Source organism: Colossoma macropomum, unplaced genomic scaffold (genome assembly GCF_904425465.1).
Source record: "Colossoma macropomum unplaced genomic scaffold, Colossoma_macropomum, whole genome shotgun sequence".
NCBI lineage: Eukaryota > Metazoa > Chordata > Actinopteri > Characiformes > Serrasalmidae > Colossoma > Colossoma macropomum.
Genome location: NW_023494796.1, coordinates 27,808,365 through 28,091,383, shown reverse-complemented (window position 1 = coordinate 28,091,383; position 283,019 = coordinate 27,808,365). Strand labels below are relative to the sequence as shown.

The 283,019-nt window shown below is 40.9% G+C and overlaps 15 protein-coding genes, 1 long non-coding RNA gene, 36 other non-coding genes and 2 pseudogenes across 60 annotated transcripts; 9 read left to right on the top strand and 45 right to left on the bottom strand.

Moving 5' to 3' along the window:
* Positions 1-279: 279 nt before the first annotated feature.
* LOC118817172 lies at positions 280-443 on the bottom strand. The gene has a single exon (XR_005007971.1). It is a non-coding gene; the product is annotated as a U1 spliceosomal RNA (small nuclear RNA).
* A 609-nt stretch (positions 444-1,052) lies between these two features.
* LOC118817156 lies at positions 1,053-1,159 on the bottom strand. Its single transcript, XR_005007956.1, has one exon. It is a non-coding gene; the product is annotated as a U6 spliceosomal RNA (small nuclear RNA).
* Positions 1,160-1,603: 444 nt separating this feature from the next.
* On the bottom strand, positions 1,604-1,767 carry LOC118817171. The gene has a single exon (XR_005007970.1). It is a non-coding gene; the product is annotated as a U1 spliceosomal RNA (small nuclear RNA).
* Positions 1,768-2,373: 606 nt separating this feature from the next.
* LOC118817155 lies at positions 2,374-2,480 on the bottom strand. Its single transcript, XR_005007955.1, has one exon. It is a non-coding gene; the product is annotated as a U6 spliceosomal RNA (small nuclear RNA).
* Positions 2,481-2,924: 444 nt separating this feature from the next.
* Positions 2,925-3,088, bottom strand: LOC118817170. Its single transcript, XR_005007969.1, has one exon. It is a non-coding gene; the product is annotated as a U1 spliceosomal RNA (small nuclear RNA).
* Positions 3,089-3,698: 610 nt separating this feature from the next.
* Positions 3,699-3,805, bottom strand: LOC118817154. Its single transcript, XR_005007954.1, has one exon. It is a non-coding gene; the product is annotated as a U6 spliceosomal RNA (small nuclear RNA).
* Positions 3,806-4,249: 444 nt separating this feature from the next.
* Positions 4,250-4,413, bottom strand: LOC118817168. The gene has a single exon (XR_005007967.1). It is a non-coding gene; the product is annotated as a U1 spliceosomal RNA (small nuclear RNA).
* Positions 4,414-5,027: 614 nt separating this feature from the next.
* Positions 5,028-5,134, bottom strand: LOC118817153. The gene has a single exon (XR_005007953.1). It is a non-coding gene; the product is annotated as a U6 spliceosomal RNA (small nuclear RNA).
* A 444-nt stretch (positions 5,135-5,578) lies between these two features.
* LOC118817167 lies at positions 5,579-5,742 on the bottom strand. The gene has a single exon (XR_005007966.1). It is a non-coding gene; the product is annotated as a U1 spliceosomal RNA (small nuclear RNA).
* A 610-nt stretch (positions 5,743-6,352) lies between these two features.
* Positions 6,353-6,459, bottom strand: LOC118817152. Its single transcript, XR_005007952.1, has one exon. It is a non-coding gene; the product is annotated as a U6 spliceosomal RNA (small nuclear RNA).
* A 444-nt stretch (positions 6,460-6,903) lies between these two features.
* On the bottom strand, positions 6,904-7,067 carry LOC118817166. The gene has a single exon (XR_005007965.1). It is a non-coding gene; the product is annotated as a U1 spliceosomal RNA (small nuclear RNA).
* A 610-nt stretch (positions 7,068-7,677) lies between these two features.
* LOC118817150 lies at positions 7,678-7,784 on the bottom strand. Its single transcript, XR_005007950.1, has one exon. It is a non-coding gene; the product is annotated as a U6 spliceosomal RNA (small nuclear RNA).
* A 444-nt stretch (positions 7,785-8,228) lies between these two features.
* Positions 8,229-8,392, bottom strand: LOC118817165. The gene has a single exon (XR_005007964.1). It is a non-coding gene; the product is annotated as a U1 spliceosomal RNA (small nuclear RNA).
* Positions 8,393-8,998: 606 nt separating this feature from the next.
* On the bottom strand, positions 8,999-9,105 carry LOC118817149. The gene has a single exon (XR_005007949.1). It is a non-coding gene; the product is annotated as a U6 spliceosomal RNA (small nuclear RNA).
* Positions 9,106-9,549: 444 nt separating this feature from the next.
* Positions 9,550-9,713, bottom strand: LOC118817164. The gene has a single exon (XR_005007963.1). It is a non-coding gene; the product is annotated as a U1 spliceosomal RNA (small nuclear RNA).
* Positions 9,714-10,327: 614 nt separating this feature from the next.
* On the bottom strand, positions 10,328-10,434 carry LOC118817148. Its single transcript, XR_005007948.1, has one exon. It is a non-coding gene; the product is annotated as a U6 spliceosomal RNA (small nuclear RNA).
* A 444-nt stretch (positions 10,435-10,878) lies between these two features.
* Positions 10,879-11,042, bottom strand: LOC118817163. The gene has a single exon (XR_005007962.1). It is a non-coding gene; the product is annotated as a U1 spliceosomal RNA (small nuclear RNA).
* Positions 11,043-11,656: 614 nt separating this feature from the next.
* LOC118817157 lies at positions 11,657-11,763 on the bottom strand. Its single transcript, XR_005007957.1, has one exon. It is a non-coding gene; the product is annotated as a U6 spliceosomal RNA (small nuclear RNA).
* A 444-nt stretch (positions 11,764-12,207) lies between these two features.
* Positions 12,208-12,371, bottom strand: LOC118817162. The gene has a single exon (XR_005007961.1). It is a non-coding gene; the product is annotated as a U1 spliceosomal RNA (small nuclear RNA).
* Positions 12,372-12,981: 610 nt separating this feature from the next.
* Positions 12,982-13,088, bottom strand: LOC118817147. Its single transcript, XR_005007947.1, has one exon. It is a non-coding gene; the product is annotated as a U6 spliceosomal RNA (small nuclear RNA).
* A 444-nt stretch (positions 13,089-13,532) lies between these two features.
* Positions 13,533-13,696, bottom strand: LOC118817161. The gene has a single exon (XR_005007960.1). It is a non-coding gene; the product is annotated as a U1 spliceosomal RNA (small nuclear RNA).
* Positions 13,697-14,306: 610 nt separating this feature from the next.
* On the bottom strand, positions 14,307-14,413 carry LOC118817146. Its single transcript, XR_005007946.1, has one exon. It is a non-coding gene; the product is annotated as a U6 spliceosomal RNA (small nuclear RNA).
* A 444-nt stretch (positions 14,414-14,857) lies between these two features.
* On the bottom strand, positions 14,858-15,021 carry LOC118817160. The gene has a single exon (XR_005007959.1). It is a non-coding gene; the product is annotated as a U1 spliceosomal RNA (small nuclear RNA).
* Positions 15,022-15,635: 614 nt separating this feature from the next.
* On the bottom strand, positions 15,636-15,742 carry LOC118817209. The gene has a single exon (XR_005008004.1). It is a non-coding gene; the product is annotated as a U6 spliceosomal RNA (small nuclear RNA).
* Positions 15,743-16,186: 444 nt separating this feature from the next.
* Positions 16,187-16,350, bottom strand: LOC118817151. The gene has a single exon (XR_005007951.1). It is a non-coding gene; the product is annotated as a U1 spliceosomal RNA (small nuclear RNA).
* A 614-nt stretch (positions 16,351-16,964) lies between these two features.
* LOC118817208 lies at positions 16,965-17,071 on the bottom strand. Its single transcript, XR_005008003.1, has one exon. It is a non-coding gene; the product is annotated as a U6 spliceosomal RNA (small nuclear RNA).
* A 444-nt stretch (positions 17,072-17,515) lies between these two features.
* Positions 17,516-17,679, bottom strand: LOC118817204. Its single transcript, XR_005007999.1, has one exon. It is a non-coding gene; the product is annotated as a U1 spliceosomal RNA (small nuclear RNA).
* A 610-nt stretch (positions 17,680-18,289) lies between these two features.
* LOC118817207 lies at positions 18,290-18,396 on the bottom strand. Its single transcript, XR_005008002.1, has one exon. It is a non-coding gene; the product is annotated as a U6 spliceosomal RNA (small nuclear RNA).
* A 444-nt stretch (positions 18,397-18,840) lies between these two features.
* Positions 18,841-19,004, bottom strand: LOC118817191. Its single transcript, XR_005007989.1, has one exon. It is a non-coding gene; the product is annotated as a U1 spliceosomal RNA (small nuclear RNA).
* A 614-nt stretch (positions 19,005-19,618) lies between these two features.
* LOC118817206 lies at positions 19,619-19,725 on the bottom strand. The gene has a single exon (XR_005008001.1). It is a non-coding gene; the product is annotated as a U6 spliceosomal RNA (small nuclear RNA).
* A 444-nt stretch (positions 19,726-20,169) lies between these two features.
* On the bottom strand, positions 20,170-20,333 carry LOC118817180. Its single transcript, XR_005007978.1, has one exon. It is a non-coding gene; the product is annotated as a U1 spliceosomal RNA (small nuclear RNA).
* Positions 20,334-20,939: 606 nt separating this feature from the next.
* LOC118817205 lies at positions 20,940-21,046 on the bottom strand. Its single transcript, XR_005008000.1, has one exon. It is a non-coding gene; the product is annotated as a U6 spliceosomal RNA (small nuclear RNA).
* A 444-nt stretch (positions 21,047-21,490) lies between these two features.
* Positions 21,491-21,654, bottom strand: LOC118817169. Its single transcript, XR_005007968.1, has one exon. It is a non-coding gene; the product is annotated as a U1 spliceosomal RNA (small nuclear RNA).
* A 614-nt stretch (positions 21,655-22,268) lies between these two features.
* LOC118817203 lies at positions 22,269-22,375 on the bottom strand. Its single transcript, XR_005007998.1, has one exon. It is a non-coding gene; the product is annotated as a U6 spliceosomal RNA (small nuclear RNA).
* Positions 22,376-22,819: 444 nt separating this feature from the next.
* LOC118817145 lies at positions 22,820-22,983 on the bottom strand. The gene has a single exon (XR_005007945.1). It is a non-coding gene; the product is annotated as a U1 spliceosomal RNA (small nuclear RNA).
* A 1,883-nt stretch (positions 22,984-24,866) lies between these two features.
* LOC118816697 lies at positions 24,867-28,302 on the top strand. Its single transcript, XM_036583228.1, has 5 exons — positions 24,867-25,414; positions 25,500-25,687; positions 25,820-25,870; positions 25,971-26,000; positions 28,234-28,302. Exons 1-4 carry the CDS (start codon positions 24,888-24,890, stop codon positions 25,976-25,978), a joined length of 774 nt encoding a protein of 257 aa, XP_036439121.1. The 5' UTR covers positions 24,867-24,887; the 3' UTR covers positions 25,979-26,000; positions 28,234-28,302.
* On the top strand, positions 27,727-29,814 carry LOC118816694. The gene is made up of 3 exons (XM_036583226.1): positions 27,727-28,009; positions 28,137-29,235; positions 29,349-29,814. Exons 1-3 carry the CDS (start codon positions 27,791-27,793, stop codon positions 29,708-29,710), a joined length of 1,680 nt encoding a protein of 559 aa, XP_036439119.1. The 5' UTR covers positions 27,727-27,790; the 3' UTR covers positions 29,711-29,814.
* Positions 29,815-32,396: 2,582 nt separating this feature from the next.
* On the bottom strand, positions 32,397-34,012 carry LOC118816696. The gene is made up of 4 exons (XM_036583227.1): positions 33,811-34,012; positions 33,626-33,700; positions 33,190-33,425; positions 32,397-33,067 (listed from the first exon to the last, which is right to left on the bottom strand). The coding sequence occupies exons 2-4, from the start codon at positions 33,697-33,699 to the stop codon at positions 32,532-32,534; spliced, it is 846 nt and encodes a 281-aa protein (XP_036439120.1). The 5' UTR covers position 33,700; positions 33,811-34,012; the 3' UTR covers positions 32,397-32,531.
* A 135-nt stretch (positions 34,013-34,147) lies between these two features.
* On the bottom strand, positions 34,148-34,223 carry LOC118817158 (annotated as a pseudogene).
* A 444-nt stretch (positions 34,224-34,667) lies between these two features.
* On the bottom strand, positions 34,668-34,873 carry LOC118817176 (annotated as a pseudogene).
* A 9,484-nt stretch (positions 34,874-44,357) lies between these two features.
* LOC118816687 (zinc finger protein 239-like) lies at positions 44,358-50,012 on the bottom strand. The gene is made up of 2 exons (XM_036583214.1): positions 49,920-50,012; positions 44,358-46,694 (listed from the first exon to the last, which is right to left on the bottom strand). The coding sequence occupies exon 2, from the start codon at positions 46,673-46,675 to the stop codon at positions 45,632-45,634; it is 1,044 nt and encodes a 347-aa protein (XP_036439107.1). The 5' UTR covers positions 46,676-46,694; positions 49,920-50,012; the 3' UTR covers positions 44,358-45,631.
* Positions 50,013-70,211: 20,199 nt separating this feature from the next.
* LOC118816692 (gastrula zinc finger protein XlCGF26.1-like) lies at positions 70,212-90,857 on the bottom strand. The gene is made up of 4 exons (XM_036583225.1): positions 90,760-90,857; positions 88,134-89,116; positions 87,070-87,080; positions 70,212-74,586 (listed from the first exon to the last, which is right to left on the bottom strand). Exons 2-4 carry the CDS (start codon positions 88,990-88,992, stop codon positions 73,885-73,887), a joined length of 1,572 nt encoding a protein of 523 aa, XP_036439118.1. The 5' UTR covers positions 88,993-89,116; positions 90,760-90,857; the 3' UTR covers positions 70,212-73,884.
* On the top strand, positions 78,040-157,794 carry LOC118816691 (zinc finger protein 239-like). 5 transcript variants are annotated; one of them, XM_036583220.1, is made up of 3 exons: positions 78,040-78,295; positions 154,846-154,860; positions 155,739-157,791. In XM_036583220.1, the coding sequence occupies exon 3, from the start codon at positions 155,788-155,790 to the stop codon at positions 156,652-156,654; it is 867 nt and encodes a 288-aa protein (XP_036439113.1). In that variant the 5' UTR covers positions 78,040-78,295; positions 154,846-154,860; positions 155,739-155,787; the 3' UTR covers positions 156,655-157,791. The 5 variants fall into 5 exon arrangements, with proteins under 5 accessions (XP_036439113.1, XP_036439117.1, XP_036439112.1 ...); XM_036583224.1 differs by lacking the exon at positions 154,846-154,860 and adding an exon at positions 78,551-78,583 and having other exon boundaries at positions 78,241-78,296; positions 155,738-157,794; XM_036583219.1 differs by lacking the exon at positions 78,040-78,295 and having other exon boundaries at positions 154,652-154,859; positions 155,738-157,791.
* On the top strand, positions 78,051-81,537 carry LOC118816689 (zinc finger protein 239-like). 3 transcript variants are annotated; one of them, XM_036583217.1, is made up of 2 exons: positions 78,051-78,069; positions 80,168-81,537. In XM_036583217.1, the coding sequence occupies exon 2, from the start codon at positions 80,218-80,220 to the stop codon at positions 81,088-81,090; it is 873 nt and encodes a 290-aa protein (XP_036439110.1). In that variant the 5' UTR covers positions 78,051-78,069; positions 80,168-80,217; the 3' UTR covers positions 81,091-81,537. The 3 variants fall into 3 exon arrangements, with proteins under 3 accessions (XP_036439110.1, XP_036439109.1, XP_036439111.1); XM_036583216.1 differs by lacking the exon at positions 78,051-78,069 and adding an exon at positions 78,250-78,370 and having other exon boundaries at positions 80,168-81,506; XM_036583218.1 differs by lacking the exon at positions 78,051-78,069 and adding an exon at positions 78,831-78,875.
* LOC118816688 (zinc finger protein 501-like) lies at positions 96,015-99,724 on the top strand. The gene is made up of 2 exons (XM_036583215.1): positions 96,015-96,114; positions 98,013-99,724. The coding sequence occupies exon 2, from the start codon at positions 98,074-98,076 to the stop codon at positions 99,112-99,114; it is 1,041 nt and encodes a 346-aa protein (XP_036439108.1). The 5' UTR covers positions 96,015-96,114; positions 98,013-98,073; the 3' UTR covers positions 99,115-99,724.
* LOC118816686 (zinc finger protein 345-like) lies at positions 148,597-151,416 on the bottom strand. 2 transcript variants are annotated; one of them, XM_036583213.1, is made up of 3 exons: positions 151,207-151,416; positions 150,808-150,856; positions 148,597-150,293 (listed from the first exon to the last, which is right to left on the bottom strand). In XM_036583213.1, the coding sequence occupies exon 3, from the start codon at positions 150,173-150,175 to the stop codon at positions 149,126-149,128; it is 1,050 nt and encodes a 349-aa protein (XP_036439106.1). In that variant the 5' UTR covers positions 150,176-150,293; positions 150,808-150,856; positions 151,207-151,416; the 3' UTR covers positions 148,597-149,125. The 2 variants fall into 2 exon arrangements, with proteins under 2 accessions (XP_036439106.1, XP_036439105.1); XM_036583212.1 differs by having other exon boundaries at positions 151,227-151,416.
* A 4,173-nt stretch (positions 157,795-161,967) lies between the features above and the next one.
* LOC118816693 lies at positions 161,968-165,379 on the bottom strand. The gene is made up of 7 exons (XR_005007894.1): positions 165,087-165,379; positions 164,525-164,555; positions 164,325-164,411; positions 164,141-164,239; positions 163,963-164,046; positions 162,299-162,391; positions 161,968-162,173 (listed from the first exon to the last, which is right to left on the bottom strand). It is a non-coding gene; the product is annotated as an uncharacterized LOC118816693 (long non-coding RNA).
* A 594-nt stretch (positions 165,380-165,973) lies between these two features.
* On the top strand, positions 165,974-204,529 carry dctn1a (dynactin 1a). 2 transcript variants are annotated; one of them, XM_036583210.1, is made up of 28 exons: positions 165,974-166,086; positions 171,292-171,543; positions 172,306-172,387; positions 173,602-173,636; positions 180,477-180,620; positions 181,212-181,235; positions 181,594-181,791; positions 183,140-183,344; positions 183,622-183,700; positions 183,962-184,121; positions 184,788-184,892; positions 185,328-185,519; positions 186,768-186,884; positions 188,428-188,580; positions 189,351-189,511; positions 192,217-192,385; positions 193,746-193,814; positions 194,472-194,684; positions 195,470-195,631; positions 195,941-196,072; positions 197,188-197,313; positions 199,108-199,250; positions 200,360-200,526; positions 201,039-201,169; positions 201,450-201,642; positions 201,982-202,055; positions 202,303-202,392; positions 204,072-204,529. In XM_036583210.1, exons 2-28 carry the CDS (start codon positions 171,316-171,318, stop codon positions 204,210-204,212), a joined length of 3,693 nt encoding a protein of 1,230 aa, XP_036439103.1. In that variant the 5' UTR covers positions 165,974-166,086; positions 171,292-171,315; the 3' UTR covers positions 204,213-204,529. The 2 variants fall into 2 exon arrangements, with proteins under 2 accessions (XP_036439103.1, XP_036439104.1); XM_036583211.1 differs by lacking the exon at positions 181,212-181,235.
* A 2,298-nt stretch (positions 204,530-206,827) lies between these two features.
* On the bottom strand, positions 206,828-212,517 carry epdl1 (ependymin-like 1). The gene is made up of 6 exons (XM_036583208.1): positions 212,243-212,517; positions 211,438-211,472; positions 211,194-211,328; positions 209,684-209,870; positions 208,935-209,022; positions 206,828-207,574 (listed from the first exon to the last, which is right to left on the bottom strand). The coding sequence occupies exons 1-6, from the start codon at positions 212,409-212,411 to the stop codon at positions 207,457-207,459; spliced, it is 732 nt and encodes a 243-aa protein (XP_036439101.1). The 5' UTR covers positions 212,412-212,517; the 3' UTR covers positions 206,828-207,456.
* An 8,044-nt stretch (positions 212,518-220,561) lies between these two features.
* Positions 220,562-236,676, bottom strand: alpk1 (alpha-kinase 1). Its single transcript, XM_036583206.1, has 14 exons — positions 236,362-236,676; positions 236,082-236,263; positions 234,719-234,873; positions 234,182-234,380; positions 232,475-232,534; positions 231,777-231,863; positions 230,496-230,572; positions 230,262-230,357; positions 229,846-229,950; positions 227,428-229,321; positions 226,105-226,258; positions 224,300-224,462; positions 223,576-223,762; positions 220,562-221,331 (listed from the first exon to the last, which is right to left on the bottom strand). The coding sequence occupies exons 2-14, from the start codon at positions 236,176-236,178 to the stop codon at positions 221,135-221,137; spliced, it is 3,471 nt and encodes a 1,156-aa protein (XP_036439099.1). The 5' UTR covers positions 236,179-236,263; positions 236,362-236,676; the 3' UTR covers positions 220,562-221,134.
* Positions 236,677-236,686: 10 nt separating this feature from the next.
* Positions 236,687-250,721, top strand: cldnd1a (claudin domain containing 1a). Its single transcript, XM_036583207.1, has 5 exons — positions 236,687-238,021; positions 240,376-240,669; positions 243,177-243,284; positions 243,785-243,922; positions 249,606-250,721. The coding sequence occupies exons 2-5, from the start codon at positions 240,378-240,380 to the stop codon at positions 249,824-249,826; spliced, it is 759 nt and encodes a 252-aa protein (XP_036439100.1). The 5' UTR covers positions 236,687-238,021; positions 240,376-240,377; the 3' UTR covers positions 249,827-250,721.
* trnar-ucu lies at positions 237,117-237,207 on the top strand. Its single transcript is given in 2 exon segments — positions 237,117-237,153; positions 237,172-237,207. It is a non-coding gene; the product is annotated as a tRNA-Arg (tRNA).
* A 5,977-nt stretch (positions 250,722-256,698) lies between the features above and the next one.
* On the bottom strand, positions 256,699-268,888 carry LOC118816901 (N-acyl-aromatic-L-amino acid amidohydrolase (carboxylate-forming) B-like). Its single transcript, XM_036583508.1, has 7 exons — positions 268,641-268,888; positions 264,486-264,718; positions 263,853-264,048; positions 261,504-261,597; positions 258,400-258,507; positions 258,059-258,171; positions 256,699-256,896 (listed from the first exon to the last, which is right to left on the bottom strand). The coding sequence occupies exons 1-7, from the start codon at positions 268,674-268,676 to the stop codon at positions 256,699-256,701; spliced, it is 978 nt and encodes a 325-aa protein (XP_036439401.1). The 5' UTR covers positions 268,677-268,888.
* Positions 268,889-271,343: 2,455 nt separating this feature from the next.
* dctn6 (dynactin subunit 6) lies at positions 271,344-275,895 on the top strand. The gene is made up of 7 exons (XM_036583205.1): positions 271,344-271,452; positions 271,693-271,757; positions 273,236-273,341; positions 273,679-273,767; positions 273,895-273,942; positions 274,264-274,406; positions 275,530-275,895. The coding sequence occupies exons 1-7, from the start codon at positions 271,415-271,417 to the stop codon at positions 275,626-275,628; spliced, it is 588 nt and encodes a 195-aa protein (XP_036439098.1). The 5' UTR covers positions 271,344-271,414; the 3' UTR covers positions 275,629-275,895.
* Positions 275,896-283,019: the final 7,124 nt, after the last annotated feature.

The window sequence follows — 283,019 nt, the reverse complement described above, 5'->3', positions numbered from 1 at the left end:
GGCGCTTTGGAGCAGGCACAAAAGAAAGCATGGGTGAAACACCCAAGGGCAAATGCGGAGCTGCAGGCTGCTCACTCAGAGGGTGAAAACAGACCCCGTTTGGCTGGGAGAAGATGTGTGGGAGGCCAGTGTGTCATGACTTTTTGGTCCACGGGCACACACGGTGCTAAAGAGTAGGCTGCGGAAGCTTCCGTGGAATTGCAAAGAAGATGGCACGCCGCTGGCAAGTCCGCAGCACAGAGGCTTCGTTCTTAGTTCTGTTCTTGAACGCAAGCTTGTCAGGGGAGAGCGCGAACGCAGTCCCCCACTACCAGAAATTATGCAGTCGAGATTCCCGCATTTGGGGAATTCGCAAGGGTCAGCACAACCGAAGTGCAATGGCCGAGCCTCGCCCTGGGTGAACCACCTTCGTGATCATGGTGTCGCCCCTGCCAGGTAAGTATGAGTTGCACAGCACATCTCGGCGGGACCCTTGTGACCGAGCCAGATGCAGCATGAGGGTGAAGGGCGGAGCAAGGGACAGGGGACGGGCTTAAGGGCGTCTCAGACCCGCCTTACGCGCTGAGCCAGGAGGCGCTGTTGGTGCCTCTGCATGGACTGTCCTCTACTGCCTGCTTGCCTGTGCCTCTGCATGGACTGTCCTCTACTGCCTGCCTGCCTGTGCCTCTGCATGGACTGTCCTCTCCTGCCTGCTTGCCTGTGCCTCTGCATGGACTGTCCTCTACTGCCTGCCTGCCTGTGCCTCTGCATGGACTGTCCTCTACTGCTGCCTGCCTGCCTGCCTGCCTGCCAGCCTGCCAGCCAGCCAGCCAGCCAGAGTAACACACTTTGGAACAAACATAAAACAAAGCATGCGCCAAACACCCAAGAACGACTGCAGAGCTGCAGGCCGAGGTCCTTCCTAGACCTCAGAGGGCGAGAACAGACCCCGGCAGCTGTGGCGTTTGGCTGGGAGAAGATGCACGGCAGGCTTTCGCGGGTGCGTGCGCCGATCGTGCGAAGTCGTCGCACGCGGCGGCTGCCGTGACGTGCTGCGCTTGTGTGAGATGACATAAAATATGGAGCGCTTCACGGATTTGCGTGTCATCCTTTCGCAGGGGCCATGCTAATCTTCTCTGTATCGATCCAATTTTAGTATATGTGCTGCCGTAGCTAGCACGCTACGCCTAGCGTGCCGCGCTCACTTATACCTGCCGTGTCCGCACAAGGTTTCTGAGAGAGGGCAGGTTTCGGAGTCGCGTCGGCTTCCGAGCGGCTTATTTCAGGGCCACAAAATTGCCAGCGCCCCCTGGCGTGCCCTTTGGTCCCAAGGAACACTGTGTGTGGCGCTTTGGAGCAGGCACAAAAGAAAGCATGGGTGAAACACCCAAGGGCAAATGCGGAGCTGCAGGCTGCTCACTCAGAGGGTGAAAACAGACCCCGTTTGGCTGGGAGAAGATGTGTGGGAGGCCAGTGTGTCATGACTTTTTGGTCCACGGGCACACACGGTGCTAAAGAGTAGGCTGCGGAAGCTTCCGTGGAATTGCAAAGAAGATGGCACGCCGCTGGCAAGTCCGCAGCACAGAGGCTTCGTTCTTAGTTCTGTTCTTGAACGCAAGCTTGTCAGGGGAGAGCGCGAACGCAGTCCCCCACTACCAGAAATTATGCAGTCGAGATTCCCGCATTTGGGGAATTCGCAAGGGTCAGCACAACCGAAGTGCAATGGCCGAGCCTCGCCCTGGGTGAACCACCTTCGTGATCATGGTGTCGCCCCTGCCAGGTAAGTATGAGTTGCACAGCACATCTCGGCGGGACCCTTGTGACCGAGCCAGATGCAGCATGAGGGTGAAGGGCGGAGCAAGGGACAGGGGACGGGCTTAAGGGCGTCTCAGACCCGCCTTACGCGCTGAGCCAGGAGGCGCTGTTGGTGCCTCTGCATGGACTGTCCTCTACTGCCTGCTTGCCTGTGCCTCTGCATGGACTGTCCTCTACTGCCTGCCTGCCTGTGCCTCTGCATGGACTGTCCTCTCCTGCCTGCTTGCCTGTGCCTCTGCATGGACTGTCCTCTACTGCCTGCCTGCCTGTGCCTCTGCATGGACTGTCCTCTACTGCCTGCCTGCCTGCCTGCCTGCCAGCCTGCCAGCCAGCCAGCCAGCCAGAGTAACACACTTTGGAACAAACATAAAACAAAGCATGCGCCAAACACCCAAGAACGACTGCAGAGCTGCAGGCCGAGGTCCTTCCTAGACCTCAGAGGGCGAGAACAGACCCCGGCAGCTGTGGCGTTTGGCTGGGAGAAGATGCACGGCAGGCTTTCGCGGGTGCGTGCGCCGATCGTGCGAAGTCGTCGCACGCGGCGGCTGCCGTGACGTGCTGCGCTTGTGTGAGATGACATAAAATATGGAGCGCTTCACGGATTTGCGTGTCATCCTTTCGCAGGGGCCATGCTAATCTTCTCTGTATCGATCCAATTTTAGTATATGTGCTGCCGTAGCTAGCACGCTACGCCTAGCGTGCCGCGCTCACTTATACCTGCCGTGTCCGCACAAGGTTTCTGAGAGAGGGCAGGTTTCGGAGTCGCGTCGGCTTCCGAGCGGCTTATTTCAGGGCCACAAAATTGCCAGCGCCCCCTGGCGTGCCCTTTGGTCCCAAGGAACACTGTGTGTGGCGCTTTGGAGCAGGCACAAAAGAAAGCATGGGTGAAACACCCAAGGGCAAATGCGGAGCTGCAGGCTGCTCACTCAGAGGGTGAAAACAGACCCCGTTTGGCTGGGAGAAGATGTGTGGGAGGCCAGTGTGTCATGACTTTTTGGTCCACGGGCACACACGGTGCTAAAGAGTAGGCTGCGGAAGCTTCCGTGGAATTGCAAAGAAGATGGCACGCCGCTGGCAAGTCCGCAGCACAGAGGCTTCGTTCTTAGTTCTGTTCTTGAACGCAAGCTTGTCAGGGGAGAGCGCGAACGCAGTCCCCCACTACCAGAAATTATGCAGTCGAGATTCCCGCATTTGGGGAATTCGCAAGGGTCAGCACAACCGAAGTGCAATGGCCGAGCCTCGCCCTGGGTGAACCACCTTCGTGATCATGGTGTCGCCCCTGCCAGGTAAGTATGAGTTGCACAGCACATCTCGGCGGGACCCTTGTGACCGAGCCAGATGCAGCATGAGGGTGAAGGGCGGAGCAAGGGACAGGGGACGGGCTTAAGGGCGTCTCAGACCCGCCTTACGCGCTGAGCCAGGAGGCGCTGTTGGTGCCTCTGCATGGACTGTCCTCTACTGCCTGCTTGCCTGTGCCTCTGCATGGACTGTCCTCTACTGCCTGCCTGCCTGTGCCTCTGCATGGACTGTCCTCTCCTGCCTGCTTGCCTGTGCCTCTGCATGGACTGTCCTCTACTGCCTGCCTGCCTGTGCCTCTGCATGGACTGTCCTCTACTGCCTGCCTGCCTGCCTGCCTGCCTGCCAGCCTGCCAGCCAGCCAGCCAGCCAGAGTAACACACTTTGGAACAAACATAAAACAAAGCATGCGCCAAACACCCAAGAACGACTGCAGAGCTGCAGGCCGAGGTCCTTCCTAGACCTCAGAGGGCGAGAACAGACCCCGGCAGCTGTGGCGTTTGGCTGGGAGAAGATGCACGGCAGGCTTTCGCGGGTGCGTGCGCCGATCGTGCGAAGTCGTCGCACGCGGCGGCTGCCGTGACGTGCTGCGCTTGTGTGAGATGACATAAAATATGGAGCGCTTCACGGATTTGCGTGTCATCCTTTCGCAGGGGCCATGCTAATCTTCTCTGTATCGATCCAATTTTAGTATATGTGCTGCCGTAGCTAGCACGCTACGCCTAGCGTGCCGCGCTCACTTATACCTGCCGTGTCCGCACAAGGTTTCTGAGAGAGGGCAGGTTTCGGAGTCGCGTCGGCTTCCGAGCGGCTTATTTCAGGGCCACAAAATTGCCAGCGCCCCCTGGCGTGCCCTTTGGTCCCAAGGAACACTGTGTGTGGCGCTTTGGAGCAGGCACAAAAGAAAGCATGGGTGAAACACCCAAGGGCAAATGCGGAGCTGCAGGCTGCTCACTCAGAGGGTGAAAACAGACCCCGTTTGGCTGGGAGAAGATGTGTGGGAGGCCAGTGTGTCATGACTTTTTGGTCCACGGGCACACACGGTGCTAAAGAGTAGGCTGCGGAAGCTTCCGTGGAATTGCAAAGAAGATGGCACGCCGCTGGCAAGTCCGCAGCACAGAGGCTTCGTTCTTAGTTCTGTTCTTGAACGCAAGCTTGTCAGGGGAGAGCGCGAACGCAGTCCCCCACTACCAGAAATTATGCAGTCGAGATTCCCGCATTTGGGGAATTCGCAAGGGTCAGCACAACCGAAGTGCAATGGCCGAGCCTCGCCCTGGGTGAACCACCTTCGTGATCATGGTGTCGCCCCTGCCAGGTAAGTATGAGTTGCACAGCACATCTCGGCGGGACCCTTGTGACCGAGCCAGATGCAGCATGAGGGTGAAGGGCGGAGCAAGGGACAGGGGACGGGCTTAAGGGCGTCTCAGACCCGCCTTACGCGCTGAGCCAGGAGGCGCTGTTGGTGCCTCTGCATGGACTGTCCTCTACTGCCTGCTTGCCTGTGCCTCTGCATGGACTGTCCTCTACTGCCTGCCTGCCTGTGCCTCTGCATGGACTGTCCTCTCCTGCCTGCTTGCCTGTGCCTCTGCATGGACTGTCCTCTACTGCCTGCCTGCCTGTGCCTCTGCATGGACTGTCCTCTACTGCCTGCCTGCCTGCCTGCCTGCCTGCCTGCCAGCCTGCCAGCCAGCCAGCCAGCCAGAGTAACACACTTTGGAACAAACATAAAACAAAGCATGCGCCAAACACCCAAGAACGACTGCAGAGCTGCAGGCCGAGGTCCTTCCTAGACCTCAGAGGGCGAGAACAGACCCCGGCAGCTGTGGCGTTTGGCTGGGAGAAGATGCACGGCAGGCTTTCGCGGGTGCGTGCGCCGATCGTGCGAAGTCGTCGCACGCGGCGGCTGCCGTGACGTGCTGCGCTTGTGTGAGATGACATAAAATATGGAGCGCTTCACGGATTTGCGTGTCATCCTTTCGCAGGGGCCATGCTAATCTTCTCTGTATCGATCCAATTTTAGTATATGTGCTGCCGTAGCTAGCACGCTACGCCTAGCGTGCCGCGCTCACTTATACCTGCCGTGTCCGCACAAGGTTTCTGAGAGAGGGCAGGTTTCGGAGTCGCGTCGGCTTCCGAGCGGCTTATTTCAGGGCCACAAAATTGCCAGCGCCCCCTGGCGTGCCCTTTGGTCCCAAGGAACACTGTGTGTGGCGCTTTGGAGCAGGCACAAAAGAAAGCATGGGTGAAACACCCAAGGGCAAATGCGGAGCTGCAGGCTGCTCACTCAGAGGGTGAAAACAGACCCCGTTTGGCTGGGAGAAGATGTGTGGGAGGCCAGTGTGTCATGACTTTTTGGTCCACGGGCACACACGGTGCTAAAGAGTAGGCTGCGGAAGCTTCCGTGGAATTGCAAAGAAGATGGCACGCCGCTGGCAAGTCCGCAGCACAGAGGCTTCGTTCTTAGTTCTGTTCTTGAACGCAAGCTTGTCAGGGGAGAGCGCGAACGCAGTCCCCCACTACCAGAAATTATGCAGTCGAGATTCCCGCATTTGGGGAATTCGCAAGGGTCAGCACAACCGAAGTGCAATGGCCGAGCCTCGCCCTGGGTGAACCACCTTCGTGATCATGGTGTCGCCCCTGCCAGGTAAGTATGAGTTGCACAGCACATCTCGGCGGGACCCTTGTGACCGAGCCAGATGCAGCATGAGGGTGAAGGGCGGAGCAAGGGACAGGGGACGGGCTTAAGGGCGTCTCAGACCCGCCTTACGCGCTGAGCCAGGAGGCGCTGTTGGTGCCTCTGCATGGACTGTCCTCTACTGCCTGCTTGCCTGTGCCTCTGCATGGACTGTCCTCTACTGCCTGCCTGCCTGTGCCTCTGCATGGACTGTCCTCTCCTGCCTGCTTGCCTGTGCCTCTGCATGGACTGTCCTCTACTGCCTGCCTGCCTGTGCCTCTGCATGGACTGTCCTCTACTGCCTGCCTGCCTGCCTGCCTGCCTGCCAGCCTGCCAGCCAGCCAGCCAGCCAGAGTAACACACTTTGGAACAAACATAAAACAAAGCATGCGCCAAACACCCAAGAACGACTGCAGAGCTGCAGGCCGAGGTCCTTCCTAGACCTCAGAGGGCGAGAACAGACCCCGGCAGCTGTGGCGTTTGGCTGGGAGAAGATGCACGGCAGGCTTTCGCGGGTGCGTGCGCCGATCGTGCGAAGTCGTCGCACGCGGCGGCTGCCGTGACGTGCTGCGCTTGTGTGAGATGACATAAAATATGGAGCGCTTCACGGATTTGCGTGTCATCCTTTCGCAGGGGCCATGCTAATCTTCTCTGTATCGATCCAATTTTAGTATATGTGCTGCCGTAGCTAGCACGCTACGCCTAGCGTGCCGCGCTCACTTATACCTGCCGTGTCCGCACAAGGTTTCTGAGAGAGGGCAGGTTTCGGAGTCGCGTCGGCTTCCGAGCGGCTTATTTCAGGGCCACAAAATTGCCAGCGCCCCCTGGCGTGCCCTTTGGTCCCAAGGAACACTGTGTGTGGCGCTTTGGAGCAGGCACAAAAGAAAGCATGGGTGAAACACCCAAGGGCAAATGCGGAGCTGCAGGCTGCTCACTCAGAGGGTGAAAACAGACCCCGTTTGGCTGGGAGAAGATGTGTGGGAGGCCAGTGTGTCATGACTTTTTGGTCCACGGGCACACACGGTGCTAAAGAGTAGGCTGCGGAAGCTTCCGTGGAATTGCAAAGAAGATGGCACGCCGCTGGCAAGTCCGCAGCACAGAGGCTTCGTTCTTAGTTCTGTTCTTGAACGCAAGCTTGTCAGGGGAGAGCGCGAACGCAGTCCCCCACTACCAGAAATTATGCAGTCGAGATTCCCGCATTTGGGGAATTCGCAAGGGTCAGCACAACCGAAGTGCAATGGCCGAGCCTCGCCCTGGGTGAACCACCTTCGTGATCATGGTGTCGCCCCTGCCAGGTAAGTATGAGTTGCACAGCACATCTCGGCGGGACCCTTGTGACCGAGCCAGATGCAGCATGAGGGTGAAGGGCGGAGCAAGGGACAGGGGACGGGCTTAAGGGCGTCTCAGACCCGCCTTACGCGCTGAGCCAGGAGGCGCTGTTGGTGCCTCTGCATGGACTGTCCTCTACTGCCTGCTTGCCTGTGCCTCTGCATGGACTGTCCTCTACTGCCTGCCTGCCTGTGCCTCTGCATGGACTGTCCTCTCCTGCCTGCTTGCCTGTGCCTCTGCATGGACTGTCCTCTACTGCCTGCCTGCCTGTGCCTCTGCATGGACTGTCCTCTACTGCCTGCCTGCCTGCCTGCCTGCCTGCCAGCCTGCCAGCCAGCCAGCCAGCCAGAGTAACACACTTTGGAACAAACATAAAACAAAGCATGCGCCAAACACCCAAGAACGACTGCAGAGCTGCAGGCCGAGGTCCTTCCTAGACCTCAGAGGGCGAGAACAGACCCCGGCAGCTGTGGCGTTTGGCTGGGAGAAGATGCACGGCAGGCTTTCGCGGGTGCGTGCGCCGATCGTGCGAAGTCGTCGCACGCGGCGGCTGCCGTGACGTGCTGCGCTTGTGTGAGATGACATAAAATATGGAGCGCTTCACGGATTTGCGTGTCATCCTTTCGCAGGGGCCATGCTAATCTTCTCTGTATCGATCCAATTTTAGTATATGTGCTGCCGTAGCTAGCACGCTACGCCTAGCGTGCCGCGCTCACTTATACCTGCCGTGTCCGCACAAGGTTTCTGAGAGAGGGCAGGTTTCGGAGTCGCGTCGGCTTCCGAGCGGCTTATTTCAGGGCCACAAAATTGCCAGCGCCCCCTGGCGTGCCCTTTGGTCCCAAGGAACACTGTGTGTGGCGCTTTGGAGCAGGCACAAAAGAAAGCATGGGTGAAACACCCAAGGGCAAATGCGGAGCTGCAGGCTGCTCACTCAGAGGGTGAAAACAGACCCCGTTTGGCTGGGAGAAGATGTGTGGGAGGCCAGTGTGTCATGACTTTTTGGTCCACGGGCACACACGGTGCTAAAGAGTAGGCTGCGGAAGCTTCCGTGGAATTGCAAAGAAGATGGCACGCCGCTGGCAAGTCCGCAGCACAGAGGCTTCGTTCTTAGTTCTGTTCTTGAACGCAAGCTTGTCAGGGGAGAGCGCGAACGCAGTCCCCCACTACCAGAAATTATGCAGTCGAGATTCCCGCATTTGGGGAATTCGCAAGGGTCAGCACAACCGAAGTGCAATGGCCGAGCCTCGCCCTGGGTGAACCACCTTCGTGATCATGGTGTCGCCCCTGCCAGGTAAGTATGAGTTGCACAGCACATCTCGGCGGGACCCTTGTGACCGAGCCAGATGCAGCATGAGGGTGAAGGGCGGAGCAAGGGACAGGGGACGGGCTTAAGGGCGTCTCAGACCCGCCTTACGCGCTGAGCCAGGAGGCGCTGTTGGTGCCTCTGCATGGACTGTCCTCTACTGCCTGCTTGCCTGTGCCTCTGCATGGACTGTCCTCTACTGCCTGCCTGCCTGTGCCTCTGCATGGACTGTCCTCTCCTGCCTGCTTGCCTGTGCCTCTGCATGGACTGTCCTCTACTGCCTGCCTGCCTGTGCCTCTGCATGGACTGTCCTCTACTGCCTGCCTGCCTGCCTGCCTGCCAGCCTGCCAGCCAGCCAGCCAGCCAGAGTAACACACTTTGGAACAAACATAAAACAAAGCATGCGCCAAACACCCAAGAACGACTGCAGAGCTGCAGGCCGAGGTCCTTCCTAGACCTCAGAGGGCGAGAACAGACCCCGGCAGCTGTGGCGTTTGGCTGGGAGAAGATGCACGGCAGGCTTTCGCGGGTGCGTGCGCCGATCGTGCGAAGTCGTCGCACGCGGCGGCTGCCGTGACGTGCTGCGCTTGTGTGAGATGACATAAAATATGGAGCGCTTCACGGATTTGCGTGTCATCCTTTCGCAGGGGCCATGCTAATCTTCTCTGTATCGATCCAATTTTAGTATATGTGCTGCCGTAGCTAGCACGCTACGCCTAGCGTGCCGCGCTCACTTATACCTGCCGTGTCCGCACAAGGTTTCTGAGAGAGGGCAGGTTTCGGAGTCGCGTCGGCTTCCGAGCGGCTTATTTCAGGGCCACAAAATTGCCAGCGCCCCCTGGCGTGCCCTTTGGTCCCAAGGAACACTGTGTGTGGCGCTTTGGAGCAGGCACAAAAGAAAGCATGGGTGAAACACCCAAGGGCAAATGCGGAGCTGCAGGCTGCTCACTCAGAGGGTGAAAACAGACCCCGTTTGGCTGGGAGAAGATGTGTGGGAGGCCAGTGTGTCATGACTTTTTGGTCCACGGGCACACACGGTGCTAAAGAGTAGGCTGCGGAAGCTTCCGTGGAATTGCAAAGAAGATGGCACGCCGCTGGCAAGTCCGCAGCACAGAGGCTTCGTTCTTAGTTCTGTTCTTGAACGCAAGCTTGTCAGGGGAGAGCGCGAACGCAGTCCCCCACTACCAGAAATTATGCAGTCGAGATTCCCGCATTTGGGGAATTCGCAAGGGTCAGCACAACCGAAGTGCAATGGCCGAGCCTCGCCCTGGGTGAACCACCTTCGTGATCATGGTGTCGCCCCTGCCAGGTAAGTATGAGTTGCACAGCACATCTCGGCGGGACCCTTGTGACCGAGCCAGATGCAGCATGAGGGTGAAGGGCGGAGCAAGGGACAGGGGACGGGCTTAAGGGCGTCTCAGACCCGCCTTACGCGCTGAGCCAGGAGGCGCTGTTGGTGCCTCTGCATGGACTGTCCTCTACTGCCTGCTTGCCTGTGCCTCTGCATGGACTGTCCTCTACTGCCTGCCTGCCTGTGCCTCTGCATGGACTGTCCTCTCCTGCCTGCTTGCCTGTGCCTCTGCATGGACTGTCCTCTACTGCCTGCCTGCCTGTGCCTCTGCATGGACTGTCCTCTACTGCCTGCCTGCCTGCCTGCCTGCCTGCCTGCCAGCCTGCCAGCCAGCCAGCCAGCCAGAGTAACACACTTTGGAACAAACATAAAACAAAGCATGCGCCAAACACCCAAGAACGACTGCAGAGCTGCAGGCCGAGGTCCTTCCTAGACCTCAGAGGGCGAGAACAGACCCCGGCAGCTGTGGCGTTTGGCTGGGAGAAGATGCACGGCAGGCTTTCGCGGGTGCGTGCGCCGATCGTGCGAAGTCGTCGCACGCGGCGGCTGCCGTGACGTGCTGCGCTTGTGTGAGATGACATAAAATATGGAGCGCTTCACGGATTTGCGTGTCATCCTTTCGCAGGGGCCATGCTAATCTTCTCTGTATCGATCCAATTTTAGTATATGTGCTGCCGTAGCTAGCACGCTACGCCTAGCGTGCCGCGCTCACTTATACCTGCCGTGTCCGCACAAGGTTTCTGAGAGAGGGCAGGTTTCGGAGTCGCGTCGGCTTCCGAGCGGCTTATTTCAGGGCCACAAAATTGCCAGCGCCCCCTGGCGTGCCCTTTGGTCCCAAGGAACACTGTGTGTGGCGCTTTGGAGCAGGCACAAAAGAAAGCATGGGTGAAACACCCAAGGGCAAATGCGGAGCTGCAGGCTGCTCACTCAGAGGGTGAAAACAGACCCCGTTTGGCTGGGAGAAGATGTGTGGGAGGCCAGTGTGTCATGACTTTTTGGTCCACGGGCACACACGGTGCTAAAGAGTAGGCTGCGGAAGCTTCCGTGGAATTGCAAAGAAGATGGCACGCCGCTGGCAAGTCCGCAGCACAGAGGCTTCGTTCTTAGTTCTGTTCTTGAACGCAAGCTTGTCAGGGGAGAGCGCGAACGCAGTCCCCCACTACCAGAAATTATGCAGTCGAGATTCCCGCATTTGGGGAATTCGCAAGGGTCAGCACAACCGAAGTGCAATGGCCGAGCCTCGCCCTGGGTGAACCACCTTCGTGATCATGGTGTCGCCCCTGCCAGGTAAGTATGAGTTGCACAGCACATCTCGGCGGGACCCTTGTGACCGAGCCAGATGCAGCATGAGGGTGAAGGGCGGAGCAAGGGACAGGGGACGGGCTTAAGGGCGTCTCAGACCCGCCTTACGCGCTGAGCCAGGAGGCGCTGTTGGTGCCTCTGCATGGACTGTCCTCTACTGCCTGCTTGCCTGTGCCTCTGCATGGACTGTCCTCTACTGCCTGCCTGCCTGTGCCTCTGCATGGACTGTCCTCTCCTGCCTGCTTGCCTGTGCCTCTGCATGGACTGTCCTCTACTGCCTGCCTGCCTGTGCCTCTGCATGGACTGTCCTCTACTGCCTGCCTGCCTGCCTGCCTGCCTGCCTGCCAGCCTGCCAGCCAGCCAGCCAGCCAGAGTAACACACTTTGGAACAAACATAAAACAAAGCATGCGCCAAACACCCAAGAACGACTGCAGAGCTGCAGGCCGAGGTCCTTCCTAGACCTCAGAGGGCGAGAACAGACCCCGGCAGCTGTGGCGTTTGGCTGGGAGAAGATGCACGGCAGGCTTTCGCGGGTGCGTGCGCCGATCGTGCGAAGTCGTCGCACGCGGCGGCTGCCGTGACGTGCTGCGCTTGTGTGAGATGACATAAAATACGGAGCGCTTCACGGATTTGCGTGTCATCCTTTCGCAGGGGCCATGCTAATCTTCTCTGTATCGATCCAATTTTAGTATATGTGCTGCCGTAGCTAGCACGCTACGCCTAGCGTGCCGCGCTCACTTATACCTGCCGTGTCCGCACAAGGTTTCTGAGAGAGGGCAGGTTTCGGAGTCGCGTCGGCTTCCGAGCGGCTTATTTCAGGGCCACAAAATTGCCAGCGCCCCCTGGCGTGCCCTTTGGTCCCAAGGAACACTGTGTGTGGCGCTTTGGAGCAGGCACAAAAGAAAGCATGGGTGAAACACCCAAGGGCAAATGCGGAGCTGCAGGCTGCTCACTCAGAGGGTGAAAACAGACCCCGTTTGGCTGGGAGAAGATGTGTGGGAGGCCAGTGTGTCATGACTTTTTGGTCCACGGGCACACACGGTGCTAAAGAGTAGGCTGCGGAAGCTTCCGTGGAATTGCAAAGAAGATGGCACGCCGCTGGCAAGTCCGCAGCACAGAGGCTTCGTTCTTAGTTCTGTTCTTGAACGCAAGCTTGTCAGGGGAGAGCGCGAACGCAGTCCCCCACTACCAGAAATTATGCAGTCGAGATTCCCGCATTTGGGGAATTCGCAAGGGTCAGCACAACCGAAGTGCAATGGCCGAGCCTCGCCCTGGGTGAACCACCTTCGTGATCATGGTGTCGCCCCTGCCAGGTAAGTATGAGTTGCACAGCACATCTCGGCGGGACCCTTGTGACCGAGCCAGATGCAGCATGAGGGTGAAGGGCGGAGCAAGGGACAGGGGACGGGCTTAAGGGCGTCTCAGACCCGCCTTACGCGCTGAGCCAGGAGGCGCTGTTGGTGCCTCTGCATGGACTGTCCTCTACTGCCTGCTTGCCTGTGCCTCTGCATGGACTGTCCTCTACTGCCTGCCTGCCTGTGCCTCTGCATGGACTGTCCTCTCCTGCCTGCTTGCCTGTGCCTCTGCATGGACTGTCCTCTACTGCCTGCCTGCCTGTGCCTCTGCATGGACTGTCCTCTACTGCCTGCCTGCCTGCCTGCCTGCCTGCCAGCCTGCCAGCCAGCCAGCCAGCCAGAGTAACACACTTTGGAACAAACATAAAACAAAGCATGCGCCAAACACCCAAGAACGACTGCAGAGCTGCAGGCCGAGGTCCTTCCTAGACCTCAGAGGGCGAGAACAGACCCCGGCAGCTGTGGCGTTTGGCTGGGAGAAGATGCACGGCAGGCTTTCGCGGGTGCGTGCGCCGATCGTGCGAAGTCGTCGCACGCGGCGGCTGCCGTGACGTGCTGCGCTTGTGTGAGATGACATAAAATATGGAGCGCTTCACGGATTTGCGTGTCATCCTTTCGCAGGGGCCATGCTAATCTTCTCTGTATCGATCCAATTTTAGTATATGTGCTGCCGTAGCTAGCACGCTACGCCTAGCGTGCCGCGCTCACTTATACCTGCCGTGTCCGCACAAGGTTTCTGAGAGAGGGCAGGTTTCGGAGTCGCGTCGGCTTCCGAGCGGCTTATTTCAGGGCCACAAAATTGCCAGCGCCCCCTGGCGTGCCCTTTGGTCCCAAGGAACACTGTGTGTGGCGCTTTGGAGCAGGCACAAAAGAAAGCATGGGTGAAACACCCAAGGGCAAATGCGGAGCTGCAGGCTGCTCACTCAGAGGGTGAAAACAGACCCCGTTTGGCTGGGAGAAGATGTGTGGGAGGCCAGTGTGTCATGACTTTTTGGTCCACGGGCACACACGGTGCTAAAGAGTAGGCTGCGGAAGCTTCCGTGGAATTGCAAAGAAGATGGCACGCCGCTGGCAAGTCCGCAGCACAGAGGCTTCGTTCTTAGTTCTGTTCTTGAACGCAAGCTTGTCAGGGGAGAGCGCGAACGCAGTCCCCCACTACCAGAAATTATGCAGTCGAGATTCCCGCATTTGGGGAATTCGCAAGGGTCAGCACAACCGAAGTGCAATGGCCGAGCCTCGCCCTGGGTGAACCACCTTCGTGATCATGGTGTCGCCCCTGCCAGGTAAGTATGAGTTGCACAGCACATCTCGGCGGGACCCTTGTGACCGAGCCAGATGCAGCATGAGGGTGAAGGGCGGAGCAAGGGACAGGGGACGGGCTTAAGGGCGTCTCAGACCCGCCTTACGCGCTGAGCCAGGAGGCGCTGTTGGTGCCTCTGCATGGACTGTCCTCTACTGCCTGCTTGCCTGTGCCTCTGCATGGACTGTCCTCTACTGCCTGCCTGCCTGTGCCTCTGCATGGACTGTCCTCTCCTGCCTGCTTGCCTGTGCCTCTGCATGGACTGTCCTCTACTGCCTGCCTGCCTGTGCCTCTGCATGGACTGTCCTCTACTGCCTGCCTGCCTGCCTGCCTGCCTGCCAGCCTGCCAGCCAGCCAGCCAGCCAGAGTAACACACTTTGGAACAAACATAAAACAAAGCATGCGCCAAACACCCAAGAACGACTGCAGAGCTGCAGGCCGAGGTCCTTCCTAGACCTCAGAGGGCGAGAACAGACCCCGGCAGCTGTGGCGTTTGGCTGGGAGAAGATGCACGGCAGGCTTTCGCGGGTGCGTGCGCCGATCGTGCGAAGTCGTCGCACGCGGCGGCTGCCGTGACGTGCTGCGCTTGTGTGAGATGACATAAAATATGGAGCGCTTCACGGATTTGCGTGTCATCCTTTCGCAGGGGCCATGCTAATCTTCTCTGTATCGATCCAATTTTAGTATATGTGCTGCCGTAGCTAGCACGCTACGCCTAGCGTGCCGCGCTCACTTATACCTGCCGTGTCCGCACAAGGTTTCTGAGAGAGGGCAGGTTTCGGAGTCGCGTCGGCTTCCGAGCGGCTTATTTCAGGGCCACAAAATTGCCAGCGCCCCCTGGCGTGCCCTTTGGTCCCAAGGAACACTGTGTGTGGCGCTTTGGAGCAGGCACAAAAGAAAGCATGGGTGAAACACCCAAGGGCAAATGCGGAGCTGCAGGCTGCTCACTCAGAGGGTGAAAACAGACCCCGTTTGGCTGGGAGAAGATGTGTGGGAGGCCAGTGTGTCATGACTTTTTGGTCCACGGGCACACACGGTGCTAAAGAGTAGGCTGCGGAAGCTTCCGTGGAATTGCAAAGAAGATGGCACGCCGCTGGCAAGTCCGCAGCACAGAGGCTTCGTTCTTAGTTCTGTTCTTGAACGCAAGCTTGTCAGGGGAGAGCGCGAACGCAGTCCCCCACTACCAGAAATTATGCAGTCGAGATTCCCGCATTTGGGGAATTCGCAAGGGTCAGCACAACCGAAGTGCAATGGCCGAGCCTCGCCCTGGGTGAACCACCTTCGTGATCATGGTGTCGCCCCTGCCAGGTAAGTATGAGTTGCACAGCACATCTCGGCGGGACCCTTGTGACCGAGCCAGATGCAGCATGAGGGTGAAGGGCGGAGCAAGGGACAGGGGACGGGCTTAAGGGCGTCTCAGACCCGCCTTACGCGCTGAGCCAGGAGGCGCTGTTGGTGCCTCTGCATGGACTGTCCTCTACTGCCTGCTTGCCTGTGCCTCTGCATGGACTGTCCTCTACTGCCTGCCTGCCTGTGCCTCTGCATGGACTGTCCTCTCCTGCCTGCTTGCCTGTGCCTCTGCATGGACTGTCCTCTACTGCCTGCCTGCCTGTGCCTCTGCATGGACTGTCCTCTACTGCCTGCCTGCCTGCCTGCCTGCCTGCCTGCCAGCCTGCCAGCCAGCCAGCCAGCCAGAGTAACACACTTTGGAACAAACATAAAACAAAGCATGCGCCAAACACCCAAGAACGACTGCAGAGCTGCAGGCCGAGGTCCTTCCTAGACCTCAGAGGGCGAGAACAGACCCCGGCAGCTGTGGCGTTTGGCTGGGAGAAGATGCACGGCAGGCTTTCGCGGGTGCGTGCGCCGATCGTGCGAAGTCGTCGCACGCGGCGGCTGCCGTGACGTGCTGCGCTTGTGTGAGATGACATAAAATATGGAGCGCTTCACGGATTTGCGTGTCATCCTTTCGCAGGGGCCATGCTAATCTTCTCTGTATCGATCCAATTTTAGTATATGTGCTGCCGTAGCTAGCACGCTACGCCTAGCGTGCCGCGCTCACTTATACCTGCCGTGTCCGCACAAGGTTTCTGAGAGAGGGCAGGTTTCGGAGTCGCGTCGGCTTCCGAGCGGCTTATTTCAGGGCCACAAAATTGCCAGCGCCCCCTGGCGTGCCCTTTGGTCCCAAGGAACACTGTGTGTGGCGCTTTGGAGCAGGCACAAAAGAAAGCATGGGTGAAACACCCAAGGGCAAATGCGGAGCTGCAGGCTGCTCACTCAGAGGGTGAAAACAGACCCCGTTTGGCTGGGAGAAGATGTGTGGGAGGCCAGTGTGTCATGACTTTTTGGTCCACGGGCACACACGGTGCTAAAGAGTAGGCTGCGGAAGCTTCCGTGGAATTGCAAAGAAGATGGCACGCCGCTGGCAAGTCCGCAGCACAGAGGCTTCGTTCTTAGTTCTGTTCTTGAACGCAAGCTTGTCAGGGGAGAGCGCGAACGCAGTCCCCCACTACCAGAAATTATGCAGTCGAGATTCCCGCATTTGGGGAATTCGCAAGGGTCAGCACAACCGAAGTGCAATGGCCGAGCCTCGCCCTGGGTGAACCACCTTCGTGATCATGGTGTCGCCCCTGCCAGGTAAGTATGAGTTGCACAGCACATCTCGGCGGGACCCTTGTGACCGAGCCAGATGCAGCATGAGGGTGAAGGGCGGAGCAAGGGACAGGGGACGGGCTTAAGGGCGTCTCAGACCCGCCTTACGCGCTGAGCCAGGAGGCGCTGTTGGTGCCTCTGCATGGACTGTCCTCTACTGCCTGCTTGCCTGTGCCTCTGCATGGACTGTCCTCTACTGCCTGCCTGCCTGTGCCTCTGCATGGACTGTCCTCTCCTGCCTGCTTGCCTGTGCCTCTGCATGGACTGTCCTCTACTGCCTGCCTGCCTGTGCCTCTGCATGGACTGTCCTCTACTGCCTGCCTGCCTGCCTGCCTGCCTGCCTGCCAGCCTGCCAGCCAGCCAGCCAGCCAGAGTAACACACTTTGGAACAAACATAAAACAAAGCATGCGCCAAACACCCAAGAACGACTGCAGAGCTGCAGGCCGAGGTCCTTCCTAGACCTCAGAGGGCGAGAACAGACCCCGGCAGCTGTGGCGTTTGGCTGGGAGAAGATGCACGGCAGGCTTTCGCGGGTGCGTGCGCCGATCGTGCGAAGTCGTCGCACGCGGCGGCTGCCGTGACGTGCTGCGCTTGTGTGAGATGACATAAAATATGGAGCGCTTCACGGATTTGCGTGTCATCCTTTCGCAGGGGCCATGCTAATCTTCTCTGTATCGATCCAATTTTAGTATATGTGCTGCCGTAGCTAGCACGCTACGCCTAGCGTGCCGCGCTCACTTATACCTGCCGTGTCCGCACAAGGTTTCTGAGAGAGGGCAGGTTTCGGAGTCGCGTCGGCTTCCGAGCGGCTTATTTCAGGGCCACAAAATTGCCAGCGCCCCCTGGCGTGCCCTTTGGTCCCAAGGAACACTGTGTGTGGCGCTTTGGAGCAGGCACAAAAGAAAGCATGGGTGAAACACCCAAGGGCAAATGCGGAGCTGCAGGCTGCTCACTCAGAGGGTGAAAACAGACCCCGTTTGGCTGGGAGAAGATGTGTGGGAGGCCAGTGTGTCATGACTTTTTGGTCCACGGGCACACACGGTGCTAAAGAGTAGGCTGCGGAAGCTTCCGTGGAATTGCAAAGAAGATGGCACGCCGCTGGCAAGTCCGCAGCACAGAGGCTTCGTTCTTAGTTCTGTTCTTGAACGCAAGCTTGTCAGGGGAGAGCGCGAACGCAGTCCCCCACTACCAGAAATTATGCAGTCGAGATTCCCGCATTTGGGGAATTCGCAAGGGTCAGCACAACCGAAGTGCAATGGCCGAGCCTCGCCCTGGGTGAACCACCTTCGTGATCATGGTGTCGCCCCTGCCAGGTAAGTATGAGTTGCACAGCACATCTCGGCGGGACCCTTGTGACCGAGCCAGATGCAGCATGAGGGTGAAGGGCGGAGCAAGGGACAGGGGACGGGCTTAAGGGCGTCTCAGACCCGCCTTACGCGCTGAGCCAGGAGGCGCTGTTGGTGCCTCTGCATGGACTGTCCTCTACTGCCTGCTTGCCTGTGCCTCTGCATGGACTGTCCTCTACTGCCTGCCTGCCTGTGCCTCTGCATGGACTGTCCTCTCCTGCCTGCTTGCCTGTGCCTCTGCATGGACTGTCCTCTACTGCCTGCCTGCCTGTGCCTCTGCATGGACTGTCCTCTACTGCCTGCCTGCCTGCCTGCCTGCCTGCCAGCCTGCCAGCCAGCCAGCCAGCCAGAGTAACACACTTTGGAACAAACATAAAACAAAGCATGCGCCAAACACCCAAGAACGACTGCAGAGCTGCAGGCCGAGGTCCTTCCTAGACCTCAGAGGGCGAGAACAGACCCCGGCAGCTGTGGCGTTTGGCTGGGAGAAGATGCACGGCAGGCTTTCGCGGGTGCGTGCGCCGATCGTGCGAAGTCGTCGCACGCGGCGGCTGCCGTGACGTGCTGCGCTTGTGTGAGATGACATAAAATATGGAGCGCTTCACGGATTTGCGTGTCATCCTTTCGCAGGGGCCATGCTAATCTTCTCTGTATCGATCCAATTTTAGTATATGTGCTGCCGTAGCTAGCACGCTACGCCTAGCGTGCCGCGCTCACTTATACCTGCCGTGTCCGCACAAGGTTTCTGAGAGAGGGCAGGTTTCGGAGTCGCGTCGGCTTCCGAGCGGCTTATTTCAGGGCCACAAAATTGCCAGCGCCCCCTGGCGTGCCCTTTGGTCCCAAGGAACACTGTGTGTGGCGCTTTGGAGCAGGCACAAAAGAAAGCATGGGTGAAACACCCAAGGGCAAATGCGGAGCTGCAGGCTGCTCACTCAGAGGGTGAAAACAGACCCCGTTTGGCTGGGAGAAGATGTGTGGGAGGCCAGTGTGTCATGACTTTTTGGTCCACGGGCACACACGGTGCTAAAGAGTAGGCTGCGGAAGCTTCCGTGGAATTGCAAAGAAGATGGCACGCCGCTGGCAAGTCCGCAGCACAGAGGCTTCGTTCTTAGTTCTGTTCTTGAACGCAAGCTTGTCAGGGGAGAGCGCGAACGCAGTCCCCCACTACCAGAAATTATGCAGTCGAGATTCCCGCATTTGGGGAATTCGCAAGGGTCAGCACAACCGAAGTGCAATGGCCGAGCCTCGCCCTGGGTGAACCACCTTCGTGATCATGGTGTCGCCCCTGCCAGGTAAGTATGAGTTGCACAGCACATCTCGGCGGGACCCTTGTGACCGAGCCAGATGCAGCATGAGGGTGAAGGGCGGAGCAAGGGACAGGGGACGGGCTTAAGGGCGTCTCAGACCCGCCTTACGCGCTGAGCCAGGAGGCGCTGTTGGTGCCTCTGCATGGACTGTCCTCTACTGCCTGCTTGCCTGTGCCTCTGCATGGACTGTCCTCTACTGCCTGCCTGCCTGTGCCTCTGCATGGACTGTCCTCTCCTGCCTGCTTGCCTGTGCCTCTGCATGGACTGTCCTCTACTGCCTGCCTGCCTGTGCCTCTGCATGGACTGTCCTCTACTGCCTGCCTGCCTGCCTGCCTGCCTGCCTGCCAGCCTGCCAGCCAGCCAGCCAGCCAGAGTAACACACTTTGGAACAAACATAAAACAAAGCATGCGCCAAACACCCAAGAACGACTGCAGAGCTGCAGGCCGAGGTCCTTCCTAGACCTCAGAGGGCGAGAACAGACCCCGGCAGCTGTGGCGTTTGGCTGGGAGAAGATGCACGGCAGGCTTTCGCGGGTGCGTGCGCCGATCGTGCGAAGTCGTCGCACGCGGCGGCTGCCGTGACGTGCTGCGCTTGTGTGAGATGACATAAAATATGGAGCGCTTCACGGATTTGCGTGTCATCCTTTCGCAGGGGCCATGCTAATCTTCTCTGTATCGATCCAATTTTAGTATATGTGCTGCCGTAGCTAGCACGCTACGCCTAGCGTGCCGCGCTCACTTATACCTGCCGTGTCCGCACAAGGTTTCTGAGAGAGGGCAGGTTTCGGAGTCGCGTCGGCTTCCGAGCGGCTTATTTCAGGGCCACAAAATTGCCAGCGCCCCCTGGCGTGCCCTTTGGTCCCAAGGAACACTGTGTGTGGCGCTTTGGAGCAGGCACAAAAGAAAGCATGGGTGAAACACCCAAGGGCAAATGCGGAGCTGCAGGCTGCTCACTCAGAGGGTGAAAACAGACCCCGTTTGGCTGGGAGAAGATGTGTGGGAGGCCAGTGTGTCATGACTTTTTGGTCCACGGGCACACACGGTGCTAAAGAGTAGGCTGCGGAAGCTTCCGTGGAATTGCAAAGAAGATGGCACGCCGCTGGCAAGTCCGCAGCACAGAGGCTTCGTTCTTAGTTCTGTTCTTGAACGCAAGCTTGTCAGGGGAGAGCGCGAACGCAGTCCCCCACTACCAGAAATTATGCAGTCGAGATTCCCGCATTTGGGGAATTCGCAAGGGTCAGCACAACCGAAGTGCAATGGCCGAGCCTCGCCCTGGGTGAACCACCTTCGTGATCATGGTGTCGCCCCTGCCAGGTAAGTATGAGTTGCACAGCACATCTCGGCGGGACCCTTGTGACCGAGCCAGATGCAGCATGAGGGTGAAGGGCGGAGCAAGGGACAGGGGACGGGCTTAAGGGCGTCTCAGACCCGCCTTACGCGCTGAGCCAGGAGGCGCTGTTGGTGCCTCTGCATGGACTGTCCTCTACTGCCTGCTTGCCTGTGCCTCTGCATGGACTGTCCTCTACTGCCTGCCTGCCTGTGCCTCTGCATGGACTGTCCTCTCCTGCCTGCTTGCCTGTGCCTCTGCATGGACTGTCCTCTACTGCCTGCCTGCCTGTGCCTCTGCATGGACTGTCCTCTACTGCCTGCCTGCCTGCCTGCCTGCCAGCCTGCCAGCCAGCCAGCCAGCCAGAGTAACACACTTTGGAACAAACATAAAACAAAGCATGCGCCAAACACCCAAGAACGACTGCAGAGCTGCAGGCCGAGGTCCTTCCTAGACCTCAGAGGGCGAGAACAGACCCCGGCAGCTGTGGCGTTTGGCTGGGAGAAGATGCACGGCAGGCTTTCGCGGGTGCGTGCGCCGATCGTGCGAAGTCGTCGCACGCGGCGGCTGCCGTGACGTGCTGCGCTTGTGTGAGATGACATAAAATATGGAGCGCTTCACGGATTTGCGTGTCATCCTTTCGCAGGGGCCATGCTAATCTTCTCTGTATCGATCCAATTTTAGTATATGTGCTGCCGTAGCTAGCACGCTACGCCTAGCGTGCCGCGCTCACTTATACCTGCCGTGTCCGCACAAGGTTTCTGAGAGAGGGCAGGTTTCGGAGTCGCGTCGGCTTCCGAGCGGCTTATTTCAGGGCCACAAAATTGCCAGCGCCCCCTGGCGTGCCCTTTGGTCCCAAGGAACACTGTGTGTGGCGCTTTGGAGCAGGCACAAAAGAAAGCATGGGTGAAACACCCAAGGGCAAATGCGGAGCTGCAGGCTGCTCACTCAGAGGGTGAAAACAGACCCCGTTTGGCTGGGAGAAGATGTGTGGGAGGCCAGTGTGTCATGACTTTTTGGTCCACGGGCACACACGGTGCTAAAGAGTAGGCTGCGGAAGCTTCCGTGGAATTGCAAAGAAGATGGCACGCCGCTGGCAAGTCCGCAGCACAGAGGCTTCGTTCTTAGTTCTGTTCTTGAACGCAAGCTTGTCAGGGGAGAGCGCGAACGCAGTCCCCCACTACCAGAAATTATGCAGTCGAGATTCCCGCATTTGGGGAATTCGCAAGGGTCAGCACAACCGAAGTGCAATGGCCGAGCCTCGCCCTGGGTGAACCACCTTCGTGATCATGGTGTCGCCCCTGCCAGGTAAGTATGAGTTGCACAGCACATCTCGGCGGGACCCTTGTGACCGAGCCAGATGCAGCATGAGGGTGAAGGGCGGAGCAAGGGACAGGGGACGGGCTTAAGGGCGTCTCAGACCCGCCTTACGCGCTGAGCCAGGAGGCGCTGTTGGTGCCTCTGCATGGACTGTCCTCTACTGCCTGCTTGCCTGTGCCTCTGCATGGACTGTCCTCTACTGCCTGCCTGCCTGTGCCTCTGCATGGACTGTCCTCTCCTGCCTGCTTGCCTGTGCCTCTGCATGGACTGTCCTCTACTGCCTGCCTGCCTGTGCCTCTGCATGGACTGTCCTCTACTGCCTGCCTGCCTGCCTGCCTGCCTGCCTGCCAGCCTGCCAGCCAGCCAGCCAGCCAGAGTAACACACTTTGGAACAAACATAAAACAAAGCATGCGCCAAACACCCAAGAACGACTGCAGAGCTGCAGGCCGAGGTCCTTCCTAGACCTCAGAGGGCGAGAACAGACCCCGGCAGCTGTGGCGTTTGGCTGGGAGAAGATGCACGGCAGGCTTTCGCGGGTGCGTGCGCCGATCGTGCGAAGTCGTCGCACGCGGCGGCTGCCGTGACGTGCTGCGCTTGTGTGAGATGACATAAAATATGGAGCGCTTCACGGATTTGCGTGTCATCCTTTCGCAGGGGCCATGCTAATCTTCTCTGTATCGATCCAATTTTAGTATATGTGCTGCCGTAGCTAGCACGCTACGCCTAGCGTGCCGCGCTCACTTATACCTGCCGTGTCCGCACAAGGTTTCTGAGAGAGGGCAGGTTTCGGAGTCGCGTCGGCTTCCGAGCGGCTTATTTCAGGGCCACAAAATTGCCAGCGCCCCCTGGCGTGCCCTTTGGTCCCAAGGAACACTGTGTGTGGCGCTTTGGAGCAGGCACAAAAGAAAGCATGGGTGAAACACCCAAGGGCAAATGCGGAGCTGCAGGCTGCTCACTCAGAGGGTGAAAACAGACCCCGTTTGGCTGGGAGAAGATGTGTGGGAGGCCAGTGTGTCATGACTTTTTGGTCCACGGGCACACACGGTGCTAAAGAGTAGGCTGCGGAAGCTTCCGTGGAATTGCAAAGAAGATGGCACGCCGCTGGCAAGTCCGCAGCACAGAGGCTTCGTTCTTAGTTCTGTTCTTGAACGCAAGCTTGTCAGGGGAGAGCGCGAACGCAGTCCCCCACTACCAGAAATTATGCAGTCGAGATTCCCGCATTTGGGGAATTCGCAAGGGTCAGCACAACCGAAGTGCAATGGCCGAGCCTCGCCCTGGGTGAACCACCTTCGTGATCATGGTGTCGCCCCTGCCAGGTAAGTATGAGTTGCACAGCACATCTCGGCGGGACCCTTGTGACCGAGCCAGATGCAGCATGAGGGTGAAGGGCGGAGCAAGGGACAGGGGACGGGCTTAAGGGCGTCTCAGACCCGCCTTACGCGCTGAGCCAGGAGGCGCTGTTGGTGCCTCTGCATGGACTGTCCTCTACTGCCTGCTTGCCTGTGCCTCTGCATGGACTGTCCTCTACTGCCTGCCTGCCTGTGCCTCTGCATGGACTGTCCTCTCCTGCCTGCTTGCCTGTGCCTCTGCATGGACTGTCCTCTACTGCCTGCCTGCCTGTGCCTCTGCATGGACTGTCCTCTACTGCCTGCCTGCCTGCCTGCCTGCCAGCCTGCCAGCCAGCCAGCCAGCCAGAGTAACACACTTTGGAACAAACATAAAACAAAGCATGCGCCAAACACCCAAGAACGACTGCAGAGCTGCAGGCCGAGGTCCTTCCTAGACCTCAGAGGGCGAGAACAGACCCCGGCAGCTGTGGCGTTTGGCTGGGAGAAGATGCACGGCAGGCTTTCGCGGGTGCGTGCGCCGATCGTGCGAAGTCGTCGCACGCGGCGGCTGCCGTGACGTGCTGCGCTTGTGTGAGATGACATAAAATATGGAGCGCTTCACGGATTTGCGTGTCATCCTTTCGCCTCTGGGCGAACGATCTTCGTGCTAAAGAAAACCAGACGTTTCACTAAGTCCCTCCCTTCTCTACTTCTGATTGGCCGCCGGACGAATTGTTTCAGCGGTTTGTTTCACGGCGGAGCCGAATTATTGGTCGTCGAACTGGAACAGAATCCAAGCGATTGGCCAGAGCCAGTGCGCCAGGTCACATGGCCTGCTGACGAAATGTTTCAAGGGTTTGTTTCTAAATGGGCTCGCCTGATTGGTCGAGATTTCACGTGAGCTCGCAGTTTAAGCGCAAGGGAGCGGGAGCATCATTTCAGTCTCAGCACTTTAGCGAGCAACAGCGTTTTCAGAGCGATTTACAGGTAAGTCCGTTACTTTACTGTTTTAACCACTTTTTTAAACTTAGTGTTTGGACTGCAGGTGTGTGATGTACGTACATTACGGAGATGTTATAATTGTATTTTCGCACGAATTACGCGGCGTCACCTTGCTAGCTACACATCGTATTTCCAAATTTTTTTTATGTTTAAAATTAAAATGTTTTTGTCTCCGTAGAATTCATAGTTGTCATGTTTATTTCGATTAGCTTGCTTATTCTTTGCAATTTTTTGGGTATGTTTTACCACTTTCATGCGTTTTTTTTCTTCGCGGTTTTACAATTTTCTCGCTTTTTATGTGTATTAAGTTAGCTTGCTAAATCGCCTAAATGATTATAATTGCTATCAGACGTCATTTTTGTACGTAGAATATTAAATATGTCAATTACTAGCACCGATATGACAATATTTTATCGTGCGAGTGGTAAATCACATTACAAAAGACGTTTCTGAGCATATTTTTCAATTAAACAGCAAGTGGTCAGTATTTGAACTCATATGCTCGTAAATACCCATCTATTTGGCTGGAAGGAAGACAGTTACAGCTCTCATATGACACCCACCTTTTGAATGAAGCTTATGAAATATTAAAGTTCCGCGTTTCGGAACCACCGGTGGTTCCACTGAGTTAATAAGATTAAAGGAGCCTGACCAACTGTATGTTCCTCCAGAAAGAGAACAGAAATAGTTTTTGTTTCAGTGGATTTATTGCAGAGTGTTTGAAATGTTAATAAATATAATAAACATCAGAAAAACTACCTGTAAAGAACAATGGTTACACTGTTGCGATGGATATGTACCGTGAAAATGTCTTAAACTATTGTGATGCTGTATTTTTGCCATTTTGCTCACCCCTTACAGAGGTTTATTTTGATTTTATTTGTCAGTGTTTTCTACAATGGATGCAAGGCCAGCATTTCGTTGCGAGGAGAACGGAGAGCTCACTCTTCGAGCCTCACCAGCAGCACTTGCTGTGGAGAGGGAGCACTTGACCCGCATAGGGTCAGGCACTCCTTTCAAGGTCCAGGATCCCATGGCAGTTTGGACAGAGGCCAAACAAAGAGTGGTGGCCGCAGGAGGAGACCCTTGGGACAACCAGCTGGTAGCGAGTGAGAGCGTTATCCAGTTTGGCCAGTACCGAGGGAAAACCTTTAAGTGGCTTCTGGAGAATGACCTGGGCTATGCTGTCATGGTCTTGGCAGGGCACCAGAAGGAGCGGGAGTCTGGCGACCTGAGCGACACTGCCCTTATGAGCAATAAGGACGTGCTCCTCAAGTATGCCGGATCCTTTCCCGAGGTTGCCGAGGCCATTAGGCAGCGGAGGCAGCGGAGCACCCAGGCGGATGACAGTCTGGTGGGCTTTGGTGCACACAAGATGTGTACCTTCAGGCAGCTTTATGAGTCTGCAGACAGGGAGAAAAAGAGGTAAAGATATATTAAAATTCTGCATGTTATATTTTATTGTAGTTGTAGTATAATATATTTGCTCATTATTCTGTCTTTTTAACAGTTACGTCCAGTGGCTGAGAGGTCAGACGACCAGGCCAGGAACTAAAATGGACGCACTGAGGAAGTACATCCAGAAGAGGGATGTGGAGCAGGCTCTGCATGGCTCTGCACCCTCATCGTCTTCCATTTCGGCTCCTGGCTCTCTTCACCACCCTGGATCGTCCCGAGAGCAGGCTCCTAAAGCTCTTGGTAAGTGTTAAAATCATGTAAAATAGAGAAGTTCATCATTCAGCACAGCACATATTGTGCAAAAAATCATGTGAAGTCATTATGTACTGCAAATTTTCCCATTGTTAATGTTTAATATTCTGTATTTGTCAGAGCCCACTGATGATGAGCTGATGGCATGTGCCATGGAGGTGGACATACCAGGTATGTGTTTTCTGAGTTCTCCAGAATGAACAATGTGTTACATGTAAAACATGTAATGAACGTATCGTAACTTTTTGCTTTACGTCAATGTATTTACTAGCCCTTTAAAAATGATGCAGAAGAAGTTAAGGTAAGTGTTATAAGTGGCCCGTCGAATAGTAGCCCCGCTCGTAGCACTTGTGGCTTAGTTGGTTCTGGTGTGCATGTCCACTCCTTTTATCCCTTTGCTTTGGTAGAACAGCTGCTTAGAATGCTCAACATCCTTTGTCCCCATGCTTGTGTCACTGTGCTTTGGCTGGGATGTACATAAAACTTCTAAACATGTATTCTTTCATTTATTCACCCTTTCTATTTATTTTCACTTTAATGCACATTATTGCCATCAGTTAATTAACAAAGAAGTAGATGTAGCACAATTCTCACTGGTGTAATAACAACTTTATTCTACGAATAGATTAATTTCCTTGAAATTTTTTTCTTGAAAATGTGACAAGTAATTGACTTGTTTTGTGATGTTCACAGCTCCTCCACCAGCTCCGGGCACACCGCCTGCTCCGCCGACCCCATCTCGTTCTCCGAGAAAGGCTGCGCAGAAGAGACATGTGCCCCATGCTGCTCCTGAGGTGAGGTTATAATTCCTGTACATTTTTTAATTGCTGCACAAGAACAATAAAACACACACACACACACACAAAACATCCACTGACAGGCTATTTGTCTGTAGGGTCCTGTGCTTCCACAGAGCTGGAAGCACCATCTCCCTAAAGAGCAGCATGAGTGGATCAGCCGTGCCATGTTCAAGAGGGACAAGGCAGGGAAGGCTGTTCTTGTGGACAGCCTGCAGATGTGGTGGCATCCTCCCCCACCACGCCCTGTTCAACATCAGCCGCCGTCTTCCCCTGACGCCTTCTTCACCCGCCCCTTCTGCCTGTGGATGCCCTACCGCATGTGGGCATTCAGGCTGCTGTGCAAGCAGCCCAACTGCCATCGGGCCGGCCAGCGCCTGACGTCTTGTGGCCTGTACAAGACGGTCAGAAGGGTGCTTGACATCGATGGCTGGTACTACATGGCCACCGAGTACCTGGAGTGCCGTCGCTGTCGGAAGAAGGTCGCAGGATGGTCACAGGACATCCTGGAGCAGCTGGACCCTGCGCATCGAGCCATGTTTCCAGCCATCCTCACATACAGGTAAACGTACATCTATGACACAAAACACAAGGGCAACTTTTATGACATGAAGATGTGAATGAAAGAATGAATGAATAGCACACCATAGATCTATTAGGGTTACTTTTTGGGGTCATCTGTCAGGTCAAGAGAGGATTAGCGGTCACTCTTAAAGTGTCTGGCACAACCTGTTTGATGCAAAGGTCGTTTTTGAAGTGTCTGACACCACCTGTCCTGGCCACTTTTTTCACACCTTTTGATGTCCCCCTTCTGGAATGTCGTCTCGTCTCGTTAGGGCTTCTATTGTTCTCTGTACCCCTACACCAACCCCCACCTCAACCCCCACCCCAACCCGCACCTCAACCCCCACCCCAACCCCCACCTCAACCCCCACCCCAACCCCCACTTCAACCCCCACCCCAACCCCCACCTCAACCCCCACCCCAACCCCCACTTCAACCCCCACCCAACCCCCACCTCAACCCCCACCCCAACCCCCACTCAACCCCCACCTCAACCCCCACCCCAACCCCCACCCCAACCCCCACTTCAACCCCCACTTCAACCCCCACACCAACCCCCACCCCTCTGCAGAGACCTTTTACAGCCAGTTCCCAACTCTGATCTGTGAATGTGCGTGCTTACAGGCTGTCCTGTGACATGAAAGTCGTGCGGCTGATGAGAGAGAGGTCCCTTGGCAATAGTGTCTCCGCGCTGTGCCACAAACTGAGGGAGCAGCACAGTGAGGCCTGGATGACGAGCACACTGCAGTACCTTGCAGTGTGTAAGAGATTCCAGGTCCCTGGTGTCGAGGCACAGCCTGTGGCATCACCACCACCCATGATGCCTGTTCCCTCACCCCACTGGCTCCTCACCGTCCATGCCGAGGACATACGGACGCGGATCGGTGAGATGAAGGCCAGGGTCACCTCCATTTTCGGATCCATCCTGAAGATGGATTCAACCAAGAAGGTAATGTTTTTTGTGTTTGATGCTCCGGTGCATGTTATGATTCACTAATTTTGTGTATTGAATTTGCACACTGTATATATATTAACTGTGCGTGTGTTTGTCTGTCGTGTGTCTGTCATGTGTTCAGGTGACCAAGAAGCTGGCTGGAGCTGCAGCCAGGACAGCAGCCTGGGCGACCAATGTGGGCAACGAGCACGGACAGGTGCTCATGTCCGTGCTCACAGCTCATGAGGGAGATGGGCTGCTGCCCATGGCAGCAGGGCTGATGAGGCGCTACAGTGAAGCTGGAGTCCCCCCGCCGAAGCTCCTGTACGTGGACAGGGACTGCTGTTCCGGAACAGGGAGGTCCAGAGCAGCGGCCATGTTCCACGAGTGGGAGGAGCTGGTTGTCAGGCTGGACGTGTGGCACCTGATGCGAAGGTTCGCGGTGGGTGTCACCACTGACAGCCACCAGCTCTACGGCCTCTTTATGGCGAAGCTCTCTGCGTGCATCTTCGAGTGGGATGCAGCAGATGTGGCTCGTCTGCGGGAGGCCGTGCAGGCGGAGATGGAGGAGAAGCAGGGCATCGTGGGCCTCAGCGAAGAGCAGCTCAACAGCAAGCTGACGACAAAGCTGCTTGCTCGGCACTGTCGGCGCCGCACGCGCGGTGCAGAGGAGACCGAGGAGCTTGTCCATCAGCTGCTGGAGGCTTTCCGCGACGTGACGGACACGATGGGCGTCCCCTTGCTGGACAACGAAAGGATGGATGTCATCTGGAACAACCAGCGGCAACACCTTCGTTGCATCCAGGATCCTCCGGGACTCCAACTTTATGCTAAGACGGGCCAGCTGACCAAAGGCGGGGTTGTCCTGCCTGTGTACCGTTGCGCACGGGGCTCCACCTCCCTTGAGTCGTTCCACCTACACCTCAATCACTTCATACCTGGTAAGTGTATAGATTTGTATTGTGTGTGTGTGTGTGTGTTTCTGTCTTGTGTTTGTTGTGGACCGTCTACAACATGTTTTCTCTGCTTCACAGGCACTTCTGCAAATGCAGAAAACTTTCAGGCATACCTCCTGGAAGGCTTGGTGAGGTGGAATGAGGACCGTGCAGCAGCGGTAGACCAGGCAGAGCAGGTGCTGCGGTGCTACAGTGGCCACCTGCAGCACAACCTCAACCAGCTCAGCCAACAGCTGCTCAACCGTAAGCTGGTTGAGGACTACACAAAACCTGGAGAGTACACAGGTGAATATTCACCGACTGAATCTGTATAGCACTGTTCACCAACCAGTATTGCAAACCTGTTATTATTATTGATGAGTTTGTTAAGTTAAATTGTAATTATTGATGTGTTTCAGGAGAGCTGATCGGTGTCGAGTACCTCTACTCCCAGCAGTGCAAGGAGTTGAGAGAGGACATTGGTCGTGATCCGGATACTCCAGATGGCACCCCAGATGACGAGTCGGACTGGGAGGATGAAGGGTTTGCTGAGGCTGTTCATTTGGGTACGGAGGAAAGTGACCCCACCATCGTCCCGCTTTCGGTTGATCCCCACCGCAGCCTGCTGTCCATCCGTGCTGCGGCGGAGGCAGGGGCACCTCCTCTGTCTGAAGACGCCCCATCTGACCCACTCCTTCCCTCCACAGCGACAGCGACGTCAGGCGGGGACGATGATGATGGTGGTGGTGGTGATGTCAACGTAAGAACTGTTAAGATTTAAATAAAAAAAAATTTACAAGAACAGCACAGCATAAATCTGAATAAAATTCATCTCCTTGTTGTTGTTTTTCCTTTATTTTGCTAGGAATTCACAGGGCCTGATGGAGCACCTGGGTACGACCGCGTGGTCAGGCTGGCCATGTACCTGGTGGGGCTGCGTGACGAACCCTGTTTCTCCAGAAGGCATGTTGCTGACATCGTCGCTCTCTGGAACTCCCTGCCAGAGGCTGACAAGCGACGTGTCTCTTACTTGCCGAGACACAGGGAGCGGCTCCTCGAGGGACGGTTCAAGGCCAGCCACTCGAAGACCACCGTCAGCAGTGGGACGGAGAGCTTGAAGCGGTAAGGGCACCATACATGCTGATGAGGATTTTTACAGAGAATTCCCTTTAATAATAATAATAATAATAATAGTAATAGTAATTTATTTATTTAATAGTTTATGTAATGCTTTTCATGCTGGTGTGAATGTGAATTATAACTCATCTTAAGTTGTTTGGCTTTTTGTGTTTTTTCCTGAACAGCTGTTTGCTGGGCCAAGGCACAGGGCCTGCACAGTGGCCCCACGCAAGCCGCCTCGTGGAGGCCATTTGCCTGCAGCTGTGCGATATGCACCCTCGTGGCCAAAAGATCGCCGGCTTCAGGTTAAACCGCTGGGGTGTCGTCCTGCGGGACTACGGCAGGATCAGGAGGCTGGTCCTGAACAGTCCTGGGCTCATGCAGGCGACAGCGCTTCAGCTCTTCGAGATCAATCAGCGCACACTATCTGTGTGGTAAGGGTCTTGATCTAACACTGTTGATGCTGTGCATTAGACAGTTCTTTTATGTGAATTCTAAATTTGTTGTATTTATTTATTTTCTTTTTTGTTTTTTTTGTGTTGATAGGTATAATAATTTGCAGAAGAAGCAGGAACTGGCTGTGCTGTCCATGAAAATTCCAGTCCCCAACCCAAGCATGACAGCAGCCGTCCCGTTGACGGAGCCCAGGCAGAATGTTCCGGAGCCTGAGCACCCGAGGTCTTTTGTGTTCGCCTGTCCTCCGGACCTGTCTGGGCAAGCTGTGCGGCGAGGACAGCATCCAGTTCTTGAATATTTACAATATCTGGCGCCAGCACCGCAGCCCGCACCTCTGCCCCATCCTACGCCAGCACCGCAGCCCGCACCTCTGCCCCATCCTACGCCAGCACCGCAGCCCGCACCTCTGCCCCATCCTACGCCAGCACCGCAGCCCGCACCTGTGCCCTACCCCGCGCCAGCACTGCAGCCCGCACCTCTGCCCTACCCCGCGCCAGCACTGCAGCCCACACCTCTGCCCCATCCTACGCCAGCACTGCAGCCCACACCTCTGCCCCATCCTACGCCAGCACCGCAGCCCGCACCTCTGCCCTACCCTGCGCCAGCACTGCAGCCCACACCTCTGCCCTACCCCGCGCCAGCACCGCAGCCCACACCACCTCTACCACTCCACCCTACACCTCTGCCCCAGCAGACTGTGCCACCTCCACCATTTCCGCCCATCCAACTGACACACCTTCAGCCAGTCCATGATCCTGAAGGGAAAGTGTGGAGCAGGACCACTCAGTGGAGGAGGAGAAAGGCAGCCGAGGCCTTGGCGAGGCAGCAGGGTCTCCATATACAACCTCGCGTCACCCACACGCACTACATTTGTTCCCAGTGTGGGCAGCCAAGGACAAGGCAGTTTGGGCATAGCAGGATGGGAAACAGATTTTTCTGCTCTACAGCAGAGGGGAAGTCTGTGGAGGAGTGGCGGGCTGAACAGGGACATTAAGATTATGATTATTATGTTTTTGATTATTGATATCTGCTTATAAATACACATTGAAGATCCTATTATTATTATTATTACTATTATTATTATTATTATTATTATTATTGCAATCTATCAAGTTACTTTTATTATTTGCTTGTGTGGTAAGTACTTTTAAAATGTAAGCACTATTATATTTACTATTATTACCTATCAAGCTACTAATGTTATTACTTGCACTTATATAAATGCTAGTAATTTAAATGTAAGCACTTCACTATATTATCAATACTGTTATTGTTATACACATGCACTAAAACTATTAGCATTATTGTCTACTAATATAATAAGCACAATTGATTCAATTACTTATACATGTGTAAATAAACATGCAACTATACATTGATTGTGCATTTATAAATGTGAACCGTAGAGCTCAAACATAATACAAATATAAGGTCATTTATTCTATATGTGCAGTTATGATATGATCATTGAAGTGTCTTATTGAATGCAAATTTGAACCAATCAATCAACAGCATATAATGTATATTGTTTTTATTGCTATTATATTAAGCAGTGTAGTTGAAGTCTTCATTAATGCATTCTAAATTCCCATTATATTAATTTGTGCTGTGCTCTTATCTAACTGCACAAATCTCATGTATATAGCACTTCTCTTGTTTCACAGAGGAACATTTTTTTTGTCCCATTCACTTTATACTTGTGTAATAAGCAGTTCTAACAAATTATTAGTATTATTTAAACATGTTGTACAAATGCCAAAAATCTGTTAATAAAAAAGGTGGTTGGTTTACCCAAATAATGTGTTGTACTCAATCTTTTATTCACATTGTGTTTGTGCGGAATGCTTTAAAGAACACAAAGATTTTGATGTATATGAAAAATATTTATTAGAAACAAAAGAAATATAGTAAAGATAAAATGTGTAAATCAAATACAAACAGATATATTTACAAGCTATGAGGTTGCACATTAACTATTTATGGACTTTGTGTTCAGGAGGGCTGGGCAGATTTTCTTCTGTCTGGTCTTATTTCCTCCCACTCCGACTTTGCACAGGTCTGCCCTCCCGATCTGCGGTGCGTTGCTCGGCGAGCCACAGTTCTACCGACTTCCCTTCATAGGCTGAGCAGAATGGGACGCCTTTGTAGCGACTGTGCCCGTATGCCTTTTGCCGTGGCTGGCCACACAGCTGGCATATTTGGTAGCCGGGCCTCTTTCTTTCTTTTAAGCTAATTCCCAGCTCCTCAGCCTCCTGTTCCTTTTGCCTTCTCCTCTTCATGTTCCAGGCTGTGCTTTTTGGGATGCGTCTTCCCTTATTCTCTCCGGCCTTCCTCCTCTGCTCTGTCAGCCAGTCATGGGCGCTCTGGCCAGAGGTGTTAGAGCAGAAACTTGTGCCCTTATAGGTGGCATGGCCAAACTCCAGCCTCTTTGGCTGTCCACACAGGTTGCAGGGGAGTCCAGCTGGGGCCTGCTGGTGATGGACCGTTCCAGCTTCCTCCAGGATCCTGTTGTCTTCCTCCACAGTCTTTTTTCTCCTGTACACTGTACATCTGGTCACAGGAACTGAGGTAAACCAAAGCACAGCATAAAATTTAATCTCACAAAAGATCTCATAAGCGATAACAACATGCAAAGGGGAACAAAGTGACAGTAATTCAAAAAAAGGCTCTGCTAAAATGCATTACCTGGTTTAGATCCCTTCCTCCTCCTTTTCTTGGCCTGAGCAGACTGGGCCTTCTCAAGCTCTCTCCTGAACCTCTTTCTCCTCTCTCTCTCAGTCACTGAGATGACTGGTGGCCAGTGTGGAGAGCAAAACTTGTTGTGTCTCTTCTTCTCCCTGTCCAGTCTCTCGACTTCTGCCTTCATTGCTTCCATAAAACCGCCAGGTCTACAGCGAACCTGCTTCAGCCAGCAAATGTAACTGTAGTAAAAGAAAAGCACAAAAACAAACAAAAACGTGAGAAATGATCACCTCTAGGAAGCAATCACTGAAATGACTAAAAACACAAAAAAAAAAATACTGTACGCTCGAAAAAGAGATATAGGAATATAAATGGCATAGTAATAACGGATCATTTCAGACAAAATGAGTTAAAAACAGGCAAATGAATGAAAACATACTTTCTGGCCTTCAAAGTGCTTAAGGCATGGAGCCTCTGGAGCTTTTCCTTCACATTACCCGGTAGCTGTTTCATGCTGAAACGAAAAAAAAAGAAAAAATAAATAAACGAATGAATGAAAAAACAAACAAAAAAAAAACAGGGAAAAAACAGAAAAGCGAACGAACAAAGAAGCACATCACGCACCTTGAAGCGAGAGCGATTCCTTCACCGTCTTTCTCAGCTGGGCGCTCTGTCTTCTCAGAGCTCCGCGCCTCGGTTCAAGTTTGCCGGCAAACCCCGAAGCCACGCCTTCTCTCGATCCCATTGGCTCAGCTGCCGGCGAGGACCGCCCCCTTAAGAGGGCAACGGCGCAGCGCAGAGCCTGTGGGGCCCACCACCGCTGAGCCCGGAGCGGCCCGCAGCGTTTTTTCCGCCTTAAGGCAAAATAAACTTATCCCATCTGGGCGCCGTGCGCCCGGACCTCTTCGGCCCGGTGCGTTCGCGGGGGGCCCGCGGGGGGCCCACAGAGAACATCAGGGCCCATCCTTTGCGCAGGGGCCATGCTAATCTTCTCTGTATCGATCCAATTTTAGTATATGTGCTGCCGTAGCTAGCACGCTACGCCTAGCGTGCCGCGCTCACTTATACCTGCCGTGTCCGCACAAGGTTTCTGAGAGAGGGCAGGTTTCGGAGTCGCGTCGGCTTCCGAGCGGCTTATTTCAGGGCCACAAAATTGCCAGCGCCCCCTGGCGTGCCCTTTGGTCCCAAGGAACACTGTGTGTGGCGCTTTGGAGCAGGCACAAAAGAAAGCATGGGTGAAACACCCAAGGGCAAATGCGGAGCTGCAGGCTGCTCACTCAGAGGGTGAAAACAGACCCCGTTTGGCTGGGAGAAGATGTGTGGGAGGCCAGTGTGTCATGACTTTTTGGTCCACGGGCACACACGGTGCTAAAGAGTAGGCTGCGGAAGCTTCCGTGGAATTGCAAAGAAGATGGCACGCCGCTGGCAAGTCCGCAGCACAGAGGCTTCGTTCTTAGTTCTGTTCTTGAACGCAAGCTTGTCAGGGGAGAGCGCGAACGCAGTCCCCCACTACCAGAAATTATGCAGTCGAGATTCCCGCATTTAGGGAATTCGCGAGATTCCCGCATTTGGGGAATTCGCAAGGGTCAGCACAACTGAAGTTGTTTCACACGAAGTTGTTTCACACCCAAATTTCTCAATTAATTTGTCTCATGTGCACATCCTGTTCACGCACATCTCCAAGCATCAGACTCTGCCGGAGTTTAGTAAATATCAGTCATTCACGCTGTCAGTAGTAGTGAATTAGTCACAGATTTCTAAGCTCAATTGAAGTAAAAGGCTATGAGATCGTGCTACTGTGTGATGCAATTGACCCACAAAAGTGCACCACAGGCAGGGTTCATGCACACACAGGCCCGGCTAGCAGGCTAAAGACTATCATTACCCCAAGTGACCGGCTTTTTCTTCCATATGGATGTGTATGTATATACACACACACACACACACACACACACACACACACGTGTGAAGGTATGACTACCTTAACAAAAACATCTTGCTTGTTGAACAATTACCAGAAAGTAACCAACTCCACACCAACTCTCGTAGGCCCTGTCTATTCACTGTATTAATTTCCATGAAAAAAAAAATTAAAAACCTTCTATATGTTTTATTCATAATAATTTGCCCCAGGCGTTCTCATCATAATCCTGAACGCTCAGAACTGTATTGCTCCTTTTTATTCAATATTTTATACCATAAGGAAGACTGAGCTTGATTAGTGCTTAGGGACTGATTGGGATTGATTAGGGATTGCTGACACACAAACTTGTGACTTAGTAAATGTTCTTGTGTATATCTTCGTATTCTGAGCAGTAAGGTTCAGGAACACTCTCTGCCACTCTCTTGTTCTGAAAGTGTACCAGAATCTGCTAATTTCACATTTCAATTGTACAACTCAGAAGCCAGATGCTAAGGTTTTTAGGTTGCTAAAAAACACAAACCACGAAACATGGCTGTGATGTTAGTGATACCGTCTTAAATGTACACAACTGGATTAAAAATCATCTTCATGATCTTTTGAGTTGTGGTTTTGTATTATGAGGTTTGGAAATTCTACTTACTAAAAAAAACAAACAGACCACTGAGAGGAAAACAGTCACCATGCTGAGCACAAACCACCAAAAGAGCGCACGAAACAGAAGCTGCATTTCCAGTAAATTTCCAGAAAATGAGCTTCAAATTTCCCTGGAGTTTAAATCCAAAAAGTCTCTAAATTGTTGGCGTCATAATAACCATAATTCATGACAGAACCCATGACTAACTGTTTTATCTTTTAATACATTTTTATACTATTTACTAAAGAAACAGACCACTGAACCACTGCACAACCCACCCAATAACACTCCTCATTTAAAACAGAGGAGGGTGCAGCTTTTCAGTTTATAGCCTGTACTTTAGGACATGTGAGAGCAAGAGTTGTAAATGCAATATAAAGTAAATCTGATAAATCTGACATTGTGTAGATTAACAAACTTTTTTTCCAAGGGAACAAATCATTATAGGTAAAATGTTTTATAAAAAAGGTTTTAAAGGAATCACACCACAGTAAAACATACACACTATCAACACATTTACATACACTTATCAGGCATAACATTATGACCACCTCCTTGTTTCTACGCTCATTGTCCATTTTATCAGCTCCACTTACTATATAGATGCACTTTGTAGTTCTACAATTACAGACTGTAGTCCATCTGTTTCTCTGCATACTTTGTTAGCCCCCTTTTACCCTGTTCTTCAGTGTGTCAGGACCCCCATGGACCCTCACAGAGCAGGTACTATTTGGGTGGTGGATCATTCTCAGCACTGCACTAACACTGACTAGGTGGTGGTGTGTTAGTGTGTGTTGCACTGGTCTGAGTGGATCAGACACAGCAGTGCTGCTGGAGTTTTTAAACACCTCAGTGTCACTGCTGGACTGAGAATAGTCCACCAACCAAAAATATCCAGCCAACAGCATCCTGTGGGCAGCGTCCTGTGACCACTGATGAAGGACTAGAGGATAACCAACACAAACTGTGCAGCAGCAGATGAGCTATCGTCTCTGACTTTACATCTACAAGGTGGACTGACAAGGTAGGAGTGTCTAATAGAGCGGACAGTGAGTGGACACAGTGTTTAAAAACTCCAGCAGCACTGCTGTGTCTGATCCACTCAGACCAGCACAACACACACTAACACACCACCACCACGTCAGTGTTACTGCACCCAAATGGTACCTGCTCTGTGAGGGTCCATGGGGGTCCTGACCACTGAAGAACAGGGTAAAAGGGGGCTAAAAAAGTATGCAGAGAAACAGATGGACTACAGTCTGTAATTGTAGAACTACAAAGTGCACCTATAGAGTAAGTGGAGCTGATAAAATGGACAATGAGCATAGAAACAAAGGAGGTGGTCAAAATGTTATGCCTGATCGGTGTATTTAATCATAGTCAAGTTTGATGTCAAATTCAACTGAAGATACTAAACTATATTTCAGGGAGAAAAGCCATATTACATAAAAAAATAAAAATATATTTAAGATAACTACATAGAAAAATGTTTCAGATTGGCTCTATTCCACATCCCCCCTGAGTCAATCTTACACTGACCACAAAGTAATAAATTATAACTGCCATGTAGTCCACTGTATAATCTGTTTTATGAAATGATTATGTATTGTATAAAATCACAACTCTAAACTGTGTAATCTATGCAGGAATCAAAAGGGGTGCTTTTTGTGCTTTGTATCACACACACCTGATTCAACCTTTCATTTACTTAACAAATGCCTCGCTCGCTGGGTCAGGTGTGTAGAGCAGAGAAACTACAACAATGTGCACAGCAAAGGGTTGACAGGACTGGGACTTGGAACCCCTGTAAGAACAGTGGGGGGATACAAGGGGGGAACTGATCAATATAAACGTGTCTGAAATGTGGGGTCTGCAATGTGTGCTTATATCTCACTGAAAGTGTTGTTACTTGCTCTCTGTAATCTGTTCCTACATCTCCATCACAAAAATCCTAAGTTCTCCACAAAAAACAATCAGGATGTTCACAAATCGGTAACTGCTCTACTCAAACTGGTGTTTAGTCAGTAGAGGGTTCTGTGTGTGTTTTTGTTTTACTTGTATAAGAATATATTTTACACAGTGCTTAAACTTGGAAACTTAATATTCATGGAGTCCCACATAAAATATACAATGTCAATAACCTCTCTGTTTTTGAAGTCACACAATGAACCTTTCTGAATTTATCAGTACTGTTAATACAGATGAGGAAAGTGCCAGTACACTTGCCTGACTGTCAAAGACTGCAATGCTACAGGACCTAAAAATGTAACAGATTAAAAGAAAATGCAATTAAAAACAAAGATTTAAGGCCATGCATCTTATAAAATGTCAACTACAAAATTTAAAATATATATAAGAACGTGAATATAAATACTTTATTTAAATTGTTAAAATGTACATTTTAAGAGCAACAGATGTGGATCTACTTTATCTTGTTACGGGAAGGCGGGGAGGCGGACCCAAGTGCAGAAATGGAAACAGAGAGAAAAATGGATAAATGCGTTCATTGGAGCATGAGTTTGAAACATGCGGTGACCCAAAGCCAGATTCGAACCGGCGATGTACTAATCGGCGCTCCGTGGCGTTACCACTAAGGAGCATAGGTGAATGCTGGCAAAACACCTCAAGGAAGGGGGGAAAAGAAAAGGCGGGAAAACGACGAACGGTAGACAAAAGAGACGCTGAGAGCAGCGTGCTCAAACAAAGGCTGAACTAGGAAGGCGAAACGACAGACAACAGGAAAACAAAAAACACTTCCACTCCAAGAACGAAGGGAAGGCAGACTTTGTTTCAGTTGTTTGCTCCTGGTGGAGCAAACACCTCTTCTATTATCGCTGAGCCGACTGTAGCTCAAGAACTTTTTTTTTCCTTTAAGTAGCTTTGGGGCAATTTCTTTTCTCAGCCCTCTTTTCTTTTTAGTTTTGGGGCAGTTTGGTTTGGTTTGGTTTGTTTTCTTTTCTTTTCTTTTCTTTTCTTTTCTTTCACTAAGTACCATGTCGGTCACCCCTCTACAAAGGTGTGACAAACACCACTGTTTGCCTTGACCTTAAGTAGAGGAGTCCGCAGGTGTGTCGCGTTGGGCCTAATCAGCCCGCGGACTTCTGGGAATTGGAGTTCCCTGAAGTTATGGCCCTGTGCCGCCGTCGCCCTCTGCTGGCAGCAAGCGGCCCAGGCTGGACACCCTGCCGCCGTTGCCCTCTGCTGAACCCTTACATATCTACTATATAAATCTTACAAAGCCAAAAAAATTAACTATGACTTTATTTTGTGTAAAGTTTGCTGTCTAGCAGTGTTAAAATAGTACCATCTACAAACACATGATCTGAGAAATAATAATAATAAGCAGCTTTCATGTCATAAAAAAGCAGCTTAAAGTGGTTTACAATTCAATAGCAGAACTGAGAAGTAAAAGCGGACACATTAAAATGAGAGAAAAAGAAAAAATTATCAGTATAATAATTTCTGTATAATTCAGTGTTTGAGATGTAAACAGTCAGTCAAAGTGCTCTGATGTGAAATGGTTCATTGTAGAGAAACTTACTGTAGCCCATGTTTGCTAGTTAAAGCACTTAAATGATCTATGGTGGACCAGAGTCAAGGTTCGTAGAGAGGAGTTGGTAATAAAGAGTTGGACACAATGAGCTCCGGGGGTCACAGGTTGGGTACAAGATATGTGTAAAAGACAGTGATGCAGATAAGCTCCTTCCTACCATTAGTAACAGGGTTTGGAAAAGGGAAGTCCACAGGTGTCTGTCTCAAAGGGGTGAAGCTCTTGCACGAATGAATGTGGGTGGCTCGCTATCTCCGCAGTGAAGGAGAGAATTCAGGATCCAGGGTATCTTCAGGATCTCACAAAAACCTAGCCTCAATATTAACAAGACTACTACTATTTACATTTCACTTAACTGTGTCTGGCTACAATGAAATGAATGCAACATCAAACATTACCATTTTAACAACAATAACAAAGAGCAATAAAGCCAATTCAACTGACATCTGTTTCTCTCTTTCTTTCTCCTCACGACAAATCAAAATCACTAATCACTTTTTATCCCAGTGATTGCACAACATTAACTCTAACTCATATATTCAATAAGTAATTCAATCTTTAAAATGAATTTTAACCATACACACAATGACCTGTATGCACAAAACCCTTATTTTAGCAATAAAATGAGTTGTACTTCACCCATTTCCTTACTGTAAAACAGTACTGACCCTTTCCAAATCAGCCAAAAAGAGACTGTAACATTTAAGAGCTCTTAATCTGCTATTATCAACACATAGTGTAAGCTACAACTGTACTCCTTTTTTGTGGAATCGACAGTTCACACAAATGGCCAGCTGGAGGCGCTGTTCCTCCAAAAATGGTGCATGACCGAAACACGCAGTCGATGGCTAGTTACAAGATACATTAGCTTCAGGTTTAGCAATAAGCTCATTAATTTCAATTATTTTTTTAACCTTTAACACGTACATTTGCTTTGTTCAAGCATTTAAAATATTACTGTTGGTACTGACAGTTTTAAACTCGAAAAGAAGCTAAGCAAGAGTGGCACGACCCCATCTGGGATATTCTGATAGGCTACTGACGCGTTTCCTTTGATCAACAAAATAAAGAAATGTATTATGAACTTATTTTCTGCTCTGGCTAGAAAAATCTTTTCATATTTTAAAGAGACAGCTATATACACTAAATCATAGAAAGCTTTGGAGACTTTGGGTTACATTACAGACTCAGATGTCTTAACAGTGGTGGTGATAGGAACCAGGGGTCGCCATGACTGCAACACAAAATTAGTCATTTTATTTACCACCAGTGAACCTACAGGAGTCTTCTGAGTTTTTATATGTAATGTTGAAAATTCTTTTGGGGACTATTTTGCCTTACAATGCCCTGTATATACTCCTCCTTTTATTTTCAATAAAAGATAAATAAAGGTAAAAAAAATCTAGTTTATTTGAGTTAAATGCAATGATAGAACAATAATAATAATAATGTCATTATACATTCAGACATACTCCAAAAATAACCGGTAATTTTTGATATTTTAAGAGACGGAGCGCTCTCAGAGTAGTAACACTAAAGACTCATCAAGCATTGTTTACATCAATATTATTTCACAATGCTCAGTAACAAACTACTGTTTTCGCAATAATCCCTCTACTAAAAATGCTATAGATCTGTACTGAGGTATGATCGTATCTCAGTATAGATACATACAGTAAGTGGTGAATGTTGAAGCTCTACAGTCTAAAACATGCTGGGTTGAAAACAACTTTGTTTAAGTAGATTTCAGTCACTCCACTAATCCAGCAAGAAGTGTTGTTCACTTAATCCAGCAAACTGAGCTGAGTATTCAACCCACACAGTGGTTCATACAAGACTGGGACTGCATCCTATAAATGGATAATTCATTATTTATATATCATTGCTTCTATACAGTAATTTCTGTGAAACATACATTTTGAAACAGACTAGGCTTGTAGAATTAGACTTTTTCTCTTTAACAAAAATATGAATAATGATTTCTGTCTATATTAAATAATGTCATCAAGCATCAACCAAACTTAGAAACTCAGCATCAGTGCTGTGTGTTACTGAACTGGATTTCTGTGAGAAGCAGCTGCAAACAGAAACTGGGTTGTGAGCACTGAATACTATGTGGTGAGCACTCAATACTATCAAGTGAGCACCGGATACTATGTGGTGAGCACTTGCTCACTGGTGCTGGGCGTAGTGAACAGAAAACGTAGCACTAATTAACCTTTTCTTAATGGGCCATGCTTACATTTCGTTTTCAGTGTTACAGATCTCAGTGGTGTGTTTATTAAGAGATGACAAACTCTTGCATATTCATTTTTACTTCATAAGCAACAATTTAATAAAGTAACAATTGCTTACAACTTGGCACAATGACGTTGCTAACCAACTAAGCTAATTCAATGACTTATGTAACTGAAGTCAGAAAGTTAGTGCGGCATAAGATATAAAAAATGAAGTCATCTGCTTTACCTTCGCTCTCACCGAGACTGACCCAGCCCCTGACCCAGCAGCCGAGCTACACAAAACTGCCCAGCACCATGGAAATAACCCAACAAAATAATCCAATAGCCAGCCCAGCATGTATGGAGGACCAGATTTGCCAAACTGAAAAATGAATAAAATTAAAAAATAAATGGCTCAGTAAATTAATCAATTAAAAAAAAACTAAATAAAGTATACGTTGTGATTGTAATGATACACATATTTCCTTCTTCTGCAGTTATATATTTCTCAATTTATTTATTTCTGTATTATTTATTGTTTTATTAATGCCATTTGCATATATATATATATATATATATATATATATATATATTCCATATCTATATTTTTAATAATTGTTTGCTTTATTCATTGATTCATGTATTCATTTATTTTATTTTTTTCATTAATTATTTTCTTTATTTCTGTATTTTGTCATTCATATGATAATGAGGGGGCGTGTTTTTCACGTTCAGGCTTAGCAATCTAGCCCAGGAGGAGAAGAGCTGATTAAACTGTTCTTTCACTCCATAAAGAGCTGCAGTGTGACGGACAGACAAACCTGCTGATAAATAACTCTCGATGGCTCCACAGGCAGTGTGTGAGAAGGGCGTCCGAATGTCTGAGTGATCTGAATTTTGCAGAAAAAGACGATGAGCCGCCTCCTCCAAAGTTCTGAACACTACGGGCCGACCTCTGAATCAGCAGAGGCAGCAAAATGGACCAAACTGTCCCCACAGCCTCCACACGATAGAGTCAATAATCCGGACCTGCATTTTCAGGCAGATCAGCCGAGACTCTCAGATCTCTGACTGTCTGCTGCTGTTAGATCCCATTATTGTACTCTCTCGTCCTTGGTTACCGCTGATAGAGCAAGACATGCACAATCGATCTACAGACTCTGACATCGATCAACCAATAGGAATATTAAGACGCTGTGACATCATTGACTGACAGCCCCTTTATTAGCATTAGGACAAGGAAATACAGAAATAAACAGAGAAATAAATAAATGTAGAAATTAATGGTTATGGAAATAAATTAAGAAAAACAGAAAAATGTTAATAAAGAAACAGAAATAATAAAAAAATAAAGACAAAAATTAGTGAGAGGGGGAATTTACTAAATAGACATAAATAAATGCAGACATCAATTTATGTAAGATTTTATCTATTAATATATTGTTATGTATATTTATTTTTAGATTTATCATCATTATTCTTTGCAATTCTACTTCATATATTCATTTATATATTAAATAAGTCATTTATTTTTAATTTTATTTATTTTTCAATTTGGCAAATCTGGTCCTCCATAAGCATGTAGGTAGAACTATCATCTGCTGGAGGAAAACACTACAGACTCTTAACCCTGACCAGAAAGATGACCATATCCTGCATGTCGTGTCCTCACACCTGTCTTCTTGGGGCACTTTTGCTATGATGTACAGATTTAAGTATCTCCAGTAAATCATTCATGAGGAGGAGGATGACAAAAGCTGAAGTCCTGTCTTTATGATGATGTTGAAGTTCAATAAGAGCCCAAAGCACTTCTACACTAACTTGCACAACAAGAAACAGATAGGGTTCATTTGGTCGTACTAGCAGTCAATATAAGATAACAAACTGAAATTTTAAAAAATAAATGAAAGTTTATATTCTCTTAAAAACAAGAGACAGATGATCCAAGTATGTAAAAGAACAGGAAAGGGTCTTGATGTCAGATGGGTGACATTGATTGGAACAGTTCATTTTGCTAATTTAAAGGCTTCCTTTCAACTTTCATATCTGTCAGGAACGAATCACAAGATATCTTGATATTTTGATGCCATAACTGACAAACAAGGATGACTTAAAACAGCCAAGTAAATTACTTGACTCAATTAAGCTGTCAAGGCAGAAACAGGTAGACTGTAATTTTTAATGACATTTTCATGATATTTCATGATACATGCATCGGTTGCATTTATTCAGAGCAGGCAATGGTTGCACTTACTTAAAACAAACATTTGTTTATTAGTACTGTAGTTCATGATCTTGGTTATAGTTTGGTTTTGCAGAAAGAAAATGTCTTGTTTCTATTTTTCCCAGTAATTTGTACTGCAAGGAGATAAAGATTAATTAAGGCCTGGTCTTGAAGAGGACTTGATTTTTTGTGTTTTGGTCTTGAACTGGTCTTGCTCTCAATCAGACTCGGTCTTGACTCATTCTCACTATCATGTGGACCCCATCTTAACTTGAACAGGCCCCCTTTAAACTCAGTCTTGACCCGATCTCAACTAGTCGAGGTTTTGGACCTGTCTAAGACTCAACAGTGTCTAAAGTCCTACAAGCATACATACTACATAGTATACATCTGTGCTAGAAAATATATATATATATATATATATATATAAAAACCTCGCATCTCCATTTTTGTCGTTTTTCAGTTTTTGACATAATTTGAAAATGCCTGTTGCCCTTTATATTGTGTGTAAATTTCATGATGAGTGGACTGCAAGAAACGGCCCAAAACGACTTGGGAAAAAAGTCTGTTTCCATTGACTTACATTAAAAGTAAAGTAGGTTTTTTCCTTTTCCTGTAAAGTTACCATTTTGGAGATGCAAGGTTTTCTTCTGACAACAGCGATATACAAATGTAGCATGAGTGAAAATGTTACACCAAAGATGCATACATACAAACTCGTCACGTTGAGGGGAATTTTGCCATTTTGAATGCTGAATATGTTATTTATGTTTATCATGATGATATGAGGAATTTTTACATTTTGGAAGTTGGAAAAAAGGTGAAGTATTCAGAGAGTCACTATTCTCCCCCCAAACACAACAGCACATTAGCAGCTCACCAACCCACAGATATATTATTTAATTTTTATGGGTCAATAAGAACTTAATGTTACCAAAAGGTGAATAGAGAGCCATGTTTTGTGAGCGGAAGTTGGTTTCATTTTTGCATATTCAGAAATGTAATTTTTAGTTTTTTTAGCTTTTGATGAATGGGTGGAAAAAAAGCTTATCATGTGTTAACTTGACACTGTTAGCAAACAAAACAACACACTTGCATTTGAAATTGTAAAACACATTAATTTCTATGGCCTAAGTGGTGATCATCGGGGTCCAAGCACTAAATGCCTTTGAGTGACATTTAGGTCTTTTAGATTACATATAGAGCTCGAACTATGGGTAAAGTTTTTAGAAGGGTCTCTATTTACAATAGATGTGGGGTCTCAAGAGGAGTTGCTAAATTTGACCTTTTGACCTTGGAATGGTACGCAATAGATTTTTGACAAAGAAGTCAACACAACTAAAAAAAATAGTACAATATTTGGACATGATTTGTATTTGCATAGATGTTACACTCAATGAACTAAATATTTCCAAAGCAGTTACACCTGTATTTTAGTCTCAGAGGGCAACAGAATTTTGTGTTAAAATCAGCATAATTGTTCTCTTAAGAATAATGCAGCCAGACGCTGCTACATGGGCTTGGTTTCCTAATCTTTACCTTTTTCACTGCTTATACACATTTTCATGTCTAAACATGGGGTTAATTGTAACAGACTGAGGTGCTAACATTATCTATAATAGTATATTAAATCTATTCAAACACATAATTATATAAACTAATACTGTGCTATATCAATCAAAAGAATATAATAAATTATGCATCAAAATAAATATTATTCATAAAAAGAGACTTCATCTATCATGGCAAATTAAATTTTGACCACTAAGTAGAGTAATACACATATTATGCACAAACACACACACATTTCTGAATAAAAGGTTCCAAAAACTGAACTCATCCTACTAATAAACATTTTCTTTCTTAAGAGCTGACTTTTTTGGCAGATTCATTTCTAGTCTCGGGGGTCAGTTAAATCCTCTCCACTTTGCTGCTTCTGGTTTATCTGCTGTCGAGAGGTTAAGGAAGTTGAAGTAGAGTGTAAATGTCTGACCCCCTGTTCAGCTTCCTTTCCTGTGTGAAGGCTCCGGTGTTTTTTGAGGGAACCACTGTGTGAAAAACTCCTTCCACATTCTGAGCACTGATACGGTTTCTCTCCTGTGTGAACGCGCTGGTGTCTTTGGAGACTGCTCTTTACTGTAAAACCCATTCTACACACTAAACAGTGATACGGTTTCTCTCCTGTGTGAATGCGCTGGTGTCTTTGGAGAACATTCTTTCGATTAAAGTTTTTTCCACACTCTGAACACTGAAACGGTTTCTCTCCTGTGTGAATGCGCTCGTGTTCTTGGAAACTGCTCTGTACCGTAAAACTCATTCCACATTGCGAACAGTAATATGGTTTCTCTCCTGTGTGAACATGCTGGTGTCTCTGGAGAACACTCTTCTGGTTAAAACTCTTTCCACACTCGGAACACTGAAACGGTTTCACTCCCGTGTGAATGCGCTTGTGTTCTCGGAGATGACTCATTTGATTAAATTTCGTTCCACACTGTGAACAGTAATAGGGTTTCTCTCCAGTGTGAATGCGCTGGTGTCTTTGGAGACTACTCTGTGCAGTAAAACTCTTCCCACAGTCTGAACAGTTATATGGTTTCACTCCTGTGTGAACACGCTGGTGTCTTTGGAGATTACTCTGTACATTAAAACGTTTCCCACACTCTAAGCATTGATACGGTTTATCTCCTGTGTGAATGCGCTGGTGCACTTGGAGATTACTTATCCGATTAAAACTCTCCCCACACTCTACACACATATATTCTCCTGTGTGAACGTGCTGGTGTTTTTGGAGATGAAATCTGTCAATAAAACTCTGTCCGCACTCAGAGCAGTGGTGAGTTCTCTGTTTTTCTGTACTTTTCTGCATTTTTCTGCGAGATGTCCTCTTGCTGAGAGTATCAGTTGATATTTGTTGAGTACCGGAGCTTCTGGATGCCATTTGCTTCCTCTAGCTTCTCCTGGTAAAAGAAAAGAAATTAACAATTCAATGTCAAATGAACAGTGTAATAAACACAGGTTGGTCAGGGAAGTAGTAAAAGGCTGTATCAGCTCCTGACAGTTTAACAAAAATGATCTCTAGTTACAATATTTTTAAACTTGTTTTAATTGTTACAGTAGCTGAATTTTAATTGGTAAATTATTCTTTTATTTACAGGCTCTACATGCAAATGCCTCTCTTGATGTAGATTTGTTGACCCTTGGTATAATCAAAAACCTAGATTATTTGAACTTTGATATCATTAAGCAACCTGCATTATATGACGTTAATAAACAAGAAAGGTTATAAAAGGTCACCAGTTGACTTAAACAAAGGTGGGCTATGCCCTGTATTTCTTTATACGTCAACAGAATTTTGTAATCAGCTCAAAATGCAACCAGTATTCAGTGCAAGCCAGATAAAACAGATCTAATACAATTAACCTTCTTAGTCCTAATAAAGAGGCGTTGCTGCTGTGGTTTGTACAAGTTGGATCTAACTCAGAAACCCATTGGAGCATCCATTAGCAGTACACTGCAGTAATCCAACCTTTAAGTAATACTGACATACTACTACTGCTGATGTACTTTCTCAGCATGTTGAATGGTTGACATATTCCTAATAGTTTGTTTTTGACAGATGTTCTTAATGCAAAAGAACATCTATTGAGAAAATTTAAGACATTATTTTTCTTAGACCCAATGAGCAAAAACCTAGACCAAAGACCTAAAACAGGATTTGACTTGTCATTTTCAAAATAAAATAGCTTTGATAAGACATAGCACAGCTCAGGCTGCTGAGCATGGATCCTTCTGTACAAATTTCAAACTTTCCTTTTTAAGTCTTAGAAAAGGTTGTTTTCAAACAATTAAAAGCATATCAAATATAAGACAAATCATTTGAGAAATTTCAATGAGGTTTTCATTCTATACGTATTACTGAGACAGCTCTGGTTCATGTAGTGAATGACCTCAGGCTCAGCGTTGATGCACAAACTCCTAATTTCAGTTTTATTGGATCTTAGTGCAGATTTTGATACCATTGACCCCAAGACTCTAATTATATATATTCTAATTATATATATCTAATTATCTAATTATATTTAATAAACAGACAGTTCTTTGTTTTACTGGGAAGTCATTCATTTAAAAACAAGATGACCTTATTTGGAGTGGTCCTGTAGATGATTAATAAACTCTAAACAGAGTATCAGTAACATCTTCGTATCAGTGAAGTTTGGTGGGTATAGTGTACTGGGTAACACCTCTGCTATCTATGCTGTAGACTGGGGTTCAATCCCACCCTGGGTAAGCAGTCCTTGGGCAAGACTCCTAACACTACCTTTGCCTACCTGTGTAAAATGATCAAATTGTAAGTCTGGATAAGAGCGTCTGCCAAATGACAGATGTAAAAATGTAAATGTAAGTTGCAGCTGTGAAGCATCTGAATACATTGAAGATGCTTACATTGAGAAGATGTACTGTTAATATGTAACATGAAGTACATTTTATATTGTACTTTCATTACGCAAAATCTAACCCAACCTGAACCAAAATCTAACCCTGGCCCTAATCCTAACCCTAACCTTAACCTCAACCCAAAACCTAATCCTAACCCTCAGCCTGGCCCTAATCCTAACCCTAAACTTAACCTCAACCAAAACCTAATCCTAACCCTCAGCCTGGCCCTAATCCTAACCCTAACCTTAACCTCAACCCAAAACCTAATTTTGTAGTTGTTTTTAAATAAGTTGGCAGTTTTAGTGGTAACTAGTTGGTAATAAAATAATGGTAATGAACTCTAATTACCCATTACTACATACAATTTTAACCTTCCAGCTTATGCAAAATAACTGCTAATTAACTATTACACTAAAAATGAGTTATACAAAACATTGTCATTGTAACCGTTTTTACATTGAATGCGTTTACATGCACTTAATAATCCAATAACGGCAGAAAATCAGATTTTGTCAGTAATCCGATTAACATGTTTACATGCACTTGAGTAATCAGATAATTTGGAATTTTCAGGTCTAAATTAATCAGACAATAATTGGATTTCTTTGCCACCAGCCAATAAACTCACAGAAGAAGACGTGACATAAACATAACGTAAAACTCAAACTTCATTCCGCAGCTTTTTTTGAACATCACGTCACTTTACCTGAAAATATGAATATACATCATCTAGAAGGTGAAGAATATTTAAATCCTTCATGTTGTCAAACACGTGTTTTGTTTAAGCGTTGCTTTAAAAGTGTTTTGCTGCGTCTTGCGGCATCACTATTCATTTATAACTGGTACTGCTGTTTTTCGCAGACTGAGAAAGAAATCAGAGTACGAGTTTCATGCACTGAGAAATCTGATTGCTAGAATCCAGCTCCCTTTATCAGATTTCTTAATCAGATTCCTAGATTGGAGTATGGTGTTTACATGACCATTTGAATAATCTGATAACTGCAGAAATCTGATTATGATTGGATTATTGAGCGCATGTAAATACACTCATTGATAGGGATAGTGTGTCTAACTCTTGCAGCATCAGAGCTCAATCAGCATATTACCCCAATTAAAAATTAAAATCCTTGCACAGTTCTATTGGAACATCCTGTCGTGTCTTGTCTTTCTCTGTTTCAGCCTTTGTTTCCACGTGCCACATCCTTTTGTTTTGCTCCGCCATGTGCTTTTGTTGTTATTCTGTGTTCACTCCTCCCCTGTCCTGCTCTGCCTTCAGCCCACACCTGTTTCTTGTTTCTGGCTCCGCCCTTGTCAAGCATGCTCAGCTGTCCCTTGTCTTAAGTGTCAATATACGTTTAACAAGAATGTTTAGAAGTATTGAACACAATATGAAAATTCTTTGACAGGTAAATAAATCAGTCCCATCAGTTTGTCTACAGTGCTTAAAACCCTTATAACAGCTTCTGATAGTTTGCCAACAGTTCTGATGCAGGTTGGCTGCTCAGTGTCCTAAATTTAGTATCATTGCAATATTAAGAATCCTCTTACAACCAGAAACAAACTGATACCTGGATATTTTAAAGTCATATAAATCCCCCCCTGAGTAAATACACAATACTATAGATAAAGCATGGCCTGCACTATTTGTAAAATAGCATCTTAGCATAACAAAAACCCTTTAAATCCCACAGACAATTGATAGGATGAAACCAATCCAGCTTTGATAGAAAAAGAGAAGTACTTACAGAGAGCATAAATCTCAATGGTTTCAACAAGGAGGGCAAGTGTGTCTGTCAAACAACCCTGAAACGCATTTTCCTTCTTCTTCTTTGTCTGAGTGATGGTTGGCAGGTGAATGTAAAGGGCATTACTGCCACCTACAGAGCTGGAGAGTGGAGTGAGACCTCAGGAGAGCAAGATCACTCTGGACATCCATCTAAGAGGGTGGAAAAAAAATGCATGGCCCGGTATGGTGCATGCTGATTAGACTTGGTTGGTGGCACCTGTGCATCAAAATGCTATACGCTGTTATAATCTATCGGAAGCAACATGGCAGATCTCAGCTGCTCACCACCGGGCTGTGTGAGATGAGAAACGGCTTGATGATTGCAGAACTTCAGCCAACAACCATGTAGATCCAAACTGTATAGCCTACTAAAATGTGTAGCATTTGTGGTTACTATATTCATGTTTGAAATTCAAATGTATCCTAGGCTTTCAGTCGTGTGGTTTTTCTGCTGTGGCCGCCATTTTTGGGACTAAATTTCTGGCTTCACTGCTCCGCACAAATGTAACTAGAGGTGAAAGATGGCTAAAGTTACTCACCTCAACTTTGGAAGAGAAAAACATTACCTTGACAAAGTCGGTTTACTCCTGAACTCCTGGTCCCACTTAAACCGGTGGAAAGCTATCAAATTTGTTTTCCTGACATTCATATTTATCTCATACTCAGCCCCTCTCCCTATTCTGGAGTCTCTCAAAGCATTTAAAAGCACAGAAGCCCACCATAAAAAGGAGGAACACTCTGTCATCATAGGCGGGTAACAACATCTGCTAATTAACACAGACGTGAACAATGCTAGCCTTTAGATAACTTCAGCTAACGTTATCAGCCGGTATAACTTTACTTCTCTGTTTCTGGAGATTAAAATGATGTTTGACTGGAGAAAAATAAACGTTAAATATAAGACTAAATGTTGTGGGTCGGAAAACTATGAGGAAGAAACCTTGAGAGGAAGCAAGAGTCAAAAAGGGAACCCATCCTCCTCCGTTAGCTATCTAGCTAGGTGCAAATGTGTGAGCATTTAACATCGTCCAGTTGGCAAAACATCATAGTTATGCAAGGCTATCAAACTTGTAAAAACCCAGTTCTATGGATTAGGCCTATTATGCAGTGTTAAGCTCAAAATGAAAATTATTATTATCAAATTGAAATTAAGCTAGAAAGAGGAAAGGTAAAGAGGAAATGGTGCCTCTTCAGTTTGCATTTACTTATTTTTACCTATTGCACTCATTTTGTGGCAAAATGCATTTGTAGAAAAGTATTCGACTTGATTGCATTTTCATTTTCATGGCCTTCCCAACCTGTCAGAATTGTAAACTATATTGTTCAATGCAACTTATAAAACAGATAGTTCCGGCCTTAAAATCTAATTGGCTGAGGCGCGTTGGAAGCCGTTGTAAAATCCACAATATACCATTCCTATGACTGCCTCACAACAACTGAACTGTGTATTACTGCGGCACAGCACGAAAAAACCTTTGTGCTGTTAATGGAATAATCTTTGACTCTCATGCTGCTCGCATGGACCACTGAGTATAGTGATGAAGTAAGAACCCGTTTTTTGTTTAAACTGAGGGGCTGGTATCTTATGTTCTTAACTAAAACTAGTCAGCTAACTAACAGGCTAAAAGATGTCACTTGAATGGATAGGAATGTTTGTGTTTTTGTCAGTAGTATTGTCAAACCCCGGCTGAATCCCAAACAGCTCTGTACTCCCTTAATATGAAGATTTAGAAATTCTAGCCTCTACAGCCAAATAGTGCATCATTTATTGAGTGTGGATGTGTCTGAGTCCAAAATGACTATTTTTTAGCAATATTTTGCACTGTTGAGCTGCAGGATCTAGCATTGAAATTCCTACATAGTGCACTATGTAGGGAGCAGGAAGCCATTTGAGATTCAGCCCCAGCATGAGACGTGAGAAGAGGGGCGGCGCTGGATTGGTGCTAAATAAGACTTGCGGTTGTAATTTGGTGATGAAAAAGAACTTATAAAGTGTTTGCATTAAACAGTGTTATGTTATCATATTTTCATTGTTACACGACAAAAGGTTTTTAAAATCATGAAATGACCACAGTTTACAGCGATGGGCAACTGAACGTTCTCCTCATTCAGCAGTCCATGGTTGCTTAGCAACGATACCATACTCTAAAGGAAATACGTTCTTTTGTGGAATACTTGTTTATGTTGATTATTATTAATAACAACTTAAATTATTTTCTGAAAAGTTGTGTGTTTTATCATATTGTATGTTGGCCGCTTACGTTGTCGTGCCAAAGAACACCCTTCCCATGATAAATTCACAGTAATGCACAGCCTCTCGTGGCTTATTACTTTATTAACCAAAAGGTGTGGACCATCTAACTATGTGCTCATTAAAACTATTTTAATCGCAGATCTAGGTGCTAATATGTGGATGGTTGTACTCAAAAACAGATGAATGCAAACGCAAATCACTTTTTAAAATGCATATTAAAATCTCCAACTACCAGCTTTATCCTCACATACTAGCTAAACCCCAGAGGTTCTCTAGCAATTACTGTAAATACTGAATACAACCAGAAACCAATAGACAGTACCAAGAATAAAAGCATTGTTGTGACAATGTTGACCACTTTAAGTCAATAAAACTTTGTTATTCTCTCAAACAGTAGAACTAATTAACCAAAGATTTCGTGAACAGCTGTACACAATGGGCTCTGACCTCCTATCACTGGAAATTATACACCACACATTTCTAAAGGAAACTATAGATCCACCCCATTCACAGTCTATTCACACTCATGCTTCTGAATAGGTTCTATCCCCACCCTTTTATAAGCCCCCAAATCACCCACCATAGACAATTACCACATTTCATCGAGCGTTCTGGCTCTTGTTTTTCCCACATGCTGCACATTTTATATCCATCTTGAAGCATATCTTTATCTCTGTCCGTGCTGGCATATATAGCTGTACATGCAATATGACATGATTTCTTTTTGCACACGGTTTACATATTAGTTTATGAAATCTGTTTGACATGTACGCAGATTAATGCAGGGAAAATATTTTTCTTACACTGTTACACCCTCTTTCTCACTAACAACAATGCTGTGAGAGTGCAGAGGCCTAGACTGCAGATCAGAGCAAGTATTCTATAGTAAGCTATAGAAAGCAAGGAGCTTTACGCTGAAACCACAGGATCACAGCAGCTCTTGGAGGTCTTATTTATACCCAACCCATATTCTGAAAAAAAACCCAACTTCCTGTGCTAGGACTGGCTAATAGTTTATACAAGTGGTGCAACGATTTGCCAGATGAAAAGTGGTTCACGTCACTGTTGCAACCACAGAAACATGAGAACAAGTGATGCAGGAAAAGAAAACATTTCTACTTCATTATTTATATTATATTGATTTTGAAAGAGTCTCTAATAACAATAACATATGATTATTTCACATTCAAATAATGTTCCTTATCAGTGTTTGGACTCTCCAATGAAAACAGATTAGGACCACTTAAATCAATGGTGGGGGGAGCAGGAGAAAGATGGACATATAAATAACATTAATACCTGTTCTTTTCAGTGGAATTTGCTCAGCTGCACATTTACACCAACAAACATGTGACGCCATGTTCACCTAATGGGTTTTTTCTTCCAAAAGTTTGAGCCGATGGCATGAATTCCACAAGCCCCATGCTCAGCGCTTGTGTATAAGCAATCACATTATACATAATGAGACAAGTGAAAGTGAAACTTATGATATTTGTCCCCTAAAAGAAACTAACACTGAAAAAAAGGGTTACTTTAATTATTACAAACAAATTATAGCCTGAAAAATGTCATTTTAAATGAAAGTCTAGGGAGAAACATGCTTTTTGGCACCATGATGGATTTACTCAATTTGGCTACAAGGACTAGCCAGGCACAATCATCCAGCCAAACCCTGCACCCACAGAAAACTCCGGCAAACCTGGTTCTTTGTGTTATTTTAGGAACAATTCACTCGTCTAGGTTAGGTGAGACTGATGAGGCCCTCTTACCCCTAGAACACATATATCCCAGACCTCTGCAAGAAAACTTCCTAATTATATCCACCTCATCACAGTCACTTCATACTCATGCTGTCTTTTGTGTGACTGAGATCGAGAGCCATCAGCTATTAGAACAGTTTCTGCCACCAGGCTGTCAGTCTCCTGAACAGCTTTGTTCTCAGCCTATTTAAAGCCCTGAATCAGCCACTATAGCTCTTAATCTAGAAGCCACTGACCAGCAACCCCCATCCAAACATCACCACCTTTAATTAAGTGCGTTCATTTACAAAACCTGGTACATTACTGGCAATGCGTGGACAGTGACATGTAGAATTTTCATCATTCATTTAATGACATACTTTTTTTTGCTATAAAAGTCGTAAGTAAAGTAAACAGAGGCAGCTCTTACAGTTTGTTTAAGCATTGCATCAACAGATGTTTTTACTGATTGGACTGGATAATGATCAGATAAGTCAAACTACATTCGGAGGTGGTCAGAGATGGATCTTGGCCACACAAACGTAAACCAGAGCCTTTTTTGCACTTAGGGCTGATTAAAATGTCCTTGTCAGCTCATAATAGGAAAAGAGGTAATCAAAAGTAAAATGGAGCCCCTTATATGTTTACATAGTTCTTACATGGGACAGTAAAATCTGCATATTAAGATGTGAACAATGCCATTCAGAGCGGTTTGATGTAAAATGCTTCGTTGCAGAGATACTTACCGAGTCATAATTGTTCACAATGAGTTTGATAGGAACCAGACGTGTGAAGTGTTCAAAGCCTCTAAAAGCTACCTCAAAGAAGCTTATTACATTAAGTGGCCATGAATGCACTGCCTAATGTCTGAGCCATGTTGTATTTAATTATAATCTTTCTTTTCCTGTTGTGTGTTTTAGGAGCAGTTTAATCTTTTATTTGTCATACAGGTTTTATGCAATTGTTAATGCACAAGTGCCAGACCACATAAAAGATGTTGCCATCAGCCAATCAGCATTGTTGACACTTATTTTGTTTGCAACTACTAGCCAATCATAGCACACTAGGCGGGGTTCACTGGAATGAGGGTAGAGTATAAATAACACCCCCAGATCTGCTATGATCATGTGGTTTGAGTGTGAAGCCTTTTGCGAACTGTTTCTGCAGCTTCTTCTGCTACTTGTTCTTTTTCAGCAGTTAAAGCCTCTGCACTCCTTCAGTGGTGCTGATGAAAAAGCAGGAGCTGCAGTACTGAAGGTATAAATCTGTTCAACACTTTTTCACATTGAAAATAGCAGCTGATTTTAGAGCAAGATGAAGTGCTAAAAAGTGGTAATGTTTGGCTATTGGGGGTGGGGTGTGTTCAACCACTGTTATATCAAAAGCTGATAGAAGTTGTCTATGTTGGTGTTTGGGGGCTTTCAAGAGGATGATGCCTCATGTATGATTAGTTGTTTATTTGTTTATTTGCTGAAGTAAATGTACTCCCAGGCCATTTTCTGGTAATGCCAGCTTTTTCCCTGTGGGTGTTGTATTTTGTCAGCTTTACTTACCATATCCTAGGCTTTCAGTCACATGATTTTTCTGCTGTGGCCTCCATATTTGGGACTAAATTTCTGGCTTCACTGCTCCACATGAACGTAACTAGAGGTGAAAGATGGATAAAGTTACTCACTTCAACTTTGGAAGAGTAAAAACATTACCTCGACAAAGTCGATAAAACAGGCTGTGATCCTTAAACAGTTTCCTTTTGAAATCATGGGCCCACCTAAACTGGTGGAAAGCTATCCAATTTGTTTTCCTTACATTTATATCTATCTCATACATAAGCCCTCCAGAATAGGGTAAAGCATTTAAAAGCACAGAAGCCCACCGGCTCTTCACGTCAGGGTGGGTAAAGGATCCCATGGTGCTGCATAAAGAGGAGAAAAACATAAGAGGTCAAGGTGATATCAGCTAATTAACACTGATGTGAACAATGTTAGCCTTTCGATAAATTTTGCTAATGTTAACAGCTGAGAGATAATCAATTGTCCCCCTAACGGAGCTGCAAACAGCCGCCTATAATTTTACTCTCTGTTTCTGGAGAAACATAAGCGTCAAATATAAGACTGAATGTTGTGGGTTGGAAAACTACATTGTGTTTCGACAGACGTGATTTTGTAAGTTAGTGATTTTGTAAGCTAGTGCAGTTGGTGCAGAGTTCACAGCTCCAGTCCTGCAACCCCTGCACTGCATAATTGTGGTTTCCCTGGTTAAAACACCTTCTTGGGCTAAATGAAGTGTGAACAGCAGAGAAAAACACTAAACTATACAGGTCTGTGTAATCTCTTGTCATTTTCTGCTTCTGTCGCATCGTGCATCGTTCTGTCGCATCGTGCACAAAACACAGCAAATTGAAGGCATTGTGCGAGCGCAGTCACTCTCTGATTCGGTCCTCAAAATGGCAGAGACTATACAGTGTGACGTCACGCGAAACATGAGAATATTAGCACTTTGTAGTTCTACAATTACAGACTGTAGTCCATCTGTTCCTCTGCATACTTTGTTAGCCCCTTTTTGTCTTTGTTTTTCAATGGTCAGAACCCATTTGATACAGTTTGACTCATGTTTGGCTGTAAACCTTCCTTGTTAAATTGTTAAACCACTGACGTTGCTTCATTTGAATACTTATCTTTAGCTAAACTGTGTGTTTGTTACTGTTATTTTACAATGAATTTCACATATTTATCACTTCTTGTAGGAATAACACCCTATTGCAATTCTTCTACTCATGATGTCAACTACCTCAACCCTGTTAGGAGTTTCTACCAAGAGGCATGTCACACTGCTGAAATCTGTAGAAATGAATCATGAGAATATGTCACCCAGAAGAAGCTCTGCTACTCCAGAAACATTATCTGATACTCTTCACACTGACCCATCTCACAGACGAACACAAGAAAATACAGACAGAGAGAGAACGCATCACTGCTCTGACTGTGTAAACCGACATGATGTCCAAGTACATGAGCATATCCACACTGGAGAGAAACCATACCAATGCTCTGAGTGTGGGAAGAGCTTTACTGCCAAATGGAATCTCCAACAACACCAGCGCATTCACACAGGAGAGAAACCGTATCACTGCACGGAGTGTGGGAAGAGCTTTACTGACAGACGTTATCTCCAACAACACCAGCGCATTCACACAGGAGAAAAAACATACTGTTGCCCGGATTGTGGAATGAGTTTTATTGACCGACGTAATCTCCGAAGACACCAGCGCATTCACACGGGTGAAAAGCTTTATCAGTGTTCCGAGTGTTTGAAGAGTTTTCATCAAAAAGTTAATCTCCAAAGGCACCAGCGCCTTCACACTGGAGAGAAACCGCATTGTTGCTCTGACTGTGGGAAGAGTTTTTATCAAAAAATTAATTTCCAAAAACACAAGCCTATTCACACATGAGAGAAACTGAATCAGTGCTCAGAGTGTGGGCAGAGTTCTTCAAAGAGTGGTGCCCTCAAACATCAGGACAGAAAGCTTGACAGGGGTAGACAAGGCAGGACATCTACACTGTATGGGTTAAGAAGGTTGGAATACAGCAAGGCTAAAAAAACCTTGAAGTTGGTGAGAGTGAAGCTGACCTCCCAAACCACAAATTAACCTTCCTTTGTTGCATTTGCTTTTATTATAATGACCATGTTTTGAATAAATCTGACAAAGACAATCTGGTGTTGTGGACAAAGGATTCGTTTATCATATTCATTACTTTCCAACAGTATTACTTGATGAATATGATGTTAAGCTGAGTGAGCAAAAGGACAGTATATTATTTCAGGTTGTTTGAGTTTGTGGCGCTTCCTGCGCTGCTCATATTCACAATAAAAAGTGTAGTCAGCTGATGTAGGTAGTGCATGAACACACACACATGCAAATTACAGGCATATACAATCTATATAGAGGAAACATATCAAACAAAAGTAATGTTGCTCTCTCAGAAATATAAGAATAACGCAAGTAACAAAATTCCTATTCTTCTAAGTCTGTATCTGAAATGTGTTTATAAGAATTTAAACTATAATATAAAACATTACTGTTACAGGACATTACTGTTTCACAACACCACACCCAATGTGGGTGTTCTGCTCTAAAAATCAGTTTGCCATGTTTAATTCAGTCTCCTTTAATCATATTTACTTTGAGGCTTACAGAGCCCTGCTAGTGACATCCCATATAAAAAAATGCATCGCCTTATTAACACGTGGGAACAAGATCCTAATGCGCGGCCACGACTTAGTAAGGCGTGGGAATGAGATAATTAAGTCATGGCCACGGCTTAATTATCTTTTTCCCACGCCTTACTAAGTCATGGCCACGCATTATTTTTTTTATACAGGATGCCACAAGTGGAGCTCTGTAGAGGCTCATAAGTATATATTCTTCTAGAGGTAAGATCATATGGTTCAACTGACAGAATTTTGTTAAGTTACTTATGTTTGTATAAAGTGAATGTTACAATTAACCACCTTTCTTAAGTGAATTGAAACATTTTTACTCATGCATTTTCACTCATGGCTGAACTGTTCACAGTTAATGGATGATCGAAACATTTGGTAGCAGAGACGAGTAGACTGAGAAATTAATCTTGCTAAAATTTGTATATTTTTTAATTTAGCAAAAAGCAAAATGTGTTAAGCTGTGCTTTGCTCTTCCCTACTAGTTTTGGGATAGTTCCTCAAAAATGTAATCTATTACAAATAACTAATACTGCAATTTATTACCGCCTGGAAAAATACAGGGTGTCTCAAAAAATTGACATCATTTGAGATGCGAAAATCTGAGTAACTACATGTCCTCGGCAAACAAAATTAATAGGCTTCATGTTGAACACGATTTATTTTTAAAAATTCGAACAAGAAATTCAGAGGGATGTAGATTTTAACCGATTTCACAAAGCTTCACAAACGTAATATCCTCCGATACTGGTGGTCGTCCAGATCCCTCTGCCCGGCACAGACAGCCTTCCTCTTTGAATTTTTGTGCCGTGTCCAAATCTGCTTTCCAGTTGGTGCATTTTTATTGAATTGTCTCGAAAATGCAGGTTGCACACTCTTGTTTGACTGAGTGTGTATTCTAACACACAAAATGCCTTTTCATTTCTAGTGAATGCCATTCTTCAACCTGAAAAAAAAAAACCATTAAAAATTAAACTTGGTTAGTTTGTATACATTTTGTTAAAATTTGAGATCATTTGAGGGAGAATTGGCTATGTTATTAGACTACGAAATTATGTCAATTTTTTGGGGACATCCTGTAGTCTCACTCATTACTTTACATCTGTGTTACTCCCTAAACCTGTACACATCTGCACCAACTGTACAAATGAAAACCCAATAATATATTTAGAAAGAAATGGCCAATCGCAGTAAATATCATTTAAAAGGCATGTCACTATTCCTGACTTTAAACAAGACACAGTCAGTTATGCTGAATAAAATTCTAAATGTGACTGATGCTGTTTGAAAACCAAGATTCTAGCCAGAAGAAACAATTCAACACCAGCTGCCTTTATGAACAAAACAAAGCTTAGAGCTGTTCCATGAAAATCAAGTTTCGAATATTTAGCTGTTTTTGAGGATCTTTCTTCCCTAGCATGTGGATCTTTATCTATCGATCTCATATGCATGTGATTAGATGCTGCAGTCAGCCCCGTATGTAGAGCCTCAGTGATCTTTTAATGATGTAACCAAGCTTTGCTTCCAGCGCTCACATAAATACTGTTATTTTGAGCAAAGTTCTTTTAAAGAGGTACTGCTTTAAAAAATGGAGACATGCTTCAACACAAATTTATGTGTGTGCAGACTTGTTACTTCAAAGCTGACTGTACTGAATGCTGAAAGCTCAAAGAACCTTGTTAATTATAAATGTTGTTAAAGTTTCTCAGAGTACTGTACTTTTCAAAAGGGTTCCACCAGTGTGGTAAGCTAAGGAACCCCAAAGGGTTTCATGAGTATCCCTGTAATTTTACAGTATATTTACCAGTTTATCTATGTCAACAATCAGATTTACTATCTGTGAGATGCTTCCAAAAGAACATAGTTGAAATATAAATAGAACATAGTTGAAATATAAATAAGATATACTCTACATGTTTGTGTTAAATAACCTAGCTGTGTCTTGCATTTGTTCATTATGTATATATTTTTTCACTTTATTTCAGTAACTTTATTAAATGAATGATCTTACTCTTGCTGTCAATGTCAATATATGGAAACTAAACAGCAAAAAAACAGCCTGTTTCGAATGTATTGTTTCTATCACATTCACATTTTATATATGTAGCTGCCTGTTTAATTCTAAGGGATAAAAAGAGGTTGGAAAATGGTCACGTCAAAATGAAATATGACTGTTTTGTCACCTACCATTGAAGTCATAAGTTTCTATACACTTAGGTTGAAGTCATTAAACTCATATTTATTCCCTCCACAGATTCACTGTCGACAAACTACAGTTTTAACAAGATGCTTATGGTATCTACTTAGTACATGACACCAGCAATTTTTAAACAAATGTTTACAAACAGATTATTTTCACAATTTCAGTGGGTCCAAAGCTTACATACACCAAGTTGACTGTGCCTTTAAATAGCTTGGAAAATTCCAGAAAACTATCTCATGCTAACTGACATCATTTGAGAATACAATGACCTCAACCCCATTCAACACTTTAAGGATGAACTATTAACACTAGCAATGAGACAGACCTTATTTCTCAATATCAGCACCTTATCTCACTAATGCTGTTACAGAGGAATGGAAGTAAACACCACATTGATGTTCATAAATCTAGTCAAAAACCTTCTATGGACATATTAATGATGGTTTTGGAATGACATTACAATTAGCAAGCAGATATGGATGCGGCCAATGTACCCAGCTGAAACAGATGTAAATGCTTCAGGGTAATATATAACATCCTGTGTGATAATTGGTAAGAGCTGAAGAAGATGGAGTACTTCACAGCCTGTGGCACATGCTAAGTGGTCAAGGTCTGGCAGCTGAAATTAAATGTAACGCAATATTAGCATAAGAGGCAAAAAAACAAAGAGACTGAACGCAGTGTGCAAATACAAACTGTGTTTTACCTGCTTGATCCAGTGAGGCCTCTCAATGAGGCTGGAGAAGAACTGTCTGACTTCAGTCTTAATGTTGCCCCAAATGAGACTAATTTGAAGTCTCCCAACACCAAGTGCATCTAAATGGAAATGGTCAAGTTTCATCTGAAGACAAAGAAAAAATAACAGTATTACTCTAGAGCTATTCGCCCTTTACTGCATGATGATAACATCTAGCAACAATTACATTTTAATTCAGAATTAAACAATTCTGCCTGACTAGAATTTAAATGTCATTTTTTTTTATAAATGAATTTTACATTAACATACATAGAACAAAATGGCATTTTGAGAACACTTAATTAGTCTACTGGCACTGTACACTGTAAAGCAAATGCAAAATGTTACAATGACTTTTGTTCCAATAAAACACTGCCATAGAGAATACATTTGTAATTTTATGTGAATTTTATAATTCATGGAAACCTAATATCACCCAAAGCACATTACCTGAACGTGGGGTTGAATAATAATATCGCTGGAAAACAGCTTGTTTTGTGGGCTGAACAAGGTGCCAGTCTCAGTTTCTCTTGCTTTCCTGTCTACTGTTCCTATCTCTGACATTTGTGCAATAATGGCATTTGTACTTGTCTTTGTTTGACGGGGTGCATTCATGGCGGCCTGTTGATCTAAGAGTTCAGCCTTGTCGACTGCAAAATCTGCACCTAAGAAACATTTTTGCATTTATTATAATGACAAGACAAAGACTACGTTCACATTACAAGCCACATTAATCAATTCCGATTTTCTTCCCCAGATCGGATTTGGCTATCTTGACGGTTCACATTCATATATGTAAGTGAGCTGTGTCTGTCTGTAATGTGAACATAGACAAAATAACCAATTCAAGAATGTGCTGCTGCAACAGTGTACCTCTTATTTGCTTTAGAAGACAAGCAGTTTGCACAGTGGTTGGCCTGGGGCATATCTGCATTGATCTTGCCAATTCCACCACAAACAAACACCCTCCCTCCATAATCGGGGCAGTTGGCAATGTACCCCTCCTGAAGCTTTTTTATATATGGAGCAAGGGCACCCATACACAGTTCAAATGGTGTTCCTATTTTGAAACCATAGTTACATTGTATTTCCATTTCACATACCCCAGTAAAATGCTTCTATCTTGGCATAGTAAAATCCAATATATTTAAAGTTACTTTAAGTAACTTTACTTAAGACTAACGAACCTGCTTCTCCAAGGCCTACAATGCCTATATGTTTCCTTTTTGCACCCTCACACCGTGGCAGAATACAAGAGAAAAATACATCCCGTTGGTTAAGTGGTATTTCCTCCTGTACAGTCCAAATCCATCAAAGTACAAATGGATGTACAGAGGTAAAACTGGAACACCTTCAATAGAAAATAAAAAAAGCAATTATCAAGACATTAAATAAGACTTAAAATATTATTAACATTACTTGTAGGAATTCTCCTTTCTGGCTGTCCTTCACTGCAATGAGGAGGGAGAACTGTTGAATCTTTAATAAATCTGCTGCTTGGCTCGTCAAAACTAGTGGCAGCATGATTGCTGTGCAGGTAATAGCCAGTAAGCTCACTAATCGGGTTCATTTATCTGACCACAGCATCCACTTTGACTGATTCAACAGCATCAGATATGAAGATCTGCTCACTTACAGGGGTTTGATTCCGATACTGGTGGTGATGCCTCATCTCAAGGCCACGAAAAAAGATTTGCATCTGAGAACTAAGTCCTCAATAACTCTGTCAAACACAACAGACTCCACTCTAGCAAGACAAGGTCTGTCGCTGACTGTAACTTTAATAACATCTAGAGGGATTATTTTGCCTATACAAGTGGAGATAGACTGTACGGCAAGAGGTTTACCCTCCTGGTATAGTCTGGAGTTAAATGCATCCCTGTGATAGTCATTTACTGGCACAAAGGTCATTTTTGACATTTGTTTGCTGTTCTCCAACATATTTGAAATTGTTTTCTCCATATCGAAATAGTAGAAAGAAGATTGTTTCTGCCAGCATGTGGATAGGTGCTGTGGGCAGTTTTTGTCTGGTATTCTGGAAATTAGAAATAATCAGAAATAATTATTTTAATTAATATTAATTAAAACAATTGTAATTTGAATCAATTATTTTGTTTATTAGCCAGTATATCGCAACCCCAAAGGCTTTACCCTGCGCATTTTAGTGCTTTCCCTGTTCCCAACACACCTGATTCAACTAATCAGCTCACTAAAAAGCCCTTTAACAAGTTGCAGCACTAAAACGTGCAAGGCAGTGTGCCTTCAGGACCAAGTTGGGAAACACTGAATTAGCTCATACCTGAAAAGCATTTCTATTTACATTTACATTTACAGCATTTAGCAGACGCTCTTATCCAGAGCGACTTACAAAAAGTGCTTTGTCTATCCAGAGAAAGTATCTTTGCTAGTTACCAATAGGTTAGAGAGAAAGTCAGTCCTGAGCTCAGATACTGCTAGAATCAGAAAGTCATTATTGACACCTAGAGAAAAAGGAACAGAAGTGCAATACAATACAATACATAAGTGCAGTACGATACTTTACAATCAATACTTAATACTTAAAATACTTAAAAGCATTGATGTGACGAGGGACATCCTCTTTCCTAAAACTGTCATGTGTTATTATTTCTAGTAAATTTGAAAATGTTGCCTCTGACATCCTTCAGGCTGCCTCTGTACGGGTACAAATACGTCTGCTGCGGAAATATGTATGTAACAATACCTATATGCGTCAAAAGCACTAAACAAAATGCTAAGAGATCATTCTTACCTCTGTATTGTTACTAGAGGGATTTTCATCTGCTCCACTCTCTGGATCAGGGAGTGCATCAATGTCCATCTCTTTTGAAAAATCACTGCAGTTGTCAGACACATTGCAGGGCTGTTTCACCTCGGCATCATGGTTATCGTCAGCTTACACTGAAATGATTTTTCATCCTACACTTTAGGTTAACGCACAGCTTTACGTAGACATATATTAATTATATGTTTGTTCTGCACTAGCTAATGATTGCATTGATAATCGACTAACCATTGTCACTGACGTCAGTACCAAAGTGCTGCTCCGCCTGGGTGTTATAGGAATCGTCAATTGTTTGCCCTGAAAGATTCAGTTTCAGTCTTAATTTAGTTTAGACTTGTGCATAGTTAACATACATATACATTGCCTATATACATTCAAAATTGCGTAATACTATATATAGTGAACCTGAAAGTGTATGTACTGTTTGAACTGACCAAAGAGCGTAGGTCCAAGGATGAATGCGCACTGAGTGTACATGTTGCCCTGTAATAAAATGGAAAGTTTAAACATTTAGAACCATATCCAAGTATTTACACAGATTTTCTGTCATTTCAGATACTTTATGTTCAGTGTGCTTAAGAAGCGTGCAGCAAAGTTATCTTGAAGTTAAATGAAGGTTATCGCAAATTAGTTGTTTTGTTTTGTATTTACTGTAAGATCACATATGCCTTGCCCAATTTATTGAAGTAACGTTTTACCATTTTGGCTGTCTCAGTATGTGCTAAGGTCCTAGAATAGGATCAAATAATGTTATATGGATGAAAATGCAGACTTCCATTGCTCTGCTTTAAGCTTTAGCTCAGATATAGCTGTTTATCTTGCATCTCTGGTAGGATACATTTCTGAAAAAGCAGAATAGTATCTTGTAAAATGTTCTCCGATATTAGATTTTTTTACTAAGTCAGCTTCTTGTTTGAATTTTTCTGTTCTACCTTAAATGGTGCCTGAGGCGCCAGAATGTAACTGCTGCACCATTTCAGGTGGAACGGGAAAATCCCAACAAGAAACTAGAGAACGAGAAGCTGACTTCAGCTTCGCGTCTTTTCAGTGTTTGACAGTTTCTCGTTGCGGATTAAGCGTATCAGGAAACCAGCCTCGAGTGATTATAAATACAAATTTATAATCTATAATATACAAATCTATAATCAAGAGGTGAGCCTTACAGTGTCAGCAGTTATCCTGGACTGCACACAGGGCTGGGGCAGCACAGTATGAATGAAGTTCTTGCTTTTTTATATTTTGCTTCATTTGTGCATTCAATTACTTATTGTTTGTCTTCACACTTAGGTATATTAATAAAGTGGTGAAATACACTGATGCTGTAGAGTCTAGTTTAGCTAGCTAATGGAACTGACACATGAAACATTCAAGCAACATGGCAGGAAAAATCGATGAGGTTCATTTGTAGAAGGCTGTATCTCTTAATCCTGCTCATAGTGACCCAGAGCACTGCACAGTTTCATCGTTCCCTGCCCCAACACACCTGATTCAACTAATGAAGGGCTTGACAATCAGTTGATGAGCTGAATCAGGTGTGTGCTCCCAAGGATTACTTGAAACTGTGCAGTGCTGGGGGTCAACAGGAGCAGAGGTAGAAATGCTGGTGTAAGAAATGATTGCTTCCTAGACGAAGCACAGTGATCATAGAGTGCGTTTACATGCACCCAAAAATCCGATTGTAATCGGATTTCTGCAGTTATCTGATTATTCAAATGGCCATATAAACACCATACTCCGATCTAGAAATCCGATAAAGAGGCTGGACTAGCTCAGTAATCAGATTTCTCAGTGCTGTAAACTCTTACTCTGACTTCTGCATGTCTTTTGACTGTGGGAGAAAACTGGAGCGCACAGAAAGGACCCTGGTCAACTGACCAGGGAATTGAATCCAGGCCCTTCTTGCTGTGAGGTGACAGCGCTACCCACTGCGCCTCCATGCTGCTCCTAAATCCAAACTGCAAGATAAGCATAGTATTTGTAAACAGATCACTACACCTGCGATGTCTGCGATTAGTGACATCGAACCAGATGATGAAATCAGGTATGACTGTTGAGAAAGTTCCTGGCCCTTTAGAACTCAGGTTTGTAAAATAAAGGGTTTTTATCCTGAAATTACTGTCATTTTTTGAGCTTTAAATCATCAATCTTGAGTTTTGCAAATTAAATGTGTACAATATGACTAAGTTGAATGGAAATAAAGTCTCTAGAACAAAATAGCATTGTAAGAAATTCATTTCAGCAGTAGCATTATACATTATATTATAACAGTAGCACTGGAACACACTGTCAGGGATTATCCGCTCCACTATTGGTTTCTGCTCCTCTCTAGTGTGCCATGTGCGTTTGTATTGGTTTTAGCTCCTCCCCTGTCCTGCCCTGTCTTCAGCCCTCACCTGTTCCTCGTTCTTAGCCCTGTCCTTGTTTAGTGCTTTCAGGTGATCCGTGTCTTCAGTGTATGTATATATCCCCTTTGTGTCCTGTGTTCGCTAGCCAGCATTGTTGATGTTTATTAGGTTTGTTTTGTGGCTTGTATTCTCTGTATGTTTCTCAAACTGATTTTTTACAACCTGACATATTTTTAACTAAATTTTTGGTTACCTGAATTTTTTTATACTGAAATTTCAAGACCTGAATTTTAAATATCTAAGGTTTCACAGAGAAAATTTTCACTAACATCAAATTTCAAATGAATACATATCATGAATTCAGGTTCAGCATTAGGAATTCAGGTTCAGGTCCTAGTGACACTGATTTAACTCCATAAGTGTTCAGTATCTTAATTTGTACTACAACACTTGCAACTTTTCTAACCCAAAATTGTACACCCTCGAAAGATATGTAAAAATATTCCATTTTAAGTCAAGGTAAAAGTCTGAACCGCCGCTATGAAATTAGGTGCAGTGCCTCATAGAATTCCTGCAGTTCGGCGTTACAAGAGATAAACTGATGAACTTGTGCATCTTTTTAACACAAAAGTCTGGCACTTTCACCACTACTTTGTCTATAAAATAATTATGATTTGTATATCAAACTTCAGCATGTTTAATGTGTAGATGAAGAAAACTTTTAGTAAGCAGCTCAGAAAAGCATCACTAGTTAGATTAATTTACTAACAGCTAATAATTCACACTGTCAAGCTCCACAGGCAAGCTAATTACTGCCCAAAAGACCCAAAACGAAGGAACACATGTCCATAAAGCCTTGTTTCAAAAACAACTTCAGTCACATTGATTTTGTGAAATGAAAACACAGTGTGGCTTGTATATTGCATTAAATAAAGATAATTTTGACAGGTTAGGGAACCAGCCTTGTGACTGGAAGATCACTGATTTGATCCCCTGAGCCAACAGTACATGACTGAGGGGCCCTTGAGCAAGGTACCTAACCCCCAACTGTTCCCCGGGCACCGTGGATAGGGCTGCCCACTGCTCTGGGCAAGTGTGCTCACTAGTGTGTATGTGGTGTTTCACTGCATGGATGGTTTAGATTGCAGAGGTGAAATTCCCCCTGCTGTGGGACTAATAAGGGTCAATTAATCTTAATTCAAGCCACCATCATTTCAATTCAACACCTTTTCTGTGTTTCTATGGTAAATTCTATTTACGTAAAGTTCTGTTCATCCAGAAGAGCATTTCTGTGGTCAGACACTGTTGTTGGATGAGAGAGCCTGGCTCACAATCTCCGTTCTAGTTCATCCCAAATGTGTTTGATGGGGTTAAGGTCAGGACTCTGTGAGGGCCGGTCAAGTTCTTCCACACCAAACTCATCCAGCCATGCCTTTATGGAACTTCCTTTGTGCACTGGGGCTCAGTCATGCTGGAACAGAACAGGGCCTTCCCCAAACGGTTCCCACAATGTTGGAAGGATACAATTGTCCAAAATGTCTTGGTCTGCTGAAGTATGAGGATTTCCTTTCACTGGAACTAAGGGGCTGACCCCTGAAAAACAACCCCATAGCATTATCCCTCCTCCACCATGGAAACCCATTTTGTGAAGCTCCTAACATGCAGTTCTTTTGCTGATGTTTCTTCTAGAGGCAATTTGGAACTTAATGTCATTTAATGTTTCAGAGGTAAACAAAGCCATATAAGGGATGCAAGTTTCAGTATTCTTTAACATAAAACAAGCAGGTAAAGTGCTGAAAATTGCAACAAAAACAGCCCATTAATGTTCAGTATTAAACATCAACAAGATCAAATCTCAGAAAACCCTCAGGCTGAATCTCAAATGGCTCACTGCTCCCTATATGGTGCATTATGTGAGTTTTTGGCTTTTTCACCCAAATATTGCACTTTATGTCCAGTATGAATTGTGCACACATGGCTGAATCCAAAGTGGTTCTTTGTTAGACGCACATGCTCTGTTTAGAAGCAGTAGCCATTAGTTTAAGACCTACATTCAGCACTTTGTATGGAGAAGGGAGCCATTAAACAGTTTGCAGCAGTGTCGCGTCACCTGACTGGAATACTGCGTGCTGATTTCCTGAACGGATTTATCGGGTTCTGGTCAAGAACAGCACTGGCGCTTGACTGTTCTTGCTGTAAAACGTAAACTTGCAATGCACTGACTATGGACAATAACAGCTTTTGTGACAAAACATATTTAGGGTTCGGAATGTGCTGCGTGTTATGAATAATTCACGACAGCTACATTTTTTATAGGATGCCGTTTATTTATTTATAATTTTTTTTGCAAATAAACTCTTCATTTGGTCTCACATTTAAACACAAAATAGCTTGGCAGTGTTTTTCAACTGTTTGAAGCCATCAATGCTCAGTGAAAAAATATTGATTTTTCTTTCTGTAAAAAGCTGTCTACAAGTTTACCCACAATACTTAAAGAAATCAAAGGGAAAAATAGCTCATATTAAGTTATTTTGTTTATTTCTTTAATGATTTGTTGTTAAGACCATTAAAAGCTTAACGTTTGGCCCATTTCTTGGTCTGGGAGTGTAGAGAGAGATGCCTTTTTGTACATACATACATACATCATCTAAACCACTTATCCTTCTGGGTCATGGTGGGGTGCTGGAGCCTATCCCAGTTGTCATTGGGCGGAAGGCAGGATACACAGCTGGGATGACAGCCTTTTTGTACAGTAACACTGTAATTTTCTCTAGCAAACTTGCACTAAAGCACAGAATAAACACACAGGATAAGCCTATACCTCAAAATATCCACTGGATAATTGCAACAATAAAGCAATAAATACAAATGGAATTAAATGTTTGAGAGGCATGATTTTTTAAATTTATTGTGTTTTCAATCATTTTCAATATGCATCAAAAAATTTATGTGCTTGTCAAACAAAGTGGTAACAGTAAACAGTAAAGGTCAGTGCAAAGGCTGCTTTCCACCCTACATCTCAAAAAGAGAACATCTCTCAAACCATTTTTAAGGTTCAATTAAAAACACAATGTAAACAAGATGAAAAAATAAGTCTCTACTTTCAACAAGTGTTGTTTCTCCAGCAACACTGTAAGAGTGCGGAGGCTTGAACTGTTGATCAGGGCAAGTACAGAAACAGCACCACCGTCTAGGCTGCAAGGAGCATCACACTAGAACTACATGATCACAGCAGATCTGGAAGGTGTTATTTATATCACACCCATGTTCCTATAAACCCCAACTAGTGTAGTGTAGCATTTCTGCAGTTCCGCTATTGGCCAGCTGAAAAATCGAGCTTTGTGTCTCTTTTTGACACTTACAGTATGTGGTACTATGGGGCTTTCTAGCTAGAAACAGTCCACAATTCTGTATTTTTCCTATATTGTTTAATCTTGGTCCGTAATAAAAAATAGCAGACAACTCAATTTTAAATTGTAACAGCAGCAATGCACTGCTACACACTTTAAGTTCTAGGGTCTGTTGAACTGAAACTTTTTAGGCTTGCTGCAGAGATTGCAGCACCAGGGCTTTTTGGAATTAAAATGCAGTGGAAAGCAGCCTGCACACTCGCACAGCTACTAATGGGCATTCAGACTCTTTAGTGAGTCAGATCAGTTGTATCAGCTCCTCTACAAGAACTGACACTTTCAGCTGCAAAACGGCTCATCATTCAGAACCACTGACAGTTTTTTTCTTAATTTCACATTAGACAACTCATCGGTGTTATTTCTAAACTAATTTTCAACAAGTCTTATTCTAGATACTAACTGACAAAAGTGCATTATGTTGGGTAGTTTACCACAGCGTGGGGAAGATGAAAATGTAGAACTGTATGAAAAACACCCATTCATAATTTCTGTGATGCAATATACCCCACAAAAACTGAAAAGAGAAGACCTTCAAAAGTAAAATGGATTATACATTTTTATAAGAAAAAAATATTTTTCAGGATTACAGGAACATAAAAAGGGAACATAATTTAATGAATGCATAAAAATAAAGAACAATAATCTGTAACAGGTTATCATGGGCACACAAACATATGAGGGGGGGGGTGCGAGATAGATGGTGGGGATGAGCACACCCACATGTGTTTTCCCTGCGTAATATAGAATTGGTCAAAGCAGTTATATCTTTATTCAAATTATATTAGACATACTCTATGTACACAATTTCTGTTTCATCATTACACATCAAAACTATTATAACACAGACTCGTATGGCCCCGAAACAATACTCAACACAGCAGTCAACAAAGATAGTGTTTCCCTTAACGATGTCAGAAAGAGTCTGTCTCAGTCAGGCCAAAGACCTGTTAGGTTCCCAAACGATCACCTCTTTCCCCAATTACATGCAGATAGAAATACTCAGTTCTAGCTCCAGTACCACACACTGTAAACCAATAACTGCACTAATCTTTTTTTTATTTACTAATTTGTTAATATTACTACTACAAATCTAGTAACAATCATTAGTTAATTAGGTCAATCTTCACCTTATTTGTTACCTTGTCAGTTAATTTTTGGATAAGTCCTACTGGCAGTGCTTCCCAGTATTCTTGGCGCTTTTGTTGGGTGCTGTTAATTAACATATAATTATATCTATAAATTAGAAATATTAAATGTCACAGTATACTCTAGTTAAATGTGAAGTCTGGATGCATTTTACATGTTTTTGTTATTCTCACCATGATGGCGTTTTGTGTTCAGGTTTACCAGCTCAGCCTCTCACCATGAATGCTAACAGAACAGCAACTATGCATTAACCTATTAAAAATCTGCAGAAATGGGTGGCTCTAGTGTGATCTAAGCCATTTATTTGTTACTATACAAAAGGTCAGTTTTGTATAATTTAGTTGTTTTATTGTTACTAATATAACACCCCCCTTCTCCACTTTAATTATTTTAAGTTTATTGTGCTGGCCTTTTAAGCACAAAACAAGATCTTAAAGAGAGTAAATACAGCCTGTTTAATACTAGGGAATAAAGCAAGGCTAGAAAATGGTCAAGAAATATGACTGTTGGGTAGCTTAACCCACAAAAACCTTTGCAAGTGGACCTCAAAACAAAAAGGTAGGATATGGGTCCTTTAAATAATGTTATAAACTTATTACAACAACCTCAAAATGAGAAATATCAGATGTCAACTGGATTTAAGATGATTTCACTTGCCAAGTTAACATTTTTTGCAGCGCAGACAGTTACGCCACTTCTGGAGTCCAGAACTTAATTTTAAAATGTACATCTAGGGGGTCCCGTACTTGTCTTTTTCAAGAAGAAACACTAAATCCACCCAGAACCAAAACAATATGAAAACAATACATGCCTCAAAATACAAATGATTAGTAAAAAAAAGACTGTCAAACACAAAGTCCAACAAACATGAGCATGGTAAATTGTAAGCAGATTTTAGTTACATGACGTCTGTAGTACATGTTTGCTGAATGTGTGAATAAAAAGACCCCAAAATTAAACAGCTTGAGTGGCTACATTGAGAGGCTTAGTAACATTGGGCATCATTCACCAACCATTCTTAAGAAGACATTTGTTCTTAACCAAATTACGCAGATTTCACTAAGATTGACATTCGCCAATATTTCTTATTTGGGATTAGTTCGTGGTTAAGAACAGAATCTACACACAGTCAAGAGCACAAAGGTGTGAACAATTCTGCAGTTTAAGAACACGTCATGAATCTCATGTAGACTTTTTCAAGAACAAATTTACGAAGCCCATTGTGTTAAACTAACTCTAGCTGGATTTCCCAGAAGTATCTTGGTACAAGGATGACTCTGCATCACATCACACTAAACATTCTCTCTACCAGTTGATCAGATCACCTGGTGATCTTTACAATAAGATGCTTTGGAAAACAACACCACTGTGTTGAAGCTGTGCTTTAGCTTGACCAGCTCCCCCAGAAAGCTGTTTATATGCTTCAAAACAGTGCTGTATTACAATGGGGTGATTACAATAATACTGTACTTTACCCATCCAGCCAATATCAGTTTAATATTTTACAGCTAGCAATACTATTAGAAATCAATCAACGACTTAGATTAGAATGCTTCAGTAATACAACCATGACATCAAATTGTCATTGTCAAATTTATCCAAAACAAAACATGTTTGGCATAGTTTTAAGACATTTGAAATTACTGATGGTGCACATTAAAAAACGCCATTAAACGTAAATGCTTCCAGCTATAGTTCTGCACTCCTGCCACAGAGGACTAATTTTCCAGTGCTCATCATGTGAACAACATGCAAACTCGTAGCTTACAGAGACAGCAGAGCCTTCAGCCTGATGACCACGACAGCCGTGTTATTTCAGAGGATAAGGTATTTGTGAACAGACTATGTCAGATATTGGATGTCATTTCGCCTTGACGAGACTGCGTGGGCGGGAGTGGGACATAATGCTTCGGTTGCGGACGGGAGCGGACAAATGATTCCAATTTTCTTTGGAAGTGGGATGAAATCTTGCAGTAACAGGACTGAACAAACAGACCTCTGCAGACCTCTACTCCCCACTACCTATCCGACAGAAGAAAAATAACCTTGTAGAACTAAGTCTCTGCTGGTGTTACGTGGCCGGGCTGGATAAAGGGGTGTCTGGCCGGTGTTTCTCTTTTTCTCTCTGTTTCTATCTGTTTCTTTTTCTCTCTCTCTCGTATGTCTCCTCCCTCGTTTGGTTCCAATCTCTGCTATAGGTTGGTTGTAGTGTCAGTCGTCATTAGAGGCTCGACATCTACCATTTCACATCGACCAATCATCATGCAGAATTCCGGCACTGGAGGAGGGACCTGAACTTTAAAACCAGCCAGGCAAAGCTTGTCGACAGGCCTGCGTTCTCCCTGTACGCCAAGCTGTTTAATGTGCTCCTGGTCTTTGTTGTTACAGATGCAGACACATAAGCTTTGTACTCTTTTGGCACATGTAGTTTTGTGTGTATCTGCGCTAGCTTTGTCACATGAGTTGGAGATTTGGCTAGACCATGTCAGCCTGTGCTTTTGTACCTTGAGTTGTTAAAACACGATTGCTTTATTGCCTTGCTGTTTTACATCTGTCTGTTTTCTCTCTCATATGCTGCTGTGCTGTCTTGGGGCTCTGGACAGGCTAGACAGACACGCTCATACATTTTTACACCACGTAGCAGCCCAATGTATAGACATCTTAGGTAAGGGGCGGGCGCCAACCCTTGTATTTACGTTTTGGTATAGGTAAGATCAGTGTAGATGTTTTGTTTTGCTGCTAGGGTAGTGTTTTTTTGTTTGTTTGTTTGTTTTAATGATTTCTTTCCTTTAGTGCCGTTCAGGTCCAGAATCTCATTCTCTTAAGCAGCAAGTATACTTGCCATTTTGTAAATATTGTTAATAGTGTAAGTAATCATATTTTTGGAGGACTTTCTGTGATCCTAGAGTGATTGTACTACACCCTAGCGTGCATTAAATGGTAAAAAAGCAGAAACCGATTCATGTCTTGCTCTTTCCTGGTTCGTGCTCCAAGCGTCACATTTTAAATCATATGTTACCGAACCCATTATCCCCCAGATTTGCCTGTGGGGTCGTAACAGCTGGTATTTTCACTTTGGTGGCTGATCTGCTTCTGTGAGGTTGAAAGGTTGAAGTCCAGAGTAGATGTTTGACTCCGTCCACCCCTGCCCAGCTTTCTTTACCATGTGCATGCGCTGGTGTTTTCTGAAGGCACCGTTATGTGAAAAACTCTTCCCACACTCTGAGCACTGATACGGTTTCTCTCCTGTGTGAACGCGCTGGTGTATTTGGAGATTAATCTGCACGGTAAAACTCATTCCACACTCCGAACAGTAATACGGCTTCTCTCCTGTGTGAATGCGCTGATGTATTTGGAGATTGCTCTTTCGATTAAAGTTTTTCCCACACTCTGAACACTGAAACGGTTTCTCTCCTGTGTGAATGCGCTCGTGTTCTTGGAGACTGCTCTGCAGAGTGAAGCTCATTCCGCACTCTGAACAGGAATAAGGTTTTTCCCCTGTGTGAATGCGCTGGTGTCTTTGGAAATTACATCTGTCAGTAAAGCTCTTTCCACACTCGGAGCACTGATATGGTTTCACACCTGTGTGAATGCTCTGGTGTACTTGGAGATGACTCTTTTGATTAAAATTCATTCCACACTCTGAACAGCAAAATGGTTTTACTCCCGTGTGAATGCGCTGGTGTCTTTGGAGATTACCCTGTGAACTAAAACACTTCCCACACTCTAAGCACTGATACGGTTTCTCTCCTGTGTGAATGCGCTGGTGTCGCTGGAGATGACTTCTGCGAGAAAAACGCTGCCCACACTCCGAGCACTGGTGAGTTCTCTCTTCGCTGGGATTTTTCTGCATTGTTCTGTGAGATGTGTTGGTGTGGAGGGAATCAGAAGGTGTTTTGCTGAGGAGCAGAGCTGCTTTTGGATACCATAGGCTCACATTAAATCTCTCCCAAGTATTTCTCCAGCATCTCCTAGAAAAAAGGAAGGAACATTCAATGTCAAATGCAACAATTCCGACAAACAGGTTGGTCAGGGATTAAAGACGTTCATTGGAAAAACTATCATAATACAAAATATGTCTTTGTTAAAAACTCAATTATTTTTAACCTAGATTTAAATTTCGTTACAGTGGCTGAATTTGAATTAGCAAATTATTTCAGAATTTCAGGGCTCTGTTAGCAGTTGGGGTCACCTGCTATCAGTAACACCTACAATCTTATCCTACTTTGATAAACAAGGAGTGTTATAAAAAGGTCACTGGTTCATTTAACAAAATGGCCTGTTCCAATACTTGTTTATTTATACCTGGACAGCATCTAACCAATACAACGTTTGATCAGCATCCAGTGAAAGCTGGATAGAACAGATATCGTTAGTCTTTTTTGATCTAATACGAAGTTATGTGAGCTTTGGTCTGTTTAATCGGACCCATTGGTACATTCAGCTAGCAATGCACTGCAGTAATCCAACCAAAATTTCGGTTTTGAAAGCATCAAGTAGGAGAAAACTTTTTTGGAACGCAACAAATTCAAAATGAGCATATATTTTTCAAAAAACAAAAACAAAACCTCAGTTTCAACATTTGATATGTTGTCTTTGTACTATTTTCAGTGAAATATAGGGTTTAAATGATTTGCACATCATTGCATTTTGTTTTATTTACATTTTGCACAGCGTCCCAACTTATTTGGAAATGGGTTGTAATACACAACCAGCATGTGCTTAAGAAAAGGGTAAAAGTAAAAAAAAAAAAGCAGCTATAACCACTTCAGATACACCTGTGACATGTACGTTAGACGGCCCAACACTGGCGTCCCAAACTCACTCAACACGACCAGATCATCACTATAAACACAGCTCAGTCTGTAATATGTACACAGTCATTTAAACCCAGTTCAGCCTCGTCTTAGTAACAGACTTTAAAACAACATCACTGAGCTCAGACCTGCCTGGTAGCTGACACACCTTATACAGCTCAATGCTGGACTTCGACGAGCTTTTAATGTGGAAAAGGCTTTTAATCATAACTAACGGTCCATATATAACACAGCTCAGCCCGTCTGAGAGAGCAGCCTCTGTAAACACAGCTGCTTTAAGAACTGAAGCTATGCTAAAATGTCTTTTAACCGTCAGCAGTGAGTTTAACAGACCGTCACAGCAGGGAGATCCCGAACAGAGACAGCTCAGCTTTCCTCTCCGACAGCTGACATTACCCTCCTTTTAGAGCTCAGCTTGAGCAGAAAAGAGAAAACTGTAAAATTCATCTTCCTAGCAGATTCCAACGAAAGTAAACGATACGTCAACAACCTAACGCGAGACTACGATAATGGCTGCCATAGCGACGGTGCTGTCAAATTAAATGTCCCCAACCTAAACTCTTAAACTCTGCTGGCTGCATCTGCATGTTCAGAACATGAATTATTTACAATGACAAACCGGTAATCAGTCAAATGGGACCTAAAGAAAAAAAAAAAAAAACTTGATCACTCATGTCTACTAAATGTTCAAGCCTGTCCTGAAATAATGATGTAACTCACTGTGTTCGTTTACATACCACACGGGAGCCTTCAAATAGAGCTGTTGTTTACTAATAATGTAATAATGTTCCCTAATAATTTATGAGTTAATAGTTTAGGATAATATATGTTTAGCACGTCCTTTTCTGTAAGATGTTTTTGTCATATTGCAACTGGCAGTGAGGGACCCTCAGGGCCTGCTAGGCCTTCAGAGAAAGCTTAATGATTTCTGAGAAACTAATGTCTGTAATTTTTGCTAAATTTAATAGAATCATGCTTGTATTTTTAATTCTGCTAATATTACAGTACTACTCTTAAACTGTACTGTCTCTACAACTAGTCTCTTAAAAACAGGAGGCAGCTGCTCCAGGCATGAAAAGGACAGTAAGAGTTCTTAATTTTTTTCCTAGCTGTGTCACATTTTACTTCCAGAATTTGCTGATATTTAGTGGAATCCATTCTTCCAAGTTAAACTATTTTAGTTAAACAGCTATCTCAGCTAAAAGCAGGCTGTTCTCACCCATCTTCACTGTATAGCTGTTAGATTTGAAATTCGTGCTTATAGTGTGCTACCACAGGAGAAATGAGAACTGGTTTATATGCTATATTCTCTGTATCTGGACTGTATTTTGCCCTCATTAGTGAAGGCTGACCAGGAGAGATAACAACAAATTATTAATACTGAACAAAAGCAGAACTTACCAGTGTTTAATTTCTGCTTCTCAGAAGGCTTAAATTTTGTCACACCCTATCAAGTCATTTAATGTGACAGAACATTATCTTGTGAGCAAGTTATTCAGAAATTATATGTGTGTATATTATATTTTACTCAAACGTAATGGTTTTGAATGGACATACAGTGTTGAATTGGAAACAAGTCAGATTTGAGTATGGTAGAGATCTGATGCTGACACAACTTTATAGTAATACTTGAGACTGAGTGGCTGGAAAATTAAAAATGTCTATATTCATAAAACAAAATCAAATATTGAGGATCCAAACAGCTCTAATAAAATGACACAAAACATGAATTAAAAAGTTTTTGTGTTCAACATTTCTATGTAATGGCATTCATAACTGGCAACAAAAAGTGCATCTAGAACCTACAGTAGTGAACAAGGAGTAGCACTATTGTGCAAAGAGGATCCATTAAAATAAATTATTTAATTAAATATCAATAAAATACTGAAGAAAAAAAAAAAACATTAATAGGACCCCCTAACCCCATACCCCATACACCCAACAACAAATACCATACCTCCTCCACCCCCAGGTAGGACCAAGTTTGCTGGAATCTCACACTAACGAAAATGTAAAAGCTGCCCTGAGATCATATATAGATGATTAATTATTTTGCAGAAACATAGTTTGCTGCAGATGTTGTTTGCACTTCCTTTTACTTCAAAATCATACAAAACGTCGTTTGGTGTGCATTTTATATTAGGTCTGGTGATCCAGTGTTAGCTAAGCTAACCTAGCTAATAAACAGTGATTACTTTATCACAGGCGGTCACCACTCAAATGAAGATCCCAGTAACCTTTCTAATTATAGCTATCAAACGATTATGAAATTTCAGAATTTATCACTCTGATCTTGATGTGGTTGCTGGTCAATTTACTTTTTTTTTTCGAAAAGTTTAGGTGGGGACTTTTAAATTTGAAGTAGCGCCTCTACGGCAACCATTATGGAGACGCATAGTCTCGCGATATGTTGTTGAAAGTCTCGGTTGGTCTCGTTGGTATGTCACTGTAGAAGTTGTATTTTACAGTTTTCCCTTTTTTTGCTGAAGCTGAGCTCTAAAAGGAGGATAGTGTGACTGTCGGAGAGGAGAGCTGAGCTCTAAAAGGAGGATAGTGTGACTGGCGGAGAGGAGAGCTGAGCTCCAAAAGGAGAGTATTGTCAGCTGGCGGAGAGGAGAGCTGAACCGCTGGAGCGAACGCGGTGTAACTGCAGGGCTGTTTAAACTCTCCTCCTGTTTAAGGACCGAGTTTCCCGAGCGGAGCTGCAGTGTCTGAGTGCGGGATCTCCCTGCTGTGACGGTCTGTTAAACTCACTGCTGACGGTTTAAAGACACTTTACTGTCAGACTGTATCTTCAGTTCTTAAAGCAGCTGTGTTTACAGAGGCTGCTCTCTCAGACGGGCTGAGCTGTGTTATATATGGACCGTTAGTTATGATTAAAAGCCTTTTCCACATTAAAAGCTCGTCAAAGTCCAGCATTGAGCTGTATAAGGTGTGTCAGCTACCAGGCAGGTCTGAGCTCAGTGATGTTGTTTTAAAGTCTGTTACCAAGTCGAGGCTGAACTGGGTTTAAATGACTGTGTACATATTACAGACTGAGCTGTGTTTATAGTGATGATCTGGTCCTGTTGAGTGAGTTTGGGACGCCAGTGTTGAGCCGCCTAACACTGCAGCTGTTACTGCACAGCTACAAGATCTTTGGAGTAGTGCTGAGCTCCTGTGCTCTAAGCTATGGGCTATATCAGTCTATACTGGGTCTCCACCACTAGCTGATGCTACTTTCCTGTGACATGGTTCTGCTTTGGTGTGTTTTTTCCCCTTTCTTTTTGATCGCTTTAGGGTTGTTTATTTGTATGAATGTACTTTAAATTATTTTTTCTTTGACTTTGATTGCGTGTAACCTGTTTATAATGGGGTGGCGTTACTCTCTTGGCCCATGGTTCATGCTTCCCTGTACCCTGTATGCCTTGAACTGGGTTGTAGGCGCTCTTTTTAGGAACTGGTGCCTGGTTGACCTGTAATTGCTTTCTGTGATATTTAGCCTTAGACACTTTAGGAGGCCCTTTTGTAGAATGGATTTTGTCTTCTAGTGGTTAGTGTATTGCCATTTTTAATAGCGCGGGTAAATTGAGCTTCAGAAAATAGGTCATAGGTAATAGGTAATAATAAATAGTTTGAATTGCCGCTTAATGATTAGCCTGGTTTTAGAGACCAGCAGGTTTGGCTGTTTAAGCCATTAAATAAGTGAATCCATCCTACTGTATCAGCCTCAGTCTGTTTCTGTGCCTCATTCAGTACAATTCCGTTTCTAAGAGCGCTGAGTAACTACATGATGAAGGTCACATGGGGATCAAACACAGTGTTCCTCACTGCATCTCCAATTTATAAGTTACCATGTACAGATATTACCTGCAACACTGAATAACAACTCACAATGATCACCTATTCTGGAGAAATATTACAGATTAGATCATGTTCTGCTACTTGATGCTACCAAAACAATTTTTTTGTTAGATTATTGCAGTGCACTGCTGGTTGAATGCTCCAATGGGTCCATCAGTTGGTTTCCTTGTACAAAGTTTTCACTCCCAGAAAGAGTTCTTACTAGAGCTAAGAAGCGTAACTATATCAGACCTGTTTTATCCATTTTCCACTGGATGCTGATTGAACATATTGATTACAAAGTTTTGTAATTATATACGGAATAACATGGCCTGGCCTTCCACTGTTTAAGTGAACTAGTGACGTTTTAAAATCCTCCTTGTTTATTAAAGTAAGATAAGATTACTGATAGCAAGAGTCAAAGAACCTACAGCAGGAGAAAATGCATTTGCATGCAGAGTCAATTTTATTGTAAACATGATTGTACAATTTACTAATTGAAAAATTACTGTAATAAATTTTGAATGTAGGTTTAATAAATGGATTTTAAGTGAAGACACGTTTTCTATGATTAGAGGTCATCTTTGTAAAACTTCCAGCATCTGATACCGACTTTGTCCACTTAACTACTTTAATCCCTGACCAACCTGTGTTTGTCAAAGTTTTGTTGCATTTAGCATTAAATGTTCCTTCTTTTTTTTTTCTTTCTTTCAGGAGATGCTAGAGAAACACTTCTAAAATCGGGAGAGATTTCATGTGAGCCTATGGTATCCAGAAGCAGCTCTGCTACTCAGCAAATGCCTAATGATTTTCTCCACACCAACACATCTCATAGAAAAATGCAGAAAAATTCCAGCAAAAAGAGAACTCACCACTGCTCGGAGTGTGGAAAGAGTTTTACTGCGCAGGGTAATCTCAAAAGACACCAGAGTATTCACACAGGAGAGAAGCCCTATTCCTGTTCAGAGTGCGGAATGAGTTTCAATCAGAAGAGTCATCTCCAAGTACACCAGAGCATTCACACAGGAGCGAAACCGCATCAGTGCTCCGAGTGTGGAAAGAGCTTTACTGACAGATGTAACCTCCAAACACACCAGCGCATTCACACAGGGGAAAAACCTTATTCCTGTTCACAGTGCGGAATGAGTTTCGTGGTGCTGAGTAATCTCCAAGTACACCGGCGTATTCACACAGGAGAGAAACCGTTTCAGTGCTTAGAGTGCGGGAAGAGCTTTACCGAACAAAGTCATCTCCAAAGACACCAGCATGTTCACACAGGAGAGAGACCATATTACTGCTCAGAGTGTGGGAGGAGTTTTAGTCAAAAGAGTCATCTGCAAAGACACCAGCGCGTTCACACAGGAGAGAAACCGTATCAGTGCTCAGAGTGTGGGAGGAGTTTTAATCAGAAAAGTCATCTCCATGGACACCAGCGTGTTCACACAGGGGAAAAACCTTATTCCTGTTCGGACTGTGGGATGAGCTTCATTCAGCTGAGTGGTCTCCAAATACATCAGCGTGTTCACACAGGAGAGAAACCGTATCAGTGCTCAGAGTGTGGGAAGAGTTTTTCACACACTGGTGCCCTCACAAAACACCAGCGTGTTCACACAGGAAGGAAAGCTGGACAAGAGTAGACGGAGTCCAACATCTAGACTGGACTTCAACCTCCTAAACCCCACTGAAGCAGATCAGCCAGCAAGGTGAAAATACTAGCAGTGCCTACAAAGTCATGACTGTTTGGTGTCTTGGACTCATGGTTTGGTGTTATGGAGTTTTATTACTGAAGTAATCTTATTTTGTAAGTTGTTGATTTGATTTGTAATTGTATTGATGTAAAATATTAAAACAGTGGCTGGATGGGTAAAATTATTAGAGTATTATTATAATCACCCTCTAAGCAGCTGTAATACAGCACCATTTTGAAGCATATTTGAACAACTCACAGTGAGAGCTGGTCAAGCAAAACTACAGTACAGCCTCTACACAGCAGGGGCCCAGTTTCCCAAAAGCATCTTTATTTGTAAAGATCATCTTAACTGGTGGAAAAAGTGTTCAGTGGAACTTCTTATTCACAAATTGTACAAGTGTCACATAATAAAACCTATTTAAATGTTATCATGCTTGTGTTTGCTGTTCTCCTTTGTGTTTGACACAGTTTCTTTTTTGATGCAGTATTTTGATGCATGTATTTTTTTGATGCAGTATTTTGATGCATGTATTTTTTAGCATCTAATTGATATATCTATTATTCTCATTTTGAGATTATTGTAAGAATATTATAAGATTTTTTAAAGGGCCCATATCCTACATTTTTAGATACATACACTGATAGGTACCAAAACAGTCAGGACAATCTCTCTTTACATCTTATGATGTTTGTCACTGTTTTTAAGATGTTTGTAAATGATGAGCTATATTCTGATTGGTGGCCTAGTTTTGTGCAACATTCATAAAGCATTTTACAAAGACCACAGTCTTTGTAACTGGTGCAGATGGGTGGGGATGAACTAATGTAGACCATGTATAACATTTGTGTGGGTTTTGGGTTTTCATGATATCACAGAAGCAAGTGCAGTTTATTTTCTATATATTGAATGTGTGGACTGGGGTGTAAACAGTATGTTTTGAAACTTTAACAGTGTTTACATACTACATACTAGGCCTCCTTTCCAGTGTCGAGCCAGATGGTTCTCAAGGCCGTGTCGTTCCACGTTGTCTGGTTGTCTGTCGCTCCAAAACCAGTCACTCGGCGTCCCCTCAGATTTTTCATCCTCTAAATGGGTATTTGATCATCAGCTACTGAAAGTAAGGCCGCTACTGCGGTGGGCTAAACCTGTAGCTGGCAAAATGGGAATGATATGAGCTTTAGCATAGCCCAGCAGGGTACAGCTCAAACCATCACAGAACAATTCTATTTTTTATATTTCTGTCACTTCAACACCAGCCAATCAAATGTGTGCACAAGATATGAGCCTTGTGCTCTAAACAGGTGTTTTTACATTTACGGCATTTTGCAGACTCTCTTATCCAGAGCAACTTACAATTTTGGGAGTCCTGCCCAAGGACTCTTATTGGTATAGTGTAAGGTGCTTGTCCAGGTAGGGGGATTGAACCCCAGTCTGCAGCATAGAAGGCAGAGGTATAGTTACTTTACTATACAAACCATTGTTTTTTAAGCATCAGTTTGCTGGACTATAACAGGAGGAACCGTACACTCGCTTAGCTTAGCTAGGAGGCTAAAGCTCCAAACACCACAGAACAGGTGTAATTTCAGCTTTCCGTCCCTCCAACACCAAACGCTCGACTTCGCTTTCTCACTTATCATCTCGAACCTGTTCTGTAGTGAACAGAGCTGGTAGTTATTTGTTTATTTATTTTTTATTTCTGCTTGCTTTAGGGTTGTAATTTATTTTTCACAATGTGCTTTAAAATTATTGTTCTTTTTTTGGTTTTGATTGTGTGTAACAAGTTGAAAGTGGAGTGGCATTACTCTCATGGCCCATGGTTTATGTTTCCCTCTACCCCGTATGAGCTGGGTTGTGGACAGGGTTGGGGTGGTTATTTTAAAATGTAGTCCATTACAGATTACTGACAACAAGTTGAATAATGTTATTGTAACTTAATCCAAAGGATTACCGCCGGGGTGTCCGATCTTATCCGCAGAGGGCCGGTGTGGCTGCAGGTTTTCACTCCAACAAAGCAGGAGGTCAGCTGATGAAAGGTTTGAAGACTGAGACTAACTGATTAAACGAGTAGAATCAGGTGTGCTTCAGCTCGTTTGGCGTGAAAACCTGCAGCCACACCGGCCCTTTGCGGATAAGATTGGACACCCCTGGATCACTGTATTAAAGTAATATAATCTGAATACTTTGTTACTCTTTGATTACTTGTTTTTAAATAAAGATGTTTAACGAAATAAAGAAAAAAAACTTTATAACAAGAATTTAACACACGTTAAACAAAAACTGCAGCGTTTTAAGAAACAATGATAGATTATTGGTGACTTGAATATTGTGCCGCACAGAAACAGTCACTGATCTCACTTTTAGCAAAACAGCCAAACCTAATGTATAAAATATATTTAAAATATAAACATGACAGATCATGGATTTGTATAACAGTATAATTTGAGTTTGTTTGACATGTATGCTCAAACTTTGAATCTCAGAAATCAAGCTTTGCTCCCCAGAAAAAAAAGTGATTTTGACAGGAGAGTAAAAAAAAAATACTTCCCTTTTTTATTAGAAATCTGTTTTTTCATGTCAAAGTCAGAAGATCAATCTGGTAGAAAACGTCTTTTGAGACCCCTCATCAATGCTAATCATAAATAGAGGCCATTCTAAACTCACTGGCCATCATGTGTTCTATTTGCTCAAAGGCTGTACTGGAGTATATGGAATGTATTCCTGCTAGTAAGCACCCTGTTTTTATAATGTACCTGTAATACTCATTACTGTCTTTTTTGCTGTAATTGTAACAAATTACAGTTACTTTAATAGTATCCTGATTATGTAACGCCATTAAATGTATTCTATGACTACCCAACCCTTGTGAGTGCCCATTTTAGGCATTGGTGCCTGATTGACTGTATTGGCCACATGATTTTTCTTAAGGATTGACAAATATTTCACTATTTCTTTCAGTCAACTCTCAGGCTAAGATTGATCAGTTACAGACCAGACCAAACTCCAGAAGAGGCTTTCTGAACTGAGTGAGTGAATCTTTTTCTGGCTTTAAGAAAGTCCTATGTAATACGTCCTCTTCAGAACCTGCAGTAGAGAATAATGATAATAATGATAATAGTGTTTGTGTTCGTGTTCGTTCAGCACAGTCCTGAATCAGACTAAGGAGGACAACTATGTCAGTGTGCAATAAATACTACACTGAAAAAAAGTGATATATTGGCACGTGAATGATTCTAACCAATACCCACTCAATGAATTTTAATTAATGCCCACTCTGAATGAATCCAACTAATGCTAATGCTAAATGAACTAAAGCAGTTAATTTACTTGGTTGTTTTAAGTAATCGCTGTTTCTCAGTTTTGGTGTCATAATTATATCAAGATGTCATCTGTCCGTACAGCTGGAGGAGGTTCATATTGAGCACTTGTAAAATTACATGATAAGCTTTATGCTCATTTAAACCTTTTACAATTTACTGCATTGTTCTGTAATGATTTACAAGTGAAATAAATCATTTTGAAATCAGATGAATCTTTTTGAATCACCCTGTATAATGCTGGGTGCTAAAGTTATATTTACCACTCATTACTAGCTTCTGTATGAGTTCTACATTTGAAAGTTGATGGCTAGCATTACAACCCTAAGCCAAAAGGAACATAAATGCCCTGACTGAGGTTAGCTTTGGCTCAACGTTCATCAGTAGCTCTCAACACTCATCTCCGTCCTCCATGTCCTTCAATTTTGCACTCGTGATTTCCTCTCACTGCTGTGCATCATGCCTTCTCTCTCTCATGGATGAAATACTTGTCTTGTCAGTCTTACAGCTTGTAGATGTTTGGTTTGGTACATTGTTATGGTTCTGCTATTGTCCTCTTGAAAAAAGTTAATTACATGCTAATAGAAGGCCTATCTAGCCTTGGTCGAATGCTGTTGTTGATTATTGGTTAAGTTATTAATCATTTACATCCTGAATTAAAAGGTATCCTTGAGCAGCACAATAGTTTTTAATAACTTTGTGAGGCAATCATAGTTGTTCAAACATATACCGAGTTTTTAACACTGACTTCAAACATGATTTAGGCAGATTTTAGAACTGGAACCTGAAATCAGTCTGAAGCATAACCTACGTTTTTAAATGTTCTTCTTCCTCCTGAGAAGTCTCCAAATCCCCAAATCTTACATAGTCTAGGTTTAAAGATATATATTTGACCACGAGACAAATCTGATGATTTAGTCGTGGCCATGACTTAGTAAGGCGCTTTACTAAGTTGTGGCCATGACTTAATCATCTCATTCCACACGTTATTTTTATTTATACAGGATGTCACCAGCGGGGCTCCGTACTCACACCACAAACAAGATATAAAAACACATCTGGAAACGTTACTGGCGGTAGCTTGTTAAGATCACCCGTCCACTCGTTGTGTTCATATGGATGAAGCCCATGACTTTCCTTTATTTTCTCAAAATAGCGCTCCTTTGCCTCCTTGTTCAGCTTCTCCAGGTAAGGAATCTTGCGCTTGATCCGCCCGGTCCATTCGTGTTTTTCTCTGTTGTTTAAGGACCGTATCCTAAAATACGGCGACCACTACAAAGAATGTAATGCGCCGTTACGTAGTTGCCCTTTCTCTGTACTATGGCAACAGGATAGCAGTCCAGTAAGAGCTGTGGTGGTGGCTTTCGTGTTTAATGATGGATGGTGCAGGAATGCTGTAGTAGTATCAAGTCACTGCATGGTGCTGGTGGAGTTTATGATTGTAAAGAGAGAACTCTATGGGGCTATCAGTAACCGACAGACTGCACACCCTGATGCATTTTTATTGTCGCTGGGGACAGTGAAACTAGTGCTGTCTAAATTTGACTCATAGATTAAACACATCAGAACTTGTTTACACCCATGTTTACAGTGCCCACAAGGCTGAACCCCACCCCCGTCTTGGCTGCTTGGATCACATCTCTGGTATGTTAATTCCAGCATTCAAACCTCTGCTCAAGCGAGCCAAGCTGGTTCTGAAATAGTTGAGAACCAGGTCTGAGGAGGACATCTCAGCACTTCAGGACTGTTTTGACCATACAGACTGGAAAATGTTCAAAGGCTGAACATTCATTTCATCGATGCCTGTAGAGGAACTATGTTCTTTTTTGTATTTACATTGGGAATATTTTTGTTTGCATCAGAAAAAATGTTAAAATTATATTCATTATCTTTCTAATTTCCAATAATTGCAAATGGTAGGCTACAGAAGAATCATTATGAACTGTCTTAATGTCTATTGTAATATAATTAACGTCTTCTAAACACATCCGTGACCTACCTTTTCACGCTACTCATCCTTAATAAACAGCTTCATTCTGTTCTTTATTCTGCATTATAAAATATGTTGTCCACATTACATATTGTTAATTCTTCAGAAATGCTCTTCAATTTAATTTGTTTGATATAAAACCACTTCAGATACATTGTTTGAAGATATTAACTGAGAAGCCAAGAAAGGTCTTCGCTTTGTGGCCAACAAGATATGGTAAAAGTTTAGTTTGCCAATCCTAGACAGCTGTTTACAACTTGTTTAAAACACAAAAATTCTTGATCCATTACTGTCCACAATAGAGGAGCACTTTGGGGCCAAAAGAAGAATCTCTGTTTTGTCTGAGTTGAGCAGGAGGAAGTTATTGACATCCAGTCTTTTATGTGTTTTACACTCAATCTTCTCACATTGACATTTATCATCTGGTTTGACCGATATATATGTGTCGTCAGTGTAGCAGTGAAGATTGATGCCATGACCCAAAGTAGGAAAGAGCTATTCCTGTTACTCCTAGAAGGTTTTCTAGTCTCTAGTAGGATAGCAGAACCAGCAAAGATACATTTTCTTGATCAGACAATAATAAAAGAGCATTTTCTATTTTCAATCGTGCTGCCTTTGTACTATGATGTGGCCTAAATCCAATTTTGTTCATATCACATTTACTCATATACAACCCCACATTCAGTCCACATTCAGCCAGTGGTCACCCATCATTCACTGATGTCTTCTACAGCTGATGAATCTTCTAGTTTAACTTTTTTCCCTAGTAACAGGTAATGTTTATTTTTACCACATGTAATGTATTCACTGCACATACAACAGTCACCTACATGTTTAATTGGAGTTTTTAGCTATGCAAACCTCAGGCACTGTCAATCAGAAAATGTTGACTAGCGCAACATTGCACCATATGTTGAGCCCCACCTTCACAAAACATTGGATTGTTGAACTTGCAGACTCAATTTTTTTTCCTCACCCGAATTATATTCCTAAGCACATTTAGCCCAAAATTTCCTGTGGTTGACCTCAGACATTCTCAGTATGAGATCATGTCTGGCTGAAACTAAACTCTGCAGGAGAGTAGACAAGAGAAGAACTCCAGAGGAGTTCTCTAAATTAAATTAAACCTGTAAATAAAAAAGTCTGGTTTTACTAATACTGGTATGAACTTATAATGGCGGAGTACAATCACTATTTTAAAAAAGGTTATGAATTTTATTATTTATTAATGCTTAAGTGTCTGTGTTCTCCCAGCCTCAGCTACAACATATATTTAAAATCTTCAGGGAACCCAATTTTGATATTTGAGTTTCTATAAGAATTATCAAACAGATATTTGTGTAACTCTGCAATTGGCTTTATTCTGTCAGCTTACTATTTTAGATAAAAACACTGGTGATAAAGGGCTAAAAAATCAGCTGCACAAATATTTGGCAACACACTGAGGAATACATTTTAAATGTGTTTTATTATCATTCAAGAACAGCCAAGGAAAAATTGTAGGTTTCCTGTTATCTATCCTAAGGAACGAAAAGAACCTTGAAGAATTTGTAGATTTTAAACCCAGCTGGTTTACCTCCTTCTGAAGGGTTACAGAGGTTGAAGTACAGTGTGGATGTCTGACTCCATCTACCCCTCCTCAGCTTTCTGTCCTGTGCTAAGGCACTTGTGTTTTTTGAGGGGACTACTCTGTGAAAAACTCTTCCCACAGTCCGAGCAGTAGTACGGTTTCTCTCCTGTGTGAATGCGCTGGTGACTCTGGAGAGTGCTCCGCAGCGTAAAACTCATTCCACACTCTAAACAGCGATATGGTTTCTCTCCTGTATGAATGCGCTGGTGTACTTGGAGGCCGCTCTTTACAGTAAAACTCTTCCCACAGTCTAAACACTGATACGGCTTCTCTCCTGTGTGAATGTGTCGGTGCACTTTGAGATTACTCCGTGAAGTAAAGCACTTCCCACATTCTGTGCACTGATACGGTTTCTCTCCAGTGTGAATGCGCTGGTGTGCTCGGAGATGGCTTTTTTGATTAAAACTTGTCCCACATTCCGAGCAGGGATACGGTTTCTCTCCCGTGTGAATGCGTTGGTGCCCTTGAAGATTCCCATATACAGTAAAGCACTTCCCACATTCTGAGCACTGAAATGGCTTCTCTCCTGTGTGAATGCGCTGGTGTAGTTGGAGATTACTCTTTCGATTAAAACTCTTCCCACATTCAGAGCACTGATACGGTTTCTCTCCTGTGTGAATGCGCTGGTGTACCTGGAGATGAGTCTTTCGATTAAAACTCTTCCCACACTCTAAGCATCGGTATGGTTTCTCTCCCGTGTGAATGCACTGGTGCACTTGGAGATTGCTCTGTACAGTAAAACATTTTGCACACTCTAAGCAACAATATGGTTTCTCTATGTGAATGTGCCGGTGTCTTCGGAGATTACGTCCGTCAATAAAACTCTTTCCACACTCGGAGCAGTGGTGAGCTCGGTCTTTGCTGGAAATGTTCTGCATTGTTCTGAGACGTGTTAGTGTGGTATCAGGTGGCATTTGCTGTGCATCCAGAGCTTCTTCTGGAGGCTCACAGTCTCTCTGGATTTCATAGGTATTCCTCTAACATCTGTTGATGGGTTTGTGGAGCAGGAGAAGACTTGCAACAAGAAGTCATTTATTTCTGTAAGACAAGAAGAATAAATAAAAAAAATCAATGCCAAATGCAACAAAACTTTGACAAATACAGGTTGGTTGGGATTGAAGAAGTCAAGGGAAAGTTGTTGGGTGTACAAGGTTGTTTTTTATGTGTCATTATGAAAAAAAACAGTTGTAAAATGATTTAACTTACCATTAAAAGAAAAATTGTCACATAACATTAATAAGAATAAGATGGATAGGACAAAGAGAACAGGCAAGTCTTTGGCTGGGATTGGCTGAAATGGGAAAAGATCTTACAGAGGCTCTGTGCTAGTTAGTTTGGGTGCCACGACACTAAAAGATCTGACATTGGTGGAAGAGAGATGAAACATTGGAACCACAAAAACCATGACTAGAGAATCTGATAGTACAGCCAGGGCGTAAGCATTAAGCAGCTTAGAAAAAAGATGGATAAACAGGATTGTAAAAGGATTTAGAGTGGATGGGGATGATGGCAACGGTTTTGGATGGCAGGCCAATGAAAAGAACATTACAATGGTCACAACAAGAGCCTACAAACGCATCAACTAGAGTTTTTGCATCTTTCACGCTAAGTATGGGATGGAGGCGTCCAATGTTACAAACAAAGAAAAAGCAGTCTTAACAAGGGAGCCAATATAGGCTTCAATGGCGAATAAAAGGTCAACAATTATTCCAATGATTCAGTCTGGGAAGGTTTAACCAGCCATGTATCTATATCAATAGACAAATATGACCACCTATTTACTAGGGAACTGGAACCAACCAGAAAGATTTTAGTCTTAACAAAATTAAGCTTGGGAAAATTATCCAATGTTTTGTCACAGAAACTGGCACCTAGTTGCAGGGTGGCATCGGAGGTAGCAGAGTGACTGCTGATATAATTCTGTATACCATCAACATAGAAAAATACGCCTGTGGTATTTGATACTGTGACCAAGGGTAATGTGTGTAAATCGTGAAGTGAATAGAAGACTGAGTAAAACTAGAAAGAAGATGATGCTCAGGAGGACGTTCATGGACGTCTGAGGGATGTTGGCAGGGAAGAAGGTGATAGATGGAATTAATTTTATATTGCTTTCATTGTCCTAAGTTCAGGAGTGAACCATGGAGAGGAGTGAGATCAGGATACCAGTCTAGTCTTAGACTGAACAATAGTCCAGAACAACCAATAAGATCAAAGTTGTGGTCACACCCATGTGTATATATCACTGCTCTCGGAACCAAACCTCGTATCTCCATTTTTGTCGTTTTTCACTTTTTGACATCATTTAAAAAATGCTTGTTTCTCTTTAAATAGTGTGGTAATTTCATGATGAATGGACCAAAAGAAATAGCCCAAAATGGCTTGGAAAAAATTCTGGTTCCATCGACTTGCATCAAAAGGAAAGTGTGCTTTTTCCTTCTCCTGTAAAATTATCATTTTGGAGATATGAGATATGAGATATATATGTGTGTGTGTGTGTGTGTGTGTGTGTGTGTATATATATATATACACAGAGTACTAATACTAAATTAGCATGTTAGCTTTAGCATGTTAGCATAACAACAACCCAGAGTCAATTATCCAAACATATACATACAAACAGTAGGTGCAATAAACAAACAATGCAGTTCTTACAGAGAAACAGATGCAGATGTACTTACAGAGGACATTAAACTACATGGTTTCCCAACAGAGACACAGCTGTGTTTATCAGGCACCACCTACTTCTTCTGTATGAATGGTGGTTGGCAGGCCAACATAGAGTGCGTGACTGCCACCTACTGAGCTGGAGTGTGGAGTGAGACGTCAGGAGAGCAGGACCACCCTGTACATCCCTCAAAAAGAGCAGGAAAATAAAAACAACTAAGTACATAAAACCTTTATACACCCCAGTTACTAAAAAACCTGCTTGTGCCCCCTAGCCATCTGAAAGCCCTTCAGTGAAGAAGACCCCGTAACACTCAGTATACTTCAGTATATGTATTTAAAGTTCCTTTAGGGCAGAATAAATCTCACAGTGAAACAGTGCTGTTTCTGTACTTTACCAGTGTTGGCAAAGCCCCATTTTAGATTTTTGTCCTGAGTCACAGCTGTGCGAGACGTATAGGTTGTAAACAGGCTGTAATTGTTCTTTAGTTGGTTCCATATAGCTTCACTTATGAAGAGACCCATGTTGTTGTTGTTTGGTTACAAATTGATAAGAACAATGTAACAGGCTCACTCTACTAACCACAACTATTTAAATGTTTGAACCAAAAAAGCTATCGGTTAAATGTGCAGTGGATTTATAAATCCCACAGGGAAATAATACTGTTTTGTATGAATGCACGGTGAGTTCATAAAGAAGGACCGAGCAGTTTGCATTGCGCTGGTCGAGTGCTGTCATTTGTGTCCGCGTCCTTGCACGAAGTATGCTTCGGGCCTAACTCTTCAACTGGAAATATAACATTAGCTACAGAAGGCTGCCAACTAACACTAGCTTTACATTTCAAATGAGGAGTAACGTTTAAATTAACATTAATGTAAACATTAACGTAACTACATCACAAAGCCAGTTAGATGGCTAGCAAGGAAAGTCTTTCCAGTCGACGCAGCAGACTAAATGTTTGCTGTACAGCTAGCTCCGTGGGGTACAGAGGCAGAGAAACAAAAAAACATTATGTTAGCAATCTATTGCTACTCCACCTGAAAGATTCTTCTTCTTTGAGGTTCACTCATTGGTTTCCTCTAAAAACAATACAAAGCTAGTGTGTACATGCTGCTCCATGATTGCTGCCTATGTGTGTAGGACTGTTGATCGATATTTCGGTAGCTTTCACAAACAGAATCAGAAATGTAAAATATAAAAACGATACTAATCAATATTGAGAAATGAAGGTTTTTCTAGTTTCCATCATGTTTTAACGCTTGTTACCAATTTTCAGGAGATTTCTGTTTCATGAATGAAAGGCATGAAGCTGGATTAAGAAATCGGACTTGTTTTTCACTTTAGACGGAATATACACATACCATTTTAACACACGTTGTACATGAAACAATCCATGTTTGTTTTGAGGCACTAGAATAAAAAAAAAAGAAATGTTTTATCATCTGATTATTGATTTTGAAATTGGATAGGTTGAACAGACAATACACTGATTACTATTTGAGGTCTGTGTATCATTGGTTCATTTATTTATTCACAAAATTGGACCCAATTTAACATTAGAGAGGATATAAACAAGTAGTGAGGGGAGATGTGTGAAGGATTTTGCCCAGACAAGCAAGAAAATTGCTGTTAAAACAAGAGCATGAGAATCTTATGAAAACATACAGACCAACTTAAATGAGAGGTTTGTTTTTTGTAATTTAATTGGATGATCATATCATTACAGGCTCAGTTTAATTCACCTTTCAGTAACTATGATCACAGAAGCTGCATATATTTTTCGCAGTAAAGTTGGCTTTAGTTAACTTCCTCTCTTTCATTGCTCATGAAATAATCTGTCCACAGTGATCAACCCTACACCAAATAGATTTAAAATGTTCTTTGTGACTTTTCTCTGAAGACAGAGGGTCATTTGCGTCCCTGTCACTGTGTTCAGTAGGAACTGTCTAAAAAGTGCAACAATTGAGGACTTTATATGGTTTATTTCTCATGTACACCCGCATACCAAAAGTCATGGGACAGAAACTAGTTTCGTGTAGGTCCCCCTCTAGACAAGTAGCAAAGTGTAGCAACCTGACATGGCATCAATTCCACAAGTGGACCGAATACGTGGAGGGTTGTTGAGCCACGCCGTCTGATTAGCCATCCACTGCACTGTGGTATTGGTAGGTGCAGGATCTCTGGATCGTGAATGGACCTCTTCACCACATCCCATAAATGCTCGACTGGGGCAAACATGCAGGCTACATCATCCGTCTGAACTCTCCAGAAGACTCCTCAAACCAATTCTGGACAACTTTGGCCCAATGGCACGGTGCATTATCCTGCTGGATCCCATCATTGTCGGGGGATATGAAGTCCATGAAGGGCTGCAAATGGTCACCAAGCAGTGAAATGGTCAATGACGTGTTTCTAGGCAGACCAGTGGACCCTACCCATGCCATTAGAACACCAGTCTGGAACCACCATCTGCCTGCACAATGCCTTGATGACAACTGGGGTGCATGGCTTTATTGGGTCTGCGCCACACACAAACCCGACCATCAGCCCGAAACCATTGGTACTGTGACTCATCAGACCATGCCACAAGTTGCCAGTCCTCTAGGGTCCAGTTAGCAACCTCACGAGCCCAGGTTGGGCACTGTGTCCGGTGTCGTGGTGTTGACAGAGGTCTGGTGGGTCTTCTGCTCCCGTATCCTATGGAAGCTACAGAACGCTGCACTGACCTGCAGGTGTGTGGGGGTGTTCCTAATCCGTCCCCTTAGGAAACGCCACTTCATAATCAATTTACATACTGCTATCCCGTGAATTTTGACATGTCAGTGTCATCCAGGGGCATCATTAGACTAATTTACTGGGGCACATGCTCTCTTAAAATGTTGCTATGCCCCACTAAAATCACGACAGTAAAAAAGTCAATATGAAAGCCAGAAAGTGTTCTGTTTTATCCAGGATTGCTGAGGAGAACTGCACGACACACCACTTGAATTCGCTGCTGGTACTACATTATCCATAATTGTATCTGTGCAAAACCTTGAGCGGCCAATGCTTTCAGTCAGAGCATGTTTCTTGAATTTTTTGGAAATGAAGTTAAGGATATATACAGTTAAAATAAGTACTTAACAGGAAGCCAGTTATGCAGCAGACAAGGTAATGATAACTCAGAGCTATATGATTTGGCTAGCCACTTATAACCAAACCAAAAGTACCCATTAGACCACTAAAGCAAAGACATTAATTAAATGTCCATTTTTTAACAAGCCACAATGTGTCTAATGTGAAAACACAAAGGTTTTGTGAGATAAGCAACAGCAAGATAGAGTTGGGACTGTTAGGGTTTATTTACGGCACTTCACCAGCATCTCATTATAGTAGAAGAGAGACATTCTGACCAACAGAAGATTAAATACTGTGAAAATGTATGTGATAAATGACTGGTACATACCTGTACACTCTTCTTTTAGATCATAAAATACATGAAAGTGGTATGCCGCATGTTACTTCTCCGATTTTAACCCATCAAAAATACTTCAGTGACAATCTAAACTCATGAATCTTGAAGATTTAACTTAGCTAGCTTTTTCATGTCAAATCAGTGTTACTGATAGCAATTTAATTGTTTCATACCAGAAAAATACAATGACTAAGGGTGAATTAGCACACGCTCAACTAACTGGTAAGCCAGCAAACTCTCAAACAGTACTCTTATAGCAGTCAGTATCAGAGGCAGTAACCCAGAAAGGTGTCTGTAATGGAGGAAATGGCAGTAGGGTGTACCCATCAGTATTTCAGTGAATTCTAATAGCATCTCATAGTCATCTCCACTTTTATTAGAGAATCTCTGACTAAAAGATCATGGACAGACCATAATATGAAAGCTAAGCTTCAAAATAAAAGATTCATGCATATTTTGTGTCCTCTATACCACATTAGTGTTTAGCACAGGGCTGTCCAATCTTATCCGCAAAGGGCCGGTGTGGCTGCAGGTTTTCACTCCAAACAAGCTGAAGCACACCTGATTCCACTCATTTAATCAGCAGGTCTCAGTCTTCAAATGGCTGATCATGTGAGTTCCTGCTTTGTTGGAATGAAAACCTGCAGCCACACCGGCCCTTTGTGGATAAGACTGGACACATTATGGTGAACTATAACCCAAAGTCACTTAAAGGTACAATATATATATATATATATATATATATATATATATGTATGTATATGTGTATATATATGTATGTATATATATATATATATATATATATATATATATATATATATATATATATATATGTGTGTGTGTGTGTTTCTTAAATTACTCATAAAATAAGGTGACATTAGGTGACTTAATGAGGAATGACAACAGGTACACCTTCAGAGGAGCAAAGACTGAAGACTGGCAAGTTCTGCTTCTGTTCAGTATTGATAATGTGTTGTTATCCCTCCTAGCCAGCCTGCGCTAATGAGGACAGATAGAGTGGAGCGCCTAAAACTCTCTTACCATGATAAAATCGCAGTAATAACCCACTGCCTCGAGTGGCTTATTGCATTTCTAAAACGGTGGCCAACATAAAATATATTAAAATGCACGGTGTTTTAGATCATTTTAACTTTTCGTTTTTAGCCGTTTAGCTCCATTTACTCCCATTCATTGAGGACTCACTCGCGGGCGCCCTCTGCTGTTCAGCAGCCCTGTTTTTGGAATATGACCGGGGGGAAGTAGCCAGGCTCCTCATAAACCCCACACCCACCACACCACCCACTCCCAACTATCACTCGCTGCAGAACCAGAAGTCCAAAGGGGTGGAGCCGGACCTGATCCAACTCCGCCCACATCTTCTTTTCATTGGTCTAAAATCATCGCATTTCTACTGGTCTATAAATTAGTATGTGTTTCTTACGTTTTCCGCCTACGACTTATTTCATTGGTCTACCCTGTCGCGTTTTTACCTGTGGGAAACCCGCAGGTGTTGCTGGTGTTTTTGTTTTTTGTCTCGATGTCGCTCCGTCCTGAACGCCACAACACAGCCTTTATAATTATAACTGTTTTATCAACTAAATCCTGGAATTTCATAAGAGGGAGAAACTGTGTGTTCACTTGTTTACTTGAATCTGACGGGCAAGTATTAAAACCAACCAATTAAAACACGACGTAGGAGGAGTTGGATCAGATCCAGCCCTACCTCCTGGGCTTTTGGTTCTGCAGCATAAACCGGCTCTGCTTTCCACCAGTAGGGGGCGCTCTGACCACTAGCGTCATGAGTACATGTAGAGAAGAAGAAAGTTAAACGGGGAAAGCAGCCAGTGTTTGATATGGCGTTGGTCTGGTTCCGGTTCTGCTCCTCGCCGCGGGGCCGGTGTCTTTAGAGCAGATGTAAGTCGAAGTCAGAGCTTTGTACCAGTTTTTGAATGCATGCGTGTTCAGTCCGGTGATGTGTGTGTTTTGGCTGTAGCGCGTTGGCCTCGAGCTGTTGTTAGCATGATGCTGTTGTTTACCTGTGTGACCCTCGGCCCGTTTACTGTTTACTCACACAGGAGCTCGTTTATTCTTTATGGACACTGTATACCTGGTTACTGCATGAATCAGTCACAGTGCTGGCTGTGCTGCTGTTTTTTTGACCATTTCGTTTTACGCTTCAGCCTCCGCGCTGTGGACTGATAATGGTGTCTTTCCAGTGACTGACGGGATATTCTGCAGTTTATATACAGCATTCAGAAACTGGCAGATCTGTTTATTTATTCATACATCAAGCAGCCTGGAAGCCACATCAAACGAAGACTGAATGACTGAAACAGTGTGTATGGATTTTGTGTGCTGGTACTTCATGGGTGGGTGTGGAATACGTATAATACACTGATGGGTCATTATATTTTCAGTTTTCTGTTGCTGGTCATTGGCTGCTGGATTAAGAGGTGACAGATTAAGCATTTTCTGTTGCTGGTTTTGTTTCTTTATAAAATGGGTTTATATTTACAACTGCAAATAACAGCATCGACAACAACAGAGAACAGAACGAAACAAAACACACATTGAATCCAGTGGTGCCGAGTGCACTGTGTAGGACCGGCATAATGCCTACATCTCCCATGTGGAAAGATATTTTATAACTTATTGAAGTAAATAGATAGTAGCCAGACTTTGTAATGTGTAAACAGATGTAGGCAGGTGTGGTTGGTTGCACCTGTCGACACATTCCCATGAATTGATTTGATATGTATAGATTATTTTTCTTTTACCATGCAGCCCCCTTTCCTTTTTCAACAAATTTGTATGTTTGTAACTGTTTAACTGAGCGCATTAATCGGTCAAAACCTTCATTATCAGTTAATACTTTAATGATTGTCTGCATCCCTACTAAACATCTAAGGGCTTCAGTAAGCAGCTGACTGAAAATCAGGACTTGTGATTCAAAGGCTGTGCTCATGGGTGGAGTTTAAGGTTGAGTGGTTCTGTCTGACCAAATTAGTTTTCAAATTACGAAGAATAAAATGTGAAATAAGGACTAGTTTTAACATTTATACTAATGTGCATGTAAAATAAGTACATCCACTTTTATAGTAGATTGCCATGTACACAAATGATACAAAAATATTTTTGGCCTCATTTGCCAGTATCTTCCTAAGACTTTTCTTACATTTATTTCTGAAAAATTTCTGACATTAAAGATTGGACATAAATAATCTCCAATTTTACCGTGAGTTTTGATAGTTTCACTGTTGACTTTAGAACATTAGTAAAGAATCTTGCTACCGTCCATTGACTTGGATATCACTTACAAGACACGTACTTGATGCATATCAGAACTTTCGATTACAGAATATCACCAGTTTTACTGCACTGGTTGGATGTCCAAGTCAGATCCAGCTTTTACTAACCACAGCAGCAAAAGCTCTAACAAGAACAAAGAAGGCTGACCATGTTAGACCTGTTTTATCTACCCTGAACTGCCGTCTGGATATATTTTGTATTTATAATAATATGTTTCTGTCAACATATCGGAAGAAAACCTTGTATCTCTAAAATGCTAACTTTACAGGAGAAGGAAAAAAACAATCTGCAAAACAACAAAAATGGAGATACAAGGTTTTGTTCCAACAGCGGCAATATAGAGAAATGCAAGGCACTGTTTAAGTGAACTCGTGAACAATGTATTTGATAAATTAGGCTTTATCTCTGTCCGTAAACCCAACAGCCGGCACAGCTTTTGTCTTTGTACTATTGATCCTTTTGACAATGAATTTAACATTTTTTTTTTTTTTTGCCTCTTACAGGAATTATATCCTGATGCAAGTCTCCTGCTCCTGGTGATGACTACCACAACCCTGTCAGGAGATGCTACCAAGAGGACTATGTCACACTGCTGAGTCAGTAGAGATTAAACATGAGAACATGGCCCCCAGAAGAAGCTGTGGTACTGAGCAGACATCTGATACTGTTCACACTAACCCATCTCACAGACGAACACAAGAAAATTCAGACAATGGGAGAACTCACCAGTGCTCCGAGTGCGGAAAGAGTTTTATTGACAGATATAATCTCCGAAGACACCAGCGCATTCACAAAGGAAAGAAACCGTATCAGTGCTCCGAGTGTGGAAATAGTTTCATTGACAGATGTGGTCTCCAAAGACACGAGCGCATTCACACAGGAGAGAAACCGTATCAATGCGCAGAGTGTGGAATGAATTTTAATCAAAAAAGTAATCTCCAGGCACACCAGCGTATTCACACGGGAGAGAAGCCGTATCAGTGCTCAGAGTGCGGGAAGAGCTTTACTGACAGGCGTAATCTCCAAAATCACCAACGAATTCACACCGGAGAAAAACCCTACTACTGTTCAGAGTGTGGGAAAAGCTTTATGGCCAGATGTAATCTCCAAAACCACCAACGTATTCACACAGGAAAGAAACCGTATCAGTGCTCAGAGTGCGGGAAGAGCTTTATTGCCAGATGTAATTTTCAAAGACACCAGCGCGTTCACACAGGAGAGAAACCGTATCAGTGCTCAGAGTGTGGAAAGAGTTTTACTGACAAGCGTAACCTCCAGCAGCATCAGCGCATTCACACCGGAGAAAAAAACTATCGCTGCATGAATTGCAGGAAGAGTTTTATTAACAGACGTAATCTCCAAAGACACCAGCGCATTCACACAGGAGAGAAACCCTATTACTGTTCAGAGTGCGGAATGAATTTCGCTGTACAGAGCAGTTTCCAAAGACACCAGCGCGTTCACACGGGAGAGAAACCGTATCAGTGCTCTGAGTGTGGAAGGAGTTTTTCACAAAGTGATGCCCTCAAAAAACACCAGCGTGTTCACACTGAAAAGAAAGCTGGACAGGGGTTGCAGGGGTTAGAGAGCTATGTTGTGCTTTAACTTCTTAAGCCCTCAACCAAATTCATTTGCTCTTATTAAAGTTTATGCTTTTTTAATGTTTCTTTTTTTTTGACTTTATGCTGTTTGTATTTGTTTTGTTTGTGCCTCTTGTTTTCCAAGTCCAGGGAGATATCAGCATTATCTTTCGATCCAGTCTGTGTCTTCACCTCATCCTCACCTGCTCTGGTCCATGCTCCAGTCCACGTTTTTAAGATCTGTTGTTGTAATGGGGAAAGAACCACAGAGGCCTCCCCGTCAGAGATCAGTCTGATTTTTTTTTTTTGATTGATCTCTGACTGTTTAGCTTCTGACACTGCTTTGTTACTTAACTTTGTGATTTAGCTTAGGCACTTTTAAACCTGTTTTCTTTGTGATTTTATTTTTTTCTGAATGATATCTTTGTATATCTTTCAGGGTTTGGCATTTTGGGGATTTTTGGGGCTTTTCTTTGTTTTTTTGTTAGTCAGAGAATTTAAAAAGCTGTCTGTCTTTGTTGTTGTTGTTGTTGTTTTGTATTCATTGAGGTTAGTTAATGTTTCTCTTGGGGGTAAGTGTAGGTTCTGTTTGTTTTGGCTTTGGCCAAACCTGAAATTAGTGTCTTTACTTGTAAATGTGTAATTATTATTATTATTATTATTATTATTATTATCTTTCTGCCATGCTCCTTGCTGGTGTGTGACACGTTGCTCCATCTTGCTGGAAGTAACCTTCCGTTAACTCACGATCATCCAGTTGATTCACAAACTGTTCAAAAATGTCCAGGTACACACCGGCGTTCACGGTGGTGTCAAAGAAAATGGGGCCTATGATGCATAACCGAGACATTGCGCACCATACACTGACTTTTTGATCATGAAGCGGTTTTTGGTGAGTGGCAAGGGGATTTTCAGCGGCTCATATACGGGTGTTTTGTGAGTTAACATAACCCGACAAATGGAACCACGCCTCATCCTAGAACCTTGTGATGTCCAATATTCCTTTGTTGTCCTTCACAAACGCCTGGAACCAATGACAGTATCTGACTCTTCTCTCCATATCACTTGCTTTGAGCTCCTGAGTCTATTTTATTTTGAACATGAATTGCGAACTCTTCACAGACTTTAGCAGATAAATCATCATTAAACGCACTAGTAGATAAGTTAGGGTTAATTAGTCGGTCTATGGTGGAAAAAAGGATTTCTGCTGGATACCTGTCTGCTGATGATACTACTTACCCATCCGTTGTCTACTACAGTTAAGTCCAGTCAGGCCTGGTGTAGTACTTTCTCGATATTCTGGGACAAGGTAACAGACCCACGGCAGCTCAGGTGTAGTCCGTCCCTGCGGTAAAATGCCAGTTGCTCCCAGAAAACACTCCAGCTGTTCTTACACCAGCCTTGGAGCCAGCAGTGCAGCGCATAGAGCCTGCTGAACACCTCGTTTCCTCTCCGGTAGGTTGGCAGCGTTCCCGAGACGACGATCCTGGCCTTGGTTCTCTTCTTAATGGTGTCTAGAAGTTGTTACATACCTTGGGAAAGTCTTTGGAAAGTGCCTTCTAGATGCTTAAGTCTTTTCCCACTCTTTAGACAAAGCGAGAGCTGAAACGTTTCAGCAGTAGGGCAGGCTATAAGTGTGATGGCTGTAAGTAGCTCCCCTGTTCTTGTGAAACCTGATTTTGCAAAGTCTATCAAATCACAAGCTGATATCAGTGGAACCAGAGCTGGTGCAGTTCTCCTGCATGGCTTTGATCATTTTTATTTTTTGTGAAAACGTTTTGAACACCAACTTGCATACAGTGCCACAGATAAAGCCTTTTCCCTTTCCCTCACTTTCCAATATGGTGAAGTTTTCTTCAGTAGCAGTTCTAGCCTTATTACTCTTTTTCAACCTTGAAATTGTGCACAAGAGAGGCACTGGTAACATGATAGCTGATGCCGTCTCCAGGTGTTATGTTAAACCGATTGTTGTGCATCTTTATATGGGATTGACGCTAATAGGAGGGGGTGTTACGCCCGTCATTCTGTACTCCAGTACATGTCTCCCGCTCATCCTAACTCCGGTCCATGCTCCAGATCCCCCTCCTTGTTATGATGTCACACTGGGGGGGGGAATCAAAGAGGCCTCCTCAGATCCACTACCAGCTTTTGGCTCACGTGCTTTGACTTTGTTTTTTCCACTGTTTTTGATTTGCTCTCTTACTGTTTGCCTACCTTGTTACTTGACCTTGTGATTTAGTCCAGCCCCTTTAAACCTGTTTGCTTTGAGAATTTTTGTGTATATATATTATATTTTTGTATATCTTTGTAGTATAGTTTCACCGGGTGTAGGGTTCTGCTGCCATTTTTTTGGGTTTGTGTTAGTCAGGGAGTTGTCTTTTTACCATTATTTTGTTTAGGTTGATGTTAGTGTGTCTCTTGGAGTTAGTGTGGGTTCGATTTGTTGTTTTGGCCTTAGCCAAAACCGTCAGTCAGACTGGTTGTACAGACTTGTAAATTTGTACAGTACGCGTTCACTTTACTCTAAAGAGTTTCGCACAATGCAATTTTTTTTGCAGCCATTCTGTTTAAATGGTATTGTTTTTATGTGTGGACCATCAGATTTAATCTGTTCCAGCCAACAAGCTTTGTTTTTCAATAAATCTGACGATGACAATTTGATGTTTGTGGATGAAGTACTCATACTGAAAATTGATTTCTATTAGTATTAGTTGATGTAAAGTATCAAAATGATACACTAATTGGACAAAAGTACAAAATACTATTTACTGTATTATTACATACTATTACATGTTGTTCGTGGACTGCAGTGCTCCCTATGCTGTGCTCCTCATATTCACAAAGTCATGTAGTCAGCTGGTGCAGGCAAATTACATACAAGGGCATGCACGGATCATCTATATAGAGGAACTGTACGATTTAAATCCATTACATGTAATAATATTTGGATAGGATATTTTCCATGGGGAGGTGAGGTAATGCTAGCTTAACACAGGACGTCTGACTAGTTCGAACAAGATAAGAAATCTTGGCAGAAATGACAGATGGGAGTGGCTACTCGATTTAAGCACTGCCTTTAATCCAGAAAAGTGTGTGAAAAAAATGTGAAAACATTTAATTTAGCCATTATTCCGGTTACCCTACCCATCTGTCTTGTTGTTTTAAGTGAATGCAGCATCTTTACTATCTCCATTAGCATGAGAATACACAGTCAGCATAAGATGATTTTTTTTTTTCTGTTATTTTTCAAAGTTGTGAGTTGTACACATGAGAGAGGTTAGTAATGTTATAATATACAATAATATATATATATATATATATATATATATATAATAGCTTGATTTTCGCTTCAGAGAAAACTTCAACTATGGTCTGATACACCACTTCGTTACAGGAAAAAGCTATCTGTAATATCACTTATACTGTAATACATTACCTTGTATCACATTAACCAACAATACTGTTCCCTACCTAGGATGTATATTTTCAAGACAACGTTTACTTCTTAACTGAATTTTTTTTTAATTTGTCAAACTCAAATTAAACTCCGGTAAATGAGTGTCTGTTTACATGCACTTAATAATCTGATGATTATCAGATTTTAACAGTTATCGGACTATTCATGTAACCAGCATGCTCTAATTTCTTAGATTGGATTAAGGCCTAGAAGGCTCGTATTTAAGTGTGCAATGCCAATTTTGACTGGCTGAGAGAAGCTCGATGCTGCTGTAAACTACACACACCATATCCTACTGTTAATAAATTGCACGGCTTTTATAGAGCTGTTTATCGTGATGTTGTTAATAATAAATTGTTTATTTAAATATTTGTATTTTATTGTATTCTATTTTGCTGCTATTTAATGAAAGCAGTAATCCACAATGTGAGAGGCTATGTGACTGTCACAGTTTAGGGGTGTTGTTTGGCACAACTCAGTGTCTTCAGATTTTATTATGACACATCACAGACCGTGACTGAGAATGCGTATGCGAGAAAGCATGTGAACTTGAAAGAGGTGGATTACTTACTTGAACATACAATGTCCCAAATGCCTTAGGAGAAAAAAACTACAAGTGAAAACACTGTAATCCAAACCATGTTCAAATTGCATAAATGGACATTAAAGCCAAGTTCTGTATTTCTTGGTTTCAGTGAAAAGCTAATGGCTAGTCTATAACTTATCTGAAGCACTTATTAGTTTATTTATTAGTTTATTAGTATCATTTGGAGCTTAAACCTGGATTTTCTGTAAAGCTGCTTTCTGATGAAGCCAGTTGTTAAAAAAAAAAAGCACTATGCATAATGAAATAAATAAAAATAAACGCCTTGGTTTTAACCTGTTTTTTCTCCAGTTACAGTACATTTTCACCCATCTTAGTGCTTGTACTGTACTATAAAGCAGGGGTGTCAAATCTTATCCATGAACGGCCAGTGTGGATAAGACAAACAAAATACAGGGTGATTTAAAAAGATTCATCTGATTTCAAAGAGCCATATTTTTTACAGCCGTGAGGCGCCTAGGAACCAATCACATACCAACTGAAAGAGGGGGTTATAGAGTTTCTGACTGTCACCGGAAGACGGCTCCCTTCAGTCTGCGAGGAGATGAGACCTCTGAGCAGAAAGCGTTCATTTTTCTCCACTTAAATAAGAGTGAATCCATCATAACTGCAACGTGATTTTCAGAGCATTTGTCGTTGGTTCCACAACACTGGATGATCTCGGAAATTGCACTGAAAGAGCCGTGAGTACAGTGACACCCGACCTGCTCAATCAAGTATGGGATGAATTTGACTATCGCGTTGACGGTGACAGCTGGTGAAGATCATACTGAGCACATGTAACATTACATCATAAACTTTATGCTCATTTAAACCATTTACAATTTACTGCATTGTTCTGTAATGATTTACAAGTGAAATAAATCATTTTGAAATCAGATGAATCTTTTTATCATCCTGAATTTAATTTGCTAAGAAAGTTTGCTTTTATGTTTATAGTTTAAGAATAATGGTGAATTGTTGCAGAAAATCAGTTTTAGCAGTAATAATTTATGCGCTTAATTCAACAAAATTTAGTTTTTTTTTCACTTTTAGCAAAATCACTAAACCAGAATAATCAGGTAGAGAGAAAAGAAGGAGAGGTTTGAAATTTGGAGACCAGTCAAAAGATGGGACAGGATGAAAAAAGCATGGAAGAATTCAAAGAGCAGACTGAATCAGGCAGAAAGCCTCAGATCTGATTGGGTTAGCAACATGCGGCTCTTTTACTGCCCTGTTTGCGGCTCCACAGCCAAATTAGATTTTTAGGTAAAAAAAAACAAAAAAAACCTTTGCAGTAAAATAAAGCTCTGCCGTTCAACACAGTTTCAGCAATAAATGGTCTCAAACGCTGGAACTGCTAATTCACCACCTTTTAACCCTGAAGGTTGGCACACAGACTGCCAGTCACACAGCAACGCAGACAGGTTTCGCCTAGCTAGTAGCTAACAAAAAAGACAAAGAGAAAAATTTAACATAGATCATTTGGAGGCAGTCTGACTTATTTGCATTTATGAGCAGTCAGTTGGTTTCCTGATGCGTTTAATACACATTGAGAACTGTCAAACACTACATATACAAAAATACTTCTAAATAAAATGACATATGATATATGGACAAATGCTTTAATTAATCAGTCATTTTACACTGTACAAGGTAATAAAGATGAAATTGAACAGCTTACATTTTAAAACAAATTCTGCTCCAATGGCTTTGTTTTCCGCCATTTTCGTGGTGCTGTTTTTTTAATCTTTGCATCGTTTGTGCACAGAGAACTTTGGGTAGGCCTGGAGGGATACATCTGATGCGTCCTTGAAATCACTCAGAACATAGGCTCCTTTTCTAGGCTGTATACGAAGGGTCCCTCACTTTGAAACGGCCTGCTTTGACGTAGCAGCCAAGAAATGCAACCTAGGCTTCACAACGATTGTGACAACAGAAGATAGTACAAACAGACACTTTAAGCTGAAGCAGATGTTGAATGAGAAGTACAGTTTATTCCTTTGATAAACACACACTTCATATAAGTGTCATATAAACAGACCTTTACAAAGTAGGAAAAAAGTTTCAGTAAGAGCTCAGGTTAAAAAGTAGTCATTATAAATCATTAAGACAAAAGTACACTGTTGATTGTGAATAACTGGGGACAAAGAGGAACAACACATTTTACAGAAAAAAATAGACAAAGACTTAAGAAAATAAAAAAGCAAATAACTGGCATAAAATGAATCCAACAGAAATAAATCACTATAGACTCTATATAATGAACCTAAGACTAACGAATGGCTAACAGAATGTCCTGCAGTGGCTTACCTCTGCCACCAGAGGGTGATCAAGACCATATAGCCTCACAGTCAGGGTTTCTGTTCTATTTTGAAACACATCACTATGTCTTCCTGAGTCAGACGGTGCACATGACAAGGTGGGGTTGTACATGAATTTTAACAATGAACTGAAATTGAATTTAGGTACTGGTATATGAGTAGGCTGGAGTTCAGTGTGGCATAATCATAACTGATCTCCTGCCCTCTGGCCACCTGCTCTATTCAAATGAAAATCAGTGATAGTTTTCTCACAGATCCACAATTCCTTAACTGGGCATGGCTTATCGTTCCAGCCTATCACTAAAATCTCAGCACAGTCCTCATTATTTCCTGCATCATTTGGTTCTCCTTCACTCCAGTAGCTGAAACAGAGAGAATTGGAACAATGAGCTAGTCTTCCTCAGGCTTTTCCAGACATTTAGATCAGCTTATGCTGAATGTGATTATCACTAAGATGACAATCAATTCATTATGACAGATTACAACATAACCATAAACAATAATGTGTTGGATATAATAATGACTTATTGATGGCTAACATATAAAATGAAAGTTGAACATTTTAAGATAATTCTGGCACACCTACACTTCATGTTGACAATCACTATTTGGTGTTCATTCTGGACGTGTTCGGTATTAATATCAGTCTTACGCATCGGCCAGTGCCGAGCCGTCTACCCCTTTCCAGAACCTTTTAAAGTCACTGAGTGTGCTAATGTGCCCTTAATAATCTGATAACTGCAGTCTACTTGAGGCTGACAGTCATCAGACTCCTGCTTTGCAACCAACCAGTAAACTCACAGAGGAAGACATGACGTAAATGTAATGTAAAACTTGAACTTCATGCCGCAGCTTTTTTTTTAACATAGCACCACTTTACCTGAAAATATACATACATACATACATACATCATCTAAACCACTTATCCTTCTGGGTCGCGGTGGGGTGCTGGAGCCTATCCCAGCTGTCATTGGGCGGAAGGCAGGATACACCCTGGACAGGTCGCCAGTCCATCACAGGGCAGACAGACAGACATACACAGTCACACACACCTAGGGGCAATTCAGCACGTCCAATCAGCCTGACTGCATGTTTTTGGGCTGTGGGAGGAAACCGGAGTACCCGGAGGAAACCCAAGCAGACACGGGGAGAACATGCAAACTCCACACAGAAATGACCCTGGCCACTGTTGCTGTGAGGCGAGAGCGCTACCCACTGCGCCACCGTGCCGCCACCTGAAAATATGAACATACATAATTTAGAAGAGGAAGAATATTTAAATCCTTCATTTTGTGTTTGGTTTCAGCGTCACTCCAAAGGTGTTTTGCTGTCATCTCATGGCAACACCGCTTGCTTATTTCTGGTACCACAGTCTGTTTTCGCAGAAATCCGAAAGAAATCAGAGTAAGAGTACACATGCATTGAGAAATCTGAATACTGAGCTAAAATCTCTCTAAAAAGCTCCCTTTCTCAGATTTCTTAATCGGATTTCTAGATCAGAGTATGGTGTTTACATGACCATTTGAATAATCAGATAACTGCCGAAACTCGGTTATGATCGGATTATTGAGTGCATGTAAACGCACTCACTGTCAGTCAGACCAATTCAAGCTCGTCCATTGTCCAGTTTTTTAATGATAAATTCCTGTCATCCCTCTCTCTCTCTCTCTCTCTCTCTCTCTCTCTCTCTCTCACCCGTTCCTCTCTGTTGTTTATGATCAGCAGGTCTGATATTCTGCCTCTGCAGTCCTCTCTGCTCTCACTCCAACTCTTTTTTCAGAAGAGATGTGGTAAATGCTGGAGTCGCCACATGTGGAGTACATACTGAAGCTCTGGGCCTGCTGGAAGGTGCCTTTAATTAGTAATGAACTTATGCTGGTGATGAGGAGGGAAAGTGCAGAACTGCGCCATCTGCTGTTGATGAGCAGGGTCAGTGCAGAACTGCGCCATCTGCTGGTGATGAGGTGGGTCAGTGTAGAACTGTGCCATCTGCTGGTGATGAGGAGGAACAGTGCAGAACTGTGCCATCTGCTGTTGATGAAGAGGGTCAGTGTAGAACTGCGCCATCTGCTGGTGATGAGGAGGAACAGTGTAGAACTGCGCCATTTGCTGGTGATGAGAAGGGTCAGTGTAGAACTGCGCCATCTGCTGGTGATGAGGAGGGTCAGTGTAGAACTGCGCCATCTGCTGGTGAAGAGGAGGGCCAGTGTATAACTGCGCCATCTGCTGGTGACGTGGAGGGACAGTGTAGAACTGCGCCATCTGCTGGTGATGAGGAGGGACAGTGTAGAACTGCGCCATCTGCGAGTGATGAGCAGGGACAGTGTATAACTGCGCCATCTGCTGGTGGCCTTCAAAACGTTTCTGACCGCTTTTTTATTTTTATGTTTTCAACTTGACACGCTCATTAATGTTAAGCAGCGCCCTCTAGCAGACACAGCCAATTGAATAGATTAGTAGTTTACAAGTTATTTTAAACTTTGCAATAATTCTGGTAACAAAAAGATAAACTATGCACAATTAAAGAAAACAATTTTCTAAATGAGTTTTTAAAAGTATTTCCTGTTACACTGTATTTTGTAGCTGAAATACTTCAATAGTACAATTGAAATAAAATGTGTTTAGTTGTATTTATAATAATGTGTTTATGGTAGTGAGTGAGGGAGTGACATTAGCACAACTTTCTGGATGGTGAAATCAAATGTCCAGTCTTCGGGCAGCCCTTCATTACACAGACCCACAGCAGAGTTAGCAAGGCAGCTAGCTGTAAGTGTTTATCCCCAAAACTAGTAACTGATCACTGATTATCTTAGGTCTTTCACCAGATTACAGTGAATTAAATATAATACTGTTCAGTTCCTCTTTTGGACCGTTCACCATTTTCTGATGCGTTTTTAGATATTTAAAATGTACTAAAATCCACAGCTCTGATCCATAGTGACTCAGGAAATCTGAAAAACTCAGCAGAGAGAAAAATATTTGAACTTTGTCTTATCATAGACTGTAATACTTGCTGTTTGGATAGTTTAAAATCTCAGCTGTTGTTTGATTTGACTGGTTTTGAGCAGCTCTGCTTTTCTTTATGGTACTAATGTAGCCTGGTGTGTTGGATGGTGTCAGTTTTTGGAGGACGGCTCTTTGTCCTGTTTGTTCTGTCCTGATGTTTATCTTTTAAAGAAGTTTGATAAGTTTCATTGTTTTCATCCTCTTTAACAGTTAAAGTTGTGATGTTTGCAAGAAACTGGGTTCTGGGCTGGATTTGAGCTTCTGGATCTTCATTCCATCCTGAAAAGTTCCTGGTTCTTCTGCTGCTTCAGAGAACAAGTGCAGTGCAGATCATTGCGAAGGATCGTTTCACTGGACTTCCTGCACTACAATACCCTTCCCACAATGCAGCATACTGCAACTCTCCTCGACTTCCTCATCCTCCATGCAAGTTTGCATAAATTTGCATATTAATGAGCAACCAGCCAATCAGAGAGTTAAAAATTAGAGAGTTAAAATGAGTCTTTATAAGGCTTGTGATGTGAGCGGTCTTCTCGAAGATGGTGAAGACGAAAAAAAGCTCGAAATATAAGACATTTCTACCACGATTGAGAAGCCTAGTGCCATAGAATAAGTATGAGCACCGCAACAAGAGCTTCTTCTTCAGAGTTTTTCAAAAAGTAATCAATAGTTTTGAAACCACGCCCCTTGTGGGAATATCTCATTCTCCCTAAGGCCCGAAGCACCTGTGAGGTTCCCTGGCCCCACCCACTGTGGGTGGAGAATGAGGCAAGGTAAATTTGGGCCGGCCCACTCACCCCTCCCCTGAAGTAAAGAGGGTATGACTACCCAAATTTTCAAGCTTGTAAATCCAGGCAGCACCAAACCCCACCTCTCCAGGCAGAGACTGGGGCAAACTGGGTGGGCCCAAATTTATTTTAAAGTTTTTCTTCAAAACAGCCACTATTTCAACACTTGTTCTCAAATTGATGGTAACTTGTGGTGATTTTCTAACATGGTAATATGGTAATATGCTAATTTACTGAGTTACCATCAACAAGAAGTCTAGTCCACCAAGCTAAGTTTGAGCTATCAGTGCAGTTTTGTTTTGACTGTTAGTGAAGAACTTTCACATCTTATGTTTTTTTTCTTGTTCACCATCTGTTGTTCTTGTCAAAAAATGTTCTTGACTGGTTTTTGCAGTTTTTTTAAAACACTGCAGGTGAAAGAAAGTCAAAGGCTCCATACTAATTACAGCCCAGACGTTGCTAGTATTTTAAAACATAAAACTTGTTTGCTTTTATAAGTTGCTGTTTGACAATCAATAAAAAATATTCTTTAAATGCTAAACAAAATTAAAAACAGCTAACTTTTAACGTTGTTCTTTACTTCTAAGCTATAATCATTTTGTGACTACTCTTCATGTTTATGGTAAGAGCTTATAATCTGCCATAAACATGAGACTTTGAATATTATGTGAATCATGGCCCATAATCTTAAAGTCCATATCATGAAAAAATATTACACTTTTTGAAAAAAAAATTTGATGTAATATGTAAACACTGATGATTTTTAATTTGTACCGCGTTCATATATGGAAAATAACACTGGGGGGCGATGATGAGCACCGGTGTTTATATGTAGTACCATCAAATGCACAGGTGAGCACTACATTTCACACAGCTTTTATTCAGCAGCAGTTTAGAACAGAGATCTTGTAAAGAGAATTACCACTCTGTAAAGTCTTCTGGGTTTCTCAAACACTAGAGGGCGCTCCAGAGCAAGTCCAAAATGAATGCGTTAAGATGGAGCATTTGAGCAAAATGATAGTTTGTAAATACTTAAATATTATTAATATAAAAAATACATTAATTTCCTGAACACTGCTCTGTGGGTCCTAAACAGGAGTAGATGCTCAGCCTGGGAATCTCAAAGATAAATATCCAAAAAAAAAAAAGAAAGAAAGAAAGCACTGCTCTGCAGGTCATGTGGCTCGCTGATATAAATCACGTGTCTGCAAACAGAGGGTTGTTGGTTCAAGTCCTGCTACAGGAGGAGTCCTTTGTTTTGTGTCCTTCCATGGTGAAGATGAGAAACACAAAGACAAGTGTTAAAAATAAAAAGCAAAACACGCAATGAGATCCTGTGTCTCACTGGTAGACGCCATGCCTCCATGGTTAGGAGGTTATCGGTTCGAATCCTGATCAGGAACCCAAGATCACGGTGGTGGTGGAACACGCACACACAGGGTGAAGGGCACACATGAGGTGTGAGGAAGGCCGGAGGGTGATACTCAAGAACCAGGGAGGAAGGTATACCTGTCTTCTCCCCTGTGGCCCAGGAGAGAGGAAAAAAGGGGGTTATGCAGATTTTTGCAAGAAAAAAATTTGGACCTTGGGCATGCAAAAATCTTGCCTAAGAAATTTACTTACTTGAACTAAACATTCTGTGTTTTGTTTTGGTTTGGAAGTGATCTCCGTTTTCTGCCAGACACATGAAGAGATACAGGGGTACGCACCCGGAAGTTGCAAACAGAGGTTACATTGCAATGGCTGTCCGGCGCCCACCTCATCACTTCGACAGGGGCATCCTGGCTTGTTCGAAGCTCCATATACTGAGGAGCACATTGCACGTTGTTTCGTTCAGATTGATTTGTCCTAGCGAGAGTTATTACAGAATATTCGGGGCCTCTTTTGAGTGAATCTTCCTGTACAAACTTTTACACACCCAGTTTAACCTTTTAGCATCTATAGTCTATTATGAGAGTATGCTCCATTTTAAGCTTGTGAACAGTTTGGTTTTAACATTAGAAAGTGCTTAACTCACAAAGTCTTCTTTTATCAAATATACAGCACCCTCCAATGTCCAGATGGCAGACTGCAGCTATTGGTCGAGGTTCACTCGAATAGCAATGTTTAATCGCTAATAAATCTATTTTTAATCTCTTTTTTCTCTCTCTCTGTCTCTTATAGCAGTTTTATCCAGTTTCGCTCTGTAGTGCCTAGGGGACGAAAGGTGGTGCTATGCTAATGCTGTAAATAGCTCATCACTCACATTTGCATTGTACTCTTAAGGGACATTAACCTGTTTTCATTTTTAGATTCAAAATAACCACTGGGTTACACATGTAAACTCACTACCTGTTTGGTTATTTCTTACTGAGATGATGGTGGACTTTCAGTGGTGAAGAGTGACCAAATAAAGTCAAATCATCTTGGAAATGTAGTTATGCATAAACATGTGTGTTAGTGTGTGCATGCGTGCCATGGTATATACAGTACTGTGCAAAAAGTATTAGGTTGCTGAGAAAAAGTATTCAAAGACGATTAAAATATTTAAAGATTTAGATTTGATAAGCTATTTATCTGCACCCCAGACTGCCAGCATATATCGATCCGCTGGCTTTGGTCATTCTAAGGTCGGCATCCCACTAACTGTTTGCCACTGGTCCACCCTCAGACCACCCAGATTACTGTCCTGCATACAAGTTCTAACCAGTGGCGTCTCTGGAAAGCCTGGTGGGGCACAATAAACTGTAGGGGAGAGCAGCGACTCCTCAATGAAACTACACACAAACCTGATCCAAACACAAACCCACTCCATCAATGAAATCACAAATTCACAAATTAACATAACACCATAACACAGGAATGGAAGTGGAGAATATGAGTGATATGATAACGACATTAGATCTCTCAAAACCTTGTTATACAGCATCGCATTACAAATACAAAGTTATCTAGCAGTTTACGATCACTATAGTCCGCAGCTACATATCCAACGCAACATATCAGAGCAGCACACTTTCTGGGCAATATCAATAACTTGTAATAATGCAGAATGACTCATCAGTGACATTCACTGCTTGAAAAGAAAAGATGCAGGACGGACTTTTATCTGGTCAAACTTGTCAAAAAACTTTTCTCTCAGAAGTTCATAAAGGAATTCAAGCAATAGCATAACAAGGGCAGGCAAACAAAGCAGAGGAGTGTTTTAGCTACACTCATAGTTAGCCATGTTTTTCTCTTGAACCTCTCTGGATTGAAGGAGCAGTTTTTGTCCTTTCCAGACTGAATGATGTTGTAGTCCTCTGGCTGGTGTTGTCCCAAATGTTTAATCTCTAATTTCTGCTCTAATGGCAGGATAACAAATTTAACTGTTTTTACATTTTCAACTTCACTCTTTATATTGCCTTGTTTTCATTAGTGGCTACCACAACCGATGAGGAACAATGGCTAGCTGCGTAGCAACGGCCACATCGTAAACAATGTTACTAAGCATCTGGACGTATGTAACTTTCTTATTCTTTATTGGCTGCTCTCAGCATGGGGCCAGCGTGATCGTGCCCCACGGCCGGTTATTGAAAACGTGTTGAACATGCGCAGAGCATTTTTTGACTGCTCACTTGGTTAGATGACTGCTGGGGCCCCATGCTCACCAAACAAAGACCTCTAGAAGAAATAGGTTGACTACTGGCATTTACACAACAGGTACAGGAAGATAATTGGGATGTATTGGACAGCCCTACCACTGTCATATGTAATAAACACGCAACAATGTTACTTACTATGTAAAATATATGTAGATTAATTGTTACACTGAATTGTTGATCATGTCATGCACTGCTCCACAGCGACATCTGGTGGGGCCAGGCCCCTCCGACCCCTAATGTAGAGACGCCACTGGCTCTAACTAGTTTTTAATCCTGCCAAACAGATTTTAAATGAACAGAGATTTTTATTTCAGAAAATAAACTTAGACAAATATTACAAACAACCGAGGGAAAAAAAATAATGACTAGGCCTAATGTAAAATAGTTTTTTAGAAAATGTTGTCACTGACACTGTCCAAGATTAAAATTACTCACTAAACTAATTTACAAAGCATAACTAAAAAAACAATGGAAGGAAAAATAAGTAAACCTGACTGCGAGTGGAAAATGAGCACTGATAAGTGGAATTTTGTCTACTACTCTGCTTAAACACCGGTGGGACACCTGGAAAACGCAGAGCAAAACGCCAGTGGACCAAAAGCTTTGCCATCAGCAGGCCAACAGTGGACCACAATCTTATTGCTATCGGGAACAGTAAGTATTTATTTGCTAAAAAGCACTCATATTAGAATAAATACAAATAACATTAATGTAATAAGTATTGATTTTACTCATATCAATAAGCTTGTTTACACCTTGCATCAACAAGCTTTTGAGACCCTAGCTCTTGACCTAACGTATTAGCTTGTGGTAGTGGAACTAAAAGAAAACAGTTAAAGAAAAAGCCAAAAAGTGATGTGGTTGTCATTCTGAGATGATATTTACAGCAATTTCGGGACACAAAATGTTCTTTGGTGATGAAAATTTACTAAATGATCTCAAATCTGAAATCCAGTGCTTATGATTGTGAGGAACAAACAATGGAGTACGTTATAATTTTGATATTCAGTCACTTATTACACTTACTGAAAATGATCAGGCAGCACAAAGGACATGTCAAAATCCCTCCCCGCATGCAGTTAAACAAATAAAGAAATAGTACAAAACATGTAAAATGCTTTTAAACACAAATGCCAGTATGTTAATATCTTAACATACTGACAAAGATTTACCCAATCAGAGAAACATTTGACGAATTCATTGTTTTGCAATATGTTTATGAAGCTTGAGTGCTTATACCAGGGACACGGAGAGGCACCTTATACTGATGACACATTTATTATCTTGCTTTAATGTTTACTAACATGCTCCGGGGCTGCTGTGAGGTGGACTTTGAGCCAGTGACCTGTTACTGATTTTCTGCACATAAACACCTGGTAAACAAAAGTGTGGATTTAGAGAAACAGCTAAAGCTGGCTCTTATTTGGGATACACTCTACAGAGTGAACATGAACAAAAAGAAAGCCAGTGCATAAAATCAATTTAAAAGAAGCACTTAATGCTTACTTTATGGGTAGCACGGTAGCACGGGCTAAAATATTAGCTAACATATTAGCTTGTGGCAGTGGAACTAGAAGAAAACAGAAAATGGTAAAACAACAGTACATCAGCACTGTGGTTGTCAGTTGTCAGTCTAAGAAAATATTTTTTCATATACACGCACACACACACTTCATTTTATTGTTGCTCCATTGAAAACACAGAACAAAGAGACTTTAGCCATTTAATACCATCACACCGTCTATTTTTGCTTCATAAGGGACATTTTATAAAGGAGATTAATTGAAAACACTACAGTATTGTATCAAACCAAATTCTGAATTTACTGAATTTCTGTGTTCTATATGTTAAACTGTTGGAACAGTTCTGCAGCCCTGCTAGGACCAGCTGTAATATTCCATACAAAATTTCATATAAGCCCAATCTTGTAATGCATTTCTACTGAATAACTTCTAACTAGCTGCAGTACAAGTTCAAGTGCAGTGTTTCCAAAATCAGTCCTTAGAGATTCTTCTATTTTTTTCTTCCTTGAGTCAAAGTTTGTATATTAAAACTTTGATTCTGTAGTATCAGCTCCCTTGAATTGCTTTGAAGCCCAGTGAAATATTCTTTCAGTTGTTGTTTCTGGTCCCATTTCTGAAACATGTAGTTAAGATAGGTATTTGTCGAAATGCAGTAAGTTTGCTTCTCACCAGTCCGCTTTTCAAGCTCCTCATCATAAATCCCACATCCAGCTGACAAACATGTTGCTACCCCTGCTCCAGCACTACACTTGACTTTTGTAGTGACAATTCTAATCTTGGAACGTTTGAAGCTCTCATACTTCTCTAACAGCTTTTTTAGGTAGTTTTGGTAAAGTCCAGCCATGCGGCTGATGGACCCCACATGTAGGTTAAGGTCACTCTCGGATCTTGAGGTGTTTCCCACCCCCAGCCGGGCCACGTGGATGAGCATCTGCATGTGGAACGCTGCACCATTCGTCCAGTACTTCAGAGAACGGGTGCTCATCTGATCATCATGGAGCATGGAATTTCTGAGGATGGTCAACTTTTCACTGAGCTGCTTCTCCAGATATTTGGTGTCTTCTAGCAGCTGCGACGGATTATGCATATGCATTTGAAAGCGTTTTACGTACTCATCCATAGCGTCTCTGACGCCTGAGGCCTTTTCTTCAGCAAAAATACGCCGCATCATGTCCATCGGATTCTGCCTAATTTGTGGCATTAAAATGCTGATTGTGATGTCTAGGAAGAGGGAGATCATCAGCGCCCCTAGCCCCACGGCATTTGGAACACCTTTGAAGCTGGATAAAACAGAGCCCAAATCAACCATGTAGCCTGGACTTTTACTGACCAGTTCATCAACCAGCTGGAAAGAGTAATCTTTCAGTACATCTGCTGAGTCCAGTCCGGAATACTTCAGTATGGAATCGTCAATGCCAATATCAGGCAACACGAGACTTGACTGGGCTAAATGGAAAAGCTCAGCAGCAAACTGCTCTTCATCCGCCACAGAATGTCCTCCACCCATCGCCACAACAACAATGTAAAGTTCAGAGAAACAGTGCGTTATGGAATGAAGTCCACAGTGATGCTGTGCGTACTGCACGGTCTTTTAAGTGCAGAAATGTGAAGCTTCACTCTCATTGGTCCTCTCACTGGCCTGGATCAGCCACCCACTCTACAGCACTTGCAGCACCACCCATTTACCATCAGTACAAGCACACAGATTGCCTAAATTTATCTTCATAAACAGTCTGTTGCCGAGAAATGCTCAAGTTCTGTTTGATCGAGCAAACTCCGTGTTTTAACAATGACCAAAACGTAAGCGCTGGCCAAAAAAAATAGGTTAAAGTATGCTTTGGAAATTTTAACTTTGAAAACAAAATAAAACTAAGAAAAATTTTATATATGAAGCACACAGTATTCTCTGTGATAAGTGTTTTGCCTCTACAATACCCTAAATATACTAAATACCCAGTCGAAAAGAAATCATTTATTCAGCTGTGGCTCACAGACATCACGAGGTGTTGAGTATCTTCTCTGGCCAAGCTCGCAGTACAACCATCTTCGGCTCCTGCTTTTTTCTGGGGCTGGTCCCCTCAAGTTTTTCCTTTAGCATATGAAAGGCCCGCTCAATGGGATGCAGTTCAGGTGACTGACTTGAACAGTCAAGAATTTTCTAGTTTTTAGCTTTGAAAAACTTTTTTTTGCTATAGGATGAAGCTCTGTCCACTGAGTTTGGATTTTCCTGGACTTATATTCATTTTGGTACTGCCATCAGCAGTCACATCATCACTGAAGACATGTGAGCCAGTTCCAGCCTTACAGGAGATATCAGGCCATAATACCCCCACCACCATGTCTCACAGATGAGGAGGCCTTGTTCCAGAACTCGCTAAAGTACTTTGCTTTTGTGGCTAACTTGTGGTTTGCATCTTGCAGGGTTCTGTTCACGAAGTCTTCTGCCGACCAATCCACAACTGCCTCCTGAAGAGTGTTTGTTTTATTTATTTAGTTATTTATTTGTCAGGGACAATTCAGATAAACATAGTTACACAAAATGCAGCACATGTAATGTATACTGGGCTTCTAAAGTGTCGGATGGTTTATGGGGATGTTTCTTCATTATGGTGAGAATTCTTCTATCATCAGCTGTGGAGGTCTTCATTGACCTACCAGCCCCTTTAGGGTTACTAAGATCACCCATTCTCTCTGTTGTTCTTAATAATGATTCAAACTAAGGTTTGTCTGATGTCTCTTACTGTTTTATTCTTGTTTCTCAGCCTAATAAAGGTTTCCTTTATCCACAAACAAATAGCTATATGTCCCAAACATCATGGTCTCTTGAACTGGGGGTGTTATTATAATGAATAGTATTATAGAGTAAATAAAATGCACAAATCCAGCTTTTAATAAAGGGCATTAATGTGAATTATGAGAATAATTCTGAAGTTCAATAAATGCTTGTAACACTGTTGTTGGAAACTCGTATCTCCATTTTTGATGTTTTTGTGTTTTTGACATAATTTGAAAATACCTGTTGCCCTTTACAGTGTGTGTAAATTTCATGATGAATGGACTAAAAGAAATGACCCAAAATGACTTGGAAAAGTGTCCGGTTCCATTGACTTACATTAAAAGCAGAGCAGGTTTTTTCCTTCTCCTGTAAAGTTATCATTTTGGAGATACGAGGTTTACAGCGATACAGCAATAAACATTTTCTCAAATTAAGGCTAAAACTAGACTAAAGAGAAATTCCACTGGTGATTCACCATTGTTACTGCGATTTACGAGGCTTAATTCTTGTCTGGCAAGCTAGCCCAATGTTTGATGGGCAAACATGAATCAACAATGCTTTAGGTACCATTATTTTTTCAGCTTGAGACAAATAGCTCAAATTTGGCATCATGTCACTGTTGCACTGCCTGTCCAAACAATATTTGAAAATTTGAACTTAAAATTTAATAATATATATATATATAAAATAACTCTTATGTTTTATATCTTTAATTTTGGGGAAAGATTAATATTCACCAAAAATATATTCAGACAGTAATTTCTCTCAAAACTCTTACGTACATCCACAAAGTCCCCCATATGTTGTTTTATGTGTGATTTGACTTGTTCTGGATCAGTTGGTATATTTTTAAATTATATATTTTCATAGTTTTTATGTGAGAACTATTGTCTTATTGTACTTTTTTTATTCTTGTGTCAAAAACAGATACTTTTTTTTTTTGGAAAATTCTGTATATTTTTTTTATTAAAAATGTTTAATTTTTCTCAATTTGATCATTTCTCATGAATTCATAAAATAGGCCAATATCTGAACAAATTGCCATCAAAATTTTAACTTCATTCATTCTTTCTTGGAACCACTAATTTGTACTAAATCCTTACTAAAGTGTACTTGATACACATTTAAGTCATGCTTTTTGTAACTAGCTTTGTCCTTTACTTACATAATCAGTACATCAAGTTATACAGTCCCAGTATAAAATTAGTATATTTACAAATACAATGAAGTATTTTTGCTGAATCCTTTTTGTGCTCCTGCAATACTTGTTCAGTATACTAAAGTATGTACTTAAGTATTTACAAAGGTGTACTCATATATGTAGGTATATGTGCTTAGCATTCCATGCATAGTGTTTCACCTGTAGTACATAATAAAACATTTGCACTATTCTATATGTAAAGTAGCAAAACATGCTGTAGTACATGAAGGCTTTTTGATCAAATTGATGCTAGTTTTATGTAGAATTAACTGGTCACCCTGGCTGCCCAGGGTGACCAGTTAATTCTACATAATTCCCAAATTCTACATAATTCCCAAATTCCCTGAATAAAACAGTTCTACTCACCTGTCTGGGAGTACCTGGGAGTACCTGGTAAGCTCAGTGCACGTTTTGTCCTCTCTGTGAGCTTCCTGGATATCTTGTGCACTAATAATAACAGAGTAAAAAATGAGTTCATGATGTGACTTTTTTGCCACGCGTTTGTCATTCTCGTCTTGTTTTGGTGAAACGTTTCCACTGAGTTAACGCGCTTAGAGCTAACTAGCAGCTATTAGTGTTCAATTAATTACATCATGAAATTCATCAACAATCAATTTTTATCTGTCACTCAATATTAGAGCTTTCAAAAGCTCATATAATTTAAACAGCCTACTAGCGAACTTAACTTGAAAATGTTATATCATCTACAGAGGTTCTTTAACTGGGTTATGTTTTGGTTCAATATAATTTTGTGTTTATGGTGTTGGGGATTGTTTTGTTTTCTAGTTTTCTGTTCTGTTTCCTTTGTTTTCAGCTGTTATTCATTGGTAAACAGTATTAATGCTGAAGGGCTCTTATAAGAAGTCGAATTCATTCTGTTCTCATGGTTTGAACAACAACAACAAATGGCCTTTACGACACCCCCTATGGAGGATTAGGCCTTTCTGTTTATGACATTAAGGCGTGGGGTGGTCGATGACGTGGGTATAAGAGCTGCTGTTCAGACTGTATCAAGATTACCAGCAATGTACAGAGAGCTCTTCAAATAGATCATATTTTCTGTGTACAATAGTCTCCTGACTTACTGTATGTGGCAAGATCTAAGATTTTCATCAGTGGTCTTTGGAACCCCTAAAGTAGCCTTAGCCGCCCCTGGACACCTCATTTACAGACTCCTAGAAACGGCACTCCATGCAGCACAGAAACATCAGGCTAATAATTCTGAATGTGAATGAATGCAAAACTGTCTAATCACATTACCCAAACTATGTCAACTGCTGCCATATCACATCTCTGAATAGTGCAAACCGGTGCTGAAGATTTTACTTCATAAAGTTAACTTTCAAAAAAATGTAAAAAAAAAAGAACACAAAAAAATCACAAGCAACTAGCAGGAAATGTACATAAAATAAGTTACTTGAAACATGCTATACCTCTTTATTGAACACACAGTAAGTGCGTTTACATGCACTCAATAATCCGATTTCTGCAGTTATCCGATTATTCAAACGGTCATGTAAACACCATACTCTAGGAATTTGATTAAGAAGTCCGATAAAGAGAGCTGTACTTTAGCTCAGTAATCAGATTTCTGAGTGCATATAACCACTTATGCTGATTTCTTTCAGGTTTCTCAGAGAACAGACGGTGGTATCAGAAATAAACAAGCAGCGTTGCCGCAAGACGCAGCAAAACACTTTTGGAGCAGCACTGAAACCAAACCCGAAATAAAGGATTTAAGTATTCTTCATCTTCTACATCATATATGTTAATCTTTTCAGGTTAAGTGGTGCGATGTTTTAAAAAAAAGCCGCGCCATGAAGCTCGAATTTTACGTTGTGTTTACGTCACGTCTTCTTCAGAAATCCAATTACCGCCTGACTCATGTAGACCAGAAGTTTCCCATTATCCGACTACTCAAGTGCATGTAAACATGTTGATTGGATTACTGACAAACTAGATTACTGGTTTCCATCCATATATTTTTTGCGCATATTCAATAACAAGACTTAATTGAAATGGCAAATTGTTGAATAGAATCGAATAGAAAAGTTTGCATGTTTTTTGTATGAGATAGAAGCACATATACATAATTTATTTGGAAAGAAGAACACAATAAAGTCATATTACTTACTGCACGTTTAGGTTTTTGTACACAGTCTGTCCGAAACATGACAGAGGGCACCGAGTACCAGGTATGTAAGCCAGAGTGATGCATGGATAGACAGGTGTTCAAATCTTGATGATGCATTTATTAAAGGGGAAGAAACAAACAAACATTCTTAACACACTGTAGAAAATACACATATAAGGTGTGTAGAGTAACCTTGACTCTTACTCAAGTCAAAGTATTACTATAGCATACAAAATTACTTCAATGAAGTAATGACTCAACAAGAAGCCTAACATAGCAAATCATACCTTGAATAGTAGGAAACTCAATATAGGTGTAGCTCAATAAGAACTTCCAAAAGTATAATTCAGTACGATTAACGATGAGTCTCAGGGTTAAATCAGCCACAACTTCCTTATTACTCAACTGATTTTCACCAAATATATTTAGTTATAATCCTCAAACACAGATTAATCTAATCTAGAGGCCCAGACTGCTCTCAGTAGCTTTTATTTCTTTAATAACTAATCATGCTAATTAGCCGTCCGGACCAGCAGGAAAGTTCAGTCTGCACCTGACCTTAAAAACCGAGTTTAGTAGAAACATAATCAGCAAATCCACCAATGTGTGAACCACTTCTAATCTTAATACACATACAAATAAAATAAACCCCCCAAAACACAGTAAGAAGGATGAAGCTGAAGTTGGCTTCCTATTCACCAGCTTCAATTTCGAGTTTTCCTGCTCCACCTTAAATGGTGCAGCATTACATTCTGGTGCCTGAAGCAGCACCATTTAAGGTGGAGCGGGACAATTCAAACAAGAAACTGGCTGATACACCATTTAAGGTGGAACGGAATCATTTGGACAAGAAGCTGTCAAATATGAAGCTAACTTCAGCTTCGTGTATGAATATCTACACGGATTAAGGAATGCTATAACTTACCCAGCTACAAAGCTTTAACCATCACTGTAAATAAATAACTACTAGATAAAGTTAAGATCCCCTGAATAGACTATTAAATGAAATAAGCTTAATATAAAACCAGAGGAAAAACAATCACATCAACAGGTCATCTGTACATCACCAACCCCACGGCCATATCCACACATAAACATCACACAAATATGAGCGTGGATCGCTGCGTTCCCTCTGTTATATAATCCTATCCTGCTTTCTAAATGCAAATATTCTTGAAATAGTATCATTTTGCACAGAATCTTTCTTAAACTGCTGCTCTGTAATGGTACTGAATGCAGCGCAGCAGCAATGCTGACAGGTCCAAAATGGCGGCACCGTTAACGTGCATGGCTGGACCCAGTGCGTCATCTAGGTAAACTAAACCAACACAACAGAATGAAAACCAAAATTAAGATTTCAATCTGAAGTGGAGCTGAGTAAAAAGTGGATTCTTCACACATATAAGCTACTTGAGTAACCACCATTTGAATTTACTCAAAGAATTTTAAATCCATACATTTTTAGCACATGCAACTGAGTAAATGTAACCATACACGCTTACTGTAACTACAGCTAACTGGCTAACTGCTGGAAAGTGACTGCTCCAGATAATATTGTGTCTTTGACAAATGCATCTGGCAATCAGGTGATGTGTTAATAACCGCTCCCTGTTTTGCCCACCGTGGCCTTCTTTGTAGTGTAGAACTACATAAGGCAGAAAAGGAATTCAATTATTATGTGAGACCTGTGAAGACTGGGGTAGATGAATGACACAAAATCCTACTAGAAGAATGAGACTACAACTTAGAGAGATTTACTGTGAGTGAAGTATGCTGACCGTGCTTTTTGTGCATTCTGCACAGTGTAAACACCCAGGTACACCAAAATGACTTGTTATTTCTATGCCACTTGTTTTTGTTTTGTTGCCAATTTAATGTTTGTAAGGATTAAGTTTTGTCTCTGAGGGGTGACCAGATGCGAAGGTTGAATGCATTGAACTGAAATCAAACTGTAATAGGAAATGTCACAGATGGTGGAGATTTTAAGCCGTGTGCAGAGAGGTTCATCCCACTACACCCATCAAGTTACCTTGTATAGTTGATTTATATGGGACTTTGTTCATGATGGGTGACAGTGTTGGTTGTTTGCAATCAGTCTAATTGCTCTTTCCGTCAAAAAAGAGGGGAGAATTATGAATCGTAGTGTTGTGATTTTCAATCAGTTACAAAGGGAGGAACTTTGTAGGAGATTTAAATAAACTAGGTTGTCTCTCTATGCATGCAGGCCTCTGTGTGTACATGATAGCCTCTTTTGTCCTGCAGTGCTGTGTTTAACCAGGCCTGGGAAACTCAGACTCACCATGAACATAAATTGTAACTATGATAGGGACACTTGGCCATTGTCTGAGAACCTTGGCCTGCACACACACACACACACACACACACACACACAGAGACAGACCTAACTTTATTTTTCATCCATTTAATTCACAAGGTATATATTTTACCATTTCCTTATTTAGTCACAATTAGCAATAACATGTTTAGTCACAATTAGGGATAATCAGTAGATTCTAACTGCTCTGTACTCTTGATGAATGAAAAGTGGGGTATGTTAATTGATGTGATATGATGTAACCAAGAGCACAGCCCCATCTTCTTAAAGTGTGTTTATGTTTATGGATAATAGTGTAATCCAATGCAATGGCTTACAGCTGCTAATTACAGCTGGGCAACTTTGATTAACACTTGTATTTAAGTCTTAATCTTTAATGAAAGATTGTACCTTTTTTCTGATATTCTTGGTGTTTAATTGTTTTCTGTTCCATATTAGGTTTTATTTTTAATTAGAAGCTCAGCATTTTCCACAACACCGTGTCTGACTTTGTGCTAGCTAGCTAACAAAATGAGCTTACTTTGAGCTGGGAGGTTTGGAAGCAGCTCTAATAAAATGAGGATTAATTAATTAACTTTCTCAGAGTCTGGTTTCAGAAATGAACAGAACACTCGCTCACTCAAAACAAACCTTTAGCTTCATTTTCTGCCCATTGACTTCTATTATAGAGTTTAGTGCCAGTGGGTTTCAACTCCAGATGACTATTACATACCTCAAACCCAAACTCAAATATCTCTGTCGTTTTGGGTAGAAGACCCAGGACCAGGACCACTGCCCCACTGGATGCATTAGAAACAGTTACAAGAACAAAACAGGCTCTCGGATGGTGGTTAGAAGAAATTTTAAACATTTTAGTGAACAAGCTTTTCTATCTGACTTAGCAGTGAGTGAAATCCACCTTACACTGGAAATTCCAGATGTTGACTTGGCACTAAACCGCTTTAGCAAATCATTTCTAACGGTGGTAAACAAACATGCCCCCCCCCACAAAAAGCAAAGAATAAGAGATAGATCAAGTCCCTGGTTCTCTAGTGAAGTTTCCTCATTGTTTAAAGCCAGAAATAAAGCTTGGTCCACTGCTAGACGCACGGGAGAGAGAGGCCACTGGCTCACTTTCAGACAACTGAGAAATAGATGTACCTCTGCAGTTAGAAAGGCCAAATCAGATTATTATCTCAGCCTGATTACCAGCCCTACAAACACTCAGAACTTTTGGAAAACTGTAAAATCCCTTAAAAACAATTCCTCTTCCCTTCCAACCAGCGTTATAGTTGATGATCAGCTGATATCTGATCAGAAGGAAATCTGTAGAGCTTTTAACACACATTTTGCTTCAGCTGGCCACATTTTTGAAAATACAGACTCGAATCTGCAATAAGATAAAACTGACAACAGCTCTACTGCTACACAGAGCCATGGTCTCTTCACACTCCAGCCCTTCTCTCCAATCATAGTAGCTAAATTTCTTACTATTATTAATCCACGAAAAACTACAGGTGAAGATGGGCTGGACCTTTACCTCCTGTGTCTAGCGGCCCCAGTTATTTTAGAATGCATAACATATATTTTTAATCTCTCTCTTTTATCATGCAGAATTCCCAGGATCTGGAAAATAGCTCATGTAACTCCACTGCATAAAGGAGGCGAGGCAGGAAATGTAAATAACTACAGACCAATCTCAAAATTGTGCTGTTTAGCTAAAATTTTAGAACTTCTAATAAATAGTCAACTTAAATCATTTCTACACGACAATTCTGTCCTGTTTAACTATCAGTCTGGCTTTAGAGAAAGACACAGCATGATCTCTGCTACCACACTGGTTTTAAATGATCTCTACATGGCCATAGACAGGAAGAATCATTGTGCTGCCATCTTTATAGATTTATCAAAAGCGTTTGATACAGTCGATCACACTCTTCTTTACATATACAAATGCACTAAAATGGACCCAAAATGACCTTTCAGACAGACAACAATGTGTAGCACTGAGTAATTACCAATCAGATTTCTTGAGTATATCCAAAGGAGTACAACAAGGTTCAATTTTGGGTCCAGTTTTATTCAGTATATAGGTTAATGAACTTGCTGCCTCTAATTCTGTAAATATCACTACCCTGACAGGATCCAACATCGAGAGAGTCACAGAGTATAAATACCTTGGCATATGGCTGGATGATAAACTCACTTTTAAACCACATATTAATAAATTGGTTAGCAAATGTAGGCAGAAGCTCGGTTTTCTATATAGAAATAAATCCTGTTTCCACGTGTATGCTAGAAAAAGAATTGTTGAGGCAACCTTACTATCTGTCATGGACTACGGTGATGTAATTTACAAACACGCATCTGCCAGCTCCCTCAAACCACTGGACACTCATCACTGCAGACTGTATGAAAATGTTGGTTGGCCCTCACCAGCTACACGGCGGGAAACACACTGGTTTATTTTTATTTGTAAAACATTCTCTGGCTATATGCCAGAATATATTACTTCAATGATATCTGTAAATAATGGTATTTATCAGACTTGCTCCAGTGGCTGGATCACATGCCAGGTACCAAGGGTTTTTACTGAACTGGGAAAATCAGCTGGAACTCACTACAGGAAACACTAAAGCTCAGCTCGCTGGCAACACTTGGTCATTTTAAACTTCTATTCTCTAACCACCTCCACTCTGCCTGCAACTGTTTTACCTGATTTATTACCATTTTTATCTTATTTTCATTATTTTATTATTTATTTGTTATCTTATCCATGTATTATTCACATTCTTATTCTTATTTTAATTATTTTTAATTATTTGTCATTTTAATCAATTTGTTTATAATTTTTTTAATCTTATCTTCCTCTTGTTTTATTTTGATTTGATTTTATTAACCTTCACATTTTATGTATGTTTTAATTACTGTTTTTTATTTTTTATTATATATTTTATGTATTTTTATTATTAATGTTTCACTTTTTGTACTTACCTGATCTGAATCTTCATTTATTAAATTTACTTTTATTATTTGATATGTTATTACACATTATCAATCCCTTGCTCTGTATTAACTTGGCAACATTGTAAATGAGGGGCACCCTCAATGTTCTCTGAGATTAAACAAAGGTTGATTGATTGATTAATTGATTTCCTGTTTTTTCAGTGAAATCGGTTGAAGTTATGGTCTGTGGTAACTGACTGTGCGCTACAGATTCAGCAGATAGAGATCAACTCGAGTTTCCCTTTAAACAGCTAAACTGAATGATATATTAGCGATCTAACTGATCTTTCAGTGGGAAAAAGTCTTTAAAAAAATCTGCACTACGTAATAAATAATTCTACACTGTTTATTTTTAATGTTACTGCCAGACGTTTCTCCTGTAGTGTTTCTGGTGTGGAGATGCTGGAAAACACCATCGATCTCTGAGAGAGAACACAGAGTCCTGGGTTAATCCAGAAGGGTTAGTTCACTTCATTACATTTGATTTTAACTGTAGTTCTATATATTATAATTATTATATGATAGATGTTTTATAAATGAGGTCCTGAAGAATTGATCTCTTCATATTCCTCACTCTGGTGTCGAGACTGTAATGAGGTTTATAATGAGAAAACAGCAGAAAAGAGTCAGCAGCTTTCAGTGTTCTGCAAAACCCAGAATTGCTCTGTTACAATATTGAACATGTTATTAATGTGTTGTTATTGTTTTCACTGTTTCTGAAAGAAGTGGTTTCCTATGTGAGCTGGCTGGGAAAGTCAGGCCAACAGTAAGTTAATGCACTGTGACACTCAATCTTCCTTTATGACGTCACTTCTTTATGACGTCATTTAGAATTACCAGAAAACTGAGCGTCTCATTCTGAATGTGTGTCTCTCTTCAACAGGTGACGGTAAGTAAGTCTCCTCCTCCTGATTTCCTGCAGTAATATGAAAATATTTCAGTTAATAGGGACGTATTATGTACAATTAGTGAAATCTTTCATTTTTAAACAGATTTTAACTACATTTAAGTGGTCACGGAGAGCATTGTGTGTGTTTATTAGTACTATTTTACTCCATCTTTGTTTAGTTATTTTAATCTTGTGTTAAATTATGAGTTATCACTGCAAACTTGATTTGTTTGCATTTTGGTATTTCAATTTTATACAGTATAAAGCGTGTTAGAGCAGGAAAACACTGAACTGTACAGAAAAAAACAAACCGCTAGTGAAACACAAACAGCAAGACCATCAACGGTAAGTACAAACATATTTACAGTGGGGTTTTAGTTTACAGTTACTTATTTATTTAACACTTTGTAATAGTGATTTTTATAACGCGTCTATTGGCCTACAGCCCTCTAAGATGCCGACTGATGAAATGTTTAAAGATATAATGAATACCAAATACAGGCTTAATAATATACTGCACTATTAAACCAGACAGTGAGATCATTTAGGTAAGATACCCTTAGATATAAATGATGTATTTAGATCTTTTTACTCCAGTCTCTAGACTTCAGATAAGAAAGCCTAACCAGAGGAAACTGAAGCATTCCTGAGCAGACCCTCCTTAGGCCAACTATCTACAACTGTATCAGAATCAATAGATAGACAGCATTCCTCTGAAGAAATCACCAAAGCTAATCATAAAACAACAGGACTAATAAATACATAAATAAATATAAACAGAAAAACAAAAAAAAAGTGGATACAAACCTGAGCAGTGAGCGTGGAGTGGCTAAGTCACTTGGCCCAGGTTATTAAAAAAGTACATTATTGAAAAAAGGAAAGAAAATGTGGATATAAAGTTGGGCACTGAGTGTTTTCCTTTGACAACATACAACTTTCCAGCAATTTCATGTGCCACTGTCAAAGCACCAAAACAACAATGAAATAAATCATAGAAAAAAACATTGTCCCAATGGGGGGTGGTGAAGTGGCCAAGTCAGTTGGCTCAGCTTATTGAAAAAGTAAATTTTTTTTAAAAAAAGTGGATACGAAGTTAGTCAGTGAGTGTTTTCCTCTGATATCATTCAGCTGTCCAGCAATTTCATGTACCACTGTCACTGCAACAAAAAAACAATAAAATAAATGTAAAAAATTGTATACCCAATAGGGGGATGTTGGAGTGGCCAAGTCATTTGGCTGAGATATTAATATGAATGAATTAAGTCATAAATAAATCAACTGGAACAGTTAACAAAAAATTAAGTTAACAAAACAAATTAAAAGTAATAATTTTAAAATTGTATACAACTAATTATAAAAAGCAATTGATTAATTATAAAAAACAGTATATCACCCCATACACAAACTGAATAAACGCTCACATACACTAGAATAGGAGACATTACTCCACACACAAACTGAATAAACGCTCACATACACTAGAATAGGAGACATTACTCCATACACAAACTGAATAAACGCTCACATACACTAGAATAGGAGACATTACTCCACACACAAACTGAATAAACGCTCACATACACTAGAATAGGAGACATTACTCCATACACAAACTGAATAAACGCTCACATACACTAGAATAGGAGACATTACTCCACACACAAACTGAATAAATGCTCATATACACTAGAATAGGAGACATTACTCCACACACAAACTGAATAAACACTCACATACACTAGAATAGGAGATATTTGATGATAAACAACTTAATAAACCTAAATAAAAGATTCTATTCACCAGAACAACATATATTAATACATGTACAAGCCCAATAAACACTCACATACACTAGACATAGGGGTAATTACTTCCTAACCTACCTGTACAAACTATTATATTGTTACAAGGAACCTGCCAGTGTGTGGTTGGGTGCAGGTTTATTGAGGCATTCAAGTAACTAACAGGCTGAATCACATCTTTCAAGTTGATGATAATATATGACTTCAATAAATGCTCCTATCCACAACAATAGGAGATATTATACCGTAAACAATACCTGAATAAACACTCCAAACACTAGAATGGAATGTTAGTTAATAAATATCTTAAATAAATACTACTATTCAATAGAACAAGACAAATTGATCTATATTCAATCTTAATAAACACTCATATGCGCTAGAAGAGAATTCCTTCATAATCCATGCGAGAAGAGAACTCCTTCATAAACAAGCTAAAGAAACAATTATATAAACAAGAATAGGAGAGTTAATGAACATAAATCTAAAGATATTAGTACATAAACATCCTTAATAAAGTCATACACACTAGAATATGATATTAATCCATAAACAACAATAAGTGCTCCTATACACTTGAACAGAAAATATTTTTTAATAATAAATCTAAATAACCACTCCTATACACTGGAAATGGAAATTTTAGTCCATAAACATCATCAGTAAATTATTATTAGTCCATAAAAAACCTCAATAAACACTCCGCAGCACTATTATTGACACATAGGTGTCCATAAATGATCTAATTAAACAAATCTTATACGCTACAATAGTAGATATGAGTCTATAAACAAGACTCGAACTAATGAATTTGCATATATTCACCTTTTTAGCCTTCAGCAGTTTAGCCCCGCCCATTTTGGCACTTATTCAGGTGGCCTCATCAGGTTAACATATATTTCAGACTCTGAATCTTCCTTTATGACGTCACTTCTTTATGACATCATTTAGAACTACCAGAAAACTTAGCGTTTCATTCTGAATGTGTGAGTCTCTTCAACATGTGACGGTAAGTAAGTCTCCTCCTCCTGATTTCCTGCAGTAATATGAAAATATTTCAGTTAATAGGGACGTATTATGTACAATTAGTGAAATCTTTCATTTTTAAACATTTAAGTGGTCACGGAGAGCATTGTGTGTGTTTATTAGTACTATTTTACTCCATCTTTGTTTAGTTATTTAAATCTTGTGTTAAATTATGAGTTATCACTGAAAACTTGATTTGTTTGCATTTTGGTATTTCAATTTTATACAGTATGAAGCGTGTTGAGCAGGAAAACGCTGAAGTGGACAGAAAATAACAAAACGCTAGTGAAACACTAAAACAGTAAGACCATCAACGGTAAGTACAAAATTATTTACAGTGGGGTTTAGTTTACAGTTACTTATTTATTTTTCTTAAAACTTTGTAATAGTGATGAAGTAAAAAGTGCATAAAATGTTGGACAGTGAGTGTTTTCCTCTGATAACATTCAGCTGTCCAGCAATTTCATGTACCACTGTTACTGAAGAAGGAAATGAAAAAAGTGGATACAAAGTTGGGCAGTGAGTGTTTTCCTCTGACAACATTCAGCTGTCCAGCAATTTCATGTACCACTGTCACTTCAACAGGAAATGAAAAAAGTGGATACAAAGTTGGGCAGTGACTGTTTTCCTCTGACAACATTCAGCTGTCTAGTGATTTCATGTGCCACTGTCATTTCAACATGACAACAATAATATAAATCATAGAAAAAACAGTGTTCCCGATAGGGGGGGTGGTGGAGTGGCCATGTTACTTGGCCCGGGTTCTTAAAAAAGTAAATATTAAAACAAAAAAAACAAAGTGGATACAAAGTTGGGCAGTGAGTGTTTTCCTCTGACAACATTCAGCTGTCCAGCGACTTCATGTACCACTGTTACTTCAACAGGAAATGAAAAAAGTGGATAGAAAGTTGGGCAGTGAGTGTTTTCCTCTGACAATATTCAGCTGTCCAGTGATTTCATGTACCACAGTCACTTCCACAAGATAAGAAAAAGTGGATACAAAGTTGGGCAGTGAGTGTTTTCCTCTAACAACATTCAGCTGTCCATCAATTTCATGTCCCACTGTTACTTCAACAGGAAACGAAAAAAGTGGATACAAAGTTGGGCAGTGAGTGTTTTCCTCTGATAACATTCAGCTGTCCAGCGATTTCATGTACCACTGTTACTTCAACAGGAAATGAAAAAAGTGGATACAAAGTTGGGCAGTGAGTGTTTTCCTCTGATAACATTCAGCTGTCCAGTGATTTGATGTGCCACTGTCATTTCAACATGACAACAATAATATAAATGACAGAAAAAACAGTGTCCCGATAGGGGGGGTGGTGGAGTGGCCATGTTACTTGGCCCGGGTTCTTAAAAAAGTAAATATTAAAACAAAAAAAAACAAATTGGATACAAAGTTGGGCAGTGAGTGTTTTCGTCTGACAACATTCAGCTGTCCAGCAATTTCATGTACCACTGTTACTTCAACAGGAAATGAAAAAAGTGGATACAAAGTTGGGCAGTGAGTGTTTTCCTCTGATAACATTCAGCTGTCCAGCGATTTCATGTACCACTGTTACTTCAACAGGAAATGAAAAAAGTGGATACAACGTTGGGCAGTGAGTGTTTTCCTCTGACAACATTCAGCTGTCCAGCAATTTCATGTACCACTGTTACTTCAACAGGAAATGAAAAAAGTGGATACAAAGTTGGGCAGTGAGTGTTTTCCTCTGATAACATTCAGCTGTCCAGCGATTTCATGTACCACTGTTACTTCAACAGGAAATGAAAAAAGTGGATACAAAGTTGGGCAGTGAGTGTTTTCCTCTGACAACATTCAGCTGTCCAGCGATTTCATGTGCCACTGTTACTGAAGAAGGAAATGAAAAAAGTGGATACAAAGTTGGGCAGTGAGTGTTTTCCTCTGACAACATTCAGCTGTCCAGCAATTTCATGTACCACTGTTACTTCAACAGGAAATGAAAAAAGTGGATACAACGTTGGGCAGTGAGTGTTTTCCTCTGACAACATTCAGCTGTCCAGCAATTTCATGTACCACTGTTACTTCAACAGGAAATGAAAAAAGTGGATACAAAGTTGGGCAGTGAGTGTTTTCCTCTGATAACATTCAGCTGTCCAGCGATTTCATGTACCACTGTTACTTCAACAGGAAATGAAAAAAGTGGATACAACGTTGGGCAGTGAGTGTTTTCCTCTGATAACATTCAGCTGTCCAGCAATTTCATGTACCACTGTTACTTCAACAGGAAATCAAAAAAGTGGATACAAAGTTGGGCAGTGAGTGTTTTCCTCTGACAACATTCAGCTGTCCAGTGATTTGATGTGCCACTGTCATTTCAACATGACAACAATAATATAAATCATAGAAAAACAGTGTCCCCGATAGGGGGGGTGGTGGAGTGGCCATGTTACTTGGCCCGGGTTCTTAAAAAAGTAAATATTAAAACAAAAAAAACAAATTGGATACAAAGTTGGGCAGTGAGTGTTTTCGTCTGACAACATTCAGCTGTCCAGCAATTTCATGTACCACTGTTACTGAAGAAGGAAATGAAAAAAGTGGATACAACGTTGGGCAGTGAGTGTTTTCCTTTGACAACATTCAGCTGTCCAGCAATTTCATGTACCACTGTCACTTCAACAGGAAATGAAAAAAGTGGATACAAAGTTGGGCAGTGAGTGTTTTCCTCTGATAACATTCAGCTGTCCAGCAATTTCATGTACCACTGTTACTGAAGAAGGAAATGAAAAAAGTGGATACAACGTTGGGCAGTGAGTGTTTTCCTCTGACAACATTCAGCTGTCCAGCAATTTCATGTACCACTGTCACTGCAACAGGAAATGAAAAAAGTGGATACAACGTTGGGCAGTGAGTGTTTTCGTCTGACAACATTCAGCTGTCCAGCAATTTCATGTACCACTGTTACTGAAGAAGGAAATGAAAAAAGTGGATACAAAGTTGGGCAGTGAGTGTTTTCCTCTGGTAACATTCAGCTGTCCAGCAATTTCATGTACCACTGTTACTTCAACAGGAAATCAAAAAAGTGGATACAATGTTGGGCAGTGAGTGTTTTCCTTTGACAACATTCAGCTGTCCAGCGATTTCATGTACCACTGTTACTTCAATAGGAAATGAAAAAAGTGGATACAACGTTGGGCAGTGCGTGTTTTCCTCTGACAACATTCAGCTGTCCAGTGATTTGATGTGCCACTGTCATTTCAACATGACAACAATAATATAAATCATAGAAAAAACAGTGTCCCCGATAGGGGGGGTGGTGGAGTGGCCATGTTACTTGGCCCGGGTTCTTAAAAAAGTAAATATTAAAACAAAAAAAACAAATTGGATACAAAGTTGGGCAGTGAGTGTTTTCCTCTGATAACATTCAGCTGTCCATCAATTTCATGTACCACTGTCACTTCAACAGGAAATGAAAAAAGTGGATACAACGTTGGGCAGTGAGTGTTTTCCTCTGACAACATTCAGCTGTCCAGCGATTTCATGTACCACTGTTACTGAAGAAGGAAATGAAAAAAGTGGATACAACGTTGGGCAGTGCGTGTTTTCCTCTGACAACATTCAGCTGTCCAGCGATATCATGTACCACTGTTACTTCAACAGGAAATGAAAAAAGTGGATACAACGTTGGGCAGTGAGTGTTTTCCTCTGATAACATTCAGCTGTCCAGCGATTTCATGTACCACTGTTACTGAAGAAGGAAATGAAAAAAGTGGATACAACGTTGGGCAGTGAGTGTTTTCCTCTGACAACATTCAGCTGTCCAGCGATTTCATGTACCACTGTTACTGAAGAAGGAAATGAAAAAAGTGGATACAACGTTGGGCAGTGAGTGTTTTCCTCTGATAACATTCAGCTGTCCAGCAATTTCATGTACCACTGTTACTTCAACAGGAAATGAAAAAAGTGAATACAACATTGGGCAGTGAGTGTTTTTCTCTGACAACATTCAGCTGTCCAGCAATTTCATGTACCACTGTCACTTCAACAGGAAATTAAAAAAGTGGATACAAAGTTGGGCAGTGAGTGTTTTCCTCTGATAACATTCAGCTGTCCAGCAATTTCATGTACCACTGTTACTGAAGAAGGAAATGAAAAAAATGGGTACGAAGTTGGGCAGTGAGTGTTTTCCTCTGTCAATATTCAGCTGTCCAGTGATTTCATGTACCACTGTCATTTCAACATGACAACAATAATATAAATGAAAGAAAAAATAGTGTCCCCGATAGGGGGGGTGGTGGAGTGGCCATGTTACTTGGCCCGGGTTCTTAAAAAAGTAAATATTAAAACAAAAAAAAACAAATTGGATACAAAGTTGGGCAGTGAGTGTTTTCGTCTGACAACATTCAGCTGTCCAGCAATTTCATGTACCACTGTTACTGAAGAAGGAAATGAAAAAAATGGGTACGAAGTTGGGCAGTGAGTGTTTTCCTCTGATAACATTCAGCTGTCCAGCGATTTCATGTGCCACTGTCATTTCAACATGACAACAATAATATAAATCATAGAAAAAACAGTGTCCCCGATAGGGGGGGTGGTGGAGTGGCCATGTTACTTGGCCCGGGTTCTTAAAAAAGTAAATATTAAAACAAAAAAAACAAAGTGGATACAAAGTTGGGCAGTGAGTGTTTTCCTCTGACAACATTCAGCTGTCCAGCAATTTCATGTGCCACTGTTACTTCAACAGGAAATGAAAAAAGTGGATAGAAAGTTGGGCAGTGAGTGTTTTCCTCTGACAACATTCAGCTGTCCAGTGATTTCATGTACCACTGTTACTTCCACAAGATAAGAAAAAGTGGATACAAAGTTGGGCAGTGAGTGTTTTCCTCTGATAACATTCAGCTGTCCAGCAATTTCATGTACCACTGTTACTGAAGAAGGAAATGAAAAAAGTGGATACAAAGTTGGGCAGTGAGTGTTTTCCTCTGATAACATTCAGCTGTCCAGCAATTTCATGTACCACTGTTACTGAAGAAGGAAATGAAAAAAGTGGATACAACGTTGGGCAGTGCGTGTTTTCCTCTGACAACATTCAGCTGTCCAGTGATTTGATGTGCCACTGTCATTTCGACATGACAACAATAATATAAATCATAGAAAAAAACAGTGTCCCCGATAGGGGGGGTGGTGGAGTGGCCATGTTACTTGGCCCGGGTTCTTAAAAAAGTAAATATTAAAACAAAAAAAACAAATTGGATACAAAGTTGGGCAGTGAGTGTTTTCCTCTGATAACATTCAGCTGTCCAGCAATTTCATGTACCACTGTTACTTCAACAGGAAATGAAAAAAGTGGATACAATGTTGGGCAGTGAGTGTTTTCCTCTGATAACATTCAGCTGTCCAGCGACTTCATGTTCCACAGTCACTTCCACAAGATAAGAAAAAGTGGATACAACGTTGGGCAGTGAGTGTTTTCCTCTGACAACATTCAGCTGTCCAGCGATTTCATGTGCCACTGTCATTTCAACATGACAACAATAATATAAATCATAGAAAAAACAGTGTCCCCGATAGGGGGGGTGGTGGAGTGGCCATGTTACTTGGCCCGGGTTCTTAAAAAAGTAAATATTAAAACAAAAAAAACAAAGTGGATACAAAGTTGGGCAGTGAGTGTTTTCCTCTGATAACATTCAGCTGTTCAGCAATTTCATGTACCACTGTTACTTCAACAGGAAATGAAAAAAGTGGATACAACGTTGGGCAGTGAGTGTTTTCCTCTGATAACATTCAGCTGTCCAGCGATTTCATGTACCACTGTTACTGAAGAAGGAAATGAAAAAAGTGGATACAACGTTGGGCAGTGAGTGTTTTCCTCTGATAACATTCAGCTGTCCAGCGATTTCATGTACCACTGTTACTGAAGAAGGAAATGAAAAAAGTGGATACAAAGTTGGGCAGTGAGTGTTTTCCTCTGATAACATTCAGCTGTCCAGCGATTTCATGTACCACTGTTACTGAAGAAGGAAATGAAAAAAGTGGATACAACGTTGGGCAGTGAGTGTTTTCGTCTGACAACATTCAGCTGTCCAGCAATTTCATGTACCACTGTCTCTTCAACAGGAAATGAAAAAAGTGGATACAAAGTTGGGCAGTGAGTGTTTTCCTCTGACAACATTCAGCTGTCCAGCGATTTCATGTGCCACTGTCATTTCAACATGACAACAATAATATAAATGATAGAAAAAACAGTGTCCCCGATAGGGGGGGGTGGTGGAGTGGCCATGTTACTTGGCCCAGGTTCTTAAAAAAGTAAATGTTAAAACAAAAAAAAACAAATTGGATACAAAGTTGGGCAGTGAGTGTTTTCGTCTGATAACATTCAGCTGTCCAGCAATTTCATGTACCACTGTTACTGAAGAAGGAAATGAAAAAAGTGGATACAACGTTGGGCAGTGAGTGTTTTCCTTTGACAACATTCAGCTGTCCAGCAATTTCATGTGCCACTGTTACTTCAACAGGAAATGAAAAAAGTGGATAGAAAGTTGGGCAGTGAGTGTTTTCCTCTGACAATATTCAGCTGTCCAGTGATTTCATGTACCACTGTTACTTCCACAAGATAAGAAAAAGTGGATACAAAGTTGGGTAGTGAGTGTTTTCCTCTGATAACATTCAGCTGTCCAGCAATTTCATGTACCACTGTTACTGAAGAAGGAAATGAAAAAAGTGGATACAATGTTGGGCAGTGAGTGTTTTCCTCTGATAACATTCAGCTGTCCAGCAATTTCATGTACCACTGTTACTGAAGAAGGAAATGAAAAAAGTGGATACAACGTTGGGCAGTGCGTGTTTTCCTCTGACAACATTCAGCTGTCCAGTGATTTGATGTGCCACTGTCATTTCGACATGACAACAATAATATAAATCATAGAAAAAACAGTGTCCCCGATAGGGGGGGTGGTGGAGTGGCCATGTTACTTGGCCCGGGTTCTTAAAAAAGTAAATATTAAAACAAAAAAAACAAAGTGGATACAAAGTTGGGCAGTGAGTGTTTTCCTCTGACAACATTCAGCTGTCCAGCAATTTCATGTGCCACTGTTACTTCAACAGGAAATGAAAAAAGTGGATAGAAAGTTGGGCAGTGAGTGTTTTCCTCTGACAACATTCAGCTGTCCAGTGATTTCATGTACCACTGTTACTTCCACAAGATAAGAAAAAGTGGATACAAAGTTGGGCAGTGAGTGTTTTCCTCTGATAACATTCAGCTGTCCAGCAATTTCATGTACCACTGTTACTGAAGAAGGAAATGAAAAAAGTGGATACAAAGTTGGGCAGTGAGTGTTTTCCTCTGATAACATTCAGCTGTCCAGCAATTTCATGTACCACTGTTACTGAAGAAGGAAATGAAAAAAGTGGATACAACGTTGGGCAGTGCGTGTTTTCCTCTGACAACATTCAGCTGTCCAGTGATTTGATGTGCCACTGTCATTTCGACATGACAACAATAATATAAATCATAGAAAAAACAGTGTCCCCGATAGGGGGGGTGGTGGAGTGGCCATGTTACTTGGCCCGGGTTCTTAAAAAAGTAAATATTAAAACAAAAAAAACAAATTGGATACAAAGTTGGGCAGTGAGTGTTTTCCTCTGATAACATTCAGCTGTCCAGCAATTTCATGTACCACTGTTACTTCAACAGGAAATGAAAAAAGTGGATACAATGTTGGGCAGTGAGTGTTTTCCTCTGATAACATTCAGCTGTCCAGCGACTTCATGTTCCACAGTCACTTCCACAAGATAAGAAAAAGTGGATACAACGTTGGGCAGTGAGTGTTTTCCTCTGACAACATTCAGCTGTCCAGCGATTTCATGTACCACTGTTACTTCAACAGGAAATCAAAAAAGTGGATACAATGTTGGGCAGTGAGTGTTTTCCTTTGACAACATTCAGCTGTCCAGCGATTTCATGTACCACTGTTACTTCAACAGGAAATGAAAAAAGTGGATACAAAGTTGGGCAGTGAGTGTTTTCCTCTGACAACATTCAGCTGTCCAGTGATTTGATGTGCCACTGTCATTTCAACATGACAACAATAATATAAATCATAGAAAAAACAGTGTCCCCGATAGGGGGGGTGGTGGAGTGGCCATGTTACTTGGCCCGGGTTCTTAAAAAAGTAAATATTAAAACAAAAAAAACAAATTGGATACAACGTTGGGCAGTGCGTGTTTTCCTCTGATAACATTCAGCTGTTCAGCAATTTCATGTACCACTGTTACTGAAGAAGGAAATGAAAAAAGTGGATACAACGTTGGGCAGTGAGTGTTTTCCTTTGACAACATTCAGCTGTCCAGCGATTTCATGTACCACTGTTACTTCAACAGGAAATGAAAAAAGTGGATACAACGTTGGGCAGTGAGTGTTTTCCTCTGATAACATTCAGCTGTCCAGCGATTTCATGTACCACTGTTACTGAAGAAGGAAATGAAAAAAGTGGATACAACGTTGGGCAGTGAGTGTTTTCCTCTGATAACATTCAGCTGTCCAGCGATTTCATGTACCACTGTTACTGAAGAAGGAAATCAAAAAAGTGGATACAAAGTTGGGCAGTGAGTGTTTTCCTCTGATAACATTCAGCTGTCCAGCGATTTCATGTACCACTGTTACTGAAGAAGGAAATGAAAAAAGTGGATACAACGTTGGGCAGTGAGTGTTTTCGTCTGACAACATTCAGCTGTCCAGCAATTTCATGTACCACTGTCTCTTCAACAGGAAATGAAAAAAGTGGATACAAAGTTGGGCAGTGAGTGTTTTCCTCTGATAACATTCAGCTGTCCAGCGATTTCATGTGCCACTGTCATTTCAACATGACAACAATAATATAAATGATAGAAAAAACAGTGTCCCCGATAGGGGGGGGTGGTGGAGTGGCCATGTTACTTGGCCCAGGTTCTTAAAAAAGTAAATGTTAAAACAAAAAAAAAACAAATTGGATACAAAGTTGGGCAGTGAGTGTTTTCGTCTGATAACATTCAGCTGTCCAGCGATTTCATGTACCACTGTTACTGAAGAAGGAAATGAAAAAAGTGGATACAACGTTGGGCAGTGAGTGTTTTCCTTTGACAACATTCAGCTGTCCAGCGATTTCATGTACCACTGTTACTTCAACAGGAAATGAAAAAAGTGGATACAACGTTGGGCAGTGAGTGTTTTCCTCTGATAACATTCAGCTGTCCAGCGATTTCATGTACCACTGTTACTGAAGAAGGAAATGAAAAAAGTGGATACAACGTTGGGCAGTGAGTGTTTTCCTTTGACAACATTCAGCTGTCCAGCGATTTCATGTACCACTGTTACTTCAACAGGAAATGAAAAAAGTGGATACAACGTTGGGCAGTGAGTGTTTTCCTCTGATAACATTCAGCTGTCCAGCGATTTCATGTACCACTGTTACTGAAGAAGGAAATGAAAAAAGTGGACACAACGTTGGGCAGTGAGTGTTTTCCTCTGATAACATTCAGCTGTCCAGCGATTTCATGTACCACTGTTACTGAAGAAGGAAATGAAAAAAGTGGATACAAAGTTGGGCAGTGAGTGTTTTCCTCTGATAACATTCAGCTGTCCAGCAATTTCATGTACCACTGTTACTTCAACAGGAAATGAAAAAAGTGGATGCAATGTTGGACAGTGAGTGTTTTCCTCTGACAACATTCAGCTGTCCAGTGATTTCATGTACCACTGTTACTTCAACAGGAAATGAAAAAAGTGGATGCAATGTTGGACAGTGAGTGTTTTCCTCTGACAACATTCAGCTGTCCAGCGATTTCATGTACCACTGTTACTTCAACAGGAAATGAAAAAAGTGGATACAACGTTGGGCAGTGAGTGTTTTCCTCTGATAACATTCAGCTGTCCAGCGATTTCATGTACCACTGTTACTGAAGAAGGAAATGAAAAAAGTGGATACAACGTTGGGCAGTGAGTGTTTTCCTTTGACAACATTCAGCTGTCCAGCGATTTCATGTACCACTGTTACTTCAACAGGAAATGAAAAAAGTGGATACAACGTTGGGCAGTGAGTGTTTTCCTCTGATAACATTCAGCTGTCCAGCGATTTCATGTACCACTGTTACTGAAGAAGGAAATGAAAAAAGTGGATACAACGTTGGGCAGTGAGTGTTTTCCTCTGATAACATTCAGCTGTCCAGCGATTTCATGTACCACTGTTACTGAAGAAGGAAATGAAAAAAGTGGATACAAAGTTGGGCAGTGAGTGTTTTCCTCTGATAACATTCAGCTGTCCAGCGATTTCATGTACCACTGTTACTGAAGAAGGAAATGAAAAAAGTGGATACAACGTTGGGCAGTGAGTGTTTTCGTCTGACAACATTCAGCTGTCCAGCAATTTCATGTACCACTGTCTCTTCAACAGGAAATGAAAAAAGTGGATACAAAGTTGGGCAGTGAGTGTTTTCCTCTGACAACATTCAGCTGTCCAGCGATTTCATGTGCCACTGTCATTTCAACATGACAACAATAATATAAATGATAGAAAAAACAGTGTCCCCGATAGGGGGGGGTGGTGGAGTGGCCATGTTACTTGGCCCAGGTTCTTAAAAAAGTAAATGTTAAAACAAAAAAAAACAAATTGGATACAAAGTTGGGCAGTGAGTGTTTTCGTCTGATAACATTCAGCTGTCCAGCAATTTCATGTACCACTGTTACTGAAGAAGGAAATGAAAAAAGTGGATACAACGTTGGGCAGTGAGTGTTTTCCTTTGACAACATTCAGCTGTCCAGCAATTTCATGTACCACTGTTACTTCAACAGGAAATGAAAAAAGTGGATACAAAGTTGGGCAGTGAGTGTTTTCCTCTGATAACTTTCAGCTGTCCAGCAATTTCATGTACCACTGTCACTTCAACAGGAAATGAAAAAAGTGGATACAAAGTTGGGCAGTGAGTGTTTTCCTCTGATAACATTCAGCTGTCCAGCAATTTCATGTACCACTGTTACTTCAACAGGAAATGAAAAAAGTGGATACAAAGTTGGGCAGTGAGTGTTTTCCTCTGACAACATTCAGCTGTCCAGTGATTTCATGTACCACTGTTACTTCAACAGGAAATGAAAAAAGTGGATGCAATGTTGGACAGTGAGTGTTTTCCTCTGACAACATTCAGCTGTCCAGCGATTTCATGTGCCACTGTTACTGAAGAAGGAAATGAAAAAAGTGGATACAAAGTTGGGCAGTGAGTGTTTTCCTCTGACAACATTCAGTTGTCCAGTGATTTGATGTGCCACTGTCATTTCAACATGACAACAATAATATAAATCATAGAAAAAACAGTGTCCCCGATAGGGGGGGTGGTGGAGTGGCCATGTTACTTGGCCCGGGTTCTTAAAAAAGTAAATATTAAAACAAAAAAAACAAATTGGATACAAAGTTGGGCAGTGAGTGTTTTCGTCTGACAACATTCAGCTGTCCAGCAATTTCATGTACCACTGTTACTGAAGAAGGAAATGAAAAAAGTGGATACAACGTTGGGCAGTGAGTGTTTTCCTTTGACAACATTCAGCTGTCCAGCAATTTCATGTACCACTGTCACTTCAACAGGAAATGAAAAAAGTGGATACAACGTTGGGCAGTGAGTGTTTTCCTCTGATGACATTCAGCTGTCCAGTGATTTCATGTACCACAGTCACTTCCACAAGATAAGAAAAAGTGGATACAAAGTTGGGCAGTCAGTGTTTTCCTCTGACAACATTCAGCTGTCCAGTGATTTCATGTGCCACTGTCACTGCAACAAGACAAGAATAATATGAATCATCGCAAAAAAAGTGTCCACAATAGGGGGCGTGGAGGAGTGGCCATGTTACTTGGCCCTGGTTCTTAAAAAATTAAATAATTAAAAAAAAAAAAACAAAGTGGATACAACTTTGGGCAGTGAGTGTTTTCCTCTGATAACATTCAGCTCTGCAGTGACTTCATGTACCACAGTCACTTCCACAAGATAAGAAAAAAGTGGCTTCAAAGTAAGCAAAGTGCTCGGAGGTAAAGGAATTGGGTAGAAAGAGCGGCTTTCCGGTCTTGTGAAAGTAAAGATCTAACACAATTATTCTTGAATCTCTGTTGATTATTATGTTTCATACATTTCCACCACCACTCTGAAATGAAGCCACTGGGCACTGACCTAGCTCAAGCGCAACACAAACGGGCCTGCATTGGGCAGGCTAGCCAATAAGCCTCAGCTGCAACACTGAGCACTGCTGATGGAGTGGCTCAGATGGTGGCGGTTCACTCAAGTTTCAGAAGTTCGAAAGGTCAGCAAAGAAACGGTCCATAAAGAATGAAAGTTTTCGAAGCTCTGACAAACTCAATGGCTGCACTGAGTTAACAAATTACTTGGTCTGTGAAGCAAGAAGGACGATATCATCAGCATCACATGCTGGTGTCAGAAGGGGACTGTTTGGCATACTCTTTGGTTCTGCAGCTGGCACAGCTACAGAACTATTCACTTGGGAAGAACCACCCCTGGTGGTCAGGAAATGAGAAATATAATAGTGTTTTAAATTGAGCTTATCCGATTTAAAAGTGTTTAGTGTTGAGGCTTTTCTAATACTCACTGTAAACTGGTTCCATTTAAGAGTAGCTTCTCCATGTTTAGTCTTTAGCTTAGACAGAGGTAACTGACTAGTTTCTACAACCCCATTTCCAAAAAATTTTGCCGTGCAAAATGTAAATAAAAACAAAATGCAATGATGTGCAAATCATTTAAACTCTATATTTCATTGAAAATAGGGCAAAAACAACATATCAAATGTTGAAACTTAGACATTTTATTGTTTTTTGTAAAATATTTACCCATTTTGAATTTGATGCCAAAAGGCTGGTAAAGTTGTATAATGCTTAAAAAAAACATCTGGTGGTTAATTGGCAACAGGTCAGTAACATCACAGAGTAGAAAAACAGCATCTCAGAGAGGCGGAGTCTTTCAGAAGTAAAGATGAGGAGGGGTTCACCACTCTGTGAAAGACTGCATGAGCAAATAGTGCAATTCAACAATTCAAGATTAACGCTTCTCAACATAAAACAGCCCAAGATACTTTGAGCTCTGCAACTCCCACCTTAGGCCTGCTGGCAAAATTGGTGCCCCTCTACTCTGCCACTGTCCCAAAATAAAACTCTTAGTTTTATCCCAATTTACATGGGGAGAGGATGCGCCCTCAAACGTGCATAGAGTTTGAGTCAAAGCCTGAACATCTTCTTTATCTCTAATAAAGACAGCTCCATCATCTGCATATGAAGACAACACCACCCTATCAACTAATCCTGACACCAACAACCCCTGCAACGTAGACCTCAACCTGCATAGCAGAGGCTTAACTGCATGGCTATAGAGCTGCCCAGACAGAGGACACCCCTGCCTAATTCCCCTCAGCATTTCAATTGAACAGCTAAGTACACCACCAACCTAAGGCATGACTGAGGCCCCAGAATACAAATGCTGAACCCAGGATAAGAAGGCTCTCCTCGACCCAAAACTTTATAGAGTACAAAAGAGATAAGAATGATCAACCCTGTCAAATGCCTTTTCCTGGTCTATAGACATCAATCCCAAATCACATGAAGTCACACCACACAAACCAATCACTTCACATTCAAAGAAAAGATTATCCATTGTAGTACGACCTGTGTTGTTTCAGTCTATTAGAGACACATTTAGACAGTATTTTGTAGTATAACAGTGCATAATAGAGCCACAGGCCTCCAGTTCTTCGATAGTCCCAAATTGCCCTTCTTAAAGGGGCAGCTGCCCAGCTTGTCTAGACCACTTAAACACTTCAGACCTTGCCAATAATGTTCCAAAAGCTCTTATAAACTTTAGCAGGCTTAGAGTGTCCAGTGGGGACGAATCCAATTCGTGAGTCTAATGTTTCAACATGTGAAGTCCCAGATTTTGGTAGCGCCTTCAAAAGTTCATCTCTACAGTCAGAACTAGTGACATCAGCACTATAAAGATCTGTATAAAAGTCCACAACGATCTTCCTCCTGTCAGCAGTCACTGAGGTCAAATGTCCATCAGGGCATTGAAGAAACAGCATGAGATTTTGGCGTGCCACCTTCCACTCCAAGTTGAAGAAGAAGACAGTTGGGGCATCCATATCTTTGATAATGGAAACACGAGCGCTAATCAGAGCCCCTTTCACCTGCTATGAGCCCAAAGCCTTCCTTTTCCCTTCTAATTTATGACTTAGTCCTACATCATACTTTTTGATCAACTCATCTTCAATCAAACTTTTCTTCTTCTCAAGCTCCCAGACAGTACTCTTCAGCTGCTGTATGTACAGCGTACAGCTGACAGAAAAACGTTATTTGCGTTTTAACCACCTCCCACCAAAAAGCCACATTGTCAAAGCCTGCTTTCCTCATCCTCCATCCCTTGCAAAATACTGACAAATTCCTAAAAAACTACTCATCACAAATCAACTTCACATTAAAATGACAGATCTAGATTCAGTCGTTCTAGCCAAGAGTAGACCAAGTACAACTGCATGGTGATTAGAAAAGCCACTGGGAGCCAAAATGCTTTTAAAACCCTATGTCTGACTATTTTAATTATATAAAATTGATCTAGCCTAGCTGCACTCACCCTCCTCTCAGAAACTTTAACCCATGTGTATTGTCTGGTGCCTGTGTTAAGTTCTCTCCATGGATCTACAAACTCTTAAGTAACCCTCCCAGGGCCGTTTCAGACTCTGGATGTGGTTCTTCCCCATTCCTATCTAGTGTATAATCTGTAGTACAATTCCAGTCCCCTCTATCACTACAGATAAAGTATTACTATATCACTGCAATGCACTCTTTAACTAATGAAACAACATCATCCGCTCGCCACCACGATTAGAGGCATGAACGTTAACAAACCGAAACCCTGTTTCCCTAATGTCAACCTGAACAGACGACCCTGCTCTAACTCAGTGACATGCAGATGGGCTATTCCTATCCTCCTGGAAAAGAACACTGCCACCTCTGCATTAAGATTGGATCCGTGGCTGAGAGCACGCTCCACCTCATTATCCCTATCGCTGTGAGTTTCTTGCAGAAACAAGACATCAACATTTTTATATTTAACAAACTCAGCTAATACAGCCCTTCTGCTCCCCTCTCTGCCCCGCTAGTATTTAAGGAGGCAATTCTTAACATATTCAAAGACAGAAAAGGACAGAAATGCAACAGAAGGAAAGCACCCTCAGTGGCTTAGTCACTGCACTTTTGCTTAACAGGGGCTTTTTCCCTCCGCAACTTCGTCAGGATTTTCTTCAGACGGAATCTCTTTTGCTTGCTCAATTCATCAAAATTAGCAAATTTTCGCCACGGAAGCTACAAACCTACATCAAGAAAGAAATCAGCAGCCTTCGCTACCTTTCCAAAAGAACGTGTTAGTCTTGTACTGAATAAAGCTGCTGATCCTCTCCAACCCGAGACACTAAGTCAGAAATCTTCCCTTCACGGGTATATTCAATGGCCACACTCATCAACAGCTGCTTCACCACTTCTTACAGCTTCCACATGTGCAGATAAAGCATTATCACTGTCACCCTCTCCTACGTGTTCCTCTAAAGAAGCCTGAGAACCATCTTGATCTACAGCGTCTGCCCATACACAGGGTCACATTTGAAATTGTTACTTTAACTGTCGACAAGACCAGCAGAACTACTGTGTAAAACTCTCCACTTAACCTAATTCCGTGCTCGATTAGTCGGTCGGCCAGTGTCTTCTTCATAAATGCCACCACAGCCTTATTCATCCTCGATGCTGAGATAACGTTCTCGCATTATACTAAATATCCTACTGCCAGCAACACGTCCCACACCACTACACTGGGCCTTGATTCACTGTGCACCCTGTGACAGAGTGAGAGGGGCTGGGCGCCACCGCTCAGGCCATTCCCGCACCCTGCCACATGGCCTGCCATCAAACCAGCAAGCACGAATTGGTATCCAAGATGCTGAAAAGTAAAAGTTTTGAGTACTGTACATTAAAAAAGCCCCGAAACCCAAAAGAAAGAAGAATAAGGAACTCAAAGAGTACTCACTCTCACACCATTCCCTCCATCCACCCACAATCCCCCAGAGCGACAGAGAGAGAGAGGGACGAGTAGCTGCAGCAGACTTCAGAGCTGAAAAGCTTAGTGTGGAAAAAAGTTTAGCCTAGCTTTGAAGCCACTGAAAAGTGGTCAGGATTGGTTTTGAGTTGTTTTGTATGTCTGGAGTAAAAATAAAGTGAAATGACTGCTGCAACCCGAGGTTATCAATGTGATAAGATGCTCCGATTGAGCTCCTGACCTGGAAAACCAATTCAGATTGTAAGAAATTATTTAAAATCGGGCAAATAATCATGTAGGCCCAGCCTTAGTGACTGCTTTGACATGACTGCCAAAATTGAGCTCAGAGTCCATTGGTACACTAAGGTTATAAGCTTTCAAATCCTGATAGGCAGCTGGTCTGTGCCTCTCATTGCTACTAAGGGGACCATAGATGTTTAAATCTGTCATAGATGATAGATGATAATTGATGGCCACTTCAGATCAGTCCAGCGCTTTGTCTTAAACCATTTTTGGTTGCTTTTTGGTGTATGCTTTGGGTCACCGTCTGGTGAAAGAACCATGACCTCTGATGGAGACCAAACTTACTGGGCCCTACGTTGCACTTCAAAACCATATGGTAGTGTTTGGATTTCAAGATGCAATTAACATATTGACGGCAACTGGTGCCAGAAGTAGCAAAGGAGCCCCAAAACATCTGTGAACCTCCTTCGTGTTTGACCACAGGGCCTGTGTCCTTTCATTTAAAGGTCTCGTTTTGCTTTTTGGTCTTAACTGTCTGCAAAACATTCTCCCAGATTCCCAGGATTTTAGCCATCTAAGGTTACTTTTTGCAAATTGTAGTCTGGCTTTTTTATTTCTCTGGCTGCATACAGAAACCCTGAAAGTTACAGTTGTGTCAGTCTCAGTCTGCCACTGGCAGAGGCCCTGTCACCCATCCTGGGGTCAGACCCAATGCCACCACTAGATGGTAGCAGACAGCCACCTTTAGGTAATTAGAGACAACCGGTCACACCTGTGCTCGGCTCTACTAAAGAGTGGCTCTTTGCTTGTTCTGTGCTTGGACATGAGTTTGCATGCCATGTCCATGCACCTCTTGATGAAGCTGGTATTTGGGTAGTTGCTCTCAAGTCTCTCAGAGTTTGATCCTGATCCTTTTAAGTCTTGCTCCTGAGTCACTTGTGACAAAAGTGTAAGTATAAAAAAAACACAAATAAAAGAAGACAGAGGGAATAAAGTAAAAAAAAAAAACAACTTATTCTTCCTTTTTCCCTCCCTCTATTGTGCCTTTGGCTAGCCCCACATTCAGGCTAGTTTTTGAGTGGTTGGGTAGTTGAGTTGGTTGTGCACGTGCCAGTTAAACTCTAGGTCATGGTTTAATCCCAGCATGGGGTGTTTCTTTGTTTCTCCTTTTTGGAGTAGTTTTAATTAAGGTTTCTGCCCGGCACCTCGGGCAGCATTAAACTACTCATTTTGTTATCCCCAGGCCATATATGGAAACTTAAAAAAAAAAAAACAGCCTGTTTTGAATTTTTTGCTTCCGTGATAGCATGAAAAACCAAAACCGTTACTATGTGTGTGTGTGTGTGTGTGTATCTATCTATATATATATATATATATAGATTCTATTCTAAAGCCATTTAGCCCCACCCATCCACACTGGAGTTACAAAGAATGTTTCAGCCTGGACTAAAACACAAAACAAGGCAACCAGAACAGAACAGAGCTCATGTACACATATCTCTCTTAAAGACATTAACAAATACAACCTATTTAACCTTTAGAATTAAAGAGAGAGTAGAAAACTGTCATGTAAATAATGAAATAAGTTTTGGTACCTGAGTCACTCTATGGAAACATCCATTTTTGTGTCCCTAGCGTTTACAGATATATTACACTGAAAAGCATGTTAGGGTTGCAATTATTTATATTTTAAAATAAAACAGTTATTTTACCAATTACACTTTCTTGAGCCATAAATTTAGCAATATTAGCTTTTAAATCAATTATATAGAATTCCAAGCACCACAGAACAGCTAATCCTCACAGTCATGTGTAAAGGATGAGGCCATATTTTGAGGTAAAAAATGTTTTGTCTGCAAAATATGATGTACAAAGAAAACAAATGGAAAATATATATTATATATAATGAAAGCTGTGGTCCCCAGGAGTCGTGTCACTGGTATTACTGTGTAACAAAAGAATCTTTTATTTTGAAATAAAAATAACACTGATGACATCATCTGACTTCCTTTTATCTATTTTCTGAGGATCTATGTAGAACAGCACATGGTTAGTCCATTGTGTCTTTTCAGTTATCAGAGATTTTCTCATTTAGCTCAAGATTTCATATCAAGCTTTTAGCTGAAGTCACAGGTGTGACCAACTTTATTCTTAGGTAATTGTGAAAAAACAGAATACAAATACATATTTTAGTGGATATTCCATGACTGACAACATGTGGTTTGATACTCTGTAGCAGCCATTTTGTAAAATACATTTTTCAATAAAAATGTCACTGGTGTTACTTTTACTGGTGTTACCTTTCTTATGTGTAACATCAGTGACGACCAGTAACACCACTGACTCGTATGGATGAATAAAGCGGATGTTTTTGTAGAATGACCCAACTGTCTATTTATGTATCTAAGAGTGAAGAATAAGGGCCCTTCAAATAATCACATAATATTCTTACAACAATCCCAAAATGAGAAATATTAGTGATTAACATCAACTCGATTTAAGACGATTTCTCTAGCCAAGTTTCCCCGCAGTGTAAATGGGTAAGCCACTTGGGAGTCCAGAACCTAATTCAAAAATGTGCATCCAGGGGTTTTCATACCTGTATTTTCCCTAGAGCCCCAGAATCACTAAATTCATCCCCAAACCAAAAGAATAAGTAAAAAAAATAAATAAATAAAATACATGCATTAAATAAATATGCGTAGTAAAAAATTGTCAAACACCAGGTAGAAAAGCAAACATAACGTGATAAAATTCAAACAGATTTTATTAACATGACATCTTTTGTATAGTTTTTGCTGAGCTTGTGAATAAAAAGTCTTGTTTACGTTGGGTGGCTCAGTAACAATATGTTGAAACCAAGCCCAGCTTGGTTTCCCAAAAGCATCTAAACACAAAGATGTTTCTTAAATGATAAAAAGATGTTTTTGGGAAACTGGGCCCCTGTTGTGGACACTGTATTTTTGCTTGACCTGCTCTCCCTGTGAGCAGTTTATATGCTTCTAAACAGTGCTGTATTACAGCTGCTAAGAGGGTGATTATAATAATACCATATTTTACCCACCCAGCCAACATCATTTTAATATTTTACATCAAGTAATACTCTTACAAATCAATCAACAACTTGGAATATAAGAATATTTCAGTCCCTGACACTGAATTGTCATTGTCAGATGTATCCAAAACAGAACATGGTTGGCAGGGTTTTAAAATCTTTCAAATTATTGATGGTCCACACGAAAACAATGCCATTAACCTCTACTGCTGTTTGACTCTGTCTATGCCTCTTCAGTTTTTTTACCTGTGTGAACACGCTGGTGTTTTTTGAGGGAACCACTGTGTGAAAAGCTCTTCCCACACTCAGAGCACTGATACGGTTTCTCTCCTGTGTGAACGCGCTCGTGTTTTTGGAGACTGCTCTGCAGAGTGAAACTCGTTCCACAGTCTGAACAGTAATAAGGTTTTTCCCCTGTGTGAATGCGCTGGTGCCCTTGGAGAACACTTTTCTGATTAAAACTCCTCCCACACTCTGAACAGTAATACGGCTTCTCTCCTGTGTGAATGCGCTGGTGTGTTTGGAGATAAGTCTGTGCAGTGAAGCTCTTTCCACACTCTGAACATTGGTAGGGTCTCTCTCCTGTGTGAATGCGCTGGTGCACTTGGAAACTACTCTGTGCAGTAAAACATTTCCCACACACTAAGCACTGATACGGCTTCTGTCCCGTGTGGATGCGCTGGTGCACTTGGAGATGACACTTCTGATTAAAATTTCTTCCGCACTCTGAACAGTTATATGGTTTCACTCCCGTGTGGATGCGCTGGTGTGTTTGGAGATTACTTTGTACAGTAAAGCATTTCCCACACTCTAAGCACTGATACGGCTTCTCTCCTGTGTGAACGTGCTGGTGTCTTTTGAGATGACTCGGCACAGTAAAACTTTTGCCACACACCAAACACTGATACGGTTTCTCTCCTGTATGAATGTGTTGGTGTCTTTGAAGATGACTCTGTATAGTAAAGCATTTCCCACATTCTAAGCATTGAAACGGCTTCTCTCCTGTATGGATGTGCAAGTGTCTTTGGAGATGACTCTGTAGAGTAAAAAACTTCCCGCACTCTAAACACTGATACGGTTTCTCCCCCGTGTGAATGCGCTGGTGTCTTTGGAGATTACTCTGCGCAGTAAAACTCCTCCCACACTCTAAGCAGTGATACGGCTTCTCTCCTGTGTGAACGCGCTGGTGTCTTTGGAGATGACTTCTGTCGATAAAACTCTTTCCACACTCCGAGCAGTGGTGATTCCTCTCTTTGCTGGAATTTTTCTGCATTTTTCCTGTGAGATGTTAGTCTGGAGAGGATCAGATGGCGTTTGCTGAGCACCAGAGCTTCTTCTCGATACTATTTTCACATTAAATCTCTCCCAATTTTAGAAGTACTTCTCTATCCCTAAAAAAAAGGAAAGAAAAAGAGCTTTTAAATGTTAAATTCAACAAAAGTTTCACAAACGCAGGTTGGTCGGAAAAGTGGAAAACATCTGTATCAGATGCTGACAATTTTGCAAATGATGACTTCTAATATATAAGATGTACTAGAAAAGCTTATGCTGAAGCAGCCAAACCTGCCGGTACCGTATTAGTTAGTATATAGTTATTACATGATATGGTTAGATATAGGCTGCCTGATAACTTTTGGCTTAAAATGTACTTTTATCCATTTATTTTAGTCTAACCAACGTGGAGGGGCACATGCAGGGTGTTATAAAGTAAAACAGTCCACAAAGAAAACTTACTTTTTCAGATTCATCACTATTTTACCATTATTAACATGTTATGATGTTAGGGTATACTAACACATCACCAGAACTGTAGTCCAGCTCTTGTCTCCATGGACATTAAGGTGACTTTTATTATGGCGGACATTTAATGGAATAAATCTGAACTTTTTACTATTTACTATTTACCAGAGGTCCAGGGGGTATCCAGGTGAGTTGGGATCCAGGCCGCAGGTACCTGTAAAAGAGAAAACAGAATGTTAAATAAGGCTAGCTTATCAGTACAGTTTATATGTTGAACGTACACGTGTACGTATGTATGTATGAATTATGTATATATAATTATGTATGTATGTACAATTAATCAAAAATAATTAATGAAGCACTTCAAAATAAACCCAAAGCTCTTGTAGCTGTGCAGTAACAGCTGCAGTGTTAGGCGGCTCAACACTGGCATCCCAAACTCACTCAACAGGACCAGATCATCACTATAAACACAGCTCAGTCTGTAATATGTACACAGTCATTTAAACCCAGTTCAGCCTCGACTTGGTAACAGACTTTAAAATAACATCACTGAGCTCAGACCTGCCTGGTAGCTGACACACCTTATACAGCTCAGTTTAAACAGCCCTGCAGTTACGTTCGCTCCAGCGGCTCAGCTCTCCTCTCCGACAGTCACACTATCCTCCTTTTAGAGCTCAGCTTGAGAAAAAAGAGAAAACTGTAAAATACAACTTCTACAGTGAGACACCAACGAGACCAACCGACACTTCAACAACATATCATGGACTATGCGTCTCCATAATGGCTGCGTAGAGCCGCTGCGTTCAAATTAAAAGTCCCCACCTAAGCTCTTCAACCCTGCCGGCTACAACACGAAAAAACGTAAATTGGTCAGCAACTACGTTTTGTAAGATCTTTGTGATGATTTGAATGGGCTGTGTTCTGTGTTACTTTATATGAGGACTAATTCTGCTCATAGAAGCTGCCCAAGAACCCAAATAATACAGTATGCAGTGAACAGCGCTAGTATTGTGGTTCAGTTAGCTAATTAGCTTCGTGATATTAATCTGTGAAAATTCTGATAATGTGCAACAAATTTTAAGGTTAAACTATCATAATATACAGATCAAATCTTTTGGTTAGTGCTAGCTGAGTTCAACTAAGGTCCTAGATCAACCACTTGAGTAGCTTATTCAAAAAAATTACAAATTATTTCAACCAAAAAACTAGGGTTAATTACATAAAATGTAAGGATTTAAATACACTATTAAAAAACAGTTATCCCCAGAGAATGTGTTAAAATGCACTCTTCATCTGTGTAAACATCCCATTTAAAGAAACAACCTGAGGCACATAATAGAATTTAGACATTTTATCACGATCTGTAAAGATGTACTAATACTGCTCATTAGTTCTATAGGGAGATAGACTCTATATAAATGAGTCTTTCTTCTCATCTAAACACTAAACATTGCATCTTACTATTTGAAAGTAATAATTGTGACAGTCTCAGTCTGCCACTGGCAGGGGCCCCATCACCCATCCTGGGGTCAGACCCAATGCCACGACTAGATGACAGCAGAGAGGCACCTCTAGGTAATTAGACACAACCAGTCACACCTGTGTTTGGCTCTACTTAAGAGTGGCTCTTTGTTCTGTGCTCGGACATGAGTTTGCATGCCATGTCCGTGCACCGCTGGGTGAAGCTGGTATTTGGGTAGTTGCTCTCAAGTCTCTCAGAGTTTGATCCTGATCCTTTTAAGTCTTGCTCCCGAGTCACTTGTGACAACAGTGTATTTAAAGTATTTAAAGAAAAAAAGAGCCTTTCTCGAGCCTTTGGTTAGCCCCACTTTCAGGCTAGTTTTTGAGTGGGCTGCACATGTGCCAGTTACCTTCTAGGCCCCATAAGGCAAACACAAGGCCCACAAATTATATTAGTTTTCGAACAATATAAGCCTATTTGCCAATGCGCTGCACTACAATCCCCAGCACACACTGCAAAGTAATGTGCTAAAAAATACTTGGCTAGCTAAAAAATGACCAAAAAAAAGGTAGACAGTGAACACAGGACACTGCGTTTCAAGACAGGTGGGAGCTTGAATACTTTTCTACTTCCAATAATGATAAACCTGTCTGCCCTGTTTGTGGAGATAATGTGGCCGTAATGAAAGGACACAACATTAGGTGCCATTATGAGACAAAACACCGTGACAAATATGCATGAAGAAGGGCCTTGAAGCATAGCAGGCTATGTTTACAAGGGCCAAATCTCAAAGTGATAATGTAGTAAAAGTGTCATCGTGCCAGAAGTCAGGCCAACATAGCATGCCCAGAAAAAATGCAAGCATCCGTGAGACGGACTCCAACTTCTAGGTGTTTAAATAAATAAATACATATGTGTTACCAATACTGGAAGTTATAGCAGTCATTCTTGCACGCATCATGGATTATTGCAGACCATTCATATATGTGTGCTGTCATTTTAATGTGGATAATATTTTCCTTGAATGCATTTTTAACATTCTTTCATGTAATACATTGTTTTGGTTTGTCTTTTGTTTCTAATCTTTTTCTGTATTAACTTCTTCCTTTTAAATGTCACTATTTTTCCACAACGACTGCCATTACAGTGTAGTATAGAAGCAAGCAAATGGTCCCACATGGAGTCCTGTGTAACGTTAAACACTAAAAGCCACCACATACCAGTGCTGCCCTGTTGTAAGCTTTTATTTAGCATTATTCATGTGAAGTATGTAAGATCCAGAGATTTATGGCTTTGAGTGGTCGAATATCGAACATGACTATAAAACATATGTACAAATGTTAGTTATAATAACAATAATGTGATAAAAAAAATACAAATAGGTACCATTTACAATATTTATGTGGGTTAATTGTACTTCTTACTTCATAAATCAATGTCACTTTTAGAATGAACTGATGTAGCTTTGTCTGTACAGTGTAGTGCAGTTAATTAGTTTTGAGCACTGTGTCTTTAAAGGTGAACTGTAAAATGCTTACATAAAATCGTTGACAGAGTTATGGACATCTCTGAAAAATGCTGCATTTAAGGTCATAAAATGGAGTGAATATAAGGCTTAAGCAATGGGTCACAGATGCGCATGTACCCATTATTATGAAAGGAAGTTTTACCTGAATTACCTGAACCAAAGAGTTTCTGCTGCTGTGGTCTTTCTGCTTCCCTGAAAGTGATGTAACTAGGTGCTCTAGGAAAACTGCTCATCAGTTGTTTTGCCTTCTGAGGAGAGACTTTTTGGGTTAGCAAGTGATTTTGTCTTTGCAACGATAAATGGACAATAATTTAACATACACTGAAAAAAATAGCGACCGCTGGGATAATTGACTTTTTTTACGTTAAAATGATGAGCCATTTTTACAGCGTATATATTATTGACTACATACGTTATTAGATCACCTCTATCACAAAGACCTGAAAGTTGCAAGAGTCTTGCTGTTTGTGTGGGTAATTTGGGTGGATGTCCACTGGATTTGGGCTCATTCCGTTCTCTTCAATTTTTGTTAAGAAATTGGATGAATTTGCTGTTATGTATAGAAACACACACAAAGAAACTGTAATCAGTATGTTATTGTGGCCTGTATACACACACAAATTCTAAATATCCTATTCTTTAACGTGTATTACTGATTCAGAAATTAGCATGAAATAGAAAGAAAAAGGGACAGAATTTGTGTGTGTGTGTGTGTGTGTGTGTGTGTGTGTGTACATGATGCTGTGGCTGCATTTAGGTGTTGAAGATAAATGCAAGTTGTCACATCTAGTTAGGAAATGGTGCATGCACGTACTAAGAAATAATATATATATATATATATATATATATATATATATATATATATATATATACATATATAGTATAAGTGTGTGTGTGTATAATATATATATATATATATATATATATATATTTATTTATTTATTTTTTTTCCGTGTTGTAGCCGGCAGGGATGAAGAGCTTAGGTGGGGACTTTTAATTTGAACGCAGCGGCTCTACGCAGCCATTATGGAGACGCATAGTCTATGATATGTTGTTGAAGTGTCGGTTGGTCTCGTTGGTGTCTCACTGTAGAAGTTGTATTTGACAGTTTTCTCTTTTTTCTCAAGCTGAGCTCTAAAAGGAGGATAGTGTGACTGTCGGAGAGGAGAGCTGAGCCGCTGGAGCGAACGTAACTGCAGGGCTGTTTAAACTGAGCTGTATAAGGTGTGTCAGCTACCAGGCAGGTCTGAGCTCAGTGATGTTCTTTTAAAGTCTGTTACCAAGTCGAGGCTGAACTGGGTTTAAATGACTGTGTACATATTACAGACTGAGCTGTGTTTATAGTGATGATCTGGTCCTGTTGAGTGAGTTTGGGACGCCAGTGTTGAGCCGCCTAACACTGCAGCTGTTACTGCACAGCTACAAGAGCTTTGGGTTTATTTTGAAGTGCTTCATTAATTATTTTTGATTAATTGTTTGTATATAGTGCAGGTACACTTGTGCCTGTAGTGGTAAATCGCTACTGTTTTCTTTCCCCTTTACATTAAAGGGTAATTCCACCAATTTTCAAAATTTAAACACCACTCTTTGAGATGTAGAAAGAGTCATTCAGGGTGGTTTGATGTGAAATGGTTCATTGTAGATGAATGTCTGCAACATAAATATAGCCATCACGCCTTTGGTATGATCTAGAACAGAGACTGTGAGCCAGGCCCTCTTGTCCAACATCAGTGTCTGACCTCACAAATGCTCTTCTGGATGAATGGGCAAAATTTCCCACAGACACACTCCAACATCTTGTAGGAAGCATGACAGAAGAGTGGAAGCTGTTAAAGGTGCAGAAGGGGGACCAACTCCATATTAATGCCTATAGATTTAGAATGGGATTTCATAAAGCTCCTGTAGGTGTAATGTGTAGGTGTCCCAACACTTTTGTCCATATTGTGTACTTTCAATGATTAGAAGTCATCTTTTATAAAACTGCCTGCATCTGATACAGACTTTTCCCCACTTGACTACTTTAATCCCTGACCAACTTGTGTTTGTCGAAGTTTTGTTCCATTAATATTAAATGTTCCTTCTTTTTTTCTGTTTTTTTTCAGGAGATGCTAGAGAAACACTTCTAAAATTGAGGGAGATTTTATGTGAGCCTATGGTATCCAGAAGCAGCCCTCCTACTCAGCAAGCGCCATCTGACTCTCTCCACACCAACACATACAGAAAAATGCCGAAAAATTCCAGCAAAAAAAGAACTCACCACTGCTCAGAGTGTGGAAAGAGTTTTACTGACAGATGTCATCTCCAAAGACACCAGCGCATTCACACAGGAGAGAAACCGTATCACTGCTCAGAGTGTGGAAAATGTTTTACTCTACAGAGTAATCTCAGAGTGCACCAGCGCATTCACACGGGAGTGAAACCGTATCACTGTTCAGAGTGTGGAATAAATTTTAATCAAAAGAGTCATCTGCAGGTTCACCAGCGCATCCACTCGGGAGAGAAACCGTATCACTGTACAGTTTGTGGAATGAATTTCAATCGAAGGGGTCATCTCCAGGTGCACCAGCGCATTCACACAGCAGAGAAGCCGTACCGGTGCTTAGAGTGTGGGAAATGCTTTACTGCGCAGAGTAGTTTCCAGGCACACCAGCGCATCCACACAGGAGAGAGACCTCATCAGTGTCCAGAGTGTGGAAAGAGTTTTACTGTGAAAAGTGATCTCAGAAGACACCAGCGTGTTCACACGGGAGAGAAGCCCTATCAGTGCTCAGAGTGTGGAAAGAGTTTCAACACAAATGGTGACCTCAAAAGACACCAGCGTATTCACACAGGAGAGAAACCCTACCAGTGCTCAGAGTGTGGAAAGAGCTTCAATCAAAAGACAGTTCTCCAAGGACACCAGCGCATTCACACAGGGTTAAAGCCTTATTACTGTTCAGAGTGTGGAATGGGTTTCATTCAGCTGAGTAGCCTCCAGAAACACCAGCACATTCACGTAGGAAAGAAACCGCATCAGTGATCAGAATGTGGGAAGAGTGTGTTTTTCCACACAGTGGTTTGTTCAAAAAAGACACCAGTGTTTTCATACAAGAAGGAAAGCTGGACAAGGATAGAAGGAGTCAAACATCTAGACCGTACTTCAACCTCCTAAACCCCACAGTAGCAGATCAGCCAGCAAGGTGGAAAATACTCACCAAGTGTGGGCCATCAATAATTTTAAGTAGGGATGCATCAATACTGGTATTGGGCCAATATCGTGCTCACTCACTCAAACGTTCACTGGTAGCAACTTTCCGATACCTGCTGATATCGTCTGACGGAAGCCGAGTATGCAGTGCTGCGCTAATGAACAAACGTGGTGAAGGGGGCTCTGTTCACGCAGATAGGTCTTACTGACTCAGACTTGGTGCGTGGTACGTTGTTGTAAATGAAAAGGCTTTATTTGAAAATGTCTGCATTTCATTTAAAATGAGCTGGATTTTAATAACTAAACTGTTGAAGTACATTGCAGTCATCCACAGTAACCGCTACTTATTTCTAAGTAGGCTATTCAGTATGGTATCGGCTCGGTATGGGCAAGTACTAAAAATATGTACTCCTCTTCAGTCTGAAAAAAATGGTATTGATGCATCCCTAATTTTAAGCATGATAAAACCCTCCCAAACATGTTTTGGATTGGATAAATCTGACAGTGACAATTTGGTGTCATGAACAATGACTGTTTTGGTGTTATTATTGAAGTACTCTTATACTGTAAGTTGATTTTATTTGTAATAGTATTATTAGCTGTAAAATATTAACATGTTGGCTGGATGGGTGAAGTACAGTATTATTTGAATCACTCCCTTAGCAGCTGTAATACAGCACCATTTTGAAGCATATAAACTACTCACAGTGAGAGCTGATCAAGCAAAAGTACAGCCTCCACATGACTGGCACCCAGTTTCCAAAAAGCAAGTTACGATCCTCATAACTGGTATAATGTTTAGTGTGAAGCTCACTCTAAGTCTTTATGCTAAGATGCTTTTGGGAAACCAGTCTGGGCTTAGTTGTACCAAACTGGGCTGCATTCTCCAATATCTCTAATATCCCAAATAAGAAGACATTAAGATGAAGTTTCTTCTTAAGAGCAGTCAGTGAATTAGGCCCAGTGGGGCCTAATTTTTCTTTTATAAATTTGTTCTTGAGAAAGGTCCTAAAGTCTGTCAGATTCATGATGTGTTCTTAAACCACAGAATTCTTTGCACCTTTAGATTCTGATTCTTAATGAAAATTACATGCGTGGGTTTTAAGAATAGTGAATGAGGTCCTATGTAAATGAGCATTTTTTTAATTTACAAGTTGTAAATTACTTGTACTACAAATGTGATGTAAATAAAATCTATTTAACTTTTACCATGCTCATGTTTGCTGTTCTACTTTGTGTTTGGCAGTCTCTTCTTTTACTAATCATTTTTATTTGCACAGTGCTGCATAAAGGTTGGTGAACCCTACCATTTTGTGAATTTCTGCCTGTTAAAAGTTTCCTGAAGACCACCTGGATGAGTCAGAAGACTACTGTAATAATGTAGAGTTGACATAGAAGGCAAAATGGATTATTATGGCTGAAATGCATAAGAACCTCATGTTAACTTTGAAACACGGTGGTGGCAGTATCACAATATAGGGCTGTTTTTGATGCTATTGGACCAGAACAGCTTGCCATCATTCGATGGAGCTATGAATTCTGGATCGTATCAAGAAATTCTACAAAAGAGAATGTTAAGGCACCCATCCGTGAACTGAACCTCAGCACAACATGTGTTCTGCAGAAAAACAACAACCCTAAAAACACCAGTTAGTCTACAAAGAAAGGTTAAAGCGGAGGAAATGAATATCTTAGTCAAAGCCCGGACTTCATCCAAATGTTGGGTGGTGGTCATGCAAGGAAGCCCACCAACATAACACAGCTGAAGTAGTTCTGTTTGGAGAAAAAGGGCCAAAATATCTCCAAGTCAATATGCAGGGCTGATCAACAGTTAATGGAACTGTTTGGTCAAAGTCATTGCTGATCAAGGAGGTCACACCAGTTGCTGAAAGCAGAGGTTCACATATTTTTGCAAACAATGGCATCTGATGTTAATCAATGGGACCCCTGGATGCATATTTTTCAACCCGGTTTTGTGCTCCCAAGTGGCAGAACCATCTACATTGCAGGTAGAGGTATATGACACAGAATGCTAAGCATGTATCTGAGTACACTTTAGAAAAAAGTACATGCATTAGTACATGCAATACTGATCCACCATTGCAAGAGCACAAGAAGGATTCTTTATTTTTGAAGGACTGCAAATATACATGATTGCATTTGTAAATTTACTGATTATATATTGAGACTATATATTTTGATATACTAATTCTGCTCACAGTTTGTATTACAAACATACTTTAAGCACAGTGTAAATGTATTTTTAGAGTTCAATTTGGCAGCACAGAAGAGCGGTTAAAATGACATATAAACCTGACTTAAATATATACCAAGTGTACCTTATTAAAAAAAAAAACCATTAATTAAAACATTAATTCTGCGGTCAGTGAACCATCTTCACAGTGGGGATGGAGTATTCTTCTGCATGACTGTCATTATGTGCACACCAAACTTTTTGTTGTCAAAAACCTCTATTTTGGTCTTATTTGACCACAGAACATGGTCCCACTGAAAGTTCCAGTAACGTTTGGTGAACTATAGGAGCTTGAGTTTGTTCTGGCAACCCCCTTAAACAACTTGTGGTTATATATGTAGTGTATAAGACCTAACTAATACCTGCAATTCCCCATTTGTGATCTTTCAAGATTCTTTGTCCACTCAAAACATCCTCCACACTGTGTAGTATTACATCCTCTTTCCTGCAGATTCTTAATATCTCCAGGTGTTTTAAACTTCTTAATTATTGCTCTGATAGTGGAAATGGGCACTTTCAACTGTTTAGTTGTTTTCTTGTAGCCATTTCCTGATTTGTGCAGCTCAACATCCTTTTGTTGCACATCAATGCTTTATGGACGATGGATGGCTGAGGGAATTTGGCCTGTGTTTCATCTCATATATATTCCCCAGTGAAACAGGAAATCATGGCTGAGCATTTAAGTGTCTCTAATTTCTCAGGTGAACATATAATATGAATGGGAATGTAATATACTTCAGTAAGATTTCACTCTTAAAAATTCATAGGGGTGACAATAATTGTGGCACATATAGGTTTAAGGAAAACATTTATTTCAGATCAAACTGGGAACTTTGGTCTAGCATGTCTTACGTATCGTCTCTCTCGTACTTGAAAGTAGGGGGCCAGTGCCCTGTTTTGTTTGCTGCTGTTTTCTCCTGGTTTGGTTCAGGGAGACGGTAGTGATTGTATTTTCCTTTTATCGTAGGTAAGTTAGCTTGATTTTGTTTCTGGTTGGTTTTGGGCAGTAGCTCTTATCTGAAGCTATTTTTTTTCTCCTCTTATTATATCTTACTATATTGCAGCTTAACCGTAGTCGGCTAACAACTTTTCCTCTTTCCTGCTGTATCTTACTATGTTGCATTTAAAGAAAGGCAGTTCAAGTCTGACTAACAAAAAGAAATGATGTTATTTCACCATCTTAATTGGGTTCATGGTATTTTGGTCTGGGGATTGGGTTGGCATTGGCCTTTTTTATGTACAACTTCTTTTTAAACTCTAAGTCTTATGAAGTCACAACACTATGGAGGGAAATGCCTGTGTGTTAATAAATTTAGTTATTTACAGAGGTCTATTTTACCATGCGTTGATCTCAGGATTCCTTCCTTACATTCAGACAGCTGTCCTTGTTCCAGGGCCATAAGAACTTTACTTATCTTTACTTACCTATCCGCCTTCAGGCAGCCTATAATACTAGCGATGCACTCTGATGTCATGGCCAAGGAAGTCAGCAAGGTCATCCATTTCATTGTCCTTTAAGTTGGACATAGTGGTCATGTGCTGTCTCAGTTTAGTGGAGGATAAAGTTCTAAGTGGTTTGCCCCACAGCTTCGAGGAATCTGACGAATAACATCTGATCTTCTGGAGTGACTGAGAGCTTGTGGTCTCCCAGACATTTCCTGATTCTCATCAGGCATATCATTCCAGTGAGTCTTGACAAATAACTCCATCAATGCCAGCATATGTGAAGACAACGGGGACCTTTCGTCCACATTTGCCTTTCACAAAGCTTCTTCTTAAAGTCAAATAAAGCTTGCTGGTATACTGGATGAGTCATCAAGGTATCTCCTAATGTGACCATATTAAGGGACATCTTGGATACTTCTGCTCTGTGAATCAGGAAGTCACTCACACATTTGTATTTTTCTTGAGGTGGTGGCCCAACTTCAATGCCAAAGATGGTGTTTTGTATGCGTTTCTTTCCTCATTCAGTCCAGCCACATTCTTAACTGCTTCTATACCATGAGGGAAGTTAAAGGGTACACAGAAATCTGAGACCATCTCCAACTTGCCATTTTTCTTTCCTTGGAGAACCAGTCACCCTATGTGACTCGTCTTCTGTCAGGCCTATGCTTATTGTAGAGGTGTTCCCCTCATTTCAGTATGCTTTTCTCTTTGCTGACAACATTTGTTACCTCATTTTCATGCATATCAAGCAAGGGTTTCCAAAATTGTGCATTTGCATTGTCTGGAACTGGCTGAGCATATGCACAAAGGGCCTGGACTCTAGCTTTTCCTGGCTTTTCACTATGTGCCTCCGTAGTGATCTCCTTTTGAGGTAAACCTCACAGTTAACATAGTGCTTGTAATTTTACAGTTACACTGGACTGTTAACAGAGTATCACCGTTCTTTTTCTTTCTTTAAACACCTGATTATTATGGACTCTGTTTCCTCTATTTCTCTATAAACTGAACTGTATTCTTTGCTCTTTAGACCCCTTTGGAAATGTAATTGCTCTTTCCACCTCTGGTTTATCTTTGTGTTTTGATTCCTATTGGTGTGCCATTTTGCTGAAAGGCTTTCCCACAGTAGAGGTTTTTGTTGTACGGCCTGCTGCATTTTCTTTTTTCCTTAGTTCTGATCTGACAGTCATGACGCTTATCAGATGAAGAGCATTCTCCGATGTCATTTGCAGCCAGAGAACTAGAAGGTGTCATATGGATTCTCTTACATGGTTGGAAATCTTCTTCCTCATAGTCAGCTGAAGCTGTTTTCTGTATCTTTTTCTTCTTTCCCTTGTGCTGCTGACATCTCCCCTTAATTCTACCCTCATCTGATTGGCTACAGATAATTATTAAGGTAGATGAACCGAGTAGCTGGCAACTCAGTATATAGTGTACTTAATATTACACAGAAATTTACAAATATTACACTGATGAAAATATAAAATTTAAACTAAAAATGGTGTTTGTGAAGGAAGGCATAGATGTTAAATGCCGACAGCCAATGGACACGTTTCTCCAGACAGTCCCACAGAGCGAGGGCCAGGGATCCAGAGTCCATATAAACATGTTCCTTCTCACGAAAGATGTCCTTCAACGGGAGCATTGCCTCATCCTGAGAGAGACAACAAGTGTTATGTTATTATGTTATGTTAATTCCCATAGTGTCCATTAAAACAGTCAGAAAATAATTCTACTCATGTTTACTTGTGCTATTAATGCTGTTGATGTGCTACTTACCTGGAGCAGGAACAAGTACTGTTCAGCCCTGGGTCTGACAGGACTGAAAGACAAAAATCATCTCCATCAGGTACCCAAGGAACCCCCTGGTGTCTAGAACAGGGAACGAAAATATGAGTAGGTAATTTGTAGTCATTTTGGGTTCATAAGTGTATAATAAAAGAGTCAGAAAAAAGAGTCTTTATCCAGGATCAAGTGCTACATTTCACATTCTACTGAACATGACTATCTCTACAACCCCTTCCCCAAAAAAAGTTAGGAAAAAGCTGTGCAAAATGTAAATAAAAACAAAATTCGATGATGTGCAAATCATTTAAACTCTATATTTAATTGAAAATAGTACAAAGACAACAAATCAAATTTTGAAACTGAGAAATTGTATTGTTTTTTGAAAAATACATGCCCATTTTGAATTTGAAACTACATCTTCCAATAAAATTAGGAAGGGGACATGTTTACCACTGTGTTTCATCACCTCTTCTTTTAACAACACTCTATAAGTGTTTGGGAACTGAGGAGACCAATTCCTGTAGTTTGGAAAGGGAAATGTTTTCCCGTTCTTGCTTAACATAGAATTTTAGCTGCTCAACAGTTCGGGGTCTCCTCTGTTGTATTTTTCATTTTATAATGTGCCAAATGTTATCAGTGGTGACACGTCTGGACTGCAGGCAGGCCAGTTTAGCACCCAAACTCTTTTAATATGGAGCAATGCTGCTGTAATACATGCAGAATGTGGTTTGACATTGTCTTGCTGAAATAAGCAAGTCCTTTACTGAAAAAGGTGTCGTCTAGATGGCAGCATATGTTGCCAAAGCATTTATATATTGTTCAGCATTAATGGCGCCTTCACAGATGTGCCAGTCACCCATGCCATGCGCACTAATCCTGTTTACGTATGCTTTCTTATTTGTGTTTAAGTTGTTTTCATAGTTGTTTTACAGAAGTGTTTCTGAGCCCATGCAGTGTTTTCCACTAGAGAATCATGTCTGTTTTTAATGCAGTGCTGCCTGAGGGCCCATAGATCACGGCCAGCATATACTGGTTTTCAGCCTTGTCTCTTGCATACAGAGATTTCTCCAGATTCTCTGAATCTTGTAATGATATGTACCGTAGATGATGAAAAGCAAAAGTTTGCTGCTATTTTATGTTGAGAAACGTTATTCTTGAATCGTTGCACTATTTGATTGTGCAGCCTTTCACAGAGTGGTGAACCCCTCCTCATCTTTACTTCTGAAAGACTCAGCCTCTCTGAGATGCTCTTTTATACCCAATCATGTTACTGACCTGTTACCAATTAACCACCAGGTGTTATTTTTAGCATTACACAACTTTACCAGCCTTTTGTTGCCCCTGTCCCAACTTTTTTTGGAATGTGTTGCTGGCATCAAAATCAAAATGGCCATATATTATTAACAAAAACGGTAACATTTCTCAGTTTCAACATTTGATATGTTGTCTTTGAAGCATGTTCAATGATGTATAGGGTTTAAATGATTTGCACATCTTTGCATTTTGTTTTTACTTACATTTCTCACAGCGTCCCAACTTTTTTGGAAATAGGGTTGTATATAGAGAGCCAGTCATTACAGCTCTGAGATGCTTCATCACATCTAATACAGGAAACAAAGTCACACTCGATTCTAAGAAAGAGTGGAGTCTCTTACTGGACAGATCAGAGGCCTCGCTCCCTGCAGCACTCCCATCAGCACCAACTCATAGACAACGTCCATGAAGATGAAGTGCTGGATCTAAGAGGATAAGAAACGTTAGTGTCACAGCCTGACTCACTGTAGTAAAACAGTGTCCATGTTGTGGACTAAGGCCAAGAGAGCATGAACTCACCCCAATCTGCGCCAGCTCAGAGCAAATAGCTTCACGATGTGAAACATCCACAGCAAAGACTACCAGGTGACCATATGCCTCATGGAACACCTCAAGATCCTGCAGAAGGAAGAAGTACATTTGTTGTTTATTCATGAGATCATTAAGATTACACAGCTCAGATTAGACAAACATGCTGTGTTACCCTAGCATTTTGGTCAGCCAGTCCACCAAGGAGGGCCCTGCCTGCTATGACGGCATATTTCGCGTGATGGCTGTTGCTCAGAACAATCTACAGAATGAAACCAAGAAAATGGTTGTCAGAAAAGAACAACTGGACAGGCACTGGTGTGTAAATACAGGGTTACTGAGAACTGAGAATGGAGTTTCATCTGTTAGACTTACAGTGAAAGCCTGGCGCAATGCAAAGTAGTTACTGTGGGAACAAAACAAATTCATGCGTGAGGACATCTGGGATATCTTTGGGATATAAAGAATATCTTTAGAAATAAACATAACCAGCAGAGCCATTCCGGTTCTGGCGGCGCAGCGCTGGGAACAACAAAACGGTGCTTTTTTTTGCTCTTTTTGTTTTACTATCTGTTGTGTAACCCGACCAAAACTCAAAAATCACGACTGCTACAACCAGCACCTTATTCCACTACCTTATATCCAGAAATGAGTGCTGTGTCGGTGCTGCACTGTCCTGTCTGTTTACTGTGTATGGCATTTAGAATTAAACCTGGAATAAGAACATTTTATATGAATCACTACACAATCTATAGATGAACACTAGATGGCAGCATTTCAAACAAAATAACACAACCTTCCAGCAGCGCTTCGGTCATTTCAGCGGCATCAGTGCCCTGTAACGTGTGAATGAACGACTAAACAACACGAATCAAAATCAAAATGGGCAAATATTTTTCAGAAACAACAAAATCTCTCAGTTTCAACATTTAATTACCTCAGGAGCACTCTGGGTGGAGGAAGGTGGGTGTACTTGAGGCTCGGGAGAGGAGAGGGTGTCAGTGGTGGAGACTGGAGAGGTGATGCCAAATCTCCAGTGGCCTGTAATGTCAAATATACAGTACTACTTACTGAAAAATAAAACTGCTGACAAGGTAGCTAGAATTGATGAGAGTCTGTATATGTTTAGCTCAGCATCACTCTGGCTAGAGCTCTCTGGCTCAGGCTGAGGCCCATGCAGTGACCCTGGTGGAGAGGGTGCCGATGAATGGCTCTGGAGAGATGCATCCTCTCCAGCTGCCTATAATACCAAACATGCAGAACATATTACTGATAAGTAAAACTTTGAAAATGCATTTGAATTGATAAGAGTAATCTGTATAGCCTTACCTGGGGAGAACTTGGGTGAGAGCACTCTGGCTCAAGCTGAGGCTCAGGCAGTGATACTGGTGGAGAGGGTGCTGACAGATGGCTCTGGAGAGACCAGCTGCCTATAATGCCACAGAGGCAGAACGTATTACTGATAAGTAAAACTCTGGCACTGTGATGTCTCAACGACTGAACTGAATGAACGACTAAACACCACAAATTACATTTTAACTTTCTATATAAGCGTGCGTAGAGAAATAAATATACCACTTCGGTCTATATGACATTAAACACTCTTTACGACTTATAAAAAATATTTAATTGTAGTAAGCAATACTATACTTTGCATACAAAGTACGTTCACTGGTAAACGCATTTTACAAAATATTAACCATCGTGTTTGAGAAATATATTATTTGCCATGAAAATGAATAAAACTAATTAAATTAACTGCCAACTCGGTTTTTTCCACTCTCTAAAGTCCGAAACCGTGTCATTCTGCGCAGTTTGGCGCAGCGTTGATCCGGATGATGCTGCGTTGCTGTCCTGCCTTGCTGCCGTTAGCTGTCTTCTACTGAAAGCGGGACGAAAACTTCACACAGAAAGCAAATTAACAACATCATTTACAGGTAAGAGTGTGATTAAACATCGCGTTATCCTCGGCAGGCGGCAAAAACAACGTCCATTGGGAATAAATCCTGAAATCCAAGCATAGCCGGCTCGTTTGACGCCACCTCCCCAGCAGTAGCTAACGTTAGCATAGCCGCTTAGCACAGCCGCTGTTAACATGAAGAATAAACGTTATAAACTAATATAACCAACTTCAGTCGTGACTAAATGTTCATATAACCTTAGTCTTCAAACCTCACTGATTTAAGCTGCTGTCAATGTTAGAAACGCAGTCAGGGTTCATTAAAGCCAGCTGTGTTTAGCGGGTTGTGTTAGCATTAGCCTCCCTTGGAATCGCGCTTGTAAACAGAATTGATAAATAACGGGATTTATTAACGTTAATCTGTATAGAAACGACAGCAATTTAAGGCATTTTTAACTCATTAAACACGCTATTCATCAAGCTGGTGGCTCCAGTAGCACAACCCGAGCCTCTCCTTTGTAGTTTCTCTCTCAGTTTGAGGTCTAAACTGAATGGAGTGACTAAACGTGTCAATAATAACCTGCAGGACAGATCAGCTTCATTCATTAACGTTATTTCCGAAAGATTAAAGGGGATAAAACAAGAACACCTTCCTTAATGTTGGCTAATAAGGTGTGATGTTTGTCTTTTTACTTTACTGTTGTTCTGTTTGGTTGTTTAACTGAAGTAAACCAGGTTGCAGCAGACATGTCTAACGTTATACATACATCCTCTAAACCGCTTATCCTTCTGGGTTATCCGGTGGGGTGCTGGAGCCTATCCCAGCTGTCATTGGGCGGAAGGCAGGATACACCCTGGACAGGTCGCCGGTCCATCGCAGGGCAGACAGACATACACATTCACACACACACTAACACCTAGGGGCAGTTTACCATTTCCAGTTGGCCTGACTGCATGTCTTTGGACTGTGGGAGGAAACCGGAGTACCCGGAGGAAACCCACGCAGACAACATGCACACTCCACACAGAAATGACCCCGGGTTGCCCGGCCGGGAATTGAACCCAGGCCATTCTTGCTGTGAGACGATAGCGCTACCCACTGCGCCACACCTGTCTAACATTATATTTGTGTTTATGGAAACAGGACCACCGTGCTTTAGTCAGCCAGTGTTACAGCTCTTTAATGGCCCTATATGACTTATTAGGGGGCCGATTATTCAAACTTTCTGCATTATTCAGTGGTTGACATGTAAACAGAGTCATTCAGAGTGGTGTGATGTGAAATGGTTCATTGCAGAGACTCAGACTGCTTCACAGTGGTGGTAAAAGTGTTTTTGGGCACTGTTTTGGTTCTCATGACACAACAGCAACAAATTTACAACCTGTTTTTGCTCTGTAGTTTCCATACATTGAATGTATGGAGTAAAGCGTGAAAGGTACATTTTGAGACTTTGAAAATATTTACTCCCCACAACAAACTCTTTTATTTAAAGAACGCATGGAGGATATTCAAACCTTTGCGTACGACTCTACATGCTGCCAGCTGGGCGCACTCGCATATGCTTTCTACTGACGCTGTTAGAGCTGCAGTCCAGCCCAATACAATGTAAACAGTACTGACTCACATAGAGGGATGTAACCAGTCATAAATATGATTGCCTCTGTGGTGAGATGAGACGTCCTCCTCCCTCTTTGCCAAGCAGTTGTTTAAGAGGAGAGCGGCTATTTTGTTATTGCAGTTTATAAATCAGCAGTATAGCAGTGTCATAGCAAAACAAAGCAGCATGTCTATGGGCAGGAGGAGTTCATGTACACCCAGAGTAAGTACATTTTCCTAGTTTAATTAGGTAAAATTCAGTTCAGATCCCTTTTTTGTTATTATACAAGTGCAAAGACTTATTCTATAACATTAACGATGCAGAATGCTATTGTTATCGTATTGATGGATAATTTCTAAAAGTACAGTTTTCACTACTGGACAGATGTTTAGATTTGCTGATATTTCAAAATGAAGTTTGATTTATAGGCCTACACAAATAATTATCTTTTATTTTATATTTCTCCGTAATGCGAATGTGGGTGGGTGTTGTCAATTTCTACATAGTAAATGCATATATGCCTGCATCGGCATATACGTACATCAAAAATATCAGCATCAGCCCAGAAGTCCCATCATTATACACCTATAAAATATAAAATAGATACATATTGATGGTATCGTTGGCATGTTCTGCAATCAGGTTGACTTTTGACACTGAATTGAAAGAGTAAACAAAGTTTTGTCTGTTTTAGTGAAGCAAGCAGTGATTTTCTTATAGATTTGGCTGCCTTTCGCTTTGAAAAATACAGTTCTGTAGAAAAAGTAAATGCTCACTCACCTTCAGTAGTACAGCGGGCCATCAGGTTCCCTCAGCATGCAGAAATTACAGCTTTGTTGTACCTGGATGAAGAGTTGTTTTGGCTGCAACTCAAATGTTTCAGCACACGACACTCAGTTCACATCCCTTTAGAAACTGACTAGGCTATTAGATCTACTGCTGTAGAACCTCTGTGATACATAAAGGAAGCAATAATAAATGTGTTATATGAGAAAACAGTAAAAATCTGAAAAAATCTACAAGCTATTCTATAAATCTTTGTATTATAATGCGTTTTTTTCTTTTCTGAGGTGTATTTTAGTGATGGTAAATTTTGAGCAGCAGGTTTTCTGGTTTTGTTGATGTGAGCAGAGAACAGTGTGTTTTAATTACACCCATTCTGGTCATGCAGAGATGGCATGTGATGTTCAGTAGGCTGTGTCTGTGCCTCAGGGACGGAGCGTGTGCTGCTGTGGTGGAGCGATATTGGGAAAGAAGTTGGTCCTATCTCGCTCACATCAACACCCAAACTGTTGTAAAGTTTTAAAATACTTCTCATCAGTTTTCTCATCCGTATGACTGAACAGCCTTAGCCTGAAGGTCCTCCTTTTTTTTCTTGAGCTGTTTTTCAGTCTCATTTCAGTTCCAAGTGCTTTTCATTCCTGTTCGCCAAAATAGTTACAAGGTGATCTACAAAAGTAGCGTCATGTTCTGCTACTATTGTAATAGTAATAATTATGCATGTAACGACAGTTAATTTACAGGAATAGTCAGATGTGCACAGTTCCCTGTCCTTTACCCTAAATGTGTAGATCGAAACATATTTGGTCTCTGAAGTTTGCTTTTTCAGGTTTTTGCACAGGAGCCAACGTAATAGAAAGATTACTTAAACTTTCGCCAAACATGTTTTGGCTTATTGGCTGCTTGTGACATAAGACAGGAAACTGGGTGCCTTTCGATTTCACTGATGTGGGAATTGTGTGCCGATATCTGACATTTTTCATGTACAGATTTGCAGATTTGGATGCATAAACATTGATAAAATATAGAAACTGGGACTACATCTGCCCATAGTAGTTTTGCAGAGAGATACAAAATGTAGATGTTTCAGTGCAGTAACCCAGCGTCATCTGAACATTCTGCTTTTCTGAAATACACAAACAAATATCAGTGTGAAATATCAGTCTACGTTTGTACAGTGCTGGTACGTTTGTACATTGCCGTTTATGTTTTAAAACAATTATCTGCTGATACTAATATGATTCCGATATCATTGTGCAGCCCTAAAATAAACCCAACAGGACAGTTTTTAGCGTGCGATAACAAGGGTTCACTCAGTTGGTTTTAATACACTGTAGGTTGTATCAAAACTGCGGTATGTAACATTATAATCACAATATTAAATTTTATATCATGCAGCCGTACAAAATAGCCTTCAGTTTGGATGGTGCGTTAATGTTATTGTCCCAGTGACCCACACAGGCTTTTTAGCTTTGTATGATAGTTTTCTTTTTTCTCATTTAACCCTCATCAGCAGTGCTGTTCTGAGACTGCTGTGTGTTGGAAGTTAATTGCCGTCAGAACCAGCTGACAGAGAAGTGGCGTCAAGGCCAAACTGTTCTTTTAGGGTTTTTCCTCCTTTATTCTGTCCAAACGCTGACGTAGCCGAAAGCTCTGAGCATTTTCTAAGGCTGTTCAGAGTAGAAGAGCAGAAGCCGGTGGAGGAAAAAAATGGATGTTTTTGTAGATTTCTGTTGTAATACCCATAAATTATGCATCAAATAAGATTTGAAATGCAAGCCTCTGATCTTTTGAATTCGTCTTTAGTGAAGACTGTGAAAGCACCCGTGGGACATTTTCATGGTTTCCAGATTATAGATTTGTTTTGGGGAGATTAAAGGACCTTTTTTTGAAGTCAGGTCTCAGCTCTGCAACACTAACTTTGAAAAATAAAAATGAGACAAATATAGTAAAAATAAACAGTAATACCAAATTTGTTGTACTCTTGTTTTGTAAATGCAGCTGTTTAGCTGTGCTGGTTGAACGTGTTCGGTGCTGCAGACAGATAGTATACTTGTACAAAAAGTCATCTATGTTATTGGATTCATCACAGTATACGACAACAACAGCTTTTACAGAACAGTTCTTTTTAGTGTCCCACAAAGGTTAAGCTTCAGCTCTCAAGCTATCACTGCGTGTTCCCATGTCCACATAAGTGTTGGGAACCGTCTGAAGTGACCAGCCTCCTTCTTTCTACGCTCATCCATTTCATCAGGTCTACTTACCGTATAACCACTTTGTAGTTCTATAGTTACAGACTGTAGTCCATCTGTTTCTCTGATACTTTGTTAGCCCCTTTCTGCTTGTTCTTCAGTGCCCAGGACCACCTCAGAGCAGGTATTATTTGGGTGGTGGATCGTTCTCGGCACTGACAGGGTGGTGGTGTGTTAGTGTGTGTTGCGCTGGTACGAGTGGATCAGACACAGCAGTGCTGCTGGAATTTTTAAACACCTCAGTGTCACTGCTGGACTGAGAATAGTCCACCCACCAAAAATATCCAGCCAACAGCGTCCTGTGACCACTGATGCTGGACTAGAGGATGACCACCACAAATTGTGCAGCAACAGATTAGCCACCTAAATAATACCTGCTCTGTGGTGGTCCTGTGGGAGTTGTGACCATTGACCAACAGGGTAAAAGGGGCCTTACAAAGTACAGCTCCATAGTGCGCCTATATACACGCAATACACACAGTGAGTGGCTTAATTGTAAACTGCTTCTTAAGAAAAATCACAGTTTGCTTCCATACTTACAGGTCATGTCTCTCTCTCTCTCTCTCTCTCTCTCTCTCTCTCTCTCTCTCTCTCACTTTCTCTCTCATGCAGCTGTCAAGTGCAGTTTTAAGCAAGATGAGTGCGGATGGAGCTGGTAAGCCGGCAAAGGTGGGCTCCCTGGTGGAGGTGATCGGTAAAGGTCAGCGGGGGACGGTGGCGTATGTGGGGGCCACACTGTTTGCCTCGGGAAAATGGGTGGGAGTCATCCTGGACGAGCCGAAGGGCAAAAATGACGGCACAGTGCAGGGCAAGACATACTTCACCTGCAAGGAGAATCATGGGATATTTGTGCGGCAGTCTCAGGTGAGTCCCAGGAATCATGTTATATAAAATGATGCTTAAATAGAAGGACGGTAACAGGACAGCATTTCATATTGTATTGCATTGTGTCATAGCATACCATATTGTATTGTGTCATTGTATCATGGCTGGGTTTTACCTCAGGGCTAACATATTAGCTTATGGGACATTGCTCAGGACATTGTATGGCAGTAAGCTTTAATGGAAATGCTTGCTGCCCTTTGCATTCTGTGGGCAATTTTGTGATGAATGAACCAAAGAAGAACCATTCTTGAACCGTGCAAAGAACCACTTATGCATCCAGATGGTTCTTTAAGCTGTCACAGTTCTGTATAACCATTGCCTTTTTTTTAAAGAACCCTTGAAGAACCTCATTTAGTAAGAAAGACAAGGAACATAAAAGGCACACGATACGGCAGTGATTAAACCATCGTGAATGTAGTTTGCTCAGTTTCGAGGAGCTACACATTACAACGATGGAGATCACAGAGATCGTCACTGGCTAACAGTTGACCCCAACTCTTTTGGAAGCATGTAATGCAGGCCTATTCTGTAACCACGCCACGTTATTGAGTCACCAGTGTTTTCAGTATGTTAATAGCGTATCGCTCAATCACAGTACTGGTATTTCGTCCATATCTTGTGATTCTATTTCTACATTTACCAGCCTCAGATAATCCACAGTCCCTTGCTTTCTCTCTTTCATGCACATAAACACTTGATTTTAATGTAGCCTCGACTCTTGTTTATCTTCTGTTTCTCCAGATTCAGCTGATTGAAGAAGGAGGCAGTGCCGCTACGTCCCCAGACACACCTGACTCAGGTGCTTCCAGACTGCCTCGGAAAGGTATCAGCTCAGCCTTACAGACTACTGAGCAGATTGAAATACTACTACTAAGTAAAAACAGGACCACATATTAATAAATGATAGATTTGGGTTGTTTTACCGTCTCTGTCCCTTTAAACCCTTTAAATGCTCAGGAGCTACCAGCAGGTCCAGGCTTTAGTTCCTTACTACTGTAACATAAGAATAAGTCCACTAGTTTGCATTGTTTTTGAAGTTTCTAGATAATACGCCTGAGAATTTTCAGGGTTAAAGAGCTCCCACATATATGAATAGGTAGGTTAATAGATTTATTTGACAATTATTTTAGAAATAGCCATACAGTCCTTAATTATTAGGGGAATTCCATTGATTTTTCAAGATTTCTGCACAGTTCAATGGTTGAAATGTAAACAAAATCACTGAGAGTGGTTTGATGTGAAATGGTTCACTGTAGAGTTTTCTTTACAGTGGTGGTGATAGGTGATAGGAATCGGGGGTGACAGTGTCTACAACCTTTTTATCTTCTGTACAAAACTATCAGTGAAACTACACGTGTCTCCTGAGTTTATATATGTAATGTTAGTGATGGTAAAATAGTGGTAAATCCGAATAAATAAGTTTGCTCTGGGGACTGTTTTGCACCTCAGCAACCTGCACGTACCCTTCCACCATGAGTGAATTTTGAAATATGTTTTAGACCAAAATCTAAATCAAAACGATAAAATGAATAATCTGATCATAACCGGATTTCTGCAGTTACCTGATTGTTCAAATGGTCACCTAAGCACCATACTCCGATCTAGAAATCCAATCAAGAAATCCGATAAAGAGAGCTTGGTTGCAGAGCATAAATCTGATTACTGTCTGACTCATGTAGACCCAGAGTTTCCTGTAATCTGATTACTCGAGCATGTAAACATGTTGATTGGATTACTAAAATCTGATTTTCTGCAGTTATCGGATTATTAAGTGCGTGTAAACAGCATTTTCATGACCATTTCATGTGATAACTTTCTGTTGGGGAGCTTTTAGAGGTGGACATCTGGTTCCTGTCACCACCACTGTGAACGGTTCTGACACAGCAAGTTTCTCTAGAACAGAGCGTTTTGCACCAAACCACTCTGAGTGACTTTGTTAACATATGTTAACAGCAGCCCAATACATTCTACCTGGGGCTTCAGTGTTTATCTGCATAAACCCTAAAATTTATTTTTTTCTTGTTTTCAAATGTGCAGAAATTGCAGAAACACCAGGAAAAGGAGTAAAGCAGGTACATTCACCTTTTCACTCTTACTTTTTTCTTTTTCCTTCCCCACCCACTGTTTGTCTTTTTCATGTTTGTTAGTGAATTATTATCATAGATATGAGACAACCTGATATCGTACACCCATTCTTATTGATTGTCTGTTGATCAGCTAGCGGCCGTTTTGACAATGACAGGAGAAAAAAGGTCAGATGCTTTTTCAGCATTTACTGACAATTTAAGTTAGGCACTGTTGTGACATTAACAAAGAATGATGGTTCATGCACAGTAAAAAAAAATAACAACAAACAAAAAAAAACTATCTTATTATTCTGACCGCATGGCCATAAATCTCATTTTTTCTAGTCCTGGAGCACATGTAAAAGTGTCTCAGATCTAAATTGAAAAGATCAAATTTGTGTGTCCACAGAGGTCTCAAGTCAACATAAAATAAAAATTAAAATTTGCGCCATTTTAATGTGAATGTAAGACAATTGTGTGTACAATTTGCTGTCTTCTCAACATCTTTGTTGGGAACATGAAATATAACATTTTATTGTTATAAATATAGAATCAATATTATAATACTTTTAATACCGATTTTGCTCGTATTTTCGTATTTAAGTGATTCTGCTATATGTTAAATGGCCCATATCTTCCATATCTTACATTTCGCTGGTCAACCACTTTGCTGAAGCTGGTCGTGCTGTTTCGACCATTTTGGTGAAGCTGGTCATACCGGTACACCAGTTTGGTTATACTCTTCATATGGATCGACCAGCCTGGTCATGCTATTCATGTTTTTGACCAGTTAAACCATCAGACTCAAACAGAAACATGTGCTGGTCTACCGGCTTAACCAGTTTTTAAGTGATTATCTGTCGATACTGATTTCATTTCGCTGTAGTTGTGTATCCTGACTCATTTACACTGTTTAAAATCTCTATTTTGCACAAGGATGTGTTAAGCCAGGCGCACACTGTGCGATTTTTAGACCGATTTTTGGCACGATTTGGTCAGAGCGGACTGAATTTTCTGACCGTGCCGAATTTGAAAAAGTTACACATCAGAAATTTTGGTCGCTTGTCTAACAGCGTTTCACGTGCCGTGTGAGCACCCATGTCGCGTCGTGTCAGGCAGACCGAGTGTTTTCGTACAGTGTGAGCTCATAAATCGCGGGCTTTTGCCGCACACGAGGGGCGATTTAAACGTGCAGTGCGAACTGTCACCAAAGAACAAGATTTTTAAAATTGCACAGTGTATGCCTGGCTTTACTTTACAGTCTGAGCTAACCTGTTTAAAATAGAATCAGAGCTCTGTAGGATCAAGGTATTTTTAATGCAGAAAATCCTAATAACCATATTAAACCTAAAAAAAAATGCAATTAGTTAAGACTGATTAAGACTCTCTTCTCTTGTATGTCTCTGTACTCTTGTGTTTTTGCTAACATGACGTAAAAGACTCCAACGTTGAAGAAGGTACAGCCCTGTGATTGTTTTGTGGTCACTCAGTTTTTGTCAGTCTTTCACCTGCTCTCATTTCCAATGGTTTGGTTTGAAAAAGGCTTCAGTACCTTCACTCTTCCTTTCTTTCGTAAAATCCATCTGTATCTGTGACTGAAACATTCCTGCTTTTCCACACATCACAGATCCTTATATTTGTCACATTTTATTATTTTTTTCATGGTTTTGGTCACGAACACGTTTGTTGTTTCACTTTGTTATCTCCTGTTTACTGTTGAAACCTTGTTTCTATGACAACAAGCTGCTGAAGAGTGTCCTACATTAGTACTGGTATAAACAGAGAGTTTCATTGCATGGTTCTGATCTTGTTTGTTTGTGTTGATGCTGACATAGAATCAGACATTAAAAACAGATATATACACAGAGCCAGAAATGGGTTTGAAACTGTAAATGTAAAGTATTTATACCAATTAAAAAGAAATTCCACTGATTTTTCAGCATGCATAGTTCACTGGTCGTCATCCGTCATTTACTGTGGTTTGATGTGAAATGCTTCATTGTAGAGAAGCTGAGCGACTCAGAGCAACTCAGATTTCTTTACAGTGGTTGTGATAGGAACCAGGGTTCGTGATGTGTATAACACAAAAGTAGTGGTAGATCTGAAAAAATATATGTTCTTTGGGGACTGTTTTGCCTTACGTGTCATTGGATATTAAAAATATGTTTTAGGCTATAACATTGGCTGGTCAAGACTGTTACATAACGGTTTAGGATTTTGGAACTGGCCCGTTTTACCACCCTCTTTTGCAAATGCAGGATTTGTATTTAATGGAGGAGACAACAGTGTTTTAGGTTCACGATATATCAGCTCCATGTACCAAACTCTCCTTATTCAACCACGCCAACGTAAATACAGTTTTCCATTTAATGGCACCTTTAAGATCTCACACACTGACCTGTATTTAAAGGACTAAGTGACAGAAAGCAGTTAACATTGAAGGTGGAGAGCTTTGAGAGTCTGAGAGTCTCATTCCAGTTTAGTATATTAAGTTATTGTTCAGAAGGTTAACCTACAGAGTGGTTCAAAGCAACACAGATGGTTTTATTAACAGTACGTAATCAACTTAGTTACATGTTACAGTTGAGTGAGTAGTATGATACTGTACAAAAGATATTCTAAATAAGATGAATACCGCATTGAGAATACTTTGTGAGAATACTGCCTGATTAATGTCTCATATTGGTAGAGAGAGAGAGAGAGCGTGAACAAGGACCACTGTTGCTGTATAAACCAAGAGCATGCCCTTTCTGACCAATAAAAGACGACAGAAACATCCCCAACCTGAATCAGTGCCAGCAGGACTCTTAAATGTAGATGCTGGTAAGAACTGTCCATATGGCCATATGGCTGTTTTTTCAGCCCTAAAGTTTGATTAGAAAGAGAGCATAATTAGTCCTGCGTATTTTGAGATATAAAACATTGAATAAAAATACTTGTGTTCATAGTTTTTATATTATTTGTACCAGAGTGGCACTAATGGTTCTGTTTGGTCTGTTCCAACTCAGCAGTCCTCAGAAAAACTAAATATTGTGATGTCTTTTGTGCATTGAAAAGATATCTTGTCATGTTATGATATGTTTTGCCATATTGAAGACCCCCTACTCACTAAGTTTCTCTGGAATGGAGCATTTTACATCAAACCACTCTGAATGACTTTGTTTTCATCTTAAGCTTTTGTTTACATCTTAAATAATTATGCGGAATTTCAAAGAAATTGGTGTAATAAAGCCGGTACATTTAGCATATGGTAATCCACTCTTGATTAGTTATATCATGTTCCCTGTAGTTGTGGCATCCTTAGTAACCTGTTTCTACTAACCTTTAATATTGTCACTGTGATTATTCTGCTTTTGAAATGCCTGGCTTTTGTCTCTCTCTCTCTCTCTCTCTCTCTCTCTCTCTCTCTCTCTGTTTCTTTATGTGTTTCCTGCTTTTGCTCTCTTTCTGTCTCACTCCATCTAACGTTCTCTTTCTTGCTTCTCTCTTTCATTCTTTTGCTCCTTCCGTCTTGCTTGCTCTATCCCTCTTTTATTCTTCTGTCTTTTCCCTTGTTCCCTGCCCCGCCCCCAACTCTCTTCCCTGTGTGTCTTTTTGTGTTCTCTCCGCAACCCTCCCATCCTCCTTCAGTCCACTGTGCGCCGTAGTACCAAGGTGAGCCTAAATGCAGCAGCTGAGAATGCTGGGAAACACAGTCCAAAACAAACGACCCAGTAAACTGCAAAAAACTAGATATCTTTGCTAATCATCTTAGATCTAATCTTAAGTCTAGTCATCACATCTGATTTCTCATATTGAGATTGTTGTAAGAATAGTATAAGATGATTTAACTTATTGGCAGATAATTATGCTTGTTTCTGGCATATTTCTTAAAACCAGGAATATGGTCTGCCAATATAGTTTCACCTAATAAAACTGCTCCATTAAAAATGTCTAGAAGTATTCATATTCTTCTGAATGTTTTACAGCAGTTTCAAAATGAGAAATATTACATATATTGATTGAGTTTAAGATGATTTCACTTGCTAAGAGATCATTTTTGCAGGGTAATTCACAAATGCATGTCTTGTCTGCACTCTGTTCACTTATAACAGTAACAGTTACAACACAGTCATACATAGAAATGTTATATAGATTATTAAGTGGATATATTACTGTGAAAAGTCATATACCGTCTGAGAAAATTATCTGTAAAGACATTAGGCAGTAAATACGTTTATTAAAAAAGCTAACATTTGAATAGATACAACTTAATATACTGTTGTGATTGTCCAGTATTTACAGTTACCCTCCAAAATGTAGTTAATCTGATCAATTTATTGTATTACTGCTGATGGAATTGAACAAATCCCTAACCTCATAACTGAAAACAGCACAGCCCTCCTGCGTTTTACTTATTAATGTTTATTTGTATTTATTCTATTGTTATAAAGTGTTTTTACTGGCAAAAAAAGACTAACTGTCCAACTACATAGTTTTAAATAACTTTCATTGCTGCCTAATGCTTTTGCACAGAACTGTAAATATTAGATTCATTTAAAATAAGTAAAATCCTTGAAAAATCTTTTTCTTTTGATTGATATCTATATAAGCGAGATGTACTGTGAGTCAAGAGCAGGTGTTTATTTATTTACAGTGGCTGGGATTATTAGCAGGTGGATATGAGTAGATAGTGTTTATATATGATGTACGTAGACGGACACATGTTGAGGCTAAGCTAATGAGGTCTTTATTCGTGGACAGTGGAGTACTCCTGGTCGGCTCTCTTACTCTTCCTCCTTCCCCTCCCTCGTTATGGTATGTTCCAAAACCCCTCCAATCCCTAATGTGGTGAAAACACTGTGGTGGTACAGCGCAGTCCTGTAGAGGCTGGAAAAAACACTCAAAATCCCTAATAACTATCATGCAAAGGGTGGATGATATAACGATATGTTACAGTTTGCTTACCTAAGCAAATGGCTGGTTTCGGCAGTGTTAGTGGAACGCTGACTTATTAAATGCTTCACAAATATAGATGTAGAGCAATAGTAAGTCTGTAAGCAACAAGTAGTTGTGTGTGTTTAGTAATATGTATAGTAATGTATAATAATATGGTGCTGATTGCATGCTAGCCCAATATTCCATGGTCTTATTTGCTTTTTACCACTGATTTTTATTTGTTTCTTGTTATGTTAAATAAAAGTAGAAGTCTCTGTGCTTTAGGGCTGGCATGAATAATAAGCTTTGTCTTTTTTGTAACCCACAAAAATTCTAGTCTTAAATAAATGATCAGCAACGGCCTTTAGAAGAGGTATTGTTAATGTACGGATAATGCTCTAAGAGCCTGGCACAAGTGTGATGATAATCTCATATTTGTAAGCATAGCGGTACGTAATTCTAACATTAGTGCGAATTTAGAGGGAACCTGCTGAGACGCTACTAATGTGGTCTTCCTCGTCTTCTGATGATACTGTAGCTCCAAAAACTCTCATTTTTGGTCCACTCTTTGTAGCTCTGCCTTGACTGAGCTCAACACAGCCAGTGAGTTATTGCTACTTTCCGTGATAAAAAAAATGGCCAACTGGCCTGGTGAAATAACTCAAAACAAATAAATACTATAATAAACTAGAGCTAAATGAAGTGGTAATTCTAATTAATACACTCTTAGCATTTAGAGGCTCATAAATGCAAGTGATGTAACTCATGAAACTTGTTTTTGAATAAGGCTACAATTGCAGATTTTAACATAGTAAGATACAGCCTGCTGCAGCTGGGCTTCAGCCTGACTGTCAGTACTTCATTGCGGCACACTAGATCAATTTTAAACTGCAGTATCAAACATCCTGAGTATTCAAAGCCTATAATGCTCTTCTGTGTTGGTGGAGCATTGTTGGTGGAACACATTCTCACAAACTTCAGAAAAGTAAATACACATAGGTATATATATATCGAGTGTCACATATGTTGTGTTGCCATGTGTAGCAATACTGCATTTTTAGCCTGTCATCCACCCTTACACCAAACTTCTGTTACTGATCGCTGACCCAGCAACCACAATATTGACTTCATTATTACAAGTCCTGAAGTAGAACTGGTCCACGATCAGCCTTGTACAGCCCTCACATGACTAAACTGCACAGTGGTCTTCTAAGGTTGTAACAGTGAGCTCTTTTGGTGTCTGTGAAAAGCTCCCAACTACACTGCACTTTGACAGAGAGTCAGAACGGTTGGCACCGGGGCTTTTGGTTGCACCTTTTAGGTTAGAGGGATAGAAATATTGGGAGTCACATTGGAAGTATTTTTGACTATAACACACTGGGAAGTAGGGCTGGGACGATAAGCAATAAAAAAAATATCAAGACAATTATTAATATGTATGTATCCATATAAGTGGCTGTCAGCAGTGGTTATCAATAAGTCCAGAAGTGGTCCCAGCTCAACTTGGGGGTGGGGATTAATGAGACTTGGGAGAAAGTAAATATGCTGGCTTTCAGAAGTTATCATTCCTAAGAAGTTTTCCATAATATAAAAACCATGTTTTTGTAGATAAATGTGTGAATGTTTTCCTGTATGATTGTATTACTTTGCAGCTCTATAGGTTTTAACTATTTTGGGGGAAACTGTAATAAGATTAAGATATTTTATATGCAGATAACTTGTACTATAAATAGGTAATTACTATATGCTATCATTAAATAGTTGTTCTTTCCCTTATAATAAAAATATTTAGGATAAAACTTTTAAACATTAATTTATAATCTTTCAAGCTACACTGTATGAGTTCCTATTGAAAAGTATTAACTATTTAAAGCGTGTGTATTTTCTCACTGATTTGGTCTCCGTTCTCGATCTCTCTGTCCTCTATAGACTGGTCGTCCCTCGGCCGTTGGCTCTATACCTGATCTGACGGAGAATGAGCCTTCCACGCATTCCCAGACTGCACTGGGAGCTCCCGTGATGCCTCAACCTGGTGGAACCCCCGGAGGCTCCACCCTCACCACCTCCAGCAAGGTGAGACAACTGTACATGCTAAAAACAGCAAGCTAACAACCAAATCGTACCTCAGTTTCACTGCATTCTTCTGTTTCACAATCCTGACATCAGGTAGAACTGTAACGTAGCTTCCTTTTGTATATGCTTTTGGCCAACTTCAGGACTTCAAATATAATCATAATTAATTAAGAACTATTATATGGTTTATTGACTAATAGGCTATTCTGCCACGTTCAGTTCCTCTGAAACGATAGAAGTCATATTGCCCTTTACCCATCCTGTAGTGTATTACACTCTGACTAAATCATATTACTGTTATAGAACATTATAGAGCACTTTTAAAATTAAACAATAGAAACCTTAACACCCCCTACGCTCCCTGCAGAGTATTACAAGCTGTCAGAATGACTGCTTGAATCATATTATATTACATATATTATTTTAGAGCACTTTTTGTTGACAGTTGTAAAAAATTGGCTCAGGAACTAAAACCAACAGAAAGTACCTGTAAGAAGTGCTTTAGCGCTAACACTCCACCAATTCATTCCCCCACCTATTTCACATGCCTCATCCCTCCTTCCTTATCCATCTCATCCTTCTGTTCCACAGGCTGAGCCTGGCTTGTCCAGACAGGTGAGTTTGGCCATAATAGGGCTGTAAATCTGTACGTTACAGCTTGGATTGAATTATATTTGGTAAAATGGAATGACACTGAATTTACTAAATTACGAGTAATGATGATGATGGTGGTGGTAACTCCAGATTTCTCCTCACTCCCTTACATAGCTTGCAACTAGAAGCATGTTTTGTCTCTGTGATAAATGTGCCTGTGGTTCACACGATAATCAGCACGGACGCTTAAAACTGCTGATATGTTTTGTTTGCACCAAGGGAACGATTCTCACTCAATTCCTTTAATTTTTACCTTTTCTTTAATTCTCTCTGTTGCATTGATTAATTCATGAACCTCCTTTCTCTCTGTCTCTTTCAGGAGGAGGAGGCTCTGAGGGCACAGGTGAAAGATTTGGAAGAGAAGCTGGAGACTCTGAAGATGAAGCGAGCGGAAGACAAGGCCAAGCTAAAGGAGCTGGAAAAACACAAGATCCAGCTGGAGCAACTGCAGGAATGGAAGAGCAAGATGCAGGAGCAGCAGAACGAGCTGCAGAAACAGCTTAAAGAGGCTAAGAAGGTGTGAGGCACAGCAGAACCAGACGTTAGCTGCAGAAGACAGATATCAATAGCACACTGTATCTTATTCACCCTATTCAGTGTTTTTTATTTAGTAAATTTATATAAATGAAAACTACACCTACACTACCTAAAGAAGGAGGTGATGCAGAGAAGAGCTGGAGGAGGAAGAGAGGGTATGGCTATAGTAGCGCTTGTTTTCAGCTGTGGATTACACTTTCTCTTAGTTTTAAGGAGTCTAAATGTTAAGGGTCTAACAGACAGAGAGTAAGCACACAGAGTAGCAAAATAAGACAAATCAACACAATTAGTATGTATTAACTCCTCCTCAGCAATACTTCAGACTCAACACAGACACTAAATAAGTCTGCATGCCCAAATCATCAAACACTTGCCTCAAACCGCATTGAGTCGTTATCTCTAATAGACAAGTCTCGTGTCCTTTGGTGCTGGATTGTGAAGGAGCTGTTAATATGGGTACATCCCCTTTAAACCCCGCCCACATTTTTTTTTAAGCCCACGCTCTTTCAACATCAAGAGTACAAACAGTAACGCAAGCAAAACAAGCTAGCTAGTGAAAAGCTGTCATTAGCCAACATACATTCTTCAAAATTAATGTCCAGTTTAGTTTTGTCAGTTGTTTGCTCGGAAATTGAATCCATGTCTTTTCCAGGTATTTCTGATACCTTGCAAATGTAAAGTGTGGTCTGATTTTATGGAACGCAACTCGCATAGTTTTTTTGGGTAATTTTCAGCCATGACGACTTACATACATGCGCTAATGACAGGCATGTTATCCAGCACACTGCACTGACGAGTGCATCATCGCCCCCTGCTTTGGGCTCCACCTTCAAGAGGAGTTTCACATTTGGTTTATTCTGACCCTAAAATTTCCCACCTACATTTAGCCCTGAATTTCTCATAGTTATCCCCAGACTTTTTCATTATGAGATCATGTGAGACTACAAATACAAAAGGAGAATTCATACTAAAAACAGACTTTTGTCCATTTTTATTTTGGACCACGTTTGAGGCATGTGTGATGATCTAGGTATGTATTTAGCACCATGCTAATTGCTAGGGTGTACAGTTTCCGTGCTTATTACCTACTTTAGCATTGTAGCTCTAGTGTTAAAACCTGAAGAAGCAAACTTCACAAATTGTAAATGTGTTATGTTATGTATGGGGTAAACTGTGTAAATCTGTTTTTTGTCTGTCATGCAGGCAGCAAAAAATCATAGTTGCTGCATCTCAAGAAAACCTTTAGATTACTCTGAAATGTCCATATATACATAATGTTTTTTTATTTCAGGACAACAAAAAATGTACTTTTGTTTCTGCATGTGTAGGAAGCGCGTGAGGCTCTGGAGGCAAAGGACCGTTATATGGAGGAGATGGCAGACACATCGGACGCCATTGAAATGGCCACGCTGGATAAGGAGATGGCTGAGGAGAGGGCGGAGTCTCTGCAGCAGGAGGTGGAGAGTTTAAAGGAGAAAGTGGAGGAGTTAACCATGGACCTTGAGATACTCAAACACGAGATAGAGGAAAAAGGTAGAAAACACCTACACATAGAATTCTTCAACATTATCATGGGTGTAAATCTCTGACCTCAAAGAATTTAATTTCAGTTGCGATTCTTTAGGAAATGAATCTCACATTTCGTATGGTTGTTTTAAGTTTCATATAACTGATTGGTGCGCTGAATGCTCATCAAATCAAAATAAAAGAACAGTATAGTTCACAAATTATTAGCAATTATCACTGTTACAATGATTGACAAATTGATACATGGTCCCAGATTTGACTTTCATGTTCTCTCTCTCTGTAGGCTCAGACGGTGCAGCCTCCAGTTATCATGTTAAGCAGTTGGAGGAACAGAATGGCCGGCTGAAAGAGGCACTGGTCAGGTGAGCCCTTTTCCTCTCTTCTGTCAGGATCTTCCTGGAGATACATGTCCAGTTTCAGAGGAGTTTAGAAACAAAGTCATTACTGTCAGATCCTTCCTGTAATGTTAACATAGCACATAACTACATATTTATCTGCAACTGTTATTACTAGTATTTTGCCCTGGTGTCCAGTGTTGACATTAAGGTGAGCTGTTGGCTCTTTTGTACACATTATCCCAACCCCATTGTCCCAACTGCTGTCCACTGGCTGTGTCCTTCCAGGATGCGGGACTTGTCTGCATCAGAGAAGCAGGAGCATGTGAAACTGCAGAAACAGATGGAGAAGAAAAACTCTGAGCTGGAGACTCTGAGAGGGCAGAAAGAAAAACTGCAGGAGGAGATGAAACAGGCTGAAGCCACCATAGATGAACTCAAAGAGCAGGTCTGGATCTGTATGAGAATACAACACAAACACACACATGCATCAGCTACACCACAATACACACACTCAGACATTCAAATCAGACTCTGGCACCACAAAAAAATCTTTTGAAAATCTGTCCATCCATACGAAAACACAAAAATGACTTGAAAAAAGCTCATGAGCATGCCAGCCCAGCTCCTAAAATGTAACGTCAACTGCCTCAAGAACAGTACTGTGAGTGTGCATATTGGCCTAAATGGAACTTAAGCAGAGATTTTCTAACATCATGACAGTGACGTGTAGCAGACTTAACACAGTCAGGCAGGCCTCTGTAGTTAACACATGTTCCAGTTTTAATATCTCACATAAAATCTGATTGTTGCCAGAAAACAAAAGCTTAAAAAAAAAAATCTACCACGTACTGCCATGGAGTTTACATAGCTATAGCTACACCACTGTTTCTGAAATGTTCATACAGTCCTGCTCAGGCAGAGAAACTTTTCTAATATTTCCTCCATTTAAATTATGCAGTCACACATCTTTAGAATCACTGAGATATATTTAATGCTTGCAATTAAATTACAGTAATTTGTTTACCACAAACACATATAGTCTAAGATCCACATCACCCAGACCGCTTTACATCTACAAACATTGGTAAATAGTCTGTATGGTATGCTGTAGGTGGATGCCGCACTCGGAGCAGAAGAGATGGTGGAAACACTGACTGGGAGGAATCTGGATCTGGAAGAGAAAGTGAGAGAACTGAGAGAGACGGTCAGCGACTTGGTAAGAGACACGTGGATAACATTTTTATGCTCATTATGAAACAAGCATTCTATAAAATGAAGTGTATGTACGTCCATTAGTTTCGCTTTTTTTTAAATGAAGCTATGGTAATAATTGTGGTAAAAATAGTGATAATTGTATTCATGAAGAATCCTTCATATATACAAAAATGCAGTTTATTGGCCTAGTATACTTGTGTGTAGAAGGAATTTACCATACAACATGTGGCAAAAACGAATGTAAAATTAAAAAAACATGATGCGTGGATATGATGAATTGTAAATTTATAACAGTAGGTTCAAAACTCAGATTGTGTTTCATAATAAATAATTTCACCCATTAGACCTCTTTTATTCCTTTTTTATTTTATTTTATTTATTTATTTATTTATTTTTTAAACTGTTTCTGTGCTGACCTGGGACTGTTGACCCACAGGAAGCCATAAATGAGATGAATGATGAGCTGCAGGAGAACGCGAGGGAGACGGAGCTGGAGCTGAGGGAGCAGCTGGACCTGGCTGGAGCTCGCGTCCGAGAGGCTAACAAACGAGTAGAGGCAGCGCAGGAGACAGTGGCAGATTACCAACAGACCATCAACAAATACAGAGAACTCACCGCACACCTACAGGTCAGTGGGAGGAGAAAGAGAAGCACATACATTATGTTTCTAAAAGTATCCAGACAGGCTCTCTAATGTCTGAGATCAAATTATAAGAATGGAGTTTTGGTTTTTGGTGGAAAATGTCCTGGATTTTGGTTTCGGTCAAGAATTGTCCTTTCAGTGCTTCACTGTTTTGAATGGTAGTGTAAATTTGAACACCCCTAGATACAATGAAAGCAAATGAACATTTCTCATTAAGTTATCATTTGTATTATAAATGCAGTTTTACACCTCATGTTCTGAAAAAGAAAAAAACACAGAAAAAGAAACACCAAAGAAAGTGTCTTCATGTGGTTGCAGGACTGTGAGCCACTGCAGTAGGCTTTGTTAGTTAAAGCAGAGGTTTGCTTTCTATCACCTTAAGGACATCAACAAGATCAGAGATTTTCTGACAAAAACAGACCTGGAGAAACTCATCCATGCCTTTTTTCCTAGCAGGATTGATCACTGTAATGGTCTCCTAACTGGACTCCCAAAACAGGCAGTCAAACAGGTTCAGATGATTCAAATGTGGCTGCCAGAGTCTCACTAGGAGTAAAAGAAAGGAACACATCAAACCCCCCCCCCGTTCTTAAATCCTTGTTGACACTGGCTACCAGTCTGTTACAGAATAGACTTTAAGATACTACTACTGGTCCGTAAATCGCTAAATGGTGCAGCACGTTTATTTCACATGTTGCAACAATATAAGCCAAGAAGAACTCTCAGATCATTAGGAACTGGTCGGTTAATCCTGCCGAAGGTGAAGACTAAACATGGAGAAGCAGCGTTTTGCTACCATGCTGCTCTTAAATGGAACCAGTTGACAGAGAGCATCAGAAGAGCCCCTACACTGGACACATTTAAATCCAGGCTCAAAATGTTCCTGTTTGAGCAGCTTTCAGCTCAGTTTGAACACTGTTAGTGTTTCTAGCCCCTTTTTTCCTCTGTAACAGCACTTTTTAAAATCCTAATCTAAATTTTAGTTTTTATTTTGATTATTTGACTCTCCTAATTTAATTTCAAATTTGATTTTTTAATTTAATTATTTTCTCTTTTAAATTTGTTGTTTTAATTGTTTTTTTAATGTTGTTTTTAATTATGTTTTTCTCTTTTGTGCTTACTTTTTGTAAACTTGCCTTGCCTTGCTCTGTTCACTTCTACTGATGAACTTCCTGTGTGCAGTATTTTTCTCACTTTGCCATTTTTTCCTCTCACCCTCTGTGCCATAAACAGGAAGTGAACCGTGAGCTGACCAATCAGCAGAGCGCTACAGCCGAGCAGCTGCAGCAGCCTCCCGCTGAGCTCTTTGACTTCAAGATCAAATTTGCTGAGACCAAAGCTTACGCCAAGGTACTGCTGCCTCCGCAGAGCTTACCACCAACTAAAGCTGCACCATATGAACAAAATATCAGTGTTGCAGTTTTAGTGGTACGTACAGTTGTAGGCAGAAGTTTGAGCGCCCCTGGTGAAATGACACATTTTGTTGATTTTCTAAGTGAACATAAGTTCATACATCCTCTGCAGAGAACACACTACTACACATTTTAATGCACTATTAATGTTTACTTGCTGAATTTTGAATACACATTTTTTGTTTTATGTTTGATTTGTGCACTGAAATTTGCAGTGAAATGTCATATTTAAGTTTGTTCCTTAAATATTTTACGTTTTAGAGGATGCATTAAGTTTTTTTCCCTAGAAAATCAACACAGTCTAATTTGACCAGGGCTATTCAGTCTTTCACAGTTGACTGTATTGTGATTGTGTTGCACCTTGTATTGGGGTGCGTTTAGACTGGGCAGGTTTGGTTTGATTAAAGCAAACCCTGGTGGGATTGCTCTGTTAGTGTGGTTCGTTAGAGCAAGTGAGAATGCTGCCATCTGAACTCTGGTGGGCACCGAATAAGTGGACTGAGACTGCCTGAGTAGGTTTGTCTCACTTCACTTCAAAAGAAACTCTGATGTGGTTCATTTAAAGTATGACCGCAATACAAACCAAAGACAACTAAACGAGACAACTAAAAGATCTTTTGTCTCCTCTCTGCATGAAGAGACATTTCTGATGCTATTTTGATATGTGCATGTGTTTTATCATCTCTTCATAAGCTTTGATCCTGTAATCATAGAACAGGTAGTTTTGGTTTGAAAATAAGACTGAGGCAAATTTAAGGTCATTAGAAAATGTTCACTAGCCATATTTGATTGCACACAAGTAATATTATGTATTTAAGTGCCAAGGTTTCTCCGTTTTGTAAAATCAGTAAGCCACACAAACATGTCACAGGGATTTCACCCTTTGCGTCATGCAAAACCACAGTAACACAAGGAGTCTCATGACTTATTGCTCTGATATTAAAACACAGATAAAATAAGACTTAAATGAAACCAATGAGGCTGATAGAATAGAGAACAGCTTGATACAGAAAGAGTGATGGGCATTACTGCAGTTGTTGTATGTCATAAAATCTGCCTATTCAGTTGTGACCTTTTACTTGTATGGCTTTTGTTCACATCTTTTGGTCTGATGTTAAGCATGTCAGACCAGAACTAAAATGTTTTAATGTATAATTTTCTGCTTTAATCTGGAACAAAGGAACTGAACTACAAGTATTAACACACACTTTAAAACATACAGGGGAATCATTAATATGACTGTATAAATTGTAAATTTAAGTATTTTGAGGATTTTTTTTTTTTGATTCATCAAAACACCTACAGAAACCTCTCTGGAGCTCTGATTAGTCATGATGATCACAGCATAATATAAATAAACACTGGTGAGAGGGCTATATGTTTAAACAAAGGGTTATATATACATACATAATATATATATTTGCCACTTGTTATTTCTGATGCTTTGCTCATGTAACGCGTGTTCATTTCTATGCATGAAGGCCATAGAGATGGAGCTGCGTAAGATGGAGGTGGCTCAGGCAAACAGGCAGGTTTCTCTGCTCACCTCCTTCATGCCGGACTCGTTCTTGCGGCACGGAGGAGATCATGACTGCATCCTGGTTCTGCTGCTCATCCCCAGACTCATCTGCAAGGTACCACAACATCAGTATCTTTTTAGATGTACATGTGTCACCTCAGTACTATCACATACTCGGAAACCTTTCATAGTATCTGCAATATCATTTAGACCTTAACAAACTCTTGAGCTTTATGAAATATATAAATGTTAGCTTGAGCTGGACAGTGTGGACATAAAATGTTCATTAAAGCTGTTGGTTATCAGAGTGATGATATGAGAAGCAATAAATTATTATTAAAATAGTGCCTCTCTGAATGGACGTGTCGCAAGTACAGATATTTTGTTTCTATTTATTTATTTTTTCTGTGTAAATAAATAGACTAACCTCTTCTTGAAGTGAACAGCAAAAATACAGAAGCAGCATTCCCAATTGTGAAATAAAAATAATGCAATACTGACTATCAGAACTGAAAGCTTATTGTTGTGGACTTTTCTAAGGCTACGTTCCCACAAATCTAATTACGTCATTTTGGTATTATTTTAGGGTAATTTAATCTATTCTGTTATTGCAGCCTTTAATAACATGTAGCACATAAAATTACATCGTGGTAGTAATAAAATTACTATCTAATATGCAATATTGCCTAATGTTAGCTAAACCAGTAAGATTTTATAGGATATCTCTGAAAATTAATGCTGCCCAGAGGTACCCAGCTATGACTTCCAGCGCTGCTTGTGAGATGCGGGTTGGTTTTAATTGTTATATTGGTATAATGGTCATATTGAGGAGTAACTGTTATTAAAGTGTAATTGTCATTAATAGTGTTTCCCCACTGCCTGCAGGCTGAGTTGATCAGTAAGCAGGCCCAGGAGAAGTTTGATCTGAATGGAAACGCTGTGGAGCGCACTGGCCTGCGGGGGCCAGCTGGGGAGCAGCTGAGCTTCGCCTCTGGACTGGTCTACTCTCTCACCCTGCTGCAGGCCACACTGCACAAATATGAACAGTACGTACCAAAAACAAGCAGAATTAGCACAGCAACACTTCAGCATTAGGGCTTTAACCTGCAGAGTCACTTTAACTATTATAGATTGGGTGAATATTATTTTAATATTTTTTAGCATGAAGATTTAATAAAGTGGAACCTCAATACTTTGCTTCACTTTTCAATTTATTTAGGATTGTATTTACCCTTAATGCATGCAATTCATGATATATTTTCTCCTTATAGTTAATCTGGTTAAAGGGGAATTCCACCAATTCAGTAGTTGAGATCTAAGTTGTTCAGAGTGGTTTGGTATGAAACCTCTGAAACATTGTCTGAGGTCACAATGTCTGCAACACAAATATAACCATTGCATTTACTGTACAAAACTCCCATAACTATTTCTTATGATTTTAGGGAGCTTTTACTGGAGGATGTCTGGTTCCTATCACCACTCACCACTGTGAACAATTCTGACTTTGTAACTTTCTCTATAATAGAGAGAAATTTACATCAAACCACTCTTAACCTTTTAATTATGCAGAAATGTAGAACAGTCTAAGGGATTCCCCCTTAAAGTGCATAAGGAGTACTAACTCCAGAAGCTTTATGATAAAAGCAGCATATAGAAAGTGAATGAGTGCAACCCGCTGGTTTCTCATTCCTCTTGGGCTTTAAAACAACCTCCTGGTCTCTCTGAGTGAATTAGGAAAGGGTCTGCAGGCTGCAAGTAACGAGCTGTTTCCTCTTCCTCTGCTGAGGGTTGGTATCTGAGGTGAGGAGGGTGACGCTACTGTGTCTGTATGTGTGTATGTAATTGTTGTAGCTCAGGTTGCACAATCGTGAAAATGTGGTTTGACAGAACAAAGTGGTTTCGAGTGACTGTCAGGAAACAGACTGGTTTTAATGTCATTATTCTGCGTGATTTACATTAAAAAATACTACATTTCTTCAGTGTTTTTAAAGGACACTGTTGTAAACATGCCTACTCGTAGGAGTGGGCAAATAAGATATTTCAATCACGATAGTTTCTAGATATACAACATCCATCCATCCATCCATCATCTAAACCGCTTATCCTTCCGGGTCGCGGTGGGGTGCTGGATATACAACATGCATCACAATATTTTGTTTTGAGGTTTGATATGTTGGAACAGAGAATAAAGCTAGTGTAAGAATAAAGCTATAACCAGTAGTGCCACATTAAAAAATATGATCAAAAACTGTGAAGACAGTGAATTTATGCAACATTTCACATGCTGCAAAGCACTGAATCAGGCCTAATTATATTATAATGTGACACAGTTTATCATGCTAATGATAAATATCGACATATTACCCACTCCTTTCTACTCACTTCCTACAGCGGTGCTGTGTAGAGTGAAATGTTAGAGTCAAGGAAACCCCCTTCTGATGACTCATTTTAAGAAGGGGGGACTTTTGAAAAAGTACAAGCACTTTGAGGTGGATTTTTAGGGGTGGGTTGGTTGGTTGTTTATTGTTTCTCGCTGGCTGGCTGATGCAGAGGTCATATAGCTAACATTACTGCTATAAAGCTAAAGATTAAGTCTGTATTTATTAAGTTCAACATGATTGATTCTGCTTTCTAGCAGTGGTGCGATTCCCAGTGGTTGCATGACATATTTGTATAATGCATGCTGGGTGTTGTAGTGAGAGAACGTTGATGGATTGTAGAAGTACAGAAAATCCAAGGTTATTGTTTTTTTAGCTTTTGTCTTTGCTCTTACCACAATAAAGGTGTTAATGATGTGACTTTATCTTTTTATAAACTCACTGACTCACTAACTGATTTACCAGCTCATATCCATTTTGGCTCTAACTTTGAAGATTTTTTAGCCTTAAATCGATGTTTCGACCCAGAATCAAATTTCATAAAGTATATTGGCATAGCTAAAAACAATAGTAATCATGTTTGTATTTTAGTATATGGTGTGATTTGCAGAAATCAAGTTATATTTACTTATGTTCTTGCAATTAGTTGCTGTCACTTAATCCAGGCAAGTGGTTTATACTAACTGGTTGAAAATTGATGTGTACTTATTTTTTGTGGGTAGAACAAACGCATTCAGTTTAGTGTCTCAGCTTAGTAGTTCATTTGGTTGTAACAAAATCACTTATTACTGCCAACTTAGATTTCAGTGCAGTATTTTTCTTAAAGCTGTTATTAAAGTCTGAAGTATGTATGTTCTTTACATCATTACAATCATGTCAGTGTAATGAAAATTAATAAATACATTAATGATGTAGTTGCTTAAACTTGAAAGCTCAAGTTTCTGCAACAGTGTAGTTTATGTGATGTCTACTTATATTTAGTTTGGAGAACTTAAGTTTGAGTTGATTCATCACCATGTATAATTTCAGTAAAAGTTGAAAACATTCTTTTGAGGCAGCAACACACCTCAAATAGTTTGAGTAGACAGTACTTATCAGGATATACAGTCTATTATACGGTGTCAGAAACCACATAATCAAGTCTTTAAGTGATTACTTAACAACTCCACACAGTTCAAGGCAAGTGTAGTTAGCGCTAAGCTAATTGGTGGGGTATAAGCTTCCATTACTTTACATGTTCGTTACATGTAAAGTAATGGAAGTTTACATGAGTTAATGGTGGTAAGTTGTGATTGAACCATTGCTTTAATGATGGAACGCAGCTAGTTCAGCAGTATTAATTTGTAATTTTCGTATCGCTCTCTCTCCCTCAGGGCTCTGAATCAGTGCAGCGTGGAAGTGTATAAGCGGATGGGGACTCTGTACTCTGAGATGAGTGTGCATGAGCGTTGTCTGGACTTCTTCATCGACCTCCTGCACAAAGACCAGCTCGACGAAACTGTCCAAGTGGAGCCGCTCACCAAAGCCATCAAATACTATCAGGTACTACATACACAACATATATGTACTAACTTAAGGATGTAATGATTTCAGTGCAGTGTCGGAAAATTGAAACAGTGCATGAAAATCCATATCACCAGTTCTCCCCTCGGGCTCTTCAGCGTGTCTCATTTACTCTCCATCAAGGAAAAGTTAATGTTAATGATCACAACTAGACATCTGGTTGCAGCCTATCACAGTAAAGTGGGCAGAGAGGGGGACACGGCTTATGCTGTGGACATACCTACATTAAAATAACTGGGCATTTTTTCTGAAGAGCTTATAAATTGTAGTAGCTGTGATTTTTGAGGTTTATTTTGTTAGAGAGTGGCGCAGCAAATGCTGAAAAAGATTTATTGGAGAGCCTCGTAATCTGTGTAGAATGTAATTAGAGCTCTGTAGAAGTTTGACATTTGATATCAAAAAAAGTGCATCAAATCTAGTTAAGACTGGTCTACTTTATTGTGTCCAATAAAGTGTCTGGAAGTCATAATTCATCTAAAAGCGCCGTAACTGCTTAAAGGGCAACTTTTCTGCATAGTTACTTGGTTAAGATGTGAACAGAGTGTTTTAGAGTGGTCTGATGTCAAACGCTCCATTGCAGAGAGACTTAGCAAGTCAGAATTGTTCAGTGGTTGTGGTAAGACCCAGATGTCTGAAGAGTTTAATGCCTTTAAAAGCTACTTTACAGAAAGTTAATACATAAAATGGTTATGAATCCACTGCCTGATGCCTGAGACATTGTTTTACGATGGTCAACACTAAAAAAGGCTGTATTTGTGTTGGAGGCATTGCTACCCCTGGTTCCTATCACAACCACTGTAAAGAAATCTGAGACTCTACAATGAACCATTTCACACCAAACCACTCTGAATGACTTAGAACTCCTCCATTTAATTATGCATTATCATGCAAACCAATGGAATTCTCCTTTATGCCCAACACCAAAAAGTGTTCTATTTCTGCTGTTTAATCTGCTCCTCTCTTTTAATCACTCCATCACTCAGTGATGCTGTGGCCCAATACCAAACGTGGGGTTAATTTGGTCAGGATACTTGTAGCATATGGTAACCAACACTGTGATTGGTTAGAAACTCATATACGGTCTTTCTGTGTTGCCGAGATCGAGATTATGCTAAAAATAAAATCAAAATCATCAAAGTCATATAATCATATTGAATAGTACAAGGCCAAAAGCAATTGTACTCACGCATTCATTTTATTGGTCAAATTTATAATAAATACATTTTTCTCAAATGAAATGTTTTCAGTGTTTTAGTGTGCAGTGTAGATCTTGAGTGTAGACCCAGGTATATTTTTTGTCTTTCCTCATGCGGTTTGTAATGTTTTTCTCCTGCTTTAGCAACTGTACAGCATCCACTTGACTGAGCAGGCTGAAGACTGCACCGTGCAGCTGGCCGACCATATCAAGGTACCAGATGCTCACATTGCTCACATTACTGTACAACATTTGGGGTTAATTACGCAAAACTTTTAATCTGGATAAGAATTGTCTGGATAATCCAATCCCCCCTTTGTCCTTTCAAGGATAAAATGATCTCACAGATTTGGTCATAGTTTTTTAAAACATTTTTGGACTGGGTGAAGCTGATCCAGACATCGCAGGACAAGGATTTCTGGATTTGGATTTTCTGTGCTTTTAATACATTTTTTGCTGGACAAATGAGATTGTAGCATTTTTTTGTTAATAAAAAATAAATATCATTAACGTAAGGGCACTTCCACACCTACCTTGTTTGGTGTTGATTTTTTTTTTTGGTTGTTGTTTTTTTTTTTAGTTCCCTTCATTTTGACAGATTTGAGCACTCCACCTGTGCTTGATTGTGCACTAAATGACTGAACCGTGATCCGCCCAAAATTGTGGGTCTCAAATTGACAAACCAGTCATAAAAAAACAGATGTTAAATAACGTTTATTATTATTGCTTTGATTGTGATACACATAGACGTTAAACGTCTCTGTTTTGATGCAAAGTGAATTTATAAACAATAAACAAGTGCTCATGTATGTAATTTTAGACACATATAGTTGTACTTTGTAGTTCTACAATTTATTTTTTTCCCCTCAGTTCACCCAGAGTGCTCTGGACTGCATGGGGGCAGAGGTGGGCCGTCTGCGTGCCTTCTTGCAGGCAGGACAGGAAGGGGCAGGGCTTACTCTGCTGCTGAAGGATCTGGACACTTCCTGTGGAGACATACGTCAATTCTGTAAGAAAATCCGCCGGAGGATGCCCGGCACTGATGCACCAGGAATACCTACAGCCCTCTCTTACCCTCTTGAGGTGAGTGGTTTAAGGTGATGGTCAAACCTCCAGGCAGATAAAGATTTATAGTTTAATATTTAGGTTGTATTATTTCAGTTGACATTACAAAAATATTTAAAATAAATACAGCACTATAGTTTATACACAATAGTTTTTGAGACTTAACTCTATATTGTATTTGATGTTATTGTTTATAAAACAGTGAACTTAATAATCACACTGTATTGTTATAAAGGATGGAATGCAAAGTTTATACATCTACATTATATACATTTTTTGTTTGCACTACAGATATTATTGTTTACAAAAACACATCATTAATTTGTGATATTTTTGTTTACCTTAAGTAGTTTTTTTACACAAAACTTTTGATCTTTATTAGTTGATAGTGTGTAAACCTACATTGTGGTAGATGTTGTTTGTGCAACGCTAATATTTATTTAATCGTATTTACATCTACATTTTGTAAATCATTTTTGTTTATACAGCAGTTATTAATTTATAATATTTTAATCCATGCACTATAAGATATCATTTATGCAACATTTTATTAATTTATATTATTTTTATAAACATTGGTTAAGTAATGTTTGTTTACACAAGACTATTGGTTATTATTAGTTGATGGTATATAAATCAACATTGTATTAGATGTTGTTTGTGTGTTAATTTATAATATTTTATTCTGCATTCTCTACATTCATCTACATTGTGTGCATCGTTTGCTAGTGTGCATGATAAATGATTGAATGCTTATGACTGGGAGTAGATATTATTGTGTTCGTATATGTCTGTCTTTGTAGGTAAGTGAGGTGCTGGCAGACTGCAGGAAGCAGATGGCCCGTGTGGTTGCTGTTCTGCAGGAGATGGCAGCAGCTGGAGCTCAGATGATCGCTCCACTTGCTGAACAGGAGGGGCTGTCTGCTCTCAAACTGGAAGATGTAGCCTTTAAAGCAGTGGAACAGGTACACATATATACACACGGCTTGTACAAGAGCCTATGCAGTCTTTCGGCTGGAAATCTACCTCACTGTAGCATTTGGTTGGCATTTTTTTGTTCAATTAGAATTTATGATAGTGGTAACAAAATAATTTGTAGTAAATACTGAATAAGTTATAGGAGATGCTATACAATTAATTGTAGTTACTGAATAGTTCATAGTAGATAATGGATATTTTATAGTTACAGAATATCATAGCAGATACTGACTAACTCAGTGGATACAGAGTAATTTATAGTAATTGGATTAGTAACTGAGTAATTTTGTCTGCAGGTTTACAGTTCTCATGGTCTGAACCCTCACGAGTGTCTGCGTCAGTCATGCAGCGCCGTCATAGCGACCATGAACAAGATGGCCACTGCCATGCAGGAGGGAGAGTATGATGCAGAGAAACCTCAGCGTGTGGTGAGATGTACACTCACACATGCATGTATAGATACAAACTCAAATATATGTACCCTTGGTAACATCTCATGTTTTCTGGATGGAAAAAAACACATCTGCACATTTTCGTGCACAATCACTGTTTTTTTGCTGAATTAAACATATTGGGATGAAAAACAAACAAAAAAACTATTGTATTCAATATAAATGATATAAAACTATAAATATTTGAAATTTAGCAATTAAGAATTGCAAGTAAATGCTATATTTAAGTGTGTTCTCTGTTCTCTGAGTTAACTTATTTTCTCTTAGAAAATCAACAAAATATGTAATCTGACCGGGAGATTAAAAAAAAACCATACAGTTGCATATAAATGCATAAAATTCTAATATGCTTGTCCTGATCAAGTTTACAGATTTTAGATAATCAGCAGAGCTCTACGCTGGGAATACATTTGTTAAAGGGGAATTGTTCATATTATTTTTGCATAATTAAATGGTTAAGATGTAAACAGACATTCAGAGTGGTTTGGTGTGAAATGCTCCGTTTTGGAGAAACTTACAGAGTCACTGAAGGGTTTTTTTAATCCATTCATGGTGGAGGGGTACATGGAAGGTGAGGCAAGAACTTTTTTCAGATTGATCATCATTTTACTATCATCAACATTTACGTATAAAAACTCAAAAGACTCATGTAGGTTCACTGGTGGTTTTGGATAATAAATAAAATGTCTATATTTGTGTTGTAGACATTGTGACCCCTGGTTCCTATCAGCACCACTGTAAATAAATCTCCACAATAAACCATTTCACATCAAACCCCGTTGATTTACTTTGTTTACATCTAAACCACTGAACTGCACACAAATGCGGATGACAAATCAGAATTCTCCTTTAATTTGGCAAACGTTTGAGTGATAGGGTATGAGCGCTCGTACGCTTACGTGTGCGCATGCACACACTTGTGTTATTAAACTTGAGGTGACCTGAATCTTAGTGGACATTAATCTCTCTAATCCTAAACCTAAGCCTGACCCTACCCTGACCTTGACCCAAAACCTAACCACACTCAGGACTCTGAACTCTGAACTGTTTTCTGTTTTCTTTTTTTTTTGTTTGTGTGCTTCTGTCTCCAGCATCCTCCTGTAGAAGCTCGTGCAGCTGCTCTGAGAGCTGAAATCACTGATGCTGAGGGTCTGGGTCTGAAGCTGGAGGACAGAGAGACGGTCATTAAGGAGCTTAAAAAGTCTCTCAAAATCAAGGTCAGATTAATCAACCACACATCACTCTCAAAAAAAAGGTACAGATATACAGTAGTGTGCAAAAATAAGAATGAAATACCTGTTTATCTGGGCAGTGTGTTTATTTGCTTAAAAAAGCACTAATATTAGAATAAATACAGATAACATGAATATAATTAGTAGTGCTTTTATGTATGTCTGTGTTTTAGGCTGCCTTTACACAGTGAAACTTTCGTGCAATACATGGCGTAAAGTTCTCCGGCACTGTGCAGGAGTTCCTGCTTGAGGCATTAAACAAGTTGTTCCGGTCCTGAAATCTGATAGGCTGAGCCTTGTTCACCAACCACATTACACCAACTGAGAATGAGAAAAATCGTTGTGGTTTGGGCTGGTCTGCTAGCTAACATGCTAAACAACTCCTTCATTAATATCACAGGCGTGAATTAAAGTACTTAAGATATAACTCACTGGAAAACGACGATATAAAAGTTTAAAGAATGACGCTTGAATGGCTTACAGTCAGATCTGCCTTAAGTAGCATCGAATCCTGGCTGCATCTTAAATGACCCTGTGCTCCCTACTAGTGTGCTAGAGAAGTTTTGAAATTCTGGCTTCTACAGCCAAATAGTGCATTGTTTGTCGAGTATGAAGGTGGCTGAATCCCAAATGGCTATTTGTTAGCTGTATTATGCACTGTGGGTTTGCAGGAGCCAGTATTTAAAGTCCTACATTGTGCAATACTGATCAGTATGCCGCACACAGTTTGGAGGAACGAGCAATGACTAGTTTGAAGGATAGGCCTATTGGATATTCTTTTGGGCTTTGGAAGTTGTACTTAGATTTTGATACAATGTTTGTTACCATACATTGTGCACAGTTTGTTTTTGTACTAATTGCAAATTGTTTATTTGTTTCATTTTTGTTAAAAAAAAAAAGTTCGTATTCAATTAATTAATATCTTCATTTCATGAATCTCTTCCCTCCATCCTTCCCTGTGACTCCTAACACCTGATCGCCTTTCAGGAACAGAAATTTCCCTTGCATTAAGCCCTGGCAATATTATTTCTGTGTAATTTGACTGTTACGTGAAGCAATTTACAAACAATCAAAGTTGCACAAGACATTTGTTAAGTTGCTCCACTAGATGGTCTAATTAGCAGCTTATATTTGAAACACTTGCTCGTTCTCGCTATGAAGTCATGCTAGAAGTGTCTCCTATGCCGTTATATGAAACTTGCTCCACAAAGTTGGGACACTTGCGACAACCCAAGTACAATTTAGTTTCATGTAGGTTTCAAACTACATAAGTTGAGTATTTCACCTTGTAAAGCCTGCCTTAATTTAACCACTTACAACCCTCTCCTCAAAGAAGCCCAGTATTAAACATTGTTATCATCTGGTTTATCTATTTAGTACTTCATTATGTTAAATCGATAGATGATAGAATATAATAAATCTATGTGATGGTTTGAGGCGTCCAGGAAAAATGGAAGCAAACTTTGTTCTTCAAACTGGCTCATAAAATCTCGACTACTTTTTTAAAAATAAGAATTTCTTTTTATTGTATTTGTTTTCTTATTCATTTATTCAGAAACATTGTGTTGAGACTTTTTCACAGTACTACTATATATATATATATATATGTGTGTGTGTGTGTGTGTGTTTATTTTTTTATATATATATATATATATATATATATATATATATATATATATATATATATATGTATATATACACACATATATATAAATAAAAACAGATTTATAAAATGGATAGTTCTGGATCCGCAATCTAAAATTTCTTTGTATATATCAGGGAGAGGAGCTGAGTGAGGCCAACGTGCGTCTGAGTTTGCTGGAGAAGAAATTGGACACGTCTACTAAAGACGCAGATGAACGGGTGGAGAAGATCCAGACCAAACTGGATGAGGCGCTGACTCTGCTGAAGAAGAAAGAGAAGTGAGTAGACTGTATATATGTATATCCTTGTATCTGTGTCCATATGGCAATCCTGTCTCTCAGTAAGTCTCACATTTACCTTGGTTTTGGTTATGGCAGTTACAGTGAGGTAGACTTGTTGGTGGTTGTCATCCTCACTATAATGTTCTCTCAGGGATGCTTCCTAGCTTGACCCACGACTTGTAACCAGGTCTCCTTAATTGAAATTCTGGGTATGCCACCGATATGCCAACCTTTTTTCATTTTTTTATGTGTGAGCAAAATGAAAATAGAATGAAAATATCCTTAAAATTTTATATTGGGCAAAGATTGATCACATACGCTATTGAGTATTACATGTCTTACAATATTACATTACATGAATGTTTATATATGACATAACTTGTGGTAGATTTTAATGATAGTCCATTATTGGTAGTTCTATGCAGGTTTGGGATGCACTGAGATTTCAGCCACTTAATAATTTTCATATGAAAATGGCAAAAAAAAAAGTTCCTGTGTGCTTTGGATTGAATTCTTTAAAGAGAAATCCCATAAATAAAAGTAACTTAAAATCTTGTGCTAATATTTTTTTTTTCGTCAGGTTTTGAAAGTTGTTACTGTAAACATGTGCATTGGTTAGATTCCTGCTGGTGTGGGTTCAGGGCTGTTTTTTTTTTTTCTAAATGACAAACGAAAGAGACCTGCACGGTAGAAAATGAGGTGTTGTTAGAGCAGAGGCGCTGTGGAATTCAAATTAAGATGCCTCTGGAAAACCATGAAGTATTATCTTTTCACAATTAAACGTTTTTACATTTAACATTATTTAGTAAGCTGTTTAAAATTAAATTAGTCCTCTCTTAGTTAGTTCCCAACTTGGAGTCATCGGCAGCCTTATTATGCTAATTCAAAAGCTTAAGTAATACGACAAAAGGCATATATATATATATATATATACACACACATGTATGTGTGTGCGTGTGTGTGTGTGTGTGTATATGTTAGAATTCTTTCTTTCTGTTTCGGTTTTCAGTTGAATGTGTCCTGAATTTTGGTTTTGGTCATGAATTTTCACTAATTTAAGTGTCATCGTTCTCGGAACTGATGAGCATGTTCTCTTGCGCATGTAGGGAGTTTGAGGAGACAATGGATGCTCTGCAGGCTGATATTGATCAGCTGGAGGCAGAAAAGGCAGAGCTTAAGCAGAGACTCAGCAACCAATCACGGATGACCATCGAGGGGCTCCGTGGACCACCAGCATCTGGCATCGCCTCTATTGTCACAGGAACAGCCGCAGGTAATATACATATTCAGTCATATGCAAAAGTTTGGGCGGTCTTGGTCAAGGTGTCACTTTATTACTGTATGTTTTATTTTATTCCAATATATTAAACTTAATAAATAGAAATTGTGCGCAAAAATTAGCAGCAAATTTGTTTCACTCAGAAAATCAACCAAAAAGTAATTTGATGGGGGGGTGTCCTAACGTCTGCATACAGTTGTATATATGGATTTGTAGCAGTATGCAAGAGTACAGTTTTTGTCAGCAAATTTAAAGCAACAGTTTAGTCAAAAATAATATTGCTAACAGTGAGTGAAAGTGAATAGCCATCAGTTAGCATCATGTCGATCTTACAGTGCTAACTGGAGCTACTCGCTACCATTCACTGTTAGCAACATAAGCCTCCTTGGTCAAGTTGTGTCTTTATTTATTTAAAAAAATGGTGAATGTATATATTAACTGTGTGTGTGTGTGTGTGTGTGTGTGTGTGTGTGTGTGTGTGTGTGTGTGTGTGTGTGTGTGTTTAGGTGGTATCGTGTCTGGTGTGGGGGGTGTGTCTGGTGCTGTGCAGGTGGTGGATTCTCCTCTCTTGAGGCAGCAGATCGACGTTCAGAGACTCGCCATCAAACACTTGAAGAATGAAAACTACAGACTCAAGGTGAACAACATTCCACGTGTGCTCTCTCACTCTCTCACTCTCAGTGCAGTGTCAGTAAATTTGAAAAATCAAGTTTACCGGCATTGTATGGCGGTAATTTTCGGTTATCTTTTGAAATGAAGTGATTTAGTGATTTAGCCCCACCCACTCACGCTGAAGTTATAAGGAGTGTTTCAGCTCTGAGCGCTTTTATTAAATATTAAAGTGAATAAAATTGTAGCACTTTGATTCAAATGATAATCTAACTTGCATGTCGCTGTGATGCTGTGTTTGCCCCCAGGCTGAGAAGATGAAAGCCCAGCTGGCCTCTCTGCCCCCCCTCAGTGTCCCCAACATGGCAGGGGTGATGAAGGAAGGAGCTCTGACTGAAGGAACCTCAGGAACTCTGTACCGCAAAACTGACCTGCTGCTCAACAACCTGCTGAAGATGAGCGCTGGAGTCAGAGTGGTGGACATCTCCGGAAAAACCCCTGGTATGATCAGTCATTCAGCAAACAAAAGTGGCCCTGGACGCAGCGGCTTTTAGAGTAACCTTCCTAGGTCCGCTGTGCTGCAGTCTGCAAAAGTTTGAACACCCGCAGTCAGATGGCATGTTTTGTGGATTTTCTAGTGAAAATAAGTCACAAACTGAGTAAAAGACTATTTTGGATTTGTTATTTAAACTAAATGCAGCATCAGCACTGAGAAATCACAGTGTTAAAGGACATTAGAGGTTTTTACTAGCTTTAAGGGAATAAGGGCAGGTTTTAAGATATGAAAGTAATATATGAGAGACTGACTAATAACTAATTGTTTTTTTTTCTCCTCTGTAGTAAGTGCGAGTGCTCAGCTTTTGGAGCAAACAGCCAGACTGCAGTCTCTCAGTGACGCTCTGGACAAACTGAAGGTGAGGAACAGGTCACCCACACACACTCAATTAGGCAATCATTTTAAACAGATTAATTGTGTCTGTCATGTTATTATGTATTTTTATATGTATGCTCTCTCGCTCTCTCTCACTCTCTCTCCCTCATTCTCTTTTTCTCTCACTCACTCTCTCTTACTTGCTCGGTCTCTTCCTCTTTCTCTCTCACTCCCATATTTTGGCACTGTCGCTCTCTCACTTGCGCTCTCTCTCTTTCCCCTTCACTCAGAATGATGTATCGGAGCACATAGTAAAGGAGCAGACAGGAGCTCGAGTCCGTTCAGATTTTGCCACGTTCCCCTCTTCACCCTTTGTCAAGGTAAGACAACACTTACAAAGACACACATACAGTTTGGGCACCCCGGTCCAATATTCAGTATTCAGTATTCTATTGATTTTCAGTGAAAATGTGAAAATAACATCCTCTACAGCACTTGTCAGGCTCCAGTCCTCGTGGGCCACAACACTGCAGACTTCAGCACCTCATTAAACACACCTGATTCAGCTCATCAGATAATTAGCAAGGTCTTCATGAACTGAATTCAGAGCATTAGATGAGGGTAAACTCAAATCTCCGCAGCACTTTGGCCTGGAAGGTCCCCAGTTTGACATGCCTGCTCTACAGAGAACACACTTCTACACGGTTTAATGCACAATTGCTGTTTAGTTACTGAATTTAACATATTGGTGGGGGAAAAATATAAAATGTTGCCTGTGCAAAAGGTATGGCACATTTTATATTTTATTTATTTTTTTCAAGGTGTAAAATTTACAGAAAAATGCCATATTTAAATGTGTTACTGTGTAGGGAAGGCGTTAACTTCTTTTCAATAGTACACCAAAATGTTTTGGCAGTGTGTGCACATCTGTTTCTCATTACAGAGAGGAATGTGTTTGCTTATTTTAAAGCAAAGAGTTCTTTAAACTGTTGAAGGCTTTCGTTTAATGTTTTCCAGCAAACAACAAAAAAAAAACTCAATGGGAGTCAATGTGTTGGACTAATCTCGATCAACAAGTATTATTATATTATTATATTATTATAAATATTTACAAGAAAAACATTTACAGGTTTATCTTCAAACGTTAGTGTGTTACAGTAATGAGAATTTGACTACATTTAATGTCAACTAAATCCTTTATTTTTATTATTCAACCAGGCATCATTTTTGTTTGTATATCCCAAAAAAGAAAGCATTCGGTTTAGGTGTAAACAGGTTTACAAATTCCAGTTTTGCACAGAAGCTCCACAGGCACCCATTCTTTCTTTACTCTTATCAGCAGCACCCTCTACTGTCTCCTATACACACCTGTCCAGACTTACTACACAGCTGTCTGCCACCTAAATAATAGTCACTAGCAGTCCTGTTGTCAGAAACGGTCTGACTAGTGATGAGTGGTTTAGGGATGAGGTGATAAACTGTGCAACAACCTATGGACCACAGTACTTTTACACCTATATAGTTAATCTATAGGGTAGGTGTTTCTAATAAATTGGTCAGTGAGTAAACGTACAGGGTAGGTGTTTCTAAAAAAAGTGGCCAATGAGTAAAACTACAAGGTCGGTGTTTCTGAAAAAGTGGACCGTGAGTAAAAGTACAAAGTAGCTGTTTCTAATAAAGTGGACAGTGAGTAAAAGTACAAAGTAGGTGTTTCTAATAAAGTGGACAGTGAGTAAAAGTACAAAGTAGGTGTTTCTAAAAAAGTGGACCGTGAGTAAAAGTACAAAGTAGGTGTTGCTAATAAAGTGGACAGTGAGTAAAAGTACAAAGTAGGTGTTTCTAATAAAGTGGACAGTGAGTAAAAGTACAAAGTAGGTGTTTCAAATAAAGTGGCCAGTGAGTGGAAGTACAAGGTAGGCGTTTCAAATAAAGTGGCCAGTGAGTGGAAGTACAAGGTAGGTGTTTCAAATAAAGTGGCCAGTGAGTTTAGTTACAAAGCAAGTGGAGACTCTTCTCTCCAACCAACCCATTTCAACCCCCCCCTCTCTTTTTCTCTCAGGCCGAGGAGGAGAAGAAGAGGTGTGGAACGGTTTTGGTGGGTAAAGTGATGATCCCGTGTGCTCGCGGTAAAGAACAAGCGCACTCCCTCGTCCTCTCACAGCATCAGCTTCAGCGTGTGAACCGCCTCCTCATGACCTAAACGCCTGCTCGTTGTTCGCCCTGGATAAGGAACAGGCTGCTCCACCAAACAGAATCACCCATCCACAGTTAAACTTCCTATTCTCTGTCACTCAGGAACAGGCTAATCCACTTCTTCCATGCCAAAGACCATCACTTCCAGAGAGCAGCTGCGTATATTTGTACAATCAGCACTCATATCATCAGATATTCAGAGTACAAGCAAAAGCAGTCGGCGTATATACCTCAAAATATGACGATTTTATGGAAATTGTGGCAAAAAATCACTAATATTTATTACTTCGTACCTGTTTCTGGTGACTGGATGTCGGTTCCATAGTATTCGAGATGATTTACAGATTCTTATGCAATTTTTAAAGCAACATTTTTGCTATTTTGGAAGCGGTTATTCTGAACATCACTCTTTTTGATGACTTTGCTAGACTTTTTCACATGTATTAACACATTCAGAGAGAATAAGGGGAACACTACATGCGTAGTTAAGGGTATTGATGGTTACAAATAGACTGAAATAGATGTTAACTGTAGCTTTGCACTAACGTTCACTCTCAGTTCTCTTTAAGCTTGCAGTTAGACGCAGCTGTTGAAGCACAGACAGGACCAAACCAATACCAATGTTCAGTAAATTCAGTGTTTTTTGTCTTCTGTTTAAAATGACAGGCAAACCTGCCTCCAAATTATCTGACAAATTCTGTTCTTCTATTACCAGCAAATTAAAAATAATAAGAATAGTAGTAATTAACCTGTTGTTATTATAATTTGTAATGCAGCGCATTGCCGCCAATCAGTACACCCTAAAGTCAATATATATATGTGTGTAATTTTTCCACATGTACAAGTTTAAATGTGTAACATTCTCCTGTTGAAGAATTCTGCCCTTTTTCAGACACTTTGATGCACATTTTGTGCCCCTTTTTAATACAACAATATTCAGTTTTGGTACATTTAATAATATTTAATTGGTTCTGCTTGTTGAACAGATATCATAGGAACACGTAGTGTTGGTCCATGTAACACAATATTTAATGGCTTTTGCATTTACACTTCAATAAAGATGAAAAAATGATTTGAAAATGGATCATTTTGATCTTTGGCATCTCAGTTTCAATTGTGTTTCAGTAGTTCCACTTTATGAATATTCTAACATGACAGCATAGACAGACAGTTTTACAGTACTGTGCAAAGGTCAGAGACCACCCTTCACTTATTTCCTTTCCAATTATAGCACCCCATAAGTAGAATTACGTTTATTATACCTTCCATTCTGTTCCTTTCAGGAGATTCATTTTCAGTATCTCAAAAAAAAAAACGGGATATTTTTCACACCTCCAAAGTTCAGTCTTAGAAATTGGTTTTACATTTGCTGCTCATAATTCAAGTGATCACAAACACATTCAGTGATGTTTCAGTCTGGGGTGGTCAGTCCGTTGTTCTGAGAACAGCAGCAGCTTCTTTGTTTGGTTTGTCTGTTTCCTTTCCTCAGTAAGAGCTTCTTGTCAGCTACACATCCTTTCAGACTCACAGTGTTGAGTGTCGTCTCACAGTGGAAGGATGGAGAGAAACACCTGTGGATGTTTTTAGATCTGAATCTAGAGTGGAGCTTGATTTTCTCCTCTCTCTCAGAGATGAAAGCTTTTAGAGCTGTTTATCTGATGGCGGGGGGGTGCAGTTTTGGTGGTCTTGAAGGTGATTGTTAGGAGTTATATATACACATACATACATACATACATATATATGTATGTGTGTGTGTGATATATACACTGCTTATCTTTCTGGGTGTTGCGGGGGGCTGCTGTAAAGCAGAACACAAACATACATATATGTATATATGTGTGTGTATATGTGTGTGGGTCTGTCAAACCTAATAATGAAAAAAAATTGGGAAAACAGCAAGAAATAAATAATTTAAACAAATATAATGAAAACTAATCCCAAGTTGTGATTTTAATCAATCTACACAGCAATATGTATTTGTTTTTTCTTCTTATAACGTTCCTCAAGTATTTTATTACAACATTGTATTTTGAAGGGAATTCTCATTTTCCAGAATTAAATGGTTACGGTGCAAATAAAGCCATTCAGAGTGGTTTGGTGTGAAATGCTCTGTTCTAGAGAAACTTACAAGTCAGAACTGTTCACAGTGGTGGTGATAGGAACCAGACGTCCACCTCTAAAAGCTCCCCCACAGAAAGTCATTACATGAAATGGTTATGAATTCCCTGCCTGATGCCTGAGATACTGTTATGATAGTTTGAGAAGGTTTCAGCCTTTCATTCATTGTGGAGAGGAACCTACAAGGTGTTGTGAGGCAAAGATTCAGATTGTCTATTTTACCATCATACATATAAAAACTCAGAAGACACATATAGGTTCACTGCTGGATCTGGATAGTAAATAAAATGTCCACATTTGTGTTGTAGACATTGTGACCCCTGGTTCCTATCACCACCACTGTAATGACACCTGAGCCTCTACAATCAACCATTTCTGAATGACTTGGTTTACATCTCAACCACTGAACTATGAATCACTATGCAGACTCATTCCCATCCAAATGATATATAAAAACAACCCAAGCTTTTTCCAAAGCCTCCCTTTAAAACACACAGAACACCGTTCCTTAAGCAGCTTTTATTAAAATGTTAGTTCATCGCTTGTTATAATTAGCTGATGTGAGCAAAGTTGTGTAACATGTTTCTAAGATATTCAGTGCAAACTGAGAGTTTATGAATCTGTAACTGCATCCTCTGTATGAGTAACAAAAACAACAGTGTGAAGTGTTGCAAAATTTTTGGCGCCCCTGGTCAAATGACGTTTTGTTTGTTTTCTAAGTGAGAATAGGTGAACACTCTCTACAGTGAGCTTAAACGTGGCATTGTTCTGCAGTTTTATCTCCAATGTTACGTTCAGCAAATAAACAGTAATTATATTTAAAAGGGGCAAATTGTTCTCCGTAGAGAATGTATCAGTTTTCACTAAGAAAATCAACAAAACATGGTATTTGACCACAAACATGCTTTCAACACATCAGCTGAAGTCTACAAAAGTACATTCAGAGTGCAGTGTACATGTAGACTAGTCAGTAACAGAGCAGTATGATGTGTTTTCCTATAATGACCTTCAGAATGAAATCAGTCAGTTCAGCAGTTCCATGTAAAACGTATCTAAGCTGATGTAGGTTAGTTCATTGTGTTCATTAATGTGTTAAATGTGGAATATGAGTTATAGTGAGCCATTGTGGTCTCTCAGAGGAAAGCGCTGAAGAAGTTCCCGTTGTCTCCACTCTCCATAGTGGCATTCTTACAGAACGGAGGAGGAGTTAGTGGGCTTGGGTCCTTGATTCCCACAATGATGTTAAAGAAGCTGAAACACAGAAAAAGGTGTCAGAAATGCCAAAATGTCTGTAAAATGAATCTGCAGAAAATGGCAGTCTATTTAAAAAATAGTGCTCTGCATTTACGCTGCTCCGGCCCGTCTTCGCACCGCAATGTATCCCATTTGGTTTCAATGGGAAGTGTTGCTTCTGTCAGGTGTGGCTGCGTGGTGCATGACAGGTGCTCGGTTTGGGGGTTGAGGAAAGCTGAACTGTATGCAAATGAATCTGACCAATGCAATGCGCCTACCCAGTCAGGAAGCAGCTGGTGTTTGTGTGTGTTTGCTGATGTTGACCCCAAGTGGTGATCAACAACGTAAATCCTAATCTTTCCAAGTTCAACCTTATTAATGTTTTGGAAAATATTAGTTTAATGATGTGCATTACGTCAAGATTCAAATCAAATAGAAGCATTACATAAATATCAGCTTAGCTAGACTACATTTCAAATGGATTTCACAGGGAATGCCCTCGTAACATCCACATGTGGCCAGCTGAGTGGGGAGGGATGTGTTCACGGCTGTTGACATGTCGGAGCAGTGTAAACGCAGTGTTAGTCTGCTAGTCGACTAACAGTAACGAAAGCGTTAAAAATACTTACTAAGGATCTTAAGCTAAGAAGTTGATAACATTGGGCCTCATTTTCCAATATCATTTTTCTTAAATGTGTTCTTGAGAAAGGTCCTAAGAAAAAGTCTACATCAGATTTAAGACGTGTTCTTTAACCGCAGAATTGTTCACGCCTTTGCGCACTAGAGTGTGTTTAGATTCAGCTCAGAACAAATCCCAACTAACACTGGTGAATGTCGGAGTCATCGTGAAAACTGTGTAAGTGGGTTTTAAGAAGAAATTTCTTCTTTAGAACGGTTGTTGAATGAGGCCCATTGTTCTTAACAGCAGTTTTCAGAAAAAGTTCTAAAGGATTTTCTTAAGAAAGTCTTCTATTTTCTTTCTTAAGGAAATTTTAATTGTGTGTGTAATATTTTTTCAGTCTGATAAACTGAGCAAAAACATTCAAATTGTGCGCTAAATGCAGGTAATTTAACCAGAGGTGTTCAAACTTTTGCACACAACTGTACACGTACTTCAAAATACGGACAAAAGCAAAAAAACGACAAAAATAAAGATACAAAATTTCGTCCTGACAGCGATGATGTGTAGGCCATGTACAGGCCGTTTTACAAACAGAGGTAAGTCACCTTCACTCAGAGATTATACCGCACAAATACATTAAGCCATGTGTAGTTTTTTTGGACTGAACTTACGAAAGGTTTCCTTTGCTTTAAGCCTACTTGTGGAAGAATTACTCCAGAATAAAATAAATGCTTAATTTCTCTGGCAGGTTGTTACCTGGTGACTATCCAGCCAGCCTGTGGCGAGTGGTAGATGGAGGAGATGGGAAGGCAGCCAAATTCAGTAAATGTCAGGAAGTACTTAGCTACAGAGAGAGAAAAACAGTACATGTATATTAATATATACATTTTAATATATTAATGTACATATATATATATATATATATATATATATATATATATATAAAATATGTATATTAAAATATCTGTTTTGGAGATAAATTCACATTTGGAAACTTCACTATTTGTATTTGTCGTGTAGAAAAAATTCAAGCATTTCAGCATAAGCTTGATGATGAAAAATGCTGTTAAAAATGAGTTAAAGTGAAATACGCTTGGCAAATTTACTTGGTTTCTGACTCTGTATGACACACTGTTATCTGTAAACATGAGCTAAAGTTCATTAGCACAGCTAAAACAGGAGCAGCCTGAATTCAGTGTGTGTTTACAGATAGCAGTGTGTCATACAGTGTTGGAAACAACATAATCAGGTTTATTAACAATTACTGAACAACTCCACCCCTATTGAGGCAAATGACAGTTTATGCCTGCAGTTAGCACCATGCTAACTGGTGTGGTATAAGCTTCCATTAGCTACATTAGCCTCATAGCTCCGGCGCTAAAACTGCAGAGGCAAATGTGAACCTAAGTTTAGCTTGGCTGATCAACTACATTTGGGGTGAATGCCAAGGAGGAGAGGGGGTCAGGTTATTGCTTTAATGGTGACCCCCGCAGGTGTATGTGTACCATCATTTGCAGGTGCTTCTCCCATCCAGGAGTTGACCAGCAGGCCTTCACCGGGTCCAGAGAAACTGCCCAAAACGACCTGCCCCAGCAGGGTGGCGTTAGCTGGGATCTCCATCGGATGGAAGGTGTCGGTCAGCTCTTTCTTACTGCATGTCTGGTTCTTTTCGTTGATCTTGTACATCACGCCCTGAAGAGGGAAACGCAGAGTCAGTGAATCGACATCTTCACTTGGAGAGGTACTTTTAGCACTTTTCACACTCTGCAGGGACAGAAAGATATTTGAAAGGCCTCGTTGTACTTTTCTCATGTATTTTATTTATTCCACTCTGGTCCACTTTCCACATTTGTGTGGTTTTATGTACCATAAACAGTCATAATTGACTCTTATATGAGTCTTTTAAACAGGCTGTTAAATAGTCTTCAAAAGGGAAGTACACTCTGAAGTACATCAGAGGTAAGATATAAATAAAAAGTCCACCGTGGCAGTTTGCTTTCACTTGGATGCTTGAGGCTTTGGGTTTTGAAGTTTGCTGCTTCTCTGTATGTCTATTTCAACCGTTGGATTTTATGTCGCCTTTTTTGGGGTAAACGTGCTTGAGAAGAGCAGACGCATACTTTATAGCAGCACTGCTGTGTCTGATCCACTTATAATGATGCAATACACAATATTACCTGCTCTGTGAGGGTCCTGCGGGGGTCCTGACCATTGAAGAACAGGATAAAAGGGGGCTAACAAAGTATGCAGAGTAACAGATGGACCGCAGTCTGTAATTGTAGAACTACAAAGTGTACCGGTGTAGTAAGTGGCGCTGATAAACTGGACAATGAGTGTAGATACAGTGAAATGGCTAATCTGTGTATGTCTGGCTGTAGTTAAGGACAAAAAGTCAAATATCCAACAAACGTCATTTCCTGTGTTTGTATGTGGTAAAGTAGAATCATATTAACAGCTGAAAGCGGTCATTACTTTGCAAGCAGTTCTCAGCAGAATGGTACAGTTGTGAAAAGGTCTAAAGCGCCTCTCAACCAGGCAGATTTTACCAGAGCAAACTGCAGGCTGAATAGGTAGCTTTGTGTAAGTGAGTTGGTTTTAATGACATCACAAAAACAGTGGACTAAAAATGGGCTGTTTTTGCAGCTTAGTTGCTGTATACATACTGGATGGACTGGAGAGTGAACGTTTTGAAACTTTTACAGCATTTACCTACATCGGACAATTACATTTTCCATGATACAGGCACTTTAATTTGATGACTTCAGCATCCCATACTGTATTGTTTCAGTTCTTCCTCCTCTACCAGACTAATTTTGACCTCGTAACTGTGAGAGTGACAGCAGCCAAACAGTTAACAGAGGTGAAAAGTGAAATCTCTTGTTCCCTAAACTTTTTCTCACACTCACTCCCACATCCGACATCTGTCTGTAAGGCATGTGCTTGTTTATGTGTGCTTTTTTCATACTGTTCCTCTTTTTGGTTTTGCACTGTACAGCAGCTCTGCGTCTGTGTTACCTCCTTATAAAGTAGCAGAACGTCATCATGGAAGGATTCATTCTTGTATTGGCCGAAATCTCCAAAGCGGATCCGTTGACCAATTGCGTCGTAGATGTACTTCCCGAACAAATAGTAATCAGCATTTGAAGCCGTCTGAGAAAGAGATATATAAATATATACACACGCACACGTACTACTGTCCGATGCTGATGGTTTTGAGAGATGAAATAATGCGAAGGGATGAAAATCCTGTGTAACTCACCACAGTGAGGCTTCCCTGAAGCTCTGGAGGAGACTCTGCAAAACAACACATGTTCGTCATGTAAACTAACTGCACTGCCTGAATATTTATGCCCACAGTGGAATGTCTTTATTACTAGTGACTACACTGAGGTTAGGTACAGTCCCTGCACTGATTTCTCCCACTGCTGCTACTAACACTTTCACTTCTTATGGTCAAAAGATTTCACAGCGTTACAGTACAGTTCTCCGTTCTTCATTACTACTGTCTCTGGTTTTGTTTAATTTACTTATCTTATCAGAATCAGCTGATTTTATTGGCCAAGCAAGAAAGCACTTTGTCTGCTAAAATTTCTCTTATCAGTTACTCACATTAGGACACAGGAAACAGATAAAAATAGGAGGGGAGACCTGTATCTTGCAAATGGGAACCTTCATGTCGAGCTGGCAGTACATCAACATGTATTGCCATCATGATAAATTACATCACAATATACTGGGGAGGGGGAGCTGAAGCTGTACTAAGCTGTAATAAAGGCAAAGAGTGGACACACTAAATACTGGGAAAATTTGATACTAAATTTAATCTTTATTTTGTTTGATTTTCCAATAAATGTATGTTTCCTGATGCTGAAAATAGAATAAATGAATGGCTGTTTTGACTAGAGACAAAATAAATGAGACGTATGCACAGAAATGTATATCAAACAAAACATAAAAACACAAGCAACAAAAGAAGCAGAAATGATCATTTACACTAATTTAAACCTCAGTATATCTCATGCGTACACACTCATACAAATGTTTTAATCTTGTTCATCACTTACTGCAGGGACGAGGAGGGTGAGGATGATGAGTAGGATGAGGAGGGTGAGGATGATGAGTAGGATGAGGAGGATGAGGATGAGGATGAGGATGAGGGTGAGGATGAGGTCTTTCTCCTGAGCAGCTTTCAGCCAACAGCCCCACCAGAGCGACCCACAGCAGGTAGTGCATGATTTCAGCTGGAGAGTTTGTCTCTCTTCTTTCTTTCCCTCCGTCCTCTGCGATAGGAGTCTCCCCTTCTTTCTCTCCTTATATAACACCCCGGTGGCCTGATTTGTAACCTCACACTGTAAACACACTCTCACTTCCTTGTTTCTAATCGCCACATGAGTCCATTCCGTACTCCGGATTCGGGCTTTCCACTGTTTTTCAGCCACTGAGCTTTTGTTGTGTTTGCTGATGCAGTTATTTAACTTTTATTGAGCTACTTCTCTACATGCTTGACATGAGGTGACATTGACTGTATAACTGCTTTACCTTTCTTTGTATTACTATGGTATTTGAGCTGTTTTTTGTGCATGAGTGTGTGAAAGGCTGTGTTTGGTAAGTGCTGTGTCATTCTCTGTTGCGTAATACACCCTCACCTTGCTGGTCAAGATTTTGTGAATACATTTTTTCCATTCCTGTTTGTCACTGCAGCATTTGTGTCAAAAATAACCCTAAAAATGTCCCCAAAAATAAATAAATAAATATAACATGAATAAGGAATATCATTATGGATTACCTTCGAAATGTAATATAAGGATATAAATAAACCTCTGGATGTAATAAATTAATATGAACAGACTTCTGAATGCAAACATGAATATGTACAAACTTGTAAATCTAATAATGTGAACTTTTAAATATAAATGTACTCGTTTTCAGCCAAGACACTTATATATAACATCAGAAGTTTCCATATTTAGTGTGTCCACTCTACCTTTTATTAGAGCTTCCATTATTTTCAGGAGACTCTCGGTTGTACAAAGAAGTCTGCAGGGATATTTTTCCACACCTCCAAAGTTCAGTCTTATGTACAGTGCTTTGCAAAACCCCTTTAAAGATTGAAAGATCAGATTTGTCTGGACCCCAAATGACACTTTGACATTTTGTGCCGTGTTACATTTTATTTTAAAAAAACTGGCTTTATTGTGTGATTAAAAAAATAGTCACTGAAAAATGCTGTTTGCATAAGTATTCAACCCCTGTATCGTGGAAGCTCCAAGCTTACATGTCCTACAGTTGGCTCACAATTGGCCTCTACACTCTCAGAAATAAAGCTATGAAACTGTCACTGGGGCAGTGCCCCTCTTGTCTCTGGGGTGGGACCCTCAAGAGTACATCTCAATACCTTTAGTCTGGGAACATAACTGTACCATAATCCATTGAAATGATATTTTCTAAGTTGTATTTTCTCCACACACCCCGTCTCGCCTCCAGGCTTTTTATTTTATTGTTCCGATTTAAAATATTAGAAAAGGTGAAAAAAGTATGAAAAGGTACTAATATGTACTTTTTACCTGGAAAAACTTATTTAAGGTTCATAATTGCACCTTAAAGCCACTGTTGTACCTTTGAGGGGACATTTACATTGTTTGTACCTTGATGAACAAAAAATGTACCTGCACGGTACCTTTATTTCGAATAGTGTACCCATGAAACATTAAAAGGTTCACCTTTTCTAGATAAAAGATCCCTTTACTTCAACAAGTACCATTATCAGACTCTGAATCTGAAGAAAAGCTGTGAAAATGAAGACCGAAGAACGTTCTAAAGCAATCAAATTTTAGGAAGACAGGAAAAGTCAATAAAAGTGTTTGGATATCTTAGTGAGCACTGTTTGATCAGTTATGAGGAAATGGAAGCTGCATCAGCACCCAGGCACGGCCTAGACAAAGCTTTTAATCAGCTTTTTTATCTCTATTCCTTTTACTTTCTCCTTCCTCATCCAAGCGGATTGTTATATCTAATCTCCTCACAAATATCTCCTAAAAAAAATGTCGATTTTGACTGGAAATTAATGACTTTTGCACTGTGCTGTAAGTAAACATTTATATGTAATAAATCAACATGACTGAACATCTGAAGTCGTTATGTTATGCAAGCAGCGGTGTCTCTGCATTAGGGGCCTGGCCCCACCAGATGTCGCTGTGGAGCAGTGCACAACATGATCAATAATTCATTATAACTAATATAAATTTATACTTTTCATAGTAGCTAACATTGTTGCGTGTTTATTACATATGACAGTGGTAGGGCTGTCTGATACATCACAAATATCTTGCTGTACCTGTTGTGTAAATGCCAGCAGCTGACCTATTTCTCCTAGCGGTCTTTGTTTGATGAGCGGGGGGCCATCAGCGTTCGTGAGCAGTTGAAAAACACTCTGCACATGTTTGACACGTTTTTCAATAACCAACCGTGGGGCACGATCATGCTGGCCCCATGCTTAGAGCAGCCAATAAAAAAATAATAAATTTACATACGTCCAGACGTTTAGTAACGTTGTTTACTGTATGGACGTTGCTACGCAGCTAGCCACTGTTCCTCATCAGTTGTGGTAGCCACTAATGATAGCAAGGCAATATAATGAGTGAAGTTGAAAATGTAATAACAGTTAAATTTGTTATCCTGCCATTAGAGCAGAAATTAGAGATTAAACATTTGGGACAACACCAGCCAGAGGATTTAAACATCATTCAGTCTGGAAAGGACAAAAACTGCTCCTTCAATCCAGAGAGGTTCAAGCGAAAAACATGGCTAACTGTGAGTGTAGCTATAACACTCCTCTGCTTTCCTTGCCTGCCCTTGTTAAGCTATTACTTGAACTCATTCATGGACTTTTTGACAAGCTTGACCAGATGAAAGATCGTCGTGCATCTTTTCTTTTCAAGCAGTGAACGTCACTGATGAGTCATTCTGCATTATTACAGGGCGTGTTATTCCTAAAGCCCGGAAAGCCTGTTTCCCTGCTCTGATATGTTGCTTTGGATGTTTAGCTGCAGACCACAGTGATAGTAAACTGATAGATTACTTTGGATTTGTAATGCGATGCTGTATAACAAGGTTTTGTGAGATCTAATGTCGTTATCATATCACTCATATTCCTGTCTCCACTTCCACCAACTCTGCACCACGTTTGTGAATTTGTGATTTCATTGATATAGTATGTTTGTCTTTGGATCAGGTTTGTGTGTAGTTTCATTGACAAGTCGGCTGCTGCCCCTACAGTTTATTGTGCCCCACCAGGCTTTCTGTGGCACCAGTTAATTTTTTTTCTAATAAAATACTGAATCTTTTGTACGTTTTTCTGCAATGGAGACTAAATATGGTGAATTAATTTAGTTTGAAACTTTCACAAGGTGCCGCATATGTGTAACAAATTTAAAAAATATATATTTTTAAATAAATAAACAATTAAAAAATCCTGGGAGTGGGAGTCAGTGTTCCCCTTCACTCCATTTTGTCAACAAAGCACAAGTGTACGCTCTGGAGTTGTTGCTGTATTATTACAGTAATGTACAGTAATGAAACAGTAGTGTTTTAATCTGTTTTTAATGTTGAACAGTTCTTTTTAATTACGGAACATAAAGAATGCAGCCTTGTCCATCAGGCATTACAAACATCACATGAATGTACAGCAAGAAAACGGGAAGGAAAAGAGAAGGTCAGACCATGTGGATCATGTGCGAGGGGGGCTTGAAAGTATCTAATGACACATTTAAACTGCTGTTGATGAAGTAAATGTCCAGAGTGATTCTTGCAGATCCATGTTACCCTAAGAATTCTTCATACATTTCAAAAATAGTACAGTTTATAGCCTCTGGCTGCTGATTTTGAGATTTTAACGCCAGCTTACAGTTGGCTGATTCCATGTTTGGCCATATGTGTGTCACTAATGTTACATTTCTTTGCTGTCCATTCTCCAAAATGGTAACTTTACAGGAGAGGGCAAAAACGCTCTTTACTACCAATGTAGGATAACGTAGGTTTTATTCCAAGCAATTTTGGAGCATTTCTGTTGGTCCATCGATCATGGGATCATCTGCTGGGCTCGAATGATACAGAAAAGTAAACATTAAAAAGGAGATATCTGTTTTTCTTTGAACAGTGACGATTTACAGATATGTTGAAATGTAAAGATAAAATACATTATAAAGTGCTCTTCACAACAAGCTGTGTGCATGTCTCCGATACATGAACCAGTAATAAAACCACCACCTAACATCTAAACCACTTAGAAAAAATAGCATTTGTGCCAGCAACCTGAAATATAAGCATTAAAATACTACAAAAATCTTAGCACGCTTGCATTAATATTTGAATCCATTGAAAAGCTCATGCTTGAAACATCTTCTTTCATTAGTTGTTCATTATAGATTATGATAAAAGTACATTTTAGCCCTTCAACATTCACTCAACCCTGTACCATGAAAAATATCTGGAAATATCAATGTCACATATTCAACAGACATTTGCTTTATCCAAGTGTCCTTAATAAACATGCATTTCCTCCTTCTCTTTTCTTTATTTGCACTGTTATTTTGATGTTGACTGATGAGGTCACTTTGAAAGTTCAGCTGTGTTACTGTAATAATAGGTTGAAAGTAAATTATCAATGAAAACATTAACATCACAATGACATTGATTTAGCCACTGCATAAAAGAGATGAACTATCTCAAGAACAATGTATTTATGTTTACATGCCTGTTTTTTTTACATTCAGTGTTGAGAAATGAACATAAATATAAGTTTAAGTAGACTTAACATTGCTGGACTGAATAAGGCAAAAGCCAAAATACTGTGTAATATCAGCCGCCATAGGAAGCAACACAAAACCTAATTGAAACTTTACCCTCAGTAACCGAACAGTGATCTTTCCGCTCCTTCGCTTTTGCCAAAAGAAGAAATTGCATTTGTGGGGAAAGCAGCGTGCTTTCTTGTGAGGACCAGCAAAATGTCCTCACTACTACTGATTTTTTGTCTTTTCCTATCAATATGAGGACATTTAATCCTCATAAAGAGCTGAATACAGGAACAGCAGTGTGTGTGTGTGTGTGTGTGTGTGTGTGTGTGTGGTAGTGGTGAAAGTTTGGACTGGACTAGACGGAATGGACTGAGTCACATGCATCAGTAGAAACAGTGATGTCAGTGTCATATGATGCTTTTCTTCATCAGATCACCTGAGAGATCACAGGGTTAACGAGGTTACAGGTTACAGCCTGCAGCGCTGCAGGTTCTTATAATATTAGTAACGTATCAGCTAATAAAATATGTGCATTACAGGACAAAACCTTGAAAGAAAAAACAGGCCTGTAGAAATTAGCTAGAAATTAAAAGTACACGCCTTTAAAAAAAAAAACATTTTAAAGCATATCTTGTGAACTTTTTAAGCTTTTACTTAATTTTATAATGCTCCCTGGTTTTATTTAGCCATTGATTTTTCATTGTTTTTCCTTCATTCTAATTTTTGCTGTTTATTTGTTCTGGCTTTTATTATGAACTTACTATTCTATTGTAAGGTTGTTCTCATTCATAATGTTATTATTTCATTCTGTCTCAGATTTCTTCAGTTTGTTTTAGAAACATTAACTTTACAAAAATAAGTATGAAAATTAGAGATATTAGTATGATTATTATTTAGTGAGTGTCTAGTCGAAGGGGCAGATTTACTTTTTTGCCGTCACAAACTGTTTTTGGCATAAAAAATAGCTGTCGCAGTTTAATAAAAGGGGCGGAGCTGCACTTTAGTGTCTCTAAAAAGATGAAAGGGGCAGAGCTGTCCTTTAGGGCTTTTGCCTCATTGTATATGCATTTACAGGATCTTCCCTCTCAAAGGACAAAATAATGGAAATAGTTTATTATAAGTTTATTATAAGCACTGAAATGACTTCAGACTGTAGTAAATACAGACTGCAGCTAGCATAAAACACAGTCAACCAATGACTGAAAAGACTTAAAGTCTGTGACTAAACATTTCTGAAGGGGCCTAGTTAGCCTGTTGGCAATACTTGAGAAACATAGCCTGTACTATTGTGGATTACAGACAAATGCAGCTGGTTAGCTCAGTAGCCATAAGGTTTCTATGGCTATTTCATTTAAAACTGATAGACTGTGGTACAGTGTCTTGCTAGACCAAAACCTTTTTGCTGGTTATTTTTTATTTCAGAAGAGTGAAAAATAAAGATATAATACTTATTTTTGCAGGTGACGAGATGAAGTGAGATAACATACAGTTTTTAGCCTCCATTTCAAAACTTTCTGAAAGTCCAGTTGGAGATGTGATGCTGTTTCCAGTCAGGGAGCAGAGTGAACAGTCAGTGCTCACTGTTTTTTTTATTTATTTTTTTTTACAGTGCATTGTGGGAACTTTCAGGCAACAAATAGTCCAGTGCACTGGACTGATTTTGACAATGAGACACCCTAGAAAACAAAAGAAGTGTTTTTGGTTTTTACATGGCAGCCATTGTTGTTGATGAGAGAGAAAAGAGAGAGTTTATCCAGAGATTTTATAAAGGAGGAGGAGACCAGTCACTGGTTGAAATATGAATGGGAAAGCCTGTAACACTCAGCAAGAACAGAACCTGAAAATACAAATTTTTTGTAGGTTACTGAGATAAATGCTACAAACTATTTATGTCATATGAGGTTTTTGTCATATTTTATCAGAGATTTCAGTATGTTTTTGAAGATAATTTGACCTCCCCACTCAGGACAGAGGAGTTTGGTCTTGTGTGGCTGGAAATAACTGCCCGGTGGGGTTGCAAAGATGGCCACTGAGTGAACAGACTTTCCTATAAGGACTTTGGTTTATCACATACATTTATTTATTTTCCAATTTATCATATTATTTGTCATATTATTCTCAATTTGATGAAGGAAATAAAAACTAAATTATTTAATTATAGTAAAACAGCATTTTAAACAGGTATTTCCTAAAACTCTGGATAAATTTTACCCACATCAAAGTGTCTTAAGAGCTGGTTTTGCCCAAATAATGATTGTTTTCTTTCCCAAACTATCTTGAAACTTTTTTGCTTACAATCACTGCTGTACAAGCTGCTCATTACTTTGTGTTGTGGCTTCTGTTACAGAAATGTCACAGTTGAGGTTTAATCACTGCGCAGGGCTGAGGGGATCCTCATCACGAGTTCTAATCATACAGTTCTCGATCTTGCAGGAAGCTCTCAGTGAAATCAAACGTGTTTTACAATACCACACAAATATCAAAAGCACTTTGAATGTCACCGAAGTCAAATTCAGCTCAAACCACTAAACAAACATGTTTCCAAACAGAAAATTTTATTGTTTGTTTTGTTCTTTTGTTGAGTTTATGTCCCAGATTTATTTATTTATTTATTTTCACTTTTCTGCTACTCATTGATTTATTTATTTTCTTATTTATTTATTATTTTTGGCACGCTGCATCCTCCGTAGTTCCGGTCGTCATTACTGTAGAGGAAATCTCTACAATGAACCATTTCACATCAAACCATTCTGAATGACTCTGTTTACATCTCAACCACTGAATTATACAGAAATTTTGAAAAAAAATGGTGCAGTTCCCCTTTAAGTGGACAACACATTTTACTTTTAACACAAAGCCAGTATTATTATAACAATATCAAAAAGCCCAAAAGATAGAAGAATTAATTTTCCTCAAAATAGTTTTCTTCTTGAAGTAAAAGACTCTGATGTTGTATGTAAACATTTAATACACACTGTTAACTCTCCAGTTCATACAGCCCAATTATGGACACTAAGCTGTAACAACAGCCCGTTTTGAATTCACTGTTTTTGTGATGTCATGCAGCAGTTTAGCCCCGCCCATTCATGGTGAAGTTACAAGGAGTGTTTCAGCCCAGAATGCTTTGAATGAGGCTCAAAACAGAGCTCATTTACATAAATCAGTCTTAAAGGCACAGTAACAAATACAGCCTGTTTGTCAAGAATGAAGAGAGGTTGTAAAAGGCATGTAGAAATGAATTATGACTGTTTTGATACGTAAAACCACACAGATGTTATGAGTGGGTCTTAGAGAAGAGAATGAAAAAAGCAGTATATGGTCTCTTCAAACAGATAACAAATGTTACAAAGATACAAATACAAGTTACTTTGGTTAAAGTAATAACAGCCTGAATTTTGTTCATACTTTAGTCCATGTTTATAGAGAACAGTGCATCATAGGGTTTCCTCCGGGTGCTCCAGTTTCCTCCCACAGTCCACAGACATGCAGTCAGGCTAATTGGACACACTAAACCGCCCCTAGGTGTGACTGTGTGTGTGATTGTATATGTCTTTCTGTCCGCCCTGCGATGGACTGGTGACCTGTCCAGGGTGTTTCCTGCTGGGATAGGCTCCAGCTCCCCCCGCGACCCAGAAGCATGAACGTCTTAGACAATATGTGTGTGTGTGGGTCATAGAGTGTCAGAATCCACAAAATCAATTCTGTTAGAGATTACTAATCAACTCTACATGTTTGTTTACAGTTAGCACCATGCTAATCGGTGGGGTATAAGGTCCCATTACTTGTTAGCTACAATAGCCTCATAGCTCCAGTGCTAAAACTAAAGATATACAGATCGACGACATTTTAGAGTTTGTGAGTGGAGTGGAGCAGCAGACGTTTCCACCGCTCACTCAAAGTGTTGTAATCACTCCGCTCCATCTCTGCACCTCCGCACGTTTTCTATTTTTCGCTCCTCTGTTGCTCCTCAGTCACACAACAGAGAAAATCTGCGCCATGTTCTCTCTATATGATCCATTCTTATGGTATTTATTTTATGCCTTGATATTAATAAGACACTTCACATTTTTCATGAAGCATACGATTTATGGCTGTTATTAAATGGAAAACTAAAACATTCTGCACTGCAGAATTTAGCATACTGGGGAGAAAAAACAGAACTAATTATTCTAATGTGCTCCTCTGTTTGAGGTTGCTTAAGGCGGCCCTGCAGATGGGGCTGCAGTGTTCTCCATGCTGCTCCTGCAGGAACTCCATGATGCCAATCTTGTGGAAGTTACTGGGTGATTTCGGCTTTCTGATGGAGTGGATCTGGGGGTCCGTCAGATAGACCAGGCCTTTCCCATTGGCCGTCACCCAGCCTAAATAACAGACAAATAAAAACGAGAAGAAGTAAGATCTGAAGATTAGAAATGATTAGTTTGTTCGTATTTGTATTAGTGGTGTACAATGCATCGATCTGAAGGTGCACTGATTTGATGGAATTAATTACAGCTCTATGCAAAAGTCTGAACACCTATTATTCAAATTCCATGTTTTGTTCATTTTCTAGGAGGAAATACAGAGAATACTGCACACTTTAATGTAGAATTACTGTTTATTTGCTGAATTTAACATATTGTGGGAAAAAACTAAAACTTGACCTGTGCAAAAACTGTTTAACTTTTTTCCATGATGTTAAATTCAGCAAACGGTAATTGTGCATTAAATGGTGCAGAAGTGTGTTCTCTGTAGAGGATGTATTCACTTTTCACGCATACATGTCCTTCCAGAAATTATGGGCTTTATGAGAATTTATCAGTCAAGAATATAAATTACAAGGACTTACACATAAAGCAGTGCCACATTAATATATAAAAGCATTTTACTAATATAGTCTTTCTTTACCAGTCATCAAAAATATAATATTTAGTCAGGTTGAATAAATGAAGGTTAAACAAAAATTTTCATTAAAATACAATTATTTGACACATACCTGTCATTTCTTAATTAACTATTCTTTAATAGATATTACTGTTTAATGAGTAATTGCTGGCAAAAGCAATTTCCTGCAGGATTAATACAACCCCATTTCCGAAAAAGTTGGGACGCTGTGCAAAATGTAAATAGAAATAGAATGCAATGATAGGCAAATCATGTAAACCATATGTTTAAAGGAAAATACTACAAAGACAATATAACAGATGTTGAAACTGAGAAATTTTATTGTTTTTTGAAAAATATATGCCCATTTTGATTTTGATACCAACAACACGTTCCAAAAACGTTGTGACGGGGGCATCTTTACCACTGTGTTTCATCACCTCTTCTTTTACACTCTGTAAGCGTTTGGGAACTGAGGAGACACTGCTGTAGTTTTGAAAGTGAAATGTTTTCTCATTCTTGCTTGATATAGGATTTCAGCTGCTCAACAGTTCAGGGTCTCCTTTGTTGTATTTTTCATTTCATAATGCGCCAAATGTTTTCAGTGGTGGCAGGTCTGGACTGCAGGCAGGCCAGGTTATCACCCGGACTCTTTTAATATGGAGCAATGCTGCTGTAATACATGCAGAATGTGGTTTGACATTGTCTTGCTGAAATAATCAAGGCCTTCCCTGAAAAAGACACGTCTGGATGGCAGCATATGTTGCCAAAACAGGTATATATCGTTCAGCATTAATGGTCCCTTCACAGATGTGCATGTCACCTATGCCATGTGCACTAATGCACCCCTTATACCATCATGAATACTGGCTTTTGAACTGTGCACTGATAACAAGCTGAGTGGTCTTTAGCCCGGAGTACACAGCAGCCATGATTTCCAAAAAGAATTTCAAATGATGGTTCGTCAGACCACAGAACACTTTTCCACTTCCCCTCAGTCCATTTTAAATATATACGGTCATATATCTGGTTTCTTCTTTGCATTTAAAAGTTTTAACTTGCATTTGTGGATGCAGTAATGAACTGTTTTCACAGTTCAGTGGTTTTCGGAAGTGTTTCTGAGCTGATGCAGTGATTTCCTCTACAGAATCATGTCTGTTTTTGATGCAGTGCCACCTGAGGGTCCGAAGATCACAGCCAGCAAATACTGTTTTTTGGCCTTGTCCCTTTCATACAGAGATTTCTCCAGATTCTCTGAGTCTTTTAATGTTATTAAGTACCATAGATGATAAAAAAAAAAGCAAAAGTAAACTATTTTAAATTGAGAAACGTTATTCTTGAATTGTTGCACTATTTGCTCGCGCAGTGTTTCACAGAGTGGTGAGCCCCTCCTCATCTTTACTTCTGAAAGACTCAGCCTCATCTTTGTTTATACCTAATCATGTCACTAATCTGTTGTCAATCAACCAGCTGGTGTTTTTTTTTAGCATTACACAACTTTACCAGCCTTTTGTTGCCCCCGTCCCAACTGTTTTGGAACGTGTTGTTAGCATCAAATTCAAAATGGTCATATATTTATAAATATATTTTTATATAAATATAGGGTTTAAATGATTTGCACATCATTGCATTTTGTTTTTTATTTACATTTTGCACAGCGTCCCCACTTTTTTGGAAATGGGGTTGTAAAATTTTATCTTAAAATCAGCAGACTGTTTAAATCTCTGAGCTAAATGTCTCACCTTGCAGGTCCACCACAACCTCCTTGTATTTGGTGAACTCGTAGGTGAAGTGGCCAAAAGCAATGCCGTATTTAGTGGTTGAGTATCGCTCGTTTCTTTTCGTCCTGTTGTTGGTGAGTTTCACAAATTCCCCCAGCATGTATGGCTCCACAGAAATGCATGCTACAATACAGTCAGCCTCCAGGATCTGGAGAACAGATAATTAACAGGTAATAATGCTTAAACCAGGTGTCATTAGGATGAAGTTGGACTAGAAAAGAGCCAAATTGAAGTTCATGTGACTGTTCAGGTGACGATTAGGATGGTGACTAGCCATTACAGTTGAGTAGTCATGAATAGAGATTCATTTAAGGGTCCATATCTTAAGTTTTTCCTGTATTTGGTTATTTCCAACCTTTCTTTACCTCATAAAATTAAAATAGCTGTTTTTGTCACTGTGCCCTTTAAGGCTGATGTATGTAAATGAGCTCTTAAACTTTTGCGTGCAACTTTATGCTCAGTGGGTGGGGATAAACTGCTTTTTGCTGAGTGGGTGGGGCTACACTGCTGTATGCTGAATGGGGAGACGTGTTCAGAAACGTGTTCATGCTTATGACATTGCAACGATGCCCTAGTTTCCACATATGCACTGTGAAGTGAGGGGTACGTTTTGTATGCTGTAACAGTGTTTAAAGGAGAGAACAATTTAAAGAAAGAGAGATAATGATATAGAGATGTCTGTTACCAGCAGAAGTTCAGAGGGGATGTAGAAGATCTGTGTGGTGATGTTACTCTCGTAGAGGCACTTGTTGAACTCCATGACGTAATACTGCGCCGTCATCTGCCTCTCCACGTCCGCCAAGTGAGCGTGAGCGCTCCTTTCTCTCAGATACTCCTTCCCTACATAACTGAGGAGCAGAGCAGCACAGAAGCTCACAATAAGGCTTGGTTTTGAACCAGTCACGTATTATGATGTAGTATTTTGAAGCACCATTGCTCTGCTCGTGGAACAGATTTCAGAATTTGCATCAGCTCAAGTTCCACTTTGATTTAATTCAGTCAATTCAATCTACAAACTGAAATACAGCCTATAACACACATCTATTCATGAACGTTTTTAAGTGTTTGGAAAACAATAATTAAGATGCATGAAATGCAAACTTAAGTTAAATTCAGTGCAAAAACTGTATAAACAAGTATCAGTCAAGTAGAGTAGCAATTGTTGTTTAAGCTATTGAACATGAGAGGGAGTGTCTTATAACAAATAACATCACAGTAACTGGGATGCAGTTACGAGCTGAAGATGAGTACAGAGTATCATCACAGCCGTGGCATTATTTACCATAACACGCCACCTCCAATGTTCTACTGGTTTATACAACAGATGATGAAAAAAGTAAAGTGAAGAAGCTTTGAACATTATATCAAATGTGCTTTAATAACAGCAATTCCTACCATGAAAAAAAGCAGTAAAGTTGCTTTATATTGGACATTTGGCTGATGTTCGACTTTCCACGATTTTTCATGAAATTCAAACCTACACTTTCTGACTTTTGAAAGACAGAGCAAACCTCAACTAAATATATTCAAAAATGTGTGTCGTTAATTTTGCTGAACATACTGAATTTTTTTCCCATATATTTAGCTAATAATGAAGGTAAATCACATCAAATCACTTGAAGGAAAGAGAGTGCAAATCATAGTAGGGGAGGCCATTTTCTACTACTACTTTTAGTTAAATATATGGGAAATGAACTTCAGGAAGTCATTCACATAATGCACTTTTTAGATGGTTCCTAAAGCACTGTGAAACTTTAAGAACATAACGTAAAAGTTTTTTTTGTTGTAGTTTGTTGTTTCTCTTTTAGGAGTGAGAAAATGTAGGTTTGATCATTTTTTGGAGATTTGTTTAATGAGAAATAGAGGAGATAATGTAGAATATCCAGTAAATGTCAGGGCTGGATTGTCCAATGGGTTTTATGGGCATGTGCTCAGGGGCCCAAGCCACTAGGGGGCCTTCACGAGCAATAATGAGAAAATCTAAACAGCTGTTTTGACTACCGGGGGGCATCTTACTAGCGACACAGCAGAAAATAAGCTGATTTCTCGCTGTGTTACTGCTGGTCATAATCCCAACACTCTCCACTTCTCTCCTAAACATCCGCTTCATTTTCTCAATCATTTTTTTCATTTTCTCAAAGGAACCATTCAGCTATCTGCCATTACCTCAGTCAAGCTTTCAAGTTTTTAGCAATAAGCTAAGTCACTATTTGCATGAGCCAAGACTTAAAACGTATGATAATATTAAACACAGTTGATTTTATCACAGCCATCTCACACTAAACAATCAAGATGACACGAGCGCAACACAACTCCAGCAAGACTCTTGTGATTTTATTCCAACATTGGAAATTTGTCTACGACAGTGAAATCGCTTGAAAAGTTGTTTGCTGTAAGGCCGGCATTAGTTAACATCTAATAGTTAAAATGATTTTGGCCCCAGAGTTATAGGCAAGTCCTGTTTATTTCATGCTGCGGTTGTGACCCCACCTGCCCAGCATTTGCTCCTGGTGAAGATACTGGATCCTGAATGCCTGTCTCTGCCCCCCCTTCACAGCCACCTGCAGCAGCTCACCCACATACACACTCGTCTCGCAGCCCGTCCACCTGTCAGTGGCTTTGGAATACTTCAGTACGAGCGCACCTGAAACAAGAACATACCCTTTATGCCCTCTAATATACAGTGCCTTGCAAAAGATTTCAAGCCCTTAAGAAGTTATGAGATTTGTTTTTGACTGCAAATAACATTTTTATTGCCAATAAATATGTTGTTAAAGTACATTTTTTAAAGTCAAAATTCATTATTCAATGAAAAATTCAGCCCCTTCAGACTAGTAAAGTGCAGAAAGTGCGCAAAAGTCTAAGGCACCAAAGCAAATTGCTCGAAACCATTTATCTCAGTAGTAAATGTGTTTTTGCCAGTAAAAACACCTTTTAACATTACAAATATTAATGCAGTAAAAAAGTAACATGAACATTTGTTTTCAAAACAGTAGTTCTTGTAAGATGGTTAGAAAAACACAGGTTTCTCATTGATGCCTACAGGCACTGAATGGATTTGTTAAATACCATTTTTAAGCAAAATGCAGTTACTGCCCAATGAAATATCCTTTCAAATATTAATTTCTCAAGTGCTCAAAACTTTTGCACAATATTGTATATATGTTGTTGTAGCTAATCAAACAATGACAAATTACTCCTATAAAAAATCCTAACAGTGTAACCCTTTAAACACACATAAAAAATAGCATTAAAAGTGAATATCTCACTCTAAATGTAGGTACTGTGATATAAACTGAGTGTGTTCTACAGTTTCTCATTAGGTTGAATGAATAACTCACTCTAAATGTAGGTACTGTGATATAAACTGAGTGTGTTCTACAGTTTCTCATTAGGTTGAATGAATAACTCACTCTAAATGTAGGTACTGTGATATAAACTGAGTGTGTTCTACAGTTTCTCATTAGGTTGAATGAATAACTCACTCTAAATGTAGGTATTGTGATATAAACTGAGTGTATTCTACAGTTTCTCATTAGGTTGAATGAATATCTCACTCTAAATGTAGGTACTGTGATATAAACTCAGTCTGTTCTACAGTTTCTCATTAGGTTAAATGAGATTTTTACTACTGTTTTGTTAAACCTGCCCAACCTAGCAACAGTAGCTTTGAAGGAATGCATTTGTGGGTGGAGCATACAATTCCTATTGTGATAGTATAATTATAAAAAATAATCCACCATGTTTGAAAAACTGCCCTTTAAAAATTTCCTAGAACATTGCTACTAATGTAGAACGTTAAAAAAAACGTACTGTAAGCTTTGCTGTACTGGCTGAGTTTGAAGGTTCTTTTTGGCAGTCTTCTTAGCAAGCAGTCCTGACAAACCCCTGAGAAGAGAGATTTGTAGTCCTGCTCTGTCAAAACAACACTTCCCATGGTGCAACCCTGGAAACATTCTTCGCAAGAATTCATGCTGGTAGAGGACGCGTCAGCCGTGCTGTTCTTGCCTACATTCTTTTCTAGTTTTGCAGATACTGGAGAAGGTTGATAGTCTTCTGCTTCAGTCTCAAGGAGAGGAGCAGCCCTCAAATTGTTTTGCATTCGAGAATCAACAGGATCAGTATGTTTAGCTTTGTTACCTGAAGTTGTAGTTCCTTGTGTTGTAAGTTCAGACTGCACCATTTCATAAGACTCAAACTCAGTGGACAGCAGCGATTGATTCAGTTGATTGTTCCGCGAGTCAGATTCACTTAGTTGACCTTTTTGAGACTTTGCTGAGGCATTTTTAGCATTGCGCCCATTTGCTTGGTTATCAGCTAATGTGAAACCAGAGAGACCATTACTTAAAAAAGACACTTCTGGATCCTCAACAGTCTCGATGGCACTCTGGTCTTGTACGCGTGTCTGAGAGCGGCATCGTTCTTGGGAACCTGAAGTGGTTTGGCCTCCTTTGCTAATCGGCGATGCTGAACTGTTGAGGTTTACTAACTCGAAGGGACTGTCAGGGCCGTCCTCACTTGTTACCGTCTCACATTTTTGATCAATTATAGACTTGTCCTTCAAGATCTCTGCAAGTTCTCCAGTTGGAGGAGATTTGGAGAATGAGATACTCTGCCATGAAGAGCCCAAGCTACTGCTACGAGAGCCTGAAGTCATTCTTCTGTCTTTGCCTTTCTCTGTGTCATTAGCATCAATCTTGCTGAGGATTTGATCATCGTCATCGTCACTCTCCAAGGTGGAAAGATCTTGCTGTGACTGCTGGTGGGTATCATCATAAACATCGTCCTCTGTTTCTGTGCAACAGAATGGATCAACAAGAACAGAAGAAGCTCCAGAATCAGGCATGTTTATCCACGAGGATCCCAAACTGCTGCTTCCTTGAGAGGTTCTTGCCCCTTGTGCACTGTGGCCTTCAGAGTTCTCACCAAGCTTTGAACCTCTACTGCTGCAGTGATCTGGATGGTACTCATCAAAGTCCAATGTAGCATCAAGAATTTCTTTTTGAAGGACTTCTACGGAAGGATCTGAGGATACTCTCGGTTTGTTGGAGTCCATAATGTCTTTATTAGCGTCTCCTTGTAGACTCGTACTGGTGCATTCTGTTGCGAGCGATTCCGTTAGGGTTGTCTGAAATGCTGTGATGCAGTTAGCATGCGCAGCACCTTGCCCACTTCTTCTACCTTTCTGTTCAGAAGCTTTAAAAGCCTCGCATACGGATTTGTGGTGCTTCTGAAAAGCTTCCATCATCTTGGTAAAATCACCAAGAGTGAACGGAACAGGTCTGTCCTCCATAGCACGGTAACTATCGGGCATAAACGAACGTGGGTCCGAACTGACAAAAGCTTTCACTTTCAAAAGGGACTTGACACGCTGTACCTTCGCCATGACTTCAGAAGACACTGCCCCTTTATCAGAGTCATCCTTAAAGCAATAAGAATACAACAGAGCATTGGCTTCCTGGCAAGCTTGAATAGCCATAGTAACCTCTTCGGCTGGACCAAGCGTCCATTTGTTTGTAATGGCTAAGCAGTAAGCTGCTTTTATCAGCGTGTGTAGCTCTTGTTGACTGGTGACCGCATCCGTCTCTGCCTTTGTTAGCAAACCATTCTCGAAGGCTTCCTTAGCCAGAGTGAGATAGCGCTGTTTCTCTGCAGCCGGGCAGTTTTTGGAGAAACTGTACGACAGCAGACAAGTTCCCTGAGTAACCTAGAGAGTTTACAAGATGAGAAAAATAAGATTTAATTGAAAACAATGCCGCAAAATAGCAATACTGCATTCCTTCATTTACTAAGACACAGAACAGTTTCAGTATAGTATAGGTTCATTTGTACACCATCATTTACAGTTTTGTTATTATATAACAATAATTGTTTTTTGTTTTAGTTGATAACTTTCAATTTCAATTTCACTTACTGTAGTTCTCTGTAATAATTTATGGTCAAGTTATTTACCTCAGAATTTCATCATATACATATATGCAGAAGATGAATGTGTGATTGTATTTAATATTATATACTATGTTAGTGTGCTGTAGAGCTGTGAAAGAAGAGGAAGCTGTAAAACATCAAGAATGAAGTTCTAATAGCATTAGTTTTAGTATAAGTATATACATCAACTTTACTTACTAGAACAGATAAAAGATACTTACTACAGCAGATTAAAAAAAGTTTATAACATGTTCATAAATGCTTATATACAGTTTGCAAAGATTGAGTAGGACAGCAACGCACCATGTGAGTGAGCACATACAGAGAGCCAAACTGACTGTAGATGACGGCCATTTTAGCAGCCTGAGCTGCACAGAGCAGCCGATGCCTGCAGTCTCCCAGAAATCCCTGAAAAAGAGGCAGCACAAGCAGTTTGCTGACTCGCTATAGTGCATTATTACAACTGAGACAAATACACTGCTTACAACAAATTGCTAACAATATTATCGCTGTCTGGACAAAAAATAAGTATATCCATTTTTCATTTGGGCTCCACAGATGCACTTTATGCTCTTTACATTAACTTTTTTAATTAAATTCTCATTAAAAGTAAAGAAGGTTTTTGCCTTGACCAGTAAAATTACTATTTTGGAGATGCTTCTTTCTCGTCAGACAGCGACAGCCTGTTTCGTAAAGTCAGTTAAGTGAGTGTTTCCTACCAGGTTGATATGAGGCCTCATCTGAAATGTAGCAAAGTCTTTATCATTCATCGAGATCAGAACGTTGGCCAGAAGCCCGAGGGATGTTCCGATTCCCTGTGATTAGCAGATTTTGAAAGCACTGTTTTCGGAACGATGTCTACTCAGACATTCTTCATCTCATGCAACATTCAAAATAACTGATTACCAGTGCTTTGAGTGTAAAATGTCTCAATCTTCTACCATGTACTGTACCTTTTTATCAGGTAGAGGTAGAATGTAGAACCCGATGAGTGAAGCCCAGATGAGTTCTGCAGCCTCCAGCCACAACCCTGCAACACGGCAAGCAGACTTCACACACTTTACTCTGAAGGTCTCTCATAACTACAGAGCGAACATGTCAGTTTCATAGTAGTTAGAGCTGCATGATATGGACTGTGGTCATATTGTTATGTATTTCAGCTGCCATGTTACTTTGCGATATATTAAGAACACAAAGTCATGTGTGAATCCTTAAGGTAACAGTTAAAAACTGACCAGCATTATTTTAACCAAAATACTTTCCTTTTGTTGGATTACATGAATAGTTTTATTCATAAGAACACCCAGAGAAATGATCAGGAGCTGTGATTGGTGATTGGTGAGAGGGCTCATTTGCATATTGAAGCCTTAGATGATAACAGTATTACAAAGAGTAAAAAGATAATGATTAACAAACCATATATTATGGAGCCCTAGTAGTGAAGGCCACTGCATCACGTTGTAGCATCAGATAAAGTATGAAGCACCACTATAAAGCCAGGATTATCAAGTTATCGACTCTTGGGCACAAATGTTTGGTGAGCTCCTACCTGGCTACCTTTTTGGGTGGTCAATGATTTTTTTTTTTTTTTAATGATATCACAGCACAAGGCCTATGCTGCACCACTATGGCAGCACACTAACCACAGTGTTGGACACGTCACCATTATAAACACATTTTTTTCCAGTCGAGACAAAACAATCGCAAGATTACACACACATTACCACAGTTTAACATAAACCCAGCAACTAATGCAAATTTCCCTATAAAGCATGTGTCTGCTCTTCACAAGCACATTTAGGCCCAATCCTATTTCGCCCCTTGCTCCTACCCCTATGCCTCTAACAGAGCCATATTAATTTTATCAATTTTAATTAAAACATAGATTTCCTCTGTATAGATTGTCCATGACTGTACTTGTACGTAATGTGCGTGTGTGTATTCTACCTGCAACAGCTGTATCTTGTTCAAAGTCAGTAATACTGTCTGATCTTTGAAATGACGTTTTCAGTGATTGGTGGTTCTTTCTAAATAAAGTACTGAAAAGACTGTTGGATTTCCAGTTGGTACAGATGTGTTTGGGTTTAGAGAGGAAGTAATAAGTAATATGATCCCATTACAGTCTGAGAGAATAATCAGTAACTTAGTAATGTATTACGTTTTTGAGTAACTACCCCAACAGTGTTAATAACTGAATAATAACCCCATACCCTGCACACATTTTAGAAGCTCACCTAACTTTTGGAGCACCTGTCCCCGCACTTGCACACTGACAGCCTGTACGAGAATCTGATCACTGTCTCTGTGGTACTTCCAGCATCCTGTACCAGAAATACATGTTAGTGAACAGGAGAATGAGCGTAATATCTATTAGGTTTGGCATCAAGTTTAATAGCTAAAATCAGGTATCTCCTGTTTTCTTTGGTGGTGCAAAAAATGGTAATAGATTAGCATTCTAGTGGCATTTTCCTTTGGGCAGTGCGGAACAGCACAGTCCAGTTACAAATCCGAACCCAGCACTCCCTATATCGCATCACATAACAGAGTCATGACTGTAGGCAGGGCTCTCTGGATGTTGTGTGGTCACATGATTTCTCAAGCAACACTAGTGCTAAAAGTAAACACAAACAATAGTAGCGCCAACTGAGGAGCTTCAAGATCAGATTTAGCCTTTACTGCATTTTTACTGCATGGTTTATGTAGAGAGTCAGACAGTGTCCTGTTTTGGTACACTTGGTACCCCAGCAAGATGGGTAGCCAAATCCAGCACAGGTACTCAGGTGCGGTACAGTTAGCCGTGGAAATATGACACAATGCTTGATCACAGGGTTGTAACTGTACCGAACCGCACTGCCTGGTCGAAAAATGCCATACCATGAACAGATACCATGGACAGCAGTCCAGGTCATATTTCTCGACTGATGACACTTACCAGTTGCTCCACAATTACTGATCAAGCTGCTCAGTATGTACTCTGCTTTCTGTAGTTTACCTAAAAAAAAAGAGTGAACAACATTTAAATGTATTGTATTAATGCAAGTGTTATTGGAGTTTTGTAACAGTACAATAATTAAGTAAAAGTTTACACAGTGTATGTTTTGTTTACCTATTTAACTCCAAGGAATTGTGGTTGGACAGACTTCAATTTCTCACTCAGAACTATACTATAAGCTTAGATATTACATTCATAGTTGTTACTGAATAATTCATAGTAGTTATTTAAACATTCACAGTAGACACTGAATGATTCATAGTAGTAAACGAATACAGTTTAGTAGATTTTCATAGTAGATTCATAGTAGACGCTGAATAATTCACTATCTACTATGAAATATTTAACTACTGAATTTTTCAATTGTAGATACTGAATAATTCATAGTATTAACTGAATATTTCATAGTAGAAACTAAATAATTAACCTTTACTGAAAAATTCATAATCATTGTATAGTAGTTGAACATGAAATTGTTATGTACAAAAAGTCTGAGACCACTGGTGAAAATGGCTTATTCCTTTCTAATTTAATACAAGGTTTTGGTTACAATTATTACAAATATTATCAGCATAACAATCTGAATGAAAAATATATTTTTTGAAACGTTTACATAAATTTCAGAATTTCTTAGTATTTGGTACAGCATGTCCCACTTTTGCTTTAATGACAGCATGCACTGTTTTTGCAAAAGCCTTTATTCAGTACATCAACACCTACCTAAGGGCTGTGTGACCATGTGTTTGAATGGAAGGAATAAGACTAAAAAAAAATCTGAGCGTTTTGTTCAAAGGCCTTTACATCACAAATTTCTCAATTTTCACAAAACTTTTAAAGTGCAAAATCTTAAAACCTTTCCTCTTCATTTTAACTGTCATACCTTTTCTGTTTTAAAATTTGCTTTCACGTTTTCTGTTTTCAATTTCAAAACTTTTTGCTGTTTATTTCCAGGTTTGAATGAAAAAATACCAGATTTCCGATGTGGTCTCAGACTTTAGGACCCCAGTGTATTTTTTTATTATTTTTTGTGGACGAGAAACTAGAGATGCATCCGTACACCTTTAACTTTCTGAAATATTACATAGATCTATGACTAAGCATAACTGTACAACTGGAAATGCCCCATGTCCTCCCACTATTCCAGCCCCATCCCCCTAGTTACACTAGGCTTTTACCTTAGGACAGGGTGTCCGGTCTTATCTGCAAAGGGCCGGTGTGGCTGCTGGTCTTCATTCTAAACAAGCAGGAGCACAGCTGACTCTTCTCGTTTAAGTAGTTAGCCTCAGTCTTCAAACAGCTGACTCCTGCTTTGCTGGAATGAAAATCTGCAGCCACACCAGCGCTTCGCAGATAAGACTGGACAACTTTGCTTTAGGAGGACTGTGCTATAAGAAAATGGAAAGAGACCACTAGGAAAACACTGCCTTATCAGTTTGAACCTCAGATGAATTGGAATAAATGTGAAATTGGCTCTTTGGTAACAAATTTGGCCAATACAAATACCAGTTTATGTAATCATAATAAAGCATCGTACAAAAAGTACATTTATGAGTGCAGGTACCTTTAATATTAAACCTGGGGAGGAAAGTGGGAACCAAACAGAACAGTACTACAGATTAGATCACCTGTGGTGCTGAATGAGCTCACCAGTGTTGAGGTAGATGCGAGCCTGCCGTATGACGATCTGCGGGGCCACAGGGGTTTCTGGGTAACGTCTGTGTAGTGCTTTAGCGATTTTCAGCAGGGTGTGTGAGCTGTCGATCCAGTAGAGGAAACGATCCATCAGAAACACCGCTGACATCGCCCACAGCGGCTCCGCGGCCGAGATACAGGCTTTTAGAAATGCCTGTCAACAACAGGAGGATGCATGAGTCTGGAAATTCCCCAAAAGGATAGCTGGGTTGTGTCGATACACACTGAGAACAGGTGATTGCGCAAGCAGTATCATGCAACCTGGGATATTCTATGAATTATATGTCATGTACGACAGTTTTTTATCTTATGGCCAACCGCATAAACCTTATAAGAACATTACACTTGTCTTATATAGTATAAGTACAATTCTACTAATGGAGTTCACCTTTAAAAGTGGCAATAACAAAAGCGTGCTGTAATTATATATGAATAATTCCTAACTCATATATACATACATGGTTATTTCTGACTGCCTTTTGGTTTTGTTACCATTAGCTGAGGTAGATGCTGGTTGATGAGGTCCATCGTGTTGACTTTGTCTTCCGATTCCACTGAACGCTTATACTGCCACTTCTCCTCCACGAACGGCCACTTCATATCCACAGCCTCCTGCAGCAGTGAGTTCAGTTCAGCCGAGAGCAGGCCTAGTGGTCAAAAGATCAGAAGTCTAATCATTTAGAGTAAGTGTGTTTACAGAGGTCTTTACAGTGGTGGTGATAGGAACCAGGGGCTGTGTTGTCTACAACACAAATACAGCCATTTTATTTACTATCCAAAACCACCAGTGAACCTACACGAGTGTTCTGAGGTTTTATATGTTGATGATGGTAAAACGGTGATAAATCTGAAAAAATAAGTTTTCTTCCAGTACTGTTTTGCTTTACAGTGCCGTGCATGCGCCCCTCCACCATGGATGGATTTTAAAAGTACATTTTAGGCCAAAACATTTTGTAAAACAGTGTCTCAGCAGGAATCTTATTCATAAACATTTCATGTAATAACTTTCTGTGAGGGAGCTTTTAGAGGTGGACGTCTGGTTTCTGTCACCACCACTGTCAACGATTCTGCCTCGGTAAGTTTCACATGAAACCACTGACTATTTTATTAAGCATAAACGTTGAAAAATCTATTCAAGAATATGAGAGCAGAAATCAAGTTCTTTAAGGACTATTTTGTTTTGTTATAATAGAAACCAGATTTAATTAACCCCCTTAAATTCTCAGGCTTATGACCTCATCTATTGGTCAATAACTGTGGGAAAAACAATGCAACTCCTTTATTCTTAAAGGGGAATTCCACCTTTTTTTTTTTTCAAAATCCCTACATAAATAAATGGTTAAGATGGAAGCAAAGTCAGTCAGAGTGGTTTGGTGTGAAATGCTTTATTCTAGAGAAACTTACCAAGTCAGAATTGTTTCCAGTGGCGCTGAAGGGAACCAGACGCCACCAGTTCCCTCATATAATTAAATTGTTGTATGTGCTGCCTGATGTCTGAGACACTGTTCTACCACAGTTTTTCGATTTTGGCCTAAATCATCAACCATCATCAACACGATATATAAACACTCAGAATACAAATGCTGATTCACTGGTTGTGTGGATAGTAAATAAAGTTGCTCTATTTGTGTTGTAGACATGGCGATCCCTGGTTCCTATCACCACCACTGTAAAGATATCTGAGTCTCTACAATCAACCATTTCACACCAAACCACTCTGAATCTGAATCTGGACTTGTTTTCTGGTCCTGTAAGGGGTCAACTTCATTCTCCTAGTAAGACTTTTTCAGTGTGTTGCTTAACCAAAGAAACAGACACTGCTTGACTTATAGACAGTGTATTTGTGTAACATTACCTCTGGTTGACTTGAAGGTTTCTTTGTCCAGTGTGGGCACCTCTCCTGCTAGCCGCAGGCACTCCTCCAGCACTGTGGTCAGCTCCGGAGTGTTCATATCTGCTCTGGCCAGCTCCCCGTCCACTTCTTAACACACTGTGAGTGAACAGACCTACCAGTGTCCAAGTCACATGTGCTTCAACCTATCGAAGAAGTCTGTCAGTGAGATATCTGTCCCAAAAGCACGACTCTCTGAACTTAACAACGTTGATCACTTAGGATGTTTATCTGTTGCTCCTACCTGGATGTGAATGACTGTCACATCGTCATGAGGACCGCTTGAGTTTCTGTCACTTTGTGTTTTAAGTGGAGTGGGAAATTACTGAGCTACGATGTAATATCAGTATTTCTGGTTTATGGAAAGTTGCCGCAATTCCAGATTCTCCTACTTCCTTATGCTGAAGCTACGTTAGACACTCTTGCTTGTCATTGGGCTAAACAAGGTGATGCAACAGGCAAAGCAATCTGTGAACCAGGACACACAGAGATCGTGTACACATAATCATATTTACCGACAAATGGTGGAAATGTAACTTGCGAAGGACAAACAAGCTGATCACGGCGCAGGCTAACTAGAGTTCTGGACAGCTAATGACTGATGACTGTTGTTAGCCTGTAGTTGACACGGATATGATGATGTTTTGACCATAAAAAGATACAGATTCGACTTGTTATGTGTCTAATAAAAAACTGAGGTAGATAAATATCCCAACTGTACCCGAAAACCTGTTGCAGGGTGTAAGTTAGAGAACAATTTCGTTGTTGTTGTATCCGTTAGCCAGCTAGCTAGTCATTTAGCTAACGCTAGCTACTGATTACCACTCAGCCGTTATTGATTATGTCAGAATAATGTGGAATTTCTCTTTATTGTTTCCGCGTTTTAAATGCATCAGGGGACCCGAATTCATCCAAATACCCATCAAAACAACAGAGTTTTGGGTCGTTAGCCCTATATTGTGCTAATAAAAGGCCCGGATGGAGCCGTGTGCAACAGGTGGCTCCGTGGCGCAATGGATAGCGCATTGGACTTCTAGGCAACACTAGTGAAGTGATTCAAAGGTTGTGGGTTCGAGTCCCACCGGAGTCGCATTTTTAAAAAAATATGTATTTTTTAATATTTTGTTTTTGTCAATAAAATACCGAGTTTTCATGCACGCGATTACTGGCAAAAAAAAAATGTGGCTGAAATGATTTAGAAGTGTACTTGTAACAGTTACTGCAACATCTCTTTTTGCGCTAAAAATCTTTTATGTAGCTAAAGAACATTCATTTGTGATATTCACCCATTTCAGAAACCACGTTTACCCAGATGAATCGTTCAGTATTGATCTACACTGACCAAGAATCTAAGGGTCTTAACCCATTTTCTAAATGAAAAGACACCAACCCTCGTCATCTCCTAAAGACTACATTACCCAGCATCCGTCGCTGTTTCCTGCTGACCGGAGGAGGAAAGCACATGGATTTATTTACAAAACCTCAAACAAAATCGTTTTCGGCTCCACAAAAAACAACGTTATATGCTAATGTAGGACGTTTAATGTCTTTTCAGCCTGCAGAGGAGCTCGTATTCAGCTTTAGACGGCGGTGTGAAGGCGTCTAGCTCTCATTAATCGTGTTTTTGTCCGTGTTTTGAGAGGTATCTCCGCGCAGCAGGGAGCAGATGGAGGGCGACAGATGGGCTTCAACACGCCCGAGAAAGTAGGACACGCCCGGCTGGATTAATCCCAGGATGGCCGGTGGCACCGCGGAGCACTGAACTCAACTCTATCCAGTCTCCTCACCCTGGTTCCATTCTGCTGTGCTACTGACTTTAATCAGGAGGTGCATTCACAAAGCAGGATCTCCCAGCCAGCCAAAGAACTTCATCCAAAAGTCAGAAGTATCCAACAGGAGGAGAGGTGAGAAACACTTCTGCCATGGAAATACCTACCTGGTGTGCGTTTGTGATGCATGTGTGTATTGGTAAGCTACGCTCTTTAAAAAGATGGTTCTTCAAGGGTTCTTTAGTAAAGACACTGGTTCTATTTAGAACCTTTTTGAAAATTGTTATATATATATATATATATATATATATATATATATATATATATATATATATATACAGCCCCAAAAAGGGTACTTTTATTGTTACAAGCTTGACATTGTAGCAATAAAAGAACCATTTTTGGTGCTATCTAGAACCATTTCAAAAAAGGTTCTATACAGCACCACATTCAACGCAGTTCTCCATCAATCTAAGGAGAACCATTTCACCATGCAAAGAACCATTTAGGCAGGAAATCTTTCTATATAGAACTCATGGTTCTAAACAGAGCCACTGCCTTTACTAAACAACCCTTTGAAGAACTTTTAGCTTTAGAGGGGAACTCTACAGATTTAGTCAACAGTTCTGCATAATCAAATGGTTAAGATGTAAACAAGGTCATTCAGGGTGGTTTGGTGTGAAATGCGCCGTTCTAGATGAACTCAGAGTCAGAACTGTCCACAGTGGTGGAATGGTGGTCCATTCATGGTGGAGGGGTACAAGTAGGGTGTTGTGAAGCAAAATAGTGCCCTAATTTTTGAGATTTTCCACTATTTCATCATCATCAACACATACAATCAGAAGACACATATAGGTTCAGTGGTGGTTTTGGATAGTAAATAAAGCGTCTATATTTGTGTTGTAGTCAAGGTGACCCCTGGTTCCTATCAGCACCACTGTAAAGAAAACGGAGTCTCTACAATGAACTATTTCACATCACACCCCTCTGAATGCCTGTTTACATCTCAACCACTGAATTATAATAAACAGTAAAAATCAGTGGAATTCCTCTTTAATCTGCCCTGCAATTTTCATCCAAACCCGCATACAGTCCGAGAAGTTTCTGTCTGAGCCCAGTCTGACCCACATCACCAAGTTGTCTTGAGTCTGAAAGTGACCCAAGCTCAAGAAAATTCCATCCAAACTTACCTGAACCGGACAAATTGTTCTGCCTTACCACAGTGTCCTGCCATAGCACATGTATAGGTAGCTCCCTACATAAATCTGTAAGTAGGGTATTTTAATAGCCCAAATCACCTTATCAGAGGGTAAGTAATAGCACAGAGCTGTGTCTGTGTAGTGCAGTTGAAGTAAGGCTGAAGCAAGGTTGAAAACACAATGAAACGTTAGAAAAGGCATCATACTATAGTGATATGCCCATGTGCAGTGGGGCCCGATGGATAGGACAAACTGTTAGAATACCAGCGCCACTTTATTTACCACACAGCAAATTTAGTCATTGTCACAGATAAAAAAGTAAATAATAAAACATAATAAAATAGTCTTAGCTTTTATAGCTTAAATAGCTTTTCAAAATTCACTTAAATTTAGCTTTAGCCAATTTATTCATGGTTTGGAAAACCTTTCTATAATGTGCTGTTCTCACACTGTGCATTGATATAGCAAACTCTGCTGAATTGATTCGCTGTTTTATTTCTCTCGCAGCCATTTTCTCATGAGTGTGAGCCTCGGTGCTAAATTCTGTCAACAGCATGAGTGGGTGACTCCAGCATGCCACATTAAAAAGAGGAAGAAAAATGTAAGAATAAAGTAAGAAGAAAATGCTGATAATGAGGCATAAAACAGGGCAAACCATGCTAAAATGTGTCTATTTAGCTGAAAGGAAAAATTTTGCTTTATATATATATATATATATATATATATATATACACACACATACATACATACATGCATGTGTGCACACACACATATACAAAGCTGCAAAAGTCTTAAGCCGCTACGCACATTATTTAAAACCATGCTGGTAAAATCTCTATATATCATTAGAATATGAACATAAATACAGTAAAAGGCAATGATATATTTTAGTTTAGTTGATAATTTGTGAGCTAGTTTGAAGAAGAATATTTGGTAGATTTTTCCTGGGTGCCTTCAAACATCGCAAGGATTAAATTCCATCACCAGCACACTCATTAGATAAACCAGATATTGGATGAGAACTACATTTATTACTGGGCTGCTATGAAGTGAGGTTTGAAAATGATTGAAAAAAAAATGACATGCATACAATTACCACTTACTGTATTAATGTTATTTGCAGGTATGGTAAAATAAACATGTTGTTCTGAGCAAAAAAAGGCTTAATAACCAGAAAACCAGAGAGTTTTTTAGTTTAATTGGTGCCTAAAACCTTTGCACCATACTGCGCCACAGCTGTGATGATAGCTGATCTGCTGATCTGTGCATGTCTGTGATGTGTGTCTGCAGGTATGGTGGATAACCGTTACGCCACAGCTCTGGTGATAGCGTGTGTGCTGAGTGCTCTGGCCACAGTGTATCTGTCGGTGGCGGTGGGCACTCAGCACTGGTACCAGTACAGCAGCCCCCCGGTGTACGGAGAGCACAACGCCTCTGAGCTGCGCTCACTGCGCGATGAGTTCTCAGACGGAGAGTTCGATGAGAAAACGTACAGCGACTCGCTCTTCCGCCTCAATGGAACGGTGGGCCTGTGGTGGAGGTGCCTGCAGGTGCCCACCGACACGCACTGGTACAAAGAACCCGGTGAGATTCAACTCCATTACTTCATTAACGCTACAGGGTTGTTAGGAATCATCACCCTTGATGCCATAAATTGAAATGCTGGAAGCATAAGTAGCCCTAGGAATGGGTGTTTCTAACCATATTTTTTTGCTGTTTGAACATCCATATTTTGAAACCAACAGTTTTTAAATATGGCAGTGAGAAAATATATGATCTACACAGTCATTTTGACAGATTGTAACACACTACAGGAAGCGTAGAGCCAGTATGGCTTCTTTTGTTTCACTTAAGTGGCCAACATGGTGGAAAACTGAATTTTCCTCACGTTTTTGAAATAAGAGTTTGAACAGATACATAAATATTGTTACATTTACAAACTGTGCCCTTCACTACCAAGTCCATACACTCCATATATGGTAGTTCTGTTTTTGAATTTATTTTTTCTGTGATGTCACAACATATTTAACTTGTACCTACACTTTCAGCCTCTAGCACAGGGATGGGCACGACGTGGCTTTTTACAGCCCTGTAGCGGCTCCACGGCAGAATTAGATTTTTAGGTAAAATTAAAGTGATCCTTTGTAGTAAAATAAAGCTCTGCTGATCGTTCAACACAGTTTTAATAATAAAGGGTCTTAAACTCTGGAGTTAATGTTTAACTGCTTATTCACCCTTTAAAAATGTAGATTGGTGCACAGACTGATACCAGTCACCGATAACAGTCTCGCCCAGATAGCAGCTAACGAAAAGGCAAAGAGAAAGATTGAAGATGAACATCGATAATTTGGGAACAACTTGACTTATTTGCATTTATAAGCACCCCAGCTGGTTTCCTGATACGTTTAATCTGCAACGAGAAACCGTCAAACACTGAAGTCAGTTTCTCTTTCAGATTGTCCCGTTCCATCTTAAATGGTGCAGCAGTAACATTCCTTTTGAGGTTTGAACAAGTTTGAACAAGAAGCTGGTGAATGAGAAGCGACTTCACATTTTACAAGAAACTGTTCAACTTATCTCTCTCTGTGTTATTAGTGTTTGTAGGCTTGGGTTTACATGATATATCTGACGGGAATCATTAATGTGATATTTAACCTTGTTTAGACATCAAAGCGAGGGATTCTATGAGTGGGTAAATCAAAGTATTCACTAAATAACGTTTGTTTAAAACAAACGACTATATCAGGGGTTCACTGAATTTTTTTTTGTAATATATTGCAAATCACATATGTAGTGGTATAATCACAATGTGGTATTTGCATCCATGTCTTGCAGCCCTAATCTGCGCTGTACATGCACATCTGGATTAAGGTATGCAGTCTGTCCTTGTAAACAACCCGGTCCAGTCTGTGGTTTCAGTATTAACGGTTGAGGTTTGTCCCAGACTGCCAGAAAAGGTTTCATATAGGACAGTCTGTTCACTGCGCTACAGGATGATTTTAATGTCTTTTTTTTTAATTGCAGAAAAGATAGCTTTACGCAGTATGAACGAAATACTGCTATTGCAGTAGTGTTGCTACATATTGCAAATGTGATGTGTTGTAAAATATGTACAGTCATATGCCACAAATTTTGAACATCCCAAGGCAAATCTCATGTATTGTTGATTTTCCTCTAAATTGAACCGTCTTCAGTATGACATTTTTCTGCAAAACAGATTCTGTTTATTTTGTTTATTTCATTGGGAGAAAAAGAAAACATAAAATATAAAATGTGCCGTAACTTTTGCACAGGCCACATTATATGGTTACCACCCCCCCCATGTTGAATTCAGCAAATAAACAGTAATTATGCATTAAACTGTGCAGAAGCGTATTTTCTGTAGAGGATCTCTCAACTCTTCACTGACCACGGCTGCCCAAACTTTTGCACGTGACTGTATAAAATAGCATTAATAGATCAATACTACGCCTAATGATGAATGCGGTTAATAATAATAATAATTATAAAAAGACAGAAACTCGTCCGGAACTGTGATTGGTCCGAATGATAACAGCACACAGTAAACAAACACTGTGATTGATTTGTGGGCTCATTTGCATATTGTAGCCTTCAGTATTGCAAACAGTATCATGATAATGATTAGCAAATACCACATTGTGTGGATGTATCTGTTGAATTTAAAATAATGTCAGATTAAATTGAAGAAAGTTGAATTTAAAGTCTCAGAAGTGAGTGACTATTTTGCTAAATATTTCCTTACATAAGGGGAAGAATGAACTGATGTTACTGAACTCCTTGTCACTTCAGTGTGAGTGGGTGGTGTAAAACGGCTGTAGGCTAAACAGGATATATGTAAATGTGTTTTCATCTCCCTATAAGGACAACAACTTGAAATCGGGCTTTTTTTGCGGCTTAGTTTCCATATATAGACTGTGTGTTTACATACTTTATCAAACTCTGTATTTAAAATAATCGTATTAGGCAAGGTAATGTGTTTTGTCTGATTTAGTGGTCATTTAGGCAGTGATAGTATTTCTACAGTAACAGTCTTCTCTCTGCTTAACCCACCACGTTTTTCGTATCTGTAGATCCTAAGATGGTGATGGAGTGTGTGAGCTTCACTCTGTCTCAGCAGTTCACACCCAAGTACAAGGAACCAGGCAACCACAACAGCGGAGAGGACATGATACGAACCTGTGAGAAACACAAACACACACACAGCTCTTTAGATTATCAGCTGTCACAAATCATTTGCTGTTACAGCAAACAGACTGAGTATTTAAACAACCTGTTTAATTGTAAGGAATAAAGAGAGGGTGGTTGGTCATATGAATGGTCATATAGACATGAATTTTGGATGCTTTTGGTACATTAAAGCCACACAAATGGACCTCAGGGGGAAAAAAATAAAACCTAAGGAATATGTAGGATAATACGTGTGTGGATTGATCTAATATAGAAATGCTACCCCACACACTTGTTAAATGCCTCCAAAATAGATTCATTCAACATTTCACCAAATTATTTGGGGCCGTTAAGCATTTGCATGACTATATTGGTTTTTCTTACCCTGCACTCTGTCATAGGTTGCTAACATATTCACCCTATATGAATTGATCAGATTGTTATTGAAAAGGTTCCAGAGTAGATTCTGAGTTGGGATGTGAAAGATAACCTCCTCTCCCTCTTTCTGTAGACCTGTGGCGGTGTCAGTTCCTCCTGCCGCTTGTCGCTCTAGGGTTGGTGGTGCTGGGAGGGCTGGTGGGTTTCTGTGCATGTGTATGTCGCAGTCTCAGCCCCACCCTCGGTATTGGACTGCTCCACCTCCTTGCAGGTCAGTGGCCTCAAATACTGTCTCCAAAAGACTCCAGCATTCTCTTCAAAAGACCACAATTTTCCACCCAACCATCGTTCTTTGTCACACACCGTCATTCTACACACCAACTCCATCAAATACCATCATTCAAATACCCAGTTCTCTATCAAGCATCATCATTTTACAAAAAGCAGCAGCATTGTTCATCAGAAACCATCTTTTTTTACCTGAACATCAGCTTTTTCCGTCTAACACCATCATTCTCCCCCCAAATACAATAATTCTCCATTAAAAACCAATACTCTCCATCAAATACCAAACATTCTTCATTAAAAACCCAATATTCTCCATCAAATACCCAACATTCTTCATTAAAAACCCAATATTCTCCATCAAATACCCAACATTCTTCATTAAAAACCCAGTATTCTCTATCAAGTATACAACATTCTCCATCAAGCATTACCCTTCTACATCAAACAACCACCGTTCTTCATTAAACCCAGCAATAGTCTGTCAAACACCGCCATTCTCCACAAACACCATGCACTCGCCATTGCGATGGTAGTCGGTTCTATGTTTACATCACTTTTGTGCTATTTCAAAACTGTAAACAAATCTGTAAAAACTGTAAACACACCTTATATCTGAGAGTAACCGTATCTCATATCTGAGAGTGTAAAGTCAAGTCACTGGTTTTGGAGTGACAGCTGAAATCAGACGTTCTGTGGTTTGTGCAGCTGTTAGCCGTTGTTGTGCAGCTGTCCTGTGTAGTTTTTCTTCTGTATTTCCAAGTCCTGATATAGCAGCACAGCAGATGGAAAAAGAAACCGTTACTGATCTTTCGAGTCAGCACCGGCCAGTATGTTTTGTAGACCTATATACGCTGTGTAGATCATAGGTAAAGCAAAATGACTTGATCAGTCCGTCATATGGCAGCAGTGAAGACTCTTAGGAGCCATTTATTTACATATGGATTTGTGCTTTATTGTTTAACAGTTACCATGAAAGGTGATCCATTAGGCCAGTATACAAAGGATAAAGTAAAAAAAACGAAAGCGTGGACGAAAACGCTGAATATTTTGAAGAGCTTTCATTGTGCTGCATGCCGTTGCCATGGTGACCTGTATGGGGGTTCAGGTTCACTCCTTTTAGCTGAGGTTCATTACCATGTGCGCTGCAGTGCAGTAAAACAAAATAAATGAATTTTCTGGCACAGTTCAGCCATAAGTATCACCACGAGATCAGTGTAGAATAACAGAGACTCTCAAATATCATTATCCTCTGTAAGGCTGTAGTCAGGGCAGGTATTGACCTGTGCAGCATGGCCACTTAATTTCAGAGGTTAATGGTAGTCTCTTGATGATTGGTCAGGGTAGTAGGAGAGGGAAAGAAAACGTGCTAAGATATTATTTTACAGTTTTATATATTTTTTCTCTGCTTCTGGAACACAGTAACAATTTCAGTTTCTGTTCTGTGTAAATATTTAGCCATATAAGCACACATTTATAAACCCATAGTGTTGATTAGGTCTCTGTCTATCTGACTGCTGTGGTGTTTATATGATAATAATAGCCCTGATCTACTGTGAGCAGTTCACTTTAATACTACAGAGTATTGGAAAACTCCTTCTTCAAACCCTCAGTCAGTCTTCCAAGATCTAGGCTGCTGATTGGCTGACTAGATTACATTCCATATGCATGTTATTAATATCAGTGCTTTTTGATTAGCCTGTTACCCTTTGCAGTCAGTAAAGACACCCACTTCCTGCCACTCACACCTAGTTAGTATCTAAGCCATGCCTACTTTCAGTTCGCAGTTTAAAAGAAAGTTTCCAAAAAAATATTGTTTAGGAATCTGTATCGAAGTCAGTGTATTGGTATTGGTATCCAGCTTTACTGAGCACATATCAGGATGAATGTCAAGTCAAGTCAAATTTATTTATGTAGCGCCTTTTACAACAGATGTTGTCACAAAGCAGCTTTACAAAGAATCCGGGTCATAGTTATAAGAGGGTCATAGTTAGGAAAATAAATTAACCAGAGGCTCGACTAAACAGGTTAGTTTTTAGCCTAGACTTAAAGACTGAGTCTGTGTCTGAGTCCCGAACACAGACTGGTAGGTTATTCCAAAGCTGGGGGCTTTGTATGAAAAGGCTCCTCCCCCTGACATAACTTTATTTATTCTGGGTACTAATAATGAGCAGCACCTTGTGATCTAAGTGGGCGTGTCGGTTGATAATAGGAGATAAGGTCACTGAGGTACTGAGGAGCAAGGCCATTCAAAGCTTTATACGTCAGTAGAAGAAATTTGTACTCAATGCGGAATTTAACTGGCAACCAATGTAAGGTACACAAAATTGGGCTAATGTGGTCAAATTTCCTGGTTTTGCTGAGAACTCTGGCTGCAGCGTTCTGGACTAACTGAAGCTTGTCACAGTTTTTGCTGGAACAACCAGAAAGCAGAGCGTTACAGTAATCTAACCTGGACGTGAAAAAGGCGTGAACTAACGTTTCTGCATCCTGTAGCGACAGTGCATTTCTTAATTTAGCGATGTTACGCAGGTGGAGGAAAGCTATTCTGGTAATATTGGTAATATGCTCATCGAAGGCCAGACTGGGATCAATCGTGACACCAAGGCTTTTTACAGATGTGCCTGGTGCAACTGAGAAACTATCGAGATTAAGAGTAAACGTAGGCAGATTATCCCTAGCAGCTTTTGGACCAAGAAGAAGAACTTCTGTTTTGTCCGAATTTAGTAAGAGGAAGTTACTTGACATCCATTCTTTTTTGTCTTTGACACAGTCCTCTATCTTATTAAGTTCAATTTTGTCCTCTGATTTAGCTGAAATATACAGTTGTGTATCATCGGCATAGCAGTGGAAACTGATGCCATGTTTTCTAATGATGGTACCTAGTGGTAGCATATATAAGGTAAATAAAATGGGTCCTAAGACAGAGCCCTGTGGGACACCATACTTTACTCTTGTGAGAGCTGATGGTTCACCATTTACATTAACAAACTCAAAGCGATCACTAAGGCAAGATTTGAACCACGAAAGAGCTTTACCTGTCACTCCTACTAGTTTCTCAAGCCTGTCTAATAGAATGGAATGGTCTATTGTGTCAAAAGCTGCACTAAGATCGAGTAAAACCAGTAAGGATATGTTTCTTTTGTCAGCGGATAATAAAAGATAATTTACAATTTTCACTAACGCTGTTTCGGCACTATGGTGAGGCCTGAAGCCAGACTGAAATTTTTCATATATATTACTCCTATGCAGATGGGAACATAATTGTTTTGCCACGGCTTTCTCTAAAATTTTTGATAAAAAGATTTGAAATAGGTCTATAGTTTGATAGCTCAGAGGGGTCAAGTCTAGGTTTCTTTATTAGGGGTTTAATTACACCTAATTAAAGAGATTTTGGAACATACCCGAGGCTGAGAGAATGTTAGTGCTCTTGCCATCTGTTCTTTACAGCTATAACACAATACGTAACTTTTGTGAGGTGTTCTGTTTGTTTCCAAATTTTACAAGTGCCAAAGCATGTTAATGGTGATTTAACGGACAAAAAGGTTCAGTTCAGGTTTGTGGCTCGTGCTGTTGCTGCAAAAAAATTTGATAGTAAGAATGAAGAATATGAAGCGGATGCTGAATGAGAGTTCTCTCCTGTGTGAGTGCTGGGCAAGCTGGTTTGAGAACCACAGCATAATGATTATATGACTATAACCACAAATGTATGCAACATGGATGATCTTACTTCACCTGAAAATGTCACTACAGGTACCTCAACCTTACCAGGTTGGTAACTATGTTATGAACTGTGGTAGATTGTGGTTGGAAGTGGTCGCCACAGGAGGGTAGATATATGGGGAGTTGGTGTCAACTGGTGTAGAATATAATAGCACTTTAATTCCTTAACATTCATGCATCCTTGAGCAGGTCCAGACCTGTATAGGCCCTTTTCACATTTCCAGGCTCTTACTTTGATCACTTTCTGTTAGCAGGTAATTCCTGATCTCCAAACAAAAACAGCCATACATGGAATTTCATAAATTTCTGTCCAAGCACAAGTTAAGATCATAATAGATTCCGTCAGTCCGAAGTGTAGACGGTTAAAAATGTAGATGAAGTCCTGGAGTTCATGTCTGCAGCCGTCACATTGCCGAGAGGCTCCTTCAGGTGGATTCGTGCTCAGAGGTGGTGCTGTACGCAGCCGTTTCCTTTGGAATAACTTTCAAAAGCCCAAGATTCGAAAATCTGTTTATTCAAGGGCGTCCACATGCCTCGGAACAGATAGCAACAGCCAGGATGAAGAGGAGAATGTCGGAGAAGGAGAAGTCGGCTTCTCATTCAAATCATACCTTTCCACCTTAAACGATGCAGCACTCACCGTAAGTGCCGTGCAGCACGATTTAAGGGGGAACAGAATAGTTGACTAAGAAACCAACTTCAGCTTCATCAGAAGCTCAAACCTGCAGTTTACTGATATTGCAGAAGCAGCCTGATCTAACAAAGCACTGCAGCCACAGGTTTAAACTCATTTGTTGGTCAGTGTTAGTAGCTCACGTCTTTGATTAGCCAACTCGGTACAGTACCGCTCTCTCAGCTCTCTCTTGGCTCCTGACCGTAATTGTGTCAAACCTGTACTTTGTGAGGTTTGTCGTCCTTTTTAATTGATCTGGACGGTTTGGCCCTCACTGTCACCTCATCATTCACAACATTTGAAACTACATGTACATATAAAAACATTGATATATTTGATATATTAAATATATAGAAATATTAAAACAAGCCAGCAGTTTCCAGTCAGGTTAGTCAGGTTAGCTAAACTAGCTGGCTATGTTAAAGTAACTTTCCTTGAGAGTCAGAAATGTAATTTATGAAGAACAGCCTGTATCCGTTATTCTTCTGGGTGTGTGTTGTGTGTATATTCTTCTATAAATCCGTCTACATCACTGCCTGAGATATGAGGAAGGTCCTTAACACACCTTCTGAAGCACCTTAGTTCCATGTTTAGAGACGACTGTGTGCTTTTATGTGCTTTTCCTCTTAATGGAGTGTGAATAAGCCTTAGCCACACTCACAAAGACATTTTTGTATCTGTCAACAGAACCCCCTGGTACATACTGCTGGTTTGTAGGCATGTTAGCGGGTGAAACCAGTGTTTCTCTTCGAGACTGGAAATCATGTGAGCGGAAAACAAATGCACATAAGCATAAATTTCTGTCAGTTGTTGTTCTTAACAGAGGGAAGCAACAAAGACAAAACTTGCTGTGAGCTGCTCCTGCAGATCTAGATAGATTAGAGCTGGATTGTGCAGCTCTGGATGTGAACTGGGAGCAAATACTTTCAGTGTGCCTGACTGACACCCTTTCTCAGACCATCTCCTATTGACCGACACATGGTGACGCCAGAGTACAGTCTGTCAAAAGTTTAACAATAATTCAGCATAATTTTTATGCATTGCCATGCATTGGTGTTCCTTGCCTTCAATGTGCTGTTCTCATTGAAGTCAATGGCAAAACTGGACTCCATAGCCTTTGTGAACACGACCTTAGCCTGTGGATGTTAATATTTTACTGTTAGGTATTGTTGGGTTTAAGGTCAGTCTTGGCCTTGGCAGAGAATCCTTATTGTTCTATTAAAAAGAAACAGTGCCCTAAAATCACTTGTCTAATTCTCTCCCCCTCTCACAGGTCTGTGTTCGCTGGCCACTGTTTGTTGTTTCCTGGCGGGGATGGACCTACTGCACCGTGTCTCGGTGGTTCCTGACCGTGTGGACGCCACTCTGGGCTGGTCACTCTACCTGGCCCTCATCTCTTCGCCACTACACATGATGGCTGCTGCCCTGCTGGTGTGGGCTGCACGAAGCCACAGCAAGAGTTACTACCGCATGACCGCTTACCGGGTGGCCTAGAGCCTGTCCATCAACCAGTCACACAGCAGGAAATCCAGGCTTAGTGTATCGAGGGTTCATGCATCACCCTGAGCTCTGTTTGCGTATTTCTGTTAGGGCTGCAACTAATAATTAATTCCATCGTCGGATTAGTCTGTCGGCTGTTATTTGATTAATCAGCTGATCTGACTATTCTGCCTTCTGGTCCTCTCTCTTTTCAAGCCCCCTACATTTCCTGTAGTGTATTACAGTCTATCAGAATGACTGTGTGGATCAAATAAACATTATAGAGCATTATAGAACATTTTTTAAATCAAACAGTAGAAAAAAGCTCATATGAACATGATAAATTACGGTTGTTTTTTTTGGCACGTCAGCTTTTTCCATTATCGACTACTAATGAAATGGAACAATTACGTGTTGCAGTCCTAATTTCAGAATAATCCTGGATTTCCTCCGTCTTGCTTTGGAGCTCTTATCTGCGGTTTTAGGGCCCGAAGGTTTTTGCTCCAGTGCTAACGGCTGGGTTTTCTGTACACTGACGCTAAATCAGCAGCCGAAATGTGCTCAGAGGCTAATCTGCTAGCTGTTGTGAGAGTAATTGCCTCCTAGCTGCTTTCCATATTGATGGAGGAGCAGAAAGTCCTTGAATTAGTCAGTCAGTAACATTATAACACTATCTATAAACTCAAAAACCTGATGTTTGGACACTTTCATTGCACAGACCTGCTGCTGCTGCCCATTGTGTTGAATTTGGGCCTTAATGCTTTAACTGCATGGCTTCATCGCTGTACTGTAGTTTCACTCCCTTTATGATTCTACCAGTTTTTTTTTTCCAAAATTCTGCATAATTAAACGGTAAAATGTTAACAGACTCATTCAGAGTGGTTTGGTGTGAAACACTCTGTTCTAGAGAAACTTACTGAGTCAGAACTGTTCACAGGGATTGTGATAGGAACCAGACGTCCACCTCTAAAAGCTCCCTCTCAGAGAGTTATTGCATGAAATTATTCTGAATGCACTGCCTGATGCCTGAGACATTGTTTTATGATAGTGTTGGGAAAATGTTGGCCTAAAAAATCATTTAAAGTATTTTTTTCAGAATTATCACTGTTTCATCATCAACATTGCATATAAAACTCAGAAGACACATGTAGGTTCACTGGTGGTTTTAGATAAATAAGTAAGCAATAAAAGTAAATAAAATGGCTACATTAGTGTTGTAAACATTGTGACCCCTGGTTCCTACTTGGACTATTTCACATCAAACCACTCTGAATAACTTTTGTTTACATCTCATCCACTGAATTATGCAGAAATTATAAAAAAAAAGGTGTAATTCCCCTTTAAAAGAAAAGTTTGATCATTAATGCAGTTGGAAAAATTACATCATGCTAATTAGTGGCTGCCAGCTTCCATTCACTGTTAGCCACATTAGCATGTTTATTCAAGCGTATTCAAGCTAATGATCCACAGATATGATATGATTTCAGATTCATAGTTTACTGTTTAATATTTCGATGTTTTATGTGTTAAAACTGTGTGGGGGTGTTCATAGCTTAAGTCCCGCCTAGCATCTCCACCCACTTTACTCTGATAGGCTGCACTTAAATGCCTAGGTTTGATTGTTGCCAGTGATTTCTGTGAAAAACTGTAAATGTGAGATGCTCTGAAGAGAATGAGGGGTGTAATGGACATACAGCTTTACATTTCCAGCCACCATTTCACACATTTTTGCAGTTTTTTAGTAGTGTATCAAGAGCATCGCCCCTTAGACATGGCTCAAAGTGAACTGCAGCTAAGGCGTAGGCTGGCTTTACATGGTGGAACATACATGCAACTTTAGTTGCTTGACGCCTGCATGAAGCAAAATTGCACTTGAGTTGTGCAACGTAAAGCATGCTGCTACTCATTTGAAACTCTGCTGCAACTGTTGCAGCATCTTGATTTCAAGAAACGAGTTTCATGGACCAGCCAATCAAAATGCTGATAACGCTCAACGTGATCACAATAAACAACTTTATATCAAATGATAAACGAAAAATATGAGCTGCTAATTTAACTTTGTAGTGGAGTGACGTTGTGTAACTGTCGAGTTGCAGGCACCTCACAACATACAACTAGTCGCATGAAAGCTTCACAGTGTAAAGCCAGCCTTGCTGACGTAAACAATGCGACACATTTTGCTTGCATTTAAAAACACTAAATTGAAATGTACATAACATTTCATTACAAACTCTGCAGCACACCCTTGCAGCTGTTTCCACTATTTTTGAAATGGTTTTGACTTAACAGGACTTGAGATGTTTTCACTCGCCAAGATATACTTATCTCTGGTTGCCAGGCATTTGTTCAGTGGACTGTGAAGCACTGAGCGTGTTTTATTTATCGCCACAATGTACTAAAGGAGCACAAACTGAGATTAGCACAAAGTGAAGGACAAATTCAGACACGCCATCCAGCACTGCTTTCATTGTTGTTGTTATGGTGCATTTTTATTATGATTTATTTGTTTATTATCGCTTTTGTCTTGTATTAGCATTAGGCACATTAACAGTTTCAGTTATGTCATAGTAACATCGTTTTTTTTTTAAGAATACAATGCCAGTAATGCTTAAACTTTTATTTATTCATTTATACTGTATTTCTTTTTTTGGTATTTATTCCCTTATTTATATAATCATATTTATTTACTCGTTTTTTGTACTTATACTGTTGTCTGCTTTTTGTTGGTTACATATTCATGTGTTTTAAACATTTGGCTTTTAACACCAAATAATGTCGTCATACGTAGCAATACTCCACACATTTGGTGTTGCATTAGGTTGACAATCAGTGAGGATGGTGTTGATACAGGCTGGTTAAAAAGGAGCTAAAAGCTAAAATTCCTGTGTGTGGTAAATGTGGTTAATGCAGCATTTTGAATGTACGGCGTTAATATGCAAAGCGATGTCTTTTTTCCCTTCGTGAGCTTTTTCCCTGAGTTTTGGATCCAGCTTATATAGCTGTGCTGTTGCCTGAACCTGCATTTGTATCAAGTGGTGAGAAAAAAAAAGTATTTTAACTTCAGTAAAATTACTTTTTTTATTCAAAGTCTGTCGTGTTGATGTTCTTTGCAAACAGAACATGCTGAATAAGTTCATGTTCAGTCTTTTACACAGATTTCTAGTTAGGGAGATTAGACACTAGAGGGCGCTCATGGGTCTAAAAATGAATGGGGGCCTCTGGAGGTTTTGCACAAACGTGATTTGTAAATATTTAATCATTTTTGCTGATTAAATTCTATTACTTTTCTCAACACAGATATAGTCTGAATTGTTTCACCACAGCTGTGATTCTCAGTTTCATCAGACCACTGTAGTGGTGTGGTCATTTTGTAGTCGGCGTCATGCTCTGTCATGTCCTGTGATGGTCAAAAATGTCCCAAAGCTGATATGTTTTGTCCTGTGAACATTCCTCTCTCGAATAGCAGTGGATCCTCTGAATTATGAGGTTGTTAAAGAGTCAGACTATGAACATTGCTACAGGTGAGCTGATGCTACTGCACAGAATTGACGTCTTTAGACTGGCAGCCTCCTTAAGCACGCTTTGCCAGTGTGGTAGCGTATTTCCATGTACAGACTGATGAAAAGAAGTCAGAGCAAAAGAAACAGGTTTCCCTGTTAAGGTACGATGCAGATCTCCATTCTTCATCTGAAATTCACTGAAAAACAAAGGATCTTTCTGTTTTCTCCTTGTGTTCATAGCTTGATTTGAAAAGCTCTACAGGCTTAATGTTAACTGCACTCAGGCTATTTCAGTACAGACTCGGCTTAGAATTATTGCTGACCCCCTGATAAACTGATTTAGTCTATCAAAATATTCTAATTATTATTTCAATGCTGGTAACATTTTCTGATGAGGACATTCACCAGCTTCTTGCTCGAATTTTGCTGTGCCACCTTAAATGATGCAGTACATTTAAGGTGGAAAGGGAAAATTCAACAGCTTCATCAAGAGGTGAAAGACATGAAAAGGGATGAGAAGATGCTCTTTACAGGTGGGTAACCTTTATTTATTTATTGATTGATTGATTGATTGCTGGTCAGTATTGTTTTGTCTTGATTTGGGCCATCAAAATAACCAACTTAGAGCTTTTATGTACGGAGCTACCTAAAAAGGTGCTAACCTACATAACTGGTCAGTACACCACCACAGCCCGCCTCACATTCGTGTAGCTTAGTGACGTGGAATTGATGCGCAGTAGCTTTAGCCTGCATGTGGCAGTATTACTACTACGGCTCTTTAACCACAGATATACATACTGCCGCGTTGGGTCCAGCCAGGCACGTCAACGGCGCCGCCATTTTAGGGCGGTCAACATCGCTGCTGGACTGCATTCAGTACTATTACAAAGCAGCAGTTCAAGTAAGATACTGTCCAAAATTGTACTATTTCAAGAACATTGCACTCAGAAAGTGGGATAGGATCATATAACAGAGGGAACGCAGCGATCCACGCTCATGTTTGTGTGATGTTTATGTGTAGATATGGCCGTGGGGTTGGTGATGTACAGATGACCTGTTGATGTGATTGTTTTTCCTCTGGTTTTATATTAAGCTTATTTCATTTAATAGTCTATTCAGGAGATCCTAACTTTATCTAGTAGTTATTTATTTACAGTGATGGTTAATGCTTTGTAGCTGGGTAAGTTATAGCATTCCTTAATCCGTGTAGATATTCATAATTAACTTTAGTACCTTACACGCTTCTTATTTGCAAGCTTATTGTTCGAATTTCCACTTTAAACGGTGCATCAGCCAGCATCATTTTGGCATTTCCCCGTTCCACCTTAAATGGTGCATCAGCCAGCATCTTGTTCGAATTTTCTGCTGGCCAGGAGTAATTAGCACGATTAGTTATTAAAGAAATAAAAGCTACCGAGAGCAGTCCGTGCAACCTAGATTAATCAGTGTCTGAGGATTGTAACAAAACAAATTTGGTGAAAATGGGTTGAGTAATAAGGAAGCTGTGGGTGATTTAACCCTGAGACTCATCGTCTCTCAATACAGATGAATTTGTTCACAAGCTGATCTTGACCGCTCCAACATGGCGGACGCGCAGACGTATAGGCTCCAATTGAGACCAACAGGCAACGCATGTATATCTATGTCTTTAACGACCTCAATTCAGAGGATTCGGGAGAAAAATGTACACAGGACAAAACATATTGGGTTCTGAACATTTATTTACCACAGGGCTCAGAGTCCTTAATGTGGGCACAAGGCGCACCACAAAATGACCCACAGCTACCAGCAGTGTCTTAATTATATTGGTAAGGTCAGTGAGTGCAAACAGCCAATCAGCTCGCCTAACAGTGCTCAGCAGCAGTAATGCTAGTGTCCTGCTGAAAACCAAAATTTGTGTAGTAAGATGGAAAAATACTGTTTATAAGTTTATATTTTTGTTATGTAAATCTTGGGTATACGTTACCAAAAGTAACAGAACAAGTGATATAACTATCAGAGATATATTTGATTAACATTTTAGCTCCATTCATGGAAATGTATGCTGATGCCAAAAAGCTTTTTTGCTGTATGGAAATATGCTGGTAAATGTCCATTATTTTATGTAAAACTTTCCTACACCTTCCCAGAATTAGAGAAAGTTCACATGTGAATGACTTTTTTTTTAATAAACATCTGTTTAGCTCCATTCATTGAATGCTAATTTAATGCTGATGCTCTTCTGCCGAAAATCTGTTTGCTCCAGAAAAATGGAGAGATAAAGAGACTGGTAAGTTTTCGTTATTTTTATGTGATTTATGCTTCTACTTTCTTAGGATTAAAGGAAGGTCCTTTGTGAATGAGTAGAAAAAATTTTGATTTGCATTTTCAGATGTTTAGCGCCCTTCGTTTCTTTTCATTGAACAGTAATGCTAACATGCTAGTGTCCAACATCGCATTGTTGTAGAAGAATAGAACAGTTTTGATATGTATTTATTTTTATGCAATACATGCTTCTACTTTTTTCCATATTAAAACGAGCTCCTGTGTGAATGACTACCCTGCTAGGAAAACCAGCATATTTTGTGTTTTGGATGCTGGTATGCTGGTCATCCTAGCTAGCAGGATAAACTTATTTACTTGGCTTTTTTAGCCGTCTAGCTCCGTTCACTTTCATTGCAAAGTCATGCATAGTTCTCAAAACCTTGATGATGAAAAACATAAAGATATAGATAGAAGTATATATACATACATACACACACACATACATATATATTTATATGTATATGTATGTATATATATGTATGTGTATATATATATATATATATATAGCCATTTAGTAAGTCATAATAATTGACTTATTATCTCAAAATAATGAGATCCAGTCTCAATTATGACTTAGCGTCTCATAATTTTGACTTACCTTCTCATCATAATGACTTAACATCTCATAAATATGACATACTTTCACATAATTTAAAGAAAATATTCTTATTGTTATGCGATAGTAAGTGATTATTATGGGATAGTAATTCATACTTATGAGAAACATTCTCGTTATTATGAGATACTAAGTGTTTAGTGTATATTTGTGATGTTTCCAAAATTATATTTGACTTTTCCAAAATTAAAGTTCCTTTGTGAATGGCTGAATAGTAATAAATAAATCATATTTAACTAGTGTTTTTGGCGGTTTAGCTCCATTCACTCTCATTCATTGATGACTCTCTCTGTAGTTCCCTCTACCGTTTTAGGAATCATGTTTTGGTTATAACAGTTAGTAGGCTGGCTCCCCTTTAACTGGCTCTGACAGCACCAGTTTCTTCAGCTCAGTTAAAAGTGATCTTTTGCCTCCTGATTTTATTTTTTCTTTCTTGCGTCCGCCTTTGTGGCTCATCAGTCTCTCCTTTAAGTTCTGCTGGACCGGATGGCTGGAATTTCCACTTTTCTCCTTCTGGCCAGAGAGAGTGCCACGGCCTTCTCATAGTACGCAGACTCGTTTATGAAGAACGGATAGAGCGGCTCTTTCCCTTTATACCTCAGAGTCTCTCCAGAGAAAGAGAGGAACATGGGGTCGCCTGGGTGAAGGAGACAGAAGTCCCTGTCCTGAGAGAGAGAGAGAGACAGAGACAGAGAAAGATGATTCAGTGTGATTCGTTACTGGCTGATCTGCCTATCCATAAAGATTCATTTCCATATGTCAGGAAATCCAAACGGTTACCAATTTACATCTGTAGTCAGTCAGCCAAGACATGTCATAATAGCCCTGAGAGTGGGAATGTCTAGGTTAAAGGGCTTAATTATTGAGTTCAAGTGTTTCAGCTACACCCCCTGCTAACAGCGAACAGTATAAAATCAAGCACATAGCCATGCAGTCTCCATAGACAAACAATGGCAGTAGAATGGGTCATACTGAAGAGCTCAATGACTTTAAACGTGGCACTGTCATTGGATGTCATCATTGCCACAAGTCAATTCATAAAACCTCTGCCCTGCTAGATCTGCCCCTGGCAACTGTAAGTGCTATTATTGTGAAATGGAAGCATCTAGAAGCAACAACAGCTCAGCCACAAAGCAGTAGAGTGGGGCTACTGAGTGCTGAATCATGTAGCACATCTTGCATCTCTGACTACAGAGTTCCAGACTGCCTCTGGAAGCAGCATCAGCACATGAACTGTGTGTCGGGAGCTTCCTGAAATGGGTTTTCATGGCTGAGCAGCTGCACACAAGCCTTAGATCATTATGCGCAGTGCCATGTGTCAGCCGGAGTGGTGTAAAGCAGGCAGCCACTGAACTCTGGAAGAATGGAATGTCCAACAAACCCATGTAGGTGTGAAGGTAAGGCGTCCACATACTTTTGGCCATATAGTGTATCAGTCTTAAAGGCAAAGTAACGAAAACAGTCTGTTTAATGCTGATGGATAAAGAGCGGTTGGAAAACGGTCATGTAGAAATGAAATATGACTGTTTTTGGTTCTTAAAACCACACAAATTTTATAAGTAGACTTCGAGGATAAAATAAAATACAGGAAAAATGTAGTAAAGCGTATGAAGTTGGCTTTGTTTTAAGCACCCAAAAACACCATTTAGCTTTAGACAAATGCAGTAACTACAGTTACCCAATCTGAACACGGCACAATCATCACCCATTCACTCACACTGAAAGTATTAATGTTAGAAATCGGCAGTATATTAAACTTGTAAAAATCATAAAAAAGTATAAAAACATTTAGAATTTATATAATTATATGTTTACAAAAAGCCAAACCTGTAGGTCGGGATGCACAGCTGCTATGATGGTGTGAGTGTGAGGATCTCGAGGATAATCGATGTTCTTCACCAACGTGTAAACATCCACAGAACCACCTTCGAACTGAGCCCCTGAAGAGGAAAGAGGGGAAAAACAGGGTGTATAAGATAAAGACGTCTGCTTTTACCAAAGAAAAGTGAACAGATCCACTAAAGTGTCCATGTTGGAGTTTTTTTTAATATACTGTGTCTTAGAATACTAAATCTACCCTGTATAATCGGTGCTCTGAAATAAACTTGTGCTCTTTGCCTCATTATAAATACATCAAAGAATGCTGGTTAGCGTAGTCTTCCCCATACCTGAGTTAAAGAGCCGAACCCAGTCCAACAATAGCTGAACTGCCTCCTGCATGGCCATAAAGATGTTGGCTCTGATTAGACCGTGAGGCTGAGGGCCAATCTCCATCGCTGCAGGGAGAAACAAATGTCATTCAGATAAAAGCGAATGAAAAATGAAAACAGCATGGGTTGGTGTTCATGAAAGATGTATGTATGTAGAGATTAGAAAGTAGAGGAAATATGAAAACAGAAATAAATGTAGGGACTTTAACAGGGTTTTTCTCTTTGAAATTCAAAAGCATGCTTTTAAACGTGATGTGTAAGATACATGTTTGAAAAAATTAAAGGAATCATTTTTCAGACTACAGTGTGTCGAATTGATTATAGTGTACGATTGATTATCATGGGCATCGGCTCGTTTTCCTGTTGTTACAAAAAAGAGAAAACCCGCTGACTCAAAACTCACTTATAATGGAAGTCAGTGGGCGGTTGCTCAATTTTGCGAATGAACGGTTTTCTGGTATCCGTGGAGATCAGGCAAAGACTGTAAAAACTCACTTACAAATACCTTTTCTGAAGAATTAATGGAAGTGTTATGCAAAAATACATGTCTTGCATTAATATTTACTGATGTTCTGCATCTGCCCATTGGTTCCTATTATATGTGAGCTTTAAATGTGGGTTTTCACTTCTTTTCTAAGTACAGGGAGGCTTGATGAAATAATTATCTGTGGTAATCGGCCGTGCGCTACAGATGCAGCAGATAGAGATCAGGTTGAAAACTGTTGGATTATTCCTTTAAGACTGGAATTCAGCAAATCGCGACAGGATATGAAACACATTTGTTCAGATTTTCATTTGGAGAATAACAGCTACTTTAACTTTGTTTTTGCACATGGGGCAAAAAAATAAACGCACTGTAGCCTTTCAGATTGATCTCCAGTGCGAGTGAAATCCCTGTGAAACGGAGTATAGTCCATAAATTAAGAAATCTGCATAACTCCTCAGAGTGCTTGAGTCAGCGCGGTGCTTCAGTATGAATCACTCTGGTGGCACTCATAGCTGTGCTCGACAGAGAGAGGCAGAAAGTGGAAAAGCATCCATTCAGCCAAAACTGCAGGCCTAATAATGAATAACGGCTAGCGGTGGCCCTTTAACGTCATAACAGTAATAATGTTGGCTTTCAGTGTGAACAAAACCCCATACAGAAGGAATACAGAATGGACTTCTGGAGAATAAAAACTGTTTAATTTTATCTCCGTAGATAAAAAGATTAAGAAATAAATTCTTCACTGAAGCAAAACCTGATCCACCAAAGAGCCACAATTTTCCACTTGTTCAGTGCTTTTTCTTCATTTTGTATTATTCTGTCATCTGCTGTTTTTAGGAGCTAGTTGATAATATTAACAACAACAACAACAACTATAATAATAATAACATTTCCTGAAGAAAATGCAGAGTGACTGTGTAGCTTAAGTTTCTATGTGTAAGGAATTTTAGGCAGTATTAGGTGGTTGCTAGGCTGTTGCCACGGTCTTTCTAGGTGGTTGCTATGGCATGTTAGAAGGTCGGTAGGGTGTTGCTAAGTTATCCAAGGTGGTTGCTAAGGTGTTAATAGTAGTGCTGTAGTGTTTCAGGTGGTGTTTTTCCAGGCAGTTGCTATGGTATGTGCTATGCTGTGTGGTTGCTAGGGTGTTGCTAAGCAGTTCATATGTTGTTCCAGGTGGCTACTATGTGATTGCTGTGGTATTGGAGGTGGTAGCTGTGATGTTCTAGGCTGGCGCTATGGTATGATGACATCCCAGGTGGTTGTTAGGGTGTTTCGTGTGTACTTGTAACATGGTGATGTAAGAAGGGTGTACAAATGTTTACACAGCCCTTATTTGAGCATTCCAACATTCATTCCTATAAAAATAAAAATAAATATAAAATGAACTTTGTGTACGTAGCATTACATACATGTAGCAGCTTGAAGGGCTTTGTATAAGATGAAAAATAGTAATAAAATAAAATATAATTTAGTAAAATAACAGAATACGATTTAAAAAGATACATGAAATTGGTGTGCATTGTAATATTAAACAAAAGCTAAATATAAAAGATTGGATTATTATTATCATTATTAAGCTTGAAAAAGGAACAAAATATGTAGAAAAGGAGCGAGTAATGGTACAAGTTCTAGATAACATAAAAGTCATAAAAGAAAATTGTGTCACTGATTGCTTTGGCCTGTTGAACACATGGCAGCCACACAGCTGAATAAATCTGTTACAGAGAGACATAATGACATTTCTCGCCCCGTTAGAGCTGCCCAGCTGAAATCGTCCGACACGCTTCATCTGTATAAAGACTGTTCAGACACTCTGGATCCACATGTGCCATTTAAAGAACAGTGTAGACTTCTTTACCTAATCTCTCTCTGCTGCATCTCTAGTGTACAATCGGTTACCATGGACAGTAGTTTCAACACATTTCCTTGTATTCAGAGATGAACAGAAAACCTATTCACTCAAAATACACATCATAGAAGTTAATGGGCAGCTGCCTCAACAACTGGTCAGCAAAGGAATCTGAAATCAGTGTTTTGTTGTAGATATACGTATAAAATGGTTCTAATGTTCTAATGATGTTAGTAGTCTTACAGGTTGCGTTTAGTGTTCTCACACTGCTTCTAGTTCATTTTTTACTTGTTATTGTTTTATTTCCTGGCCTGTTTTATTGTTTTACATTATCTACCTCCACTCACTGGCCACTTTATTAGAAACACCTACCTTGTGCTTCCAGTCACTGGCCACTTTATTAGAAACACTGATGCTGTGCTTCTACTAACGGGCCAGTCCAGCTTACGTCAGTGTCACTGCTAGGTTGAGAGTGGTCCACCACCCAAAAATATCCAGCCAAGAGCAACTCTGTGGACAGACACTGACCACCGACTGATTTGGTTGTAGAGGACGGCTAACACAAACTGTGTGTCAGCAGGTGAGCTACAGTCTCCAACTGTATACCAGCAAGCTACAAGTGAGGGGTTTCTGATAAAGTGGCCGGGCTGTGAACATAAGAGTGCGGGTTGTCCACTGCAGTAGAAACGGCTGCACTGATCTCACATCAGTTTGTGAGAGACTCACCAAAGCCGTGTTTTCCCACTGAGTCCAATGAGTAGGCTTCACTCTGTGGGATGTCATAGTGGATGTATCTCACTGGGATGGTGGCCATCTCCCTCTGCAAACGCACACATACAATCGGTCACCAAATCAACACATGCACAATTGGTCACCAAACAGGTTCTTTGTTTTAAGCCCCCAACCAGAGTGTTTCATAAAGTAGGGTAGAATATGGAAGTTCAGACAAAATTCAGTAATCCACTGTTAATGTGCTCTTGTCTGTGTTTATAGATGAGTCAGTGTGTCATACAGTGTCAATAATCAAGTCTATTAATGACCACAGAACAACTGCAAAAGTACTTAGGTTTTGTTGTGTAAAGACCATATTCGTATATTACTTGTAACTCACTGTGGTTCTTCATATAAGTTGCTGTATTTATTATATTTTACTTGAGGTAGAAAAATAACTATTATTAATTATCTTACTTTTACTTTAGCTTATTTCTGAAAAGGAATTTGAAAAGGTAGAAAGAAAAAGTTAGACACTTTAATTCTTAATGACTTTTGCAGGATCATTTAGAATCAGCTCAGCTTTAGCTGGTTGGCTACGCTTCAAGAAAAACCAGCACGGGCAAGCATAGCTGGTCACCAGCAAAACTAACATATGTTGTGTTTTGGTGTCTGGTGTGCTGGTGAACCATCATGACCATGCAGGGTGACCGGCTAAACCAGCACCAAACCAGCGTAAACCAGCAGTTTTTTTCAGCAGGGTAAACTAATCTCAGGACTACACACTAATCCCACAAATCTTAGCTAAACAATAATCTCACTAAGCTTCGCTAAAATACTAAAAAAGGTCTTTTAGTATTTTCTCCTGTTTTGTCATTTTAGAACAACGAGCATGGCAGCTCTTTATTATATCTGTTTTTTGTGCTCTGCTGGCAGTGTTCATTAGCTATTTTAGCTAATGTAAGCAAGTTGTGTCGGAAATATAGTATTTACAAGATGATTGCACATGAATGCAACGACAAGATAGCAGATAACAAGCTAGCTAACTCGCCTACCATATATATAATAATGACACAAAAGTGAACATAAATGTATCATGTAACTATAGACTTGCAGGAACATAGTGATGCACACTGAGTTGTACCAAATAAATGTAGACGACTGACGTGTTTGGCGATATGGGGCTGGTGTGCAGCTGAGGATAGCCAAGGAGCTAACATAGCACTTAAAAAGCTGGCTAACTCACTTAACATAAACAGTGGAAATACAAAGATAAATTAGATAAATACATGCTTGTCACAGCATAGGGCTACACACTGGTCTGTAGTAAAATAGTTATCAATAACCGACGTGATTGGTGACAGTGGTGTGAGCTGTGTACAGTAGTAATCGGGAGTCATTTCCTAAAGAACCGATTCTTCAACTCCAACTCTAAGAGTCGAAATGTTTGGATTTGACTCTTCGACTTTGTATTTTCGTAATTGGCTTGGAGGTACATTCTGAGTTTGAGTAGTGTGAGTTTGTTTGATTACCAGCTTTAAACAGTGCCACCTCTGCACACAAGCTGCTGTAAGAGTACACTCTGCTCACAAAAACGATTTGGATACGTCCTGCACAACTCGATTAGTGTTGCAATAAACAGTGATTAGAAATGGTACAAAAAAATGAATACAATATTTTTTGCAGAACGTTGTGGAAAAGAGGATGAAGCAATTCACTTTAAATGGTGCTGCAGTTACATTCTGGCACCAGCGCACTATTAAGGTAACTGCTGCATTTCTTAAGATGGACCAAAAAAAGAATAGGAAATTGAATAAGAAGCCGACGAATATGAAGTCAACTTCAACCTTGTAGAAGGAGTAACAACGTAACATTCAGCTTTACATCATAACGTTATAATCTATATCCACTCAAAATTGGGTAAACATTTAGGATGGTTTAATATCTGCTGTATCACTTCATCAACAGCTCTGGTGCTGTCTTGGTTAAAAGAAATTCAGTTGAGGAGTCGACTCCATTGACACCAGAAGAATCAGGAATCGTGCATCACTGCAGCTGTGGTTGTTTAGCAAACTGGCCAACCAGTCTAAAACGAACAGTAAAGCCACAGAAGTAAAGATAATAATACAGTCACTAAACTTACTGCGTTTCATACATTCTCGTTTTATGTCTTTATTTATAGCGTTTCCTCCGTATAGACTTTCAGTGCTATGAAGCTCCGCCCCTTCACAAATCAGTTTTGGTTGCAGCACTGACAGCATGGACAGGGCAATGCCTTCGGTTTCAGCCTTAGTAAATGTGATGGCCTTGGTGACTATGGCTTTAAAACCAGTAAACATCTGTACTAGGATGCTGTGCTCTTGCCTGCAGATATTTGCAGATGTGCAGGCATATCCAGTCGCTGTCCGAGTATGTGATGAGGCACAGGCCCATGTTGGCAGTGGTGTTGTGTAGATCACAGATCAGATCCACAGCTTCAGCAGAGCCTTTAGGACCAAGCAGAGAGTTCAGCTCCTGAGAACGAACCAGTTCATATGGAGTCTGGTCAGAGAGGGAGAGACTGAGAGGGGGGTTGAGGGGAAAAAAAAAAGAGAGAGAGAGAGGTAGGTAGGTAGAGAAAGAGAGGTAAAGATGGGGTGGAGAGAGAGGAAAGAAAAAGAAGGAATAATGTGAGGGCAGAGGCAGGATTAGGGCAGAGGAGGGTTAGAGAGAGGACAGACAGAAACAGAGGGGTAAAGAGAGAGATAGAGGGAGAGAAAGAAAAAGGGAGATTATTGTGTATATCAGAAGTTTGTTTATTCATGGTTGAGTGTATAAGCTGCATTTTAATGACTTTGAGAAACAATCAATTTAAAGGTCAGAATGTTTAGGAGGTACTATAATCATTGCATGTTTAATTAGCTGAGTGTTAATTACTCTTCACCTTACAGTAATGTGTGTGTGTGTGCGTGTGTGTGTGTGTGTGTGTGTGTGTGTGTGTGCGCGCGCGCGCTCCACCTTAGCATGGCGTCTGTGAAGCAGCGGTTCAGGTCCATCTCTGTGTATCTCACACACCGCTGGACAGCACGTGGGTTCGACATCACTGTCACCACAGCAGCTGGCTCCATCACCTGGCTCTTCTTCCTTTTCTTCAGCCTCTCACGCACCAGGTAGACACCTGAGAGCTCATTGCCATGGGTGCCACCACACACTGCCACTCGCGACAATGCTGGCAACATTACCATGTCCTCCTATGTCACATGACCACATCAAGGAGTCACATATATATATATATGTATACAACACCTGTTCGTCACACCTGTGCGTTACACATCACTTCCGTATATCACCTCTGTACATCACATCTGTAAGTTACATGTGACATCATATACAGTGTATCATCACATATCTGCTAGCAACACGTTTCAAAAAAGTGGAGACAGGGGCAATAAAAAAGTCTGGTAAGTTGTATAATGCTAAAAAGACATCTGGTGGAACATCTCACAACTAATTAGGTTAATTGGCAACAGGTCAGTAACATGATTGGGTATAAAAAGGGCATCTCAGAGAGGTTGTATCTTTGAGAAGTAAAGATGGGAAGGGGTTCATCACTCTGTGAAAGACTGCATGGGCAAATATTGCACAATTACGTTTCTCTATGTAAAATAGCAAAGAGCTTGGGGATTTCATCATCTATGCTACATATTATTAAAAGGTTTAGAGAATTCAGAGAAATTTCTGTATGCAAGGGACAAGACCGAAAACTAGTACTGGCTGGCTGTGATATTTGGGCCCTCATGCAGCACTGAATTAAAAACAGACCTGATTCTGTAGTGGAAATCACTGCATGGACTCAGGAACGCTTCCAGAAACCACTGTCTATGCACACGGTTCGTCACTGCATCCACAAACGCAAATTAAGGCTCTAGTATGTAAAGATGAAACCGTATATAAACAGGATTCAGAAACGCTGCTACCTTCTCTGGGCCTGCGCTCATTTAAGATGGACTGAGGTGAAGTGGAAATGTCTCCCGTGGTCCGTCAAATGAAAATTTGAAATTCTTTATGGATATCATAGACTCCATGTCCTATAGAGGAGAGGGACTGTCCAGTTTGTTATCAGAGCACAGTTCAAAAGCCAGCATCCGTGATGGTATTGTTGCGTGTTCGGGCTGGATAAGGGGTGTCTGGCTGGTGTTTCTCTTCTCTCTCTCTCTCTCTCTCTCTCTGTTGCTCACTCGTTTGCTTCCTATCTCTGCTATAGGTTGCCGTGTCAGTCATCATTAGAGGCCTGACGTCTACCATTTGACAACCAATCATCATGCAGAGTTCTGGCACTGGAGGAGGGACCTGAACTTTAAAAGCAGCCCAGCAAAGCTTGTCGACAGGCCTGTGTTCTCCCTGTACTCCAAGCTGTTTAATGTGCTCCTGGTCTTTGTTGTTATAGACACAGACACATAAGCTTTGTGCTCTTTTGGCTCATGTAGTTTTGTGTGTATCTGCGCTAGCTTTGTCACGCCAGATGGAGATTTGTCTAGACCATGTCAGTCTGTGCTTTCATGCCTCAAGTTGTTAATCACGCTTGCTTTATTGCCTTGCTGCTTTACATCTGTCTATGCTCTTTCTCTCTCATACACTGCTGTACTTTCTTTGGCCTCTGGACAGGTTAGCTGGGCACGCTCATACATTTTTACACCACGTAGCAGCCCAATATATAGACACATTAGGTAAGGGGCGGGCGCAAACACTTGTATTTATGTTTTGGTATCGGTAAGATCAGTGTAGATGGTTATTTTGTTTTGCTGGTAACTGGAGGTGCATTAGTGCACATGGCATGGGTGACTGGCTTTGGACTAACATATACTGCCATCCACATGACGTCTTTTTCAGGGAAGGCCTTCGTCATTTTAGCAAGACAATACCAAACCACATTCTGCATGTGGTACAACAGTAGGGGTTCACAGTAAAGGAGTCTGGGTGCTAAACTGGCCTGTCTGCAGTCCAGACCTGTCACCCACTGAAAATGCATTTGGTGCATTTTGAAGAGAAAAATATAACAAAGAAAACTTTTCCAAACTCTTACAGAGGTGATGTAACATGCCCCTGTCCCAACTTTTTTGAAACCTATTGGTGGCATCAAATATATATATATATATGAAGTTATAATGAGACATTTACATACATATATGTATATATATATGATGTGTACAACCCCATTTCCAAAAAAGTTGGGATGAATGCTCTGTGCTGAATGTAAATAAAATAGGATGCAATGATATGCAAATCAGGTAAACATATTTTTAAAGACAAATAGTACAAAGACAACATATCAAATGTTGAAACTAAGAAATTATATTGTTTTTTGAAAAATATCTGCCCATTTTGAATTTGATGCCAACAACATGTTCCAAAAAAGTTGTGACGGGGGCATGTTTACCACTGTGTTTCATCACCTCTTCTTTTAACAACACTCTGTAAGTGTTTGGGAGCTGAGGAGACACTGCTGTAGTTTTGAAAGTGAAATGTTTTCCTGTTCTTGTTTTATATAGGATTTCAGCTGCTCAACAGTTTTGGAACTCATTTGCAGTATTCTTCATTTCATAATGCGCCAGATGTTATCAGTGGGTGTTATCAGTGGTGGCAGGTCTGGACTGCAGGCAGGCCAGTTTAGCACCCGGACTCTTTTAATATGGAGCAGTGCTGTTGTAATACATGCAGAATGTGGTTTTACATTGTCTTGCTGAAATAATCAAGGCCTTCCCTGAAAAAGACGTCATCTGGATGGCAGCATATGCTGACAAAACATGTATATATCGTTCAGCATTAATGGTGCCTTCACAGATGTGCACATCACCCATGCCATGTGCACTAATGCACCCCTTATACCATGATGAATACTGGCTTTTGAACTTTGTGCTGATAACAAGCTGAGTGGTCTTTAGCCCGGAGGACACAGTGTCCATGATTTCCAAAAAGAATTTTGAATGTTGATTTGTCAGACCACAGGACACTTTTCCACTTCGCCTCAGTCCATTTTAAATGAGCTCAGGGCCAGAGCAGGTGGCTGTTTATATTTGGTTTCTTCTTTGCGTTTTAGAGTTTTAACTTGCATTTGTGGATGCAGCGCCGAACTGTTTTCACAGACAGTAGTTTTCAGAAGTGTTCCTGAGCCCATGCAGTGATTTACACTACAGAATCATGTCTGTTTTTAATGCAGTGCTGCCTGAGGGCCCAAAGATCACAGCCAGCAAATACTGTTTTTTGGCCTTGTCCCTTGCATACAGAGATTTGTCCAGATTCTCTGAGTCTTTAATGATATTATGAACCGTAGATGATGAAAAGCAAAAGTTTTTTGCTTTTTGATGTTGAGAAACGTTATTCTTGAATTGTTGCACTATTTGATCGTGCAGCCTTTCACAGAGTGGTGAACCCCTCCTCATCTTTACTTCTGAAAGCCTCTCTGAGATGCTCTTTTATACTCAATCATGTTACTGACCTGCTACCAATTAACAGGTGTTTTTTTTAGCATTATACAACTTTATCAGCCTTTTGTTGCCCCCGTCCCAACGTTGTTGAAATGTGTTGTTGGCATCAAATTAAAAATGGGCATATATTTTTCAAAAAACAATAAAATTTCTCAGTTTTAACATTTGATATGTTGCCTTTATACTATTTTCAATTAAATATAGGGTATAAATGATGTGCACATTGTTGCACTTTGTTTTTATTTACAATTTGCACAGTGTTCCAACTTTTTGGGAAATGGGGTTGTATATGTGTGTGTAATATATAATATATACACACACACACACACAACACACATACACACACACACAACACACACATATACACACACACACACGCACACACGCACACACACACATATATAATGGCAAGCCAAACAGGAAATATTTAATGCACATTTATATATATAAAATGAACTGATATATATGGAATAATCATAAATAAATATATAAATCTGTTTCATATTATGTATTTCATAATATAAATATAAATATTAGTTCCATAAATATCAATGTTCATTCAATACATATAAACTTTCATTCAGTATATATTGACATTTATCAATATTCATTCCGTATATATCAATGCTCATATATATATATGGTAATAAGTTGTAAGTCATGTTTCAGTAAGTTGGTGGAGTCTTACCTTATTCCTGAGATGGGGATGTCTTTCTCTGTCCATCACTCACTCTGGACCTCAGTCCACCACTCACTCTGGACCTCAGTCCACTGGGTCAGAATGGACTCCCTGAACTGTGACCTGTGCTCTAACTCTGGCAAAGATCCAGAAACAGCGCTACATCACGGCTGGACTGACTCCGATCAGGGAAGTTCGCTAACTGTGTGCATGTGCTGGATGTCCACTTTTCACTTGCTGCTTTTTCCCTTTGCTCTGCTGCAGTTTCTCTCTCTCCCTCTCTCTGACCATTCTACAGTTTACCTGACTCAGCAATTACATCTCTCTCCCTCTTCCTCTCCCTCACTCCCTCGTGTTCCCTTTGAATGTACAGTGAGTTAGGGTGTGTGCTCTGCAGTGCCCCCCCATCCACCTCTTTCCCTCTCTCTCTCTCTCTCTCTCGCTCGCCCTCGCTCTCTGAGATAGAGCCCCATACAGAATCATGCAGCAAGTCCACTTTGTACATTAACCCTGCTGTGTAGAGGGTATTGTCCAGGGTCCAGGCAGCACTGACTCCAGTATATACAGTTGAAAATAAGTGAACATGTCCTCTACCGAGAACACACTTCTGCACACTTTAAGGCATAAGTATTGTTTATTTGTTGAAATTGACAAACTGGGGGAAAACACATGAAATATGACCTGTGCAAAAGTTTTGGCACATGTCATAATTATATTTGAACATAATTTTATTATTTTTTCCAAAATGTAAAACTCAGCAAAGGTAATATTTAAGGTTGTTCTTTGCAGAGGGTGTGTTAACTTGTCTTTGCTTAGAAAGCATTTGACCAGAGGTGTGCAAACTTTTGCATACAAGTGTGGATTCCCCTTTAGGTGTGAAATACAAAGGGTCCTGGGGTGTCCGGGATCCCATAATTAACATCTTGGACCCCCTGAATGTCTCCAAATCGAAATTCTCAGGGGTCCTTGAAAATAAATGTGTTATATTGTTATTGTCCATTAGTGAAAAACAGACACACAAATACAAATTCAGAGAAGAGTCATTGTGCCTCCTTCAACAATGAATGGGGAGCTCTGTGTTTAACATTCTTAACAAACTAGAGATGCAGCACTAAAATCTGCCTCTGTGGCGCTTTGTTTGTAATTCAGTTGGTCGTTTGTAGCTTAGCAACTATGCTTGGGATACCTTTGAAAAGCTCTACAATATGTCCCAGCATATTTGTAAATCTGAAAAGTTGTCCAATTTCCCAAGGGATTGGTGGAAAGAGTGAATTGTTAACCGAGGACAAAAGAGGAGTAAGACTGCATTACCAAACAAGAAAAGAGCATTTTCAAATGAGGAACATTTTGTTGCCATTAAAGCTACCATCAGCGCCACCGTGGTGAGTGAGTTACAGTGCTGTGAAAAAGTATTTGCCCCTTCCAAATTGCTTCTATTTTTTGCATATTTTTCCACACTTGAATATTTCTGATCAAACTACTTTTGATATGAGACAACGATAGCCCAAGTAAGCACAAAATGCTGTTTTTAAATGATGATTTCATTTATTGAAGGAAAAATGATGTTCAGCCCTACCTGACCCTCTGTGAAAAAGTAATTGCCCCCTTAGCTACTAAATCAACCAGTTACCCAAAATTTTTATTGACTATTGGTTCGATTTCACTAGTCGCATGCAGGCACTACTAAATCAACCAGTTAACCCAATTCAGTTGACCATTGGGTTGAATTTTATTAGCCACACCCAGACATGATTACTGCCAGACCTGTTGAATCTAAACATCACTTAAATAGAACCTGTCTGCCAATGTGAAGCAGGTTAGAAGGTCTCAAAAAGCAGCACGTGAGGCCACATTTTAAAGTGACTCAGTTGTGAAACAAAGTCATTAAAGTTCGCCAGTCTGGAAAAGGTTCTTAAACTATTTCTAAGGCTCTGGGACTTCAGCAAATGACAGTGAGAGCCGTTATTCACAAATGGAGAAAGCTTTGAACAGTGGTGAACCTTTCCAGGAGTGGCCAGCCTACTGAAATTTCATTCTGATTCCACCGTAAGAATATCATACCAACAGTCAAACATGGTGGTGGTAGTATGGTGGTCTGGGGCTGCTTTGCTTCTGTAGGGCCTGGATGACTTATAACTGATGGAACTATGAATTCTGCTCTCCATCTGAAAATCCTGAAGGAGAATGTCTGCCTGTCAGTTTGTGACCTAAAGCTCAAGCACAGTCGGGTTAGGCAGACAACGATCCGAAGCGCACAAGCACCTCTGAATGGCTCAAAAGAAACAAAATTAAGGATTTGGAGTCAAAGTCCTGACTTGAGTCCCATTGAGACGCTGTGGCAAGACCTTAAACGGACAGTTCATGCTGTGTAGCCGAACTAAAACAGTTATGCAAAGAAGAGTGGGACAAAAGCCCTCCACAGCGATGAAAAAGACTCATCGCAGGTTTTGCAAACCTTTTAAAGGCAGTAGTTACTGCTAAGGGTGGCACAACCGGTTAGTAGGTTTAGGGGAGCGATTACTTTTTCACACGGGTGATGCAGGTTTTGAATAGATCTTTATTTTAAATAAATGGGGCGATCATTTAAAATATGTACGTTAAATCAATAACCTTAAAATTAAGCGAACTGGCCCGTAGGTTGTGTTTGTAATGCCCTCCGTGTCCGGCAGAGGCCGCTAAAAACTAATGAGCGTTTTACAGAATTTCAGACATCCTCAATCGAGCCGGTTCGCGCTTGGCTATCAGCCCTCGTAATCGCGAACTGCAGCGTTCATTCCACCGACATGGCGGACCCGAACGCAAAACAAACCAACCAGAAAAGGTTCGATCCGCGGTTTTTCCTCCTTGTTTGCCCGTAGTCTGTCTGTTCACACTGTGATCCTGCGCTATGAACCTGTTCCGACTCGGTGTGTGGTTCATTTTCCTGACATTGGACGAAGAAATGCGCCACACCCGGCTAGCCTAGCATGCTAACTGTGCCTGTATTGAGCTTTTCTCTCGAGTCTTTTTTCCTGATCCGCTGATAAATGAAGTTATTTTAACTGTGCTCTGTTCTGTGCAGTGTCAGAATAGCTGCAGGTGCAGTGGTCTGTGTGGAGAGTGAAATAAGAGGAGATGTGACGATTGGTAAGCATCCCATCAGCATTACAGTCCATCAGTCATTCTCTGTGGGTGTAACGATGTTGATTTACTCGGGTTACGGTTACGAATTTTGATCATTCGATTCGATTAATCTGGCTGATCTATGTATTAAAAAGTGATTCTACAGAGCTCTGATTCAGGGTGCACACACATTCTGTCTTGTCTTGGGTGGGCCAAAGTGCAGTCGAAGTTCAAATCACATTAGATATCACCTGTAGAATTTAAATACAAAACAATATATTAATATCTAAGAAAAAGATGTGTATATACACTCTCATATATAAAATATATGTGTGTATATATATATATAATATATGTGTGTGTGTGTGTGTGTGTGTGTGTGTGTGTGTGTATATATATGTAATATTCATCTGTATGTATATATATGTATGTGTGTATATTATATATATATATATATATATATATATATATATATATATACACACTGACTCTGAATATATACACACACTATACACTAGTATTGCACTATTCCAATGTATATTTGTGCAGTAATAAGTTATGAAATAAAACTATGAAATGTACTGTTCTACACATTCCATATGTGCAGCTAGTCTGAGGTAGATAAATGAGTTGCAGGTACACAGGATAGAATATTAATATAGAAATCTTCCAGATTATACAAGAAATGGATAGAAGAAGTACAAGATGTCAGTCTATATGTGTACAGATTTGCTAGATTGAAGGTGCAGAAGATCAGATGAGTGAGTCGGATGAGATGTAGATTGTCTATGGAGATGATGACTCAGAGGTGTAGTGACGGGCCTATAGACCGATACACCAGCACCACTGACTGTTCAGCAGCCAAATGGGCCTGGGGGAAGAAACCATCTCAGAACCGGCTGGTTCTGGACTTTATGCTTCTGTACCTCCTCCCGCTCGACAGCTGTGAGAACAGACAGTGGATTGGGTGGGCGGAGTCCTGTAGAATCCTCCTGGTCTTCCTCAGGCAGCGGCTGGTGTATAAATCCATGAGGTTTGGGAGCTGGACCCCGGTGATGTGCTGGGCTGTCCGCACAACCCTCTGCAGAGCTTTCCATGCAATGGCTTGTTGTGGTCAAAACGACAAAATAGTATACAAATGAAGGAGGATATAGGTTCTTAAGAATGCGTGACAAGGGGCAATGAGTGTAGATACAAGGTAGTGTTCTTAATAAAGTGACCGATTGGTGAGGGATTGGATAGCCAAATCAAATTTCATTTGCAACTTTGGCCAGTGGGCCACTCTTTGGGCAGCTTTGATTTGATTATCACATACAGATTCTTCATTTAAAAGCAAAATGCAAAGTTGTGTGTCCTTGCATTATCTACAAAAGTAGATACCTGAATACTTAGTTTTTCAGTGCTGTACTGAAATCGTTACACCCTTAGTATTAACTCCCATTTTATTTAAACCATCTAATGGAAAACAGTATTTCAAACAATTTGCTTGTTTTTAATTGCAGGGCCGAGGACGGTGGTTCACCCCAAAGCCCGTATTATTGCAGAGGCCGGTCCCATCATCATAGGAGAAGGCAACCTGATAGAGGAGCAGGCTCTCATCATTAACAGGTAGAGCCAAAGCACCTTACTGCACAAGAGAGCAGCAGTTTGGAGATTTCCCTGCTTTTAAACACCTAGTCACCCTAAGATTGAACTTGACCCCTGTGCAGGGGTTTCTGACTCTATTAGAGATGGTGTACAGGTAGTGACTGTGGGCTGTAGACTGTAGAGACTGCTGATAAACTGTGCATTAAAAGATGGGCTGTAGTCTTTAATCGTGCATGCATATAGTGTCTCCTACATAGTATGAGAAGGAGGATGCCCCGTGTTGAGCCTAGTTTGATCCCAGTTTAGTAGGGTGTTGAAGCTGGAAATCACCTTACTTGTTCTCATGTTTTTTCTACAGCTATCCTGAAAACATCATGCCTGACACAGAGGGAGTCGAACCCAAGACAATGACGATAGGCGTCAACAATGTTTTTGAAGTTGGCTGTGGTATGCTGGCACCAACTAGCAGCATTAATTTAGCATTATTAACTAAGTTGTAAACTACACTATGTAGACTCTGTCGTAAATAGATGTCAATGTTTTGCATCTGTTTCTGACTTCTGTCTGATGACAGTTTCTCAGGCACTGAAAATCGGGGACAACAATGTCATTGAATCTAAAGGTAATGAAGCTTCCTCGAGCTTTTTGGAGGTATTGGCATCTGAGATATTTCGCTAATGTAGCTAGATTGTAATATTTGCAGCCTTACATTGGCAACTTAGAAACATTTAATGAAGAATGGATTAATGGAAATGTTCCACAATGATTTGGAACTCAATATTATATTTTGGTGTACATGAATGTTTATTGAAGTTAAGCACGTTTTTTTATTTTGTTGACATGTTGCCTTTTTGGTGATGCAAGGTTTTCTGACGACAGCATGAATATGCTTCAGTTCATCATGCAGGTAAACAGTCACATGCTATTCTTCTGCCTCTTCTAGCTGACGTGGGGAGGAATGTGATTCTGACGAGTGGGTGTATTATCGGGTCGTGCTGTCAGGTGAACACCTGTGAGGTGATTCCAGAGAACACGGTTATCTACGGCTCCGGCTGCATGCGGCGTGTTCAGACAGAGAGACCACAGGTGACCCAAGGAGACACAACCTGAACACATTTCTTAAAGTAGTAGTGAAAAATTGTATTTACACAGTTAATCCTTCATGAGCAAAAGTACATTACATAGCTGACAAACAGCCGCAGCCATCTGGAAGACTGAATTTAATCCATACTTCAGTCCATGTTTATAGATAATAGTGTTTCATAAAGTGTCAGGAACCACATAATCAAGTTTATGAGAGATTACTTAACAACTCCACTCAGTTTGACATGAGAGTGTGAAGATTTAGGCTTTTTTTTTTAAGTAAGGTGGGAAAATTGCGTACTTTTTTATTTATTTATTTTTTTTACCTGTACAGATGCGGTTAAGTACATGCATAACAGAGGGACACATAAAGAAACTTAGATGCTTAAAGTTTATAATATACATTGTTACATTCACTCCACCAAGCATAACAAGCTTTGATTTGTGGGATATTAAAGGGGTGGTTCAGCAAAAAATCAAATGTGCAGCTTTTCCACTTAACGCAGATGTAGTCGATCAGCTAAGACATGTTTGGAGTCCAAATTTTGCTGCTGTAGTTTAGCACTGCAGCTACAAGGCTAATGTTGCTAACACTAGAAGTCACTAGTCTTTCCTGTAAATCCATCCACAAAACGTTTCTTAACGCACTCAAACAGCATCCAGGTCTTAAAAATAGGAACGACAGAAATCCCAAACCTAATGTGATGTAATGTCCTTATGCTTGTGTGACTTACATGCGCTTGAAGGCGAGTCGGATTCTGCATCATTTGCCCACAGAGTTCAGCCACACAGTGTAGTTCTGTTTACTTTTATGCCTCTTAGCAAGTCATACTGTCTCCTAAACCCCATGACCAAGTTTGGAGCAGGTTGAGAGAAGAAAAGGTTTGAGTGAGACTTCTAGGGCGTGTGAGCAACATTAGCCTCGTAGCTCCAGTGCTAAACTAAGGAAGTGAATTTGGGGCCCCGATTGTGTCTTGGCTGATTGACTGCATGTGGGATAAATGGAAAATTGTGTAAATTTGATTATTTGCCAGATCAGTGCCTTAAAGCATGCCCATTAGGACACGAAGTGACAATTCAGATCTCACGTATGGCATACAAACTGTTATTTTCCGTCCTCAAACAGCCTCAGACGCTGCAGCTGGACTTCCTGATGAAGATTTTACCCAACTACCACCATCTGAAGAAAACGGTGAAGGGGAACTCCACTCCTGCGAGAAGCTGAACAGTACAGTTTACACTAGAGAGCTGCACTGGTGATAATACAAACAAATGGTCCATGCTTGAATCTCGTAGTTTCTTTATTCCTTAGTTCATTGCTCAGTAGTCACTGTAACATAAATGGTCCATGCTTGGATCTAGCATTTCCTTTATTTGTATTATTTCATTGCTTAATTGTCACTACAAGATCTGTTTGTCACCTTCTGCCATGTATTTTTCTTTGTATTTATTGTTGCCTGATATTAAAGGCTTTCTCATCCAGTTATCCTGATCTATGTTTTGTAGGAATTGCTGTTCTGTGTTAGATCCACCAGGTGGCACCATAGTGACACTCTGCAGGGTGATCATGGAGAAAGGTGGTCAAAGTTCAGCCTGTTGTGCTGGAGAACTGTGAGTTTGAAGCTTTGGAGGATTCAGAGACTAAAAGGATAGTTGCTAACAATGGAAGTAAAGCAGTCCATTATCATTATGCAATGAGGCCACATTTGCTCAGTCTGTTGTTTTAAAAGATGGCTCATTATGTTGATGTTGAAAATATTTGGCATCAGATAAACCAGGGGGTTTTCAGCCTTTTGCAACTCGCATCCCACACAAACGATCACAAAAGCTTCCACGGTCCATAGGATTAACGAATCAGATTGTTTTTCTGACACAGTAAATGCGATACTAAGTGCTGGATGTCAGGCTGAAGAGAAGAAAGCTGCAAACAATTTAACAACTTTAGATACATTTCCTATCGTATTGTTTCCTTTTGAAAGAGCCTTTAATCTTTTACATTTATCTATGATGGATGAGTTTCATACGTTTGAAAAGCAGAACATTTTACATGAACTTTCTCTGACGATGTAAATATAACTGGCTAGCATTTTGCCAGAACACTCAATGAGCTTGGTATAAATATGACATTTTGTTTTTGTAAATCGACAATGTTTAAAGTTACAGTTGGTGAAATATCTAGACTTTGATGAATTTTTGTAGTTAAAACTGCCACCTAGCAGTACTCCCGGGGCCACACCCCCCAGATTGAAAGCCACTGATATAAGCAATTGCTTTGTCCCTTTTTGCCCTGGGGCTTTTGGGGTCACTATTGCAGGGGGTGGGGGGAACAGTATAATGATATACCTGTTACCGTGATAAATGTCATGCTTTTCTGAGTATATGATTATTTCTCCTCTAAACATCATCTGATTTCTAATTAATTCATCAATGTACCAGCAAACAGGGAAAAACGATATTAACCATTACAATGTTTCACCACTTATACACGCTAGCGTAGTTAGTGGTGTAAATGCAGGTTTACGGTATATACCCACTTTTGAGGACACTGGTTTACTACGTACACACATAAACATGACCAGAACATGAAACGTGAAAATTTATGTACAAAAGTTAAGGCACATTTTATATTTTGTTTTATTTCTTTCCTAGTGTGTTAAACACAGTCCATAAATAGATATTGTGCACTAAATTAACAGAAAAAGCTGTATTTAAGCATTTTCTCTGGAGAGGAGAAAACGTCATTTGACCAAGGGTATTCAAACTTTTGCACATGACTGTAGAGCATAATAGTAAATTGTGTGTGTTCACAGTATGTGGATGGATGCACTCAAATTGGGGTGGGCGTCCCTCAGAAGGCACAGTGTATCCACCTCTACAGACATTACAACCTATCACAGAGAGAAAGCCTTGCTAAGAGACCCTGTCTGATATTGAGTTTAACTCCCAAATACGTCACAGTACTGAAGAAGAATGTGTTATGAATTTTTTATTTTTAATTTTTAATTTTAAATGATGGCAAATGATAATAAATATCATTTTAGTGTTTTTATAGCTTTTTAACTACTGTTTTGCTGGTACATTTTGTTTATTCCAACTTGTTTTCATATCTCAGAAAAATGAAAAGGTTCTGTGATACATATCGTGTATCGTGAAACTGACTTGTGATGTTATGTTTTTGCTGTGTTGCCCATCCTTACAGTGCTGTGTGTTGTATTTAAGAAAGGTCAGTTATTCCTCGGCGTATGTTATAAAGGCATTGTGACAGATGACCTTTGGATCGTGGCCTCTCTCCTGCTGCAGAGCTGATGTGTGACCTACAGGCTACTGCGGCCCCCACCGACTCTCAGTGGCAATTACGAACCTCAGCTCGGCTCTATTGAAAACTAGAACGGCTCAATTGCTGATGGACTGAAGCTTAAGACTTACCTGTAAGCATGTAAGCAGTGGCAGCATACATACATCAATATCCAGACGTTTGTGGACACCTGATCCTCCAACACTTCTTCTGAAATCAAGGGTATTAATAGGGAGTTTATCCCCTCTTTGCTGCAGTTACAGTCTTTACTCTTCTGGGAAGGCTTTACACTAGATGTTGGAACATCGCTGTGGGGATTTGATTGCATTCCGCCACAAGAGCTTTAGTGAGGTCAGGCACTGATGACGGATGATTAGTTCTTGATCACAAACGCTACTCCAACTGATCCCAAAGGTACTGTATGGAGCTCCATCACACCTGAGAACACAGTTCCACTGCTCCACAGCCCAATGCTGGGGGTTTATTACTTATTCACTAGCCATTTTTTACAGCTTTCCTCCTTTAATTAAAGAAGAACATAAAAGTCCCTTCAGATATGTAAAAACCAGTTGTTGAACATAGTATATAACATACACTATATGGACAAAAGTATTAGGACACACCTCTTAATCATTCAATTTAGGTGTTTCGTTCAGTCTCATTGCCAAAGGTGTACAACATCAAGCACCTAACCACGCAGTCTGCCTTTACAAACATTTGTGAAAGAATGGGTCGTTTTAAAGAGTTCGCTGGATTCGAATGTGCTACTGTAATTGGGTACCATCGTTGCAACAAGCCTAGATCTTCCACAATCAGCTGTGCATGGTATTATTGAAAAGTGGAAGCATTTAGGAACCACAGCAACTTATCCATAAAGTGTCAGACCATGTAAAGTTATAGAGCGGGTTGTTGAGTGCTGAGGAGCATAGTGCATAAAAGTCACTAATGCTCTGCTGATTCAATAACTGCAGAGCTCCAAACCTCCTCTGACATTAACATCAGCACAAAAACTGCGCCAGTAGCTTCACGGCATGGATTTCCATGGCTGAGTAGCTGCATGCAAGCCTTTCATGACAAAGTACACTGCCAAACGTTGGATGGAGTGGTGTAAAGTGTGGCCACTGGACTCCAGCATAACTGAGCCCCAGTGCACAAAGCAAGGTCCATAAAGACATGGCTGGGTGAGTTTGGTGTGGAAGAACTTGACTGGGCCTCACAGAGTGCTGACCTCAACCCGATAGAACACCTTGGGGATGAATTAGAGCGGAGCCTGCGAGCCAGGCTCTCACGTCCAACATCAGTGTCTGACCTCACAGATGCTCTTCTGGATGAATGGGCAAAAATTCCCACAGACACTCTCCAACATCTTGTAGAAAGCTTCCCAGAAAAGTGGAAGCTGTTGTAGCTGCAAAGGGGGACCAACTCCATATTAATGTCTATGGATTTAGAATGAGATGTCATAAAAGCTTGTGTAGGTGTCCTAATACTTTTGACCATATAGTGTATGTGCCTTTGAGCAAATCTTTTTGCCTGCCGGTGTGTACCAAATGTAAACTTTAACGCTTCAATTCACTGATACTTTTAGAAAATCACATCTTTGGATGGGAGAGCTCCAGATTACAAAGTGAATCTGCACTAGGAAAAATGAAGAGATACTTACAGAAAGTGACAAATCCCCCAGTAGGAAAGTTTAAGTTCAGCCACATGCCAATATTCATTAAAGTGAAATGTCAGTGGAGCCTGAATTACATTTTCCACTCAAATCAAACGCTTCAGTGTAGAGACCACCATTTAAACACAGTTCAAGCATTTGGTCTTTGGGTTTCTGCTTTATTGATCCGTTCGCATTCTCTTACGCTCGAAAGACTACAGTTAGTTTGAAGTTCATACGGACTGACATGTTCATTTATAATTTATATCTGAGTGACCCGAAAGAAGATGAACAAATATTTCATAATTAAATCCAAATGTAATTTTAAATGTATATACACCTGTAAATATTTTACTCTTTCTGCCCAGCTTGTTCCTCTCTCTCTCTCTCTCTCTCTCTCTCTCTCTCTCTCTCTCTCTCTCTCTCTCTCTGTGACTCTGTCACCCGTTAAAGCTTTACCATACTGTTTTGAAGCAAAAGGAAAGAGTGGATTCCACAAGAAAGACATGACATTATTTTTCTCCCTTTGTAGGTCCTCAGATATTATATGATCCAAATAGTTCCTATACTGGTCATCTGTACACCTAAACAAAAATAGAGGTAAAAAGAACATATATAGCTATATATATATATATATATATATATATATATATATATATATATATATATAGCATGTTTTTACTTCTAATTTAAAGTTATTATTTTAGAGGTACAAGGTTTCATTAAAGAGAGTGAAAATTATATATTTAGATATTTATTCACTAAAATATTTAAAGATCCAAATATGATAAAACAGAGTAAGGCCTGGTTCCTCGGTATAAGGATGTTGACATTTGGTAGAATTAGTCAGAGATAAGGGTCACTAACAGAGTCACGTGAATCAGGGTCAGGCATGACAGAGTTTACTGGTTTGTTAAAGAGAGTCTGTGTTCAGCATGTTCTCTCTTCACTGTAAGCTATAGAGTTTCATTAATGCTGTGTCGTGCTGTGAGTGTCATATAAACAAAGAGCTACAATGTTGTAGCACTAATATTGCAGCACTGCAACTCAACAACACTAACACTACAGCACTGTAATGCTACAACACTAACACTGTAGCACCACAGCACTGCAACTCTACAACACTAACACTGTAACACTACAGCACTAACACTACATAACCAGAACTGCAACTCAACAACACTAACTACAACACTAATACTGTAACACTACAGCACTGTAACTCTAAAACACTAACGCTGTAACACTACAGCACTGTAACTGCAACACTAACACTGTAACACTACAGCACCATAACTACAACACTAATGCTGTAACACTATAGCACTGTAACTACAACACTACCGCTGTAACACTACAGCACTGTGACTGTACAACACTAACACTACAGCACTGTAACTACAACACTAACACTGTAACACTACAGCACTGTAACTGTACAACACTAACACTACAGCACTGTAACTACAACACTAACACTGTAACACTACAGCACTGTAACTACAACACTAATGCTGTAACACTACAGCACTGTGACTGTACAACACTAACACTACAACACCAACACTGTAATACTACAGCACTGTAACTGTACAACACTAGCACAAACACTACAGCACTGTAACTACAACACTACCGCTGTAACACTACAGCACTGTGACTGTACAACACTAACACTACAGCACTGTAACTACAACACTAACACTGTAACACTACAGCACTGTAACTGTACAACACTAACACTACAGCACTGTAACTACAACACTAACACTGTAACACTACAGCGCTATAACTACAACACTAACGCTGTAACACTACAGCACTGTAACTACAACACTACAGCACTATAACACTACAGCACTGTAACTGTACAACACTAACACTAACACTACAGCACTGTAACTACAACACTACAGCACTATAACACTACAGCACTGTAACTGTACAACACTAGCACAAACACTACAGCACTGTAACTACAACACTAACACTGTAACACTACAGCACTGTGACTGTACAACACTAATACTACAGCACTGTAACTACAATACTAACGCTGTAACACTACAACACTGTAACTCTACAACACTAACACTACAACAGAACGATGCTGCATGGTTTCAATGAACACTTGTTTCTGTTGTCTCTGTCTTTCTCCTGGTCTTTGCTTTTCTCTCTCATCTCTCTTTTTCACTCTTTTCACTCTGTCCTCTTTCTCTCTCTTTCGCTCTTTTCTCTCTTCCTCTGTCCCCCCTTGCTCTTTCTCTAGCTCTCTGTTCTTCTCTTTCCTTCTTTCTTTATTTCCTTTCATTCTCTTGTTCTTCATATCTCTTTCTCACTCTTTCTTTCTCTCTGATACCCTTTCTTGTGTTTTTTCTTTCTTTTTTTATTTCTTTATCTCCCCACTCTTACTCTCTTTCTGCCTCACCCTCTCTCTCTGTCTCCTTTCCCCTCTTGCACTCTCTCTCTCGCTCTTCTCTCTATTTCTCTTCCTCTCTTGTTCATTGTCTCTCCTTTTTTCCTCCCTCCTTTCTTTCTTTCTGTCTTTGTCTCTCTCCAATATTTCTATCTCTGTCTCTCCTGTCATTCTGTCTCTCTCTCTCACTCTCTCTCCCTTCTTTTTTTTTCTCTCTCTCCCTTCTTTTTCCTTTCTCTCTCTCACTCAGTCTTACTTTCTCTCTACCTCTCTCTCTCTCTCCCACATATAAACTTTATGAAGTTGTAAAAGTGCACTAGAGTTAATGATGTACAATACTGACCTCGCGGTTCTTGTATCTCTGTTTGTGTTTAAAGTGAGTCTCTGACTCTGGATCAGTGAATGAAGGCAGTGAAGAGGAACTGGATCATGTTTGTGTGTCATGAGCAGCTGGAGTGTCTCCATGTCCACTCGTCTACATGAAGTGGGTGGGTGTATGTACGCAGGAGGACCTCTCTCTTGCCGCACCTACCACAGCACTCACTTTGTCTTTGTCCTTTCTCCATGCCTTCCTTTCTTCTGTCTGTGACTCAGATGAAAAGAATGTCAAGATTTATTGTGTGTGTATGCATGTATGTACGCATGTGTATATATATATATATATATATATAGATATATATATAATGTATGAACAAAGATCACCAATCTTAAACATTGATGGCGGAGGGGTACATGCAGTTCCCACAGAAAGCTTTTGTTGAACTTTTGTTGAAAGATGTGTAAATGGATTTGTGTCACAGACATTCTGACCCCTGGTTCCTATCACCACCACTGTAAAGACATCCAAGTCGGTAAGTTTCTCAACAATTAGCCATTTTGTTTCAAACCACTCTGAATGACTTTGGTGATATCATAACCTCTGAATTATGCTGAATTAAAAAAAAACGGTGGAATTCCCCTTTAATGTTAGAAAGTCCCGAGCTTTTCAAGCATCTTGTGCCAATAAACAGGCCAAACACCTTTTACATTCTGGTATCCACCTTACGTAGGTTTGATAACAAGTCCCTAAGAAAGACACAACAAGAGCAGGAAAGTTGGTTAATGCTTAATCCTGTGGCAACAAAATTTATACAGAGCTACAGCTACGAGTTGAACAGTAACTAAAGACATAAACCTTTGTGACCGGGAGGTTTTTTTTTGTAGTTCTTTTCTTTCACTTGAATGAAACTTTCCTCCCAAGAGCTGCTGCGGAAA

Excerpts from the sequence above, each read along its gene's own strand:
- LOC118816697 (XM_036583228.1), top strand. The coding sequence starts at position 24,888 with ATGGATGCAAGGCCAGCATTTCGTTGCGAGGAGAACGGAGAGCTCACT. Across the intron at positions 25,415-25,499 it reads GCAGACAGGGAGAAAAAGAG|TTACGTCCAGTGGCTGAGAG; the intron begins GTAAAGATATAT and ends TCTTTTTAACAG. Across the intron at positions 25,688-25,819 it reads GCAGGCTCCTAAAGCTCTTG|AGCCCACTGATGATGAGCTG; the intron begins GTAAGTGTTAAA and ends TGTATTTGTCAG.
- LOC118816694 (XM_036583226.1), top strand. The coding sequence starts at position 27,791 with ATGACGAGCACACTGCAGTACCTTGCAGTGTGTAAGAGATTCCAGGTC. Across the intron at positions 28,010-28,136 it reads AGATGGATTCAACCAAGAAG|GTGACCAAGAAGCTGGCTGG; the intron begins GTAATGTTTTTT and ends TCATGTGTTCAG. Across the intron at positions 29,236-29,348 it reads AAAACCTGGAGAGTACACAG|GAGAGCTGATCGGTGTCGAG; the intron begins GTGAATATTCAC and ends GATGTGTTTCAG.
- LOC118816696 (XM_036583227.1), bottom strand. The coding sequence starts at position 33,699 with ATGAAACAGCTACCGGGTAATGTGAAGGAAAAGCTCCAGAGGCTCCAT. Across the intron at positions 33,426-33,625 it reads AGCACTTTGAAGGCCAGAAA|TTACATTTGCTGGCTGAAGC; the intron begins GTATGTTTTCAT and ends CTTTTACTACAG. Across the intron at positions 33,068-33,189 it reads GAGGAAGGGATCTAAACCAG|TTCCTGTGACCAGATGTACA; the intron begins GTAATGCATTTT and ends GGTTTACCTCAG.
- LOC118816687 (XM_036583214.1), bottom strand. The coding sequence starts at position 46,675 with ATGGCATCCAGAAGCTCCGGTACTCAACAAATATCAACTGATACTCTC.
- LOC118816689 (XM_036583217.1), top strand. The coding sequence starts at position 80,218 with ATGGTATCCAGAAGCAGCTCTGCTACTCAGCAAATGCCTAATGATTTT.
- LOC118816692 (XM_036583225.1), bottom strand. The coding sequence starts at position 88,992 with ATGCCACCTGATACCACACTAACACGTCTCAGAACAATGCAGAACATT.
- LOC118816688 (XM_036583215.1), top strand. The coding sequence starts at position 98,074 with ATGCTACCAAGAGGACTATGTCACACTGCTGAGTCAGTAGAGATTAAA.
- LOC118816686 (XM_036583213.1), bottom strand. The coding sequence starts at position 150,175 with ATGCAGAAAAATTCCAGCAAAGAGAGGAATCACCACTGCTCGGAGTGT.
- LOC118816691 (XM_036583224.1), top strand. The coding sequence starts at position 155,788 with ATGGTATCCAGAAGCAGCCCTCCTACTCAGCAAGCGCCATCTGACTCT.
- dctn1a (XM_036583210.1), top strand. The coding sequence starts at position 171,316 with ATGAGTGCGGATGGAGCTGGTAAGCCGGCAAAGGTGGGCTCCCTGGTG. Across the intron at positions 181,236-181,593 it reads AGCCTGGCTTGTCCAGACAG|GAGGAGGAGGCTCTGAGGGC; the intron begins GTGAGTTTGGCC and ends TGTCTCTTTCAG. Across the intron at positions 183,345-183,621 it reads ACACGAGATAGAGGAAAAAG|GCTCAGACGGTGCAGCCTCC; the intron begins GTAGAAAACACC and ends CTCTCTCTGTAG.
- epdl1 (XM_036583208.1), bottom strand. The coding sequence starts at position 212,411 with ATGCACTACCTGCTGTGGGTCGCTCTGGTGGGGCTGTTGGCTGAAAGC. Across the intron at positions 209,023-209,683 it reads AGAAGCACCTGCAAATGATG|CTAAGTACTTCCTGACATTT; the intron begins GTACACATACAC and ends CTCTCTCTGTAG. Across the intron at positions 207,575-208,934 it reads GCTGGCTGGATAGTCACCAG|CTTCTTTAACATCATTGTGG; the intron begins GTAACAACCTGC and ends TCTGTGTTTCAG.
- alpk1 (XM_036583206.1), bottom strand. The coding sequence starts at position 236,178 with ATGAACACTCCGGAGCTGACCACAGTGCTGGAGGAGTGCCTGCGGCTA. Across the intron at positions 223,763-224,299 it reads TCCCCTCTGAACTTCTGCTG|ATCCTGGAGGCTGACTGTAT; the intron begins GTAACAGACATC and ends TCTGTTCTCCAG. Across the intron at positions 221,332-223,575 it reads GGTTGTGGTGGACCTGCAAG|GCTGGGTGACGGCCAATGGG; the intron begins GTGAGACATTTA and ends TCTGTTATTTAG.
- cldnd1a (XM_036583207.1), top strand. The coding sequence starts at position 240,378 with ATGGTGGATAACCGTTACGCCACAGCTCTGGTGATAGCGTGTGTGCTG. Across the intron at positions 240,670-243,176 it reads GCACTGGTACAAAGAACCCG|ATCCTAAGATGGTGATGGAG; the intron begins GTGAGATTCAAC and ends TCGTATCTGTAG. Across the intron at positions 243,923-249,605 it reads ACTGCTCCACCTCCTTGCAG|GTCTGTGTTCGCTGGCCACT; the intron begins GTCAGTGGCCTC and ends CCCCTCTCACAG.
- LOC118816901 (XM_036583508.1), bottom strand. The coding sequence starts at position 268,676 with ATGGACAGAGAAAGACATCCCCATCTCAGGAATAAG. Across the intron at positions 264,049-264,485 it reads TTCACAGACGCCATGCTAAG|TCTCTCCCTCTCTGACCAGA; the intron begins GTGGAGCGCGCG and ends CCCCCCTCTCAG. Across the intron at positions 256,897-258,058 it reads CTGTGCATCCCGACCTACAG|GACAGGGACTTCTGTCTCCT; the intron begins GTTTGGCTTTTT and ends TCTCTCTCTCAG.
- dctn6 (XM_036583205.1), top strand. The coding sequence starts at position 271,415 with ATGGCGGACCCGAACGCAAAACAAACCAACCAGAAAAG. Across the intron at positions 273,342-273,678 it reads CAGGCTCTCATCATTAACAG|CTATCCTGAAAACATCATGC; the intron begins GTAGAGCCAAAG and ends TTTTTTCTACAG. Across the intron at positions 273,943-274,263 it reads CAATGTCATTGAATCTAAAG|CTGACGTGGGGAGGAATGTG; the intron begins GTAATGAAGCTT and ends TGCCTCTTCTAG.